Consider the following 255,839-nt stretch of genomic DNA (forward strand, 5'->3'; position numbering starts at 1 on the left):
CTTTCAATAATCGGTCGTGATGTTATTTAAGGATTGACGAGTATTTCTTTGAAACTAACTGAACATGTAGTAAACATGCGTATTTTCAAATAACATTTTCGCTTCATATGAGAACGATTTTCACGCATATTAAAAAGGACTAGAGAATATTTTCTATCGTTTAAAAGCGCTAACAAAAAAATATTGTCTTCTGTACAATGCATGTAAAAATTTTCACTTTTCCCTCAAAAAAACAGGAGCGTGCCGAGGCCGAATTAGAGCGCCTCAGGCAACAGATATCAGAGAAAGAGCGCGAATTAGAAGAATTGAAACCTAAATACGAAGAGATGAAGGCGCGCGAAGAGGAATGTACGCGCGCTCTCGCACTGAACCAGCAGAAACGGCAGGAATTGTATGCTAAGCAGGGCAGAGGCACACAGTTCACGTCAAAACAGGACCGGGACCGCTGGATCGAGAAGGAACTCAAGTATGTATCATAGAGATATAAAGAGATGCCAACTAATGCGCTGAGTTCGAAACTCAGTGTTGAATTAGAAATTCACACACACAAAGTAATTAAAATATGTGCTCATTATCCACTGCGGTATCCAGTACTCAATGTTCGAATAATCTTTAGTACTACGCAAGTAATGTGAACTGTTTATATTATGACGTCGCTACTGTCATCATTGCTGTCGCGAGAAATGTGTTCTCTCTTTAGTTTCTGTGATCTGTGGTCGATATGTACTCGACAGTGTGAAGCGTGAAGATAAAGCGCTGGGGCCGTATATTTTTCAATTGGCGCCACTGGGGATTGATCTTATGTGACAGTGGCGCCAATCTGGTGATTGCAAATGCGATAATCTTCCTACCGCTTCAGCGCTAACCAATTGGCGCCACTGTTTTAACCACGAATAAGTGGCGCCAATTGGTGAGCGCAATTAAGGAAACCCATATAGAAGCCCAAATATGCATTATTAATAATAATATAATAATAAAACTATTGCACACCACATTACATTAATAAGAACAAAAAAACACACGAAAAGGTACAATAGGCGGTCTTATCGCTGTGCAGCGATCTCTTCCAGACAACCTATGGAGAGGACTACATAAAACAGGAAGGGGAAGGCGAAGAATTCTATTGTTTTACTGTTAACTTTTGTAAGAAATAAAGAGTTCTTTTATCAATATATGTACAATCATTTCAGGTCCCTAAACAAGCAAATCAAAGACAAGAAAGACCACGAGGGCAAACTTCGAGAGGACCTACGCCGCGATGGCACAAAACTGACGGAGCTGGAGAAACGGATTGAGGAGATGACGAAAGAAATGGAAAGACAGCGCGTGGCCATCGACGAGCACAACAAACAGTACTACGAGTGCAAGAAGAGGAAAGACCAGGAGCAGAGTGCGAGGAAGTGAGTTATAAACTAGTAATTATTTATTAAGTAATTTATTAGATGGGCGTAAAATAGTTTAAAACCACTACTTGGTCTGCGTCTTGTGCTAGATAAATGCAAAGCCAAACTATGGCGCCAAACCACAGAATAATAATAAGTACTACGTACAGAAGTTTTACTTCGCAAAGTTATTTAATGAAATGTATGCTCAATGTCCTTAACAATATGGTGTAATTTAGCCTGTCTCAAAAGTTAAGCACCATTTTGTTGACAAACGTCAGTGATCGGCACTGCGCCGAAGCTATNTTCAGCGCCCTCATGATATTAATTTGTTCTCATCACAAATTCGTTTGAATCCATGCAGTGTGGAATTTCATACCTCTAACTTGCGTATTATGTAAATACACTCGCAAAACATTTGTAGATGAATGTTTTTACTTCTTCTCACTTGTTTAATCTCACTTTATGCGAGTTGTAAAACGTAAGTTTGCGTTTTGTAACAAGAACATAATGGATCATAATATTTACTATGGAATATTTCCAATGTTACAGAATCTTAGTGAGTCACATTCGTTTCAACAATTACATACTTCATATACGCATAACTTTCAATAATCGGTCGTGATGTTATTTAAGGAATGAATACGAAATTCATGTATATTAAAAAGGACTAGAGAATATTTTCTATCGTTTAAAAGCGCTAAAAAAAATTATTGTCTTCTGTACAATGCATGTAAAAATTTTCACTTTTCCCTCAAAAAATAGGAGCGTGCCGAGGCCGAATTAGAGCGCCTCAGGCAACAGATATCAGAGAAAGAGCGCGAATTAGAAGAACTGAAACCTAAATACGAAGAAATGAAGGCGCGCGAAGAGGAATGTACGCGCGCTCTCGCACTAAACCAGCAGAAACGGCAGGAATTGTATGCTAAGCAGGGCAGAGGCACACAGTTCACGTCAAAACAGGACCGGGACCGCTGGATCGAGAAGGAACTCAAGTATGTATTGTTGCTATCATAGATATATACAGGGTGGAAACGATAAGTGATCTCACTCGATTATTTCTAAACTATACAAGATATTGAAAAACTGGTTACTGATCCTGAAAGTGCTTCACAAGCTCTTTCAAACGGTACCAATAATAGGTTACAGAATAAACTGGAACTATCCCAAAATTCAATGTTTCCAGCTTCCATACTAAATGTATGGCGATGACACAATATTAGAAGTGTAATTTATTTTTTGTTAAATAATAAACTTAAAAAGTCCGTTAAATAAACTTGTAACTTGCATCGTATTTAAAATTATTTGTGAAATACATTACTTTTAGGTTTTACTTGCTATAAAATTATCAAGAGATGAGTGCAATGACTGTGATAGTACAAAATGTATGGAAGACGGAAACATTGAATTTTAGGATAGATCCAGTTTATTCTGTAACTTGATATTGATACCGTTGGATAGAGCTCGTGTAGCACTTTTAGGAACAGTAACCAGTTTTACGATATCTTGTGTAGTTTTTAAAATTATGTAACTTTATCAAATGTATTGAAGCTGGAAACATTGAATTTTCGGATAGTTACAGATTAGTCTGAAACCTATTATTAGCATCGTTTGAAAGAGCTCGTGAAGCACTTTCAGGATCAGTAACCAGTTTTTCGATATCTTGTATAGTATAGAAATAATCGGGTGAGATCACTTATCGTTTCCACCCTGTAGAGAGATGCCAACTAATGCGCTGAGTTCGAAACTCAGTGTCGCATTAGAAATTCACACACACAAAGTAATCAAAATATGTGTTCATTATCCACTGCGATATCCAGTACTCAACGTTCGAATAATCTTTAGTACTACGCAAGTAATGTAAACTGTTTATATTATGACGTCGCTACTGTCATCATTTCTGTCGCGAGCAATGTGTTCTGTTTTTGGGCATATTGCTGCGACACCGGCTCCGCCCCCTTGTCACATCTCCCTTTAGTTTCTGTGATCTGTGGTCGATATGTACTCGACAGAAGATAAAGCGCTAGGGGCGTATAGTCCCAAGCGAAGGGTTTTCATAATTACGTTTTCCAATTGGCGCCACTGGGAAGTGATCTTACGTGACAGTGGCGCCAATCTGGTGATTACAAATACGATATTAGAAATACGATAATCTTCCTACCGCTTTAGCGCTAACCAGTTGGCGCCACTGTTTCAGCCACAAGCAATTGGCGCCAACTAGTGAACACAATTAACCTTTTCAGCGCCAAGTCAAATACAGAAGCCATCACTCTGACGCAACGCTTGATAAATTATAATCATTGTATTCATTATTATTCAGTTTACATAATACTCAATTACCCTATTACCGAATTTTTAAGGCGGATTAATCCGTGGTTGGCGGTCAACCTGATGTACGGACGTATCCGTCATTGACGTTGAAAAGGTTAAGGAAATCCTTTGAAGCCTACACATTTATTATTTTATGTTGGTACTCTTACCGTTTTGTTTAAAGAATACATCAATTTATCTATCTACAATGATTTTAGGTCCCTAAACAAGCAAATCAAAGACAAGAAAGACCACGAGGGCAAACTTCGAGAGGACCTACGCCGCGATGGCACAAAACTGACGGAGCTGGAGAAACGGATTGAGGAGATGACGAAAGAGATGGAGAGACAACGCGTGGCCATCGACGAGCACAACAAACAGTACTACGAGTGCAAGAAGAGGAAAGATCAGGAGCAGAGCGCGAGGAAGTGAGTTATAAACTAGTATTTAATCATTAAGTAATTTATTTAAACAGTGGGAAATGGAAAGTTGTTTCACAACTTGGTCTACGTATTGCCAAACACAGTCCATAATAAATTCGTTGCATATTATGCTACCTCGCAGAAGGCGCCAACTCGTGAATAAAATACACCCCTAAACGCCTCATAGTTGGCGCCACTGTAATAGCTACTAGTGAGTGATAGGTTGTTACTTGACACTGACATCGCGTCAACTAACAAATCCTTAACTTGCTCTCCTCTCGCCTTAGCGCTCATCAGTTGGCACGCAAGTAATAGGGCCTTAATTGATAAAGGCGCCAACTGGTGAACGAAGATGACGATCTCACATATACAATTTTGATTTTTAGCGAACTTTGGCGCAAGGAAACTACGCTGACGCAAAATCTGTCGTCATTGAAAGAAGATTTGGCCAAAGCGGATCAAGCTCTTCGCTCTATGGCCGGAAAGGTAAACTGGATCCCATCAAAAACAATACTTGTCAAAAAAACCAAGTCTCGCAACTCAGTTGTTCTACGGTAAAAAGTTGTGAGATCCATGTAATACCAAGTCCAGGCCAGGAAATCTTTAACGTTTTACATAAATATATTGACTTGGCCATCGCACAACAAATATCCAGACATCCATACAAACTTTCGCATTTATAATATTAATAAGATCACAGAATAATAATAAGTACTACGTACAGAAGTTTTACTTCGCGAAGGTATTTAAAAAAATGTATGCTCAATGTTATTAACAATATGGTGTAATTTAGCCTGTCTCAAGAGTCAAGCACCATTTTGTTGACAAACGTCAGTGATCGGCACTGCGCCGAAGCTATAGGGCTGACTTCGGTAAAATGATGTGACGACGTGAGGTGCCAAACTGCGGAAAATGGCGGAGGAAATACATGATTTAGCATGAATTATCGTGAATAATATTAACTACTTATTTACCTCTCAGTGTCTTGAGGAAACTTAAAAAAGTACATTCTGTGTCTTTATTATTATTTAGGCAGTTAAATACTGCACAGTATTTAGTACACCATTTTCTTTATTTTTTTCCATCATACACAAGAATACGCGTGCGTGAGTCAATGTTCGCTCGTATGTGAGGCCTTGTGGAATAGTAATCCTGTAGGTGGGCCATCGTGCGTGTTTTGTTTTCGATGTAAACTCGCGGAGATGAACAGGCCTGGTAAGATGTATATTTTTCAAAAGTATATAAATGGTTTAACATAATTAAACAATGACAAGGCCTTAAGACGATCTGTGTATTGGAATTTGACTTGAAATAAAAAAATACAAGCATTTAACTTTCCATGGAATGTGCAGAGCATTTGTTACGTGCGCTATTCTATTATGAGAGTTGATACAAAGCCTGTTGATTACGCATGGCGTCATGCGGTTTCAAATCATACGTATTTGCAGACATCTCAAGACTCAAGAAAACATTGGTTAATTTGATAATGCTAATGCAAAACAATGTAAGAAAAGATGAATCATGCTTACTCTTGCATATCACAATACTAAAAATAAATTGTTTAACTAAGATTTTGGCGGTATTTGAACTTTAACTTTCTACTGCATATTTATTCTGCGATAGGTACGAGTGATTAACTCTCCTTTATTTATTTGCATATCACAATCGGTAGGCTAATATTAGTATTTATTTTGTTTTATTTTAAACTTAAGTTTCAGTTTGTCATTTTATTAGTCTCATATAACCTTCACCAATTATTTACGAAAAAATAGTTACATTTTTAAAACAGGGAGCAAATATTTGGGAGATTATATTGTTTTTAGGAATTTTATTATTGTGTAAACAAAACAGTAGTAAGCTGGTGCTGTAAATGCTAAGTTCTTTAAATATTATCAAAAGGATAACAATTTAAGGATATTATTTCTGAAAAAAAAAGATAGTCCTTATTTTTCAACATCAAAATTAGGCACTTCTGATGATGTAATAATAGATGATATACAATATTCTATAATACCTTTCGCAATTATGTTATTAGGGTTCTGTAGGGTACGTACACACGGTCACAGTGTTATCTATCCATTTCCGTTTTTGGTCTCGCTTTCATCAAAATTAAATGGTGATTGTTTGCGATAGAACAAGATGACATGACCGGCAATGGGCAGTTAACACTGTAATTGCCGATAGTACATCGCATGGTTATCATGGCATCGCATCGCACGCTAGGATAATGGTGTTGACTGTCCAATTACTTAGGCTGACTTGCACCATCTAACTTTGACCGTAACTATACGATAACCGGTGTTTTTTGTATGGAGTTTGACAGATTTTTGACGTTTATCAAAGTTAAAGTAAAATGGTGCAACCCAGCCTCCGTCTTTATATTTATTGAACTATCTTAAAAGAAATGTATTGTTCAGTTGTTAGTTTTCCTAAATATTTTTTTTTAAATCTGATAATTTTCTGTCAGTGGTTTCGTTGAGTAAATTATAATAACAAGGATTAATATCATGTATAACTAATAAAATCTCGTTGAACAGAACGCAATAGCCATGGTGCAGAAGCTTAAGTACGACGCGAAATACGCCAAAGCCATGAAGTATATCTTCGGCAAGACTCTCATCTGCAGGAACCTCGAGTGCGCCACCGAGCTCGGGAAACAATTCCATCTGGACTGCGTCACTTTGGAGGGAGACCAGGTGAGAATCATCAGCATCATCATAAGGTCATTCATGCCCGTTTTCACCATCAATCCCTAATTTTTGAGTGACTCCTATGGTAACACATAACAGGAATTTTGTTTTCATAGGGGTCACTTAAAAAATAAGGATTGATGGTGAAAACGGACATTAATCTCCACTGACAGGAGTACGACCCTGTCTTATTTCATCATCATCATGGTCATTTCAGCCATAGGACGTCCACTGCTTAACATAGGCATCGACTAATGATTTCCCTATTGTCAACTGTCTCATTGATTTGGCTAACGTGGTGGGGAAAATATGAGATGTTAATACTATTGTGTAAAGATTTCCTTTTGAAATAGTTCTATCATTCTCAGTTATCAATTACGATTCCTCCAGGCATCAGAAGTTGTTACTAAAAATAACTTTTAACACTATTTTTGCACTTACAATACTCTAACACAAAACCATAATCTACTTAAATGTGGATGTTATTTATTTATTTTCACCAACTTAAACTATCTTTACAGGTCAATAACCTAATGTTAAAAAATTTATGAGACCTATGTTATGGACCCTATTGGGCTAGGAAAAAGGGGGCGTATTTTAACCAAGATAGAATAGAATCTTCATTATTTTTTCTTCCCCAGGTATCCTCAAAAGGTTCCCTCACCGGCGGTTACTTCAACCAGTCCCGCTCTCGTCTAGAGATGCAAAAGACTCGCTCCGAACTCATGGAGCAAATCAGCACCCTTGAATTAGAACTGTCCAGCTTGAGGCAAGACCTGAGCAAGACCGAAACCAGTATCAACACCATCGTGTCTGAAATGCAAAGGACGGAGACTAAGCAGAGCAAAGCCAAGTGAGAGTTTACTTTTACCTCATTGGGCTTTTTTTGCAGGAGCCTCATTATTATAAAAACTCATAAAACACATTTATTTTTGCAAATAGGCTTTTAAAAAGCACTTTTACACGTCCCAGTATTAACCCTACCACTGCTTCGGAACAATAAATGGGCCAGTGCTGAGAAGAAGCAGCGCAAAAAACTCAGTCACTATTGTCAGCCTTCTTTTCAAGGGTTTACAGTCTTTAAAATATACAAATTATAGTCATAAGTATTGATGCGAGCTAGGTAGTTAAACATTCATTATTATATTTATATCATTCATCCACGTCCACTGCTGAACAAAAACCTCTGCTAAAAAGCCACATAGACGCATGCCCCTCTAATTCGATAGAGGCAAATGGAGGACGTTTTCTTGAATCTTGACCTTGTTAAATTTGTTCCCCATCGACCGCTAACTTATTGCGATAAAAATAACCTTTAAAAATATATTGATTTGAAAACATTTACCATGCAAAATCAAGTCCCGACTAGCTGGTATTCTAAATAGTACCACCTAACAAATTTCTTTTCTGCTCAACTCAAAGGTAAACTGGTCGAGAATGCTTTAGTGCATTAAGTTCGCCTTATGTACAATTTTATTTTGGCATTAAAGTTTTAAATAAATAAATACATTTTCAAACTAATTCAGTTATTGGTTTCATTTGCCTATGTTAGAGATGACGATTGACGTGATGTGGTTTTTGTGACTCATGTTACATATTTTTGTAATTTAATTTATACCATCTTCCACAGGGACATATTCGACAAAGTAAAGGCGGATATTCGTCTGATGAAAGAAGAGTTGGGCTCCATTGAACGCTTCCGTGGGCCTAAAGAGCGCTCACTGGCGCAGTGCCGCTCCAGTCTTGAAGCCATGCAGGCCACCAAGGAAGGACTCGAGTCTGAGTTGCACCAGGTACGTGAGAGACAGAGACACAATGAATCAGGCTCAGAGACATTTATTTATTTACATACACACACATTGACTATTGTTACAGGCTAACCCAATATAATAGTAGTGCCAATCTTTTACCATAATTCAAATAATAATAATTAGATGTGAAATAGACNATATGTAGGCTCAGAGACAAAATGTAGGCTCGAGTCTGAGTTGCACCAATTACGTGAGAGACAGAGACAAAACGAATCAGGCTCAGAGACATGTGAAAAGACAGGATATGTAGGCTCAGAGATACAGTAAAGTAGGCTCAGAGACAAAATGTAGGCTTGAGTCTGAGTTGCACCAGGTACGTGGGGAGACAGAGACACAATGATGTAGGCTCAGAGACATGTGAAATAGATATGGAGACAGGATATGTAGGCTCAGAGATACAGTAAAGTAGGCTCAGATACAAAATGTAGGCTCGAGTCTGAGTTGCACCAGGTACAGTCGCGGAATGAAAAGGTTCGTCACCTTAGTGTCGGTTTTCGCTTGCACTAGGTACTGTAAGAGTCAAACCTGCCAACATAAAAGTGCAAGAAACAGTGCTGCTAACATTTAAATAAATATGACGTTTGCTAACGAATAAGGTTTTGCTTGTTTATTTTTCTATCCCATCATCAGTGCAATGCAATGATGACATTGACCAATTGACAATAGTTTTTTTTTTATTTAATAGAAATAATAATGACAGGTTGAACCAACAAGAAGATTTTAGTTTATTAATCATAATAATCTTCTTGACAAGATAAATCGTCAAACAACTTTGATCTGAATAATTTTGAACTTTACTGACGAACAGTTAAAGATTATTTTCTCTAACTCGAGATTATTCTGTAACATAGTTTCAAAAGGTAATATGTACTCGCGATTCGTTGAAGGAATCAATTTGAAAACTGACGAACCTTTTCATTCCGTGACTGTACGTGAGAGACAGAGACACTATGAATCAGGCTCAGAGACATGTGAAATAGACATGGAGACAGGATATGTAGGCTCAGAGATACAGTAAAGTAGGCTCAGAGACAAAATGTAGGCTCGAGTCTGAGTTGCACCAGGTACGTGAGAGACAGAGACAAAATGAATCAGGCTCAGAGACATGTGAAATAGACATGGAGACAGGATATGTAGGCTCAGAGATACAGTAAAGTAGGCTCAGAGACACAGTAAAATAGGCTCAGAGACAAAATGTAGGCTCGAGTCTGAGTTGCACCAGGTACGTGAGAGACAGAGACACTATGACAGGGTTTCTCAAACTATGGGTCGAATGGAGCGAACATTAAGTGGGCCCTGTCTGTAGAACGACACACCACCCTATCGGTCCAACCGCTGGCCGGACGGATTGTAATTATAAAAGTCCTTTATTTAGGTATATTGGTAACGGTTAATTATACTATAGGCGGGTCTCAAGTTTGGGAACTTGTATTTGATGAGTCGTACCCCAGACAACTTTGGGAACCACTGCACTATGATATAGGCTGAGAGATAAAGACACGATGAACTAGACTCATAGTGAAATAGACGTAGAGACACGGTAAAGTCGGCCCAGAGACACGGTGAAGTCGGTTCAAACACGGCGAAGTCTGCTCAGAGACATGGTGAAGTAGGCTCATAGACACGGTAGAGTCAGCTCAGACACGGTGAAGTCAGCTCAGGGACACGGTAAAGTAGGCTCAAAGAAACAGAGAAATAGGCTCAGAGAGACAACGAAGTAAAGCCTGGTCCGTGAGCACATAGAATCCCGTCCAATGACCCCAAGCTACCCATCCCTGTCGCTCGCGCGTAATTATGTTGCTATCGCGCTCGCACACTCACTGCGGGCGCCCGTCGCAGTCGCAACAGCAACAAAATTACGCGCGAGTGATAGGGATGGGTAGCTTGGGGTCATTGGACGGGATTCTATGTGCTCACGGACCAGGCTTTAGACAGAGACACGATGAAGTAGATACAGAGACAGGATGAAGTCGGTTCTGTTTCGTCTAATATGTAGCCAATGCTATAGAATATTTATAACTAAAGTTTGACAGGACCAATGCTTACTAACATTGCTTTTGTTTTCTGATTATAGGAGCTCATGGAACAACTGTCTACTTCGGACCAAGGCAAAGTGGATGAGTTGAACGACGCCATCCGCCGTCTCACTCAGGAGAACAAGGAAGCGTTCAGTTCTAGGATGAACTTGGAAGCCACCAAGAACAAACTGGAGAATCTTCTCACTAACAACTTGATTCGGTGAGTAATTGACGATTCATTTCTACTGAAAATAAACTACTTAAAATTTCACTAACATTACAATCTATTTTGTCCAGTGTCTTATGCCCGTTTTCACCATCAATCCCTAGTTTTTAAGTGACCCCTATGGTGACACATTATAGACATTTTGTTTTCATACGGGTCACTTAAAAGTTAGGGATTGATGGTGAAAACGGGCATTAGACATTTTTCAGTTACAGCTATAATCACGCCATTTCAGAGTGGTTCTCATTGACGAGGCTCAGGCGATAACTGCTAAACAAAAAAATGTTATTGAGAACTGCCCAGCAACCGCTTTATTGCTGTCTGACCAAGTTATTAGGAATATTCTAAATATGGCTATGGTAATATTTAGAATATTCCTAATAGTGCATTATTCTTTCCAGCCGTAAAGACGAGTTAGTTCAAGCGTTACAAGAGATCTCAGTCGAAGACCGCAAGCGGCGACTAGCCAACAGCAAGACTGACCTCGCCGCCGCTGAACGCCGCATTAAACAGATCAACCGCGAGTTGGAAGAAGTAGAACGGAAGGTGCAGACCGCCGTCAAGAACGAAAAGGCACTCAAATTGGAACTCGACAAGTGGAGAAACAAGGTAATGTCACCCCTGTCACCAATGCATAAGGTCCACAGATCAACCGCGAACTAGAAGACGTGGAGCGCCAAGTCGAGCTTAACAAGTGGAGGAACAAGGTAATGTCACTCCTGTTACCAATACATAAGGTCCACAGATCAACCGTGAGAAGGAAGAAGTAGAACGCAAGGTGCAGACCGCCGTCAAGAATGAGAAAGCTCTCAAGCTGGAACTCGACAAGTGGAGGAACAAGGTAATGTCACCCCTGACACCGCTACATAAGGTCCACAGATCATCCGCGAGAAGGAAGAAGTAGAACGCAAGGTGCAGACCGCCGTCAAGAATGAAAAAGCGCTCAAACTGGAACTCGACAAGTGGAGGAACAAGGTAATGTCACCCCTGACACCGCTACATAAGGTCCACAGATCATCCGCGAGAAGGAAGAAGTAGAACGCAAGGTGCAGACCGCCGTCAAGAATGAAAAAGCGCTCAAACTGGAACTCGACAAGTGGAGGAACAAGGTAATGTCACCCCTGACACCGCTACATAAGGTCCACAGATCATCCGCGAATTGGAAGAAGTAGAACGCAAGGTGCAGACCGCCGTCAAGAATGAGAAAACTCTCAAGCTGGAACTCGACAAGTGGTGGAACAAGGTAATGTCACCCCTGTCACCAATGCATAAGGTCCACTGTTACTTCGATAGTGAGTGTAGTGGAAGTTATTAAATGAAAAGAGTGGACTGTATAAAATTAATTGTCTATTCGGTATAAATTTACAATGATATTGAGACCGTTTAGTGCAAAGTCGTTGAAGAGAGTGCGTCAGGATCGTCTTCTTCCATATTCGCTTGCGAACCGAACATTGCTCGTTCGTTCGCCGAACGCTCGTCGCTCCCTCCGGTCACGCCGCCCGCGGGCAATGTCCGTGAGTAGACATCCACAGATCAACCGCGAGCTTAAGCCTGGTCCGTGAGCACGTAGAATTTTGTCCAATGACCCCAAGCTACCCATCCTTATCGCTCGCGCGTAATTATATTGCTGTCGCGACTGTGCGACGGGCGCCCGCAGTGAGTGTGCGAGCGCGACAGCAACATAATTACGCGCGAGCAATAAGGATGGGTAGCTTGGGGTCATTGGACAAAATGTACGTGCTCACGGACCAGGCTTTAGAAGACATGGTGCGCCAAGTCGAGCTTGACAAGTGGAGGAACAAGGTACGCCGTTGGAATGTCGCCCCTATCCCCGCAGCATAAGGTCCACAGATCATCCGCGAGATGGAAGAAGTAGAACGCAAGGTGCAGACCGCCGTCAAGAACGAAAANAGGCTCAGAGACATGTGAAATAGACATGACTGGATATGTAGGCTCAGAGATACAGTAAAGTAGGCTCAGAGACAAAATGTAGGCTCGAGTCTGAGTTGCACCAGGTACGTGAGAGACAGAGACACAATGATGTAGGCTCAGAGACATAGTGATGTAGACATAGACGATTTTGCGGGCCCAAGGAGCGTTCTCTAGCGCAGTGCCGCTCCAGTCTTGAAGCCATGCAGGCCACCAAGGAAGGACTCGAGTCTGAGTTGCACCAGGTACGTGAAAGATAGAGACACTATGACAGGGTTTCTCAAACTATGGGTCGAATAGAGCGAACATTAAGTGGGCCCTGCCTGTAGAACAGTGGTTCTTAACCGGTGGTCCGCGGACCACTGGTGGTCCCTGGAGGCATTCCAAGTGGTCCATGAAGACATCGTAATAAACAAGTGATGTGACGTGATGAGTCGAGTCAATGTATTTACTTAATAAAAAAAAATCCCTTTCATAGGGTTTTGAAAAAAATTGAGTGGTCCCTGATAAGACAGAAATTTGGTAAAATGGTCCCTCGTGACTTAAAGGTTAAGAACCACTGCTGTAGAACGACACACCACCCTATCGATCCAACCGCTGGCCGGACGGATTGTAATTAGAAAGTCCTTTATTTAGGTATATTGGTAACGGGTTAAATATACTATAGGTGGGTCTCAAGTTTGGGAACTTGTATTTGATGAGTCGTAGCCCAGACAACTTTGGGAACCACTGCACTATAATATAGGCGTAGAGATACAGACACAATGAATTTGTGTCATAGTTATAGTAAAATTGACGTAGAGACACGGTAAAGTCGGCCCAGAGACACGGTGAAGTCGGTTCAAACACGGCGAAGTCTGCTCAGAGACATGGTGAAGTAGGCTCAAAGACGGTAGAGTCGGCTCAGACACGGTGAAGTCCGCTCAGGGACACGGTAAAGTAAGCTCAAAGAAACAGAGAAATAGGCTCAGAGAAACAACGAAGTAAAGCCTGGTCCGTGAGCACGTAGAATCCCGTCCAATGACCCCAAGCTACCCATCCCTATCGCTCGCGCGTAATTATGTTGCTGTCGCTCTCGCACTCTCACTGCGGGCGCGCGTCGCAACAGTCGCAACAGCAACAAAAAAACGCGCGAGCGATAGGGATGGGTAGCTTGGGGTCATTGGACGGGATTCTATGTGCTCACGGACCAGGCTTTAGAGAGACACGATGAAGTAGATACAGAGACACGATGAAGTCGGATCTGTTTCGTCTAATGTGTAGCCAATGCTAACGTTGCTTTTATTTTCTGATTATAGGAGCTCATGGAACAACTGTCTACTTCGGACCAAGGCAAAGTGGATGAGTTGAACGACGCCATCCGCCGTCTCACCCAGGAAAACAAGGAAGCTTTCAGTTCTAGGATGAACTTGGAAGCCACCAAGAACAAACTGGAGAATCTTCTCACTAACAACTTGATTCGGTAAGTGTTTAGCCATTCATTTCATGCTTTTATTTAAGTGGCTATCGATGAAAATAAAATTACTTTTTGGCAGTTTCATAGCCGCGGTGTCCTATGTCAACAACAAGACGCGACGGGACACAATGATATGTCGCATATTGGCCGGTAGGCCGCATGCAAGATATGTCATTAGTTTGTTCGCGCTTCGTCTCTGACTTAGGAGACCGCGTAAGAATGCAATCTTACTGTCCGGTACCTTAGTCCTGTTCATTCACAGATATTATCACGCGATTTCTGATTGGTTCTCATGGTAATTGCACGGTTAATGTAAGTGAAAACTGCACAGTAACCGTTCGATTATCGTTATGTTTGAACAATCATTTAGGGATTATTCTAAGGACATTATTCTTTCCAGCCGCAAAGACGAGTTAGTTCAAGCGCTGCAAGAAATCTCTGTGGAGGACCGCAAGCGGCGACTAGCCAACAGCAAGACTGACCTGGCCGCCGCCGAGCGACGAATCAAGCAAATCAATCGCGAATTGGAAGAAGTAGAACGGAAGGTGCAGACCGCCGTCAAGAACGAAAAGGCACTCAAATTGGAACTTGACAAGTGGAGGAACAAGGTAATGTCACCCCTGTCACCAATGCATAAGGTCCACTGTTACTTCGATAGTGAGTGTAGTGGAAGTTATTAAATGAAAAGAGTGGACTGTATAAAATTAATTGTCTATTCGGTATAAATTTACAATGATATTGAGACCGTTTAGTGCAAAGTCGTTGAAGAGAGTGCGTCAGGATCGTCTTCTTCCATATTCGCTCGCGAACCGAACATTGCTCGTTCGTTCGCCGAACGCTCGTCGCTCCCTCCGGTCACGCCGCCCGCGGGCAATGTCCGTGAGTAGACATCCACAGATCAACCGCGAGCTAAAGCCTGGTCCGTGAGCACGTAGAATTTTGTCCAATGACCCCAAGCTACCCATCCTTATCGCTCGCGCGTAATTATATTGCTGTCGCGACTGTGCGACGCGCGCCCGCAGTGAGTGTGCGAGCGCGACAGCAACATAATCACGCGCGAGCGACAAGGATGGGTAGCTTGGGGTCATTGGACAAAATCTACGTGCTCACGGACCAGGCTTTAGAAGACGTGGTGCGCCAAGTCGAGCTTGACAAGTGGAGGAACAAGGTACGCCGTTGGAATGTCGCCTCTATCCCCGCAGCATAAGGTCCACAGATCAACCGCGAGAAGGAAGAAGTAGAACGCAAGGTGCAGACCGCCGTCAAGAATGAGAAAGCTCTCAAGCTGGAACTCGACAAGTGGAGGAACAAGGTAATGTCGCCCCTGTCACCAATACATAAGGTCCACAGATCAACCGCGAGAAGGAAGAAGTAGAACGCAAGGTGCAGACCGCCGTCAAGAACGAAAAGGCGCTCAAATTGGAACTCGACAAGTGGAGGAACAAGGTAATGTCACCCCTGTCACCAATGCATAAGGTCCACAGATCAACCGCGAACTAGAAGACGTGGAGCGCCAAGTCGAGCCTAACAAGTGGAGGAACAAGGTAATGTCACTCCTGTTACCGCTACATAAGGTCCACAGATCAACCGCGAGATGGAAGAAGTAGAACGCAAGGTTAAGACCGCCGTCAAGAATGAGAAAGCGCTCAAGCTGGAACTCGACAAGTGGAGGAACAAGGTACGGTATTGGATTATCGCCCCTATCACCGCTGCATAAGGCATAGGTCGCTAAATCGAGACATCTGACATTGATGACACTGCATCTTAATTCAGATGGTGACTTCAGTGGTTTCATCCCACACCTAGAACTAAATTAATCCACTATCGCTCAACGAGAGTTGAGTCCATCAACACAAGCAAAGATTTGTATCCGTATACGCTGTCTAAGCTGACATCTTGCGTAGACGAACTAACAAGTGCTTTCTGTCTCGCTTGCAGACAAAACAAGAGCGAGGTAGATCGTGTATTCAATATTTGAAATGAATATGTGTAAGACTAGGCGCAGACCATCGATTTTTAGTTGGCCGATAGTTGTGCCCGATTTTAAATCGTATGAAGAATCGGCCAAATCGAATCGGTGTAATGTGCGCACTTCCATACATGCCCATACTTATCAACTGCCCGAGTAAACTATCGACCGACGAAAAATCGATGGTCTGCGCATAGGCTTAATGTTGTTTGTGTTCTGTACTCAAATATCATCAGTGTGAATACGTGTTCGCCTCAAACTCAACTTTCGTTAGCGACCTATAAAACAATGTGTCTAAATATTTTAACTTTATTTTATTGGTAATGATTGTAGGAAAAAGAAGCTCAAGATAAAATGGAAGAGGACGCCAAAGGATTGGAAAAGATGGCGTCCAAAGAAGTGTTGCTACAGGAGAAAATACAAGAATCTCTGGACAAAATCGCAGCGCTGGGAACGTTGCCCAACGCGCCTGAACTCCATGCTAAATACCAGAAAATGTCTTTAAAACAGGTAATTTATATTGTTATACAGAAATAATAAAGCCAGGGTCTTATGAAGTTATGATTATACTTTTATTTGTATTTTTGTTTCTTATATTAATGTTATTTTCAGCTTTTCAAAGAGTTAGAAAAAGCCAATCAGCACCTCAAAAAGTACAACCACGTGAACAAGAAAGCTTTAGATCAGTTCATTAGTTTCTCAGAACAGAAGGAAAAACTGTACAAACGGAAGGAGGAACTTGATATTGGGTAAAATACTTTTTTTAATAAATTAACTTATCTTTAATGAAAAGCAAGATATCAAACATAAAAGTTAAAGGAACCTATCTCTTTTGACTTGCTTCCAGTCACTCTTCCTTTAACTCTCAACCAAAGTTATTATTGCATACGTCGATGATTTTTTGTCAAAAACTTGTTATATGGACTGTTTCATCTCCGTTTCATTTGATTGCTACGCCATAAATTGGATCAATATGATCAAATATTATATGCTTAGAAGACAAGTTTTATGCAAATAATTGAGTGTAACATAAATCAACTATTTTCTGCAATCAGTCAAGTTAACAGCGCACCCGGTAGCCGTGACGTCACATCGACGCTCTGGTACAAGAGAGTTGCATTCCAGCGAGGTGCGCAGTTAATTCGATGTGGTTGTAGTTCTAAAACAGATTTTTTTTACTTACTTCATCTAACTCATAACGATCGACCGACGATCTGGTGAAGGTCGCGGGAGGTGCCTGGATGCGAGCGGTGCAGGCCCGGTCTTTGTGGAAATCCTTGGGGGAGGCCTTTGTCCAGCAGTGGACGTGTTTCGGCTGAAACGAACGAATCTAACTCATCATCATCATCATCATCATCATTTCAGCCACAGGACGTCCACTGCTGAACATAGGCCTCCCCCAATGACTTCCACATCGCACGGTTGGTAGCGGCCTGCATCCAGCGCCTTCCCGCTACCTTTATCAGGTCATGTCTTTTCGTCCAAAATACCNTGAGAAAACTCTCAAGCTGGAACTCGACAAGTGGTGGAACAAGGTAATGTCACCCCTGTCACCAATGCATAAGGTCCACTGTTACTTCGATAGTGAGTGTAGTGGAAGTTATTAAATGAAAAGAGTGGACTGTATAAAATTAATTGTCTATTCGGTATAAATTTACAATGATATTGAGACCGTTTAGTGCAAAGTCGTTGAAGAGAGTGCGTCAGGATCGTCTTCTTCCATATTCGCTTGCGAACCGAACATTGCTCGTTCGTTCGCCGAACGCTCGTCGCTCCCTCCGGTCACGCCGCCCGCGGGCAATGTCCGTGAGTAGACATCCACAGATCAACCGCGAGCTTAAGCCTGGTCCGTGAGCACGTAGAATTTTGTCCAATGACCCCAAGCTACCCATCCTTATCGCTCGCGCGTAATTATATTGCTGTCGCGACTGTGCGACGGGCGCCCGCAGTGAGTGTGCGAGCGCGACAGCAACATAATTACGCGCGAGCAATAAGGATGGGTAGCTTGGGGTCATTGGACAAAATGTACGTGCTCACGGACCAGGCTTTAGAAGACATGGTGCGCCAAGTCGAGCTTGACAAGTGGAGGAACAAGGTACGCCGTTGGAATGTCGCCCCTATCCCCGCAGCATAAGGTCCACAGATCATCCGCGAGATGGAAGAAGTAGAACGCAAGGTGCAGACCGCCGTCAAGAACGAAAAGGCACTCAAATTGGAACTTGACAAGTGGAGGAACAAGGTAATGTCACCCCTGTCACCGCTACATAAGGTCCACAGATCAACCGCGAGATACGGGACGTGGGGAGCAAAGTCGAGCTTGACAAGTGGAGGAACAAGGTAATATCACCCTTATCATCGCTAGTGCACAGAGAACATGGACTACATTTTTCCTAAGGATATTGTGCTTGATGCGGCGCTGCATCAAGCACAATATCCTTAGGAAAAATCACCCTTGTCACAATCGCATACGGCACCACCGTATTTACCTTGATTTGATCGCTGTAAGACATGTCAGGCGTCTATGACTGGCCCCTAATCCTAGGTTGTGAATTTCTTGAGTTACATACAGTCTACGCCAGTGTTTTTCAACCTGTGGGTCGCGACCCTCTGGTGGGTCGCGAAGTCTCTATAGGGGGTCGCGAGAGGTCTTAAAAATTACCTCCGTAAAAAAACAGTAAAGTTTTAAAGCTAGATTTATCCGAAATGTAATTATGCAAATGCATAAATTTTAATGTTGTATAGATTGAAGAATTCGGTCCCTACAACATCTTCGTAAAAGGCATGAAAAAAAAGCGAACGGTCGGGGGGTCGCAAAAATTTTTTTCATGCTATGGGGGGTCGCGTCATGAAAAAGGTTGAAAAACACTGGTCTACGCTATAAAAATCCGTTAATACAATATTTAATTTAAACTAAAGTCCTGAGTTCATCAATGTACACGGTAGCTTCATAAACAAATTAATAAATGTACCATCATGTCCACTGCTGGACCTTTTTCAACATTCCGTCACATTGTACACAAATAAATACTTTCATGATATTATTTATAGGAAAAAGAAGCTCAAGATAAAATGGAAGAGGACGCTAAAGGCTTGGAAAAGATGGCGTCCAAAGAAGTGTTGCTACAGGAGAAAATACAAGAATCTCTGGACAAAATCGCAGCGCTGGGAACGTTGCCCAACGCGCCGGAACTCCATGCTAAATACCAGAAAATGTCTTTGAAACAGGTAATTTAGAATATTGACAAAATATGAGTATAGCCAGGATCTTGTGTATTAGTTCACACTTTTATTTGTATATGTTTGTTTCTATTTTCAGCTTTTCAAAGAGTTAGAAAAAGCCAATCAGCACCTCAAAAAGTATAACCACGTGAACAAGAAAGCTTTAGATCAGTTCATTAGTTTCTCAGAACAGAAGGAAAAACTGTACAAACGGAAGGAAGAACTTGATATTGGGTAAGACACTTTTATATAAATTAACTTTTCTTAAAAAAATAACATGTCAAATATAGAAATTTTAAAATGGAAACAAGTCAAAAGGGAAAGCTCAACCAAAGTTATTATTGCATTATACGTTGATGATTTTCTGCCAAAAACTTGTTATGTGGACTGTTTCATCTCCGTTTCATTTGATTGCTACGCCATAAATTGGATCAATATGATCAGTATTATATGCTTAGAAGACAAGTTTTATGCATATAATTGAGTGTAACATAAATCAACTATTTTCTGCAATCAGTCAAGTTAACAGCGCACCCGGTAGCCGTGACGTCACATCGACACTGGTACAAGAGAGTTGCATTCCAGCGAGGTGCGCGGTTAATTCGACAGGGTTGTAGTTCTAAAACAGATTTTTTTTACTTCATCTAACTCATGACGATCGACCGACGATCTGTTGAAGGTCGCGGGAGGTGCCTGGATGCGAGCGGTGTATGATCGGTCTTTGTGGAAATCCTTGGGGGAGGCCTTTGTCCAGCAGTGGACGTCTTTCGGCTGAAACGAACGAATCTAACTCAGCCGTCTGGTGTAGTGGTTCAGAACGGACTACTATGCCGAGAGGTCCCGGGTTCGATTCCCGGCCGGGCAGAAATTGAAATGATGAATTTTAATTTCTGTGACGGGTCTGGGTGTGACTATGTATGATATGTATGTATTTAAAAAAAAAAGTATATAAGTAGTATATCCGTTAAGTTAGCACCCATAACACAAGCATTAAGTTGCTTACTTTGGGGCTAGCTGGCGCTGTGTGAAATTGTCCAAAGATTTATTATTATTATTATATCTATTTAATTTCCAGCGGCGAGAAGATCCGCGAGCTCATCGAAACCCTAGAGCACCGTAAGCTAGAAGCCATCCAGTTTACCTTCAAGCAGGTGACCAAGAACTTCACGGAGGTATTCAAGAAGCTCGTCCCGCACGGCCGCGGCAGCCTCATCATGCGGGTAGGCGCCGACGACGCGCCCGACGTCAACCCCGAGGTAACTGACGGATATCTATAGGTTTAACCATAGAATAATAATAAGTACTACGTACAGAAGGTTTACTTCTAGGCTAAGGTATTTAAAAAAAATATGCTCAATGTCATTAACAATATGGTGTAATTTAGCTTGTCTCAAGAGTCAAGCACCATTTTGTTGACAAACGTCAGTGATCGGTACTGCGCCGAAGCCATAGGGCTGACTTCGGTAAAATGATGTGTGACGTGAGGTACCAAACTGCAGAAAATGACGGAGAAAATACATGATTAAGCATGAATTATCATGAATAATATTAACCACTTATTTACCTCTTAGTGTCTTCAGGCAACTTAAAAAGTACATTCTGTGTTTTTATTATTATTTAGGCAGTTAAATACTGCACAGTATTTAGTACACCATTTTCTTTAATTTTTTCCATCATTCACAATAATACGCGTGCGTGAGTCAATGCTCGCTCGTATGTGAGGCCTTGTCAAATTATAGTAATCCTATAGGGTGCCATCGTGCTTATTTTGTTTTCGATATGAACAGGCCTTTTTTTTCGGGAAAAATGCATTGAATTGCATACCTACCCTACGGGGACACGGTAGGTTATGTGGGGCTCACCAAGTCAGAAGGACAAGGCATACCCGCTAAAAGACCCCGGTGCTCCATCATTCGCCTTAAATGGGAAGGAACAAAAAAAGTCATTGATTTTCAACCGTATCTTCACAGCATAAAGATCAAATTGATGTGGGCTGTGGATACCAGTCTGGTTAAGGGTTAACTCAGTCAATGCCTGATGTATGGCATGGGGGGGTGACATTAACATATAATGATGTGACAGAGGATACAAATCGGAAGCATATTCTGAAGTCTCAGCTTGACGTCTCAAAAACTTACAAAAACTTACTTACCTCCCAGAATCAACTGGTAGTGTAAAAAACGAAAATTCAGTATTTAATGTTGTGTGTAAGCAACCGTCTGCTGAACAATTATTATAATACGCCATTTTGTTGTTCACTCATTTTCGCATAAACAAAATAATTTCAAAAACGCGTCAGCGGCGCGACTCAAGCGAACGTCTGTCGCGCTCGCATTCGTCCAAGACAGTCCCAGATAACGTGTACGTGAGCAGTGTCTGTGCGTGCTCGAGCGCACTTAGTATGGAGTTTACCTTCTGTTATATTTTGTGCCTATAGTTAATTGACATAATTACATACTTACATTTTTCCGCCAATACTTGTGTTCTCTTTGAGAAATTGAGGCACCTCCCGCGACCTTCACCAGATCGTCGGTCCACCCAGTGGGAGGATTTCAAAACTACAACGCTCTATTTTATGTTACAGCGAGCGAATGCGGACCAATTCGCAGGAGTAGGCATCAAAGTGTCGTTCACTGGCGGCGAGGGTGACATGCGAGAGATGAACCAGCTGTCGGGCGGACAGAAGTCGCTGGTCGCGCTGGCTCTCATCTTCGCCATCCAGAAGTGCGACCCCGCGCCCTTCTACTTGTTCGACGAGATCGACCAGGTGAGCGCTCTAGTGCCGCGGAATAAGGTTCAAGTTCGTTCACAAGCGAGACGAACCAGCTGTCGGGCGGACAGAAGTCTCATCTTCGCCATCCAGAAGTGCGACCCCGCGCCCTTCTACTTGTTCGACGAGATCGACCAGGTGAGCGCTCTAGTGCCGCGGAATAAGGTTCAAGTTCGTTCACGAGCGAGACGAACCAGCTGTCGGGCGGACAGAAGTCGCTGGTCGCGCTGGTGCTCATCTTCGCCTTCTACTTGTTCGATGAAATCGATCAGGTGAGCATTTGGTTTATACTCTTTATTTTGGCTAATTTTTTTGCACATTTTAAATGAATTAGGCCTTCCCCACAGTAGTTGCTGTGACGCCAATGTTGAGCGTCTACCGAACGCCGGTTCTTCGCAGTGCTGGCGAGACGATGACGTTCAAAAGACGCTAGCGTTAGGGAACTCTAATTAACAGTTTGTCACTAAAGACCGGTCAGCAGATTGAATTTCGTACAAGACTCCAAGCTACCCATACTTATCGCTTGGGGTCATTGTACGAAATTCTATCTGCTCGGCGACCGGACTTTATCTATACGTAAACGGTTTAAAGATTATTGGCAAAAATAACCAAATTTCCTAGATTTCTTTCAGCACTGAATGGTGTAGGCCACATTACCGTCTCAAAGCAGTTGTAGGATTATAATAAGGGTGACATCAGGTGCTTCATCGACTGGGGAACAAAACCGCACCTGCACTCCATGCTCAAGCCATCCAAGAATCCCCACCTGGCCAGATTGTCCTTACTACGGCCAACCTGCGTCTGAAGTCTATTTGAAGACTTCCAGGTAAGCCAGGAGAGCTCATGTCCAGGTGGAGGACTCTCAGACATAGGGACAAAAGGGCAGGGGAGATCAGCTCTCTCGCGCCATAACCTGCATCTCCCTCCGCCATTCTTGTGGCGGAGTTTTGGCTGACACTGTGTAGATTTGTTGTTGACACGAAAAGAAGAAGAAGATAATAAGGGTGACAATGTGCGTTTTGTTGAAAGCCTTATTAAAACTATATTACTTAAACTTGTGTTATATCGTAGGCGCTGGACGCGCAGCACCGCAAGGCGATAGCAAACATGATCCACGAGCTGTCGTCGTCGGCGCAGTTCATCACCACCACCTTCCGGCCCGAGCTGCTCGAGCACGCGCACAAGTTCTACGGCGTCAAGTTCCGCAACAAGGTGAGACCGCTGCTGTTATTGCTATTTCGTCCTATCAGGCCTGTTCATCTCCGCGAGTTTACATCGAAAACAAAACACGCACGATGGCCCACCTACAGGATACTATTCGACAAGGCCTCACATACGAGCGAACATTGACTCACGCACGCGTATTCTTGTGTATGATGGAAGAAAATAAAGAAAATGGTGTACTAAATACTGTACACTTCACAGTATTTAACTTCTTTAAATTCCTAAATAATAATAATAACACAGAATGTACTTTTTTAAGTTGCCTCAAGACACTGAGAGGTAAATAAGTAGTTATAGTTCCAAAATACTGAACTGTCCTATGCATGACATTGACAGTGGGGCGCCACCGTCAATACCGGATCGCTGGTTCCGATTTTTGTCATGTTGGAAACCATATACTTGAACGATGGTAGCGCCCCCCTGTCATTGAGTTTGGTGGGACAGTTCAGCGTGGGTCATCTATAATATTATTCATGATAATTTATGCCAAATCATGTATTTCCTCCGCCATTTTCCGCAGTTTGGCACCTCACGTCACATCATTTTACCGAAGTCAGATCACTGACGTTTGTCAACAAAATGGTGCTTGACTCTTGAGACAGGCTAAATTACACCATATTGTTAATGACATTGAGCATACATTTTTTTAAATACCTTCGCGAAGTAAAACTTCTGTACGTAGTACTTATTATTATTCTGTGGTAATACTATCATACAGTATTGTAACTTCATATAAACGGACGAAACCGCGAGCTTTCCTTCGAAATTCAAATCTCGGTATGCGCTCGACATGCAAAACTCGGGGGTGTCGCGAATGTGCCACAGTAATAAACGGACGATGTGTGGTTTTTGTAAACACTAAGTGTTTTTTTTATAAAAGTAATTACAAGTACCTGTTTATACAGGGTGTTAGGTAAATAGGTTTATAAGCCGACACTAGCCCATGTTAACATATGCATGTAAATGGTATGGTGAAGTCAGTGACATAATCTTTTTTTTTTTAATTTTCATACAAATTTAAAATTTATAAAATCAGATTAATATGAAAATTATTAAAATGATGATATCAATTTTCTGACTTCACCATACATGTTAACATGGGCTAGTGTCCGTTTATAAACCCTTTTACCTAACATCCAGTATAATAATCAAGCATTTTGTACGCCTTAGTCGAAGTTACGGTCGCTATTTTACGGTCCCAAATAAGATTTGTTACAAAATCTTAACACAAATATATTTTTTTTAACTAATCACAAAACAACATGCATTTTTATCTTATTTCATTCACAAAGTATTTTGTTTGTCTAAATAAAATAAAAAATTACAATCACAAAATACATTCACAAAACTAGATAGAAATTCTAAGTAGGCAGATGTAATGAAAATAGGGTCTGCAGGTGGGCAGCCCTATTGCATGTTGTCATAAGGTGACAGACCGCGCGGCTGCTGACATTTATTTCAAAAATATGGCCGAGTTGGAATACTGTATAGATAGTATTACCGTGCTGTAGGTCCTTAACTGAGTCAATGCCTGAGGTATGGGAGCGGTACGGGGTGGTGATTTTTATGACGTGACAGAGCATACAAATCTAAAGCTTATTTAAAATCTCGCTGGGATTCCGTGGAGGGTAGTTGAACGGGAAGCATGGTCGATCTGTTTTAATGGTTTCAATTTATTATTTAATGGACTTTAGTGTACAAAGGTGTTATTTTGTGTTCTAAAGTGCAGTGAAGTGATAAATTATAAAACACATTGAAATACTTCGAATTTGAGCGCGCATCGAGTGTCGAGTGGGTTGTCGTATGAACAACCCGCTTTGGACCCGGTGGCGTCTCGAAACCTACTTACGGGCATACTTAACTCCACGGAATCCATGAAAAATCAATAGAACTGAAACACCCACGTTCTATTGATAACTATGTAAATTTTCACTCGACATTGGCAGAAATAAACCTCCCAGAGAGGTTTGGTTGCCATAAAAAAAAACTCGCTGACGCTGACGTTTGAAGTCACCAAAAACACCCTTCCATGCCGCTCCCATAACTTAGGGCCTAAGGTAAGGTAAGGTGCCTAAGGTTTAGGCACTGACTCAGTTAGAACTATAGTAAATTACCTAGAGAAATCGGATAACGGATATCGGATCTCGTGCGTAAACTACCACACAAATAGTTCTACGACTACTCCGGGCCGTATTTTTTTACGGATTGAGATTCTGATCTAACTTCGCTATTTTTTACATGCATAAACACCATGCATTCCTTGTATTGTATATACCATATGAACAATAATTACACAATTTTGTAATAGTTAAAGTGATTTACTAATCTTAAATTGCTTGAAAAAGATTTTTTACTTTGACCAATTCGATGTTATTTCCTTATCTTGTGATAATGAAAATGAAAAAAAACTTGTATCTTGTGATAATATTGTTTAATTTTATTTCCCCAGGTATCTCACGTCGAATGCGTCACACAGGACGAGGCCAGAGACTTCGTGGAAGACAGCGCGCAACACGCATAAGTTTTACCTTCAAACACAACTCGGCAGTGGCACTACTAAAATGCTTGTCTATTAATTAGACTGCGTTATGAGTGAGGCGGAATTTTCATACAAATGACGTATAATATGAGAGTGGCGCGTCGGAAAACATGAAAGCTCACAATGCCGCGATAAAGCTGGATCTTTAAGTTTATTTTGCACTAATAATTCAAATATAATTATTTTTTAATAAAATTCTTATACAATGTGCATCCGTGGCCTAGTTATTAGTTGGGACTTACCGAGGTTTAGTAATATGGCGAAGAGGAAATTCAAATGCATAATTTTGTTAACTACAGATTCATTTCGCAAATACATATCCAGAACCATCTTTAGGCTAATTACGATGACTGAAATTCACTCAATTTCCAATTTGACATGTTCATTGTTATAGAGTAAGACATTTTTAATAAAAACATTTCTTTTTATTTAACGTTTTCATCACTTAAAATACAAATAGGTCATGAATGAGACATGACCCAATTATTGGAATCGTTAGAGCATCAGTTCGTCTTGTTATGAAATCCTGGGACGCGAAATTAACAAACTGAAGTCGATGACGAGGACCTTGTCAAATTCAATAATTTTTAACCGACTTCAACAAAATGAGGAGGTTCTCAATTCGGTTGGTAAGTTTTTTTGGAGAGCTAATGCCGTTGACTAATGACGTTTTTTGATTCCAATAGATTTGAGTTCTAATACTGCGGGACTTTTTAGATATAATTTTTAGTTTATTTTTATTTAAAATTTTATACAGCAGGACATGAATAATGTTTCATGTCANGTTTGATGAAATTGATCAGGTGAGCGTTATGTTTACTCTTTAATAATAATAATAATAAGACCCTCGTCTTCGGCTTGCCGAAGTGGAATCCGGTCTACAGGACTTTCACCTCTGGCTTGCCTTAACCGGCCGGCCAGAGTGGAGTGGCTAGAGCTATATGCTCCAGGGGTGGAAGTGTTAAAGGGCATAACGCCGCGAGTAACTTCGGAGAAAGCGCAGCACACCTCTCTACACCCCTGAGCTGGCAGACGCCAATGTGTTGCCCCTCAGTCCGGTCTATACGACCCATGACGCCAGGGGGGGCCCATTTTAGTCGCTGGCTAGTCACCGCCTGCCATTTTTTCAGTCCGAGACTATGAACCAGGCAGGTGTCCCGTAGTCTCCATCCATAGCCCAGTAACCAGTCCATCCATTCTTCATTCATAACCCTAGTCCATTCTCCAATAACTGCAATAGCTCCTGTGCACAGGCTGGGGATGGTCTCTGGCTACATCCCATGATATAGTCAGAGACTAGATCCAGCATGTGCACCACTTTCACTTTTGTCGATTATTTTGCGCTTAAAACGGCCTCTACGTGTTGGATCTGTATCCCCACGCAAGCCTTATAAAGGACCAGGCCACTTTTGACCCGTGAGCTCCAAAGCGTACAAACATAATAATAATAATAATAAAAACGTTTATTGCTGTTTATCTTTCTATTATTATGGCTGAATTTGGCCATTTAAACGAACTAAGCCTTCCTTACACTAGCGTTTCCCCAATCCGTCCTCCGGACACGGCCTGAGTCGCGGTCCGAGCCTACCGTGGCGCCCTCAGGCCGCGTCCGTAGTCCCCTCGATCGGGCCCACTAGAGTGAGCCCGCCGTAGGCTGGACTTTGGTCCAACACCGCGGTGGGCAACCCTCTAGTTGGGTTCGCCACTGATCGGGCGCCTTATGCGCTCGATACGGCCCGATCGCGAACGTCGGTCTGCGACCGACGCGGACGAGCCTGGGCTTCCCACACTCGGCCTCGTCGGCACGCGCACCGACGATCGCCAAACGGCTAGAGTACCTTCTGTACTCGCCACTCTGCCCGGTGAAGCTGAAAAAGCTCTTCAAGCTACCAGAGCGCGTCCCTTAAAAAAGAAAAAGTACACTAGCCGTTGATGCGGCGCTGAATTACCGTTGCCGTGACGCCAATAATGCTGAGCGTTAGGCGAACGCCGAATCATCGCAGAGCTCTGACGTTATTTAGTTTAGAGGGAGTTGATGTGCCGTGTCTCGTCGGCGCCTAGCCTGCGCAGCGTAGACGTTTGAAAGACGCTACTGTAAGGGAAGCCTAATTTACAGTTTATGTTACTATAATGTATAGTTGTTGCAATTCACGAAGGCGAGTGAGCTTTACATCTGCGGTGGCAGTTTTGATAGACATTACACTATTGTTATGTGCATGTACACGTACACAAACAAGTAAAGCTCACTCACCTTCGTGAGTTGCAAGATCTATACCTAGAATATAAACAGTTGATTAAGGCCCAGAACACACGGTGAAACACAATGAGGGTTTTCGCGAATGAAAAATCCGCCAGATGGCAATACGTAGACGCGAGGTCCAAATGCTGCATGATTGGTTATTTTTGACATGACGTTGACAGATATGTCAAAATCCACCAATCACGCAGCAGTCAGACCCCACATCCACGTCCCGCCATCTAGCGGATCTTTCATTCGCGAAAACCCTCATTGCAACGAAACTGCAACTTCTAGTTACTTTTGAGTTGCATCTAAGTTTCTGCCATAGATTCCGTTGAGAGACCACACATGACGCGACCATTTCAAACCGGTTTCAAACTGGTTAACACATTATTCTTGAAGCAGTTGTAGGGTTATAAAGTAACGAAGGCCTTATCATCAATCTATATGTCAAACTTGTGTTATGCGCAGGCGCTGGACGCGCAGCACCGCAAGGCGATCGCCAACATGATCCACGAGCTGTCGTCGTCGGCGCAGTTCATCACCACCACCTTCCGGCCAGAGCTGCTCGAGCACGCGCACAAGTTCTACGGCGTCAAGTTCCGCAACAAGGTGAGACCGCTGCTGTTATTACTATGGCCGGCAATACACGGACCGCTTGAAGCAGTCAAGGTCGACAGCTTCAAGCTGCGACTGCACAGTGAACTGCAGAGTTCTATGGACGCACATACACGAACCGCTCGAGCGACTGATTCGGGCGGTCGACAGCACGGTGAATTTTCATCGTGCGGTCAAGCAGTCGCCAGCCATACACTGACTGCTCGAGCTGTCGACAGCTCTCGCGCAGTTACCTCCGCCCACTTTCTTCATTCTACGGCGCGCGCGCTTGTGGTTTGTTGAGCAGTTAATACCAACTGCTCGAGCAGTTATCACTGGCAGCTTCTAGCTGTTGACTCTTGACTACAAGAGTGGTCCGTGTATGTTGATCACTGAGTAACTGCTCGAGCTGTCCGTGTATGGCGGGCCTTAATACAACCTATAGGTATAACGCTTAACTGAGTCAATGCCTGAGGTATGGGAGCGGTACGGGGTGGTGATTTTTATGACGTGACAGAGCATACAAATCTAAAGCTCATTTAAAATCTCGCTGGGATTAGGTAGTTGAACGGGAAGCATGGTCGATCTGTTTTAATGGTTTCAATTTATTATTTAATGGACTTTAGTGTACAATTTTGGTGTTATTTTGTGGTCTAAAGTGCAGTGAAGTGATAAATTATAAAACACATTGAAATACTTCGAATTTGAGCGCGCATCGAGTGTCGAGTGGGTTGTCGTATGAACAACCCGCTTTGGACCCGGTGGCGTCTCGAAATCTACTTACGGGCATACTTAACTCCACGGAATCCATGAAAAATCAATAGAACTGAAACACCCACGTTCTATTGATAACTATGTAAATTTTCACTCGACATTGGCAGAAATAAACCTCCCAGAGAGGTTTGGTTGCCATAAAAAAAAAACTCGCTGACGCTGACGTTTGAAGTCACCAAAAACACCCTTCCATGCCGCTCCCATAACTTAGGGCCTAAGGTAAGGTAAGGTGCCTAAGGTTTAGGCACTGACTCAGTTATGCGCTAGACCTATGGTAAATTACCTAGAAAAATCGGATAACGGATGTCGGTTCTCGTGCGTACACAAATAGTTCTACGACTACTCCGGGCCGTATTTTTACGGATTGGGATTCTGATCTAACGTCGCTATTTTTTACATGCATTCCTTGTATTGTAATAGTTTAAGTGATTTACTAATCTTAAATATAGTCTGGTCTCTGAGCACGTAGAATTTTGTCCAATGACCCCAAGCTACCCATCCTTATCGCTCGCGCGTAATTATGTCGCTGTCACGCTCGCACACTCACTGCGGGCGCCCGTCGCACAGTCGCGACAGCAATATAATTACGCGCGTTCGATAAGGATGGGTAGCTTGGGGTCATTGGACAAAATTCTACGTGCTCAGAGACCAGGCTTTAGCTTGAAAAAGATTTTTTCCTCTGACCAATCCGATGTTATTTCCTTATCTTGCGATAGTGAGAATGAAAAAACTTGTATCTTGTGATAATATTGTTTAATTTTATTTCCCCAGGTATCTCACGTCGAATGCGTCACACAGGACGAGGCTCGAGACTTCGTGGAAGACAGCGCGCAACACGCGTAATACCACTACTCGGCAGTGGCACAGTACTAAAATGCTTGTCTTATATTTATTACACTGCGTTATGAGTGAGGCGGAGTTTTCATACAAATGACGAATAATATTATGAGAGTGGCGTCGGAAAACACCGAAAGCCCACAACGCCGCGATAGAGCTGGATCTTTATGTTTATTTTGCACAAGTAATTCAAATATAATTAATTTCTAATAAAATTCTTATACAATGTGCATCCGTGGCCTAGTTAAGTTGGGACTTACCGAGGCGGTAAAATTAGCTATTTAACTATGCGGACAACGGCGAAGAGGAAATTCTTATGCATAATTTTGTTAACTACAGATTCATTTCGCAACTACATATCCAAAACCATCTTTAGGCTAATTACGATGACTGAAATTCACTCAATTTCCAATTTGACATGTTCATTGTTATAGAGTAAGACATTTTTAATAAAAACATTTCTTATTATTTAACGTTTTCATCACTTAAAATACAAATTGGTCATGAATGAGACATGACCAAATTATTGGAATCGTTAGAGCATCAGTCCGTCTTGTTATGAAATCCTGGGACGCGAAATTAACAAACTGAAGTCGATGACGAGGACCTTGTCAAATTCAATAATTTTTAACCTACTTCAACAAAATGAGGAGGTTCTCAATTCGGTTGGTAAGTTTTTTTGGAGAGCTAATGCCGTTGACTAATGACGTTTCTTGATTCCAATAGATATCTGATGAGTTCTAATGCTGCGGGACTTTTTAGATATAATTTTAAGTTTATTTTTATTCAAATTTTTATACAGCAGGACATGAGTAATGTATCATGTCATACGATGGAGTTCAAGTAATTAAATAAATAAGACGATTGAGCTATTTTTTTACTGTAGTATTTTAATCCTAGTAAATAAGATAGAAAAACTAGATTCGGATTACATTTTTTTATTATTAAGTATCTGATTGCGAATGTATGAAGTTCTGTGAAAAGATGAATGATGTGACAATGTTATAGAACATCACAAATCATTAATATTCTAAATGAGCTGTTATTGTTTTTAAAGTATGAAGTGATGTTGTCAATGATAGTAATTAAAGATTGCCTTACCTGAAGTAAATGTTTATTATAATACGATATTTTTGTCTCAATAGCAACTGGTGTTGAGCAAATAAAAGAATACGTTAAAGAAGTAAGTACTTTTTATTTACAAATTCGTAAGAAGTAACATTATTGATTCCGACAAAATTCAATATTACATACTAAATACTGGGTTAACTTGATGCAGCTTATTCTAATAGAATGGCTTTTATTGGCCACATATAATTTTTAACAATCATTCCTCAGGGTAACTTTATTACATGATATGCAAGTAGGTATAAAATTAAATTCTCTGTTAAAATTTCTTTTTATTGACTAGTTTATATGCAAGTTTGACTATACATATACACGAAATTTATAATATTGTTTATATTTGTAGTTAAATTTAATGGTGCTCAGATGTCGTGATTTGAAGTCACGATAGCTGAATAATTTACTATTTTATCACACAGTACTCATAAATTGAAGGCACACTGTCATACAGCATCAAATAGCATCTACTTTACTATTACTCGAAATATTGAAGTAAATAAGAGTATTTTGTACAACTTACATTTATTAGATCATTTCGAAACATTTTAGAATAGAATCACTCTTGGAAAGCATACATAATAATAATAATGTTTATTTATATTATTCATGCCTACCACAGCCAGCTCGATAGTAGCAAATCATTAACTCTCAAACTATAAAATTATCAAAAAACGTGTAGCGATCATCCTCAATCAATTAGAAAATCCATCGAAATAGGAAGATGACAAATTACATTGTTAACTTAATTACTGTGCACGCATAACTCAAGTTATTGCAATAGTTTTCACTGTATGATTTTAGTTTATTTTAACTGCATTCAGATTTTTTCAGTACTCATTTATCAATGCTTTTGTCATTCTCACTAACCTTTAATTAGGAATTTAAAGTAAAACTTGCAATTAAGCTATCTACAGAACATTTTATAATGTATTATATCTGGCGAAGTTAGAGCCACAGTGATTCCAGTTTTTTAAGAGAATAGGCCTGCATGCCCTTCATGCAAGTAAACTCATGTCAAGTCATGGTAAATATAATAAAATGCGAGTTGTATCACTATGGTTCTAAACTCGCCATCTATAGTCGAATAGCGTGCTTCCGAAATTAAAAAAAACCGAAAAATCACACCATTAAAAATTAAACTCCAAAATGCTTAGACCGACTGTACCTGCAAGTTCCAAGTAACGTTGGCACATGCTTATATTATACATATGACACGCATTTGTATATTTCGTCCATTATTCTAACACTCAACACAAAATAAACACAATGTGTCATTACATACACATACAATTCGAAAATCCACACAAAAATACCTTTGAGCAAGTGTATTCGACTATAGACCAAGAAGCCGAAAGAATTGAAGACCAAACCTAACCAATCACATTAATCCCAAACCCTTAATACTAAATTCGTTAGACAAATTATCGTAAAAAAGGGACAACACTACATTTATAATTTTGGTATCTTTTTTATGTAGAGCAGTAATACTGATCACATTTAAGTATTTCATAAATGGTAACATTTGAATTTATACAAATAAATATAAATTCAAATGTTAATAAATAATAATATACTGGCAACTTGTCTTTTTAAGATCATGCCAATAAAGATTTAAAATTTCGAAAAGTAGTACTTAAGTCAAACTCTCGTAATAAGATAAAATATGTTATATTATAGACTACGAAGGATGCAGTAGTGAGACTTTGCTATAACCTCAAGGGTATCGCGTAGGGCGAGCTCCAATCTCGCTCGAACACTTCCTGCAACTGTCGCCTGATGTCCTGCGTGAAGTTGCCTTCGGTCCTGAGGGTAAGTAAAGATATCGATTGAATTCATGTATGTTGACAGTTTTATCTAACACAGTTATGTTAGACTATGTAACACAGTTTGGGTTAAGATAGACTTCGAGATAAAAAGTACGTCAATAAAGAATATTATATCGCAAAATTAAGCGCAGAGGGCGCTGTTAGAACCAACAGTAAACAAACGCTGTATTGTATTTATTTGTAACAAATGCCGTCGTCATTATGTACTATTGATTAATATTAACTCCGTTACCTATTGTTATCTTATGTGTTCATGCTTTGGCACTTTATCAAAAGTTAGTGCTGTACTCAAGCGCCAAAATATGTAGTAAGTTTTAGACGTAGTACTTATTATTATTCTGTGGTTTTAGTCAAAAGACGCGGACGTCTTTTGATACACTTAGCGGTGGCCTGCTAGACAAATGCTCAAGGATATTCCCAAATACCGGGTGAGCACTACATCCAAGTATATACCTACGTTCTATTTATTGCCTATACAAACTAGCTTATTTCTTTCTATTTACCTGTGCGCCTCGTCGTGTAATAGTTCAATTTGTGTTAGTTTGTTCATGACAAGAAACGGTTATGTTATGGACCATAACTTAAAACTTATTTAAACAAATCGAGTTTTAGAAGTACAGACAAAGCATATGTTACCATAGTAATAAGTTGTTTCAATATTTCACATAAAAGAGTCTAAAATGAAAGAAATATAGACTTTCAAATTACTTTTAAAAACTTTTTCTCTTAATTGTAGTTTTTTGACATTCTTTGTTTTTCTCGTGTGATCTTCTCATTTGTTGCCTAGAAGTGTTAGCCTATTTCTATTATATTTACCTGTGTGCCTCGTCTTGTAACACCAAAGCAACGCCCGCGGTATCTATGAAGTAGTCTCCCGACCAGTTAGAAGTCCCGATGTAGGCCGTGCGGTCCGTCACCATATACTTGTTGTGATTGACCCGAGCGTATGGGATCTTGTCTTGATCAGGCGTGGAGGGCACGCGGAAACGTTTCTGGAGAATTTTAGATACAATAATTTACACACGGCCACACTGTTAACTATCCATTTCCGTTTTTACTCTCGCTCTAATCAAATGGTGATTCTTTGCGATAGAACGAGATGACATGACTGGCAATGGGCAGTTAACACTGTTGCCGATAGTACAATCAAAATTAGTATAGTATGGCGGTTGCAACTCATGAAGGAAATCTACTGACTGAATACGTTAAGATTAATAATTCTTGTTAAAACTACTCCATTCCTGTATAGCCAACCAAGCTAAGTTTTTTAGGTGGTTGTCAATGAAACAATATCACAGAAGATTGAAGTCTTATTTAAAATAGTCTTATTGTATGTGCTCTGTAGCCTAGGATGCGCGCCACGACGTTTAAACTTTTATCGATTTTGCACGATAAGCCCACACATTTTTGTCGTCTAATATCGTCGACGTTGTATCATGACGCACATCCTAGCTCGGCTGATCTGTTCTACATAATGAAGTTCGAGATTGGTACTTAAATTAACAGACTGAAAAATAAAGAATTTGAATTAATCACTAACCCACTACGTTAAACTTTTATCGATTTTGCATGTGCCGGTATGCGACTAACAACAACCTTTGTCTCATTCATACGGTCCCCTACCATGGCACATGCACAATATTGCACAATAAGCCCACACATTTGTCGTCTAAAATCGTCGATAAGATTATCATGACGCACATCCTAGATGGAAGTAATACGAGATAGGGACTTGACAGACTGAAAAATAAAGAATGAATTAATATGACATAACTGACCACTTGTATATCCACGCGAGGGTAGACACGATTCAGTGCTAGCAGCGACTTCAGGAAGAACGCCTCAGAAGGGCGCGAGTGGCGCCACCAGCTGATCAGCATCTTGACCTTTACGTTGTGCTCGAGTGCCGCGCGCCGGATGGCGTCGTCTATCTTCGGCCAGAACCTGCAATGAGGGCTATCGTTTTAGCGCTCACCAGTTGGCGCCACTGTAGAGTAAGGTCCTGTCACTTGCTAGTAGCGAAGACAGTGGCGCCAACTTGTGAGCGCTAAAGTGGTAGGAGGACTATCGCATTTGCACTCATTAAGATGGCGCCACTGTAGAGTAAGGTCCTGTCAATCGCCAGGGGTGCCAACTGTTAAGTATAAAAACGATAGCCCTCATTGGAATGCTTTCATTGACTATGGCGGGAAAGTGAAGCGTTACACTTCATTATTTTAGCCACAGGGCGTGCACTTCTGACAATAGGGTAAAATAATACAATTGAGTAGGTCATCTTCATAGAAACGCACCGAGCGCGGTTTGTATGTGAGCGCGCCGCATACGTATTGACGCGCTCACATACAAACCGCGCTCGGTGCGTTTCTATGAAGATGACCTAGGTACTCATTTGTATTTACTCTGGAATAGGTCTTCCCCGATGATTTCCAGATTAGCCAGTAGTAAAACGGTCACCTTTGACAATTTTGATTAAGACTTTTTTATGTGGGACATGAACCTATAAAAGTCCCGTTGCTCTGTCTCGGATTCTACTAAACTTAGCCCTAAATAACAACTAAGTCGGTAATGTCAATCATAAATAGAGAGGACTAAGATTAAATCATATTGATCGTTGCCGTAGAACTCGTCCTTGAACACTAAAATTAAATGCACAGTGGAAAAGTTGTTTTACCACCACACTTTATCAAACAATTAATAGGTTGGTTTTCAAGTAACGCACCAACGATCAGCGACACTCACGCCCGTATTCACAAACATTACTATGAGGTCTCACAGTGCGCGTGGAAGCACAGAGTGACACACGAACCAATCACAGAGCTCTATTCAACGCTGCGCGTTCGATTTGCTGCTTCACTTAAGCAAGCATCGTTTGTGAATACGGGCGGCAGGAACGTTACCTTTACTTGCTATAAGAACTTACTTAATCTTCGGCGAGAACTCCTGTGCCGCACAGTAGTTTGATTTTAAAAATAGGTGGACATACGATCGAAAATCATAATTTCATCGAAACAAAAATTGTTTTGGATAGCATTTTGAATGCTGATCAACATTTGTTATTATGCATTTTTCGTAAAAACGAGCATTTCATGCTTAAAAAAAATATGACAAAAAAATTTGTATGGAGAAAAATCGTTTTTATTTTTTTTCTGGCCACTGTTGCAAACTGTAGCGGTCAAACCTTATGTAGTCGTAAGTACCTATGGTGCCTAATATTACTACATAAAAATTTTATGCGGGCACGCGCGGCGAAGCGAGTAATGCACATGCAAAATTTTAAATAATATATAAATATTTTTATTTATGGATTATTGATTTTAATGCACTTAAAGTAATTATTAATAGGAAAATAGACTTAGTCTAACTTAGTACAGCCCCCTATTACCTCATTTCATACTAAAACCTTTCAAACTAGAACCTACGTTTTTAGGTACTAGGTAGCCTAAGTCGATTATTGACATTATAATATTCACTACTGGTCTACTGGTTATGGTGTAAGGTGGATTAGGTAGATATGTACCCTTTTACCAAGGTATATACCTACTTCTTGGCACGTATAATACCGACAGACATGATTAAAAAAAGTCTTCAAGCAAGAACCCTTGACTTCAATGAACTTACTTAATCTTCGGCGAGAACTCCTGTGCCGGCGCGTACTCAGAGCTCTATTCAACGCTGTGCGTTCGATTTGCTGCTTCACTTAAGCAAGCATCGTTTGTGAATACGGGCGGCAGGAATGTTACCTTTGCTTGCTATAGGAACTTACTTAATCTTCGGCGAGAACTCTTGCGCCGGCGCGTATTCCATAACAGAGATGTAGATAAACTCTTCCGCCTCCTCCATGATGCCCACGATCGCGTCATCGTCATTAGTACGACCTGTCGGGCTGAAGGGTGGTGGGGAACTCTGGAATTACAGACGCGGGCTTGAAAACTATACTCGGAGTTTCCCTACGTAATCTAATCAGAAATACGGAGATACGCAGGAAAACTGAAGTAAACCAAGGCAGCAGAATTGCTGGCGTCAGAAAAGTTCTCGAGTAGCGACCATTTACCGGAAACGGTTCTACCTTTTTTCGCAGAACTTTTTTAATCATAATTTTACTATGCATAACAACGGATGGCATAATCTTCTTCACGCAGAAATTCGTTAGGCATACACTCATTTGGTATACATTCAAAACTAATAATTTTGTAAGGCAGCTTCATCAACCTTCGTTGGTACATTTGAAGACTGGATCATGCCGATCTTACACTGAGAAAAGGACGTCTTAGGCTGGACTCAATTCACTAAAAAAACACGCAAACCCAAAAGTTGGGTAGGCACTCTAAATGTTAGCCGTATTCCACCATTGGAATACCATTAAATAATGATGCCAAATAATCATGGTGCTAAAGAAACATTATGCTAATCGAAATTATGCCAAATAAAATTCTGCTATCTTAAAAGTATGCCATGGAAAATTCGGGTATATAAACATTCTACCAAACGATGATTATTTTTAACAATGTTTATGCCTTATAAATATTCGGTTAAAGAAGATTATGCCAAGTGAGTTATGCCAAATGAGTTTCTGCGTAACGAGATTCTGCCAGATAGAGGGGAGCCACCGGAAACAACGACTTCACCGTTGAGAATCATCCTCCCACTGGGAGACTAACAAAACAACGCACTTAGCACCTATGTGCGGGCAGCGCAGGATTTTTCGTTGTGGAAATCCTTGGGGAAGCCTTTTGTCACGGTGCTGTGGCTATCGTAAGTTTTCCAGCGTAAGCCTTCACCAAGATGTCGGGAAGCGTGGGACCGACCGCTTGCGACCTGCGATGGACGGATGATCTGATTACGATTGTAGGGAAACAAAGAAGGCAATGCGAATGATGACCTACTATATGCATCGACCATGTAATATAAAGGTTGCATTTGCATTGCTTTGTGTAAATACTCTTAACTCATTAAATATGTATTATCATAACGCTAGGCATCAGCATTGCGTGTTCTACCTGTACTATTACTTATTCTGTGGTTCTACTAACTAAACTTAGGTGTGATTCTGGCACATAGATGAAGTTAATGATGGAACTCATACTCGCTGTGTTCCCCGTCATTTGTTTGCGCAGCGAAGTTCAAAACAGTGAATAATATTGACTGAAAATAGACACCTAAGTTAGTAAAGCATTAGTAAATTAATCGAATTCATGGAATAAAGTGTTATTCATAACATTAGTGTAGTTCGTGTAGGATGGTGGAAATGTTTTACAAACTTGATGAAAACAGTTTATTAATGTAATACAATATGTACCTATGTAAGGTAAAATATTTTCCATTGAACCGTTAATCTTTTCAATACTTTTTTGGATTAATCAAATAATGAAATCATTTATGTACACAATTAACCATATGAATCTGTAGATTCGTTTTCATATAACAAAAATACAGATGCGTTCATGTTCCTAGCGGTAATAAATAATGTATCGCATTCGTAATCGATTCGAGAACAAAATCATTCACTCTATACCGAGCCACCACTTTTCCTTTACATCTATTACAGTACTTATTATTATTCTGTGCTATTTAATTAAAATACATGTTACACTTCGCAGATTACAAGTTCAATAAATGTAAATTGCTGTAGGTGGCAAAGGTCAAACGCTAGCTAGAGACATGCGAGCCATGTATTTCTATGAGAATATCATAAATGGGCGGGCGGGGTTGTGACTTGTGGCCGTGACCCACGAATGTTGGCTGCTACTTGTTTGTTTTTATCACTTACAAGTGACCGGACAGATGCGAGACACATGCAACATTAGGACATGTGACTTGCCAGTCCATTGAGACACGTTTTTTTATCCGAATTTAAAAAGGAGACGGTTCTCAATTGTACTAAATCGATCAGATAATATTATACGTCACATGAATTTAGATAGGTCATGTATGTATGATGAATAAAACGTTTCTTCTATCAATCTACAGGTGCACCAGCACCAGATAAATAATTTAATGTACAATAAGTTTTATTAGACATCTATCAGTATGAAGATCTTAAATAGTGTTGGACCACCAGCGTAAAATTCTATCACAAGCTGATTCATCAAGCTATTCCTTTTTATGGAACCTATTCGACAGGCATTTAAAGGCATGATGAAATGGAAAACTTTAAAAATGGCTCGTAACAGCGGTCACTAGTCAGTACTCTAATAACATGTCCTTCGGCGGGCAATTTGGAAGTTTATGGGCTGTCCGCATGCGCTTGATCGCGATTGCGTTATCACGATATGATCGGCAATACCATAATTTGAAATAAAATGTGGATATATCGCGGCGAAGTGATTTGATGACAATCATTGGTTTTATATTACTCCCGCTTTAATAATGTTCTAGATAGATCGATATTTACCTACTATTATAAAAATTACAAAAGCACGGGATCGTCCAAAACCAAACTAACAAACGTAACTTGAATCAATTACTTAGAATGGTATTATCATGCCACAGTTCAACTTGGATGATGAAGACTACCTATGGAATGATATGAAATAGGATGTATTTTCACTTACAAAATGCTTGAATGAATAATTTTGAAATAAAGTGTTCACTGAAAAACTAAAACCATTTCGTAACTTTCAATCTTTACAAGTCGCAGCAACATGCCCAGTATGCATGTAACGCGATTATAGGGACTCCCTATATGCATTTGCTCCTTTCTGGATAAAACCAGTGTTCATCTATACAGATTACAGATCACACAAAACCACGCTTAAACTATAAACCTGAATTGAGGTGCGATTGTGTAAGGCAATCGTATTAATTTGATCCTTTCCTAAACGAGGTCAAGAGCAAACCGATTGGAAAAATCAACATTACCCCAATAAACATTGGGCATTAACTGATCTACGAGTGGCCTCGACCTGTCCCCAAACAACCAATTTGAACGATAACAATAAATGTTTCCGTTTACTTTCCACTGTAATCTATCAATATTTACGGCCTTGTAGGGTGGAATCGTTTGAGGAATGTTTCTTCAGAGGTTAACATAAAATTGATAATGCATGACATTGTTATTAATATTTTTTCTTTAACTTACTTATTTGAAAAGTTTAATGATCGAGCTCAGTATCTTTAATCTTCGTCTCGATTTGTACTCGCTTGGTCAGAAAAATCAAGGCTGATTAAGTAGTGAACTGAAAAAACAGTAATAATGCTAAATAACAGGCGATACTAAAAAAATACATAAAATACACAAAAAATGCCAACATTTATTTTATCAGGATATACCGCTTAGTTTAAAAGTTATTACGTTTTCTTTACAATAAGTAATTGGAAGAAAAAAAAATCTATAAAAATTTTTAACCTCTTGACCTCTTTTTTGTCGATAAAAATAGGTCTAGTTTCATCTTTTTTCATATGTACACTTTAACGTGACTCACACTGTATAGGTAACTATTGCATGAAAACACAGAATTTAGTAACTAGCAAGTTGCAAGTTAAAATATAGTTGACAACTCTTAAAACTGTTTTCATGCAATTTAATCTTAATAATACTTAACTCCATAATACGTGTAAATTCTCGTCTCAAACATGTGACTTGAATTCAAACAATCACAGTACTGAATGTATGAACATGAAACTAAATACGGGTATCGTGTAATATAAATAATATTCATCCCAACTAATATTATAAATGCGAAAGTAACTCTGTCTGTCTGTCTGTCTGTCTGTCTGTTACGCTTTCCCGCTTAAACCTCGCAACCGATTTTGATGAAATTTGGCATAGAGATAGTTTGAGTCCCGGGAAAGAACATAGGATAGTTTTTATCCCGGTTTTTGAAACAGGGACGCGCGCGATAAAGTTTTTCTGTGACAGACAAAATTCCACGCGGGCGAAGCCGCGGGCGGAAAGCTAGTGTGCCATAAAACCTACACCTACAATTTAGTTTTAATCGCAGTCTGAATCTTTCAGAATACAGAGCTTAGTCTCGGATAGCTCAATTGTAAAGAGCAGTCACCTAGAAAGCAAAACATTGTACATGTTTCTCAACGCAGCCAAGCAAGAAAAACAATTTCCCACCCGCCGATTCTCGCTCGCTAGTTTTCAAGGCAAGCTAGATAGTGTTTGACCGCAGCTAACACGGCTTTTATAAAATTAAGTGAATAAATATTGCATAATTTCAGCCATACCCTGAACCTATTATGACATAATTTTACTGGCAAGTAACTGACGCTATAAGGAATATCTTAAGCCCAGTTTCTAATAAGAGATTGTGCTCATTCTAATCAAGTATGAACTTTTCATTTTAATTCATCCTTGAGAAGAAAATGACCACACTCAACCTGGAACTCAGAAACTTAGGCTACTTTTATTTAAAAAAAAAATTACTAGATCCGAGAAGAAATAATAAACAATTCAAAATCCGTGACAGATCGACCACGCGGTCTAAGCGGACATTATTTTGTTGCGCTTTTGATTGAGTCTATGGTTTTCTAATATGTTTCAAAGTTCGACATGGCGACCCTACTCGTAGGATAACATTTGTCGGCGCGATAAGCCCTCCCAGTCATTAGTCGCACGAGTCAACAATTTAGACGTGGACCTTCAGCCAACCCTATCGTAGCTTTGACCTTTGTCTCTAACTTAATTTCACGTAACTACACGTATTTCGTATAAGAACATCCATTACAGACGGCAATGTGTCCTGCCCACTTAATTTAAAGTGCTTGTTTAAGGTCATGAAAGTAAAGAAACTTGAAATTATCTTTGAATGAATGACTGTAGCAGGTTCTGGAAAGTTTTAAATAAATAAGTCGTAGGAACGAAATTTTCTGTAAAAGTCTACTTAAAGCCTTTGGTGCAAGTTATAGTTAAGTTTGACGCGTGATCGCTTCTAGAGATTGATTATCACATACAGAATAATTATTTCACATTTTCAGGATTGGACCAAAGGTGAAATTATGAAAAACATTTGCTGTTTGATTAAATTTGTTTCTGCAGAATATGACTTTGTATGAAATAGACAAAAGAGTAAATACAGAGTTCCCTCAACTCGTGGGTGGTTAATTCATCGTTAGCGGTTATTTTCCAAAACATTTTCATATCAAATTAACTGAAATCCTGACTATACAAGGGTGCTTTTACTTAATCTTTTATACCATTTGTTGACATCGCCATTTATTATGTCACAATAGGATTCAGGTGTAACAGCTAACTGGCTGGGGGACCTTTTGTCCCCCGGCTGAGTCAGCGTTATGCCAAGGCTACCGGGCTTATAAAAGCATTAGTTAGAAAGGCTAGGGTAACGGGCGTTTTACTATTACGATTTCAAACACAGAAACTTAGGGCTGTCTAAGTAATTGTCACTTCTCAAGGGTCTTGAGTAGTATACTTCGTAAACAGATTTGATATTGAGCTTTGCTGGACATTCAACTCATGGTCTGAAAATGTAGCAAGATAAAGTACCTAGCAGTGGGCTGGCCATATCTGTCGAATAACCGATAAAATGTGCAAAGGTAAACGATTTATTGAATTAAAACTACATCCTGGAAAATGTAGGATACACCTCGGTCGTTGGACCAGAAACTCCGAGAAGATAGTACCTATTGGTTGGCGACAGGATAGAATCGTGCTTTGCGGTGCTCCCTGAAGAAGGCTTGGATCCAACAGCAGACTGTCATTTGACTCTTTATTTGGCTTTTTTCGCATTCTTTAGTTCTTCTGGGATGCTGACTTGGGTTAAAGAGCTGACATCAAAGTTAATTGGTTAATGATATGAACTACTCAGTGAATTCCTATTCAAATTCAAATTGAAAACGTTTATTTGCCAAAAACACTATGAATATTGTTGATTGATGTGTTACCCACAACATACACTAGCCTATCTCTGACCTTTACCAACCCTAACCGTACACGTTCCGGTTTTAACGGCCACTAAACTATTACGGTTTAACGCTCCGCGGGATGCTTCGTTTTACAATCGGTTTAGAACGCGATGGCTGCGCTAACGGTAATGGCTGGATGGCTGTAATTAGTTGGATAAGCGCAGACCTGGGTGGATAATGTGGGTAATTGGATAGTCAGCGATGTTAGCTTTAATTTGCTGAATAATTATCAAAACGTAAAATAAACAATAATAATTATGTATTTCGTTCGTTCGTTTGAGGCAAATGACGTCCATTGCTGGACAAAGGCTTCCCCAAGGATTTAGGACCGGTATTGCGCTGCCCGCATCCAGGTTCTTCCAGCGACCTTTACCAGATCGTCGGTCCACTTAGCGGGGGGCCTGCCCACGCTACGTCTTCTAGCCCGTGGGCGCCACTCGAGAACTTTTTTGCCCAAACGGTCATCAGCTCTACGATTATGTATTTAACTAGTCATAAATAATTTAAAAGGGGTGAAAAGTATGAAAAATAATTTCTGAAGTTAGGAACGTAAAGATCCTGTTTGTTTGCGGTGAAATGTGAGTAGTTAAATAGTTTAGATTTTACGACCGTGTTTTTATTCGCGGGACGCGCGATAAATTCTTTATAACAGCTTGAAAAATATGTATGCGGTAGAAACCGCAATCCAGGGGCGTGTATTTACTAATAATTTATTTTAAAGAAAAGTTAAAGTATTAATATAATGAAGATAACACGAAGGAACATAATAACTCAATAGTTAGATATGTAAAACAAGTCTGACCTTTACGGAATTCGAAATAAAGATACTTTAGTTAAAGAGTAATGGATTCAGCTATCTTCATCCATACATTTTTAGATTAGCCACTGAAACCTAATGGGGTCTTTTTTCGTATTTGGAAATATATTAAAACTAGCTTTCCGCCCGCGGCTTCGCCCGCGTCGAATTTTGTCTGACACAGAAAATCTTTACCGCGCGGGTCCCTGTTTCAAAAACCGGGATAAAAACTATCCTATGTCCTTTCCCGGGATTCAATCTCTATGACAAATTATATCAAAATTGCTTCAGTGGTTTAGGGCCGATTTTTCAATCGTCGGATAACTTTTAACTGAAGAATAAGTTTGTCACATTGACAGTTTCAGTATGGGCAATGTGTCAAAATGACAAGTTTATTCTTCAGTTAAAAGTTATCCGACGATTGAAAAATTAGCCCTTAGGCGTAAAAGCAAGACAGACAGACAGAGTTACTTTCGCATTTAGAATATTACGAGTAGTATAGATAGTATAATAGACGTGTAATAAAGAAATATTTACGTGGCAAGTTTCTTTATTCGAAATGTTAACTTCTTTACCTAAAGATTAACGGATAAGGAGTATTGTGTACTGGTGAACACACATTGGGGCAGAAAAGTGAACAATCAGATAAATCTAATAATACAGCCCACGAGGAAATTGGGTCAGTGTTGGGTCATGGTCTACCGCTGGTATTTAGGGAACCTATACACGGTGGTTTACAAGTCTTTTATTGATCAATTAGACAGGCAACAGCATAGTAGGTACTTTGGATAGTGGCCGACCAACAAGACGAATGTTTTTTCGTCGATTCCTGCTGAAGGTAAGTAAAAGTCGTGTGTGACACTAGGCTTTTTTCGTTTGAAAATATCTGTTACGAGAATGCACCGCCTAAAGTAGCCAAGTAATATGCGGTGCCTTATGCCCGTTTTCACCATCAATCCCTAATTTTTAAGTGACCCATATAGTAACATTTAACTGGCATTTTGTTTTCATAGGGGTCACTTAAAAGTTAGGGATTGATTGTGAAAACGGGCATTATTCTGGCAAATCTCAGATTCGGATCAAATGCAGGGCGTACTATTTTTTCTTCTAGCAACTTTATCCGTGCCGTGACCAACTTTTGCCTATGGCTTTGTTCGTGTTAATTTTAGATTCCTGTTTCATCCCCTTACGGGGTGAATTTTGTGAACTCATAATAACTACGTGCAACGTTCAATAACTCATGATTGCGATGTGTTAGGCCCGGCGGCCACCACTATGGCGGAGCATAGCGGAGAAGTGTTTGAATAACCAATCAGATTTCATTATTTCCACATCTAAAAAAAAAAAGGTTTGTTTCCCTAATATAAATAAAGAAATTAATAAATAAAATCTCTCCTCTCCGCTCCGCCTTGGTGAAAACCGGGCCTTACGCGGCCGGTAAAATAACATTAAAGTTCTGTAGTTATACTTACCGTAATGAACGCGCCGAACGAGTCGTTCATGTTGATGGGGTGTTCCATATTGATATCTGTGGCCAGCTCCTCCGGCCACTCGTCGGGCACCACTGCGTCCGGCGCTCCTAACGTCCAGTACACCTAGAAAAACAAATCTATATCTATAAANTAGAGTATTTTTTGATAAGTTAACTGACGGACTAATTAAAACTCTTGCTGACCCAGGCAACATCCCCATTATGTATTTCGTTCATTCGTTTGAGGCAAATGACGTCCACTGTCTGGATAAAGGCCTTCCCCAAGGATTTTAATAGCGACCGATCCTGCGCTGCCCGCATCCAGGTTCTTCCAGCGACCTTTACCAGATCGTCGGTCCACTTAGCGGGGGGCCTGCCCACGCTACGTCTTCTAGCCCGTGGGCTCCACTCGAGAACTTTTCTGCCCCAACGGTCATCAGCTCTACGATTATGTATTTATACCTAGTCATAAATAATTAAAAAGTGGTGAAAAGTATGAAAAATCATTTCTGAAGTTAGGAACGTAAAGATCCTGTTTGTTTGCGGTGAAATGTGAGTAGGTAAATAGTTCAGATTTTACGACCGTGTTTTTATTCGCGGGACGCGCGATAAACTCCTTATAACAGCTTGAAAAATATGTATGCGGTAGAAACCGCAATCCAGGGGCGTGTATTTACTATTAATTTATTTTAAAGAAAGGTTCAAGTATTAACATAATGAAGATAACACGATGGAACATAATTACTCAATCGTTAGATAGGTAAAACGAGTCTGTACCTCTAGCATGAACAACTTTCGTCTTCGAATCGTTTGCGTACTCGATAAAATTTGATAATCAATCTTCGAATTAAACGATATCGTGACAATTTTGATTCTCAAAATAAGTTTCGTGCAACCACATCTCATACTAAGTTCACTTTACGACACGTTCACAAGGGCGCTGTTGTAGTTTTCTTACTAAATCTTTTGATGGCGATTCGAGTACGCAAACGATTTGAACTCGAAAGTTTTTCGTGCTAGCCGTACTGACCTTTACGGAATTCGAAATAAAGATACTTTAGTTAAAGAGTAATCGATTCAGCTATCTTCATCCATACATTTTTAGATTAGCGACTAAAACCTAATGGGGTATTTTTTCTTATTTGGAAAAATAAATGTTCTACATATTAAAAACATCTAAGAAACAACATTTTACGTGGCAAGTTTCTTTCTTTATACGAAATGTTAACGTCTTTACCTAAAGATTAACGGATAAGGAGTATTGTGTACTCGAAAACACACAATGGGGCAGAAAAGTGAACAATCAGATAAATCTAATAAAGCAGCCCACGAGGAAATTGGGTCAGTGTTGGGTCATGGTCCACCGCTGGTATTTAGGGAACCTATACACGGTGGTTTACAAGTCTTTTATTGATCAATTAGACAGGCAACAGCATAGTAGGTACGTTGGATAGTTGCCGACCAACAAGACAATGTTTTTTCGTCGATTCATGCTGAAGGTAAGTAAAAGTCGTGTGTGACACTAGGCTTTTTTCGTTTGGAAATATCTGTTACGAGAATGCACCCTCTAAAGTAGCCAAGTAATATGCGGTGCCTTATTCTGGCAAATCTCAGATTCGGATCAAATGCAGGGCGTACTCATTTTTCATCTAGCAACTTTATCCGTGACTAACTTTTGCCTACAGCTTCGTTCGTGTTTAATTTTAGGCCCTTGTTTTTAGGTAGGTAGGTAAATTTTAGACTTTTCAGGTTTAGGTGCCTTTATGGGGTGAATTTTGTAGCCTATCTACGTGCCTAAGTTCAGCGCAATCCGTACAGTGGTTTGAGCAGTTTGAGCTGCGTGTTATGTGTTGATATCTCAGTTAAAAATTATACTTTAGAGCATTGGTTCCCAAACTTATTTGAGCATACAAAAAATTCCGCGCCCCCCTCCTCCAGTCAAGATTATTTATTGGTCGTATCGAGCAGTCTGGAATGCATTCTCTCAGCGGTCGCAGGTTTTTTTTTATACTTAAGTACATAGATGGCCCGCGCCCCCCACTTTGGTAACCAATGCTTTAGTGTGTTTGACAAGAAAAAATATAATAACGAGTAGTTAAGCGGCCGAAAGTTCTGCAGGAATTAACTGTTACTAAAGCCTGGTCCGTGAGCACGTATCGTATTTGCGAATTTCTCGCACACTCACTGCGGGCGCCCGTCGCACCGTCGCGACAGCAATATAATTACACGCGAGCGATAAGGATGGGTAGCTTGGGGTCATTGGACAAAATTCTACGTGCTCACGGACCAGGCTTTACACTTACCGTGATGAACGCGCCGAACGAGTCGCTCATGTTGATGGGGTGTTCCATATTGATATCTGTGGCTAGCTCCTCCGGCCACTCGTCGGGCACCACTGCGTCCGGCGCTCCTAACGTCCAGTACACCTAGAAAAACAAATCTATAAAAGCGAAAGGTCACTGATTGTTCAATGTTAAGCACGAAGAGTCTGCACTATGCCCATGCGGCGAGGGAACAACTATTCCCACCTCTCGTTCCCACCACTGCAACTCCTGTGTAGCCAGGATCTACATCTTGACCGCCACAAAAACCCAACCAATGAAGGTCAAGTTTGTCCTGGGGGAAAGTTAAACTGTCATTGGACCCGCAACGAAATTAGAAGAACATAGGAGGAGTTCGAAATTAAGGTTCGACTTCCCTCCATTGCAAAGCGGATGACAGGTGACAAACAAAGGTTTAAAACCTTTAAGAAAAGATTATGCACCACGGACAATAAATTAAATTAAGGGGGCCTATCTTATGAGCAATTGGCAACTACCTGCCAATAATATTTTTCACAAAATCGCTTAAAAGCACGGAAATTTTTCCTTGTCGCGACAAGATCGGTGTAATAAATTGCGGAAACAGATGTATGTTGTATTGAATTAAGCATTATATCACGTTCATGTTTCCAAAGATCACACTCCCACAAGATATGATGGGCAGACTGCTCATGACTGACATCATCAGTGGAACACTCGCAAAAAGGAGACGGAACTAGTTTGAATTCGTGAAGTTTATGTTTAAAGTTGCCATGTCCCGTGAGGAACTGCGACGAGCAATGATCGATTTCTAACAATCGCCTATTTAGACGTTCGCGTACATTCGGGAAGAATTTATATAAGTGACGTCCTTTGACTGACGTATCCCATCTTTTNATCAGAGAAATTTGTAGGGAGTCAAGCAAAGAGAGCCCAGAGCAAGTACCGGCGCGCTCTCCCGAGATTCGGTTCGTACGCCGTGAGGCAGGAAGAACCATGGGTGGTGGTGGGTTATGTTCAATGTTAAGCTTCATATATTATGTTCATATATTGAGTTACCGATAGATGGCGCTGTCTGTAGGTGAATCGCGGTATGTAAGTTTTAGACGGCCCCTACATAATTATACTCAAATTTGGTTTGGAATAACTGGAATCTTGGTTTTATTCAAGTTACAACCTATGGGCTTTTTGGGACTTGTACATGGTCCTTCGGTATTGCCGGTTAAGGGCGATATTTTGAAGTAGTCCTAGTGCACTGTCCATTGCGGCGTCGAAGAGGTTGCGGATTGTTGCCTATGATGCTTGGCGGTTGTTGGAGCAGCACAAGGTGGCTGCGAGCTGTTTTGGCGTACTACGTCAGAGTCGAGGAGGGAACCTCCTCTGACGTCACCACTCGGACCTCATCGTCGGCTGCAGGGGGGACCCCCGCGGACATTGACTGACTCACTCATCACGAAATCTCAGAAACTACAAGTGCTAGGAGTCTCAAATTTTGCATGGGGGTTTCTTTTGGAACGTAGGTGCTCACTAAGACGGGATTTTGCAAAATTCAATCCCTAAAGGAGTAAAACGGGATCCACGCGTACGAAGTCGCGGGCGGCCGCTNTTCTCGTATTACTTCAGCGTTAGTTCATTGTTAGGCCTCAGCCTCGAACTTAGCGGGCAGCGGGGCGGCGGCGGCGGCGGCGCGAGAGCGGGGCGGGCAACGCAGACCCGTTCTCGAAACCAGCGGGCAGCTCGCGCGGCGCTTTAGCGGCGAATTGTTGTGTTCGGGGTTGTGTTGTCGAGATATTTGTTTTTATTCGCGAAAAAAATTTTATTTCGATTCAAATTTATTCCTTACGCTCGATTTATTGTGGGCAAAAGAAGGAGTGCGCTGCCCGCTCGTTGCCCGCTCCCTCGCCGCTGCCCGCTCGTTGCCCGCTGCCGCGCCGCTGTTTTCGAGAACCGGTCTATTTGATTTTACGCATAAGATCCTGCCGCTCCCGCCCGCTCCCGAGGCTGAGGCCTTATTGTCGCAAGTTATTATGACAGTTTATCAAGGGTGACTTTTTCCAGTTTCTTATAAAGTTTCAGTTTTGAAACGCTATTATCTAACAAAGGGCAAGTCCCGAGTTGATATGAGGGCACTAAAAATTCTACTTTCTTCACCCAGATGAACAAATTGGAATAATCCTAAAAACGAACGTATGAAATTCATTAAATTTAATGTAAACGTCGGTTACAATAACAATTCTGACGTTTAACGTAAGTAAGTAGTTTTTGAAGGCATAGGGTGAAGTTCCAATTACTTACATGAAGAAACACGTAAGGAAAAATAAATATAACATACATAAATATTTTATTATTTTGTTACAAACTGTAGACTCTCGTAACTTAAACGTGAAACTTCAAAGGGAAAGAGAGTATGTAATAAAATTTCATCGTGTTATCTTTGGGCGAAGTTCAAACATTTACGAAGTTAAGTAAAAAAGCGATCGTTACTTGCCAAGCGAACACGTACGCTGCGTGTAATTACGTGTTACACTGTGTGCAGAGCAAAAGGCACAAGAGAGGCAGGGTGCAGTAGGTTTTGCGACACGGCGAGGTCTTTTAGAAGACTGATAAAAAACATACTTACAATATGGACTGTTAATAGAATAGAATAGAATAGAATATTGTTCATTTGGCACAATACACAATACATGATATAGGCACAATACAAGATTAAAACATAGAAAAAACAAAAAATGATGTTGATTAATGTGTATTTTATTTCAATGATTAGCTTGAATTTTTTTTAAATAAAAGTAATACCCATGTATCAGACCCATATTGGACCCGATAACCCCCTAATAAACGCTTGTGTTATGAGTGGGTTCACCACAATGTGCCACAATAGTCCAGCAGCAGCGAGGTTCGAACCATCATTTCGGCTATTGTCATTTTTGAAATTGTCTTTGGTGGACGATTCGAATGCCATCGGCAGATAATGGACAGCTTAGTTTGCTAAGTGCTTTAATTTAATTTCTGTTACAAAATTCCACTACTACAACATCATGGCACATTCTTTCGCTTATTTTTTTTTTTTTATGCTAGCCAAGGCAGGTATTTGACCGCAATCGCACCTGGTGTTAAGTTACTTTATTTTATTTTACTGTCTCGTGGACATACAAATTACGACAAAGGCAGCAACTCCACCCGCTATCATTATAAAACGCGTTTAACGTAACACGCTCACGTCAAAGGTGAAACTATTTAAATTAACGTTCAACTTGGAAAGTGGCGTAAACTTTCCTTAGCCTAACTTTACAAAGCGAGTGGCACCGACTGGTACGCTCGATGCGTTCCGTCATGTAACTTTGTGCAGACATTGATTGAGTTAAAGTTACGGCAACTTTTTGTAAAGTTGCGCCACCATTTTAGGTTAAAAATGCTTTGAGATACATTCATATAACATCAAGGGTCAATACAAGTAACATGTAGAAAAATCGCTAAATGTTGCAAATCTAGAGAACTATTTAAGTTTTTTTATGATTCTCGAATCTCGGAGAGCAAAAATCCATGCGATCAAATCTGCGAGCAGATGCTAAGTATTATTTATCTGTGATTATGTATTTGATAAAATCTATACACAATTACACATACCCTACGCTTGTAAGATTATTGAAGCGCGAAATGTAGCGCGTGTGTAAGGTAAAATGCTAAAACGAGCGTAAAACACGCTCAAGAAACGCAAAATTGAAAGGGTCCTAAGATTTTTTTGTAAAGGTTTGATTGATGAAACTTTGATATAATATTGTGTAAGTATGTGAATGCTTACAAGATGGATTAAACTTTTTAATTCAATAAAACACAGTTACTAATTAATAAAGTTCTCACGTTCAGTACCGGTAGGTACAGCAATAATATTCTATGTAAACAACGAATATGAAATTCATATTTCATGCAGCGTCGATTATTATTGTATTATAGTGCACCTAAAAATAGATCGTGTGACGTTTGAACAAGGACTGTCCTCGATGTTGGCAATGAGACTTCTAACCGTCAAATTGGAGGGTTAACTACACGTATAATAACAGAGCGTTCACCGTTTTCAATGCAATTAATACGAATCGATTAAAAAGACATTTTACTTACATCGAATATCTTTCCCAAGTCTGTGGCAAGACAGGAACAGTTGTAGGCGACTATACCCAACTCTTTTACCTGCGAAATAAAAAAAAATGAAAAAATTTATGCTCACCACACCCACTTTTGCCCTCAGAAGAATTCGAACCCGCAACGGCAACGTATGAGCCAAGCGGCCGTCGATAGTAGTGAAAGTTACGATAAAAGATTGATAAAAACTTCACAAGTACTTACTTGGGTCAAAGACCGCCAGTCCATGTTGGCACTTCCAATGTAAAAGTGTGTTCTATCTACTATCCAAAACTTTGTGTGGAGAACACCACTGCCCAGGAGCTTGGAAAAATTTAAACTCCTGACCTGTGCAAAGTAATTGTTAGTTAGTCATTTCACCAAGAATATAAGTAGATATTTAACTATCTACCTAATAATTATTAGAAATTGGAAAGAAATTGTTTAGTGTCTTGCTTCGTTGGTTACGTTTTGAAAAATAAAACGTTTAAGGCTGAGTTGCACCACCTAACTTTAACGGTAACTATGACGATAACCGGTGCTTTTTGTATGGCGTTTGACAGATTTTTGACGTTTGGCAAAGCTAAAGTAAGATGGTGCAACCCAGCCTAAAAGTGTTGGAAATCAAAGTAAGATCAGATCTCGAAAAAGCTCATAGACTAATAAACAGTAAATAAATACAATAACCACCTGTGCAGCTTTTTTCTTAACTAAATATTCAGTATCTACATTAGGATATAACTTAGTGGGCCAATTTTGAGCAATTTTTAAATTAATTTTTCGTTTTGACCCGGCAGTGTATAAAGCTTGGAACACTTGCTCTCCCTGAAAAAGAATAACACTTTAAAAAATGTGTTAAAAATAACAAAAAAAAACATTAAAATTATAATAGCTGCTCTATCCATCTCTCTCACCTCTCATGGCCAGAAAGCCTAGAAATGCAAATATTTGTTTATAAACAATGTATTTAAAAACCTAGAGAGAGATGTATAAAACATTTCCTGTATTCAAAAGCATTGTTTGACTTACCTCTATTGAGGAGTTATATGGATACATCTCATTAAACCTAAGGGTCCAGTAAAAGGATGCTATTTCTATGGATGTTTGAGCTTCGTCTATGAGATTTAGCCACGCGTTTTTAGTGGGAAGATGTGTTACGTTTGGAGGATACATGTGACCCTCCGGTATACTCTCTACTAAAGAAAACCTGAAAAAAGATAGGTAGTCTGAGTAAAGTCATTAAGGCTGAGTTGCACCACCTAACTATAACGGTAACTATGACGATAACCGGTGCATTTTGTATGGAGTTTGACAGACTTTTTATATTTGGCAAAGTTAAAGTAAGATGGTGCAACCCAGCCTAAAAGTTGTGTAGTAAGCTACAGTTGGCTTTATTAATTTTGTTACAAAAACTTTTGTCAATGCAAAAAACAATTGAGTCCTATTTCTAAACAGTGTCAACAATTAACAAAATGCAATCTAATTAGATATGTATCACCTATCACATCAATCAAGCAATGGGTGACATGACATCATTTGCAATCCAATAGTGCTCTTATTAGGTATCTCTAGGCCAACATAATATTTGCAATTCATCATAATCATCTAGCATAGAATTTCAGTAGATGCTAATACTGCTTTATTAAAATAGCAAAGGTGTGACTTTATATTACAGACAATAGAAATACATTGAGTATCATAATTTTACTGAACTAACAAAAAACATGCTTGCATGCATATTATATTTCAGATCAAAATATTATCTTCAGTCAATAGCCAGAATTTGAAACTGTTATAAAATATTTGCACCACTTTGTCAATTTGCCATATGTTTGTCTCGAAGCGCTGGTAGGGCCCAAAAGATAAGGAGACATGTAAAGTGCATAATAAGGCCATAAGGGCTACCTTTTCTTTTTTTATTATTTTCTATAATAATATTTTAACGTTCATAAGTTGTTCACTTGTGGTCTAAACTGAATAAATATTTTTAATTACTAATTTTTTTTTGTTGTGGTACTTCTTATTATTATTGGTTTTTTGGGCCTTTATTTGCGCCATCTCGACCAGGTTTGATCTATTGTGGTACTTCTTGCCTATAATATTATGTGATATTGATTTCTAATTTACATAAACACAAGTGCCATCATCATAGGATGTCCACAGCTGAACAAAAGATTCAAAGATTTATTCACCGAGACTCTGTGATACATTAAAATGTGTTTTCCAGATTGTCCAGTTGTAAGCAACCTGCTTTCTGAAACTTTTATGGTCACCTATCAACCTTGTTCTTAAGTGCCAGCTTAACAACAAACAAAAGGAATCTGAATGTGTCTTACCTACACTCATCTGAGCAATGCATATCAACGGGTGCACTGGGGACAGCGGTCTGCGCTGTGTGGGGCTGGTCCAGCAGCGGCACCAGTACCACCAGTACGATGAGAACTATCACTATAGATACGGGAATGCACGATGGCCTGCACCATATGCTTTTCTTCTTCCTCCTAAAATAGTTTAGTCAATTAGCATTATAACGTAACATACACAGAAATGACATGAGTAAAACCTTCTGTGTTTACGGTTCTAGAAATATTATTAATTTGAAAATAAAAAATGTTAACTCTGTTAGAAGTTTTTGGAACTTGTTAACTTTTTTGTAAAGAGAATATTTTCTTACTTGTCGTTATAGCTGTTCCCGTTTTCATCTCTCATCATAAATATTTGTTCCCACTGCTCCAACTCCTCATCAGACGACGATGCGTTCCCCACACTCCCAGTCTCGAGCACAGTCTACAAAGAAATGAAAGAAATAAGCAGTTTTAAAAACTTTGAACGATATCATTTAAGGTTATGGCGCCAACCTATTAAAACAATTTTCCAAGTATTAAAACATCATAACATTAATCAAATTGTTAACTAACATCACATGTATGTAATTTAACTGTTAAACAATCGCATGAAGCAGCAAAGATCACTTTTATTTGATAAATTATGAAACACAAAGATCCGATTCATAACACATAATAATCAAAACAATACTGACTTTCAAAGTATTTTTTATGCGTGCGGTAATGCACTCTGGCAATAACTTCATTTTGAGCGTTTAATTAAATAACAAAAAACAGTCACAAAATAATACGTGAACAAAGAAAATTAATTCCTTCTTTTATTTTTCTCAGCCAGCCCCGCAGTGATAACGATCTGTCAAATTGGCCTGTATGAATGAATGACACACACACGTCAATTTTTTGACAATTAATTTAGTGATGTGTTGAATGAATATATTTATCAATCGATTACAAATTAGAAACAAACACATTCTTATTGTAAAGTGTACGAACACAGAATCAATAAAAGATGCCATTATTTTTTATTATAATAAAAAATACCCATAGAAAAGAAATCACAAAAGGCAAGAAAATATCACGAGTACGAACCATTTTAAAGTTTGGTTTCACTTTCACTAGGTAACTAAAGAATGCAAAGTCAAAATATATAAATCACTAAACAAACTATTCATAACGCAAGCACGATAACCACATGTATAAAACTGCATTTTCGTATATCCTGTTATTCCTTTACAAGCCGTGCAGGCGCATTAGTAGCAAAAATATAACTGCAAAGTAGATGACGTCGGCAACCACCGCATTGTACATGTGCATTTTAAATACTAGGTTAGTACAGACCGATAAACTATGCAGGGCACAACTTTTCGAGCAAGTAATATTGCTGTAGTGCTATTTATTTTCGTTTCGTTGCCATTGAATTGACTAGGTATCAAAGAGTGATTTAATACATAGTAAACATGCGTCATTTTTAACGTATAGCTTGACATAAAATGCTGTTGCTTTAAATTCAATAAGGACATCATCCATTTTGGTCCAAAATCAAAAGTGCCGGCCAAAAAATAAAAGTGCTGTATTCTGATAGAATACGTCCGCCTTAGCATTTATTACTATGGCACCAAAGCTGTAGCACCACTGTGCATCGTAGTATTTGAGTTCTAAAAATATATGAAACGACTGACTTTGATCTCAAATACTACGACGCACAGTGGTGCTACAGCTTTGGTGTCATAGTAACAAATGCTAAGGCGGACGTATTCTGTCAGAATACGGCACTTTTTTATTTTATTGGCCGACACTTTTGATTTTGAACAAAAAATGTATGAATAGTCGATGACTTTTAGATCTCAAATACTCGACGCACAGTGGAGCTACGGCTTTGGTGCCATAGTAACAAATGCTAAGGCAGACGTATTCTGTTAAAATACAGCACTTTTTTTTGTTGGCCGGCACTTTTGATTTTGGACCAAAAATATATGAAACGTGGATGATGTCCTTTATGTAACTTACTTTATAATTTATGTAATTCACGTTTATTTTAAAAGTTTAAAATAAATTAAGTGACCAAGATCTTGAATTGCTTACTGCAAGGTTTAAAAAGATAAAACTACTTTACAATAGTCTAATTTCTTCAACATTAATTTCTTCCTTAGAAATATTTATTATATTAAACAATGTAATTATGATTAACTTGTATACATACGTTGTTAAAATCTTCAAGATTATCACTTGTGTCACCCTAATATCATATGACTTGCTTTCCCGCGTGACGTGATACAAGCTTCGCGGTCGCGTGTTTCACTACTATTAGGCACCATGTATTTTATTTACAATATCTACACTTTTATTTTTACCAAAATTACAAAGCATGACAGCAAATTTTATACAGCGTGGTCGTGTGAACTCCACTGGCGACAATTTAACACTGTGTCAAATAACTTTGATTACAATATAGCTAAAAAGACTCAAGAGCGCACGCAACTTTTGCCATATTATGGTAACTATGAATAAAAAATGTGTGTTGTAATATTAGTAATTAAACGAACTAAAATAGGTATTCTTCTTCTTTGCCACAAAACATATCAACAAGTCGGTATCGATTAAAGAATCGTTATTTTATGCAAAGACTTCACTAGTAATTTTGGGGGAAATAGTTTATTGGCGCGAAATTTTTAAAACTTTTACGAATCCCCAGATTCAAGATGTTTATTTTTGATTGTTGTGTTCACTACTAATAAATTATGAAGATGTAGTTTGTAGGTCTACAAAGATCATAGGTAATGTCATTTGTTACATACTTAGATTATTTATTAATTAACGTTTTCGTAGTGTGCTTGTAAATAGGTAAATCCTAATTGTTAGCTACGTACTGAGGGTGTGTGTTCCGAAATAGTACTGCGAACAAAACTTACGGCAGTGATTTCGTAGAACATAAATTATTTTATTATACAAATAAATAAATATTTTTATATCCAGCACTTTTAAATCACAATAAAATACAGATACGCTTTGAACTGGGTTTAAAACCTCCACGGCTCCTGGTACCTTCGGTCTCCGTAACAATACTGAACAAGTAAATTGCGAATTTACTCAGTATCATGACGAATTGAGGAATATTCAAATTGTGGTAAATATTGCGTGCGAGAAATAGTACGATAACAAGTAGGTACGAATAGTTATTTACTTTCAGAGTCAAAGCAAAGCAACCATGTCGCTTTGATCGATAACTTTGGGTTTTTTAATGAATGAACCAGGTAATTAACTACCCGTATACATTATATGAAAATATGATTTTGTCTAGTTACTACGAAATAATTTAATTTAAGACTAATTAACTCCCTAATAGAAGAAAATTTCTAATCATTGCTTATTTTAGAAGTAGCAATCTACCAAACAATTTCAAAATAATTACCTATTACCCCTAGGTAATAGGTAATCCTACTAGGTGGACCGAGGATCTGGTAAAGGTCGCGGAAAGAGCCTGGATGCGGGCAGCGCAGGACCGTTCATTGTGGAAAACCTTGGGGGAGGCCTTTGTCCAGCAGTGGACGTCATTTGGCTGAAACGAACGAACGAATAGTAATATCTAAAATACATATTTGAAAATTTGAGATGCAGAATCAGCTAATCATAAAAAGGTTAAAAAGGGCACTTTAAACTGCAGCCAAGGTAGAGTGCTATTTCTAAGAAAATTTCATGACTAACCTTGTTACTTGGCAATACAATTCTTAAAACAGTGGATTGCTTTCAAGTAATTACAGAAAATGCCAAGGTATCGCAGTAATCAACTAAAGGGGCTTCTAACAACTGTAAGTATGCCATTTTTCTACGAAAAGTTTGTGAAGTCGCCTTGTGAACCCTATCGATGCTTTTTAAAACGCCAACAAGCATCTCAGATTATACCTACTCATTGATTCTCGAAAAGAGATATTTAGCTTAATAATTATTTCTAAACTACACACACCGGCAGATTTAGAGGAACGGAAAAAAAAGCATCAATATCATCATTATTTTAGGAAAAAAATGCCTAATTATGACATTATTTTTTAATTTAATTCTAAATATGAAAAAAATAATTGCCAACAGTATATTTTTTTAATTATTTTGTTTAAATTACCCCATCAACAGTTTCGTTGAGTGTTTTGAATTGAATGAAGCTTTTGCTAATTTGGATTTCTTTTACGTGAAAGATGTTTTTTTCTGAGAATTTTGTTGTGTAAGCATTCAGTTACTTATAAGGGTTTATTATGCCCAGCTTAGCACCGTCAGAAATCATTAAGGCAGATGAAATGAGAAGTAACGGCCATGCATACAAATCGGCTGCCGTAAGACGTCGTTGATCAGTATCGACCACCCATGGCAGTAACCAACGGTACAGATTGATCATTTCTGTCGTTAGGAGGAGGGTTCAAGTCAGAAAAAGGCGTACTTCGCGACGGGATGACCGTTTTTTACACGAGATGAAAATGGTCAAATGTCATTTGCACGACCCCTTTGCAGGAGGCGTCGTCCAAACTTTTGACCGGAAGTCGTTATTTCTACTTTCGACATTTTTGGACCAAATCGCCCAAAGTGTGGCAACACTGGAGAAATTTCTTCACCCAAGCAAAACCTCTTGACAAGACACACAACCGCCTCATACAACTCGACTTTCCAAAGTGTTGCCAACTACTCGAAAAATGAATTCCAAATTTTCGAAATTTTCAACTTTTTACAAAATGGCCGCCCACGCCGCCGCCATCTTGATTTTCTGACATTTCGGATTTTTCCCATAATCTGGGTCGTATATGCGGCCAAACGTCATTTTTATTTTTTTTCTGCCATAATTCTTTCTGTCTGTCACTAACTTTAAAGTCACCCATGTCGCAAAAAAAACTTTTCCCCATAACTTTCAGTGTTGCCAGACTTTTTTGATAAAAATGGTGAAATGTCATTTGGGTCTCCAAACGTCACCAAACTGCATACCAAGTTTATGGAATTTTTGGAAATTTCCATTTTCTACTATCCGGGGCCGTGGTGGAAAATTTTCTTCCAAAATGGTAGTTTTTTCCTATTCATGGCAACACTCGAGGAACAGACCAACAATCGCCCGGAACATTGTACCCCACTCCGGTGTCGCTATCTACCGGAAAATTGCTGTCAAAGTTTAGAAATTTTTTGATCGCAACAAAATGGCCGACGGCTCAGCCGCCATCTTGTTTTTTGATAATCTGTAAATGTGGCCTTAAAGCAGACTATACAAGTCACAAAAACCAAAAGAAATTTTCAAAAACAATAGCGCATCTCGGAGTGACACCTCCCTAAAAACACCCCGAAATCGCATTTTCAATCCAAGATGGCGGCGCGGCCATTTTGTTTTTCCATTTTTTTCTCACATTAAAATACACCTTTTGGCAACCCCAATCAACACCCAGAAAAGAAAAAATTCAGGACCAGAGACAAAAAAGTTGATGTCTCAAAAAATGCCGCCATTTTGTTTTTTGGTTCAAAAAATCTAAAAAACCTGGGTGTCAAAAAATCTAGTAAAAAATAAACACCAACAATTTTACCCCCCTCCCCTCTAAATACCCCAAAAATACCCCTGATCAGTCAGTCAGTGAGTGAGTGAGTGGTAATCGAGCTTTATATATTATAGATAGATAGATAGATAGATAATGAGCTGCAAAAACATTTTACTAACAATTTAATAAAAGGATAACTCTACTCTACAGAACACTCAAAGTTTATAAAAACTGTTCGCGCAAAGGATAACCAAAGAAATTCCCCAGCCCGAGGGAAATTGAGAACAATAATGGAATCCCTGAAAAAGGTCCGACCTTTATTGTGTTATAGACCAAGTTTAAAATATTCATGGCGCTCCACGACGACGTTATCTTAGATCGCACAAGCAATCCACGGTTTGTTAGTTCGTTCGTTCGTTCGTTTCAGCCAAATGACGTCCACTGCTGGACAAAGGCCTCCCCCAAGGTTTTCCACAATGAACGGTCCTGCGCTGCCCGCATCCAGGCTCTTCCCGCGACCTTTACCATGTGTACCTTTACCTTCTCGAGTGGCGACCATGGGCTGGAAGACGTAGTGTGAGCAGGCCTCCTACTAGGTGGACCGACGATCTGGTAAAGGTCGCGGTTTGTTAGTAGGTAGGTACAATTTTTTCTATAGAATTTGACCAGCTGTTGCAGCGCGGCGCGGAGCGGAGCTGTGCGAAGCGGAGAAGAGAAATGGAATAAATGAAAAGACAATGCCGGAAATTGGCGTCTTTTTTTTTCGCGCGGCCATCGACCAAACTTTGTTTTTTGATTACAAAATAGTGTAATAAACCAAACTTACTATGACATGTATACCTCTAAACTCAGTCTGAACTGAGTTACGAGCATTGGAAGGTTGATGATTTTCATACTAGATTTGCTTTTTGCGCGCAGTTTTGTAAGAAATTGCAACAAAATAGTGAGATTGTATGTGTAAACAAACAATACCATCCATTAAAGGCTCCTGACATCAGTATGGAGCAGAATCAGCGCAATAAAAAATTTGCGCAATATTTTGTTGCAATTTCTTACAAAACTTGCGCACAAAAAGAAAATCTAGAATGAAAATCATCAAACTTCTAATGCTCGTAACTCAGTTCAGACTGAGTTTAAAGGTATACATGCTAATAGTAAGTTTGGTTTATTACACTATTTTGTTATCAAAAAACAAAGTTTGGTCGATGGCCGCGCGAAAAAAAAAGACGCCACTTTCCATACAAAATCTTTGGCATTGCCATTTGATTGGTTATTCAAAAGTTCAAAACGCTTCTCCTTAACCTTACCGCCTTAACTTTCTTTAACTAATCAAACAAGCATGTTGTATGTAATTTATTACATCATAATACCACAGATAATATACTCGTACTCGTATATGAGTATTTCTCAAAAAAAATGTACGTAACGAAACGGTAGTAACGAAATAGTAAGGCCATAAGGCTTGTTATACATTGGCGAAATATTGTGAATGCTCTAAATTTATTCAATTCGAAATATTTGTAAGTATGCACCCAAATACGGGGTAATATTAAGGGGTTAGAAATAAAATAAGGGAGTAATCATTCATACTATTTTAATAAAATTATTTTTGTTCCATCATGTTTATCCATTTTGAGTCGTTCTCTGTAAGCTTTTTGCCTTTTGGCATTGGTTTTTGGCGGCATTCCTAAAAAACAAAAGAAGTAATCACATAAAAACGTAATCTAAATGATTTGATTATTTTTTGCTGGTGGCACTTCTGTAAAGCAGATAGTATCCAATCCTTTTGTTATTGACGTTCTATATTTTTTGAAATAAATTAAGTAGTGAATATTACTATGCTTAGTCAGGTAATAACAGTATACACCCAGCATTATGTTGTACTTTTTCGTAACGTAACGAAATTCGTAAAAAACGTAACGAAATATTAGACAAAATGAGATCAGAAACAAGTATTTTTTTGATAAAATTTGTTACAGCAAATATAAAAGCTTACTAAATGTTCGTACCACACGTATTACAAAAAATGGTTAAATGAAGACTTACCGTTCTATATAAAATCGCTGATTTTACTGCCTGTTACGAAAAAGTAATCCCACAAAACACACACGTTTTCACTAATTTTCGCGATAGATGTTATGGCGGAGACGTCAGGCCAACAGCCATTCAGAGTGCAGCTATTGTTGTCCGTGTAAAATAAATACGGAATTGTTCAGAAACCATGGGAAAGTAGAAATAAATCGTAACTAAAGAGTAAATAACGAAATAGTAAATGAGAGCGACTCATTTTGTTTTTTTGCTTTAAATTGCCAATTCATTATGACACCCCATAGAAAATCAATTTGATACAGAAACTGCGATTACTGTAGAACGATAATACAAAGAAATTTACAATAATTTAGTTACGTATCGCATTTTATGAAACAAAAATACATGAAAAAGCTAGGGTGGCAAACAGGTTTTTGTATGAAAGGTAAAAAAGGACTATTTTTAAAATATCTAAATATTTGGTAATAAGTAGGATTATAGCTATAATTCTTCGTTATCTTAAAGATTAATATTCATCCTTCAAAATTGTGTGTGTGTTTTTTTTGTGTGATGATTTATAAATATAAAACTTTTGAACTGTTTCAAAGCACACTTTTTTTTTTCAAAATGTACATTTTTTTTGAGAAATACTCATATTACTATTTTAATCTAAAGTGGAAAAGCTGCCAATAATTGTAAGGGAATCTTCGAGCTTCCGGTTAAACTCTGACCTTTCGAATGTCAATATACACTCTACATTGTAGAGTAACAAACTTGCTACTTTGTAACTTAATAAGTGACAACTGACAGCAGAACTAAGCGTTTAGGTCAAGAGTCAACCTAAAACTGAACATAGAACATGCAAATTGGTTTAAAGTAGAGCACGGACCGTAATAGCTATTTCATATGTGATGATTTCGTGAGCAATTCTGAAGGTATCTCATTTGGAATACCCCAGGGATCCATACTCGGGCCATTGTTGTTCCTGATATATGTTAATAACATCAATAAAATAGGCCTAACCGGCTATCTCACACTATACGCCGATGATACATGCTTATTTTATTTTGGTCAATCCATCCATGAAATCATCACCGACGCTCAAAAAGACCTGGACTTGCTAAATAAATGGTTTCTACAGAATTTGCTAACAATTAATACACAAAAAACGTCATATATGATCTTTTCTGCAAAAAATAAAGTAATACCCAAATATAATGCGCTGAGAATAAATAACGTAACTATCAAAAGATCCTACCAGGAAAAGTACTTAGGGTTACTTATAGATGACAGATTAACTTGGAGACCGCACATTGACTATGTTAAATCAAAACTAACATCATTACTAGGAGCACTTCGAAAGATTTCACATTGTATTCCGAAACAAATTAAACATACTGTCTACAATTCCCTGGTAAAATCTCATTTGGATTATCTTATTGAAATTTGGGGATCTGCTGCACCAACCAATATTCATCCATTACAGAGAACCCAAAATAAAATTGTTAAAGTCTTATTCCATTATCCTTTCCACACGAAATATAGTAAAAAATATTAATAGTGACAATTTAAAAATTATGTCATAAACTGCATTTAAACATGAATTTGATTTATTGTTTGTTAAAAAAAATGAATTTTAGCGAATGTTTTTCGATAATAAAACGCAAATCCAGGAAACGTTTTTATACGACCGGTCACTTTTCGGTCTTCATGGAATGGTCATTCATTTTCGCTCTGCAACACCCCCCCCCCCCATGAAGGTTACTTTTTATTCAAAAAGGTTACATTTTTTTATATTTCTGGTAATTTCTGACAAGACCCGACTGGCAACACTGGTACGGATCGCTCTCAATGCGCTCTCGCAGTGCGTGCGAGGGCGATGTGTTGATGTTTGGTGTGGGGACGGCGGCGAAGTACAACACGTCTAACACGTATAAATACTAAAATAAGCACTGTCAATGAAAAAGTACCAAAATATGCAATAACGCTATAAAAATAGCATTATATGCGTTTGCATATGCAATAATGCAAATGCATATAATCCGATGTCTAGTCATAGCTTAGTAAAACAATAAATAAAGTAAATTGTTTATTGATTTCAACCCTTTTTGGAAAATATTGTATCAATTAGTAAACAAAGGCTCAGTAAAATATTCAAATTCACTCAATTAACCTATTCGTAGAGATTTTACTTAAATAATAATAAAAATATACCTACTCATCGTTTCAGGGGCATACAAACATTTTATTTTATTTTATAGTGCATTTTGCAAAAATAGCAATCCATTATCGTTGTACGAAACACGAGTTCCATTGTCCGGTATCTTTTTTGTTTAGCAGCCCTATTGTTCTCATAGCAAGGTCAGACACAAAATTTAAATAATAGTAGAAAACAGCTTGTTGTACCAGTACTATGTACCAACACCGTTGCCATGGTAACGTGGGTAATAACAAAATTAGGCAAACACTCGTAAAATGACCGAGCGAACAGCTAAATTAACACCCCCAGAGCTGTAATGCGTGGACTTGACAACATAGTGGGACATGTTTGGAATACGAAATGGAACATGTCACAAAATAAATGAAATAAGTGGGCCTTTGTCACTTTTTCGTGCTTCCGTTGCGCTAATGGATGGGGGCATTGTCATTTTAACACACTTTTAAAGTAGCACTAGCTATACTAAAAGGCACCCAAAACTTGAATTAGAAAGGGTAAATGTTTTTTACCTTTCGGCTTTCTTTTACAACTACAAATAAAAAGATATCATAATACATTTCCAAAGGGGCAGAAAAGTTCTCGAGTGGCGACCACGGGCTGGAAGACGTAGTGTGGGCACGGGGCAGGCTACCTACTAGGTGGACCGACGAATACGATCGGAAGAACCTGGATGCGGGCAGAGCAGGACCGTTCATTATGGAAAACCTTGGGGGAGGCCTTTGTCTAGCAGTGGATGTCATTTGGCTGAAACGAACGAACGAACATTTCCAAAAACTTTGAATTACTATTTACATAATATCCGTTGTTTTTTTGTTAAATAGGTAGAATACTTACTTCAATAACTCAATATAAATTTTGAAATACGACCTAAGATTTCTAGCCGCTACGCCGTAACGCATACTCGTAACGTATCGTAGACATAGATCTCGTAGCTACACTACGCTACGATTCTACACCGTAGCAACAGTTACGTTACACATTGCGTTTCGTAGCGTCGTAGCAACGCGTACTCGAACTTTAATGGTAATCTAGATAGTAAGTTTTCTTTGACCATAGCATAGCCGTAGACGTTAAGGTGAACTTATTGCCTATTAGTAATGTTTAGAATTCCAGCAAAATTGATAGTAGTTTGTGTTAATCGGTAAATTGCGTGCGTCCGAGCTCTTAGCGTTGGACCCGCAAGTGTACCNTGCAAACGGCACCACCCCAAGTTACTATTTCATTTTAAACGGAAGGCGCTAATTTTAAGATTAACGTAATAAACTGTATGTAACGTTTCACTAACGATGCGATAAACTTAATGTAAAACGAGCAATAAAATAGTGTGTTAAGCAAGCCCAATGAAGACAAACAATTCACGACTGTAGCACAATGTTATTCAGCTTTTGAATTCCGTTAAATTAGCAATTGAATTAAAGATCTTAGGCTGGGTTGCACCATCTTACTTTTACTTTGACAAACGTCAAAAATTTGTCAAACTCCATACAAAAAACACAGGTTTCGGTCATAGTTACGGTCAAAGTTAGGTGGTGCAACTCAGCCTTAGAAATGAATAAGATAAATTAGCGATGCATGGATGAAAGTTTCAATTAAGTATACATCAAAGCCTGTATTATAGATGGTAATCTCAAAGCTCTTTTGACATAATAATCTCGTATGTTCTTGAAGTTGGGTAACCCGCTTCGTAGCGTCAGCTCTGAAGTGAAGAGATAAGGTTAAATGGGGTTTAGTAACGGTTAGTTAACTTGACAAGTAGACTGTTTGAAGTTTGAGCATATACAAAATATACATACATATTATGCTATTATATTCCAATATAGAAAACCCTAACACTATCCCTTATTGGTGAAAAATAGCACTCTATTACAACAATAGTGCTTATCGTGATGTGCCTGCCTCCATCCGTAATTTTAAACCTCTAATTTAATCAATGAAACATCGGTTGCTACGTAGACAATTTCTTATAGCCTACATACGCCGCACGCCCCTACTTTAAAATAGAATTTCAATAATTACTTATCTCAGACTCTTTATAAACGCTCATAAACAATTTATTTTGTCGAATTGCAAAAAACACTTTTATGGACTAAAAGTCATAAAATTATTCTGAAATGTGCTTACGTTTTGTCTATCAACCCATAGGCTTTTTACGACTGGTACTTATCGTGAAAATGTACTTCATTATTATTCTAAAATTGAACCTTTAAAATATGAAACGTTTAAAGGTATAAAACAGACAAAACTGTCGTTGGGGAGTTCATCAGACTTGCAAAGTCCCGCGACCAAGTGTTTTATCGAGAGGCAAAAATAGAATGCACATTGCACCTGCCTGATGCACCCGGATGGAAAATGTATCGAAAGAAGAAAAAATGTAGGTACTACTCGTGTAAATAATCCGGGAGATTATGTATTGAACTCACTCAGCTAACTGATAATAATGTAGGTAATTTTGTGATGTTTTCAAGTTTTTGAATATTTTGTTAACTTGCTTGAGGTAGATATACAAGATTGATGGACAAAATTCAGTCAGTTCCTAGTTTTTTCTGCTTCTAACGACTGCTAATACATATAAGGAGCAAAAATATATTTGTAGCACTTAGGTATGTATGTACGAGTATTCCATATCTGTATAAGAAATAGTTAATCGTATTCTCTCCCGTCTCAGAAGATTAAAGTAGAGGCAGAAAACGTTGTGAAAGACCGAGTAAAATAAGTAGGTATTATACAGGGTGTTAGGTAAATGGGTATATGAGCCGACACTAGCCCATGTTAACATGGGCATATAAATGGTATGGTGAAGTTAGAAAATTGATATCTTTATTTTAATTATTTTAATTTTCATATAAATCGGATTTTATAAAATTTATTTTGTATGAAAATTTAAAAAAATAAAATGATGATATCAATTTTCTGACTTCACCATACCATTTACATGACCATGTTAACATAGGCTAGTGTCGGCTCATATACCCATTTACCTAACACCTTGTATAATAAAAAGACTGTAGCAAGTGCAACGTATTAAAGTTGATAAGGATAATCTCTTTGAAAGTTACCTAAAATCATAGCTGGGCATTAACTCGTTAATCCGTTAATCGTTAATTAACGAAGTTAACATTTCTATTAACGGATTAACTTTTAAGTTAACTTTAAAAATTGTTAACGGACTTGTTAACTTCCGTTAAATAATCCTAAGTCCGTTAATCGTTAATCCAGTACCTACTATTTACCAAAAAGATAGGTACAGCAGGCACGCTGAAAAACGCTAGAAAAACGCGTTCTGACAAGTACGTTCGGGCTTCCAGAACTTCCAGAACCCAAAACAACAGTATTTTTAACCAGATCACTAACGAAACGATATAAAAAATGATATTTTTTATTTATTTACAAGCTTTATATTTTTGACTTGTTACAAATCTTGCAACTGAATTTATGACCAGTTTTCCTCAACCGATTGAGCTGAAATTTGTTAAACCTACCTACTTATGTAAGTACAATGACAATGCAATGTTATGGTACCATTGAGCTGGTCTGATGGTGGAGTCAGGAGGTGGCCATAGTAACTCCTAAATGAAACTGCAGAATCACATCGAATTTGGGTTCGTTGATTTGTCTTTTCGAGCATTTTAGTACTAGATAATGTCCAGGGTCCTGATGATGGAGTCAGGAGGTGGCCATAGGAATTCCTAAACGAAACGGTGGAACTTTATCGAGTTTGTGTTTGTTGGATTTGTCTTTTCGAGCACTTTGGTGCTAAATTGTATTGTAATTGAACCAAGGCCAGAGCCTTCTCAGAATCTCAGAAGACTGAGATACTAATAATAAAAAGTGTAAAATAAAATTATAATATTGAAAAACTTTTTTAAAAACAAGCTTTTATTCTGAAATGCAGTTGTACTAAAACGAAAATAATAATTGTACTTATGCAAACATAAAGAGGAATAAACTCCATGCGTGATATACAAGCTTTCGAAATTTTTTTTTCGTTTTATTATCATGTGTTAACGGATTAACGATTAACGTTAACTTGCGTTAAATCTTGCTAAATGTAACGTTTTAACGTTTAACGAAGTTAATTTTTTTATTAACGGTTTAACGATTAACGAAGTTAACTATTTGATTAACGGTGCCCAGCTATGCCTAAAATGAATGAACGAACGGAAAGAAACGAAAAGATGAATGGCACGTCAAAAAGACAAGAATTTTCAACGAAAATGTTAGACATATAAGTCCTGTAAACTATGCTTCCTAATTTTATGCACTTTGCACCCTTGTAATTATCTCACTTCCTAGATAGCTTTCATATACTCTAAAAAGAGTAGGTAAGCTTGGACACTATCTACTACTATTAAAACTATAGGTTTAAGTAAAAAATCCCAGCAACAATTAAACTACTTACATAAGTAGGTACTTTTGATTTTGCTTTGGTACTTACATGAACAATTATTTTCAGTTTAAGTATTGATCTTGAAAAAGAAAATCGTTAAGTAAATATTGAAGCACAAATCCAATTTAGATTAAATTTTACTCTAAGATAACGTACCTTCCAACTTCGTAATAAGACCCGATAAAATGAGNGTTCAAACCGACGATCCGCATCAAGATCTTGGGTCATAGCGGTGTTGCTGTCATGGACACAGGGGCTACGAACTGCCTCGCCAGTCCGATGCTGTACCGGACGTTGGTGGACGGCGGCGTACGCTTCATGGAGACGCAGCGATCGATCGGGTTAGCAGACGGAACACGACAGGTACACGATGTCCTTATAGGTGACGTGACTGTCGTCCTGCAGGGTCGAAAAATATTTACCACATTCATGGTGATCCCTGGAGCTGATACGAGGACGCTTCTAGGACGCGATTTCATCCGAGATGCAGGTATTCTCATCAATATCCAGCAGGCAACGTGGAGTTTTGCCGACACACCAGGCCGGCGGTATGCCTTTGTAAAGGACCATGTACCTACCCCTACCGCCGATGCAGAACTGATGCGTGTCGAGGCCACCAAGCTGAAGCTGAGGGATGATGAAGGTGTTCACCTGAGTGATGAGCAGCGCGACAGGCTTAATGAGCTGTTGGTGGAGCACGCTGATCGCTTCGCTCCCGATGGCAAGCCTACGGATTTCGCGACGCACCACATTAAGACTGACGAGAAGCAGGAGCCTATCGCTTCTCCACCTTACCGACTGTCACAGGGTAAGAGGCAGCTTCTGGAGCAGGAGCTGGATAAGTTGCTGAGAGACGACATCATTGAGGAGTGCGAGTCACCTTGGGCAGCAAACGTCGTACTTGTCACGAAGAAGGATGGCGGCGTACGCCTCTGCGTGGACTATCGCAAACTCAATGCCGTGACGGAGCCGGACCGGTACCCTCTGCCGAGGATGGATGATGTCCTGCACGCTGCGAAGACCAGCAATTTCATGAGCACGCTAGATTTAAGATCTGGCTACTTCCAAGTGAGTGTCGCAGAAGAGGACCGCGACAAGACCGCCTTTATCACACCCGTCGGTACGTACCGATTTAAGCGGATGCCCATGGGTTTGCGCAACTCTGGCGCTACTTTCCAAAGGCTTATGGACAGGTTCAAGTCGAACATCCGGGGCGACGTCTCCGTGCTATGCTACCTCGACGACCTGATTGTCTTGTCTGACACGTACTCTCGACACCTGGAGGACCTGGAATCGGTATTTGATAGACTCGCATTATTTGGTTTGCGCATCAACCGCGAGAAGAGTTTTTTCGCCAGAGATTCGGTGAAGTTTTTAGGTCACCTGATAGTCCCAGGAGGAATACAGGTGGACCCAGCCAAGACCGAGGCCATTACGTCCCTGCCGCCGCCGAGCAACCTGAAGCACCTGAAATGTTTTATTCAGACGACGAGCTGGTTCCGGCGGTTCATCCCCAACTATGCAGAGATTGCCCGGCCTTTGACGACGCTGCTAAAGAAGGACGCCAGCTGGAAGTGGGCGCCGGAGCAGCAGTCTGCCTTTGAACAGCTGAGACAGCTACTCGTGACGGCGCCGATATTGCGGCAAGCCGATGAGACCCAGCCGTACAAGCTACGAACCGACAGCAGCGGCTATTGCCTCGGGGCAGTTTTGATGCAGGGGGAGGGGCCCGACGAGCGCCCCATTGAGTACGCTAGCCGCCTCCTGACTGCCGCCGAGAGGAACTACACGACAACGGAGCGTGAAGCCTTAGCAGTTGTGTGGGCTGTCACGAAGTTTCGGGGATACATCGAGGGTTCCGAAGTAGTTGTCATTTCAGACCACCAGCCCTTGAGATGGCTGATGAGTGTCAAGTCGCCCAGCGGAAGACTCGCAAGGTGGGCGCTGACACTGCAAGAGTACAACATGCACATCGATTATGTGCCAGGTAAGTCCAACGTTGTAGCGGACACCCTATCGCGACCCGCGTGCAGTGAAGAGACCAGCTGTGACCTGTGTCTTACCGTGGTCGATCTCCCAACTCAGAGCGCATCCGACCTGCGCGAGAAGCAGCTTCAGGACCCTGAGATCAAGAGGATTATAGACGACTTGGAGACGGAAGACGAACCCTTTAGGGGGAGACAGTGGTCAAACCGCGGCTACGTGATGTCAGATGGAATTTTATACAGATGTGGTCCTGAATCCGACGAGAATGACGACGCGTGCTTAGTTGTACCGACGAGCGAGAGAGCAAAGGTCCTCGCTGATTACCATGACGCACCGACGGCTGGTCACATGGGAGTCGAGCGCACGCTGCACCGGATCAGTTCACGATTTTATTGGCCTGGTATGAGAGCGACTGTGGCTGAGTATGTGAAGAATTGTGTGCCCTGTCAGCGGTATAAAGCTGATAACCGCAAGCCAGCCGGCCTTCTTCAGTCCCCTGCCGGAGCCCGCCGTTTTGAAGTAATGTCTGTCGACCTTTTCGGTCCCTTGCCTGAGACACCCGCGGGGAACCGATGGATTTTGATTGTCGAGGATGTTTGCAGTAGATGGATCGAACTCTTCGCATTGAAGAATGCCACCAGCGTAGAATGTGCCAAGACCCTTATAGAGGAGGTTTTCCTGAGGTTCGGTGTGCCGAGGAGGATGGTAAGCGATAATGGCGTGCAGTTTGTTAGCGAGATCATGCAGCAGGTCTGTAACACGTTCGGGATCGATCAGTGCCTGACGCCATTCTACCATCCTGAGGCCAATCCTGTGGAGAGAAAGAACAGAGACCTGAAACCTCAGCTGGCAATCCTGGTGGGTAGAGATCATTCGTCGTGGGACGAGCACATAGCTTCCGTGAGGTTTGCGATGAACTCGGCATTGTGCACTAGTACTGGGTACTCACCTGCGTTCCTTACCTTCGGGCGGGAGCTGCGCGCGCCTGCCGACGCACTCACTGACATGAGGGAGATTGTGGAGAATGATAAGTTCGTAGCTAATATTACCACTTACCTTAGGAAGCTGTCCTCCGCACTCCTCGACGCTAGAGATGCTCATGAGAAAGCCCAGGCGATCCGGAAGAAATACGCCGACGAAGGTCGTCGGCCGCCGCCCGACTATAAGGTAGGCGATTTGGTCTTGCTGAAGACCCAGGGTTTGAACGACACTGATCGAGGTCAAACCCCTAAGTTTAACCCTAGGCGTGACGGCCCGTATAAGATATCGAGGGTCTTGAGTGACACTACTTACCTCCTGGAGGGAGAGTCTGGAGCGAAGTTAGGGAAGTACCATGCCTCACAACTTACTCCGTTTGTTGGTCACATCCAGCCGCCTGTTAGGGAAAAGCGTAGGCGAGGTAGGCCGCGTAAGTCTTAAGCTAGTCCAGACCGCGTTGCGTCGTCTGAACTAGAGGGGGAGGTTGTAACGCGGCAACGCTATTTCATAACGTTTGTAACGTTATCGCGCGCGAACAACGCAACGTTAGTGTTATCACGCCATCTCGTCTAATAGCGAATCACGCGGAAGTATGGTGCCGCGCCCTTTCCTCGGCCAATCGGCGCGAGGCAGTCCCCCCGCGCGTCTCGCGACTCACGCGGAAGCTTCGAGAAGTTTCCTTCTTCCCGGTGCGCGACGCCAACGTGAACGGTCGATTTTGAGCTAGCCTATTTTATATGTGGAAATATGTAAATTCCCATGATTGTTTGCCACGAAAAGTTTGTTTAGTCGTAAGCTTATGTTTCAATAAATGAATATTGTGAAACCACGATTAAATATCTTTATTTTAATTATTTTAATTTTCATATGAATCGGATTTTATAAAATTTATTTTGTATGAAAATTAAAAAAAATAAAATGATGATATCAATTTTCTGACTTCACCATACCATTTACATGACCATGTTAACATAGGCTAGTGTCGGCTCATATACCCATTTACCTAACACCTTGTATAATAAAAAGACTGTAGCAAGTGCAACGTATTAAAGTTGATAAGGATAATCTCTTTGAAAGTTACCTAAAATGAATGAACGAACGGAAAGAAACGAAAAGATGAATGGCACATCAAAAAGACAAGAATTTTCAACGAAAATGTTAGACATATAAGTCCTGTAAACTATGTTTCCTAATTTTATGCACTTTGCACCCTTGTAATTATCTCACTTCCTAGATAGCTTTCATATACTCTAAAAAGAGTAGGTAAGCTTGGACACTATCTACTACTATTAAAACTATAGGTTTAAGTAAAAAATCCCAGCAACAATTAAACTACATAAGTAGGTACTTTTGATTTTGCTTTGGTACTTACATGAACAATTATTTTCAGTTTAAGTATTGATCTTGAAAAAGAAAATCGTTAAGTAAATATTGAAGCACAAATCCAATTTAGATTAAATTTTACTCTAAGATAACGTACCTTCCAACTTCGTAATAAAGTAGGGGCAAAGAATATAAAGTATGGCTTAACTAAGCTTTGTTTTCGTAATATAAAAATCATTAGCGAATCCAGATTCTAAACCTAATTAATACTTTTTAAATTACTTTACTAGTTAGTTGTATGTTTAAAGACTAATAAGAATTACTGATTGATGAATTTCTTTGAAGTTAATTGAAATTTTGCTAGTAATAAATTGGTAGGTAGCTAAAACTATGCATTGATGAAATATTAAATATCTACGAGGGTCTACGTTTTTAAAGGCTGAATCTGGTACTCGTAAGTACGTAGTAAATGTTCAAATAATCCTCTAATGTTTTTCCGTAGTATCAGTCAATATCAGCACGTACTGTAAAGTAAACATCTATTCCATTAAGTCTTTGCGGTGGTTTCAATTCAATCGACATATCAATAGAGCCGCCAAACATCGTCGCGTGACAAACCGCTGTAGCAACAGGCACACGCAACACGCCACAGGTAATACCGAATGTGGCAGTAACCCATCTTCGAACGGCTTTATTACGTTACATAACACATGAAAAAATGGTTAGCTTTTGACGAAGGTGATATGAAATTATCTGACATTATTTGAAGAATTTATCAATTAGATAGTCATCGGTTAGTTATAAGTACCTATGTATTATATTACTCGCGTTTATTTTGGTCAATAGAAAAGCTTACATTCCTACCTATAATTCAGGAATTTTCATGTAGGCACTATGAAGAACACCCCTATGATTAAAAGTTATGCAGGTTTTTGCCTCTGGGGACTACTTATCTAATTTAAAATATTTTTTATTTATTTATTTCAAACTTATATGCACATAGAACAGTGTACATAAGGCTATAAAATATTGTCATTTTGTGTGAAACTGAAAAATATTGGTATCTTTTATGGAAAACACCACCTTTAACTATAACCACAGAGGTTTTTTTTTATGCCAGGTTCCTTTAACTTTATCCACAGAATATAGCAACTTACTGTTTCGCATACATTTTGCAAACGAAATTATCATAAAAATCAAAGAAATGAATGGGCTGTCGTAAAAACAACATGATTCAGTGAACTACTCGTAAAGTTAATGTCAAAGTTCACGGAACTTTAATTAAAAAATGAATGCGACCTTTTGATACCGAGTATTTGGTGTTCCCCTTAATACAGTTCTAATAAGTAATTCCAATGTCTAAATCTGGCACACCAGACAGGCTGAAAAGTTAAGGGATAATTAGGAAAGAAAAAAAGTTCAACTCGGTCAACATTTTGCCTAGTAAAGGAGTAAAAGTTGACATTATTCGAGAAAGATTGTAGGAAGAATGACCTGGGCTCTTTCTCGATTTGCTGGATCCTGCATTACTGGATTCCACAAAACTGGGTTGCCGTGGGAAAGGACCCATATCACAGCACATATAGCACCTAATATTATAAAAAAATATAACCCTTTAGACATATCATATCATCGAAGGAGATTCTCGAAAAGATAAAATCTGTTTTAAGCTTAACTCGCCTGTTGAGTTGAGAACATTCACGGAAGGTAAAAGCCACTTGTCGTATTTCAGACATCGCAATGGCGCAAATACAGGTTTCGACAGATAAGTAAAACTCCTGAGGGAAGAGGGACGGTGAACGGGTAACAAGTAGGGTCTAGGTAGGCAAGTAATGTAAGCTGAACAACTTCTACACGTTTTCAAGACGATACACTTACACCTAAAGGTCGTTTTATGCGAATATTTGATTAAATGCCTAAGTTCACCATCATTATGGTTTCAGCCACAGGACGTCCGTTGATGAACATATGCTTCAAATGATTTCCGCAATGACTGGTATGTTGACTGATAAGGTCCTGCTTAAGTTCATACAAATTCAAAATAAGTAGGTAAATACGTAGCTATAATACGAGTACCTACATTGAGACAATAATTTGTAGTCGTTACTGAGATAAACACAATATTTTTAGTAGCAACTGAAGTTACAACATTAGAAATAATTTGTTGCATAAGTCGGCCTGAGTTCCAAGAAAATCAATTAACATTATGCACTTTCAGAACGGTCGGATAAAAATATAACAGTCTAACCTTCAGCTCACTATAATTTATTTTTGCATGCAACATTGTTTTCATTCTGTTAACACAAAGGGACAAATACCTACTATGAAACACTTTATCTAATGAATAGATATAGAATTATAGACACGATATAAAAGATATGAACCACTCTTGAGAGTAAATACTGATTACTTAGCTGTCAAATTGTCGCCACGTCCTAAATCCTAATACATAGATATTATTTACTTACTCTAAGACCAATAGCAATCAGAGAAAAAGTTCATCAAAGTTAGGCACTTTGTCAAACTTTGTCATGGCAGTCTACCTTGTGAAGATTGTTTCCTTTTGAAATAGTATACTTTTAGTTGTTAGGTTTAGTTAGATCGAATAGACTTGTTACTTTAAAAGTTTTAGAAATTGTGTAGCGCTACTTGAATTCAAAGTTGCTTCTTGAAATGCGATAGCGTAAAAGTCTCAAGGAAGAAACCAAGCTCCTGGTTGAGAGAGAAATCTGGAAGAAGATTTAGGGTCACGTTCACTTGGAGAAGAAGAAAGGATGTGGAATTAGAATATCTATTCGCTGAGCGACAGATCATTGGCGAAATAAAAGCTAAAGACTTTGATGGCTCGGACAATCTAGTAAGAATGAGAGAGGATCGTGCGGTGAAGTAAGTGTAGTAGTAGTAGTAGTACTATTGAGACGAACAAGTGGCCGTCGAGCGGTTGCTGCGCCAGCTATCTAACCAACGAGTTTAAAAAGTAATATACATTACTGTAAGTTCGAGTCTAAGTGACCAAGAACATAGAATGTGACTTGTGAGTCACATAATGTGACTAGAACGCGTCTAGTTCCCTTGTCTTGATTCAATTTGGCTAACGATTCTTTTATTTTCAAGCAGCCGTCCAGACTTCCAGACGGTGCTCAATAATGAATGTAAGTACCTGCTAAAGCAAAGGGTGTGTTCGACTCCTGTTACTGTTGTACAGACGACAGCATATCAGGCTACACATTTTATTGCAAATTCGCCTCTAATACAACTACATAACTGCTACAGTGCTTTGCTTGACTTGCCTAGTTTGTACTAAATGGGCGCGTGTTGAGTTGATGAGTCTATCAACGCTAAACGACACAAAATTTTCTAACAAAAAATATTTTAATTTGTACTAATTCCCAAAAAGTTCTTAGTGAAAATTGACCATTAAGTATGTTAATAACATGCTTTATTGCCTATTTGTCATACATACAGCTTTATCTATGTAAGCATGTCTTTCCGTGTGGAGATCCTCGAAACTCTTTTTGGATATGAAAATAGGTACCTCCCATGAAGAAATTTTTAAAAATATTGGAAAATTGAATCTTTGCAGAACATCAATCTCTCGTAAATTCCAAGCGAGGCAATCGCTATTGTGACATACGAGTACAACTATAAAAATAGCTATAACCTGAAACATCTGAACGTACATTTATGTGAAAGTATACGAGGGCTCCCCGTTCGTGTGCACAAGTTTTATTAATAAAATATCTGTGAGACGGCGGAGTATATCCAGGATTATGTATTTTATTTATGTGTTATTGCGTAAGCTTATAACTACATACGAAGGTAATGTAAAATTCTTGTTCCGCGCACCGGTATGCGAGAAAATGTACCTACTGAATGCCGTTTATGAAATTGTTATACCCATTGCTACGAAATGAAGCTTCTTGGTTGAATACTACGCGGTCGTAGCAGCGTTTTTACTACGTGCTACGATTTATTATTCAAACAGTAATAGTAAAATTACTGTATTTATCTTTAATATCAATTGAAACGTAAACAAAGGGTTTCAGTAGCGACGGCTAGAACACGGTAATTAGTGGAGATATCCATACTAGATAACCAACTATAAAGTCTAAGGCTGGGTTGCACCATCTTACTTTAACAAACGTCAAAAATCTGTCAAATTCCAAAGAACACCGGTTCTCGTCAAAGTTACGGTCAAAGTTAGGTGGTGCTACTCAGCCTAAGTACCTACTTATAATTTTCCTTCCTAGTTTAAACTTCTATGGAAATTAAACGCATCAGGAATACATTAAAATCTGATAATCTAAAAAAGTTCTATCAGAAACGGGGTTAATCGTTAAAACCGATTAGGCGATGAAATCCTAAACCCTAATGGTCACGCGAAGGGGTGTCTCATGAATATTAAGGTCGATTAGTTTTGATTTATTAATCCACGCTAAAATGTTTACGCGTTTGTCAATACATTTAATGGCCGTCACATATCAATATAAAAATTAATGCAACTATCTCTACCTGCGATATCAACTGTTTGATTTCGGTCTGCCTCAGAAAGTCATAAGTGCGTATTTTCAAACAACGGTCAAAAGTCGATTTGATCTCAGTCATAGATAGCTTGCTACATATATAGTGATCTGTGGTCATAGAATACTGTGATCGGTATAACATTAAAAAGTTCAAATCGAACCAAAGCTTTTGAGCTAAGTTTTGTAATACCTACTTATTCAAGGCACGTTCAGATTGTTATTATTTCTTTGATACATATTGATGATAATGTATTCAAAACATTTAAAGATTTTTTAAGTTTTAAATTTTAAGGACGTGTAAAGTGCTAAGAAAGGGACTAGAGTACTTCTAACTTACTCTGATTCACAAGGCAACATTTTAAGAAATTGGATTTCACCAAAGCAGAAACGATAAAATTGAGTTTCTATCAAATTGATCCAATTTGTCCATTGAATTAGGGATAAGAAAGACTCAATTCAAGACCGATTGACAAGATTATTTCAACAAATGTAGAGAGATAATATAATAGCAACGTTACTTAGTCTAATTCCTTTTTAAAAGCCTTTAGACGAAAAATAATCTCGTGTAACGTCTTATTTTCTTAATTATTTTCCAAGATTAAGCTTAGTAAGAGAGACGGCTAGTTAGTTGACTGCTGCCAAAGTAAATTCAATTTGTTCTGGGTAAATTCGGCTTGGTAGGTAACATGTGGTTCGCTAAAAAGGTCGTGCTAAAAGCCTCCACCTCAAACTAGGGCAGGGTGTGATTTTGAAATCGATAAATAATCTGCCATCGCTTATCCGACGTGTCGGTTACTTAGGCCGACCCTATTTTTCATGTCAGTGCTATAGAGCGTAGCCGTAGCATAAAGTAAGGTACCTAAAATGTTTGTGGTTTGAAGCAGTAGTTTTGTAAATCCAGTTTACGGAAATTTAGTAGTCGCGTGCAGAAGCAAGGGTAATAAACTGTTATAATTTGTTTGTATTATAACACAGATAATATAATATAAATTATAGTAATCTTTACGTTAGGGGTTTGACGATATTTTATTATTTATTTTCGACTACATCATCTATAAAAAAACGCAGTAAAGAGACAAGTTATATTTTACGTAAAAAGATGCATTGTATGTAAAAAAAAGTCTTCTATCTGTAATGTCGAAAAACCTCATAATTAATTAAACTAGTAATTACCTTAGATTGACAGAATACCGTGAGACTTTTGATTAATTTCGATATTTACGGCGGACATTAATTAATTAATGCTATAAATTAGTCAATTAATTAAAAGAGAGATCTAACTGAGCCCATTTATACACGTCAGCGATGAGTTAGGTAGCACCTCAGATCATAGAAGGGAATAGATGTGAAACGGGGGCGTGGCGCGTGTCTCCGCGATATGCCCAGAAACGAACATCGGCCGCGTAGCTAGGTTAGTCGCGATTCAGTCGTACTAAGGAAATGTTCTCCAATATTTTGGATAATGCGTCGTTANAAACATCTGTACGTACATTTATGTGAAAGTATACGAGGGCTCCCCGCTCGTGTGCACAAGTTTTATTAATAAAATATCTGTGAGACGGCGGAGTATATCCAGGATTATGTATTTTATGTGTTATTGCGTAAGCTTATAACTACATACGAAGGTAATGTAAAATTCTTGTTCCGCACACCGGTATGCGAGAAAATGTACTGAATGCCGTTTATGAAATTGTTATACCCATTGCTACGAAATGAAGCTTCTTGGTTGAATAATACGCGGTCGTAGCAGCGTTTTTACTACGTGCTACGATTTATTATTCAAACAGTAATAGTAAAATTACTGTATTCAACTTTAATATCAATTAAAACGTAAACAAAGGGTGACAGTAGCGAGGGCTAGAACACGGTAGGTAATTAGTGGAGATGTCCATACTAGATAACCAACTATAAAGTCTAAGGCTGGGTTGCACCATCTTACTTTAACAAACGTCAAAAATCTGTCAAATTCCAAAGAACACCGGTTCTCGTCAAAGTTACGGTCAAAGTTAGGTGGTGCTACTCAGCCTAAGTACTTATAATTTTCCTTCCTAGTTTAAACTTCTATGGAAATTAAACGCATCAGGAATACATTAAAATCTGATAATCTAAAAAAGTTCTATCAGAAACGGGGTTAATCGTTAAAACCGATTAGGCGATGAAATCCTAAACCCTAATGGTCACGCGAAGGGGTGTCTCATGAATATTAAGGTCGATTAGTTTTGATTTATTAATCTACGCTAAAATGTTTACGCGTTTGTCAATACATTCAATATGGCCGTCACACATGTCAATATAAAAATTAATGCAACTACAAAGCTCCGACATCAACGGTTTGATTTCGGTCTGTCTCAGAAAGTCGTAAGTGCGTATTTCCAAAACAACGGTCAAAAGTAGATTTGATCTCAGTCATAGAATACCTAAATACTGTGATCGGTATAACATTAAAAAGTACAAATCGAGTCAAAAGCTTTAGTAGAGCTTAGTTTTGTAATGCCTATTCAAGGCACGTTTACATTGTTATTATTTTTGGTTCTTAATCACTAACATTTTGATACATAATAATGTATTCAAAAGATTTTAAGTTTTTTAAACTAGCTATTATAGATTATTACCCAATATGGGACGTGTAAAGTGCTACGAAAGGGACTTAGTACTTCTAACTTACTCTGATTCACAAGGCAACATTTTAAGAAATTGGATTTCACCAAAGCAGAAACGATAAAATTGAGTTTCTATCAAATTGATCCAATTTGTCCATTGAATTAGGGATAAGAAGAACTCAATTCAAGACCGATTGACAAGATTATTTCAACAAATGTAGAGAGATAATATAATAGCAACGTTACTTAGTCTAATTCCTTTTTAAAAGCCTTTAGACGAAAAATAATCTCGTATAACGTCTTATTTTCTTAATTACTTTCCAAGATTAAGCTTAGTAAGAGAGACGGCTAGTTAGTTGACTGCTGCCAAAGTAAATTCAATTTGTTTTGGGTTTTGGTTTGGCAACATGTGGTTCGCTAAAAAGGTCGTGCTAAAAGCCTCCACCTCAAACTAGGGCAGGGTGTGATTTTGAAATCGATAAATAATCTGCCATCGCTTATCCGACGTGTCGGTTACTTAGGCCGACCCTATTTTTCATGTCAGTGCTATAGAGCGTAGCCGTAGCATAAAGTAAGGTACCTAAAATGTTTGTGGTTTGAAGCCTCAGTAGGTTTGTAAATCCAGTTTACGGAAATTTAGTAGTCGCGTGCAGAAGCAAGGGTAATAAACTGATAAAATTTGTTTGTATTATAGCACAGATAATATAATACTAATTAATTCACGAATTTCGGTGTTTAGATATTGTTTTGACTGATATAACCCAAGTTGAATGTGTATATTTCGTTGTGTTTGATGACAATTCACTGTTTTACTGTTGAATTGTGCCTTGAACATTATTTCACGACCCCGAGACCAGCTAAGGAGCTATAACAGTACCTAATCTTAATTTGCGTTTGTGGTTTAACGATATTTTATTATTTATTTTCGACTATAATCTATAAAAAAAAACGCAGTAATGAGACAAGTCATATTTTACATAAAAAGAATAAAATCATGCATTTATGCAAAAAAAATAATTATCAGTAATGTCGAATAACCTTAAAATTTTAATTAATTAAACTAGTAATTAACTTAACATTGACAAAATACCGAAAGACTTTTGATTAATTCCGATATTTACGGCGGACATTAATTAATTAATGCTATAAATTAGTCAATTAATTAAAAGAGAGATCTAACTGAGCCCATTTATACACGTCAGCGATGAGTTAGGTAGCACTTACCCGTAATAATCCTGTTTTCAACTAATTTATCTAGTTTCTATTCAATCATAACTATCTCTGAACTTCGGAATAGTTAAGTAAACACTCGCGGAGTTGTCGACTTCACAGAGAAGCTTCATACTGTGATATGGTGACGGCAGCCCGCAGTATGCTTTGACACAATAGTTATGCGGGTCCCATTGTTATTCAGTTACTTTTTGATTTTTAGTAGAGTCGCCAAATAAGTGAATTAATATTAGGCAAAGTTTTTTGGATTTTTGAAATCCTTCAATTTACTCTGGTATATTAGAGAGTCGTGCTTCTGCAGCGGATAATAAAATAATGACTTGATGATGACGATCTTTTATGTAAGAGCTGCTTTCAGAATAGTCCGTTCCACTGCTGGACTCGGAACATGTCTCACGGCTCTAGCAAGCAGATACTAGACTGGACATCTAATTTTAAATTAAGTATACGTATTTCTAGACAGTTAAAGACGCAGTTATTTGCAAGTGAACTAGAAGTAAGAAGGTAAGAAAAGTGTTACTTACGATCAAGAATGTGCATAAAGTCGACATTGGCTGGCGAGCGATTGCGTGTTCGATGCCCATTTCGTACGCGAAGGGATTTGCATAGTTGGTAGGTATTAAGAAGTTGTACACATCTAGATTGTGGGGTACGTTACGTGCGATATTCGTATTAGCGCCTTAATGTTATATTTTTTGTGATTATCGTCTTATCTTTTGACGTGTTTGTATTTTATACCTTGTATAAATTTATTTTTATCACACCTTTGTAATTAAATGAGTGAATCGATATAGATTTAAATATTATTACGTACCTAGTAGAGCTCACAACATTAGGTACTTAATTAATAATACCTACTTCTTATTAGTAATTTGATCACAAAAAGTGGCATCACTGGTAACCGATCTAGCTGAAAACGCATGTAGGATTAATAGATTTTCATTTTCCTGTTGCGCAAATTTCTATTTCCCTAAGTAACTTGTTTCTAATNGACGAGGGGGTCCAGTGGCTTAGTCACCACGATCCTCGGACCTAACACCAATGGACTATTATTTTTGGAGTGACTTGAAACGACCTGGTATGCGCAGAAGAGATAAAAAGTGTAAACGTGTTACGTGAAAGGATTGCTTCAGCGAAACTGTGAGACAAAACGTTTATGTGTTGCGAAAACTAAAGCGAAATACCTACGCTTCGCCGTGCTAGACTGTGCCTTCATCAGAACGGAGGACACTTTGAACACTTGCTTCGCAGTACGTAAACTTTGTAAGTAGGAACTCATAAATAAATAATTAATTGTGAATAAGGTGATTTCATTTCATACTTAATTTATTAAAATTATAAAATTATCACTTCACGGGATTTATTGCAACAATATCTATTTTAACGGTAAATAATATTTACCCTCCCGACGTTTCGGCTCGGTTGCACGAGTCATGGTCGCGGGCAGACTGAAGAGATGCGGCGTAGTCTGCCCGCGACCATGACTCGTGCAACCGAGCCGAACCGAATCTATTTTAACGGTAAATATTATTTACCGTTAAAATAGATATTGTTGCAATAAATCCCGTGAAGTGATAATTTTATAGTAAAAAATGCAACATAATAGTTTAAAATATTAATTTATTAATTTGTAAAAATAGGGAACAATGTTATAAATTAATTAAAAGCCTAATAATTATTACGTATTTTTGACGGTCCTTAACCCATAAAGTAGAAACTGAGAGTAGAAAGGAAAATCTAAAATCAACTGAAGAGTATTTTAAAATAATTATTATGACTGGATAAAAAGGCTGGTACCCAGAGCCATAAAACATCACAGATTAATAAGAACTAGGCCACGCCCACTAGGTTTATTCCACTTGCACCTGTAGAAAGTGCGAGACACAATTGGTTTATTCCAATTTGTACTGCAAAACCAAATTTACTAAAAACTCAGTGTATTTTCTTTATGGGAGACTCTTGTTTATCTTAAATAATAGGTATTGGTCCCTACTTTTATCTCTGTGAATATGGCAAGAATGCAAAGTAACACGGTGTATTTCATGTACAGAATTGACCTATCTACAGATTTATTATAAGTATAGATTTGATCACAAAAAGTGGCAGCACTGGCAACCGATCTAGCTATTAACGCATGTAGATTAATAGATTTCCATTTTCCTGTAGTGCAAATTTCTATTTCCCTAAGTAACTTCTTTCTAATCCTACTTATTTCACTCACATGGGAACTAAAAGCAAAAAGCCTTTGAGCAACACACTTATGTCTCCTGAATAACAGGCACGAGATTCCCTCGGGACTTCCCCTGAATTACTAATAAAAGGTTTTCCAGACTAAAAGGTAAGTAGATTTAGATTTTTATATACCCACGCGTACCTCACGCGTATTTTCTTATTTATTACACGGTAAAAAATCATGCATGACCTATACCAACTGGCAAGTTATTACTCAAAGACAGCTTAATAATTAATCATCACAGGCCCCGTATCTGAATTGAGAATTACAGCTTGAATATGCTATCTTCTATTCAATGGTGAATTTAATATGAAAGTTAATACTTACATGATTAGAAGATGAGCACGGTAAATAAATCTTAATTCAGAAACCGGACCATACTTGTCCACTAACCGATTTTTAAATTGACCTGTAAATTCTTAGGTAGCTCTACATTTTCATTGCTACATCTTTAGAAATGCAAATGCTCTAATCGAATGCGAAAGACAGTCGTGTAGTGTCCATCAAGAGCATTAAATACTAAATACGTGAATTGGAACAAGGTCAGCGGAACCGACGTCTACTGGTCGCGATGTCTTTCTTGCCACAAAATCGATATGCCAACGATCACACCACACGCCACCGTAAAAAATAAATAACAATAAACAATGCACATGGATTCTGCACGTACCTCAAGTGAAATCAGTTTGCATAAATTTTGAAGGCTCCGCACGAGGAAAGCACCACTGAACGGGATTGCATGTATATTGTTTATACCACCGAACAATCAAAGTGTACCAACTGCAAGGGCCAGCGGCGCGCGTATGCATCTTTACGGTTACGGCGAAGACAAGGACGTACTTACGTTATCATATAAAAAGTTTGATGGACGTTGGGTGTCGGACAACTTTTCAGTAGGCGTGAAAAATTCAAAATAAATTACAACAATTTATTACTTGTTATCCTTATAACAAGTATGCTTCCTTAAAGCATGAATAAAATTAATAAATAAGTATATTAATTACAAAATATATTCTGGACTCTACAAATATTTAAATTAACTGTTGTCTCAATTTCTACTGTAACAGAACACGCATTTTTTTGCAACACCAAAATGTGTTTCATCATTAAAGAAAAACAATAGTTCAAGTTAAAACAATGGGAAATTGTGGCCAAAAGTTCACTTACCGATAGTCCGGGGTTGCAGCCTGAAGTTATGGAGTTTTTCCGGAACTTGGGCACACAGATCTGCATAGAACTTTTAGCGGGCCCTTTAGGCGGGCCAGCGCACCCGTACTCATCGCTCCTGTCGTTCCGAGTCAGGTTGATGTTGTTTGTGTTGTTCACTTTGACCAGGATGTTACAGGTCTGCGAGGCAATTTGGAAGAGCCCCTCTTCTAAGTTTCTCTTGTTGTTGTACTGTCTGTTAAAGTGGAGATAGTCCCATAGGGAAGGCATTTTCTCTCAAGAGTACCGTGGCGAAAGTTTCCCGGGCTGAGCGGGAGGCCGCGTCTGCTGTCCGCCGCAGCTGATTCGTAGTGCCACTTTATGTAAGACTCACTGCGGACTTGCGCGTTAAAAGTTTAGTTTTTGACTGTGTACAATCGCTGAAGAAAGTACAAAGATGTTGATTGTATTTTTATTGAAATTAGTTTGGGATGGTACGCGTAATGTAATAAAAAGATGGTAATATTAAATTGATCATTGTTATTTATCTATTGTGCGCAACGGTAATGTTTATAAAATAATAATTATTTTACTTTACATGTTTTTTTATTGATAAGTATCTGAAGAAATCCTTTTAAAAGTTATGGTTTATGTTTTAATTAGATTCAAGTTTTATTGATACATAAATTCTTCATAGGTGCTTGTATATCATATTGTCTTAGCTTTTGGTGAGTTTAGTAAGTGTTAAAGCTTAAAAATTAGGTAGGTATTTGAGTATGGTACGCAACCATATCAGTTAACTGACTGAAAAATAACTTTTCACCAGATCTCTCGAATGTACATTCCTCAGGTGTACCTTTTAATAATTAATACTGTTCTATTGACTTTTGAAAGAGACATTTACCTGTATTCAACATTTGGACTCGCATTTCGTACATATAAAATTGTTGTCTGGGCACGCAACGCGCTAATCATACAAAATAAACATCTGTTTTGTCAAAACAATTTCAACTCTAAACATGTAGGCATACGATACAAAAATATAAACTTTTTAGCAAGTTGAACTGAGTCATACGTGTTTGGAACTCATGTGGGACTCCTACGTATGTTTATGAGTCACAGAGGATTTGAAAGGCGGCTAGGAAAATACAAATTGTCCTTTCTAGGGAAGCTTTTAGGTAGATACCTAATGGAATTTAAATTACTGTCTGTCTGTCCTATTGATGGCCACCACCAAAGTACCACCACTACCGTCTACGAGGTCTACAGTATATTATCATGTTTAGGTGTTGATCCATAATAATTCAATGAAATTCCTAGTAGGAATCATGTCGTTGCCAACAACTATTGTAATTATAATCGGTTAATTTAAGATAAACATAAATTTACGAGGACACATACTTTTAACACTTTACAAAGTAATCTGCCTTACGAATTGTTTTAAAAATGCGCCTTCGAATCTTAAGAACCACTCCGTACAAAGCGATTAATCGTACCATTACGCCATCCAAGGGGAGTGAGAGAAGAGCCACCGCGTGCTATTTATGAAATGTAACGTGAATTCAGAATAAAGAAAATATTTAACAGAGTTTTTAAAAATAATCCTTGGGCTCTCGCGTTTGTCCAGCAGTGGACTTTAACGAATGAACGAAAATATATTTATTTTGGGCTGCTTTATTTTGTGCTAAAATAATAAAAACAATGCTTTCATAAATTGAGAAATAATAATTTTATTATTTTCTTTAAATTAGTATTTTATGACTTGAATGACATTTTAACACATTGGTCAGCTGGACAGACCTTTATTTAGCCCAGGAAGTTTTATAGTTTTTAAGACAGTTAAGTAATAAACGAATTCATCTTATAAATAAAAATAACTTGCATAAGTAAAAAAATATGCCTTTGTCCAGGAGACTAGGTGATAAAGAACAAAGTAAAATAAAATAATGCAATCAATACTCAAAGACAACACAAAAAATAAAAAGAGACAGGTAGGTTCTTAAAAAAATAAACATTTACGTTCAAAAAATAATGTTTATTATTGTAAGAAATGTTAACTCTTATCTAAGACATTAAAAATCTAATCATTCATGCTGATGCTTCTATAATGTCGTCTTTCATTTCAACATCATCAGAAACAGATTCTGTATCATCAGGCTCATCCAACAAAGCCTGCAACTGATGAATTGAAGTAACCAGTACATGAAATTGCTTCTTTCTTAATGCCAAACGACTCTCTAACTGCTGCTTTGTCGATTCTAAACTACCTAATTCCGTTTTTAGGGTACTCAGTTGCTCTAAAGTCTCTTTTCTATCAGGTTGTTCGCTTATAACCTTAGCTAGAACATCATATTCAATTCTGTTCTTACGGACAGTTTTTGCTTGAGCTAGATCAGCTTTACTCTTTTCTATGTTGCCTTTAGCCACCTCTATACCGGTTTCCAGAATCTGTGACAGTGCTTCATAGCTTGTAAGTTCAGCGGACATCATTTCTGAGGCTAATTGAGACTTTGTTACTGCAAATTCACATTGAGCAAGTTGGGCCAGCATGCGGTCATGTGTTGACTTACTGAAATAGTATAAAAATATATTAGTGATATTACCGTATTCTAATCACTTGATATAAATGTAAAATTATTTACCTTTCTTCAGGTTTTTCATCTGTGCTGTTACACCACTTTATTAAAGTTTTTAACAAAACGTTTAACCTTCTGTCGTCTCCTGTTCCATCTCCATCAATGAGGAGTCTTCTGCGGATAACATCTTCTGCAAAATAAACACTTTAATGTAGTAAAAGTTGTACAACTTACAATGTTCACCGCAGGCAGAGTTGATGGCAAAGCTATTATTTCAGGTTATTTATGTTTATGTTATTTATAAATAAAAGTTTGTATTACTTACCGTCAGCCATACTTTATTGTTTATTTCGAGTGGTATTTATTACTACACGGATTTAAGTAACACCAACAAAACAAACAGAGCCAGAAGCAAAATACCATAGAGAAAAGTAACAAAATACGTTGCTGTTGTTTGATGACACACTTTTTTGACAGTGACAGAACACAAAACGAACTATCAGAATATTTGAAAATAATGAAGACGAAACGAAACGCAGAGCTGCTGTGAAAAAACTACCACCATCTAGTGACAAAAAGAAAAGTTAAGAATGGTTTAGTTCGGTTAGGTATCTGATGGCGCTAAAATCAAATCCAGTTAGAAGTTATAAATATTCACATCATCTTTGTCTGTCAATGTCCTAGCCTAGGAGCCAACGACTTCTTTTATGAGTTTACATAAAGATTAAACTTTATTTTGTAGCAAACAACAAAAATCATCATCTTTACAAGAAGCTATTTTAACGCCATCTAGCTACTAGGGACTAGTTTTTAGCGCCATCTATCGTAATGTAGGAGCTAAAAGAAAGACTTAAACAGGAAACTGCTGAAATGTTTCAGTCAGAAACTGTCAAATTTGTCAATAATGCCACTGGCTCTGCTTTGCTCATTGTCGTGAAAATTATGGCAATTTTTTGTGTTTTCCAGCTGTTCCATGAGAAAATAACATACTTTACAGAGTTTTCGTCCACTTGAAAATTGCTATAAGCAATCAACAAACGATGGAAGACGTAACTTTCAGTGACAAAATTGAGGCTTATTTTTCGGAGTTGGGGCGATGGCTAGTATTTTGTTATTTAGTGTTTTCTGAAGAAGTTTCTCGTATCTGAAGCTAAAGGTTTTGTTTTTCTTTCAGGAAAGTGTGGCGCAGTATAATTTTAGGCCAAGCTTTATCAATTCTATTGAGCGGCAAATGCATATTGACGACGCTCCTTCAGAGCGCGACTTGGCAGTTTCCAACAACCGGGCAGCTCGTGCTGCCGTATGTTACACTGTTTATATTATTTACCCCGACCTTGTTGTGTAATGGATTAAAAAAAATATCCAAGTAAGTGCAGTACCTAACTCCTGCTATCATAATAACTGTGTTCTTACATAGTTTAACAGATAATCACATTATTTTTTAAAATTTACTTGTAGAAGATGGTGGATTATTCTCATCGCTTGTGCACTGGACGTGGAAGCTAGCTGGCTGTTGGTAATGTCACAGCGCTACACGTCAGTCCTGAGCTGACAGCTGCTTGCGTGCAGCGGTGTGGGTGCTGCATTGGTGGGAGGAGCGTGGCGAGGCCAGAGGCTAGGGGTGGCGCACGTCGCTGGCGCCACGTTAGGGTTAATGGCCGTGGTTTGTGTGGTGTGGGCTGACGTGGAAGGCGCTCCTACTGATGGTAATGATAAAAATATATCGTTCTATATTTGAGCTTAGATCTACACTAATATTATAAAGAGGAAAACTTAGTTTGTTTGTTTGGTTGTAATGAATAGGCTCAAAGACTACTGGACCGTTTTTAAAAATTCTTTCACCATTCGAAAGCTACATAAAATTAAAATAAAATTTAGCCTATGTTACTCGTAGATAACGAGTAACATAGGCTAAATTTTATTTTGGAAAAAAATAGGGTTCCGTAAAATATGTAGATAATGTAGTCAAAGCGCGCGAAGCCGCGGGCGGAAAGCTAGTATCTAATAAGTACTTAAAAACTTGATAGCAGTTTGTTTAAAAAAAAAAATTGATTTATGTTCATTTGATAATAACAAAACAAGAATATACAAAACAAATGATTTATTTATTTATTTAAGTAGGCTCTCACAGCTTTTACATATCCCAACCCTATCACTGCTTCAGGACAATAATGGGCCAGGGGTGAAAAGATATTCCATGGCTTTTATTTAAGTTTTCTGTATTAATTCTACATGCTAACCATTTCTTACTGTTTCAGGCAAAAATCAGCTGGTCGGTGACATGCTATGCCTAGGGGGCTCCCTTCTTTATGCCATGGTGACTGTCCTCCAAGATATGATGCTCAAAACGCAGTCTTGCTCAGACTATTTGGCTTTATTAGGCCTCATTGGCAGTATTGTGTCGTGCACTCAAACATTCTTCGTAGAGTTCCACGAGCTGATGCTCTTCAACTGGTACGATCTTGACACCATCGTACAGCTGGGAAGCTACTGCACCACGCAGACAATATTCCAGATACTGCAATGCTTTATGCTCAGAGATGCGGGCTCAATTATCCTGCATTTATCATTTTTGTCAGCAGATTATTACACACTCATTGCTGGAATGTATATTTTTCAGTTCAAGGTGAGTTGAGAGACGTGTAATACATAGTTAATCTTATCCTCATATAAAGACTACAAAACCTAATACTTAACCATGACGTTGTGGATAAATTTGATGGACTATAAAGATTTAAAATTCTACTTTTAGTACTTTTTTTTTTTTTTTTTTTTATGTATTTTCTGCTCTATGGCAATCTGTTCGAAAACAATAAGCCACTTGTTTGGCTGGAGCTACATGTCCTGAATTTTATGTTGTCTTCGAGAGCCAATCAATTGCTGAACTTTTTCCAGCAAGCTCTCTTCCTGGCTCAGTCTACAAATCTTTGGGCGAGACTGGGAATGCCTTGTCTTTTCAGTCGATTGTACTGTAGTCCACCTTCTCCACTTAAGGCCTGTGCGAGTTCGTTTGCATGAGTTTCCAGTTTCTCCTGGTATTTCAGGCTTGCCTGTACTATTTCCTCACGAACAGTGTTCATGCCTAGGTCAAGATACATGTACTTGTTGCTAATACATTGGGGTACGCCGAGCATGGTTCTAAGTGCTTTACTTTGAAATCTCTCCAGTATGTCGATGTTACTCTTGCTAGCTGTTCCCCATAACTGTATCCCGTAAGTCCAGATAGGTTTCAAAGTTGCTTTGTATACCAAGACCTTGCTGGTGCTGTTCAGTTGCGAGCTTCGTCCGATCAACCAGTTAAGACCACGAAGTTTTCCATCTAGTTGTTTTCTTTTAGCCCAGATGTGCTTCTGCCATGTGAGCCTTCTATCCAGGTGCATTCCCAGGTATTTTGCATTATCTGTCTGAGGTATTTCGTTGTTATTTAGATTGACCGGAGGACAAGTGTCTCTCCTAAGGGTAAAGGTCACATGAGCAGANAACTCTTTTTAAGAGCACACTAATACAAATACATAGTTAAAATAATGTCAAAAATCTCATTGGATTTGTCTCATATTTGGGGAATGCACTATGTATCATGAGTATTCTTATATTAAAAGGATGCCAACGATTTCAAAGTCACCCTGTATGTCATCAGACCATCAGTGAAAAAAAGATCGCCGATTTTATTTGGCAATATTTCGACATTAAAATATATTTACTATTTATGTATTCGTCATTAGTTAGAGTGAATAGTCCAGAAAAGAAATTAATTTTTTGAAAGGCCTTAATATGGCTTTTTTGTAACTTTTTGGACTTTAGATAAAAACCGTAATTATTATAAGCCATTTTATTGATATTTAACTCAAAGATTAATGTGATTCATTTTATTATAGGAAATTTTCGTAGTTTTTTAATATCCGGTATCCGGCCGGATAGTGAGCTACTATCCGGTATCCGGCCGGATAGTAAATTTAGGCCGGATATCCGGCCTACCGGATAGTTGCCGGATATCCGTTTCATCTCTAATATTTATTATTATTATATTTGTACGCTTTGGAGCTCACGGGTCAAAAGTGGCCCGGTCCTTTATAAGGCTTGCGTGGGGATACAGATTACAGATCCAACACGTAGAGGCCGTTTTAAGCGCAAAATAATCGACAAAAGTGAAAGTGGTGCACATGCTGGATCTAGTCTCTGACTATATCATGGGATGTAGCCAGAGACCATCCCCAGCTTGTGCACAGGTGCTATTGCAGTTATTGGAAAATGGACTAGGGTTATGGATGAAGGATGGATGGACTGGTTACTGGGCTATGGATGGAGACTACCGGTCACCTGCCTGGTTCATAGTCTCGGATTATTATTAATAGAGGCTAGTTTAGTACTACCTGTTCGCGCTAAGTTTGCCGCTCCGTGGAATGCGCGTCCCCTCCTCCAAACGCGATTAAACGCAATTTGTTAGTGATTAAACGCAATTAAGTGTTTTATTTTACGCATATACACAGTTTTTATCAATATTAATAAATAAAAGATATTTTCAATATTATTTTGCTAAAGTTATAGACGCATTCCTTCGAGTGACGTCATATCGCCAGCGGCGAACGGATAGAAGTTCGTTCTCCTGCGTCCAAATCCTCAGCGAAGTTGTACAGGACAATGATGGAAAAAAACATACCAACTGAATTGAGAACCTCCTACTTTAGTTGTAGTGGGTTAAAAATGATAGTATAGAAAAAGAAGACTTCGCGGGGATATCTCCTCCTCCAGTCTCCTCCAGAAAAATATCCCCATGGTAGAGCTGGAATAGTAGGTAACTAGGTAAAGTCCGGTCGCTGAGCACGTAGAATTTCGTCCAATGAACGTAATTATATTGCTGTCGCGACTGTGCGACGGGCGGCCGCAGTGAGTGTGCGAGCGCGACAGCAATATAAAATTAATAACGCGCGAGCAATAAGGATGGGTAGCTCGGGGTCATTGGACGAAATTCTACGTGCTCGGCGACCGGACTTGCTTTTGCGGTCATATCCCAAGTCTCCGTGTAATCGCAGGGCAAAGCTTACATTACATGTTGCCTCCCATTCATTCTAGGGTGCAATGTACATTTTCAATCGATAACTAAACTCACAACACTCTTCCAGGGAATACACCGTACCAACCCTGGACTGCATCCCTATAGAGGGCTTAGAGCCTCCCATCAGCAGAGACACAACCTTTACCTCATTCCTGGGAGGGCCTCACACCACCATGGCCAATGGCAGCGTGACCTTCGCCCAGACCAACGGCACCAAGGAACCGTCTTAGTGGTGTAAGATTAGATTTAGTATTTTATGGAGAATAGAGCTAAATCTATGACATTGACTTGATACTTGGCCTGAGAAGTATTTTTCTTGGTCCAAAAAAAAATTGGCTTGTCGACAATGCGCAATTCCAGTTGAAATATTAGCTACCCAAAGTGTGTATATTATGAGGAATTGAGAGTTTCCTCTGCTAAAAAAACCTTAAAGACTCCACTATATGAGTGCTATTTCCAGAATGGATATACTTTTTTCATTTTTACCTATCAGTAAAGTTGAATTTCATTGATACGCTTATTTTGCAAAATGAGGACTCAGAACTAAAAAAAGATTTATCCCCCTATCCTTCCTTAGTCGATCTTCACACCTTCTTGGAAGATTTAACAAAAGCCATTGAAGCCATATTGTTGCCTAAAAACAAGATAATGTACAAATTGGTGTTATTTCATAGGAAGGATTAGACTTGTAGATAAACTTAGCGGATGCACTGTCGGCTGTAAAACATGAGTTAGATAATTTTAGCTGCCATGGCTCATGCTAGTTAGGAGCTCAGATTCATTGCAACACATACAAAGAATAAAGAACTAAAGATTTTTAAAATACAATAACATAACGCACAATAGTTACTAAAATAGTGAGACGAATTAATTTATAGCAAAATGAGCGATAATAGCTTCAAAAAGAGTCCTTTACGCGGGAATTGATTCAATTTGAAAGAAAACAGAATTCAACGGACTACAGAATTCTTTCGTCTATAAGATTTGCCCGCGGGTGGCGGTTAGGTATTCCTAAAAAGTAAGCAAAAGTTAATCCTATAGGCCTACCGTTTTAACGGCTATATCACGTACGTTTTATAACAAATTCATCAATCATAATCGTATAAGAAACTAGTCATTAGTGTAAGGTATGTAAGAGCTATATTAGCGCACAGTTATATCCAGATCACTTTTATGCAAATATAGTTTTTCCTATGAATCTATTTAGCAATAATCGACCACTTATCTCGATATTGAACGAATACTGCCACATACTCGAATTTTTACTCAAATTTTTTAATGAAAAATATTAACATTTAGAAACGTTTGTATGAAATTTTAAAAGTAGTTTCTACGAGAGATAATGTATTGGAATTGTATAACATTGAATAGAAAAATATTTAGGGTACGTACGGAGATTTAGGTATCAAGGTAATATAGAAAAAAATGAAGTAGAAACCGCTGCGTAAACATTAACTTGTGCTGACCAATTTGTTTCGAGTAAAGATAGATTTAAAAGTTTTTCATACTTATTAACATTTTACAGTATTTATCCAGTATTATTAGCAGAAACTGTAAGGTATATTATCAAAAGACATAAACCTAGATCTCTAAAATAGTTTCAGCGGTTTTTACAATCTTATTAAGTCTATTAGGTAAGATAAACTGTGATTTTAGTTTCCAAATTGAATATTTTAATTATTGTTATTTCCTTTTCTCAAATTTTAGTGATATTGCAGAGTTAAATGTAATTTTAAACCACTTTATTGTCCGCAAACGTAACCAAAAATATAGATTTAACTTGCAAAGACAAGATATTATATGCCTTAAAAATGTAAATTGTTTTATATTATTGTAGTGGTCCGAATACTATCCAGTTATTTACAGTTACACAATGAAAATGTTTATTAGATTATTATAAATTAGGCATACATAAAATATTTGGGTTACTACTACTACCGTGTTCGGTGTATATGTCACCGTAAAATTGTGAATTCCGCCAGATTATAATCTGGCGTAGTTAAATTACAATCTAACCTAACCTAACCCACTGTTAGTTTACAATCTAACGCGTTATATTATAAACTGACAGAGTTCACAATTTCACGTTGACATACATACTAGGAACACGGAGACTGACACCACGTGCTAACCGATCATAATCTTTACGTGCGAGGCGTGTGCGCATAAGTACTATATCCAAACGTCCTTAATTTAAAGTTTTCCTATGAATGACAACAATATATTCAGTATCGTATAGGACCACTATATCTTTATATTCTCTAAAGTTTAACGTTCTAGCTTGAAATATTTATTTATCAAAGCTGTTTCTGCCGTGTTATATTGACGCTCAATTATTAGAGGTAAGATATTATGCGTAATTTTTCTAGTCCAATTAGTCCATTAGGTAATTTATTAATCTCACTCTCCAATGTTATTTTGTTTGAATAAATATTATCTGTTTCGTGTGGAATGGGAATGGTTGTGTTAATTAAACCTTAAATCGATAAAAATAAAGTATATTATTGTAAGCTATTAATAAATTGTTGTTATCTTTTATAGAAAAATATGAATCTCAACACAATGTTGGGCTAAGAGTTGAACCCCATTGAAACTTTTGTTACTTATATCAATTTGTTGATTTAAACAACAAAAATAATACGCATGTTTGATTTACGAGCAAATTATACAAGTGTCTTTGGAAATATTCTATTATGGATTTGAAATTGTAAAATATACAAAATTTTCATGAAAACTGTTTTTAATTCATTGCTACATCCTCTACCCAAAATCTCGTAGAGCTTTTGTTATCAGTACCTCTAGTACGAAAAACTTTCGAGTTCGTTTCGTTGCGTATTCAAAGTGTCATCGAAAAATTTTGTATGAAAAATTAAACAGCGCCCCCTAGGGCGGCTATAATATAGGGGGCGCTGTTTAATTTTTCATACAAAATTTTTCGATGACACTTTGAATACGCAACGAAACGAACTCGAAAGTTTTTCGTACTAGAGGTACTGCTGTTACTTCTATCAATAGGAAATTATAGTCTATGGAAATGAAAACAAAATGTTATTTTTCTATTTTTATTTTATTTTTTCATAATAGGTACAGGTAGTCAGTCCAAATAAAGATATAAAACAAATGCTTAGAGTACAGAGTGAGAATGGTAAAAGCCGAAATGAAGTCGAAACATGTTCCAATCTTGTACACTTTGTAGTTTTTAATACTTTTCTATCATGGATACTGACTGAGATAATCAAATTCATAGTAATAAGTGATCTTGTACAATAAATATACTGATAATTATATGGAAGTCGAGTAAAATGGAAGTCTAGTGAGTCAGAATTTTAAAGAGTCAATCAGAGTTACTTGTATACTAAATGTCGATACAAATGTTACAAAATGTGATATAAAAATTATTTATTAGATATTCCGATATCTATATTATTGGAGCGGCCATGTTAATTGATAATTGGAGTACGGAGCACGTCAAGCTATTCATTGTGGTATCTTATGACATTGTTAAAAGTGCTGTTTTGCACCAAACATGTAAAATCTGACGTGCAGTCGACTGTACATGCGATATTTATAAAGTTCATAATTATTGTCTAAGAATGGTGTTTGATTGGTTTATTTTCTATAAATAAAGATGTGTACAAGTCCTACTAACCTAAGGGTTAAGAATTAGAGCAGTCGAGTAGCATCTAGAAAATTAGATTCTAATTCTGTAAGCATAAAGTGCAAAATTCAAGTACACCAGTGGGTTATGTTATGTATGGATACTGCAAGAGCAGTTGGAACTGACATTAGAGGTAGACAAATTATTTGACGGTACACGTAACAATAAGAAAAGGTATTAAATTAGAATAAAAAATACAAGAAAGAAATTAATACTTTTGTCTCAGTACGAGGTTATAGTTACGCGTAAGTTAGCGAATGTGATCCATGTCATGAAACATATCACGAATCTTAATTCACTTAACAGCTACTCAACTGCGCTTCATCTCATACCCTTAACAAAATAAGCTATAAACCAAGTTTAAGTTGTAACACAAAAGAACAAATCACTTTCAAATAAAAGACTGCATACCGCACAGGTAATGGAAAATATTTACATACCACCAATGTGGTTTTTCTTGCAAATTCTACGGACCACGAATTATATCCTGGTACCGAATGGTGTTTGCCTTAAATTCTAATTTCTACGGGTCACTTCAATCACGGGATTTTTATCGTTGTGGTGGCGAGATAAGGTGTTATTTGGCTTACGCCTCGTCTTCGCTGGCCGACACCGACTTTCTTGATACAGGCGTGTCGGGTCGCGAGTGGCGCGAACCCGAACGTGATCGCGAGCGCGAGCCCGAACGAGATCGCGAGCCGCTCTTCGACCGCGAGCGCGAACGCGAACGCGACTTGCTCTTCGACCGTGACCGCGAGCGGGACTTGCTCTTGGACCTGTGGAAGAGAATAAACATGTAAAATTAAGTTATAATTATACCAAAATTGAGATACTATAGTCTATCCAATATAGCTTGATTAGAATGACAGCTGTCAAACGAATGTGACTAGTGCTGAGATACGGTTCACATAGATGTATCGTAAAGTTTTCGAAAAAATTATATAAAAAAATGCACCCAATTTTTCTTCATATCTTTATTCATAAAAATGACAAATGATATAAATTTAAAGACATTAAAATTTTAAATTCATGTCAAGGGTGTACAACCTAAGTCGTAGTCATTATCATCAGTGTTCTTCAGTGGTTTTTTCCTCTCGCTAGAGGGCGGTGGGCATCTCTTCTAGAGCAACGGTGCTATGAATACCCAAAAAATTACCGGTGATTGATTTCCGATATTTGATTATTTAAGAATGAAATGTTTTTTGATTTTTAATAGTGAACATTTAGAAAAACGTATAACTTGACTTAAATATGTTAAAAAATTAGTTAGAAAAAAAAAAGGTAAATATGTTAAAAAAATAGTTTTAATTTAATATGACATTTGTCGATATGTCCCAACACTAACATTTTTGTAACTCGAGATAACCTTGTAGAGACGTCGTTAATACTCTAGCTTGATTTTTATAATTTCGAATTACTACTTATTGGTGTAATTTAACGCTGCATTTACACGAAATTAACATTTTTATTGGAAGCACTGTCGTCGAAAATATTGTTTGTAGGTCAAACGTGAATTATTTCTTGTCCGCCAATATTTAGCTCTCATTGATCGCTACTACAAAGTTATGTCGTTACTTTTGATGGCAGCTGTCATTCTAATCAAGCTATGTTGGATAGACTATAATGGACGGTATTTGTCAGATTTTTTTTAATAACAACTTAGATGAAAATGTGATGTATGTAGGAATTGAAAATCAGTAATATTTGTCTGTATTTTTCCGGGATAAAACCACAAAAAAAGGAAAGTCCTGGCTTCGTCTTCTGTTCTGTCTTGTCCAAAATCACCTTTCTTACTCACTCATTCATTGCCTTTCACTCACTCTCTTGCGTCCCGTTTCACACTCCCACATGTTTTGATTATGTTAGATCTAAGATTGTAATTATTTTATTTACCTGGATCGCGACCTCGAACGGCTCTTCGAGCTCGATCGACTCTTCGACCTAGAGCGGCTTTTTGACCTGGAACGGCTCTTCGACCTTGAGCGGCTTTTTGACCTGGAACGGCTCTTCGACCTTGAGCGGCTCTTCGACCTGGAGCGGCTCTTCGACCTGGAGCGGCTCTTCGACCTGGAGCGGCTCTTCGACCGGGAACGGCTCTTAGATCTGGAGCGGCTCTTAGAACGCGATCGGCTCTTGGAACGTGATCGGCTCTTAGAACGCGACCGACTTTTAGATCTTGAACGACTCTTGGATCTCGATCGACTGCGAGATTTGGACTTAGATCTGCTCTTAGACCGAGATCTGGACCTGAAAAAAAGATAAATAAAATTGAAAAACGTTTTACTTGCTATTTAACAATGCATAACTGTTACATACACATAGCCACGATAGCCGAACGGGTCGGAGTGGCCGACTCGAGATCCGAGGAACGCGGGTTCGAATCCCACCGCCCCTCGACTATTGTGGTGAGCCCACTCGTAACACAAGCTTATTTAGCTTACCACGAGGGGCTAACGGGACTATTAGTAATTTGGGCAGTACAAATTGCTAATAATCTTTAAAAATAAAAAGAATGGGTATTACAATTTTAAATAATTGCAGAGGAGAATTCACTATCACTCGACTCATTCAACTCGCACGTGGATTTGGTCTCCTTGAACACGATATTGGCGCGTTGCTTCCAGTGACAAAAGACTTTAGAAGACAAAGACTTTACGCCCGTCTTTACAAAGGGTGCTTGCTAAGTAAAGCAGCAAATTGAACGTTTAATAAAAATGTTTGGGATGCGTAACTGCCTAGCTCGCATAAACATTTATAACTTTGTATATTGTAAAGCCTGTAAACCTTTGAAAAAGAGGCTGACAATAGTGACCGAGTTTCTTGCGCTGCTTCTTCTCAGCACTGGCCCATTTATTGTCCTGAAGCAGTGGTAGGGTTAATACTGGGACGTGTAAAAGTGCTTTTTTAATTGAATTGATTGTTGAATAGATCTCTGTGATTGGTTCGTGCGCACTGTGAGACCTCATAGTTTTGTATGTGAATACGGGCGTTAGTTTGTCTGTCTCTGTAAGTAAATATACAATACCTGTCACTGTCAGACGCCGACATGATCCTCTTACGGCCCTTGTTAGCGGGCGGGCTGCGGCTACGACTACGACTACGGCTGCGACTGTGCGATTTACGGCCCGCGTCGGATTCTTCGGACTCCGAGGTAGATAATAATATGGTCTCTTTAGACACAATCGTGGTGTTTTGTTTTAACAAAAGAAGACGAACACTAATGTCGCATACCTGTCACTGTCAGACGCCGACATGATTCTCTTACGGCCTTTGTTAGCCGGCGGGCTGCGGCTGCGGCTACGGCTTCGGTTGCGCGATTTACGGCCCGTGTCAGATTCTTCGGACTCCGAGGTAGATATAGTCTCTTTAGATACAATCGTGGTGTTTTGTTTCATTAACAAATGACGAACACTAATGTCGCATACCTGTCACTGTCAGACGCCGACATGATCCTCTGATTCCGATCGGAAATCGACTTGTATCAGATTCCGAGGTTGAGGTCTCTTATGACACAATCGTGGTGTTTTTTTTCATTAACAAAAGACGAACACTAATGTCACATGCCTGTCACTGTCAGACGCCGACATGATCCTCTTACGGCCTTTGTTGGCCGGCGGGCTGCGGCTGCGCGATTTGCGGTCCGCGTCAGATACTTCTTCAGATTCCGAGGTTGATAAGTCTCATAAGACAATCTTGGCACTTTCAATAACAAAAGAAGACAAAGACTAATGTCGCATACCTGTCACTGTCAGACGCCGACATGATCCTCTTACGGCCCTTGTTAGCCGGCGGGCTGCGGCTGCGCGATTTGCGGGCCGCGTCAGATACTTCTTCAGATTCCGAGGTTGATAAGTCTCATAAGACAATCTTGGCACTTTCAATAACAAAAGAAGACAAAGACTAATGTCGCATACCTGTCACTGTCAGACGCCGACATGATTCTCTTACGGCCTTTGTTGGCCGGCGGGCTGCGACTGCGACTACGGCTTCGGCTGCGCGATTTACGGCCCGCGTCGGATTCTTCGGACTCCGAGGTAGATATGGTTTCCTTGGAGACGATTTTCGCACGTTGTTTCGCGCTGAGCTTCTCGTCAGCCGCTTTCGCTTTTTCGCGGCGGCCGATGCCTTTTTCGCCCTGAAAAATTAATTGAATATAATGAAAAAATGCATGGAATGAAAAGGTGGCACTGAAATAGAGAAAAATAGATTTACAGGTCACAAATGTATTATCATCAGTGATGTCATCGATTATCGCGTCCAATAATACGATTAGAAGTACTTGAACTGCCATTAAATTTCTATACTTTTTGAGCAATCAAGACGTAACTTTCTATTTATTTATTTATTCAGAAACTCAACAGCTGTTTTACAGTATTCATGTTAGTTTGATGAGCATTAAATCTAAGCCAATTAAAGAGTTTCCTAGCTGCTTAAATAAGTTCGTACATTATTCCTATGGATTTTTAGCCGGAGTAAAGGCAGTGTAAAGAGGAGTTATAACGCCACTTTCTGGCCAACTTATTACTTATTAGGCTGAGTTGCACCATCTTCCTTCAACTATAACAAACGTCAAAAATCTGTCAAACTAAACAAAAACACACCGGTTATTGATATAGTTACGTTTAAAGTTAAGTGGTGCAACTCGGACTAGACAAGACAAGGTAATAAATTGACAGAACCAGTCAATGAGGGCTATCGTTTTAGCGCTCACCAGTTAGCGCCACTGTAGAGTAAGGTCCTGTCACTTGCTAGTAGCGAAGACAGTGGCGCCAACTTGTGAGCGCTAAAGTGGTATAGGTGACCCACGCTGAACTGTCCCGCCAAACTCAATGACAGGGGGGCGCTACCATCGTTCAACTATATGGTTTCCAACATGGCAAAAATCGGAACCAGCGATCCGGTATTGACGGTGGCGCCCCACTGTCAATGTCATCGATAGGACAGTTCAGTATTTTGGAACTATAGGAGGACTATCGCATTTGCACTCATCAAGATGGCGCCACTGTAGAGTAAGGTTCTGTCAATCGCCAGGGGTGCCAACTGTTAAGTATGAAAACGATAGCCCTCATTGACCTGACAAACGAGATTTTCCTGTAGATTTGGAATGGTATATATCGCTTACCTTCTTGCGTCCGCGCTTGCGAGGCGGGTCGCTGTCGCTGCCTGAGCCGGCGCGCTCGCGGCGTTTCTTCGTGCCTTTTTTACGCGCTTCGCCGCCCTCGCGCTTCTTGCGGCCTTTCTGTTTGGGTTCGCGGCTGAAACAAGAGGATTGTTTGATAAAGTGACGGCTAAAAGACAATGCCGGAAATTGGCGTCTTTTTTTTTCGCGCGGCCATCGACCAAACCTTGTTTTTTTATTACAAAATAGTGTAATAAACCAAACTTACTATGACATGTATGTATACCTCTAAACTCAGTCTGAACTGANAGCCGGCGGGCTGCGGCTAAGACAGCGTAACTTACGGCCCGCATTCTTCAGACTCCGAGGTAGATATGGTCTCTTATAGCACGAACTTCGCGCGTCGTTTTATTAACAAAAGAAGACGAACANCTTTCTATACTTTTTGAGCAATCAAGACGTAACTTTCTATTTATTTATTTATTCAGAAACTCAACAGCTGTTTTACAGTATTCATGTTAGTTTGATGAGCATTAAATCTAAGCCAATTAAAGAGTTTCCTAGCTGCTTAAATAAGTTCGTACATTATTCCTATGGATTTTTAGCCGGAGTAAAGGCAGTGTTAAGAGGAATTATAACGCCACTTTCTGGCTAACTTATTACTTACTAGCTGACCCGGCGAACTTCGTACCGCCTTAGCGTAGAGATTTTCTTAATATTTTTTTCCGTAAGAACCATCCTTGGACTTCCACAAACATTAAAAAAAAAGAATTATCGAAATCGGTTCAGCCGTTCACACGTGATGCCGTGACAACGCGAAACGGGTTTCATTTTTATATATATAAGAAGATTAGGCTGAGTTGCACTATCTTCCTTCAACTATAACAAACGTCAAAAATCTGTCAAACTAAACAAAAACACACCGGTTATCGATATAGTTACGTTTAAAGTTAAGTGGTGCAACTCGGACTAGACAAGACAAGGTTACAGTCAATGAGGGCTATCCTTTTAGCGCTCACCAGTTAGCGCCACTGTAGAGTAAGGTCCTGTCACTTGCTAGTAGCGTAGACAGTGGCGCCAACTTGTGAGCGCTAATGTGGTAGGAGGACTATCGCATTTGCACTCATCAAGATGGCGCCACTGTAGAGTAAGGTTCAAAATCAAAATCAAAATTATCTTTATTTGTTTAGACTAATTAAATTAGTTCTTGCAAATCGTCAAATGCTCTTAAGGAGCCTATACATGTCTCATTCTTTTTATGCCCTACCAGCGCTTCGAGACAAACATTTGGCAAGTGCTGAGAAGAAGCGCCGCAAAAAACTCAGTCACCACTGTCTGCCGGTTTAAAAATATAAAAAAGTAGTTAGGTTCTGTCAATCGCCAGGGGTGCCAACTGTTATAAAAACGATAGCCCTCATTGACCTGACAAACGAGATTTTCCTGTAGATTTGGAATGGTATATATCGCTTACCTTCTTGCGTCCGCGCTTGCGAGGCGGGTCGCTGTCGCTGCCTGAGCCGGCGCGCTCGCGGCGTTTCTTGGTGCCTTTCTTACGCGCTTCGCCGCCTTCACGCTTCTTGCGGCCTTTCTGTTTGGGTTCGCGGCTGAAACAAGTGTTTTGATTAAGTGATATTTAAATTGATCCAGAGATCTATATCGATCTCAAGCAAGTAATATACTTGCTTCATTCTTGGCGACAGAATAGCTGAACAAATAAATTGAATGAGATATCTCAGCGATGTTTTAGCGCTATATGCGTGTGCGCCGCGGTATAGCTGAAAAATAAGCCGATGTGCGATCTCGTCCCATCGAAAAATCACTTCTATAGCGGGGACCAGACACTATCTCATGACATTCATTCAAACAATGTCATTACTACTGTGGTTGGAACTTGAAATGAAGGAATGACGGTTATAGTGCGACAAGGCTATTTTTATGCGGGGTGATTTGGAAATTTATTATCGAAGGAAGGATTGGCAGTAATGTTGAGATCATTATCTGTATCTATAAAAGCGAAAGGTCACTGATTGACTAACTCACTCATCACGAAATCTCAGAGTCTCAAATTTTGGATAGGGGTTTCTTTTAGAATCGTTCTAGGTGCTCATTAAGACGGGATTTTGCAAAATTCAACTCCTAAAGGGGTAAAACGCGTATATGTCGCGGGCGGCTGCTAGTTATAGACAGTCTGGAGGTCTTATGTCATGTGACGTCACTCACCCTTCTTCCCTTGGCCCGGGACTGGCACTGCCGGAGTCGGAGACATATTCGTCGCGGCGGCGTCGGCCCTTAGGCTTGCCTTCGGGCGGCATGTCGGCGAATAGTAGCGCGTTCTTGGTCTTCTCTTTGTATTCTTGACGTTTCTGAAGCATCTCCACGGTGCTTTTGGCTTGTTCTTCCTCGCGGCGTTTGCGCTCTTCTTCCTGTGATTTGAAGTATGATTAGTAAAGGAAATGTATGACATTGAATAAAGTAATGACGAGCTTAGATTCTAGAGGATAGACGGTAAAACGGTAGACGGTGTCTTGGAAGAAAAAGCTGGACATAAATAAGTTCAGTGCTACAGTAAGCATTAGGTTTGACTTTTCAAGATGACCATTTGAAGCGACGATAAAAAGTGCTAGATATTAAAATTACTAGCTCGCGCTGGCCGTCACGTAGCGTGAGCTAGTAAACTTTAGTGCGTTTGCTGCATCTAGTCCTTGGCACCTGATAAGTTGTAAGTCCTGAAGGCCTATACACGCTGAAATGAAAGATCTAAGGTTCTCTAATCACCTTCCGACGGCGGCGATACCGGTAACAAAAAGCACTCTGCTGCTCAGTAACAACGCGTAGTGTGTTGTGGCGAGATGTTTGCTGCTGCTGTGTGGAGTCAGCTACGAGTCACCTAGCATTCTGCATAATTATCTCGAAGATCTATCTTCGCCGCAATGATAAGAATGATGTGGGGTTTCTAATCGCCTGCTGTCTATGGCGCTGCTCGCGCTGGCGGTCGCGCAGCGTGAGCTAGTAACTTAATAGTGCGTCGCGGTCTGCTGCTGCTGTCAGTCGGCTATGAATTTAACCTTGGCACCTGTTAAGTCGCAAGACGCCTGCAATGAAAGATCTAATGTTCCTAATCACCTGTTGCCTGCGTGAAGGCTTCCCAAAGCTGCATGGAGTCGCCAGCGAGCTTACCCTTGGCACCTGGTAAATTACTTGATAAAAGTCTTGAAAGCACATTGTAATAATATATCAAAGTTCTGTAAGTACCTGCTGCCTACGGAAGGCTTCCCACTGCTCGCGCTGGCGGTCGCGCAGCTCGAGCTAGTAAAATAACACGTCTTCTGCCGCTGCTGCGTGGAGTCGGCTATGAACTTGACCTTGGCAAATGGCAAGTTGCAAGTTCCTGAAGACCTACTACACGCTGCAATGAAAGATCTAAGGTTTTCTAAGAACCTGTTGCCTGCGGAAGGCCTCGCGCTGTCAGAGAAAAGTGTGTCGCGGCCATGCATCATCTGCTGCTGCATAGTGGAGTCAGCTACGAAGTTGTACTTTTAACATCTTAGCTTTGGCACCACCTGAAGGCATATTCACGCTGCAATGAAAGATCTAAGATTCCTAATCACCTGTTGCCTGCAGAACGCCTTGCGATGCTCGCGCTGACAACATGAGCTAATAAACTTTATAAGTGCGTCGCGGCGACACGATGTCTGCTGCTATTGCGTCAAGTCCCTGCCACCAATGAAGTTGCATGTCCTGAAAGTCTACACGCTGTAATGAAAGATCTAAGGTTCCTAATCACCTGCTGCCTGCGGAAGGCCTCCCTCTGCTCGCGCTAGCGGTCGCGCAGCGTGAGCTAGTAAACTGTTGCGTCATATCCTTGGCACCAATCAAGTTGCATGTCCTGAAAGTCTACTCGCTGCAATAATAGATCTAAGGTTTATCATCACCTGCTGCCTGCGGAAGGCCTCCCTCTGCTCGCGCTGGCGGTCGCGCAGCGTGAGCTCCTCGTCGTGCTGGCGGCGCGCGCGCGCCACGTGCCACTGCGCCTGCGAGAGCAGGTCGGCGCACGTGCGCGCCTCGCCCGCCGCCGCGCCCGGCTCGTAACGTGCACGTTCCGTCGAGGCGAGGCGTCGTGAGTACCTGTTGCCTGCGGACAGGCCCCTTTCCCACTGGGCACTTTGGGCATGGGCACGTGCCCAGGGCCCCGCGACCAAGGGGGCCCTGTCTACTCAAAAGACCTTTCTCCATGATGATATGGTCCTTAAGAGCCCAGGGCCCCTAGTAGGTTAAAGACGGCCCTGGCGGCGGAAGGCTTCCCTCTGATTGCTCTGGCGGTCGCGCAGCGTGAACTAGTAAACAACGCGTACTGTGTTGCGGCGAGATGTTTGCTGCTGCTGTGTGGAGTCTGCTACGAGTCACTAGCGCTAGCATTTAGTCTTGTCACCTAGCAATCTGCATAATTATGAAGATCTATTTTCGCTGCAATGATAAGAATGATGTGGGGTTTCTAATCGCCTGCTGTCTATGGCGCTGCTCGCGCTGGCGATCGCGCAGCGTGGGCTAGTAACTTAATAGTGCTGCTGCTATGCTGGGGAGTCGGCTACGAACTTGACCTTGGCAAATGGCAAGTTGCAAGTTCCTGAAGACTTATTACACGCTGCAATTAAAGATCTAAGGTTTTCTAAGCACCTGTTGCCTGCGGAAGGCCTCGCGCTGTCAGAGAAAAGTGTGTTGCGGCCATACATCATCTGCTGCTGCATAGTGGAGTCATCTACGAAGTTGTACATTTAACATCTTAGCTTTGGCATCAACTGCCATTAAAGATCTAAGGTGTATCATCACCTGCTGCCTGCGGAAGGCCTCCCTCTGCTCGCGCTGGCGGTCGCGCAGCGTGAGCTCCTCGTCGTGCTGGCGGCGCGCGCGCGCCACGTGCCACTGCGCCTGCGAGAGCAGGTCGGCGCACGTGCGCGCCTCGCCCGCCGCCGCGCCCGGCTCGTAACGCGCTCGTTCCGCGGAGGCGAGACGTCGTGAGTACCTGTTGCCTGCGGACAGGCCCCTTTCCCACTGGGCACTTTGGGCACGTGCCCAGGGCCCCGCGACTAAGGGGGCCCTGTCTACTCAAAAGACCTTTCTCCATGATGATATGGGTCAGCCTTGATAATTAAGTGCCCAGGGNTTGCGCGCAAGTTTTGTAAGAAATTGCAACAAAATAGTGGCATTGTATGTGTAAACAAACAATACCATCCATTAAAGGCTCCAGACATCAGTATAAAGTAGAATCAGCGCAATATTTTGTTGCAATTTCTTACAAAACTTGCGCGCAAAAAGCAAATCTAGTATGTAAAATCATCAAACTTCTAATGCTCGTAACTCAGCTCAGACTGAGTTTAGAGGTATACATACATGTCATAGTAGTTTGGTTTATTACACTATTTTGTAATCAAAAAACAAAGTTTGGTCATTGGCCGCGCGAAAAAAAAAGACGCCACCTCCCATACAAAATCTGGCATTGCCATTTACTAGATCGATACAGTCCGATGCAAACTTTATGGCGGCTCGGAACAACACACGAGTCCCTGCGTAGTAAACAATATAAGGTATCAGCGGGGTGAAGAAACCTGTGCGCATAAAACTTGCAACTAATAATCTCGCTACACTCTTGGAAACAAATCAAATCTTGGCTCTAGTGGAAACAGATCGAATACGATATGGCAGCGATGTTTTGGCGCTACGTGCGTGTGCGTCGCGGTATAGCTGAAAAATATGCCGCACGTTGCGATCTCGTCCCATCGAAAAATCGTTTCTATAGCGAGAATCAGACACTATTTCATGACATTCATTTAAGAAATGTTATTACTACTGACAGTGAGGTGGTTGGAAAGCGATTTGTATGCGGGGAGATTTTGAATGTTAACTTATTAGTGAAGGAAAGATGGACAGTAATATTGATGTTATTATGACTAAGTAGCTTTTGCCCACGGTTTCACCCGCGTGAAATTTAGTTTGTCACAGATCGTCATATGTTAATCTGGGTTATAAACAACAATACTGTAAAGTTTCATCAAAATCCGTTCAGTAGTTTTTGCGTGAAAGAGTAACAAACATCCAGACTTTCGCATTTATAATGGTAGGATGTTGATGCTGTGTTTGTAGGCCTAATAATGTGTCATGTGACGTCACTCACCCTTCTTCCCTTGGTCCGGGACTGGCACTGCCGGAGTCTGAGACATATTCGTCGCGGCGGCGGCGGCCCTTAGGCTTGCCTTCGGGCGGCATGTCGGCGAATAGTAGCGCGTTCTTGGTCTTCTCTTTGTATTCTTGACGTTTCTGTAGCATCTCCACTGTGCTCTTGGCTTGTTCTTCCTCGCGGCGTTTGCGTTCTTCTTCCTGTGATTTGAAGTATGATAAGTAAAGTTATAACAATAAATAAAACAATCAACCAATGCGTCCAAAGTACAGTCGCGCATATTGCAATACATTGGACATGTTTCAAGGCGGGATGACAACTAGCGGAAACAAGTGAAAAGTTGATGGAACGCGTTCGCGTGGCGGTCACCTATGTGCTGGACTAATCAAGTGAAATACGAGGTGGGAAATAAAGATATTGACTATCTGACTGCACCAGACAGTCTGCCCAACGGGAGAGATGGCGGGTGATCGTGTGGAAAGTTGTATCTGCCTCTAAAAACGACGTGAACGTCTCAACGTGATCACGACCGCACTGTTAGAGTAGGCGCACACCGTTGATTTTTCGTCGGCCGATTGTTTAGTCGGGCAGTTGATCAGTATGGGCATGTATGAGAGTACGCACACTACGCCGATTCGATTTGGCCGATTCTTCATACAATTTAAAATCGGGCACAACTATCGGCCAACTAAAAATCAACGGTGTGCGCCTACTCTTAAGTGCGAAACGACTAAGAAGGTGAGCATCTGCTGCCGGCGAAAGGCCTCGCACTGCACGTTCTGGCGGTCACATAGCGTGTTCTGGTATAAACTTAAGCTCGAGCTCCAGCCGAAATCCTCAACCACAGAGGAACTGGCTATCTCACCTCCAAATGCCGCAACAATACTGAGTCCTACCTGAAATTCTCAATCACATAGGAACTGGCTATCTCTCGCTGCAATGAAAGATCTAAGGTGTATCATCACCTGCTGCCTACGGAAGGCCTCCCTCTGCTCGCGCTGGCGGTCGCGCAGCGTGAGCTCCTCGTCGTGCTGGCGGCGCGCGCGCGCCACGTGCCACTGCGCCTGCGAGAGCAGGTCGGCGCACGTGCGAGGCTAAGCGTCGTGAGTACCTGTTGCTTGCGGACAGGCCCCTTTCCCACTGGGCACTTTGGGCACGTGCCCAGGGCCCCGCGACCAAGGGGGGCCCTGTCTATTCGAAAGACCTTTCTCCATGATGATATGGTCCTTAAGAGCCCAGGGCCCCTAGTAGGTTAAAGACGGCCCTGGCGGCGGAAGGCCTCCCTCTGATCGCGCTAGCGATCGCGCAGCGTGAGCTAGTAAACTTAATAGTGCGTCGCGGTCTGCTGCTGCTGTGTGTCGGCTACGAATTTAACCTTGGCACCTGTTAAGTTGCAAGACGCCTGCAATGAAAGATCTTAACCTTGGCACCTGTTAAGTTGCAAGACCCCTGCAATGAAAGATCTAAGGTTCCTAATCACCTGCTGCCTGCAGAAGGCTTCCCGCTGCTCGCGCTGGCGGTCGCGCAGCGTGAACTAGTAAAATAACACGTCTTCTGCTGCTGCTGCGTGGAGTCGGCTATGAACTTGACAAGCTGCAAATCTTCAATGTCTACATGCTGTAATGAAAGACCTAAGGTTCCTAATCACCTGTTGCCTGCGGAAGGCCTCCCTCTGCTCGCGCTGGCGGTCGCGCAGCGTGAGCTCCTCGTCGTGCTGGCGGCGCGCGCGCGCCACGTGCCACTGCGCCTGCGAGAGCAGGTCGGCGCACGTGCGCGCCTCGCCCGCCGCCGCGCCCGGCTCGTAACGCGCACGTTCCGCGCCCTCGCCGCCTTCAGCAGAGGCCAGGCGTTGGAAGTACCTGACAAAGTAAAACAATAAAATAAATATTTATTTAGGAAAACCAGGATTTTACAGTGTATAATAATGACAAGTTAGGCAACAAATAAACCACTTATAGAAATTGTGGAGGAGCCCTATAGCTCATTGGGGGAGGCCTATGTTCAGCAGTGAACGTCCTATGGCTGAAAATGATGATGATGATGATGACCGTTAAGGGCCTCCACTAAAACTCGCGTGAGTGCACGGAGCGGGACATATCATAAATAAATGCACGCCCGCTGCGGGCACGCGGGTGTCCGTTACGAGCATCTGCGTACGCTGATCATAATAATTTGAAAAACATAACAGTGCGCGGGCGCTACTCATCTAACGCGCAATAGGTAATCATTGCAGATCAATAGCGCGTGGTCATGCGGCGCTACTCGTCTAGCGCATAATAGGTAAACATCACAGATCAATAGCGTCAAATAATACTCGCTCGTGTGACACCTGCAGCTCGTGGACGGCTCGCAGCACCCTATTGAGCTCCGAGCGTTCGTCTTTAAGCACGTGGGCAGCCAGTCTTCTCAGAGTTAGCGCGGTATTGTACAATAGCGCGTGGTCATGCGGCGCTACTCGTCTAGCGCATAATAGGTAAACATCACAGATCAATAGCGTCAAATAATACTCACTCGTGTGACACTTGCAGCTCGTGGACGGCTCGCAACACCCTATTGAGCTCAGAGCGTTCATCCTTTAGCACATGAGCCGCCAGTCTTCTTAGAGTTAGCGCGGTGTTGTACAATAGCGCGTGGTCGTGCGGCGCTACTCGTCTAGCGCGTAATAGCGCAGAGCGTGCGGCGCCTGGTCTGCCCGCTAGACCGTGAGCGCGCGCTACCCACGTTAGCCATTCCACGTCGTGGTGCATACGGAACTTGCGAATACAGTTCTCGTACTGTGGGGAAACAATGATTTACATGTTAATTATTTACCTTTGATTTACCTATACTAATATTATATGCGAAAGTAACTCTGTCTGTCTGTCTTGCTTTTACGCCTAAACCACTGAACTGATTTTTATGAAATTTGGCATAGATATAGTTTGAGTCCCGGGAAAGGACATATGATAGTTTTATCCCGGTTTTTTAGACAGGGACGCGCGCGATAAAGGTTTTCTGTGACAGACATAATTCCAAGCGGGCGAAACCGCGGGCGGAAAGCTAGTTTGGTATAAATTAAAAGATTTTCTACTTATTTATTTTTTTGTAACTTTTAAAGAACACCTAACTTCTGATTGGCCCAAAGGTCCACTGAGATAATTTCTTAAGGCATCTTATTTGCATGTAATCAAAGGAAAGAAGCCCACTTTGTAACTAACCAGTTTCGTACACATTTGACTACTTGTAATTGAAGATCAATACCTTATGAATTACTTGAATTGGTCTTACTTGAGTTATTTGAATTGGTCAATTTGCGAATTGGACGATTAGCTAATTGGAAATTGTGAAAATTTGACAATTTGAGCGTTGGATAATTTGCAAATTGGACATAATGCGCCCATACGTAAAAAATGCGATTGCGGTCAAATACCTGCCTTGTCTAGCATAAAAAAAATAATTATAAAATAAAATAATGATCAAACTATGAATATCAAAAGTGTCTTACCATCTGTATAGCGTTGATGTACTGTTTCTGTTCGACGTAAATGTGCGCGATATTCATCCAGACGTCCGGGAAATCGGCCGTAGCCTCGCGAACTTGCGCGAATATGTCGCGAGCTTCGTTCACGCAACCCTGCAACAAGTAATAACGTTTATTCACATGCAATGGATGTAACTGTGATTTCAAGTTGATGTACCAAATAAATAAAATTAATAAATACTTATACGACATAAGAAAATACATACATGGGCTATATTTGCAAGATATAGTCTGGGAGTCAATACTTTAATGTAAGTTTAGGTCTTCAACTAAGGATAGACCTTGGACATACGTGGACTTAGGGCTATATTTCACCGGGACACCATGGCGGCGCAACCAGTCGCCGCTACCAACAAAATGTATACAGCTTTGCGCAACCAAACGGACAACAGGTGAGTAACTCTCTATAGAGCTGTATACATTTTGTTGGTAGCCGGCGACTGGTTGCGCCGGCGAATATAGCCCTTAGTGTTCATTGGCTGTTACTCTAAAAATCAGTTCCTGTGAAATGACCAAAGAGACTGAAGCGGGAGGTCTAGAAGTCCTGTTATACACACCACAAACTTTTATCAGCCGATAGTTTGGTTGGGCTTTTAATGAGTATGAACATGTATGGAAGTACGCACATTACACCCATTATGAATTGGCAGATTCTTCATACAAAAGTACTGTAGTTTACGGGACTATTCCCACCTCTCGTTCCCACCACTGCTACTCCTGTGTAGCCAGGATCTACAGCTTGACCGCCACAAAAACCCAACCAATGAAGGTCAAGTTTGTCCCGGGGGAAAGTTAAACTGTCATTGGACCCGCAACGAAATTAATCAGAAGAACATAGGAGGAGTTCGAAATTAAGGTTCGACTTCCCTCCATTGCAAAGCGGATGACAGGTGACAAACAAAGGTTTGAGGAAAGTACTGTAGTTTGAGGAGAAGAGGAAGAATATCCCAATTTATCTATAAGGATGATAACTCACTTTATGCGCAAGCACACATCCGATGCCATTAGCAGCCCAGATGTTCTTGGGGTCGTTCTTGAGCACTTGCATGTACATGGCTAACGCTCGCTCCTGATGCCTCTTCTCCCTGTCTTTTTCCCGGCACGGCTGGTGTAAGGTTTGCAGCCACACGTTACCTGTTTGAAGAAGATATTTTCGTTTATAAAAGTTCTGAAAGCAAGTGCACAGGTGGATGGAACCTATAAGAAATTATAGCTAGCAACTGCCGCGGTTTTGTTTTTGATCTGGCATAAATAATCTTTCACATGCCCACAGCGATATTAGCTGACAGAATCGCTCAACTAATTGGCAGAGGGAGTGGCACTGAGCTTGCAGGACGAATAGATGTTGAGGTAGAAAGTGGTAGCCACGCATTGGAAGACAAATGTAACCCGATCTTACACTTTGTAGAACTACTAATTTCGCGGGAAGCAGACTCGAATAGCGCAGGATCTAGAATAGAGAGAAACACAGGTCTCAATGCGATCGGTTTTTGTTTATCCCTTTTATTTTGATGGAACATGAAAGCCGCCCTCAATGATAGCAAATCTTATAGAACAGGAGCTGTTGATGAGAAATTCTTGAAGCAGCTCTCTGTCCAGCAGTCTTTTAGCCTAGCAGAATGCTTCATCATTACCATCATCATTTCAAGCACAGGACGTCCTCAGCTGAACATAGAACCTCTTCCAATGATTTCCACATCGCCCGGTTGGTAGTGGCCTCCATCGAGCACCTTCCTGTTACCTTTATGAGGTCATCGGTGAACTTTGTGGGTGGACGTCCTACGTTGGGTTTTCTGTAATGCTGGGGCCACACTAACGGCTAACGTCAATGCCCATTATCGCGATAATTATTGCGACACTGACGTAGTGTGGTGCCGCTTCATCGCATTAATTCTNTCACCTGCTGCCTGCGGAAGGCCTCCCTCTGCTCGCGCTGGCGGTCGCGCAGCGTGAACTAGTAAACTTATAGCTAGTAGCTTTAGTACGTCGCGGCGACACGATGTCTGCTGCTGTTGCGTCATGTTCTTGGCACCAATCAAGTTGTCTACACGCTGCAATAATAGATCTAAGGTTTATCATCACCTGCTGCCTGCGGAAGGCCTCCCTCTGCTCGCGCTGGCGGTCGCGCAGCGTGAGCTCCTCGTCGTGCTGGCGGCGCGCGCGCGCCACGTGCCACTGCGCCTGCGAGAGCAGGTCGGCGCACGTGCGCGCCTCGCCCGCCGCCGCGCCCGGCTCGTAGCGTGCACGTTCCGCGCCCTCGCCGCCTTCAGCCGAGGCCAGGCGTTGGAAGTATCTGAGAAAGTTATTTAGTAAATTATCTTCACATTACGTCCTCTTACCCTTAATGCTTCAACCACATCTTCGCGTACAGATGGCCATCGCCGGCGCAATCACAGCGCGATCAAAGGTAAATGTCAGGTCGCGTGAACTGTCATTGGCCTTTGACCACGCCGGCGATGGCGATAGGCACGCGTTAGTGTGATTGAAGCTTAAGGGTCTCCACTAAAACTCGCGTGAGTGCACGAAGCGGGTAATGCATAGAAATGCACGCCTACAGCCGGCAAGCGGGTGTCCGCCGTGAGTACCCATACTAATATTCAACATATCACCACACCACACGCGAATACCCGCACGAGTTTTAGTGGAGGCCCTAAAGAACAAAATATGAGGTGGACTATACTGCTGTACTGTGTGTACTAGTTTCCACCAAAACGGAGAGGAAAAGAAATATGTTTGAACAAGCAATCAGATTTCGTTAACTACCGTTCTTAACTACCTCTCCGCTCAGCTTTGGTTCGGCAAAGAGGAAGGAAGGGATATGAATAAATAAACGCCTTGGTGGAAACTGGGCCTAAAAAATAAAGGAGAGCAAAGGGATTCGTTAGCGACATCAAGGATTGCAAACTAGTGGTAGACGTTGCAACATCTAGTATCTAGCGTAGTAGGCTAGTATCAAATATTAGACAAAAAGCGTCAACTAAGAAATACTCACTCATGTGACACTTGAAGCTCGTGGACGGCTCGCAGCACCCTATTGAGCTCGGAACGTTCGTCTTTAAGCACATGAGCCGCCAATCTTCTCAGAGTTAGCGCAGTGTTATACAATAGCGCGTGGTCATGCGGCGCTACTCGCTTAGCGCGCAATAGGCGAGTATCATACACAAATAGCGTAAAGTAACTAAGTAATACTCACTCGTGTGACACTTGAAGCTCGTGGACGGCTCGCAGAACCCTATTGAGCTCCGAGCGTTCGTCTTTAAGCACGTGGGCAGCCAATCTTCTCAGAGTTAGCGCAGTATTGTACAATAGCGCGTGGTCGTGCGGCGCTACTCGCTTAGCGCGCAATATGCGAGTATCATACACAAATAGCGTAAAGTAACTAAGTAATACTCACTCGTGTGACACTTGAAGCTCGTGGACGGCTCGCAACACCCTATTGAGCTCAGAGCGTTCGTCTTTAAGCACGTGGGCAGCCAGTCTTCTCAGAGTTAGCGCGGTGTTGTACAATAGCGCATGGTCATGCGGCGCTACTCGCTTAGCGCGTAATAGGCTAGTATCATACACAAATAGCGTCAAGTAACTAAGTAATACTCACTCGTGTGACACTTGAAGCTCGTGGACGGCTCGCAGAACCCTATTGAGCTCCGAGCGTTCGTCTTTAAGCACGTGGGCAGCCAATCTTCTTAGAGTTAGCGCGGTGTTGTACAATAGCGCGTGGTCGTGCGGCGCTACTCGTCTAGCGCGTAATAGCGCGGCGCGCGCGGCACCCGGTCTGCCCGCTAGACCGTGAGCGCGCGCTACCCACGTTAGCCATTCCACGTCGTGGTGCATACGGAACTTGCGAATACAGTTCTCGTACTGTGGGGAAACAATTATTTACATGTTAGTTATTTACCTTTGATTTACCTATACTAATATTATATGCGAAAGTAACTCTGTCTGTCTGTCTTGCTTTTACGCCTAAACCACTGAACCGATTTTTACGAAATTTGGCATAGATATAGTTTCGAGTCCCGGGAAAGGACATATGATAGTTTTATCCCGGTTTTTTAGACAGAGACGCGCGCGATAAAGGTTTTCTGTGACAGACAAAATTCCAAGCGGGCGAAACCGCGGACCGAAAGCTAGTTTGGTATAAATTAAAAGATTTTCTACTTGTTTATTTTTTTGTAACTTAAAGAACACCTACCTTCTGATTGGCCCAAAGGTCCACTGAGATAATTTCTTAGGGCATCTTATTTGAATATAATCAAAGGAAAGAAGCCCATACCTCCATGCAGTGTGTAACTAACCAGTTTCGTACACATTTGACTACTTGTAATTGAAGATCAATACCTTATGAATTACTTGAATTGGTCTTACTTGAGTTATTTGAATTGGTCAATTTGCGAATTGGACGATTTGCTAATTGGAAATTGTGCAAATTGGACAATTTGAGCGTTGGATAATTTTCAAATTGGACATAATGCGCCCATACGTAAAAAATAATGATCAAGCTATTAACATAAAAAGTATCTTACCATTTGAATAGCGTTGATATACTGTTTCTGTTCGACGTAAATGTGTGCAATATTCATCCAGACGTCCGGGAAATCGGCCGTAGCCTCGCGAACTTGCGCGAATATGTCGCGAGCTTCGTTCACGCAACCCTGCAACAAGTAATAACGGTTAGCCAAGAGTTCACGCGATATTCGACCATGCGATATATGGAAAATTGGGAATCAAAAAGCCTATGATCTGTTTAGGTCTTGGATTGAATGTGAAACGCCAATGTGAAATAAAAATGTCCTTGTGAAATTATCAAAGTTCTGTTACAGTAAAAAAGGTAGCCCAAAAAGAGCACTTAACATGTCTCCTTATCTTTTGCATTGCGTAATATATTGCAACCAATTATTGTGTAGCACGTTTGATGGTTAAGAGCGTTTANATATACCTACTTCAGCAGAAATACCAAGCCTACATAATCTAGCGGCCGCCCGCGACTTCGTTCGCGTGGACCTCGTTTTACCCCCGTTAGATATGATGTTTTACCTCATTTTACCCATGTTGATAGATGGCGTTTCACGGTTTCCCCCGAATGAATATTTACGAACGTCATACCGTAGTTTGTCCATTGCTGTAGACTTTAACCAATGACGATGGATGGCGCTTTTAGACACGTCTTATTTATTTATTGAAATTTATTTGCCACATATCGTTTGTGTGTTTGTATATTTGTTAAATTGTAAGGGGTAATCTCGGGATCTACTGAACTGATTTTAAAAAATCTTTCACCAATAGAAAGCCACATTATATCTGAGTGTAATAAGTTATATAAAAACCAAAAGTCGAAGTCAAACATTCTTTATTTGTGTGGACCTNCGGGTACTTCTCATTTACACTCAAATTTGATGGTCACACCATAATAGTTCATAAACTGTATAAGTTAAAACAATAACTTTGAAATCAGATGATAAAATATCTATTTAGCTACATACAAAATAAATTTTATCGTAATAGAAGCAAAAATAATACGAAAAAATCACATGAAACGATATAAAACGGGGTCATTTTTCGCGTTCTCATCGTGTCACACCTTCGGTTGCAATGAAACATTTGGTTACTGCATTCACAATTTTCATTCAATTTGTGTGTAGCATATACTAAAATCATCGTAATTAAATATACTTTCTACACAATAGTCAAAAAAATATCTTCTTATAATTATTTTGAATTGAGAAAGCGAAATACGTTGGTCACACGATTTTAGGTACCTAAAATTTTGAGCAATAATACAAGATTGCCGTTAAACCGAACACCAGCAAGCAATCACAGCGTTCTATTCGGTTAACGTCAGTCGCGCTTCGACCATTGGGGAGGTGAGATAGGTCGATCGTCGCTCCGCGAAAAAAATACGTAACTTTTTGTGATTATCTGTAGACATACCGTCGCTTGCTTGAACAATATTTTCTACCTCTAAAATTTAAACAATTTAATTGAAACTTTGCCATTGAAAACTTAACATGTTAGACTTATTTGTGTAGTATTCAACTTGAACCGTTAAATTCAAATTTAAGGATAATTCATAAAAAACTAAAATTTTCGTCACCTTCGTGGCATCACCTTCGTGGTATTTTATACACGAAGGTGATTTTAGGCCACGAAAGTGATTTCTTGCTTTGGTTTATTTTAAAAATAGTGACTGGTGTTTATGTTTTTACCTTAGGTTTTTACAATATTTTAATAACTAATAAATTATACGTGGTAAGTAGAGATCAGTACATCAATAAATAAATAAGGGCCTCGTATTTTCGTTGTCTGTCTGTATGACTGTATGTATGTCTGTATATGTGACTGTGTATCTGTTTGTAAGATAAAGTTTGAGTTAAAAGTTGTACAAAAAAATACGAGGCCCTCTGGCCTAAATAAAAAAATATATGTATTTTTGTTGAGGGACTGATAAATCAGTTAGAGTTCTTTTTTATTGAGGTACTGATAATCCGTTTTTTGCTTCTTTAGCATTTCAGAATGCCACCAGTGTCACCCTTAAAACCAATTGCGTAGAATCTTGTAACTTAGTAGGTGACGTAATCGGTAAAATTTTATCTTTTATTTAACCCATATATGCCCAGAGGCACGAAAACGACCCAATGGTACATGTTCTCTTGCGAAGCCAATTACAAAAAAACTCTACGTTTTTTTTCTGTTTTAGCGCTATAAATATAATGTTGAAAGAACTTCCTATTCAAATATAACAATTACTAAGATCATTCGCCGCCACTTTTTTTCGAATTTGAAATTAAATTTCACAGATTTTTTTGTTGTTGAAATTAGTGCACCCAGTCTTACAAAAATGTAAATATTCTTTTATGTATTCTGTTTTAAACGATTATTGCGATTGAAATATTGAAATGAATATATTTTCAAGGTAAATAAGTAAGAAGTGTTATGAAAATATAAATATCTGCTTTGTTATTTTTTTTTAAAGTTCTGTTGGTCGAAAACGACCGCATGGGCATATATGAGACAAGAATGTAGATTTTCATAGTATAAAGTATTTCAAATAAAAGTCGTGTTTATTATATAATTAGTTTATAATTTCATCAAATTATAGCAAATAGTGTAAATTAATGTTATATAGTTAATTTAGAACCTTGAATAATTACACAGTTAGTACAATTTAGGCACGAAATTCTGCAAAACACTTGTTTGTTTTTACATAAAGCACAATTTCTATGATTCTTACTGGTGAGGATCAAATGCTCAGCACCATACAGCCTTTTAGAGGTATATTAGAGGCACTGGGCGTGTTGAAGGTCCAGGTTGAGTTCGAGGAGATCCATTTGTAAGAAGGTAATTTCTAGCAATTTATCTTCGAAACTTCAAAGTGTCTACAGATGCTCCAAGTGATCTCACTATTATGGCAAAGTTATTGATGGGAAGGAAAAAAATGGTTCTAATGTTTTTGACATGGTTGATTGATGTCACCGTCAATAATAACTCTGGAGTTTCGAAGATTAATTGCTAGAAATTTGCTTCCAAAATATGGATCTCCTTGAACTCAGTCTACCTTCAACACGCCCAGTGCCGTCTAATATACTACTAAGTGTAAGGCGATATGGCGCTGAGCATTTGATTGATCCTCACCAGTCAGATTGGTTGAAATTGTGCACTATGCAAACACATAACTGTGAAGAAATGCAGCAAGTGTGGTGTAAATCTCCATGGCAAAGGTTTTGCAGCCTAAATTGTACTAACTGTGTTATTATTCAAGTTTCTAAATAAACCAAATATTATTATTACACACTATTTGCTATATTCTGTAAAAATTTGTAAACGAATTCTATAATAAATACGACTATTATTTGAAAATACTTTATACTATGAACACGTACATTCTAGTCTCATATATGCCCAGGCGGTCGTTTTCGACCGACTGAAAAAAATATAGTTCCAAATCCTGAAATCCAAAAACTCATCGTGGTTCATGATTATGGGTCTATATAGAGTAAATATGCCAAATTACATAAAAATCTGGGACCTAAATAGTTCTGGGCATATATGGGTTAAGTTGGTACCTATTTGTATTATGTTATTGCTATTTATCTATGAAAATAAGACAAAATATATGTTTTATAAACACTTAAGAGTCATTTACAGTAGTAAAGTTTAAAAAAATTATTACTGTGAAGTACAGAATCACTTTCGTGGCATCAAAAAATTCAAAACGTTAAAGCTTCCAAACGAGACTCACTATTTGACTGATTTACTGAGAATACAATCTTCACATCAAGAGCTACAATTTTTGTTTACAAAAAGTTGAAATAAGTTAGAAATAAAATTCGCCACGAAGGTGACGATGAGAACCGTGGCGATGAGAAATACCCGGGCAAAGTTTGTATGGGACAAAGTGATTCCTTGGTTCAATCTACTTGAAATTTAGTTTAACAATACCTTAAAATAATTCATGAAAGACGTGTGGAACGTGTAGAAAGTAATTTTGGCAGTCATTTTCTTCGAAGTTGATATCAATACTACTTAGTGCCTTTGATTTAATTACTTTTTATTTTTAAAAGTGTTTGAAAACTCCATGTCAGATTGTGTTCAATNTACTGTTTTTGCGCCAAATGGCGTAAACGCTCTTAATATTGTATGGCTTTTAAAATTTGGAACCTCAACTTCATGAGAGTGAGTGCTGCCTAAGACGAAACTAACGAAGTCTGTTATGTAAAAAAGGCATAGTTGTAGTTGTAGTGTTGTTGCCAAAATAAAGTTATTTTCTTTCTTTCTTGCATAGGATTCTGTAACTCCTGATTTATGACAGCAAATTGAGCAAAAATAATAAATTTACAGATTAGTAAAATATTTCAAAACGATTTCACATCATGAAAGGTAGAATAGACCAGGCATATTTGATAGGTGTGAGTACTTACTTTATGCGCAAGCACACATCCGATGCCGTTAGCAGCCCAGATGTTCTTGGGATCGTTCTTGAGGACTTGCATGTACATGGCTAATGCTCGCTCCTGGTGCCGCTTCTCTCTGTCTTTCTCCCGGCACGGCTGGTGTAAGGTTTGCAGCCATACATTTCCTGTGTCAAGAAGATATTTTTATTTATAAAAGTTCTGAAAGCAAGTGCACAGGTGGATGGAACCTATAAGAAATTATAGCTAGCAACTGCCGCGGTTTTGTTTTTGATCTGGCATAAATAATCTTTCACATGCCCACAGCGATATTAGCTGACAGAATCGCTCAACTAATTGGCAGAGGGAGTGGCACTGAGCTTGCAGGACGAATAGATGTTGAGGTAGAAAGTGGTAGCCACGCATTGGAAGACAAATGTAACCCGATCTTACACTTTGTAGAACTACTAATTTCGCGGGAAGCAGACTTGGATAGCGCAAGATCTAAAATAGACAAACACAGGTCTTAATGCAACCGGTTTTAGTTTCTGATTAATTTTAATGGAACATGAAAGCTCCAAAATCTTAGAGCGCAGGAGCTGTTGATGTAGAAATTCTGGTAGCATCTCTCTGTCCGTCTTTCAGCTGAAAAAGAGTACTTTATCATCATCATCATTTTTAGCCACAGGACGTCTACAGCTGAACATAGGCCTCTTCCAATGATTTTCACATCGCCTGGTTGGTAAAACCTGGTCCGTGAGCACGTAGAATTTTGTCCAATGACTCCAAGCTACACATTCTTATCACTCGCGCGTAATTATATTGCTGTCGTGACTGTGCGACGGGCGCCCGCAGTGAGTGTGCGAGCGCGACAGCAACATAATTACGCGCGAGCGATAAGGATGGGTAGCTTGGGGTCATTACACAAAATTCTACGTGCTCACGGACCAGGCTTTAGTGGCCTGCATCTAGCGCCTTCCTTTATGAGGTTATCGGTGAACTTTGTGGGTGGACGTTCTACGTTGAGTTTTCTGTAAAGAAGAATGCTTGCTAAAACCCAACTCACCGAGCGCAATAAGCGAGTAGGCGTCGTTGGAGGTGGGTGCGTTTTGCAGGATGCGCTCGAACTTCTTCTGGCCCGGGCCCCACTCCTGCTGGGCCAGGTGCAGGTTGCCCAGCAGCGACCACGTGTCCGGGTGCTCCGTGTTCACCTTCAGGGCTTCCTTGAACCAATCGGAGGCTTCGTAGATCTGGCCCTTGTCGCGGGCCATGCAGCCCAGCCTGGGAAAGAAAAAATACACTCAACATCAAATAAACCGCACCTTCCGCGCGCGAACTTTATAAATTTTCTTCTGACACAATCATGGTGCCCCAATAATATTGGTGTTATTTGAAAGCCCAATAAATATCCTAAAAAAAACACATTCAATTTCTTAATAAATGATTAAAATGTACCATAAATGTTACTTGAAAAGAGACCTCACTTTGGGCTCATCTCTGGGATCAATTAAATCAATTTTTATGGTTTTAAAACCAAATAATGATCACACGTGTCCTGATGGATAGCGATTAATCCCAATTTAACAGTTTTATAGCTATAAAAGTTGGCTCAAGCGTAACTACTTATTTTTTGAAGAAGTGACTCTGGATCCTTCTAAAGACACATTTTTGGGGTAAAAACCTTTCCTTTAATGAAATAAAGTATAGAACTAGGCTTTTAAATGGTGCCAGTATTGGTGGGAAGTGGGGAAGCATACGTTTGAAAGTGCTTGTCGCGGAAGGTGCGATTTATTTGATGTCGAGTGTAGTTTGTATCTGATAGCAATGATTGGTTGGGTTTTTGTGAAGGTCAAGCTGTAGATCTTGGCTACACAGGAGTTGCAGTGGTGGGAACGAGAGGTGGGAATAGTCCCGTATCTCAGCGGTTCCCGAATGGTGGTCCGCAGAACCCTGGGGTTCCGTGGAAAGGCCGCAAGGGTTCCGTAAAAAATATTATCCCACGTTTCGTGACCGACGTTGTTCGCTCGCACCGACTTGTTTACGCACAAGGGAGGGGCAGGGCGTGCGGGCGGAGTAGTACGGGGGTTCCGCTAGGAAAAGTATAATCAATTAGGGTTCCTTGGCAAAAAAAAAATTGGGAAACCCTGCCGTATCTGATAGCAATGACGGTGTTAACACAGCACTAGCTTCGCTACATGACCCCGCGAGACAGGGATGCCGTCTTTCCCTCGCGCCCGTGCCGCCGTTACAAACTCCCAAGTAGGAGTTTCTTGAAAAGTCGAAGGTAAAAAAAAACAGCGGTCTATTTAGGTTATTTTCGATTTTCCAAAAAATCTATACTTCACCTTTTTGTAGAAGCAGAAAATTCGTCACAATCAACTAATATGACTTTGCACATGATTTCTAGTGAGGAATGACTAGGTGGCAAATTGATAAAATCGTTATTGATGCACTAAAACTAAACGCACTTAGGTTTTACACACCTGGAATTTAGGTTATGTTTAGTTGTCCGATCAGTCAGTTAAATTAAGTCACTTCTACATTGAATGTTTATAAAAAGTTGTAGTATGCAGGTATTTTAATTTTAATAATCCACTGCTTAAATGTCTAATTTGGAAACTAAGCTGAATATTAAATCAAAACCACTTACCTCAAATAACAATCAATATAATTCGGATGTTCCTTCAATATGTCTTTGTACAGTTTCTCAGCCTTGTTGTAACTGCACAGCGCCTCGTTCAGTCGCGCCAGATTATACATCGTGGTCACCGCTATCGAGTTGTAGTACTGTGCGTCTAGTGTCTCTGCATCTGCCTTTTCTCTGCAAGATTATTAAGGGTTAAGTATCTAAAATTTGGTTTCAGAAGCTATGATATACTAAATGCAACGAAATGACGTGGTATTTTATACTGGATATTATGTAGGTATATTAATTCCAACCACAGAAGTTTCGATTCTAAGTAGGTTTGAAAAAGAAGTAAAAAAAATCATAAAAAAGGTATAAATATACTACATTGTGCATTTTAATAGAATTTGCTTACTGTACGATAGAATACCTTTTTTTAAGAATAAATCTTAACACAAATGAGTCCAATATTTTCTACTATTGACTTTTGGAATGGTTCTTGAAAGGCATTTTCAGAAGAAGGCATTTTCAGAAGAAGGCATAATATGGCAAATAAATCCAATGTCTCTTAAGCCAACTAGATTAAAAATCTTACCTTTCAAGAGCTTCTTCTAGATAGGTTTTAGCTTCATTCAAGTTTCCTAGCCTGTAGTGGAGAGCTGCCACGTTGTTTAGGATCTCCGCAGGGATGTCAGCATTGACTTTCTCTTTGAGGATTTTCATTGCTGTACTGTATGCATTGAGAGAACCCTACAAAAACGAAAAAATAATGTTTTATGTTGTTTTTACAAAAAAAAAAATAGTTATAAAAACAAATTGGTATACCATAAGAGTTATCTTTACAAGTAGTATAGCAGGTATAGTAGAACATTACTTAATTTGTAGAGAGGTAATTTTCAACGGTGAATTAATTTTGTACTAAAGTATTTACTGACACTAATGTTTAGTACCTAAAGATCACTGTAATTTATCGTTTTATTCTTGCTACAAAATATTTTTTCTGCGCATTGTAGCTATTACCACACACACTTATTTGTGTTGTCAGATAATTTTTTAAGCATGAACTGACTGACCTGCAAATCATTCTGCTCCAATATCTGCGCGAGTTCGATCCATGCCTCGACATCGTCAGGAAACTGTTCCGTGACTTTCTTGAGGTGCTGCCGCGCGATGTCGCGTTTAGACTGCGACGTGGAATTCGCGTACAGAGACCCCAGGATCTTCATGGTTTCGTAGTTCCCTGGCTGGGCTTTTAACACCTTCTCGAAACACTGGGCCGCCTGTTGAAATATCACTCGGTGTTAGAAATGAAATATTAATGATATACTTTCACATTTCATTATTAGGTACTTTTTATTCGCATCATGCAATCAGTCGCAAGACTGAACAGTTTTGTTCTGTGAATGAGGACTCCCTTCATGGATAATTCTGGACCTTTATCATTTTAAATCAACCAAAATCTTTTTTTCTTTTAAATATAGCTACTTACATTTTCTGTGTCTCCTCTATAAATATACATCTGGCCGAGACCGTAATGTGGGAGCACAAAGTTAGGCGGTGCAAATTGTGTGGCTTGGTAGTAGTACTGGAAGGCTTGGTCGCAGTCTCCCTGCGCGTGGAACGCTCTCGCGAGGTGGTGACAGCTTTCTGCACGCATCGCTTCGTTCTCCGTGTTGTGAAAAGCATGCAGGGCCAAATGTTGCACCTTGCTGTAATCCTGTGTGGTAATTTTAAATGTTATTAGATAATCGAAATTCGACAAAAAACCTATGAATAATTGATATACAAAATTACAACAATGTTATCTTGAATACAATAGTATAATAGTACAATAGTGCTATTAGCAAGTGTTAAAGAGATAAAAGTATGCATACCTTTTTGAAAAAGAAGTGATTGGCCAAATGGTTCAATACCATGGGGTTTTTTGGGTCAATGGCATACGCTTTTGACAACATGATGACTGCGATTTTGTTTGATTCACTCTCTTGTAAGTTCAGTTTGAGGATGGAAAGTCCGACCAAGGCACCCACACACTGCGGGTCCAATTGCAAGGCTCTTTCGAAAGCCATCCTAAAAATACGCAAAAGTTTAGATTACATAATGATTACAACCATTCGTCTTATGAAGTTTCAAAGACATAAAAATGTATGAATATACGTAGGCAATGTTTTTGTAATCACATTACTAACCTGGCTTTCTCTTGGTTATTGAGCTTCATAAAACAGTGCCCCATGCCTAAACGTAAGGCTGCTGGACTATCCGGGTTTGTCCGTAAAGCCTTTTTGTAAAACGCTAAGGCTCCTCTGTAGTCCTTACGGTTGAAGGCAATGCAAGCTTTGCCCAATAATGAAGGGACATTGTTTGGGGACTGATTGAGCACGAAATTGAACTGGGCATCTGCCTGCTCCATTTTATCCCCTTCAAGCAGACAGAAGTAAGCTCTTCCGAGAAGATGGTTCTATGAAAACAAAAAATAAGTAGTAACTATTGTTAAAGAAACTGAAAATCTCCAATAAATATTGTTATTGGAGATTTTCAGTAGTTTCTATGCAGTCAACAAGTTAATTTTCTTACAAGATTTTAATTTTAGCGATAAAAACATTCTTTACTGATTTTCCATTTGAAAACTTTTCAACAGATTCACTCAGTTGTAGTTGCAACTTAGCTTGATTACAAATCGCAGCTTATATCAAAAATGTTCAACTTACTTGGTCGTACATGATGATTTTGTCTGCCATGGTGTACAATAGAGTCGCTTTCGTGAACAACTCTTTCTTTTTGTCCTTCGACTTCTCCTTGTTGGCCTCCTGCACGTAGTACGCGGCCAACATGTCGAGAGCCCGCATTTGGTCACGCTCATCTCTGTAGTCAATGTTAGCATCCACTCGAGATGCTTCCAATATCTTGAGAAAATCTTCTATCTTCTTCTGTTTGTAGTAGGCTACCTAAATTATTTGAGAAAAGACAAAATCAAGAATCGTGGTATTTAATTTTATGAAATACCGAAGTGAAAACTATGTTTCAAAGATGCAATCTAATTTCTAGGTTACTTACAGCAAAGTTTATCCAAACATTCAACTGCGCCCGTTCCTTTTGTAAAATACTGAGGACTTCATCTCCAGATGGTAACTGTTCTGGATGGAGCTCGATAACCTGGATGAAAATAAAATACCACGTAATTTTCTATCACTGACACTGCGACAACTTGACCGAGGGAAAACGAAAAAAATAATCACCTCATCAGAGTTCCGCAAGGGTATTTCAAGAGACATCTTGACGCGCTTTGTTTTGCACTTACTACATTACTTAATCACTCACTTTACTGAATCAACAATACTTTACAAGTACGAAGTCACAAAATGAACTGAGAGACTGAAACACGACCGACCGACGCAGAAGAGGACGCTTTTTTATTTCGTGTCACTGTCAGTGTCAGTGTTGTTCCTGACAAATTTAGGGTTGCCGTATTCTAATTCTAAAATTGCCGTATTTTTAAGGAAAACTAAGAAAAATTGCCGTATTGTGCAAAATGTTTATTTGGAAGGTTCAAATAAAAAAAATACAAATGATGTATTATGTACTATGCGTATACTTACTACTTTTAAACTTATTCTTCACTTATAAAGGTTTTGAATAAATAGTTTAGTCCTAAAACCGACCCGAATAAAAGTGAAGAATCTACCAAAATGAAGACCAAACGATTTTAGACATTAACATCTCGGAGATAAGGTTGCATTTGGTTGAATTATGTTGACGTTTCTTTTATATGGTTTACAAGTTGGTGCGTTCCATTAAATGAAATATTTTTTTTGTTTACTAAAACTCATGAAAAACTCATAAAACTCTACCTTAATCAATTGCCGTATATTTTGATACGGTAATGGAAGTGCTGCCGTATACCGTATTTATGGTGCCTAAGAGGCCTAAATGCCGTATATTACGGCAATTGCCGTATCAAGAACAACACTGGTCAGTGTCAGTGTCGAAATCCTTTATGACATTTTACTTTTTTTTATCCCAAAAAAAAAAATACAGTTAACCCTTACATAATATCAATTGAATATATTCAATTGCGCTCGTATCTATCGTATCGAGTGAAATGAAGTCATTATTTTTTAAAATTGAAGATTAATCTTCGGCCATTTCTGAATTTGCAGTGTATTTTACGTTCTTTCAATTTCATCTCTAGCGATGCCGATGAACTGTCATAAGAAGGAGGAAAGATTCAATCAAATTATTAAATAAATAGGGAATATCTGCAATACGATGCCGATACGATTATAAATGTATTGAATTGTTTGGAAAAATCACTATTTGATGTCCTTGTTATGTTCATAAAAAAAAGAAAACAAACTGTNCAAACTGTCACATTGACATTAGCGATCAGCGCGGATTTGTTGTTGTTTTTGTAGAAAAAATATTTTAAATAAATTCTTTAGATCACAGCACAGTAAGTATTCTGATAATGTAGTAAATTCAGAATCTGCTTTGTTAATTCTGACAACGGTAAATGTTTTTAGCTGATTGTTATGATAATTATCGTATATTAAATTCGAGCCCTATACCGGTATACATTCGATTTTAATGTTAAAAATGTCTTACAGTTATGGGTACAGCTACACAACTCACCCAGAACAAGAGGATAACTCTCAAGCGCAAGCGACCCAATCCGCTGTTTCAAGAGTGGCTGGAAGAGTTGCATGAAGAAGCAGAATCTAAAGGCAGCAAGTTGGAGCCAATGTTAAAGGAAGCCCTGGAGTCTATATCCAAGTACCCTTTACCCCTGAAAACTGGTGCTGAATGTGCAATCCTCAGGGGTTTTGAAAAGAAACTTTGTCTATTTCTAGATAAACGCTTGGAAGTGTATAATAGTAATAAAAGTTTAGAGAACCAGGAGCAGCATAAAAAATCTAATTCAAATGAAAATTTAAATCTACAATGCTCTGTAGTTTTAGAGAAAGACTCAAAATTATATTGTAATGCTCCACAAACATTATCAAAGAACAAAGAAAATTCAGAAGATAAAAATGATGAAGAATCAATAGATAAATTGCCAGCCCCTTCAAGATCTAATAGTAGCTCTCAAGATCCACCTAGTCCAAAAACGTCTAAGGAGCGAATTTATAAACCTGCTTTTAGATCTGGTGGCTATGCTATACTACTGGGATTGCTGGAAAATCTGCAGGAGAACCCAAGTGAGCCAGCCCTTGCAAAAGAAAATCTAATTGACAAGGCCCAAAAATACAGTGAGGAGTCTTTTATACGGCCTAAGCCAGAGTCATTCTACACAGCATGGTCCAATATGTCCAGATTAGTGACCAAGGGACTGGTGGAAAAGAGTAAAAAGAAAAAAGTTGTTTATTCATTATCAGAACAAGGAGTCCAACTAGCTAAAATGCTTCTGAATGAGTCAAAAGACAGGCCTACAGTTAATGATCTAATTTTTAACACTGGGGAANCTGGGTCTATAGGGGAAACAAATGACAGTCAAGAAAGTGGTGTCAGTAGGAGTACAGATAGTGGAATGTCTTCTCAAGTTGGCTCCCAATCGAGTACAGCAGATCAAGCCTGTATAGAAATGGCAGCTGGATCTTTTGAAGTTATTTTGTTAATTGATAAGAATGAAACTGGAGGGTGAGTAACTTTTGTAGTTAAATTGCACTTTTTTTTTTATGTCAAGTGTTTATGGAGACACATACTTTAGTCCGCTTCAGTAATATTTTAGATAGGTAATGCAGCAGTTTTTTCCCTTTCTTTTTTTTTTTTTTAAACCTTACCAAACGACACAACAATTATGTTAATAGGGAAAGAGGAGTTAGAATAATTATAGTTTGATGTCAAAGACAGCACAATATTTACTTAGATATTTAATACAAAAGTGTTGAGTTAATATATATTGGAAGTTGAAAGGACGAGGAGTTTTAAGGGGAAGGATATCATATAAAGAAACAGAATAATTTTTACAATTAAAGAAAATATGCTCAGGGGAACCTTCGTCTTCTCCACAAATTGCACTTATTTCAACTGTATAAGATGTCAGTTTAAAACTTGATGTGCCTCTGTTAGTTTAATCCACCAAATTTTTTTTATGTTTATTGATATAGTCTCATTATTTATTGTATAATTTTTCCCAAAAGAATGTTTTCATTTACAGAGTGACAAAGAAGAATGATCCCACAGTGGCACAGTTCAACAAATACCCTGACTTAAAACATGAATACAGAAGTCTCAAAGTTGGTGACTTCACTTGGGTGGCTAGACATAAAGAAAGTAAGGAAGAGCTGGTACTACCATACGTAATTGAGAGGAAGCGTATGGATGATCTGGGTGCCAGTATCAAGGATGGAAGGTTCCACGAACAAAAGTTCCGACTAAGAAAGTGTGGGTTGAAAAATGTTATCTATATGGTTGAAAACTATGGAGGCAACAAACATGTCGGCTTACCAATCCAGTCTTTGATGCAAGCAATGGCAAATACAAGGGTCCAAGATGGATTTAAAATTCATATGACTAATTCTTTGAGCAATTCTGCCAGATTTCTTGCTATGATGACTAAAAGATTGACTATTGAATATAAGGTATGTATTTTTTTGAGTTCTACAGTGCTAAGAATCAGTTTAGTAGGAAAAGTTGAACTTGAAAGCAATTTATGTTTTTACAGAATTAGCTAATACATAATACATACATAGTAGAACATAATACTTACTCTCATAAGATTGATAATTATATCAATTAGGTAAATAATTTTGTTGATATTATTTTCAGAATCAGTGTTTGTTTGGATACAACAGGGAACCAATCAACAAGGACTTCATGACATTCAAGTATTTCAATAAATCTGCAGCCAAGACCAAGCCTCTAACAGTCACCGAAACATTCATCAAGTTGTTACTCCAGTTAAAAGGAGTTTCTGTAGAAAAAGCTTTGGCAATAACTAATGTATATAGCACACCAGCTAATTTGATAAAGGCCTATGAGAATTGTAATAGCAAAGAGGGAGAAATGCTGTTAGCATGTCTGAAGTATGGCAACACCAGCCGGAATGTTGGCCCTATAGTTAGCAAAGCAATATATCAACTATTTAGCAAAAGAGTATTGTCATAAGCCTGTTTTGTGACCAATGATTGGTCTAACTAAATATTTCAATTTAACCACCCACCTAATTATTACTATGATAGTCTTTAGGGAATGTGTTTTATAATAAGCCTAGCCTGCGACTTGGTCCGCGAGTATTTCAAGATTTTAAGTCTCGTGAAAGACTCAAACATTTTCGGAATGGTTAAATAAAACTGTGGTTGGTGGTTAGTCATGGAGATATTTTAGGAAATTAAATTACTGTATCCTGATGGGGAATAAAAAAATAATCACCATCTGATTCTCTCGCATAATTTAATAAGCATGATATGTTAATAAGTTTTGCAGAGAAGTGGTGATTAATATCGCAATATAATTGAAGTGGTACTAAAGGCTGATGATATTAGTAGCTCGTAGTAAAAAAAATATTATTTTATGAAATGTCAATACAAGTCGCCCAAGCGCGAATGACCGCCCAAATATGGGGTGGTCAGACTGCGCGACATTGTATATTACCTATTTTGTAAACTCAAGTAAGAATTCAACTGTTCAAAAAGTAAATTCTTTATTAAGCAAAAGTGTAATAATTATTAATTAGTTTAATTTTACTATCGCCTTTATCCACTAGCCTTGTTTGTATACTTGCGGTGTGAGAATATAATTTTCCATCCAATATCCTTAATTATTTACTAAATAAAATGGATTAAAAAAATGAAACAATTGTTTATTTTTTATACTTTATTAACATAACCAGTGACATGAGTAAGTAGCAGTAGTAACTTCAAGAGACAGGATATTTTATAGTGGCTTGTAAACCCTTTTGAATATCTATCCATAAATAGTTCAGAATTAAGAGCACTTTAGGATGGAATCATCTTTCCCCAGTTTACAAATAGCGTGCTAAATTAAAACAAAAACGAGAACAAAATATACAGAATTGTTTTGGCACAAAAAAGCTGTCATATGATTCTATAAACCCTACTTCAACAAGATCTACAAAGATTGAGAAAAAGATTACAAGACTTGAGATTCCATTTCCCTGTAAAACAAGCAACTACTAGGTTGCTGGAGATTCTATGAGAACTCAGTTGTGCCAAAACAATGTAGGTACTACTTTAGACCCTTATTTTCCACATCACATATGCGTTGCCTTATAGTAACACTTACGATAATTATACACTTATAATCTACATACACAAGTATTTCAAGGTATAGTGCAAATCGAAGCTGAACAGTGAAAAAATTTGGAATAACCAGTTCTTACAAAATTGGGAGTCCAAGACATGGCACAATTTAAAGAGATAGAGATTCAGTGACACTAACTACTAAATTGCACAATTGTTTCTTATATAAATCTCAAAATAGCTGCTTGTAAATAATATCTTTGTTCCAAATACCGATATTTCGTTAGAACTAACATCACATTTCCCGATTTTTTAAATCATGGACTCATGTTTCTTGGTGAAAAGCGATAGTGTACTTACATATTAATAAAAATCTAATATTCATTCATTTTGGATTATGCTAAAACACGTAAAATCAGCAAGATAAATGCTATATTATTCTACTTATGTTGAATATTCTACGGTATTGGTAGCTTAATAAAGAAATTAAAATTAAAGTAAAAAAAAAACTATTTTTCTAATTGACCAGCCACCACTACAGTACAATTTTGAGAATAATAAGAATATATCTAGTTAACATGCAGTAACCCTGTCTGTATTGATAAAATAAAAAGTGCACCCTGAAATCTAAAAACAGAGAACTAAAATAAACTTTTTGGACAGTAAAATAAAATTGTGTGCACTTGAAAGCAGTGAATAGATGATTATATTATTATTTAGAGAGTGTGGTAGTTCCTTTCGGTTTGGTTCCTGTAGTACTTGAATCCCATGAAGCCTACGGCGAGAAGCCCCAAGGTCAGGATGATGCCACCGATGAAGCTTGGCCCATCGAACCTGAAAATGGAAAAAAAGAACAATAGTAATTATAGCCATTGTCACAGATATAGAGGGAAAATTACTTCGGCGTGGCGGCAAAAGCCATTATAGATTTTTGCAGTGTTGTTAGTGCGGGCTAGTAACGGATCATGCTCATACTTTCTCTATACAGGGACCTACGCGTAATTTATCAACACATTAGTATTGATGGGAAAATAAAATTGCCTAGCTGTTATCAGTCTACAGATATTTTCAATGGGTGTCGAATTGCAATAAACAAAATTAAATTGCGCATTTTCATTGTGTAATCTATTGATTGGCATGTGGGTATGATGATGATCATGCATGCCAATAAAAAGGATTGCAAAAAGTCTTTTGTACAATGATTTCCTGTAGCCAGACTTCATAATAGATTTAGAAGTGATGTGGCAACAGATTAGACTGTGCCCATTTTCTCAACGCTATTGTAATTTAAAAGCGTGTGTCCGTGTATTAAAAAGGTATTTTGGAACGGATGTCAGTGATTTAAAATATATCATCTGTGCATATCATGTCTATAGTTCCAAAATACTGAACTGTCCTATCCATGACATTGACAGTGGGGCGCCCGCCACCGTAAATACCGGATCGCTGGTTCCGATTTTTGCCATATTGGAAACCATTTAGTTGAACGATGGTAGCGCCCCCTGTTATTGAGTTTGGTGGGACAGTTGAGTGTAGGTCATCTATAAGTGCTACACGAGGTCTTATGTCTAGTGGAGTTTCACTATTCTTCCCGTTTATTTACCAACAATTCCACGCGGCTGACTGACGTCATTCAAGAAGCAAATACCTAGGTATCTCATCTCATCCCACACATTTGCAGTCGGATCTGTGTGACGTCAGGGAAGCCTATCAGTTGCGGACTCGCATTAGCGTACACATACGACCTTGAAATGTTTTTATTCATAATTTAGTCCGAGTATCTACTTGATCTAAAAACTAGCGCTTGCCTTCATTGTCTAGATGCATAAAAAAGGTGAACATACAGGTTCTATCATTATAGTTCTAATACAGAACTTACTTACACAAAGAATCAGATTAGACTTGTGATTGCGAAAGGACAATCTGGCGTAAATGGAACAACTTACTTACTCATTGGGTTTGTCATTGAATGAACTGCATCTTTATTAGGTACCTATTAGTACCTAATAAAGATCAATTTACAGAAGCGTAGCGTACCTTGGCGGGGCCCCGTATAAAAATTTGTTTGGGGGCCCTTAGAAAGGATTAAGATTTCTCAAAAAAGAAAAAAATGATTGCATAAAATTAAAAGAAATATACGGGAAAAAAGAAATTGCTTTTTTTTTACTATTATCATTTCTGAAATTTAAAAAATTTGGGAAGTTTTTATTAATTTTTTCTTACGCACCTTGGGGGCCCCCGTAGGCCGGGGGCCCCGTATAACTGATACGGCAGATACGGCGGTAGCTACGCCCCTGTCAATTTACCACAAAAGAGAAGTAATATAATATATTAGCTTTTATCAAATGTTATGAACATGTACGATATTTATTGTACGGTGCAGAAAAGTTCTCGAGTGGCGACCATAAGCGGGAAGAATTAGTGAGGGCAGGCCCCCACTAGGTGGACCGATCTGGAGAAGGTTGCGGGAAGTGCCTGGATGCGGCGCAGGAACTGTGGATATCCTCGGGGGAGGCCCTTGTCCAGCACTGGACGTCATTTGGCTAAAACGAATGAACAACTTGTTTGTTATGGTACTAAATTACTTACCCTCTTCCCGCAACCACTGGCTTAACGGGTTCCGTCGGAACCTGAGGTGCCGATTTGGTGGACGACACAGGTTTGGTCGTGGTCGTGGTCTGATCGTGTGCAGGGGCCACTGTAGACGTTGTCTTGTCGGTGTCTTTCTCTGTCACCGGAGTGGTCTGATCAGGCTTCTTAGTCGTGGTTTCAGTAGGTTGGTCCGATTTCTTCGTTGTGGTAGGAAGTGCGGTGGGTTCCGTCACGGGACCAGCGGGGGCGGGGGTAGATGAGACTGACTTGTTGGTGGCAGGGGTTGGGCTTGGGACAGTCGAGGAAACTGTGGTTTCGGCCGGCTTCAGAGTGGTCGTAGCGTTTGGAGCTCCTTCAGGTTTTGGGGTGGGCGTTTCTGTAATAAATGGAGTAAAGTTAATTCAGTAGGGTCCATCAATTTAAATAGAAGTGATTGTGTTCTAGAATGAAGTGAAGTATTACTCTATCCAAAATATTATTTATGTATTGATTTAATTGATCACCAACAAGGTTACATTGTAGTGTTCACAAGAATAACTTACAAAAACGACACTTGATAAATGCAAACTTAATTAAATTATCATGTGTTTTATCTCTACATTTTTTGGGGTTTCTCTGATAAAGCCTCGAAGTTGAATGATTTTTTTTACTTCACGTGATCATACAGAACCTAGTAGAAATTATTGGAAGTGAAGGCTAGATAAAGTTGATAATTTTATTGTTTAGGACAATAATTCAAGACACAAATAAACTAAAGTAGACTTGAGAAGGCAGGTTTTGAAATAACTGAAGATTAAACCCTATTCATGGTGTTGGTCATTCGATTCTGGAAATATTTCACAGAATAACAACAACAACTCTGTAAGTGATGCGGAGCACATCCTGTCATTGATACTCGGCTGAAAATAACACAATGCAAGGCTCAATTTAAATGATAATAATATGAAATGAGGACAACTATATTTTTATATTTACTTATTGATATTTGACTAAGATAGTATAATTTATTGCTGAGATGTGATTCAGTGATGCCATTACAGGACTCGTGTAATGGTCTGTGTAATATTTTTGTTGCAAACATGAACCAATAAAATTGAATAAGTTCTGTCTTAAGGTTTTGAAAAGTAATTTGGACTGCGACTAAAAAACAACCAAGAGCATAGGTTCAAAAACATTTTAATTTGCAATTCACTTCAATGAAAGCAAAAATTTGTCCTGAGGAATGTTTTAATTACCTTCCTCAATTTGTGGTCATTTGCATTTCCTGATTTGGTTTGTAATAAGCAAGAACAACCGGTTTCTAAGCACATACTGCAGAATTATTGTGAAATAACTTTTATTACCATAACATTAAGCTTCATTTCTTTGCTAATTATTGTTGTAATGATTGAAGGTCAATCATAATTTGAAGACTAAAAATAATGAACTTGATTATCTGCAACTGACTGACAGGTCAGGTTTGTATGATATGATATTATTATATCAGCATAATTGAGTCGTCTAGTTTCAAAACCCGCTAAAACGCTCCTGCAACGAATTTCTGTTTATATCTCTAAATGACGTTACTGCAATTTTCTCATCATACTGTTCAATCATTTTCGATCAAAATTCACAAAAAGACTACTAAACTAGCACTTAAAATTTGGTTTGTGTTACAAACTCCGCTAAAACGCCGTCCGTTTCTTTCAAAACCCTCTAAAAGTTGATTGACCAATGGCAGCACGGTATTTTGGTCACGTGACTGCGAAATCAGTATGGAGATTTTTTCATAACATGCTTAAAGTTGCTGCGGTTTTTTATTGTTTTTGATCCAAAATAATGGAAGATTTGTCTCAGTTCGTGGAAAAATGTAACCCTAAAGACGCAAGAAAGAAACCACGTAATGAAATAGCCTGGAAACGCACCAAGGAGCGCCAGAAACGGAAAGAGAAATTTGTTAAAAAACTACTTTTGAAGCAGCTTTGATGGTGTTATGCAAAATTAACCATTTAGCTGTCGTTGGTTATTGTTACTATTAAGTGTTGGTGATCACTACTGGGATTATAGAAACTTCACTAGCTCAATGCCTTTAGACGAATTTAATTATAAAGGTATGTTACTTTTTACCCGAGTGCAGGAGGGTAATGTGTTTCGAGAGTAGGTAGGTATGTATGTGTGTAATGTGTATGTTTATATCCCTGTACAGTCAGGTGTATTTGTAAGTGATAGGTGTAATTTCTAATACAAAGTGACGTACCAAAGTAATTAATTTAAAGTTCCTTATTATAGTTCCTATTAGTTAAGTTGAAAGAAGATAAACAAGTTTATAATATATTAAGAAAAGTAAAATACTGGTTAAACAAAATGATTCTACGACATGACTTTTTATTTAATAAACACTAACCAAGTGTTTACTACTTCTGGTGAGGATGAGTTCAAATTTGAAGGTCACCGTACTGCTGGAAGGACCAGCAAGCAAACTCGTACAAATTGCGTACTGCGGGCAGGACTTGCGATAATCTTCTGGCAGGACATTTAGAACAAAAGACCAGTCCTTCCAGAAGAGCTTCCAGCAGGACAAAGCACCGGGCGATCTATCATTAATGTTGAACTATGTATGGCTTTAATGTTTTATCGGAATCCCTTTTTTGTCTGAACTAACAACAAATACCATTCCACCCTTACAGACTTCATTAAAATTAGTATGTTACAGGAATGGCAGTGCTTTTCTCATAAGTTACAGCTTTGCATGCATTCAGTGTGGAGTCCACACTGTGGAACCACTAACTATAAGAACATGGTGCTGTTTACTTATTTAGCTACCTACATGTATAATAGGTACATAGATGAATAACAGGAACTTTAGTGTTCTCTGTCTAATCCTTGAGAAGAATGGAATGTTCAGTAAGAGGAATAGTATTGACAAGCTTCTAAAACTATATTTAGACCAAGTGGATGTTAATTTATTTGTGTATTAATGTGTAACTGTGCATGGAACAATCAATACTCTATCGTTGAAGATACACACATATACATGCTAGTGTAAATAATAACGTATTAAATGTGTTCTGTTTTATTTAGCAAAGCGAATAAAACGATAACACGATTGTAGAAGTCACGACGATAATATGGCATCGTGGCACAATTTCGTTAGTGGCCTTTGTATCTCAAGAAAGATTCATTGATAATCATTTTCGACACACAGCAAACTTGATCATCAAAATATTGCAACATCTTTATTACGCACAACTTGTCACTAGAAAATTACTATCAAATATATTCATGGATGCCAGATTTTTATTCAGATTCACTTACCTGGTAATCCATCGGGCCGGCTCAAACAAGTTGTCAAGGATAGCAGACAAATAAATATTACTTTCATCATCATTTTAAAGCGATATTTAACTGCCGATTGTTAAATTTGTCGAAATAATTACAAACTACGCTTCCACAGCAGCCGAGCACAAGCAAAGCAATTTCGACGAAAAATAGTGATGCGCGATGACAGTGACAGAAGACAACAAAGCAGTATTCGATTTAGTTCGATTCAATCGCACTATCGATTAAAGGTTTTAATTATAGGAATTTTTAATGTAAGTTTCATTTTTAATTTTAAGTTAAAGTTAAATCTTAAGCTAGATTTAAAAAGGATTTTTAACATAACATTTGAATTTTAGTTCATGCAGCAATCCATCCCCACAAATGTTGTCTATTAATTAATATTATGAACATTCATCATCATTAGTACAGATTCCAGTTTATAATTTTCTCTAATTGATTCAATATGCTACCAAAAACCGATTGAGATTTTTTATCGATAACTGTCAACGAGTAAGAACGAGTAGGCAAGGAAAGGTAAGGTGACATTGCCTGAGGGCTGTGCAACCTAATTGTGCGCAGCACTATTAAACCTCTGTGATCTGTGGTTTTCTCATAGTTTTTGGTTTTTGCGCGGGAAATGGAAAAAGAAAGAGATGATGTAGAGGTAGGTCTACTTTCTAAAATTCCTTCCTATTTGAAATTCACCGTGAACGTGTGAGATGGGTACGAGTACATAGTAGTATAGTATGAATTATTGTAATAAAATTATATTGCAATAATATTATATTTGCAAATTAAATTCACTTTGAAGATTAGGAAGCTATGGTTGATCTCAACCGCAATATTGCGTGGAGCGTTACTTACTTAGCCGTTGCAAAGTCGCTCAAGTGAAATCGCTTTTTAAGCTCTTGCTTACCAAGCTAATTTCCTTATGTCTTCTTCCGTAACTGTGCAATCAGCGCCGTACAAAATGACGCACAAAGTTAAATGTTTAATCAACAAAATATTTGCGTATTTGTGAAACAATTCTTAATAAGGGAAATATTACAGTAATTAATTTATTTATGTAATAAGTAGGTACTTACCACCATTTCTCTTTATCTGCTTATGTCTACCTGTAATAAGGAAAGTAGGGTACTTATTCGTTTTTATTAAATGTGTAAGTAACCCTGTGTCGCATCGACTGCAGTTTTGTTTTACACCTGTAGCAACAGAAAACGAATGATTTCATTTCTTAGGCGGTAAAGAAAATAATTTCATCCGGCAGGCTCGACGGAAGGCACAAATAAATTGCTGATTCCCTCTTTCAAATGCATTTCTTTTCTTTCAAATATTTACAGTTTTCTGCCTCAGCTGAGATGGGTTAATGGTTAATCAATCTTGTTAGAAAGGTTTACCTCCACATTTTTGTCGAACTCCGGAATAATTTCTGCTTGTGCAAAGTCTTCACGTAATCCAATTTGTACCTTGTTCGACATGCAATAGGAACAAGTAGAGACTTTATTTGCAGATTGATTCAGTGTTCATTGCCTATGTACATAGCTGGGCACCGTTAATCAAATAGTTAACTTCGTTAATTGTTAAACCGTTACTAAAAAAATTAACTTCGTTAAACGTTAAAACGTTACATTTCGGAAGATTTAACACAAGTTAACGTTAATCGTTAATCCGTTAACACGTAATAATAAAACGAAAAAAAAAAAAATGTATGCAAGGTTCAAATAAGTAATTTCGAAAGCTTGTATCGCGCATGGAATTTATTCCTCTTTTATGTTTGCGCTACAAGCTTTTGAAATTATTTGAACCTTGCATAAGTACAATTTTTTTTCGTTTTAGTACAACTGCATTTCAGAATAAAGCTTGTTTTAAAAACATCTTTTTTATTATAATTTTATTATACACTTTTTAGTTGTACCTAATTGTATCTCAATCTCAGAGCCTTGGTACAATTACAATACAATTTAGCACCAAAGTGCTCGAAAAGGCAAATCCAACAAACCCAACTCGATAATTTTCCACCGTTTCGTTTAGGAATTTCCTATGGCCACCTTCTGACTCCATCATCAGGACCCTGGACATCATCTAGTACCTACTAAAGTGCTCAAAAAGACAAATCCAACGAACCCAAAATCGCTGCGATTCCGCCGTTTCATTTAGGAGTTTCTATGACCTCCTGACTCCATCATCAAACCAGCTCAATGGTACCTACCATAACATTGCATTGTCATCGTACTTACATAAGCATACCAAATTTCAGCTCAATCGGTTGACGAGAACTGGTTTTAAATTAAGTTGTAAATAAATAAAAAAAAATGCATTTTTTACATCGTTGCGTTGGTGATGTGGTTACAAAAACTGTTGTTTTGGGTTCTGGAAGTTCTGGAAGCCCGAACGTACTTGTCAGAACGCGTTTTTCAGCGTGCCTGCTGTATTTTTTGGTAAATAGTAGGTACTGGATTAACGATTAACGGACTTAGGATAATTTAACGGAAGTTAACGAGTCCGTTAACATTTTTTAAAGTTAACTTAAAAGTTAATCCGTTAATAGAAATGTTAACTTCGTTAATTAACGATTAACGGATTAACGAGTTAATGCGCAGCTATGCCTATGTACAATCTACGTTAGAAAGTAGATTTAAATAAGTACCTACCTTCTTGCTTTTGATTGTGGTTAGAGAGAGATTGAGACAGATATACAAGACTTACTTATGCTATCATGAGGGAAAATAATATTAAAAATGTACGTCTGAGTTATTATCTGGATGATGTCTGTTAATGTGAAAAAATATTTTCAGCAGATTTATGTAAAATTTATGGCACATCAGATTAAATAAAGTTCAGGTGCATAGTCTTAAGATAGGTAAAATAACAATATGGGCTACAACCATGGCTACAACAACCTTGATGTGCCTTCTATATAAATAACATCGTAGCAAAAATCGATTCTCTACCTAAAAATAGTATAAGACAAGACACCTTACGTATGGCGGCAGCTCATCAAGCTTAATACTGCGGCGGCCTATGCAGTTGTGATAAGAGCGATTTTGCAACAAAAATGTATAGTCTGTTGTGCCTTCAGCCACAATTTCAGCACAATATCGATATGTAGTAAATATCACTGATGAAAGGAACACGCCGCACAGCTAATGGCTGCCGGTAATAATCGGCGGTTGTCGGCGACACCTTTCGCGCGGTGTAATTAAATCGTCGCCCGCAACGTGACGCGGTAATTATAGTCCCACTTCCCACTTCCCACTTCCCATCCCAACCCGACCTATTGTGATTTTATTACTTAAGTTTCCTTTTAAGTATTATAGAATTCGAAGAAAATTATGCTTTCCTATAGATAGAGAGGCATTTAACCAATACACTTTGACTTTTTATAAACTTAACATTATTGTAAAATGCAACACTAATCAATTATTTGAATGTACAAGTCAGAGACAAATATTATCAAATAAAACAATAGGTACTTGATGCAATACCAATACCTCCTAGCTAGAGTCATCATAATCTGCCATCCATATTACGGTTACTCACATATTAAACAGAGTGTCGAGGCTTACAAGTAAGTTGTGGTACTTTTGCAATGATTTACTAAGTTTGGTAACCGATAAACCTGGAACTTGCTGAATACTTAGGAAGCGAGCAGGTGGAGTGAGACCTTTGGGATGTATTAACTTTTACCTTTACTCAAAGGGAGTCCGTTTCCAATTTAGTTAAGTAACAAGGTTCTTATACCAGGAAAAATTAAGAGGTATATATCCTTGAAACGATCTTAGAAATTACTTGAATAACTTACGGATGTACAAGTGAGGTCCTAAATTAATTAAAAAAAGGTAACAGAATTTACACTTAAAAAGTGGTCGTTAAAAGCCAAAACATAAATAAGTAATTACTGCAGAAGAATTTCATTGAGTAACTTATACTCAATGAAATTCTTCAATCTTTTATTTATTTCATCAAAACTTTTATTACTGTATTTTCATACAGGTTTGAATTTTCAGCTACCCTTAGGATCTGAAATCTATACTTCTATTATCTATACTAATATTATAAATGCGAAAGTAACTCTGTCTGTCTGTTTTGCTTTCACGCCTAAACCACTGAACCGGTTTTGATGAAATTTGGCATAGAGATCCCGTCCCGTCCCGGGAAAGGACATAGAATAGTTTTTATCCCGGTTTTTCAAACAGGGACGCGCGCGATAAAGTTTTTCTGAGACAGACAAAATTCCACGCGGGCGAAGCCACGGGCGGAAAGCTACTACTTTATAACTTATGCTGAGATGTTGATCTATTTCAATGTTAATTGGAGTCTACTCATGTTTATAAAAAATAAATGAATCAATTGTTTTTTTTTCCGCGAATGAAGTCGCGGGAGAGTGGTTACTTATAGGTTACTAAGAGGCAATCTTAGCTTGATTTGTTAACTAACTCGGATTTAACTCAAAAGAGCTAACAGATTATGTTGTTAATTTAAAGTAAAACGTCCGTGAATCAATTAGGAATGGATCAAAGGGCTGGGCGGTCCCGAGGGGCGGAAATGATTTAAACCCGATAATGCGTAAGGCAAACCTTAACTTAAATTAGCAGATGGAATGTCCTAAACAAGTACTTCTTGTTTAATCAGGCCAATAATGTTGGTTTGGGAATGTTGAATTCGTTGTACAAAGTTTGCATGTAAAATGAAAGGACTGGGTGATTAATAAGACAGAATTCTAGCTACTCGTTTATTTAATTAAAGCATATTAATGAAAACTTTAACGTCGATGTCTCTTTAATATTCGTATTAAAGACCTACCTACTGGAGGATGAATACATAACACACATCTTTATCTGTCTATTAGTTGCCAAGTGAACTGGTGGGCAATTTCAGTTATTTTTGATAGTTTATATAAATTAGATTAACTTAATGTTATTACTTTGTATCAATTGTACACTGTAAGTTAACACAAGGTGCGATTGCGGTCAAATACCTGCCTTGTTATGCATAAAAAAATGTATAAGATATACCTAACGTAAGTACATTTTGTTTCAAGGTAAAAAATATAATACGTTATCCACGTTTTGGCGCAATTGTTTTCCCCGAAGGCATAAAGTTAAATTGCACGGATTATCCATTCTTCAAAATTGTATGTTTTTATTCGTGATCGAGTTCGCTCAATTTCCGCGATAAAATCTTTAAACATGTGGCGAGTAAAAATTGAAAGGCATATTCTATACGGCTCCCCAAGGAACGCTGGAGTGAAATATTGCCCTATGTTTTATTAACATTGCTATATTACCAGGATGGGTAAATATTCGCTTAGCTACAAGGTAGGAAGTATGAAAACCTCAATATTTTGATATATTTGATAAAGAATTCTCGTTGTGTACGGAATTTATATTAAATGCTGAAAATATTTAGTAAATATGAGCTTACTGAAATAAACCTTTATTTTGCTAATTTAACATTGAGAAATTCGCATTACCTTCACTACATATCTACCTACTACATGCCAGCATAAATGTTAGCCAATTTTGCGCCAGCTTTTTAACAATTTCAGCGTGGTTGTGTACCTTTTATACCTATAGTATGGATCTAGTACTTAATGAAATAGTCATCGTACTAAAACCGGTTGGGCGGGCGGCTGTGAGCGATAAAGCTCTCGCTATTTTAACAACTCTAAACTTTTTAGTTTTCAGGCGCCAACGAAGCTTTTCAGTTACTATGATAGGATTGGGCAATTCGTTGAACTTTAGTTCTGTTTTTTATCTTGTTTCTGTATTGGGCTACAGTAGAAAATAATGTAAAAAAAAACTGAAAAATATAGTACTAATATTTATTTGTTTATACATTGCTTACGGGGTGTCATGATCGACGAATACTGTCATGATTACTGTGTATCGAATGAAACCGAAACAGTCTAATTTTTTTTTGAATAGCCTCTGAATGTTTTTCAATAGTTTTTTTTTATAAATTAGCACAGTTACAAAAAACTTTAATCACATGTAATTACCGCGAAGAAAGTTTGAATTGCAAACACATTAAAATAGTGTAATATCAGTACTAACACCCGTATTCACAAACGATGCATGCTTAAATGAAGCAGCAAATCGAACGCACAGCGTTGAATAGAGCTCTTACACCCGTATTCACAAACGATGCTTGCATAAGTGAAGCAGCAACGCTATGCGAAGTCATGTGTGTCACTCAAGTATTGTCTATGAATAAGTTTTGGGACCCTGTGCGTCCACGCGCACTGTGAGTTTGTGAATACGGGCGTTAGTCTATAGAAGCTCTAAAGATCTCCTTGTGTCTTTGGTCACATAACTGGTCTCGTTATTGGCAAGCCAGTGAACCCGGTTCGCTATTCAGGTTTGTACAACTCAAAGCCTATGTTGTAAGATGTTGTATAGGAGGTTGATCTGCGCAAGAATGTTCGACGAAATTTCCACTTGCCCTGCCTTGCTATAGCACAAGGAACTGCATGGAGGTGAAATATTCATTGCCTGTATGTCATATTATTATAGAAACCCTGTATTCAACATGTAAAAATAACAAATGCGTACAGTGTGTAAGCAATCTGAGAAATGATGATTTACAAAATTATGTGACTTAAAAGTAAGTACAGACGACTGCTCACCATTACTTCAAGATCTCTTGATGACAGTGTCTTGTGACACTTCATGCAGTTCTAGTTAATAATAGGTGAAATACTTAGGTATTGCAAAAAAAAACTTTTTTGCCGCTTCCTTCCTTCTTCCTTCAGCTGTTTGTCCATTGTATCAAATATTTTCACAACAACAGGCATGCGCTGCCAGTATCCAGGCCTTGACTGCACACACAAAATTAAATAAAAGGTTGCTTAAAGAACTATTTGATAGCCCTCAAGCTGCTCCACAGTTATCACTGTCCACAGGTAGCGGAATTTCGATAACTGCCGGGTCCCGCGTTCCGATGCAAAAATTGCCGTGCCGCTCGCTCGTGCGCGGCCAGCTCACTATCGATAGTTATGCTAATGAGCTTTGATGGGTTTTCGACGACATTTGCAGTGAAAAAATTCGGTTGCCGAGAATTTTACGTGTAACATCCAGGGAAATACTTTGCGATAGAATGCTATGGGAATTTTCCTCACTGACTGCGACTATTACGCAGCTTCATGCTCCATCAGCCTGTGTACTTAGTGATCACGACCAATGCAGCCCGGAGAAAGGGTACATATTCAAATAAAAAGGTAATATACTTATTATCACGTCACATATCTATAGAATCAATAGGTTAAGAGTTCTAACTTCGAGGTCTTATAAAAGTTTTGCCTATTGAAAGTGAAAACTCCACGCTATATTGCTCGCAATGCACACACCTGATATCTAGCAGAAGCTTTACACAACAAGCTCTAAAATTGCAATATTTGTTACAAAGCTACTAAAATCTCTTTGCTTTTATATAACTAATTCTCATATCCTTTTGGTGAATACTGATTAACTGTACTGCTCTGTTGGGATTTTAATCTTATTAACGTTTACCGCAAACTTTGAGTTGAAATTAAATGCATAACGATATTTATGTTCCGTTATAATTATGACGTTGCAATTATTTTGACCATAGAGTTGTACCATAACAAAATAATGAGCAGTTATCTTACTTCCTAAAGTTTTATTTTCTTGCTCATTTTAATCTTGTCTAATAAACAAAAGAAAGCCCTAATATCACTGACTATACTAATGGTCATAAACAGAGACAGAGCTAAATAGTATAGATACTGATATCCGAAAAATTGGTTTGTATGCCTACCTCAAAGGAAGTAGGTAGGTATTAGCAATATGGTAGGTACTCAGTGACTACTGTATTCATATATGTTACACTTTAGCTCACATTCAAATTAATAAAAGAAAATGTTAAGTGTAATATGAGCTTTAGAAAGCGGGATTAGATATGAGGTGCTTAATAATTTCTAAATATTGCTATATTTTGTGCATACTTGTTACATTGTACTTCTGTGGTCTATTATTATTATTATTGGTTTTTGGGCCTTCATTTGCGCCAACTCGACCAGGTTTGATCTATTGTGGCAGCCCTTGTCTTTAGAGTTCACTGCTTAGTCCCGTTGAGTCTATAAATTTCCAGATTCTTTGGAGCGTGATATCTGCTATCTCATCCGGGTGCATGATGTGTCGCCCGAGATGGATACTTCTTTTGCTCATAAGCGGGCCGCATGACTATGGTCTAGTGGTAATCTTCTGTGGTTAGGTTTCTGCTAGCTACTACCATCTTACAATAACAATGTTAACAGCATTTATAGGTATAAATAGACAGTTCCTCTCATACTCAATGTATTCCGAGGGAAGCTCGCCGCTTTCTCCTTCGGCTTCTATTCTATCAGTGATAGTAATGCTCGGGCCACACTAACGGGAAATGCCATTAATTATTGCGATAATAGGCATTGATGTTAGCCGATAGTGTGGCCCTAGCATAAGTCAAACGCTTCCCCGTTGTGGCTAAATAAAAATTCAAAACATATTTTACTTAACACTGCAGGTGGTGGCAGATGTGACTGTTCAGAGAACCAGTAATTACTACCTGAAATTCCTGTACCAGTGCGCAGTCGTGAATTATTTATATTTTCTCGTGTGAAAAGCTCAAAGAGACATGCCAAAATTCTGCGAAAGCATAAAAACGAGAGCTCTAGAGAAAAACAACTGCCCAATGATCTTTTTGCGATATATTCCTGGAAGAAGTGATGATTTCAAGTAATTTGTTTTTAAATCGGTTTCCTCGTATCATGTTAAAAGATAAAAGTTCCTAATTATGTTCATGGAATCACTGTAGCAGCGGAAAGATTTAGCAAAGTAAAGTATTCGGTACTCGTATATTTGTCAAACTGTTTTAGTACCTGCTTAAATACAACACTATGTTATTGTAAAGACGTTGTACACAATATCCAGGAGTGAGCGTTGGCGCAGACCACCTACTTTTAGTTGGCTGATAGTTGGGTCGGGAAATATATGAAAGCGCGCACATTACACCGATTTTTCTTCATCCTACTAATAAGAATCGGGTCCAACTATCGGCCAACTAAAAGTCGGTGGTCTGTGCCTTGGCTTACTTGTATATTTATAAACTTTTTTTTATATCAGGACCTGTCTACAACCCTATGTTATTGTAAAGACGTGTACACAATACCCAGGAGTAAAGTAGACATGCGCTCACGCTCAAATGGATTACTACAGGGGCCCGTGGGACATGTCACCGGCCCTATTCGGCCCGGATTACTATTTCGTCCGGATGCCCGGATTCCCCATATCGAACATGCGAATTATTAGTGGCCGTTAGATTTCATATCAGCTTGAAAATTGGAATGTATTCCCTTGATTTTCTCCCCTAAGATTTATTCGATCCACAAACACAAAGTAGGAGTTCTAATTTAACTTTTTAATCACTAAGCATGTCTTCATAATACTTATTTGTTTTCTTTGTATTCCGGTCATGTATAAATAATATTTATACATGATGATATACATGATATTATCATACTGGTTTTTTATCAAAATAGGTCTAAACTCAAATACTTATTCTAATTATATTACAACACCTGTATTGAAATGTTATTGGAAGCTTAAAGAAAGCTCCAGCTGCAAAAAAAATAATTTGTCTTAAGAACAATCTTACGGCGAATTTCTCAGTATTTGCAGGAATCTCACAGATTACTAAGCCTGCCATGTTATAGCCAAGAAAGATAAGTAAATTATGATTTTAATCCTTAGAGTAGGCGCACACCGTTGATTTTTCGTCGGCCGATAGTTTAGTCGGGCTGTTGATCAGTAGATATGGACATGTATGGGAGTGCGCACACTACGCAATTCGATTTGGCTGAATCTTCATACAGTTTGAAATCGGGCACAACTATCGGCCAACTAAAATCAACGGTGTGCGCCTACTCTTAAAATGAAACAGGGACAGTTTATTTAAGATTACCTGCGTTATTACAATCATCTTCCGCGTACGTGCAAGGTGTAGAGATATCTCTAGTACAAAGTGTTTCCTCTGACATTGTCCTTTGAAAGTCAAGTGAACAAGTTTCTAAAAGGTCGGCAACTTATTGACAGCCGCCCTTACGTTGGAACGTCCTTGAGCGTCGATAGCCACTTTCTGGTGCTTCAAAAGTCAAGTGCGCAGTGTCAAAAGGGTCGAGGAAAACGCTGTTGCTAATATCCATCTGCGATAATAGCTACTTTTCACGTGGATCGTATCTCTGAGAACAATAAAGTACCTAGATAAACAAATAAATATAGGTAGGTAACTTTGTTGACAGCATACCGACTATTTGACATCATCATTTGCATTAAGAAAAAAAGAAATGGATAGTCATAAAACTCTCCCCGGAGCATTAGTATAGCGTTTGCAAAGAAACAAGGATGCCTAAGTAAAACAGACATTGCCACGTACTACGGTCCCTTATATCAAAATGGTAGCTTTGTCTCGCGATGCGGTTGCCGAAATCCGTAAATTGTCAGCCCTCAGGCCATTAGGTTGCCATAAATTCCAGTATTTGACATCCTTTTCAACAAATTTACTGTTCATAGAAAATTTATTTCCGCCGAAACGGCCTGTTGTATGCGCAATAGCTCAGGAGTGTTTTGTATTTGTTATTTATTTGTTCACTTTGTCAATTTGATCGAAAATATCGCCAGTTTTGTGATACGCAGTTTAGATTTTAGTAATCATATAGCAAATTAACACCATTATTTAAACGAGTATTTACCTACCTGCAATAAGTAAATCATGTCGAAGGAGAAAATTGACATGATGTTTATTTTTCTTGTGATCTTAAAGAAGAAAATGTACCTAATCCAATATTAATACTAGTACTTCAGGGACTTAATATAACAAGCTTTAATATTTGCATTATACACAAAACATTATTAAAATAGAAGTGCTCGTTGAGTTTGTTATAGACACAAACTGAAAAGGCGGAAAAAACCTTTATATCTCTATCTTCAAAAGATAACATCTTAAATACAATATATTCCAAGCTAGAGTGTCCACACCATAATGTGTAGCGCCGTTTTAAACGTTGAATAGTTTACTGTAGGGTTTCCAAACTGTACGTTAAAGAATAGAAAGTTTCTAGACTATCTTTAAAAATGCCTAAGCCTACGCATTTGTCAAAAAAACACAAAAAGGTGACAGATCTTTTCATTATTCAAACTTCAAGTGTTAGGGAAAATATCAATTGAAACTATAATTTGAACAAATTATACTATTTATCCTTTATATTAAAATGAGTAGCTTTCCGCCCGCGGCTTTGCCCGGGGTTTTCCCGGAAATTATTCAAATTTTTGTCGCCGTAAAAACCATCCTTGGACTTCAAATTGGTGGCCTTGGTAAAATTGGTCCAGGCGTTGTTGAGTTATGCGCTTACCAACACATTTTGCGATAAATTTTTAGATTACATATAAAACCATTCAAATATATTTCAAAAACCATTCCCAAATCGTAATAATTATTACGGCAATATTACGTTAACAATTTGTAGCAAAACATAATTATAAAACGCGTATGTACGCATAAAAAAGTATCTGGATCCCAAAAAAGTAAGCTAGCTGCAGCTTACGAACTTTACGAACAAATGTGTTTGAAAACTATTGTAGGCTTACTAGATTTTAGACTTACCCTAGCTAGGCAATCACTCGGCTCTCGAGAGGCTGCCTTGAACGATGGATATTGTCGACGATGAAGATAAGAGTGTTTGAGGAGACTAAGTAAAGCCTAAAAAAATGTGACTTCGGGAAATTGAAAAGCTATAGAAGAAAATGTCTACGTGAAGATCTTTACAAGGAGTTAAGGAAAGGGTACAATGGACGGAGGGAATATACTTACGTTTTTGATTATGGGACTGAAATCGGGAGTTTAGATTCTTAAGTGGAAAAACATTGTTATGAGCAGTTAACCCCTTTCGTCGAAAGCTTTTATCTATGTCCAGTGTCCATCTAGTTATTTCCTTTGTATTTTTTTCCAATAACAAGAAAAGCGTAACAAAAGACAGAAACGTGACTGACTTTATGTAATTATTTTTCTACCTTATTAATATTTCGGTCCGTAGTAAATCGAATCTGGCTCCACTACTCAGGCTGGGTTGCACCACCTTATTTTAATCGTAACAGTAACAATGTCCGATGCTTTTTGTATGGAATTTGACACATTTTTGACGTTTGTCAAAGCTAAAGTAAGATGGTGCAACTCATCCTTATTGTGACGCTTAGGGCGATATTCCATCGTAGTAATGTAACTTAAGCTCGTGGCAACGCAATCGTTGCGTCACAAAATCCTCGCAATCTGGTTGTTGGTCCAGTGTTGCGAAACATCGAAATTGTGTCAATACTCCGCTTAACATAATGGAGACTAATAACGAAACTTCATGCACACTTCCCAATTTTGGACCCGGTTACGGAGACAATATGACAGATGACGGATATGTAGTTTAGATTTTGATAGTAATCTTGGATCGTTCAAATATTATGTTATCATAAACTATACTTAAGTTATTGTACCTATAAGTAAATACGTTATTATTTCTTATCTATAAATACACTTATGATATTGTCAGTACCTAAATTATACTATACTTTTGTACTTGTCCTTATGAGATTCGATTCGACAATATTCCCAAGGTTGTCAACCTTTACACTAACACGTCTATAAATGAACCCACTAATATCCAGCTCGACTGTGATATAAAAGCTTTTCTTTCACTTCGTCTCCTTTATCCAATCACATTAAAAAAACAAGTACTGATTGAAATCAAATATTTATCGTGTTTTCAATTCGGTTTCAATTGAGATCGTTGGAATGATATTGATCTAATTCATCCTTCACCATTGGAAGTGTTGTGTGGAAGTTTTGCCAGAGAAGCTGTCTTGGTCTCAAGGATAAGTGATCTTTAGCGAGTTTTCGGTGATCCTTTGTTTACTTAAAGTGTATAAGATTGTAATAAACAAAATCTAGTTGATCTATTTCTGACTTAGCAGTTAATATTAATAACTTTTGAACTACTGACAGTCATTTACTAGCATGTGGAGCATATTCAAATATCCCTGTGAAATATTTGAAAAGAGAGTCAAAGCAAACACAAAAACGATTCCATCAATTTAGTTCTGTCCAATCCAAACGAAAGTGTTTCCGATGACATTCGCGGAACTCCGCAGCAGCTGGACGGCGATTTAGTTCAATTCATAAAGCCTAGCCCGGACGGGCCAGAGCAAATTACTATATTTTATTTTTCCTCCAAAACTCGCCGACCATCGCGCGAGCGTCAAATATTTTTACTGTAGCCACAAAGCTTTGTGCAAAAATATTCAACACGACAACATCGAACGACTAGTGGGCATTCTTCAAACTCAAAGTATCGCCGGGCAATGTTATGTTTACCGCCGAAAAACATTGACGCGTCATGGTAAACGAAACCGACGCTTATTTTGGTGGATTAAAGTTCAATACCTTGAGAAAGATATCTTGAACGTGGCAATTTGTTAAAGTTAACCCGTTGAACCCTTTCGTAGCTCTCGTCCCTTGCACTGGGAAGATGAATGGCTCTCAAATAAATTGCTCTACGTATTGGAAAGATGGGTCTCGCGTATGGAGCGTAGCCCCGGTCATTTTGTACCCCATACATCTATGCAAGACAAGTTTATCGCCTTTGAGTGAAAGGCGGGTATTTGTTAACATATTAGTGGTTGTCTTCGATTTTTAGCACATTTGTCAGACTGTGATGTGTTAAAAATAGTTGGATAATAGAAAAAAAAAATACTTTTTTGATAAAATCGAATATAGATACACATATTTATGTATCATCCCAGTTTTAACATAAAAAGATATTCCAGGGTATCTAAAACCACATCATATTCGTAGAATATAAGTTGTGATGTCTAAGAACAAAATTCTCCGCTCATGTTATTATTACATTCTTGTAAACATTGTGATGCACTTAACGCTCGCTACGGTACGTTTATATTAAAAAGATAATAAAAATTACCGAAAGAACTCTCAATAACACAATTTATCAAGGTTTGGAAAGTTTTCCTCGCCACACAGACCCTTAAAGCTGGAAATATCTAAGACGAAGTATTTTTTTCATCACAGTCAAAAGTTACCGTGAAAATTTCTTAGCTCAGGGGAAGTTTCACTTTGAAAATTGAAATAAACGCACGCTTTATTGTTTCAGGGTGTTGTGTAATGTATTGTATATTATCATATCAATTTGTTTTTACTGAAGATGTAAAAAGATAGCGGTTTTTACTTCAATTGATATGGTCATTTAGTTCTTTAAGTTTGCAATTAGTCATCGATGACTACTCCAATGTTTCGTTGAGCAAAGTTATCTACCTACTAACCTACCTACTCCAAAAAAAGTTTGGACTTTGAAAACCAATTTATAATCCACCTGGCAATACAAACAAGTTCTCTGGGTTATGATTATTTGACCACTCATCGCGGTTTGATCAATCATGTTTGTTCTGACTAACGACGGGCTAAAGTTTTGGTATAAAATGAAATTCCGCAATTTGCTTTGTAAATTATTGTGGTTTCAACCCCGTTTGAATTTTACGCAATTCACTGCTACTCTTGTAATATGTGTAGTGGTATTAAAATACGTAATATTATGAAACTTTTATGTATTTCAATACTGAACTGAGCATCATCTTGTATCATACAAAGTTTTAGGACGATTTTTGCCGATGTATAGCTTAATTAGGTGTTTTGATATCAATATATTTTATTTAAAGATGAGTTGTTATTAAGATAACTTGATATAAAGATAAAGTTCCTTGTTAATTTTTTCCCAATCTTTAACTTTAGAAAATTCAGAGCTACGGCGCACCACAAAACACTACGGCACATCGTAGTATGCTACGAGCTACGAGCTACGCAGCAATTATTTCGTAGCACCCGTAACTGTGTCGTAGCGTCGTTCGTTTGTTTCAGTCAAATGACCTCCACTGCTGGACATAGGCCTCCTCCAAGGTTTTCCACAATGCACGGTTCTGCGCTGCCCGCATCCAGGCTCTTCCTGCGACCTTTACCAGATCGTCGGTCCATCTAGTAGGAGGCCTGCCCACGCTACCTCTTCCAGCCCGTGGTCGCCATTCGAGAAATTTTCTGCCCTAACGGCCACCATCTTTACGAGCTATGTGCCCCGCCCACTGCCACTTGATTTTAGCAATTCTACGAGCTATGTCGGTCACTTTGGTTCTCCTGAAGATCCTCATATCTGATTCGATCACGCAGGGAAACTCTGAGCATAGCCCGCTCCATCGCCCTTATACATATAACAGCTAAGAGATATTTAAGGTGATACCTCGTAGCACGTTACAATCGCTACGAAAAAGCACGTAAAAAGCAAAGTAACGCACCTTCTGAATACTTTATAAGCGGTGCTCAATACATTGAAGGACAATGTGTAAGCAGTAAGTGGCTCGACCACTTCACTTGGCATTAAACATTCACGTATCACGTATTGTATTGTGCAATCTTCAGGTGATTATGTGGCATTAATATTACAATATGTTAATTAATGTTTGCCGAAATACTAAGTTATGCACACAATAAGTGCCGTGGCTGCTGCCTTAAAATTATGTAGGTATATTACCTTCAATATCTCTTAGCTGGTAAATATTGAAAGTAACACATGAAACAGATTTGAAAATACTTCCGTATTTTAACATAGTTATATTCCGCAACAAATACGCCTAAAGCATAGTGACTTTTGATTAAATATTTAATACTTTATAATGGCCTAAAAAGACCACGGTAACCAGACTACACGCGTTTAATTAGATAGGTACTTTATTTGTAGACATAACGTTTGTATTTGTTTGCCCATTTCTAAATTATACATAATTACTTATAAAAATATGAACCTACGCTGGAAGTTCCAAGAAAATCTGTACTCGTGTAAGGGATCCCTCTCAGTTATTTTATAATTTGAGAATGATGTATGAGTATGACATGTAATATTAAAAGAACAAAATGAAAAGAGATGGGTACTTTTATGGCACTATTTCAAATATTATAATCCGTCTCCGTCTGTCTGCTCCATTTTCCCGTTTACGACGGAACCAATTTTAAAATAGGGATAAAAGATACATTTCGTCGTGAAAATCAATCTTAAAAAGTGGAGGCTATGTCGGTACGTATGTACATATATAAAAAAACAAGCAAGAGATAGAAATTAGTCTTAAGGCGTGTCTACACATGCCGCCGGCTTTCAAAATGTCTTGCCAGTGTGCCGTCTTGGCCGCCGGGTTGGCCCCCGGCCGTGCCGTCCGGCATGTGTGAATGCGCCGTTAACTATGTTATTGGTAATAAATAAAGTGTTTTAATACTTTATTTTTGTGCTAGACAAGATTCATTTAGGCGAAGGCCGCAGACGAAAATTAGTACTAATAATAGACTTCGTGTGAACATGATCTCAATTATACGTATTGAACTTAATAAAGACGTCAAAACAATACGAGACCGTTCAATTGTCTAGTCCAATCCAAATCAATTCTATTTGAAACTTTGTAGTAATAGAATGCCCAAATTATGTAGTCACCGTACAATTATTCAACCCGGTAATTCTATGCCAAACGTAAAGAAAAGCGATGTAAGTTAGATTGAATTTCCATTTGTTTAATTGGATTCCAGAGCCTTTGGCGGCAATAATGGAACCGTGGAGTGTGTAATGGATTAATTAGAACCTATCATTACGGTGCGATTCCGTGTCGGCAAATTGGAACTGAATCAATTCTGTAATAAAGACTGACCTAGAATCTATAAAACAGGTTCGGAATCCAATGAATTGGACTGAAAATTAGAATTCCATTATTAAGCTGATATTGAGGTTACGAAGTTCGTTTACAGATTAATATTGTGCTAATTTCATTCAATTAGGCTTGAAATTCTTTAATCTTAAGGTTCAGTGGTGACATTTTATATAGACTATTGATGAATTGCTTACTTTTTGAAGCCAAATGTTTCAGAAAAGACACTTTTATCGAGACATTTCTTTTGGTTTTGGTTATTTTTAATCTATACTAATATTATAAATGCGAAAGTAACTCTGTCTGTCTGTCTGTCTGTCTCGCTTTCACGCCTAAACCACTGAACCGATTTTGATAAAATTTGGCATAGAGATAGTTTGAGTCTCGGGAAAGGACATAGGATAGTTTTTATCCCGGTTTTTGAAACAGGGACGCGCGCAATAAAGTTTTTCTGTGACAGACAAAAATCCACGCGGGCGAAGCCGCGGGCGGAAAGCTAGTTATTAATAAAACAAATAAAGATTTTCAAGAAGTGGCTTAGACAACACAGTAATAATAAATAACTATCTAAAATTCGAAATGAAGCCGCACATTCTCATGCTACAAAGGACAAGAGCAAACTTCTTGCCAGAGGCATCTTACAGGACACAGAGCAGTGAGCTGGAGCTAGAAATGTCAGTTTTGTAATTACACAAAGGCTGGGCTTTATTACAAACAAAAGTAACTCTAACATTATAATTATCTGACTTTGTAAATTTTATTCTATTCTGTTAATGTAGTGGAAGGCTAGCCGACGACTGGGGCTATTAATTATTTCTACCAACTAAAGGACTTAGCAACATTGTAAATATTTTGAAAATGTTATTTAAGCAAATTGTAGTTCACTGCTGGAAATATCCCATTTCTTTCGCCTTACAAACAGTGATCGGTTCATCGTTAGGATGTGTCGTAAATGGTGGTCCAAAGCAAAGGGGTCAATACACTGTACACTGTGGTACCACGTACTAGTATTAATCCTTCAAGCTCCCCGAATCTAGACACAATAGATAATCAATTGTTATGACATTAATTATTAATGCCGTCTGCGACTCAATCGGTAAAAAAATCATGGGTGGCCACATCCTATAAACATAAGTTTATAAGATGTAGGTATGTCTTTGTTATCAACCTGTAGTTTCCCGTCCACTGGACCATAATTATTACCNTAATTACCATAGTGCCTGATTACCGTGTAGCGTCTATGGTAATTACTGTTTACCTACCTACTCTGAAAATTTCACACGTGCTCGCACTGCTGCAAATGAGGCGTTCAACTAAAAACTACAATCAACAGAAATGACCACCAATCAAGAATATTTATTTACGTGTGAAGTAATGTCAAATTCAACCGATATTATGATAAAAAATATCAAAATTATCAAGGAGTAAGAATACGCTAACAACTTGTTGTATTGCTGTAGGTAATTCTAGATGCTTAATGTCACTACTAAATCTCCTCTAATAATAAATAATGCTCCTTATATTCTGTGCAAGGTTGCCTACCCCTTCATGCTTCAGGCAAACTGCTCGCAAACGAAGTTAAGCCAAATAACTCGATAATTATCATGTTTGATTTTATCTAAGTCGTTAGAATGCTGCTTTATGGTTTTATTACCCTGTGTAGTTTGGGTTGGTCATTTTGGAGAACATTAATAATATTCATAAAGGTCAAACACATTAGGCAGTAGTCAGTTAAATGGAGCATTTAGGTTGCTATTGTAATTACTTTATTAAAATAAGAGGTATGACTTATGACGGGTACATATGTGTCTTTGTGCTAGGACACGGCTCTTAATATTGTACATATGGAAATATGATGCACTATTTTTAACCCTACTAATATACACTCGCGAGTAAAAGTATGGAATCACTCTATTCGTTTCGAGTGATCTATAGAACTACATAGATGACTATGAAAATAAAATTAAAATACATATAAACTTTAACTTGATACCATAGGCACTCGATGAGTTCTTCAGATCGCTCGGAACAGAACACAAGAGGGTTGATTCCAAACTTTGCTCGTATGTTACAGTTATTAGGAAAACTAAAAGCTTGTTAAATAGCTATTGCGATCTCTTTGTTACATCATTGCTTGTTCATTGACTGACATTTGGCATTTTGGCAACAATCAGGGATCGTTTATCACTTAGGGTCAAGGAGGCAACAGTGACTCGGTCGGCTACAGTGGCTCAGTCATGTTTCGACCTGAAGGCATAGGAATATATATTTGTCTCTTTTACCGATTCAAAGGTCTTTGTACCCGAACACGTTTAAACCAGTTTGCTCGCCGGTCAAGTGCCGTGCGGAAGGGTGAGGGAATGTTTTTTGTTTTCGCGCCCTCTAAATTACATTCTAAGGTGAGTTTCGATTGTTTTCATATCTTTGTTTGTTGCTATAGGTAATAGCCGTTATATTTATCGGATAGTAGGTCTTGTATCAATTGTCTTTAATCCGAATTTTGACTAATTTGTTTTACATCTTGGTTTTTTTGATCAAATATTTACAAAATGGCGTAGAAGTACACAGTGACTCAATTTTAATACTTTATACGAATTCAATATTTTATAACTGTAAATCGAATTTTGTTTTTTATTTACAGAATGCCACGGAAAAAAACCGACAGAAAAATAGGGAAGAAATAAATAACGAAGAGATTGAGATGACTTAAGATCTTATAGGTAGCAATAAAAGTACTAAGAGTCGTGTTGAATTGTTGATTATAATAAGAATAGCTTGTGCAGTTTTGTTATTATTTCTAATAAAAAACTACGCGGAATGGGCATTTTCTTTTCATATAAATACTGCCTTACCACGTTAATACTGTGTACCACGGTAGTGAGTCAGTGTGTACACCTAGTAGTCCACAGTGACTCAATTATCATTTTTTTGTTTTAGGTTCCTACTTTGACATAAGTAGTAAATAATGTAGAATCATGAGTGCTCAGTTACAGTTCAATAGTGTATCTAAAATGTGAGCAAATTTTAGGCCAATATTAAAGCGATATCTATTTTTATTAAGCTTCGAAAAAAAAGTGAGTCACTGTTGCCTCCCTGACCCTACTGAACCGTAAACCGGCTTGTCTACCTTCCTCACTCAATAATTGCTCAATCACTCATTGATCTAGGCATCTCAAGGGTCTGAAGTTACGAGTACCTAAATAGGTTTCCTTGTAAACTGGACAAATTGAGTGTAATTCACAACTAATTTAATCTTAAGTGGCATTAAATTTGAAATAAATAATGTAAGTAACAAATAAGACTGCTCATTACAAAGTCCGAGCCGAATACATTTCGCTTCCGTTCTTTAGAGTTCGCTGCATCCTCGTCTCGGGACTATTCCACCTCTCGTTTCCACCGCTGCAATTTCTGTGTAGCTATAGCCAAGATCTGTAGCTTGACCGCCATAAAAAACCCAACCAATGAAGGTCAAGTTTGTCCCGGGGGAAAGTTAAAAACCACATCCTCCNCCTAGGGGAAAGTTAAAAACCACATCCTCCACTCATGGGCAGCACTCATGCCTTTACGTCAACAGAATTTTATGTATTTTTTCAGCCTTTGGCCACACAGTCGGCGTCACCGGTGTGAACTTTCTGTACGACGAATTTGCTTGTATAATACCGAACTCATGGCATCTATGTTCCATAAGTTAATAAATTATCTTCTAACCATATAGGAGACTGTTCATGGAATTTTTAATTATTTTGTAATCAGTCAAGGGAAATGAAGTAGCATCAGCATCATTTATCATATTCGCGGCTGTCTCCGAGATTAAAACATTACGTCAGAGTGACAGTTGGGTCCCGTGAATAAATTGTTCATTAAAGTTTATTCTGAGGGTACGTTTGTAATTTATTGTTTTCCCCCATACTTTCATTTCTTTTCTACTATATTCAGTTAATAAGGACCGGTCTTTGTGGAAATCCTTGAGGGAGGCCTTTGTCCAGCAGTGGACGTCTTTCGGCTGAAACGAACGAACGAACGATATTCAGTTAAAGTAGAGCAACAATGTTAAAAGCAAGTTACTCTGTATTTATACAGGGTGACTGAAACTAGACCCGCCTCTCGTTTCCACCGCTGCAATTTCTGTGTAGCTATAGCCAAGATCTGTAGCTTGACCGCCATAAAAAACCCAACCAATGAAGGTCAAGTTTGTCCCGGGGGAAAGTTAAAAACCACATCCTCCTCTCATGTGCAGCACTCATGCCTTTACGTCAACAGAATTTTATGTATTTTTTCAGCCTTTGGCCACACAGTCGGCGTCACCGGTGAGTTCGGTACGACGAATTTGCATGTATAAATAAATAAATAACACCGAACTCACGGCATCTGTGTTCCATAGTCCATACGTTAACAAATTATCTTCTAACCATAAAGGAAACTGTTCATGGAATTTTTAATTATTTTGTAATCAGTCAAGGGAAATGAAGTAGCATCAGCATCATTTATCATACTCGCGGCTGTCTCCGAGATTAAAACATTACGTCAGAGTGACGAAATTGTTNAAATTGTTCATTAAAGTTTATTCTGAGGGTACGTTTGTAATTTATTGTTTTCCCCCATACTTTCATTTCTTTTCTACTATATTCAGTTAATAAGGACCGGTCTTTGTGGAAATCCTTGAGGGAGGCCTTTGTCCAGCAGTGGACGTCTTTCGGCTGAAACGAACGAACGAACGATATTCAGTTAAAGTAGAGCAACAATGTTAAAAGCAAGTTACTCTGTATTTATACAGGGTGACTGAAACTAGACCCGCCATAGCAAAGTCCTATGTAGTTATTCCACTCTCAATTATTAGTTCTCTAGTTCGTCACATATCTCTCAAACTATAACTGTTTAGCTGGGTAAAGTAAGGTTCAATAGTTCGCAAACGACCTTCTCTACATGGGAATTTGCTATGGTGGGTCAAGTTTCAGTCACCCTGTATATTTCATACTTTTAGCTTGCAGCGACTTAGATTTACTGAAGCGCGAAGTGCAGCACGTGCGGTCTTCTATTGTGAGGGTTGTTTAAACTGAAGACACAAATCATAATGCGTCTGACATATTAAAGTATATTTTTTTTATTCTCATTTTAAAGAGCTTTATCATAACTGACACTGTCGCTCCGTTCTTACCAAACTTTAGGAACTAACTTAATAACTTTCTTGTGACTAATTATTATAGAAGATATTAAAGTATATTTCTTTGGTTTTAGAAGTAGGTAGTGTGGCAACTATTAGCCACAACCATCTGTAAGCTCGAAAGCACGGAATCATAATAATTTTAATCGGAATAGCGCACGATGTTTGTACGCCAAAACGATCATGAAAGGTCCGCTTCACATGAAACAATTAATAGAATAGATTAATGAAAACTTATTTTAAGTCGTTTAAAAATACATTGCAGCACATTAAACAATGTTTAATGTTTAGTAAACATACTTACGTATAAATAAACGGTTGTCGTAAGCCAGTTGAAGACGGTCTCACACCCACTCGGTGCGTCTGTTCGCAAGGATGTTGCCAAACAAACGCGTGCAAAGCAAACAATATCCTTATCTGGTACGGAATTACGCGACAAGGCCATTAGCGCGGGGCTAAGTTTAGTTATTAACTTATACATCAGAGACAAGCGCCCCGAAACATACTTTCCCCGCCTTTTTGCTCGGTCTTAAGGCGCTGTGTTTTGATGAAACAGAAATTATAATAAAAGCATAATTAATTTATCATATTCTGTTGTGATGCGAATATTATGTGACGCATCTAACAAATCGTATATTCTTATGTTACATAGTTTGTATTTCGCTGCATAGAAAAATGTGTATTTGCTTGAAGTGTCTGTATTGCAGCTCTAGTTTAGTAATAGATATTAATAATCCTTTTTCGAAAGCTTTGAGTTAGTTTAGTAAACAAACATTCATCTTAGTTCTTTATACAGGTTGTCCCAAAAGTAGTGTCAAGCCGAAGCCACAGTGACCAAAAAAGTGCGTAAGCACAGAAATCTAAAACAACCATATCTCGAAAACTATCAAAAATCGCGGAACATTTACATGGGGGTGTTTGGGATAGCACTAGTGATGCTCTACCTCTGACACTACTTTTTGGGATAGGTACCTACCCTGTATTTAGGTAAGTTATCTAAATTGCTGAATTATCTAAATTTTTTATTGTTATAATAATAATATTTCATTTCTTTGATGTCTTAAAACAAAGTCTTCTCCTTATGTCAGTAGTAGTGCATAAGTGCTAAACGTTCGCCCTGATTACAGCAGTTTTCTAAGAGGGACATTTACGCGACTGTACAATCAGTTAAGTGGATGAAAGATGCTTCAGATAAGACCTCTAGTGCTCCGTTATTATAATGAAAACTTAAAAGATATCAAAGACAACATAACTAAAAAAATCTCATACAAAAAATATTAAACTCATAATAATGCGCCCAGTATTATACCGGGAAAATTAAAAGCCGTCACTAATACTTATAATATGATGGAAAAAATAAATAAAATGTTACCCATTTGGAATTTTTATGGAGTTCGCAGAATAAATGATTGCATACAGTAGGCGCGCGAGTTCATGTCCATCGGGGCCTTACTTACTTATATTTACTTATAAGTTGCAAAAAATATGGAATAAGTAGATAAGGTTGACCTACTTAATTGGTAATAATTATCGATATCGACATTAGCATAATTAGTTAGGTAACAGCACTACCGCATTCCTCAGGATGGACATGAACTCGCGCGCCTACTGTACACACTGTTACGAGTACACCATAACTTGGAATATTGATATTTAGCTCTGAATATTTTCATGGACATCAATCCGAAAAATCACCAATCGACGAAAAGCTATTATTTTGACATTTACAACAGACACGTAATTTTTATTACCCTTTATAAATTCACAATCCGCAATTAATTATGTTGGTCCAAACAAAATTTCAGTGCCAATCAGTTATTTTGAATAGGTGATTAAATATTTAAAACTTACAAACGTGTTTCAACGTTGGAGCGCGATGAATAAATTAAATGAAATTCTGCATAACAAATTACCTCGTAATATAATCCAATTAAGAGGGATAATTCACAAGGATTAAGTATTCATATACCTGCTTTATATGCGGTGGTAGTACGAGTAATAATTGCGTGTAACCAGATTTGCTTTGATGAAAGTAAGGCCGCAGCTACACGATGAACAAACAGCTCTGTACGTCTAGCATGAAAAACTTTCGAGTTCAAATAGTTTGCGTACTCGAATCGCCATCAAAAGATTTAGTAAGAAAACTGCAACAGCGCCCTTGTGAATGTGTCGTAAAGTGAACTTAGTATGAGATGTGGTTGCACGAAATTTATTTTGAGAATCAAAATTGTCACGTTATCGTTTAATTCGATTACGCAAACGATTCGAAGACGAATGTTGTTCATGCTAGAAGAGGTACTGTGGGCTGAGTGTGAGTTTACATCAACCGTCCTCACCAGTGAGCGCTTGTTTAGTTCTTGAACGTTTCCGCTAGGGGTGCTGTACAATCCGTCATAAAGGACAATGACCAAAAGTGGTCCAAATGTCCACCACTAATGAAACCTATATTGGCTTATAGTCCATTAAATAGAGACTAACTTTCAGTATGAGACGAAAAAAAAATAAGCTGTCAGTAAAAAGTTATAACCGTATGAAAAATTGTAGTAGTTTACGCGCTAATCTCAGGAACTACTGGTCCGATTTGAAAATTTTATTTTTGTTATGGATAGCCCATTTATCAAGGATAGTTTTAGGTTATATAACATCACCCTACAACCAACAGAGGCGGAGCAGCGACCACCCGACCATAATTCCAATATTGTTGTCTTTCTTCTGAGCTTTTTTTTCTTTTAGCGAGTATCTAACACGGCACACTAAACGACATGACATAACATGCATAGATTAGTCCAAAATGTGCGATGGATCGAATGATATCAAGAACATTTTTCGGATGAAAAGGTAAACATGACTTTTCATTCAGTCATAACTTTTTACTGACAGCATATTTTTGATTGCGGTTTGGTTATAATGAATCAGTATTTAGTAGACTATTTTACTATATAGGTCTCGTTAGTGGTGGACATTTGGACCACACTCCATACATTTTTGGTCATAGTCCTTAATGTCATTTTTTACGCGCTCACTAGTGAGGACGTTTGATTTAAACTCACTCTCAGCCCTGCCCTCTGAGTTCCCTTGGAGGTAAGAGCTACTTGAATTCCATGCTCTTGCAAATTGGCGCATGGTTCAACTATGTGGTTCGTTATACTGTTGCATGGAGTAGGTTTTCTGACCACTCACGAGTTTCAGTGGTAACGATAGCTGGGGTTAGTCTCTAGATAGTGAATTAAAGATATAGGTAAGTAGTTTCGTAAAACTATCTTGATTAAAATAATGTTACTATAACTTTTGGGTTTTTTTTGGAATGAAATGTCCTAAAGCTGTGATACTCAGCAACAGACTCAATTTTCAATAAGTGTTTGCTATAAAACGATATTATTATGTTATTACACTTATTTCATTGTAAATGTAAAATAAAACTTGCCATTTTATGATAAAGCTTGATATCAACTTTCAAACAAAAAGAAATAATGAATTATCAGTTAGTATAGTTTATCAGTTACAGGAATAATGTAGGTTTTCGACTTATTGGTAACGTAAAACTTACTGGCTTTTAGTTATAGTTTTCACACAGTCCAAGAGTGTAGTCTGAGAATATCGTCCATATTGATTTTTATAAAAGACAGTTCACAGCACATTTATGCTTTTTAGGCCCTGTCAAAATATCATAATTCCCTAGAGATAGATTGTGCAAGTAAATAAAACCTCATGACGTCATAATTTCGTCAGCTCAATGACAAATTTTAAATTTCAAAGGACATAAAAATCTAAATGTATCTACTTATATTTGATTGGGTTTTACAGTTACAATGTAGTGGGTACTTNCTTATTTTCCCAATACCTGCATGGTGCATTGTTTATGAATACCGAGGAATAACAGAACGACGCGACGTCGGTGCAAGTAATTGACAACGCGACAAATCAAAAAGAAATATCTGCATAAATAGAAAAGAAAATATCCTTCTTCCCCTGTGAAACCATCTACCATGAATTTTATGATAAACTAGCGGCCGCCCGCGACTTCGTACGCTTGGATCCCGTTTTACCCCCTTCATCTACCTTACGCGGTTTAGATTTTTTCATACAAATGTTTTTTCCCGCTAACTCCCGTTCCCGTGGGAATTTTGCAATATCCTGTTATAACTAAGCTTTAAGTTTACTAAGGTATTTTTGTCACTTTGTAAGTATTGAATTTTATGGAATTGGGAAAGAAGTACCGAGCTTGAAGCGTTCATGAGCAGACATTGTAGTTGAATATTCAAGTTCAGAATTTGATTATTGATGAATAATAATAAAATCCTACTTGCTCGATTGATGGTTTCATTTAATTTATTTAAACCAGTTTACCTATAATATAATACGTTTTTGTTAATTTATGAAAATATTAAATAAGCCTATAATCCTGAATCCTGATACATAAAGTTAGCCTATTAATTTAATACAGGTACGACTGTACCCAGTGTTGCACTATCAAATGCAATTGAAGCGCCTCTATGCCAGGGTTTTTATGTTCCTGGTCAGGCTATACATAGTTTTTATTTCGCTGCATAGAAAAATGTGTACTTGCTTGAAATGTCTGTAGTGCAGCTCTAAGTAGTTAAGTAATAGATATTAATACTCCTTTTTTAAAAGCTTTGAGTTAGTTTAGTAAACAAACATTCATCTTAGTTCTTTATACAGGTTGTCCCAAAAAGTAGTGTCAAGCCGAAGCCACAGTGACCAAAAAAGTGCGTAAGCACAGAAATCTAAAACAACCATATCTCGAAAACTATCAAAAATCGCGGAACATTTACATGGGGGTGTTTGGGATAGCACTAGTGATGCTCTACCTCTGACACTACTTTTTGGGATAGGTACCTACCCTGTATTTAGGTAAGTTATCTAAATTGCTGAATTGGGTCCGTGGCCGAGTCCCCCAGTATTCGACGCACACGTGGTGGACGCCCCCGATTTAAATAAATTTAATATCATATTTTTTTCGGCTTTTGCACTAAGTACAGTCAACGAAAAAAGTTTCACAAGCTAATTATTATACTAAACTATGCATGTTTGACGCTATTTATGCAATCTGGAAGCAAAATTTTAACCCAAAACCAGCAGTAGTAAAAAACAAAAAACTTTTGTAGGAATTATTTTCATTTCATTAGATTCATTTTTGTGTTTAATTCTACTGGCCTTATAAATATTTATTCGTTTATAAAAATTTTTGTGCCTGACTGTACATTTGATTAAAAATTGCTTCAAATCGAATTTAACTGACCGGGGGGAGTCGACCACGGGTGCGTCGAAAACTGGGGGACTCGGCCACGGACCCGCTGAATTATCTAAATTTTTTATTGTTATAATAATAATATTTCATTTCTTTGATGTCTTAAAACAAAGTCTTCTCCTTATGTCAGTAGTAGTGCATAAGTGCTAAACGTTCGCCCTGATTACAGCAGTTTTCTAAGAGGGACATTTACGCGACTGTAAAATCAGTTAAGTGGATGAAAGATGCTTCAGATAAGACCTCTAGTTCTCCGTTATTGTAATGAAAACTTAAAAGATATCAAATACAACATAACTAAAAAAAATATCATACAAAAAATATTGAACTCATAATAATGCGCCCAGAATTATACCGGGAAAATTAAAAGCCGTCACTGATACCTACTTATAAATGATGGAAAAAATAAATAAAATGTTACCCATTTGGACTTTTTATGGAGTTCGCAGAATAAATGATTGCATACAGTAGGCGCGCGAGTTCATGTCCATCGGGGCCTTACTTACTTACTTATTTACACTTATACTTACTTATAAGTTGCAAAAAATATGGAATAAGTAGATAAGGTTGACCTACTTAATTGGTAATAATTATCGATATCGACATTAGCATAATTAGTTAGGTAACAGCACTACCGCATTCCTCAGGATGGACATGAACTCGCGCGCCTACTGTACACACACTGTTACGAGTACACCATAACTTGGAATATTGATATTTAGCTCTGAATATTTTCATGGACATCAATCCGTTGTATTTTATTTTTATCAATTTAGTGTAATTAAACTCACCGAAAAGCTATTATTTTGACATTTACAACAGACACGTAATTTTTATTACCCTTTATAAATTCACAATCCGCAATTAATTACGTTGGTCCAAACAAAATTTCAGTGCCAATCAGTTATTTTGAATAGGTGATTAAATATTTAAAACTTACAAACGTGTTTCAACGTTGGAGCGCGATGAATAAATGAAATGAAATTTTGCAATAACAAATTACCTCGTAATATAATCCAATTAAGAGGGATAATTCACAAGGATTAAGTATTCATATACCTGCTTTATATGCGGTGGTAGTACGAGTAATATTTGCGTGTAACCAGATTTGCTTTGATGAAAGTAAGGCCGCAGCTACACGATGAACAAACAGCTCTGTACGTCTAGCATGAAAAACTTTCGAGTTCAAATCGTTTGCGTACTCGAATCGCCATCAAAAGATTTAGTAAGAAAACTGCAACAGCGCCCTTGTGAACGTGTCGTAAAGTGAATATGAGATGTGGTTGCACGAAATTTATTTTGAGAATCAAAATTGTCACGTTATCGTTTAATTCGATTACGCACACGATTCGAAGACGAATGTTGTTCATGCTAGAGGTACTGTGGGCTGAGTGGAGTGTGAGTTTACATCAACCGTCCTCACTAGTGAGCGCTTGTTTAGTTCTTGAACGTTTCCGCTAGGGGCGCTGTACAATCCGTCATGACATTTAATGTCATTTTTTACGCGCTCACTAGTGAGGACATTTGAAGTAAACTCACTCTCAGCCCTGCCCTCTGAGTTCCCTTGGAGGTAAGACCTACTTGAATTCCATGCTCTTGCAAATTGGCGCATGGTTCAACTATGTGGTTCGTTATACTGTTGCATGGAGTAGGTTTTCTGACCACTCACGAGTTGCAGTGGTAACGAGAGGTGGGATTAGTCTCTAGATACTTTACGTATGCAGTGGGACGCTGATCTCAGTCTGATTTTAAGTAAAAGTATTTTTTTTTAACTATCTTAATAAAAAATGTCACTTAAAAACTACTTAGGTTTTTTTTTGGAATGTAAAAACTTAAAGCTCTGATGCTCGGCAACAGATTCAATATTTAAAAAGTGTTTGCTATAAAACGATATTATGTTATAAACATTTAATTATCTCATTGTAAATGTAAAATAAAACTTGACATTTTATGATAAAGCTAGGTATCAACTTTCAAACAAAAAGAAATAATGAAAATAGTTTATCAGTTACAGGAATAATGATGGAAAATCTCTAGGTAAATTTCGACTTATTGGTAACGTAATACTTACTGGCTTGTAGTTATAGTTTTCACACAGTCCAAGGGTGTAGTCTCAGAATATCGTCCATTTTGATTTTTAAAAGACTTATAATTCACATGCTTTTTAGGCGCTGTCAAAATGACATAATTCCTTAGAGATGAGAGTGCAAGAAAATAAAAACTTATGACGTCATAGTTTCGTCAGCTCAATGACAAATTTTAAATTTCAAAGGACATAAAAATCTAAATGTATCTACTTATATTTGATTGGGTTTTACAGTTACAATGTAGTGTTATTTTAGATAACGTTACATGAAATTATCGGTTTATGCTGTCAACTACCCAATTGTTATTCACAAACATGTTACACGACCGCAGACCGCGTGTGTTTATCAAAACACACGCCAGTCTCAATTATTTGTCGAGGGTTGTGTTGACGTGGCAGGCTAAACGGATTTGTGTTATTATGACAGTCATGACAATTCGCTATTGTTTTGTAACACATTTTAACGTTAACGATCTGTCAAGAGCTTGGTATAAATTCGCTATCTGTTTATTTAGTTAACAAATAGTGTTGTAACTGTATTTTAGGGAGTACAAAAACTTTTAATTCTGGATTACGAAACTGGTTTTAAATTATGAAAGTAAGTAATAGTTGAACTTAGAAAACTGTAAGTATTAATAGCATTAATGTAGGTAATAACTCACAGTATCACGAAAGTAAACATACAAAATTACGATCAAATTCAGCAGTTGTCTCACAACTCAATTTCGCGGGAACCATCGAAGCTCTCATGACGTCATAAGCATGCACTTCCGACTAACTCACCAGAATTGACAACACGTGTACCGTATGGAATTGTCGATTCGAAACGCGAGCGGAACGGAATGGCACTTAAAAACAAAACTGTTGATCCAAGTCACGTTCCTCTTATGGATTCTGGAGTGGCAGCATACAAGAATTTTGCCGAGTATCACCCAACTTGCCTGTCTCAGTTCCTTTATAAATCTCCCACGGTAATAAAACGTCGCTTAGCGTTGTCTGTGTTTGTACTGAATGTTTCACTTCACATAAATCTCCAGTCAAGATTTGGGCTTCTTATTCGGCAGTTCAGCGGATCCTAAAGCGAAGATAAGGGTGAGGATGATAAATCGGTTATACCTGGAGATCATAACAGTTTCAATGGGTGTCAATGACAAACGAAACGGTTACAAGAACGTTCCGATCGTTACACAGGCGCATCACGTAATTTTAATGTAGCGTTAGATAAAGATAAATTGCATTCTATATCCAAAAAAATATTCGCAATATATTAGTTATTTGCGTTATTTGACTACTTTCTCTTCTAAGGATATGGACGACTGATAAACGAATTATTTGTTTAGGACCTACTAGAAGCAAGTTAGTAAAATAAATGTACCGAGTTAAACGTTTGTTTAGTCGGTTTTCCTTGAAGATCATGAAGTTTTTCGATTTCTTGAGCTTGTGAGAGGTTTCATACAGAAATATTCACAACATCTTAAGATTCTGAAGATCCTTTAAGCTTCAGGTATCTATTTAAAGCTTTAATAGAATCTCTTTCACAGATTTTTCTTTGTTAGTGAAACTAATTAGTTGTTTGGAGTAATTAACGTGAGCCGCGGTACGTTCGCTGAATGAAAGATGTCGTGGGCCCGAAGCCACGTAAAAGCATTGTGGTCCGATACGTGACCTCCTTTACCGACTACCCTGAAGGAGTCAAAGAGGACAGCCTTCTCAATTTACGAATTTTCAAATGATTATAGCTAGACGTGAGACAGTTCACGAATAACGTTTGAAGTTTTTGAAAAGATTTTTTTTTTTAAGTATTTCTATCCTTTGCATTTTTTTCTAGATAATAGAAGAATTGTTATTTACTGGACCTTATTGGTCTTTTCACATTAGGTTACTAGACATTTTGAGAAACATTTTATAATTAATCTGAAAGTGGAAGAACTACCTAGATATTTCATACAAGAGTAGAGTACCTTTTACTTACGAGGGTACCTAGATAAACAAACTGGAAGCTGGAGTTGGAACTTTTAACTAGAGCTTATGCTAGTGATGTGACAAGTCAGTTCGGATATTAGATTATTTTTTTATGTCGATAAATGCTTTGCGCATAGGTACTGACCGATGCAGGTTGGACTAGTGGGTTATGTGAAATACTAAATTACCTTGATTGACTTTAACTTCAAACAAGTATATCCGAACAACTGCGAATTTCAAGTCAAGTACCTACTCAAGTAGATATTTCATAAAAACGACGCTTTTAGACCCGGGTTTTCACTATTTTAACCTGCCAATTTTTACGGGGAGAAATGATGGAGTTACCCTCTATTATTATTATGTATTGTCTATTGTCTAATACAAACCCAACCCATCCACAGTTTATTAAAAAAATAGTTACTTAACTTTACAGTATTCACCTCAGTTTTTACATGCCATCAGTGAAACACTCGATAAATTACATGTCCCATCCCTAGCTGTATACAATTTACCCCGTTACACATTAACTAACATTGAAAAGGTTAAACTTGTCTTAAACTTAGTTAATACGAAATTTTACTTAGACAGTTAATTACACTGCTCTTATGTCTTTAATAAATTAGCTTTAAAATATTTTCTCCTAGTGGAAATTAACTTTGTAACATGAATATTTAACACGAAAAAGCACTAAGAGGTACGTTACCTTTTAGTTTCTAATTTAGTTGGAGCTCAGATTCTCCTCTACTAACTTCGTAACAGTTTTGTAATTTCTCTCTTACTCTAGATGCGTAGTTAGTAATGTCGTACAAATGTCGGTAGACCTATATTTAATTAGGCTATGTTGTCACATATTATTAAGTGGTAAAAACTATTTTAGCAGAATTCGTTTAATACATATCGGCAGGGTTGCACCATTTTACTTTAACTTTGACAAACGTCAAAAATCTGTGAAACTCCATACAAAAAACACTGGTTATCGTTATGGTGGTGCAACTCAGCCTTAGTAATAGTAGGAAGGTTTAGGTTATCATATTAAATACATGTTTCCACAGATTTTCCATACTTATCCTGAGCCTAGCTCTCGAAAGTTAGAATTTGTCCTAATTTATAAATCCGTGAAAATTTTCTATGTCTTAAGAGACATCATGTTGGTTGTCCCTTTACGACATTGTTCATATTACATCTTGACTATACCTAATTAATGCTGTTCTTACAATACTAGATTACAATCTATACTTCTATACTATCTATATTAGTACTAGTAATATTAAATGCTAAAGTAATTCTGTGTCTTGCTTTCACACGCCTAAACCACTGAACCGATTTTTTTGAAATTCAGCATAGAGATAGTTTGAGTCCCGGGAAAGGACATTAGATAGTTTTTATTCAGGTTTTTTGAAACAAGGATGCGTTAAAGTTTTTTCTATAAATATTGTGATCTGTTCTAAACGTTACCTTTTCCATCAGTGTTATTTGCAAAAACAAAAGGCCTTTAAAGTTATCTCGTGATGTTGTAAAAGGCCAACCTGGCATTATATTTAAATCCGCCAACGCAGCAAAAAAGCGGGCGAATCTTTTAAAGTTAATTTGTAACGTGAAAAGGGAAGGGAAATCTCTTTCACCTTTTATTTATTGCCCTCTGGGACCGGAGATCGGGTGACCCGAATCTTATTAGGATGGCGCCAATCAGACACGGGATTGTTTTTGTTGCTTTAAATGAAATAAGCACGAAGCTGATGAATTGACAAACTAAACTTCAACTATACAAAACATTGTAGGGTTCCAGAGCGTCACTTAGTGCGAAAGAATAGTTAAAGTGACTAGTGAGTATTGCTACGAGTATGTCCACACTGTGGTTGGATTGGCATCTTAAAGGCCGGTAACGCACCTGTAATACCCCTGGGACTGCGGGTGTCTATGGGCGACGGTAATCACTTACCATCAGGTGATCCGTCTGCTTGTTTGCCTCCTGTCACATAAAAAATCATATAGCGTGGTCCAAATCTTCCCAATATACGATTATACATATAGTCAGAGATCATTCATTAATTATAAGGCCGCTCTAGGAATTGTAATACGTAAACTATTGCAATACACAAATATACACACAAATTGAAGTAAATCTCAAAATACTTGCCTAATTTTGTTTAATAGAATATCCCGAATCCTGAATGCGCTGCCATAGTTTTACTATACGCACGTTTCTACTCCCATAGCAAATAGAATAAGTATTATTATAGCAACCCTCGTAAACCAAAGGAAGATGTTTATGTAAGTACCTACATATAATAAAAACTAGAGCCATCACATTTTTGCCTTGGGCTTTCTCGTCATCTTGACTCAGTCGAATTCGCGAAACGTTTGTTATGAGGAAATATAAAAGTAGACTCGTCACAATTTTGCCTGAGGACTCCCATCTCTGATACAGACGACGGCACATCAAGGAATACTATCTAGCACTTATCTAGTGGTAATAAGAGCGATATTTCAACACTGAAGTGAAGCTTGAAGTGCTGTCAACAGTCTTGTACAGAGAATTTTATTAAATCGTGTAATGTTCAACGTGTGAGCTGTAGCGACCCGGTGTCACCAGGGTTACTCCAGTTTCCATATTTTCGAGTGTACTTGTCATTCTTATCATCATTTCTTAACGTGAGAGGGATATGAATCGATAATTGACAAACAGACGGATTACGGATGGATTTATAAGTGACTCTTGAGGTGCTTATTTGTTACATCACAGAAGATGTGTGGCATGTTATCAAAATAACCATGTTTTAGTAAGAATCATTGCCTTATTGATTAATTAGATAGGTGCTTATATGTTTTAACCATATTGGAATACCTAATATTATTTATGTAGTTAGATACCACTAGTAAAAGTGGACCTTATTTATTGTTAAAATGTCTCATGCAATTTGTCTTGTAGTTTTAAAAAAATACCATTGTAAAAGAGTGAACGATAAGTGCCACAAATTCGCAACGAACGAAACAACCGCTCCGGATTTTAATGTTCCATGCAAATTTTTGTTTACCGCGTTAAACTCAGCAGGAATATTATTTCACGGAACGCGCTTTTCCCTGCCCTGCCTCCTTTCCCTGCCCAATATTAAATTTATTTCGTGCACCGAGGAAAACGTCAAAGAGACCTTAATAATGATCGAGGATTTTCTTTTACCTATTCATTACGCATTATTTTCGATTTCACAATTTATAAGTAATTTTATTAACGCCGACTGTTGATATTTTTTCGGGGAATTTAATAAGCGATTCATGAGTTGATTTGTAATTTGTTTCTAAAAACACCTTTCTTGTTTGTTATTTCACGATAAAGGCCGGGGATATTTGATGTTTTAGTAATTTAAAATGATTGTGTTACTTTTCGAAACATTATTTGGCAATGAAGATTGTTTATTACGAATATTTTATAGAAAGAGAGTGAAAGTACAGTATGAAAATTTTGTATATAAAGGTCTAATAAAAATTTACCGAAACCAGACTTATTTACTTATTTAGTAAAGTCATAAAAAGTTCAGTGTTAATATTACATAGTTGGTCTTATTCGTTTGCAAGATAGATACTTACTAAAGACTGTCCTTTTCCAAAAGATAAAGTAAAGAAGTTTAATAGAATAATGCCCGTTTTTACCATCAATCCCAAATTTTTAAGTGACCCCTATGGTAACACATAACAGGAATTTTGTTGACATGATGGTGAAAACGGGCATTTAACACAAACATTAATAATTTAATGTCTAATAGCGCCGCTCATTAACCGAAAGCATTTCAAACATCGCGAAACGTGAGCCAACTCCACCGGCCTGTGAATATTTCCGAGTCAATAGAAATATGTCGAGCATCTCGGTCAATAGCACCCGCCATATTTTTATTTTCACTTATTTTCTTTCTCGTAATGTGAAATCTCATTTGGTCCGTCGCCCCAAGCATGTGTAATGCAGGATGCAGGTACAGTTATTGCATTTCTAATGCACACAGCTCGAAAATGAGCGCAGATTTTTTACAGGAAAGTGTAGCTGAATTTAGCTGCAGTCGGTCGTGTGTAAGGTTGACACTAAGTTAATATTAAATTTTAAAACTCAACGTAAAACCATCTAAATATGAACTAAATAGTATTAAAAGTTGGACGTTGTTTTTGAGGATTCGACATTCATTCAATGCAGGACAAAATCACAAAGAAAACTTAGTTAACATGAACAGCTTTATGGGACCATATACATTATACCTACTTTTAAAAGTTTTATTTAATGTACAGACGACAGAATATTAATCTAAACACTTTACTTACAACATAGGCAGATTTTATGTGTCGAGCTTTAAGTTGCAGGCAAAGAGGGCTATCGTTTTTATACTCAACAGTTGGCACCCCTGGCGATTGACAGGACCTTACTCTACAGTGGCGCCATCTTGATAAGTGCAAATGCGATAGTCCTCCTACCACTTTCTCGCTCACCAGTTGGCGCCACTGTCTTTGCTACTAGCAAGTGACAGGACCTTACTCTACAGTGGCGCCAACTGGTGAGCGCTAAAACTATAGCCCTCATTAAATTAACTTAATTCTGTTTTCTCTATGTAAAACGAAATCACCTGCATTCCTGTGTGAAATCTGCGATTATCGATGTTTCACTATCGGTAATCGGTTTGATTACTCCGAGCCAATTAGGCCGTTGCCGATCAACCAATCGAGAGACGAATATTCCTCAATCACTTGCAATCGATTTATTTGTTGGAATAGTTCAACAATTAGTGTTAATGTATTTCGATTACCATTAAAATAGAAGCTGTATACTAATATATAAGTATTTTTACAGCACTAAGATGAGTTCCTATTTTTACACACCCTGTTTTGAAACGTGTTCTTGTTTGAAACCTAGAGGTGAAAATTATGTTAGGTATTATTAGTACTCACACTTCCTCAGATATTAATTATAACTTCAAAGGAGCTTACTGACGTTATTACATCTCAAAGCGCTTTGAAGTTAATTAATCGATACCTATGAAACGTAACGAGCTCGTTTTCATTTCGCTCCTTTAAATCGCCTGCATCGCAGCTCAAATGTGCGATTTATCGATGTTTCATTGAAGGTAATCCCTTTGATTCGAGCCAATTAGGTGCGTTTGCCGATCAGCGAATCGAGAGACGTTGAATATTCACTCGAAATTGCTTCAGTTATTGAAAAACTTTTGGGCCCGTATCACGAAACGATGTTTAAAACTCGACACAATCTCAAACACGGATACAATAAACTTTTGATCGTTGGATTTCGATAATCATGGCAATCGTAGGACTACAATACCATTAAGTAAGTACTTTTACATTTGGAGTCGGTGCCAGTTAGTCTAGCTCTAGATCAGTGGTTCTTAGCCGGTGGTGCGCGGACCACTGGTGGTCCCTGGAGGCATTCCAAGTGGTCCACCAAGTGCACTTGCACGCCTTGGTCAAAACCACTTTTAACTGATTTTTGCAGTCAAACTGGTTTACTTTTGACCGATTATGATTATGAGGTAGTCCCTGACAAGGCAGAAATTTGGTAAAATGGTCCCTCATGGCCATGGTTAAGAACCACGGCTCTAGATTAAGAGACTTGTGTTAACGAAGCGGTAAAGTACGGGCTTATTTAATGGCACCGGCTTCAAATATAATTATCGTGGTTTCTAATATCGTCGTTATCACTTTAGTGCATTTTTTCATAAGAGTTTTTTTAGTTGCCTTTAGTTTCTATCTAGTGTCTCTACACTTGGGTTCCGTTTAGTGATACGGGCCTGAGTCATTAGACTAATAGACTTATAAAATTACGGATTTGCTGTATCTAAGCCAATAATTTGATTCGATTAAATTTTCTTTCTCGGGAATTTATCGAAGGCACGAGTAATGAGTTTCAAGATCCTACTACGAAATCCGGAATCAATGCAGACTAGTTCAAATGAAAAGGGAGCTCATCTCTTCTTTCGGATTATTTTTATTGTTTTGTTAATCCTTGACCGTTTTCTATGTCCGCCCTGATCGGATACAACCCGGCTTTACGGTTTTTGTTCGGTAACACACTCGTTCGTGCAAATAAATTGTTTTATTCCTTTCGAATAGGGTGTCTTTACACATAATTATCGGGGATTATGCTGAGTAATTGATATAGTTATAATAGTTAATCTATACTACTTAGATAAGACACCATCGTATTTCCAAAAATGTAGCGACCCCCAAGAATGACTATAGTTAATAAATGTAGTTAAACATTGAGTTGGCTGAGAGAGACCACATGACATTAAGCAGAGCTTAAGGTTAGCCACACAAAGCTTTTAAATTGCCTTTTTACATAGCATGAGAACTTCATTTTTGCTTTATTGATCCCTCAACATTTTTTACCATTTTCATCCTAATTTAATTAATGTCCGATCATAAATAAACAACATAACAACATTGTCATTTCAAGTTCACATCAGTAATGAGACCACCTCATGAAATATTGTTTCCCTCATTAAGTATACACCACCCCAGCAATGAAACGGTTATGAGAGAAAAATAAATTCCTCTATCAAATTTTTACTTTTGGTCACCCTACTACCAAATGAAGTTTACGGGATCTATTTATAAATATAAATACCGGTTTATAAGGTTGGGATGACGCTTTTGCTTGGTTTGATCGAGTTATATTCGAATGACTTACACTAATCAGGGTAAAGCCTATTGGGTCATACTCTTCTATAGATAGGCAGAAATTAAGCCAGTGGCCGCTTTGGACTAATCAAATTTGTACCAAAGTTAGCCCAGATTTCCAATGGAGATAACATTTCTTAGAGGAAAATATAGAATTGGTCATAGTTAATCTTCATCTTGGCATGAAAGTTTCATTAGTGTAACATTGGATGTCAAGCTTGAAAAGTAAAGAATGATACAAGATAAAATTAATAACAACAAGCTGTGTTCCTCTTTTTATTTCAATAAAATTACCTTTTGACGGAAAGTGATAAAGTAGTACTCGTAGATTAAAATCCTGTTTCTGTTTATTCATTTTGCCGTTATCTTTTCTGACACGTTAATATTCGAACCTCACAATAGGTCTACTATTCTTGCCATTCTAAAATATTTGTGTAGTGAAACTACACCGAAATAAGGTTTATCTTGATACTAGCTTTCCGCCCGCGGCTTCGCCCGCGTGGATTTTTGTCTGTCACAGAAAAACTTTATCGCGCGCGTCCCTGTTTCAAAAACCGGGATAAAAACTATCCTATGTTCTTTCCCGGGACTCAAACTATCTCTATGCCAAATTTCATCAAAATCGGTTGCGAGGTTTAAGCGGGAAAGCGTAACAGACAGACAGACAGACAGACAGACAGACAGACAGACAGACAGAGTTACTTTCGCATTTATAATATTAGTTGGGANTATCGGGATATGGCGTCGTCCGTACAAATTAGTATTGCACGCTCAATATGAGCAATCTGTTGTAACGAGCCTATAACACCTGAAAATTGTACACAGAAAAAGCAATAAATTAAAAAAAAATGCGATAAAAACGTATTCAAATTATCGTCTACACAACCTCATCCCTATCGGGTGTCCTGTTCCATGGACCACTTGTTTGAAGAGAAATTGGATCCGCGGAGTTCATCCGGGTTTTGAGCGCGATATAAAAGGCCCTTCGGACTTATAGCTGGTTATGGCTTCATCTATTTTTCCACCTCAGTTTTTAAACAACCTTTTTATCGGCAACTAGAATTTCACTGCTTTACGTGGTGTTTTCATACTATTTTATCGCGCATCTTAGGGAAAATTCGCAACTGGAATTTTCCTGGGGTAAGAAGTAGGCTGAGTCACATGGGAATTGAGCTTGGATTCAATGGAATAACTCTGAATGCGTGGAGATTCCAAGTTACATGTTTCCAAAATACATTTATGCATGACGACTGTGACGCACGAAGATGCATTTATTAGAAAATATTTTTTTAATCTTTTTGCAAATCTACTGAGTTGAAAAAAGCAATGAAATATGATTTAACAAAATATAAAAATTCAAGTAAAGTACTTCGTAGAATAACACTCTCTGGTGAGCAAAATATGTTTCTTAAATGATTGACATGCATTAGCTAAGAGCTTTTACGTTTGACGTGTTTAAGATTTGCATTACGCTTACAATATTCCAAAAAGTACTTGTCTCGAACCTTATCTGCCCTTTTCAAAAACAATCAAAACGGAATAATCTTGGAAATCTTGAAAAGTTTCATAAAACAATGAATAATGTATTACTCTAAAGAAGAAACGAACCAGATGCAGTGGCGTGTTGTTTCTATTTTCTTGGTAAAGTTAAATTGTCTGTAAATTATATTGAGACTTCTGCGTATACGTCTTTGTGTTTTGGGCGAAGTTTTCTTTTAAAAGAAATCATCCTTATTACTTTTTCTTTGGAATTGTTAGGTCAAGCTCGAAAAATTTAACTAATTTTGAGCGGTACGCGCGAGTACGTTTCTCAAGAGGTCATTTTTCGATGTCTAAGTAGTTGATATAAATTGACCCGCATCTTTAGGGTTAAGTTGTGATTTGTCTTGTCTTAAATACGCTTTTGGGAACCTAAAAAGCTATTACATATTTCGTTTGTCGCAACATATTGTTAAATCTACACTAATATTATAAAGAGGAAAACTTTGTTTGTTTGGTTGTAATGAATAGGCTCAAAAACTACTGGACCGTTTTTAAAAATTCTTTCACCATTCGAAAGCTACATTATTCACGAGTAACATAGGCTAAATTTTATTTTGGAAAAAAATAGGGTTCCGTAAAATATGTACATAATGTAGTCCACGCGCGCGAAGCCGTGTGCGGAAAGCTAGTTGAGCAATAAAGGTTCGCAGACATACTGATCTTTCATGAAATGTAGTCGTACTCCAGACTATATTTCCGATCAATTTGCGAGATTTCGATCTATCATCTAGCCTGACAAACAACCATCCGATAGATTGGTCGGATAAAATCTAAATTGCGGTGACGTTCGATACTTGAATAATGCAACGAAGAATAAGTATCGGCTGATGCGACTTCCATACGAGTATTTGAATAACGACACGCTACTTATCTAGATGTCTAGGGTTGTCATTTAAACGAGACCATATTTTCTATGGCCCTTTGTCTGGATATTTTTATCTACACTAATATTATAAAGAGGAAAACTTTGTTTGTTTGTTTGGTTGTAATGAATAGGCACAAAAACTACTGGACCGATTTTAAAAATTCTTTCACCATTCGAAAGCTAAATTATCCACGAGTAACATAGGCTATATTTTATTTTGGAAAAAACAGGGTTCCGTAAAATATTTGGGGTTTTCGGAGTCCACGCGGGCGAAGCCGTTGGCGGAAAGCTAGTGTGAAATAATTTATGGTTTTGGCCATTCGTCTCTTTACGATCTGCGTCTGTCTGGAAATAAATTACCTGATTTTGGGAAGGTGATTTTGCGTGTGATTCTTGTAAGAACAAGAAGTACTTAGAAGTACTTAGTTTATTTGTTAGGTACGCATTTCAGGATCATCTAGATCCATCCCAAGTCTTTCCAAGTCCAATAGTGACTGAGTTTCTTGCGCTGCTTCTTCTCAGCACTGGCCCATTTATTGTCCCGAAGCAGTGGTAGGGTTAATATTGGGACGTGTAAAAGTGCTTTCTAAAAGCCTATTTGCAAAAATAAATGATTTTTATTGAATTTTAATTTTATTGAATTTTGCAGTGAAGAAAAAAACAAAAAATCACCGAAGTAAGAGCTACTTAGTAATTCGGATGTGATGTCTTTGACAACTTGAATGAACTTACGAGAAACTTAGATTGCTACGGAAAATGCAGTTCTAATAGAGTCTTTTTAATCTTTTCTCCTTCCGGAGCATTTAGAAACTGTCAAAGTAGTGCGAAACCGCAGGCAAGCGCTAGATTACCCGATCCATTTGCAAACGGTCTTTCGGTTTGACAGTTCCGAGCTTGGGCTCATCGCTCATTCTAGCGATCGCGATTTAGCTACGATTTGCTGCTGAATTATTCATGTGTTTGAATGTATTTTTTCGACTTTTGATCGCTTAGAAATATACTAAGGAGTTTAGAAAAGCTTCGCGCTGGAAAATACATTGTGCAATTTATTTATAGCACGTATTTATCTGGCGTTTGCCTGATGCCTCATTATTTACTGAATGAACCTCATTACTTCAGATTTTCTGCTGTGGTTCAGTTGATAGCTATTGGCCGCACGTCACCGATTATAATATTATATCGTTTGCATTCATTAAACTAGCTTTATTACCTATTTATCTCAATATTACTGGAATAAAGTATGAAATATGCAAAATGATGATAATGTAATTTTTCAGTTCTAAATAACTCTTTAAAATAAACATAGTGCAAAGAATTAACGATAAGTGGATAGTAACAATTACTAGACAAGGTATTATGTAACTACGTAGTAGAACGTTCTTTAGAAGTATCTACTATAGCCCTTGTTAAGCCGTGCATAACAATTATTGATGAGGCAACGGTTCGGTAGAACTACCCAATGACCCGATTAGACCAGGGCTTCCCAAACTGTGTGTCGGCATTATCTCAAGGGCATCGTTAGGTGTAGAGAAAGAGATAACAGTAAAAACTTGAACCTCGCTTTGAGAAGCTATGCTGAGAAAAGCAAACACATCCACCTAATTTTTTTTAATGTTTTGTTTTTGTTCTCATGAAACTTGATCAGAAGGGGAGGAGAGGCGTCGAAAAAAATGGGAAATTCCCAAGCGCGTCACAGCAAAAAAAGGTTGGAAAGCCCTGGCATAGACTATAAACCTGTACTGAAACTCCTACAGTTTCAGAACGACATCCCTAAATGCGATCGCGTTCAGGAATTTCGCTTGCATCCTATTGTAGCACTTCGAAAGGTATTCGGAATACATTTCCTTGTTATTGTATTAGTTGTCAGTTGATGAGGTAATAATACCGTAGGGAATAATCTTCTTCATGTACAGAGAAGTGGGATCCATATTGCACACTAAAATTCGATGCCAAATGCTGTCAGAATAATTATACGGGCTTTGGTATTTTAGGTCTGGTTATTGTTTGGCGAAGGAATATTGTTAGAACCGTGATATTGTAGGTAGTCAAACTAATATTCCAGTTTTACCGTGTTAGGCATGTCTAGTCTGAAATCACAACAATCAATGAGATCATAATGTGCGGATTTGCAATTTTTTCTAGAGCATACGAATGAAAGGAAGCATTTACACTTTTATGAATACTCCACATTAATAACGGTTTTAGAAAAACCTTTCCACTTTAAAAATTCAGTATTATTTTCATGAATTGAATTGCAATAAAGCCAGAGTTGCAGTAACATAAAATTGAGATGTTGTTTTAGTTCAGTGTTCCTACCATGAGTTTACGTTAGGTGAGCTCGCTAGCGAATACGTCAAAAAATTCTATGAAGATCTTATTTCTTGAAAGTAGCCACTAGGGGCGCTGCACAATATGTCATACATTTAAATGTCATTTTTTTACGCAGTCGCTAGCGAGCACACCTAAAGTAAACTCATGGTAGGCACACAGATATACGCTTCGGTTGGAATTTGAAGTGCTATTACGTTTATTAAAATAGAGACGTTCCACTGTGGTTCTGGCAGCGGTTCGGACCCGAATTCGAGTGCTCGTATTACAGGAGTGCTCGTAAAATATCCTATACGACACATAAACGAAAAGAAGAACAGTAGGTTCTTTAACTGGAATCCGCTGCCCATTATTAACATACTGACTGCTTGATTCGATTCTAATTAAAATCACAGTAGACCTGGCATGCTTTTTGTATGTCTAGAGCTCTATTGAACGCTGTGGGTTCGATTTTCTGCTTCACTTAAGCAAGCCTCGTTTATGAATATGGATGTAAATATATTTAACGTTATAGGTAGTAAGTTAATAGTATGGCAAGTATGGTCAAGCGAGAGGATGTTCGTATGTAAGTCTACTGTTCATGTCCCAGTTGTGATAAAACATCATTTCCCGATACCTTTCCGCACGTTCTTTATCAACGATAGTGTAAAAATACAACGCAGCGAATTCAGATTTATACCCCTTTTAGAGGATAGGCTATGGCTTGAATATTTCATGAATGTTCCATTACTTTATTAATTTATAGACACTTCGAAAGATTTTTTCTATCTATAATAATACACGCTCTGAGTAAAATGTAACTAACATAATGTTCTATGGTATCTATAGCTATCATAAAGGTAATAAACATACTTATAATATACAACAGTCACTTATTTTTTTAAATCTTTTATGTATTGTGCCTTCCCAGCAAGAAATTATAAGAAATACCAACTGAGACCACAATTGGATACATTATTGGATTTATGTATACGTTGCTTTGTAAGATTATGTCCCATCTAAGAATTGAGCCACGGATTGAGTTTCAACTTGTGGTCCAGTTGTCAAACCGCTTTGGAGAGCTTTTTTTAACAGTATCCAATTCAATTTTCAATACGCTAGGTTTCACAGTGCAACTGCAATACAAAATAAAATCTACAATCGTTTTACGGGGCTCAAAATAACAGAGGCGTATCTTAGTTGAGAGCTGCGCAAACAACGTGCAGCGGTGCGCAAAGCAAACTGTGAACTAAAACAACGTCACACGTTGTTGTTTCTAAAACGCTTTTTCAGGCTACCGACTCAACAAACAACAGTTATTCATTTGTTTGCAGCAATAAAAAATATATTTAAAAATCTTCTAATCATGTCACAGTTATTATGTAAAAAAAAACATTTTAATATCTATTTTCCATAGCTAGCGCATTAAGCTACTCGTAATTACTGTGCAAGTTTAAATAGATTAGCGCTATTCAAAGACTAAAGAAAATAATGTATGTATTATTGAAAACAGGCACCTTGTAAAATAATATCATTTAAAGATATTATAAGTCAGGGAAACATGAGCCATCCATAACTGGGTCAAACCGTCGCTTTGTGCGACGATCAGTGAGTCGGCAGCTGCACATCATTATTGGATTTACTTCGTTGTTGTCATAACCGACTTGTTTGCCACTGTACTCAATAAACCACCTTACCATAATGCGATAGAGTTTATTATAGCTGTTAAAACCAGGATAGGGTTGATCAGAGGATAGTGGCATACCAGAGATTATCACTTGACTGACAAGTTGCCGCCTCGAAAGATGACCCTTGTCATTTTGTCGCCGTCCCATAAATTGACGTTGAATGTCAGCACAGGAATTGACTTGGGACACATAATTAAGCAAGCGTAGCCCTTTAGTTATTGGGATGTTTGGTATACCCGAATTATCATGTGCGCCCATTTTTTTTAGGTTGAACAACGATACCTGATACCACCTTTAGACAGGTTAACGTTACGTTGAACTAGTACATTGGACTAGATATTATGATTATAATAGCCTTTTGGAGAATGGGGGTATAAGTGTATTGTAATTCATGTGCTTGAATGGCTAAGTATCTGGGATTTCTATATCACAGAATTCATAATAATATGTAAAAAAATATGTACGTAGATTATACTTAAGTTTTTTAAACATCAGATTCAGAGATATTTCTGACCGTATTTTCCCTCAAACTTTATAAAATTATCACCAAAACAAATATCAAACTGAGAGCCTAATTACCTATTTTCGGACTCTCACTTCAAAGTTTCATGGCAACTTTTATCCCTTGTTTTATATCCATTAGAAAATGAATTTAACATAGCAATTTAGAAATGGCTCGGTCCTATTTTTAGGATAGCGTGTTAATTTTTCAACAACTGAGGCTTATTATTAAAATTTAATTCCTGTGAGAGTGCCTTTTTCAGGGGCACTTATACACGTCCTAAATATACCTTGCCTTACCACTCTATGACTATGTTATGGTTGGTTATGTTATCTTATTTGACTATTAAAAACATTTCAATTGAAAGGGTTTTCTTTTGTGAACTTGTCTTTTATGCTCTTTTTCATTTGTTTTGAGCACTGTTCTAGTTTAATAAAGTCCTATGTATGTCCTGTGACATGTTTCGATCTATTAAAATTTCCAATTTGTTACCTATCCCTATATCTATGTAAGTTAGGTACACATAACATGTGAAAACGATTTTAATTAATAAAAGGTTTTCGCGTTTGTAATATCGTTTATTACAGCTTTTAATCATTCATAACATGTAAACCTTTTAAAAACGATTTGTTTTGTATAATTTACGGTTTGTATGCCTAGGTATTCTATGCCAAACGCCAATTAGTGAGCAAATTTCTCAATCAATGTGTCACACACACTCGGTTCGAAGAGGGCGAACTGCCCCCCAGGCGCGTAGACACAAATGCTCCCTTAGGTACTTGGGAACCACTAAATAACCCCTTTATTGGTCCCCTGTGGACTTAGTAATAACCTTGTAGGAGGTGTTGTAACACGCGATTTTTGACTGGCCCAGTAATCTTAACTTGTGTTACATACGAGTAATACTTTGTTTTAAGCAGAACAAGGTAGGTATTTGACCGCAATCGCACCTGTTGTTGTGATGCTGTCTAGGATGGTATTGGTATCTAAGTTTAAAATTGAAATACCTTGTTTCTCATTTTAAGTGAAATGTACAATTTCTTTTGAGAAATAAATTCTTAAACCTTTAAGTATTTAATGATATCATGAGCTCTGGAGCTTGGGGTTCTGGACTGATAAGTTGAACCAATGATGTGAGCGGCGGATTGTGGATTTGGTTAGTGTCAGTCTATACATTAATACGGTTTCGGAATGAAAGATTTACCTTAGATTCTTGAGATGTATTTTTACTGTAATAGCTTTATGACACAATCAGAATCATCCTCATCATCAGGTCATTTAGTTTTAACTGCAAAAGGATGGCCCTCTCCAATTTACCTGAGACAAATCGAGAATTTGGCCCACTCGGCAGGTTGCGATGGCCTTAGTTCGTTCGTTCGTTTCAGCCGAAAGACGTCCACTGCTGGACAAAGGCCTCCCCCAAGTATTTTCAGGAAGACCGATCCTGCGCCGCTCGCATCCAGGCACCTCCTGCGACCTTCAACAGACCGTCGATCCACCTAGCGGGAGGCCTGCCCACGCTACGTCTTCCGGCTCGTGGTCGCCACTCAAGAACTTTCCTGCCCCAGCGGCCATCAGTTCTACGAGCTATGTGCCCCGCCTACTGCCACTTGATTTTAGCGATGGCCTTATTTTTGCATATTTATCGCTTGAATAATCGCCTCAACATTCACGGGAAGAGTGGGAGTAGTCTTAGGCCCTTTTCACACGTCCCGGTTGCCGGCCAACCGGCGCCGGGTATCCGGTGGTGAAGTGTATGGGCATGGTACGTAGCTTTCACATGTTCCGGCGTAATTAATCCGGCATGCCCATACACTTCACGACCGGGTACCCGGCGCCGGCTAGCCGGCAACCGGGACGTGTGAAAAGGGCCTTATTCTGTTCTGCCGAAAATCACACGGCAATCTGCCGGAACAACACGGCTAAGAGACAATAAATGAAAATAATAATAATAATAAATAAATCTTTGGACAATTTCACACAGCGCCAGCTAGCCCCAAAGTAAGCAACTTAATGCTTGTGTTATGGGTGCTAGCTTAACGGATATACTACTTATATACTTTTTTTTTTTAAATACATAAATATTATACATAGTCACACCCAGACCCGTCACAGAAATTAAAATTCATCATTTCAATTTCTGCCCGACCGGGAATCGAACCCGGGACCTCTCGGCATAGTAGTCCGTTCTGAACCACTACACCAAACGGCCGACTGAAAAGAAAAATGGTTTCCATTTATACAAACATTTTTTGCAACATCAGCTTTCTGCCCACGAGTTCGTTCAGGAAACATTAATTATGACAAAATTTTCCTCCATCTACCTTCCGTCCACTTAATTATGTTCATAAGCTCAAATGGCTCAGGTAATTAAACATGTTCATAACTCATCGTTAACTTTAATACTGAGCGCCATAATTATTATGTTTATTGATGGGATAAAATTTATATTGAAATCGGAATCCCATTTCACATTAACTTTTGGCTCAATAAAATTTTGAAGAATTCAAATTCAATAATTAAGATTTCTGTACATCAGAAAATGTACACTTTTAGTTTGATAAGAATTCATGTTGTCTTAGTGTATTTTACTCGTAACATAAATATAAAATGAGACCATTTATTCAGCCTTTAATTTGGTATAATTATAATATAATTTTCGATTATGTACTTATGGAACGTAATTTCAGTGTTAATCTCATTTAAAATTGAACAACGAGATAATGAGCTCTAAACGCAGTCTTTAATTATTATTTTACTCTTAAGCTGTGAATTAAACTGGATGCGTGTTTTCCCCACTTATCCTACATACCTACAACATCACCTTGAGATAAAATAATAAATCCCGGTTGCCTGGACCCGCTTAATATTCCGATCAGACCCGGCAAGAGATCCTGGGATTGTCCCGATCCCTATCGCCATCAATTAGGGACTTAAATGACTTATATAGGTTATATCAATTTTTCCAACAGAGAAAACATTTTGTAAAATATCCCGTATAATTTTGTCGTCGACGAACGGTCCTTATAAATAATGTATAAGTGAAACAAAAGTTTAATAAAAAGCGGTCTTGTCGACGTGGTTTATAATGTATCATTAGTTAGCCATGTTGTAAGTGTTCAATGCAAACTTAAGTCACTCATTCATACTCATTCGTTCCATTCATTCTATTCTATTGGAGAAAATCGGACGGATAACACGTCGGAGTCTATAATCTCCAGCCTAAAATTGTTGTAATTAATTTAACGTGTCTTATTGCGTCAATAAACACAATTTCCAAAACCAAGTGTTTCTATGAACAGTAAGCCATTATGTATTGTTGTAACGTATAAGAACTCAGTATATTATGTGGGTACAGGGAGCCTCTAGGTGTTTTATAAATAAATAAAGGCTCATGTTGTTTAACAAACATAACATGGCGTGAGGTGCCTTTTCCTTTAAGGTAACCAGAAATTTCTGGGCTCTAGTTCTCTGCAAATGCCTACGGCTGGTTACCGTGCCGAGTCTGTGCTAACATGCTGTCGGTCGGACAGGCTACGGCTTGTCATGACCCACGTCAGCACACTGAAACGTTTCTATTATACAGTAAATATGGAACATGTGGAGCTTAAAGAGCCCCGATAGAGAAGCCAATTTACAGTATCAAGCCCGAAGTTCCGTAAGCGGTGTACCGACGGTACGGACTGTAGAGTCGTTTCGTAATGGCCAAATAGCTACAGTTACTATTAAGGTTCGGCCAAACCAACGCGATAACATGCGATCAGCCGGCGTGCAGCGATGGCGACCATACTTAGATGCATTGATCGCCATCGCTGCACGCCGGCTGATCGCGTGTGATCGCGTTGGTTTGGCCGAACCTTTAGATAGGGTGTACAGTACAAAAAAGATTCTCTAAATCCAACTGATCTCTACCCGAGATACCCACGTTTGTTTGATGCGATATTTTAGTTAATTATGTTTTCTGTACAAGCAAGAGATAAGTAGTTATTAACGTAAAGTTAATGAAACATCTCTAGTTATTCTTCCAAAACCAAGAAGGAGGAATTTCTAAATATCCGTCACTAATTTAATGTTCGTTCGTTTCAGCCAAATGACGTCCACTGCTGGACAAAGGCCTCCCCCAAGGTTTTCCACAATGAACGGTCCTGCGCTGTCCGCATCCAGGCTCTTCCCGCGACCTTTACCAGATCGTCGGTCCACCTAGTAGGAGGCCTGCCCACGCTACGTTTACCAGCCCGTGGTCGCCACTCGAGAACTTTCCTGCCCCAACGGCCATCGTCTCTACGAGCTATGTGCCCCGCCCACTGCCACTTGATTTTAGCAATTCTGCGAGCTATGTCGGTTACTTTGGTTCTCCTACGGATCTCCTCATTTCTGATTCGATCACGCAGGGAAACTCCGAGCATAGCCCGCTCCATAATTTAATGTGAACGAAGCAAATATTCATGACGTGTCTGTCAGGTGTCACTTATTTTAATAGAACATTTTAGATTAAATAACTCAGTTTATGCAGAATCCCGTTAATTTAATCCGCTCATCATTTTGACAGTTTGTAATTTTCCGTCTTATCTTCTGGACGTCATAAATTATAACACTCTTATCGTGAAAAAAGTTAAAACCTTCATACAATTATGAGTTTTTAAAAGTCTGTCAGGGGTTTTTAATCACATCTCTCCTCTCATAATTTATTTTCTTATTTTTTTATGGTTTCAATAAATTCAAAGTTTAAAAAAATCCTCAATTTCAATCCTCTCTAATTTAACAGAGTCAAATAAAATATTAGCTACACCTATCTATGGACATTTTACACTGCGGGGGACTCCCGGTCTTTAAAAAGGTTTTTTTATAAAATAAGTCTCCATCGTGAAATGTATCGACGTTAATATGTTTAATAATACTAAATAAGCAAAAATGAGATACTAAAAATAATTATTCTCACGATTAAAAGTGATTGCAGTTGGCATATCTCTCATTTATTATTACTGGCATTTCTGTTTTATTCACCGCCCGCGTTGACTGCCGGTCGCTGGACATAATATGTTGCAGTCAAGTGGTTAATTTTGCCAGCCCAATTAATTGCCATTTAGTCTATGAACTAGTCTTGTATTTCTTTTTAATATTTGCATCTATATTTTTAATTCAAGTATAGTGAGAAGAAGAAATATTTTCATTTCAAGAAATTTACATTTCACTTATAATGAGATACTCATTATAAGTGAAATGTAAATTTCTTATGAGAATAAAGATCTTTAAACCTAGATGTTGACATGAGCGACGGCAAAAAACTCAAAATAATAAAATGGTGTTAAGGAGTGGTTTATGGACGTTTATAATAATTGCAAAAGTTAATAAACTTTCAGACAAAATGAATAGTATCTTGTTGTTTGAGTCCACAATTCTATTGAAGTATGTAATTACATTGTCTGTTTCGAGGAAGTCCAAAGAGACACAATTTAATGCTAATTTATTTATCACTTCCTTATTTATTATTTTGCTGTCTGCTAGCATAACGAAATTGACGAATGATTTTCTTAGAAATTTAAGTAGTCATTATAACAACTGTCTGTTTCAAGTATGTGCCTGCAACATTCACCCCGCTGTATTTCATGTAGCTTTTGTTTCATTTTTCACATTGCCCTAACAAAGAAATCCGGATAAAATCGCCGTTAGCACCTCCTATAGAAATGTTGGAGCAGCGAAAAGCTTATTTTTTGGTTGTATTGTCAACAGTCGTTGTTTTAGGGGAAACCTAGAATTGAAATAATTCATTTTCATATTTATTCAGTCTGCCTTTTTGGGAATTCGCGTTTACTAGATGAATAAGTAATAGTAATAGTAGTTTATAGAGAGTAAGTAATATTTAAAAAAATCATTAATGTGTCTGTGCAACCAGTGAAGAACCTAACACCCGTATTCACAAACGATACTTGCTTAAGTGAAGCAGCAAATCGACGGCACAGCGTTGAATAGAACTCTGTGATTGGTTCGTGTGTGACCCTGTGCGTCCACGCGCACTATGAGACCTCATAGTAATGTTTGTGAATACGGACGTAAGTCACGCACGCGGGAATAACGTAACGGTGCCGTTTTGTCAGCATCGGACCGCCTATTCGAAGTGTAGTTACGGAGTACTAGTATTTATTCTGTGGCGTAGTACTTATTATGTCTCATTTGTTTTCATGCATCAGATGCGGTGCGTAATCTCCCTAAATCTTGTGTCAGTGCCGATTCATCATTTAAGCTTTCGCGCCCCATACAAAAATGATCGATTCATTATTTTGTTATTAATGTGACCGTCATAAAGATTGTCAATGGGATCCAAAATGATGCTAAATCGTGTTGGAATAAAGTAAGAGCCATGGCACATGATGCGTTGCGGTGCCGCACCTCAAAGATTTCGCTGTATCGCCATAGATTTTTCTTCATAAGACCACAGCCCCCCTTGACAAGTTGCTCTTTTTGATCGAATTGATAAAATCGAATCTGTCAAAAATCCATAAAAAACAGTGAGTCTAGACAAAGTGCAAATTATAATCGCAAACCAGTCGGAAAGTGGTCGAAAAGCTCCTTTTTTGTATGGAGTTTTGATGGATTCGATTTTCGATTCGATCAAAAAGTGCGTTTTGTCTAGGGGGGCAGGCCTTTCGACTACTTTTCGACTGGTTTGCGATTATAATGTGCACTTTGTCTAGACCTACAGGTAAGACGATGCAGCGTCACCGCTCCGGCGTTGCACCGCCGCTGCAACGCATCGTGTGCTCTGTCTTTTATGTTTAACATACAAGAGCTTCCTAAATTTATTATCAGTTATCTCAATAAGCGCGCGTCAAACAAGGGGAGCATCCGCGGGCGAATGCGAAAGCAATTAATTTCGTAATTAATTAAGAAAGCCGAAAACGTCACGTTATCAAGATGACGCGCGGCGCCTGCTCCTTCTTTGACTTTTAATGAGTATGACGAGTCGAGACGATCATTCAAGGATCTAATCGTATTTTATGATGTATACCTACTCAGTTTAGTTCTAAACATCTTGGAACTGGCAAGTGTGGACTGGACTTCACTGAAAATTTTTGTAATATGATTCGCACACAATTTAGGCAATAAGGAAACATCAAAATAAGAGATTTAGTTTTGTTCAAAAGGATGTATCCTTCCTGTCATTATACTCACTATTCCACTACTAAATGTATTTGCTCATCTTTATCTCTATTTCCTCAATAAAATACTGTCCTTAACTTACCGGGATATCACACAGAATTTGGAAGACTTTTGTTTGATTTCTGCGTGACATGCTCCCCGCGTTTACAAACCATATTACACACTGTGTATACAAGAATGCGAGATTGGCGTGTCAACTTCCCGCCGAGATGTCACAGCCGGCCCCACCAAACTCAAGCTGAGACAAACCCAATTGTCGCATCGCAAATACTCCAATTTGTCACGATCGCGCCGAGTTATTGATTCCACAGAAATGTGGAGTGACGCCGATTTTCATACGCGATTCATTCACAAAGTTATTGACAAAAGCATCGGTAAAGTGAAAATCAGATGACGGAACTCAATCAATTAACAGAGCTGTATTTAACTTCGCGTTCGGTTTAATCTGAAATCTTCTTTTAACATTGGCTATTGTGGATGCACTCAAATATGCAAATAGCATTCGTTTATTTATCTCAATCCAATTATTTCTAAATAAACACACAAAGCAAATATTTCTTCGGATGCCGGGAAGAAAAACCGTTTGCTTGGCTAATGGAAAGTTCATTGAATATTCCCGTAGTTTTCTGTGTTTCTATTATTCGTTTAAGAAAAAACCACTCTAATTATTTGACAATTTATACTAGTAACGGATGCTGGGTAAATGGCGTGAACTCAGACCGCTATTTCCCAGTAGTATGTCTTTTGTTCCTGGTTATGGAAGCCAGAAGTTTATTATAGCCAGCATAACATATAGGCCGGGTTCCCACTATGCCGGACCGGCATTTCTGCCGGAAACCGGACACCGGACAAGGGTGTTCACATTACACCGGATCACCGGATCCGAAATCCGAGCCGAATGAAGTGCGGGAAGCACGGGCGCGGCGGGGTGGGCCGCAACTCGTTCACATTACTCCGGTCCGGTGATTTTGCCGGCATTTTGTAGCGACAAAACGCTCGGTAAAAATGGCCGGGCTCGGCGAAAAAGCCGGATCCGGGATAATGTGAACAGCTTCATACAATTTGTACCGCCGCTAGGCCTTCCGGCGATTTTACCGGACCGGGAGATCTGCCGGTCCGGCATAGTGGGAACCCGGCCATAGGGTGTCCCAAAAAGTGATGTCAAACTGAAGCCCAGAGGTAGAGCATCACTAGGGCTACCCGAATCACTGCGACTTTTCATAGTTTGCGAGTTATGATTTTTTTTTACAACTTGCAGGATTATAGTTTACATTCGTCTTATGGATGTAAACACTTCTGAATCAGCCAGGCCTAGTATTAATCTAATAATAATAAAACATCAGGCATGTCCCTTATCTATTCGCGCCACAGTGATCAAAAAAGTGCGCAAGCACAGAAATTTAAAACAATCATAGCTCGAAAACTATCAAAAATCGCGGAACATGAGGGTGATTCGGATAGCCCTAGTGATGCTCTACCTCTGGCATTCGGCTTGACACTACTTTTTGGGACACCCTGTATATGAACAATATAAGATGCCACAGCTTGAAAGCTAATCTAATTCGCGTAAAGGATAAAAAGTAAGATTTTTAAAAATATTCTTATTTTCCCAATACCTGCCTGGTGTATTGTTTATGAATACCGAGGAATAACAGAACGACGCGACGTCGGTGCAAGTAATTGACAACGCGACAAATCAAAAAGAAATATCTGCATAAATAGAAAAGAAAATATCCTTCTTCCCCTGTGAAACCATCTACCATGAATTTTATGATAAACTAGCGGCCGCCCGCGACTTCGTACGCTTGGATCCCGTTTTACCCCCTTCATCTACCTTACGCGGTTTAGATTTTTTCATACAAATGTTTTTTCCCGCTAACTCCCGTTCCCGTGGGAATTTTGCAATATCCTGTTATAACTAAGCTTTAAGTTTACTAAGGTACCTGCTTGCCGAATTTCAAGCGTCTAACTTAAGCGGTTTAGATTTTTCATACAAAAGGATTTTCCCGCTAATGCCCGTTCCCGTGGGAATTCCTAAGTATCCTATAACCTGCCCAGGAGTATGAAGAATAATTGTACCAAGTTTCGTTAAAATCCGTCAAGTAGTTTTTGTTTCTATAAGGAACATACAGACAGACAGACAGACAGATAGACAGACAGACAGACAGACAAAAATTTTACTGATTGCATTTTTGGCATCAGTATCGATCACTAATCACCCCCTGATAGTTATTTTGAAAATATATTTCATGTACAGAATTGACCTCTCTACAGATTTATTATAAGTATAGATAAAAAATCAAAGCAGATTTCTCTGGTTAAATCCGGGTCGACGAATAAACACAGTGAGGTTACGCGCGTTGAATTCCACCGCGTTTTATGAGGGTTAACTAATGCCGCCCGGGAATCCTTTTACCGGGTTTTGACATTAGTTCTGTTCGGTTTTATTGTTAATCCTAAGAGACTGGTTGGTTGGGAGACATAACATGTGCAAGGGATTGAGGTAACAAGCGATAATGATGCCACTAAGTATGAAGGTATCATCTTCGTGCGAAGGTTGCGTGAACCAATGTTTAGAAGTAGATAAAAATAGGCAAATAGGTTCAATGAGATAGTTAGCGCTCACCCGCATGTAGACCTATTTTGTACCAACCCTACTGCTGTAAGAAAACTGATTGCAGGTGATTTCACGCGTCAGACACGTCGACCTGACATATAGTCAAATTTCTTCGAACTTCTTTCTATCCATTTTTTTTTCTCTTTGCTTCTACGTATAATTAAAATTTGTTAAATTTTATACCCCTTGGTTATATAGAGGTGAAAACTATAGGCTTTGACCAACTACACTGTATCTATGCAATTTATATATTTGTAAGCTGTTTGTTTTCTGAATAAAATAAAATAAAATAAAAGATTATGTAAATAGTTATTTCTACGACTTACTCCGGGAGTATGGTACTTATTCTGAATTATCTTTACACCGAAAGCAATAATCTGAATATGTACCTACCTATGATGAAGCTTACTTAAGCTTGTATTAAGAAACTACCCTCAGTTATGAATCGAATCAAGTCTATGCTTGGGTTTAAGTCCGCGAGATTGTTAAGGAATAAAGTGTTCCCCCGATTCTACAAATAAAGCCCTATGGTGTTCGTTAATGGTACTTCCATTTCATGGTCTCCAGTGCCGTTAGAAGGAGACCATAGATAACATAGACTGAGCATAAAATTAGGAAATCTTCTTACTAAAAAGCCTCTGGTGTGAAGTGTCGTGTGTGTCCCTCATACATTTTGCATTCTCAAGTACAAATTTTATCATACATACATTTTTATGGACGCCATTGAGGATATGGATCTCATTAACACATTAATAACATCAGTTTGCATGTCAAAGTTACTGAATTACATGGTGGAATGCAAATGCGTGTTAATGGCATATCTGAGTGTGGCCGAATGGACTGAACACGTCTAGTCCGCGCCAATAGAAACTGGCAATTTTTGCAACAAAGTCAAATAATATTGATACTGCTGTCTACTAGTTATCTAATGTAATGATATGAGTAAACCTATCTTTATCTAATGTAAGAAAACTAAGGGACTACGTACATTATTGGGACGGCACAGAAGATCTTTAGGCATCCCTTTATGCACACGCACAGTCGCACACCTACGGCAATTATGCTGCCGCGTCTTTAAGTATATTTTACGACTAGATATTCCTCCCACGGCATCCTTAGGCATGCTGAAATGTGCCACGAATTCGTACGTGCGGTTGTCCCTCTTGACAACGGCCTGCCGACCGAATACCGAAATATTTATTTCTAAGCATTTGCCGTGGCATTAAGTATCATTGCATTTTCAATCGTAGCGTTAAAACTATAAAGTAGGTAAGTAAATCATTACTCGTCACCTAAAAATTCCTTGCCGTACCGTCCTGACAATGTGCGCCGTCCCTAAGACAGTTCAATCTCTCTTTGAGTCGATTTTTATTATAATGCATTTACTAAATTTTCGATCTGGTAAATATTACGGGAAGTACCAAGGGAGCCTTTGTCCAGCAGTGGACGTCATTTGGCTGCAACAAACGAACGGACAAAATTGTCGGTTTCTATTGGCGCGGGTATAGACGTAAATTATTGGGGAAAGCTTAATGCGTGCTCGTGCATGAGTGGAGTTGAGAGGTATAGCGCTAAGTTTGCGTAACTTGGAATAGTGTTTTGGAATAGGAGATGTTTTAGTACGAGATATGTATACTTGCTTATAAGGTTGTTGGCCGCGACTTTAGAAAAAAATACAGTAAGTAGTGTACTATTTTGATGCAGCCAGCAAAATCAAGTTAAACATTTTTGCCTATGTACTATGTAGTTGCAATAGGTGTATTTTGCAACAAATATGTACTGTCGACTATGAGCAACATCAGAATCCATTTAGTACATTTTGCGGGAAGGAGTAGGTATCAAAAATCTGTGTTTCGTTTTTATACTCGTAATATTCTAACTTCTAGTCGACCTAGTAAACGTTGTTTTTCATTTACATATATGCCTATAGGTAAGGGAAAGATAAGCAACCAAATCATGTAGAGTACCTAGTTTTTAGTACCTATATCAGCTCAGGGTCGCTTAACTTTCATGGATAGGGCTACGTTTAGTGTTATCAACACGACAAACGATGTAGATATAACCTATCCCTAAAATTTGGTTGCTAACCCAGTAGCTTATACAAACTAGACTTAACTGGATAGGCAATAAAAGCTTGAAGTATCTAAATGAAGAGTTAAAAATATTTAGGAATAAGTATGAACTAAAGTTTCCCTACGACAGTTTTGGTCGCGATCTTGAAGAAAATTATTTGTTTATTCATCATGCGAATGAACATTATACTCGTATCCATCGTGTTTCCATTTATTTCCAAGAAAGAACTTTTTGATCAAACGTTCCGAGATATCTCAACTGAATTTCCATATATACAGGGTGTCCCGGAATGGGTGAAACAAACTGCTAGGGGAGGTAGCTCTACTAATGTACTAACCCTAAAAAGTATGAAAAAATAATTTCGGGTTCGGATTTTTTTTTAATAAATGCTCTAAACTCGAAACCTAGTCATTATTTTCATAAGTTTGTTTACAGATAGACGAAACGATCATGTACAATTAATATTAGTAAGAAAAAAGTACAAATAAACTCCAAACGCAGCAATTATAGACAGATACTTAGGCAAAGCTGATTTATTTTCACTTTTAAAAAAAATTTTTTTTTGCGTCCTTATGCGCTTTATTTTTTTTCATATTTTTAGGGATAGTACATTAGTAGAGCTACCTCCCCTAGCAGTTTGATTCAACCATCTGGGACACCCTGTAGATGCGTAAATTTTTTACCATCTAATTTGAATCCAAACAAAGAGAAAAACAGACCATAGTCTGGCAGTGTTGACATCTTGATGCTGAATGTGTATGGGTGGCTCATACATATTCATATCAGCATTGTCTGTAGAACGTTAAAATCCTTTTATTGCTGCAAGTGCAACTATTTTTACGACTCGCTTGCTTTTGCCATTTTTATTTAATAGCAGATGCTAAACCTAAAGTGTTCTTATTATTTTGGAGAGGATTTTTAGGTAAGTGATATTTTTCTGTTCCAAAATTCTGAATGAGACGTGTGATTAATAACTGATTAAATTATAGAGCCGCTAAAATGGTAGAGTTAGCAACCTGTTAATTTTTTATTGATAAAATTTAGTTCTTTATACATTCGGGATCAAAAGGTTTTAATTAATTTTTCTATTTAAGTATAATAATTAATCACAATACGTACCTGAGATAATTAAACTTGTAGTAGCCTTCAAAGACCATCCTAATGGTTTTTATTTGGTACAGTTGACTCCAAAGAATATTTCCACAAAGAATGCAAACATTTTCAAGTATACTCGATACTAATTTACTGGGAAAATAAGCCTTTGAAGATCATTCTTAGCTCGTTTAGTTAATTATTTATTTATATCTGTTTCTTGCAAAGCCTGGTAGTGACAAACGTTTCAAGAAAGGGTGAATACAAGAAACAGCACTAAGTGCCAAGTGAATAAAGAATGTCTTGATTGCTTGTTTTTTGCAATTTAACAGAGAATAACAGCAAAAACTACACTTCGTTATATTTCTGAACTTTAATTATGAGCACACGACTTAATTAAACTTGCTTGTAACAAAAAATGGTCCTAATGGGAAACACGTTTCGAAGTCATCATTCCTACCTGCTATTCCGCGGTTTGTGGTCACGTACTTTGCTCATATTTTAAAATTAGATGAAAGAAGGTTTAATATTATTTTCCCTTGAAATTTTACGGCTCTTTATTTTAACTATGATAGAAAATTTTCAGCAAATGTATGCCTCTCTTTGTCTTTTGTTTTATAGGCATTTGGATAAATTCAGACAAACAGTGCTTCATACGTTGGCTTGATACGAGAAGTGATTCTTTCAACCATGTAGGCAAAGTTGATAGATGGTATAACAGTGGTTATTTCAATGTATGTAAGGAAAAGTCGTAGAGCTGATGGCCGTTGGAGTAGAAAAGTTCTCGAGTGAGAACCAAAGACGTAGTGTGGGCAGATTGACCGACGCGACGACCAGTAGAAGGTCGCGAAAAGTACCTGGATACAGGCAGCGCAGGACCGGTCATTTTAGAAGTTCATGGGGGGAGGCCTCTGTCTAGCAGCAGCCATTTGGCTGAAACTGAAACGAAGGATGAAAATGTATAAAGTTACGATTTTGCCCTGCTGACTTTACATCTAACGCACACTGACCAATTAGCGTGCCAATTACGAACGCCATTAATTCAGTTTTGTAGTTCTAGTTTACTGTCACTTTACGACTCGAGAGCGATAAAGTTTTAATATTTGTTGTATAATATGCCCAACGATTTTCGTTTAGTGGTTATAAAGATTTTGTTACGTATTTATAGTTTCTATAATTCTACAAGTTAGAGTGAGGCGATACAAAAGTTTTTAGTTTTGTCTCATCGTGATCATCAGAAACTTACTATAAAAGTAGTAGTTTATATTTCTAAAGTAATTTTTCTCTTGTCAAATTCTTTATCTGTTTGTCTCCATCATAAATAGATCAGCCTGGCAGGATGACCCGCGCGTCGGGTCCGTGGCTGAGTCCCCCTGTGTTCGACGCACCCGTGGTCGACGCCCCCGGTCAGATAGAAGAAATTTTTAATCAAATGTATAGTCAATCACAAAAATATTTATAAACGAATAAATATTTATACTGATCGTACAAATAAATGTTTAATATTATTTTACCATAGTGATACCTAAAAATATAATAGGTTTTATTTACCTATAATAACATGTAAATCGTTTTACCTAATCAAAATAATTGATACAATCAGTCTTTAAAATAACTCTACTCTCTCTACATTTAAATAACTACAAATAAAAGTTTTGATTATAAAAGTTTTAAGTATTTTTAACAAAAAATTAAATACATCATTTTAAATAGCGTCAAACATGCATGGTTTTCGTTGACTGTACTTGGTGCCAAAGCCGAAAAAAATATGATATTAAATTTATTTAAATCGGGGGCTTCAACCACGGGTGCGTCGAATACTGGGGGACTCGGCCACGGACCCTGCGCGTCGTGATATATTATACATACTTTATCGACGTCAAAATGTTTGGGAAAAATCGATAAAATGGCGTGATAGTCGCTTATCCTACAGGCGTCATATCATCTATGGCATTTTAGTGATTGCATTAAGTGCTATTTTGCAACATTACGTTTATAGTCTGTCGAAAGTCCTAAAGCGCAAAGCAAAACAATACAGCGACACGAGTCAAGCGTCAAAGCGTACCTGTATTCATTACAGGTGACCTGCTTCAGTTCGAGCGTTGAAGTCGCCGAGGGCTTTCCGGCCGGCGAATATTGCTCAGCTACGTTTCTGTTTGACTGTATTTCTATGGAAGTTAAGTGATAAAGATTGATGGCGTAATTTTAGGAGTTGCTTTAAGTCAAATTGATTTCTTTATAAAGATTGGCATTCTAACTTAATCCCATTTACCTACTCATTATCATAGTCCTTACTCCACTGCACCAGTAGGACCCTCTCTAACTTATTAGAGGCGAAAGGAGGATTTGGTCATTCTTTTGTATTAACAAATTCTCCGTGAAAAAAAAATCTACAAATAATATAGTATAATAAACAAAATATAACCTCAAGAAACATGTCAGGAAGGCGCTGGACGCAGACCGCTACCAATCGATCAACATGGTAATCATTGGGGGAGACCTATGTTCAGCAGTGGACATCCTATAGCTGAAATGATGATGATGATGAACCTCAAGAAACACTTGACAAATGACGATAAGCCCAACTGTTTCTATAAAACTTAAGAAAACAATACAGGTCGAGCGAGAGCCGTTTTTTTTCCAGGTGACTTGCCGCGCGAGTGCGAAGTCTTGTCGGGTCCGATGCCTTTCTATCCTGGTGCGCTTCGATTTATTGCTTACAGTTCAGATGACTAATATTTCTCTTTTGGTACAGACGACGGGACACCAAACTAAATACAGTCGTAATAAAGGTTATTTTGCAGTGAATTTGTATAGTCTGCAATGTGCTGTCGAGTGTAGAACAGCGAAATAATAAAGTGATTCTAAGACCTGAATTTTATGAGTTGAGTCTTGAGATTTCGGCAGGGTCAGGCGCAAATCACTGGTCCCATATTTATTTAGGTTATAGATTTTCTTGACTATTAATTAAATGTAAGGCAACATAATATTCATAGTAATAATTATTATATCACAACAAAATGGTCGGGTAAACAATATACATACTCTCGAGAAAATTGTTTTGGAAGACAAATAACTTTATCGAATCAAAGAGTTTCCATGAGTACTTACTTAACTCAACAACATTATTTTCTCAAGAAGTTAGCACAGAGATTGTATTTATATTGAAGTTAAGCTTGATATTAAAATTTAAACACAAAGAGAATTCTCAAGGAGCTTATTCCGGTTGCCTATTTCAAAGTAATTCACAGTAGTAGATACAATTTTATACACTTTACCCTTCTTGATTTATTTAGGCTATTAACTGAAGATTTTGTTTCAACTTTTTCGAGTTCTTAGTTTCAAATTAATCAGTGAAGGAAGGTTGTTTTCAGCTTTTACGCCAAAATAAAATTAATTTTGTTGTTTATTTCCTTCAGGGGCATTCTTTTGGAACATTGACTTTAAAGGTTTCAAAATTCGGACAGAAACCCGTGGGAATCCAGCGTGAAATTGTTCACTTTGGTAGATCAAGGTATTGCCGTGGACTAAGGAAGATTTATTTCAACCGGTAGCTTTTTATTATTTCTTTTACTTTAAATTTAAAACGACAGTAAGTACTTACCTACATTTTCAATGTAATAAGCAATGGAAATCTTCTCCAACCTGTTTGACTAGAGCGTGGAAGTGGAAAATCCTGCCTTTGCCTATGGCAAATTAGAAAGGGTCGAGACTAAATGACCTAATGACGATGACAATGATGAAGGCAGTGAAAAATGGACATGATATGAGTATAATTAGCAATTTTAATGATGTGATCCATTTTTTCCTTGTCCTTTCAAGGGTTATTTCCAGCTCACCTATTTTTAATCATTTATATTCATTCCAATCTGATTACGCCCCCGGATGTATGAATATTTCATTACACATATAGGAATTATTGATGAATGATTTAGTAAACATTTATTTTCATAAAAACGCCCAGTTTTCCAGTTGTCCGAGTCATTTAGAGAAGACATCGAACATAATTCAAATAACATGTTTTTTCCTTTAAAAACTTACATAATAAGGTTTAAAAAGACTTTTAAGCAAGTATTAACTAGACAGTACAGTACTAGACTGTGTTGCTAGGCTTATACCTAAACGCGATTTAGCGATGTAAAATGTGTCTTTTTAGAAACCTCGCAAACAATTTCACAACAACCAAGCGTAGTTTAAAAAGCTCAAACGATAAAACGTGTTTTTGAACTTGCTTGTTGTGATAAAAAATGATAGGTTAATTAAAACAAAAAAGTTTTAAAATTCATGCGATACGATATTACTTTTGTGTTGTGTGTAAAAGTTTATTTTTCATCGTAACTATAAAAAATGTGTATATTTTACCCCCTTGTAATTTGGAACGATTCCAAATAATGCAGACGGGCCGCAACTCTCGCAATCCTCGCAATTAACCAATTCATCTCCAGATCAAAACTTGCGCTCCATTCCGCTCTTTTCCGCTTCACTGAAAATGTTTACAGGCACTTATTTATTAAGTTCTTTAAGTACCCTCAAACTGTCGAATTCCTGCTACTTAAGTGTCGTGTAACAGCCTCAGAGTTCCAGAGTTTATCCTCTTTACTGCGGTTCTTCGTATAAAGCTTTAGGTCTCGTTTATACAGGGTGGCCAAAACAGTGAGGTCTAAAAGAAAAATTTAGATTCCTTACATCAAGGTGTACCTAAATCACCCCCATGTATGTAATACGATTGTACTTAGTTTAGGAGATAGAGTTAATTTTGTGATATTTTAAAATTTTGTGACCTAGTAGTGAATTATGAATTATTATGAATGTTCAGAAAACGGCGGTTTTTAAAATGATTTTGAACCTATGGAAGTTCTTTTTTTTACTTAAACTTTTAAGTTGAAAATTTGATAGTATTCTGATAAAAGCATAATTTTAATGTTTCTAGCAAAACTTTTGTATCTTGAATCAAAGATAGGAAGGTGATTATTTTTTTCAAACATCTGCAATTAATAATAAATCTGTCGAAAAAAGAAATCTGAAAAAAGTCAATCCAAAAAAAAAGATAAAAATGTTTAAAGCCTACTAGGTCTTAAAATTTTAAAATATCACAAAATTAACTCTATCTCCTAAACTAAGCACAATCGTATTATATACATGGTGATTTAGGTACACCTTGATGTAAGGAATCTAAATTTTTCTTTTAGACCTCACTGTTTTGGCCATCCTGTATAAGGTTTTATTATATTCGAAGAGTATACGGCACTGGAAGATAATTTGAGGTAACTTACATCGCATAAAGCTATGGTTGTGATTTATAGTTATTGATGGAATATTCATATATATAGTTGAGTGGTTAGAGAGTTGAAGTGACCCCATTTGGAGGGCCTAGGTTTGATTCCAGGGCGTGGCACATAAGTTAAAAGTATGGTAGCGAATCACTCCCATTTTCTTTAATATAATATAGACTTAATACAACGTAGATTAATGTAGAATCCAAGCCCAAAATCGGTATTTAATTTTATATTAAATCTAAGTTCTAAAACAAAACGAAATCTTCAACAAACTTTCAGTTAGAAAAACAAAAGAACCTCAATGAATGTATACCTACTCTGGAATAGAAACAGTTTGCTTTCTTTTGTGCACTTTTTGTTTCTAGCAATCTAAACAGACTTTTCATGTTTCTAGCTGTAATTATATTAACAGACTTTTCAATCTACAAACCAAGAGAGGGATGGATCTTCCATCCTCATGGATTTGTTTTTATTATGTTTGGTTTTCAATTTATTCAAAGTTCAAAGAATTTGTAGGATAGGCATAATAAGACACTTGGATGCCAAATGTTTTGCTGCTGACTTATTCTCATTTCATAAATTAGCAACAGCAAAACAATTGCAGATTCACTAATCGTAGAACTGACGGCCGATGGGGCAGCAAGGTTCTGGAATGGAGGTCGCGTCCACCCACAAGGTGGACCGACGACCTGATAAAGGTAGCAGGAAGGTGCTGGATGCAGGCCGCTACCAACCGTGTGATGTGGAAGTCATTGGGGGAGGCCAATGTTCAGCAGTAGACGTCCTATGGCCGAAATGATGATGATGATGAAAACAATTTAAACAATAAGGCTTGTAACGTAGTTGTAATAAACACTATTTTGCAACCAAAATGTAGAGCCCGATTTGCCATCGTTCGTCAACCGCACGTCAATACGCCTTGTACCTATGCTAGGAATAGTTTACATTTCAATTCACTGTGGCCACCTTAATTAACGTGCTACGGCACTACGGTACTTGAATATTGGTACAGTTAGCTGTCAAAATGTTACAGCTACTCGCTCTTTATCAGGGATGGCAGGATATGATTCGCGGAATGCATGTTAAAATTAATTAAACCATTGTATGATACATGATGTATGATACTACATTAAAGATTATATTCACATTTGAGATTAGTCCAAATATTGAAATTCAAAATGCGATTTGTAAAGTTTGTTTTAAGTAAAAAAAAAAAAAACTTACCAATGTTTTGCCCTAAAAACGTTACTTATTATGGAGTTTAGAATTGTATCGTTTCACTTAATTACTTAAAGCTAGCGCTGTGTTAATACTCGTACGAACATTAATTTTCGTTTCATCTTTAACCATATTAGTACTTAGTGCTTCAATTGTTTTAGCTGTGAACTTATCTTCGGTCTGAATGCCAATGATATCTTCAGGCTTTGAAGACATTTTCAATGAGTCCTCGTTTATCTTTATTTAGTTCATTAGGCTCTCTGGTCTGTTCATTAGGGAAGAGGGAATGATGAAGAGATTTTTACGATTTATTTATGAAGACTGTCTATATTATTATAATATTTAGGTCACAAAAAGTTACGTTACTTGTGAAATTATTAATTAAATATGTATCTACTAATTAAAATAATACTAACAATATCTGACTAATACAAAAATTATAAGGCTAAGTTGCACCATTTAACTTTAACTGTAACTTTGACTAAAACCAGTATTTTCTGTATGGAGTTTGACAGATTTTTGACGTTTGTTAAAGTTAAAATAAGATGGTGCAACCCAGCCTAAGTAACTATGTAGAAACTTACATGTAGACTTGTATTAAGGTATAACATATTTGTAGTTTTAAGCATAGTCGTTCTTGACTATTAGTTCTTATAATTCATTAATATTCTTTCTTATGTAAAATCGTGTAGGTAATCTGTTATCTCGGTTTTTACTATTAATCAGAAATTAAATAAGTAACAATAATTTCCCAACGACTTTAGCTCGTTTACTACACGATTTGAATCTCACGCAAAACAATTTCCTCTTTTATATTGGAATATGACTTTTTATGTCAGGGCTGTTTGGTTTTATTATTTATTAGTATTTCGTTGTGTTTATGATAAAGTTTGTAATGGCTCTTTACATCCTACTTGTAGCCTGGAACAGAGCGACGTTTAACGCTCTGTCTCATTTCAACCATTTATTTCGACTCTCATAACCGTGAAGTACATCGTTAGTGAAATAATGTCATAAACCGTTTCATTCCTTTATATTTTGTACAGTCGCTTACTAATCGATCTACCAAAAATAAATAATTTCTTCAAACGATTTCCAACCTTATATAAAAGATACAAAGTTCAATCCTTTAGTAGAGCTCATTGTTTCGTGGTAGGCTGATCTGCTGGCGACTGTACAATAAAACGAATGCTTTTATCTTAACAACTGTTTCATGGAATCTAATTTGCTACGCGAATCGCCTTAAACTAAATTTGATCCTTTACAAGGGGAACGAGAGGTAAATTGATCCAATTTTATGAAGAAAAGGGCTAAATTTGAATGATCAGTCTGGGTTAAAACTTGACCTTAGTACTTAACTTTGTTATGCGATAAGGATCATTATGAGCGTGGCCTAATTTCAACGAAAATGAACTAAAGGCCTTTTTATTTTTACTACAGTCTCGGCGCCAAACCCTAACAAAAATCGGTAGGTACGCTAAAGCTAAATAAAATACATTTTTATTCTCGAATGAGAATCGTTATAATGGCGATGCTGGAAAGTATCGATGGCATTAAAAAGGTGCCTTACAGGCAGCCGTTCTCGTTAAAGTTTATTCGATACGTCATAAAATCCCAAAAAGGCCGAATAAAAATTAATAGGATCAAGCATCGATGCTACGTTCATTAACCTCGTTCTGCAAAGGGGATGTGACAGCTGATACCTCCCAACACGTCAGCGCTGGCTGGTTTGAAATAGGAACTTTAGAGATCGTCATTTTTTTTTAATTAAAACCAAAATAGGGCGAAGGCATCTGTAATTGGAATCTGGTACCTACTGCAGTCGCTATGCGGGCTAGTGACTGCAGTTCGATAACTATCTCTGTTTGCCTCGACGTTTCCATGGTTGTTTGTGGTTGTGTCAGAGAAAGATTGTTCTATTAAAATGAAAGTTCAGCGTTTGGTTCAATATTAAAAAATAATCTTACCCATTTTCCAATATTTTTTAAAAGTTAGTAGGTACACAAAGTGCAATGATGAAAGCAATTTCAAGAGTTGGAGAAATAAATAAATTGGTCCAGTTTACCCGATGCACCGTTTCAAGCTTCAATAGATCAATAGATTATTAGGAATAAGTGTTCCTTTAATTCAGAATTTTCTTACGCTTCTCAGGGAAAAGTAAACGACTTTTCATCTCGCTAATAGTCAACTGAAAAGGAGCATATCAGCTAAATTAGTTCATCTGGTCATCTATACCTAGTTATATTTTGTATCAATTACGCATTGTTCAATACGTTTGTTACCATATTTTTGTCTCGAAGCGCTAGTAGGGCCTAAAAGATAAGGAGACATGTAAAGTGCTACCTTTTTTTACTGTATTTGACGTTCATAAGTGCCACCAGTGGTCAAAATTGAATAAAATTTTTGATTTTGATACCTCATCGCCCAAGCTTATCAATTGGGACTAAAGTCAGCTAGGTATTGGTAGCCATCACTCCGCAGTGTCGCGTATAATGCAGTTTGTGTTTCATTGCTGCCAGCGAACCGACCGCTTTGCTGTTTCAATCCATTTGCATATGCGTGAGTATCAACTGTGAACGACAGTGGCGACGTATTGCGACCGCATGGGAATGGTAATAAGCCTGCATCTTCTGAATTTCATGTATTTTCCTTTCTCTAGCGATATTGTTGCCACTAGGTACAGTTTGCTAGATGAAAGTTTGAATGAAACGCAAACGAATAGGTATTTACTGAGTAAACCGTGCACTATCTCAGACTTCATCATCATTTACCGTCAGCGTGATTCAAGTCAAACGCAGACTTGATCTTTATAAAGGACATGATGGTATTGATGGTAAAATACTATAACTATGTATAATGAATCCTATACATAAGAAAATATGTTTAGTCTCTAGAGCACGAGTTTATAAATAAAAACTACAACATTTATGATTTTATACTCAGAAAGTACTAGCGCGTATGGAAGTAGCATAGAAAGACAGCTTACTTTCGCAACTACCCGTACAACCTTACTGTTATACTCAAGATTGATGCAAATAAATATATTTGATTTGAAAAAATAAACCTCTCAGTTCCAAAGTACCATTCATTTCCGGGGTTTAAGCTCATGCCCGCAATCTACTTGAAATCGACAAGTATAATGCTAATGAGGTTTATTTATCTGACAGATAAAAGCGGCTTGCCAGGAAGCGCCCGGACAGGCCAGGACGGCTCAGGTGTAAATGGGAGGCTGGGCTCATTACATTACGTGCAGGTCGAATAGACAGGCCAGTTCAATCGATGTTGTCTGCAGAATTGCCAGAATTGAGTGGCAGTGGGCGAGGTACACAGTTTGTGGAACTAACGACCGTTATGCCACCATTCTCGAGTGGCGACCACCGCACACTGGGGAACTAACGGCCGTTATGCCACCGTTTTCGAGTGATGGCCACTGACCGGAAGATGTAGTGTATGTAGGATTTAAAAGTTCTTTAAGTAGTAAGTAAAGCCATACACCTAAAATAAAATATTTTATTGTGGTAACGACGAACAACTACGGAACCCTACACTGCGCGTGACAGGACACTCACTTGGCCAATTTTTAGGGTTCCGTAGCCAAATGGCAAAAAACGGAACCCTTATAGATTCGTCATGTCTATCTGTCTGTCCGTCCGTCCGTCCGTCCGTCCGTCTGTCCGTCCGTATGTCACAGCCATTTTTTTCCGAAACTATAAGAGCTATACTGTTGAAACTTGGTAAGTAGATGTATTCTGTGAACCGCATTAAGATTTTGATGCAAAAATAAAAAATAAAAAAATATTGGGGGCATACCACAGAATAAGTAATAGCACAGAATACATAATAGTAGCAACAGAAATTGCACTCCTTTGAGTAGGATCAGATGCCGGCATTTTAACGGTAATAATAATAATGCAAAATATCCAACGCACATGGTGCATTCGAAATCGCACCTTACTACTACGCTCACAAGAGCGCATTTTTTTTGTGTTAAGAATTTGATCTACGTCACCGCTCAAGCGTCAGGGTTGTATGAGCAAAGTAAAATAAATAAAAACTTAATTTTAAGAAGCATTTATTGTATTTACGATTAGAAAACTTTAATCTAGTGGAGTTTGTATAATCGTACCATATCTGAAGTACCTATTAATAAACTTCAGTGTTGCGATAATTCGAAATTAAACAAACAGTTTTAAAAGGTGTAGTGTCGGAAAATAGACACGGTGAAGTAATGAAGTAAAGTTAATGTTTTTATTAGCTAAAATAATTTTTTTGCTATAGTTTTTTGTCATAAGTATTTCAAAATAATTTATTATTTAAAAAGTGTAGTTTTTTTTATTATTTAAATCACTACAGTTAATTATTATTCGTAAATATTACAATTTTTCATTAAAGAAGAATAACAGTGCTGTTGGAACAATAAACCTTGATTGCGACTATGATCGACCTAGCGTGTATCTATAGATACGCGTGTGCAAACAGGCGCGTGGCGGCCCGGACTGATTTGCAACTTGAAGTTGTCGCGCGATGTAGGTAATTATCTCGGCCGGCATAGGCGAGTGACGGAGGCCTGGTAATAGTACAGGTACAGAAGGATTACTCCGCAAGACGATTTAAATAAATGCGAGTCTTGCTACGACGCGATACAGTGGAATTCAGCTCGCACAGCACTACGTACCTACAATTTTATTCACGTACAAGTTTTGTCTCTTTCTATCGCGTGCCTCTGAACTCTTCTTACGCTGTTAGGGTTGCTGTCTAGTGAAAAAATATTAATCTACTTATTTGTAATGAGGTACGTATGTAGGTAAGTATGCATTCATTATGGAAAACCTTGGGAGAGGCCTTTGTCCAGCAGTGACGCATTCTGAGCAGTAGTCATAGTAGGTTAGGTTCCTATACTATCCTAAGAATTATTGATTACTCACTTGGCCAACATACCTTTCAACATCTTTGGGAAGCGAAAAAAAAGATGAATCCGGTAGATTACTTTTCGAATTTAAACACCCGACTGCCGCACAATATTTCTTTCTCTTTATGTCCATTTTTAAATAATACTTCGAACATAGAATTATAATCATACTACAATGCACGCCAGCGTCCTGACGGGAGCGTGCGTGACACTCGACTGATATAATACCCGCCGGCGGGGCGCTTCGCTGTAGGTAATTATCGGATGTACCGCGCGGAGTGAGCCAGGCCTGCCCATACTTAGAACTGAAACTCAAAAATTTTTTTTTATTAAACACATACGTGTGGGGTATCTATGGATAGGTCTTCAAAAATGATATCGAGGTTTTTAAAATATTTTTTTTCTCAACCGAATAGTTAGCGTCTGTCACGCTTCCAAAGTGGAAAAAAGTTGGTCCCCCCCCCCTCTAACTTCTAAAATAAGAAAATTAAAAATCTAAAAAAAACATATGATGTACATTACTATAAAAACTACCAACGAAAATTGTTTTGAACGAGATCTAGTAAGTAGTTTTTTTTTAATACCTCGTAAATCATAAACCGCTTATTACCGCGTAATCTTTCATACTAATAACTAAAATATAAAATAATAATTTTAATTTCATAAATCAATGGTACGACTCGCACTTGGCCGGTTTTTAAAATATACTTCCAACAGCCATCTATTGGCATTTAATTAGAAGCAATTAATTACGATAGCAATATACAATTAGGTCAGCTGAGTGTCTGATCTGGTCGCACTGGACATTATGGCTTTTGCCCCTAAATTCCTTTCCGTGAGATTTTCTCGACATTCCGATCTGGCCGGTGGGATTCAAGAATTGCAAATGCTTAAAATAATTGATTATTATGATTGAATGGAGCTTAATTTCACGCTTTTAACTCCTGCCTTGTTTCAGCTGATCCTAACAATCTATTCTGCTACGATTTTGAGGATTCAATTTCTGATTAGTTTCGAATAAAAAACGTTAAGCAATGTAATAGTAACATTTTTTAAATCAACCAATTATTTTTCAATTTTATAAAGAGAAGCTGTGAAATAAAACTATAAGCTCAATGATTACATACTATAATATCTTTCTCAAATACACTATACTTTCAAGTTACTAGTAGCTGTTTTGATATGTAATAAACAGTTTTGTAGAGATACTGCGGAAAATATCTTATGATGAATTTTCCACCCATTTTCAACGTTATTAATACACAGTTCGAATTTCCGATGTTGATGGTCAACTTGAAGATTCTTTCTAACGCAAAAATATTTCCCGAGCTATTTTATGCATAAAAACGTTGCAAAAGTGTAATGTGGTGGCTCTCAAAAGACACTTAGACTCGAGAACTTTATCAATATTGTGCTTGTTTTATTGGCTGCGGGCGGGGAAGTGGTGGCTAACGCTAGAAGCATAGAAACAGTAGCTTCATCGTGGATTTACTCGCTAGCGAGCACGTAAAAAAATCTATGTCGATTTCTGTTCTTGAAAGTAACCGGTAGGGGCAATCTGTCATACATTACATCTAATTTTTTTACGCAGTCGTAAGCTTTTTACTCTATAGGTTCCTGGGTCGTTCTCGGTTGGTTTCTGGCATCACATGGTAGACTTTTAGATTACTGATTGATTACATCTGATTGCCCAAACATCTATCATCTTGACTTAACTGCGAGTAAAAATTAGAATAGGTTAAATGAGTCCCCTGGGACATTAAATTATCATTCAGAGACGTTTATTATGTCGTTAAATTGACATTCAAAATGGTGTGTGGTATCATGTTTATGCTTCTATGATTTTTAGTTCTCTGTAAAGTGGCCATTGCATAATGTGGGTTGAGCAAAAAGAGTCCTTCACAGCAGTTAATAACTTATTTGCGCGTCATATTAAAAACGCGTTTGAGCTTACTGCAGTTTAAAGTTTTCTTTACGCTTCGGTTTGTGGTTCTAGCCACACATACCTACTTGCTTGTGAGCAGAAAATGTTGTTCACAATTTGCGAATTAAAACTTAATCTTTGTACCTAGGTATTTAAATAAATATTTAAGTAGGTATCTCATAAAAGTCTCCTTGGCGTTTAGTGGAATTTAATCTAGATTGCAATGAAGGCTAAAAACGTTGATGTAATCTGTAAATTGAATTTCATAGAAAACCAAGCTTAAATAGAGTTAAATTTTTCACCTGTTTTGTATTACTTGTAAAACTGTGTTAAAACTAGGAGTTTTTATAAACAATTTACCTAGAAGTACTAAACAATATTCTTTCTTACTTTGCTAAAAATCTATTCAATGTTAAAAAACCTTTGAAAACTGATTTTACAAGCTAAAGCAGTTTGAAAGTTAAAACAATAACAAAAGAGGGCGAAAACGATAAACTTTCTTAGCAGATGGCCTTTAAAAAATGAAGCGCAAAATTCCTTTTTGATTTTTAGGGTATCGTAAAGATAAGGATATTTGTTTACGCTAACATAATGTGTGAAAACATTCAGAGTAATATGTGATGGTCCAACGACCTCATAGAGTTAGCAGGACGTCGCTGGATGCAGGCCGCTACCAACCGATCATTATGGAAATCATTGGGGGAGGCTTTTGTTCAGCAGTGGACGTCCTATGGCTGATATGATGATGATGACACATGTTGGTTGAACATACTCAAAAAAATATATTACGAGTAAGTCACGAGGAAACAAAGAATTCACCCATTATTATACATATTTAAACCTAAAAATTGAATAAAAAAATAACACAATTTAGCTGTTTCGGCTACTTTACAAAATTTTGTAACCCTACGGAACCTGAGTTGTGACGGATGAACACCTTCTGGCCTTTTTTCTCTGCCAGTATCTGTTATTACGTCATTTGTTGGAAGGTAATGGCGCCTCGCGTTTCTTTTCACGTTCGCCGGGCCCAGCTGTAAATATATTTTACTGTTGTATTTCATTCTTCCTGAATATGAGATTTAAAATACAGAAAAAGTGTACTGCATTGTGATTTATTCTGGGAACCCAATCTCGTATCGGTATTGAATTTTTCCAAAGCCAAGTTAGATTTATAGCATTTAAGTATTATCAATTAAACTCAGTTACGTTTTCATAGAATCCGTGAAGATGGTCTTCTGATGTAGCAGATTTCAAGACACCATCGGGATCAAAGTTGATGCTTCAACATTTCATAATTGGACTCAAAATTTGCAGACCACAATATTGTTACCCTTTGATGCTGGCAAGATTGCTAGAGATTAATAGAGCCGTTACATTAAAATTAAATTGCAAAATAGGTCTTTAATATAATACTGGTCATAACAATCAGGTTTTTCAGATGAGATTGAAAATGATGTCTGATTTTACAAACTCCAATCAATTATCTCCTTACCACTTACCACAATGTATGTAATATCACTGATTCTGCAAAAGCGATTTGTATGTCATTTCAGTGGTTTGTTTGACGCTGTGGTTCGGAAACGCAGTGATATTGCGGTAGGTATAGACAGACATAAATATAAAACAGTGTCATAAAAATATTAAATCATTTGTATTTGTAAACCACAACCATCAACACTAGTTTTAATTGTAAATTATGGGTAAATACTGTAATATTTCTCAATTTTGTTTATTTAAAATTCACAACGCATAGAAAATTGATTGAATTGATTTATGGGTCCTTTGTGTATATCGATTCTGAAAACACAAGGTTGAATCCATCCTAATCTTATGGCGTTGTCTTCGATTATTATAGACATCATTTACCATTCAGTTTACCATCATAATAATTCCACATAATTCGAAGTCTTCGATTTGCCTTCGGCATTTCACAAAAGAGCAAGCGTTTGCAAACAGACGGTCTTTGTTTTGTTAAATGACGAAAGTGCAATTTGACAAATCAGTCGAATATAAATTGTGTATTTTCATAAACAACTATTTTCTCCCTGGATTTTCACTTAGGCTAATCTAGGATTTGTTAACAAATTTGAACCCGTGTAACGCCTCTCTATTTTGCTGGAGGATTTCAGCAAAAAACCGTTTAGTCCTAGCTCGTAAGTGGGTTAAGCGAGATAAATCGGGCTTCTGAGCCTTTCCTGTTTCATACAACAGGGCTACATATTAAAAAGTACTGGAATTTATTAGTTTTGGCGAACAAAAAACCTTTGTTACCCGGCAGAGATGATTTATACATACAATAATGCCACGCTGTTATTTATTAGGACGCTGCGCGTGTGGTCCGACAGACGTTTAGTGCTAAGAACATGTACGAAGGACGGGAAATGGTAATGAGTTACGCAGAATGTTAAGTAATAGATATTATTCGGACTACTTCTCTTATTTGGACACTAACGAGATCGTACATACGTGCTATTATATTCTAAGCATTCGAAGCTAATTTATTTACTTAAAGACGATAAAATAAACTTAGAGCATACTGGTTAGAATAAGTTTTCATGCCTCCCGAAACTGGTTTAAGGCAAAAAAACTAAAGCTTCGGAGAGATCAATCTAACTTGAGTAAAAAACAATGCTCTCAAATAGATTTCCCTGTAGTACAGAATACAGTTATTTACTCAATCAAACTATTTTATTTCAGGTTTTTAAATATTTTATTTTGTATTCAAAGACTGTTCATATTACTGGCTTCATTTAGGCGCTCTGCACAGAAGTCATATGACACTCTCAAAAGTCATATGACACACTCTAAATGAAATATGACACTCTCAAAATAACGGTCTTATTTTAAAATTCAAAAAGTGAATTTTAGAACAGGAAAATTTGAATCACCGTTTAAAAATAACAAATGCCTATCGCCAGCAGCTTTCAATCAAAACGCTCGAAATGGAAATTTTAATCGAGCTCCATCTGATTCCGATTGTTGGCATATCGAGTTTTTGAACGAATTCGATGGTCACAATCGATTCGGAAATGAAATCAATTACCTCTTACTAATCCGATACGAACGAAGCATTGTTGAGTCTTTATTAGAAACAAAATTGTGAATCAATTTAGTGAAATCAAGTATTTTAATATTAATATAACTTTACACTTATATCGTTCTTGTTACATTGAACCGTAAGAAGACTTTTTAAGTCATGTAATCATGTTTTATGATACAGAATAAAAATAATTTTTAACTCATTTTCCATTTACTGTCAGTAAAATGTAGTTACAATCGAGATCTCATAAAGAACTGCTAGTAGTAACTATAACTTTGTTTTTAAAACCGCACAATTCTAATCAAGATATTGCTATCCTGTGGCTAGGGATTGTTACTACACTCTCAGAAGTTTATATTTCCTTGCAGTGGGCATAAGTCACTTCTTGTGGTCGTATTTGTTTCTAAAGAAGTAAGACAACATTACACAGCTGTGTAATGTGGGTTAATTTTTAGGAATTCAAGCATGATATATTATAAACTAGCTTTTGCCCGCGGCTTCACTCGCGAGAAATTTAGTTTGTCACAGATCGTCATAAATTATGTTATTCTGGGTTATAAACAATAATACTGTAGTTTCATGAAAATCCGTTCAGTAGTTTTTGTGTGAAAGAGTAATAAACATCCAGACAACCACATAAACTTTCGCATTTATAATATTAGTAGGATGATTAATTTTGATTTCAATTATGAAACAGCTCTACTATTGCGTTCACGTAACCTTTGCAACTACATATGTGTACCTCACACGATTACACGACACACACGTTTCTATAGCAAGATAATAATTATACGGTTTTGAAAATGTAGTTACAAGTACGTTCACTTGTACCTTCATATTTTACACAAAACATTGACATATTGAGCGAAAATCATAAGATGCCATATAACAAAAAACTAATCGGCACATTTCACGACCATACCCGTAGAAATAGCTTTCACCTTTTGCTGAATAGGGACCTAGCCCTGAAAAGGTCAGGATTATTTTCATGAAATCCTGCCCGTAATGGACTTCAATTCTTTATTTCCATGGATTTCAAGTGCCTGCCGTACTAAAGTCTTGGAAATTTTTAACAATAGAGCTAGTTGAAAAGAACTATGGCTTAAATATTTTATACATGTGTAGAAATTCTAAGGTCCCGCTAGATATGTTTATGAGCTGTGAAAGTATAAAAATTAAGATAAAATAAGAACTTAGATTTTATTTAGACGTTAGATAAAAAATAAAATAAGAAGAAACGAAAATTTTAACGGCCTAATTTAGGAGGTTTAACGCCAGGAGCGATCTCTGAAACTGGGTTAGAAGAAATCATTTTTTTCTCCCATTTTTACATTATTTTGCTCAAAGCTAACCTAATTGAAATACTACTCAAGGAAGAGTAGTAACCTAAATAGCTTTAGTTTGTAGAACAAAATGTGTTAGCAAATCGTGTTCAATAATATGAAAACTTAGTTGAAAGTTATCCCATCCTTACAGTTAGGGTGCAGCACTGAATTTAAAGCGGGGCAAATGCATTCGAGTGGCTCAAAGTTTCGATGCCAGATCGCAGCTCGCATTATCTTTAATTCAATGAAACCCTCTTGAAACTCCACAGTTTAAGTCCCAAAAGTTTGCTCGTACCCTCAAAATTTTCATCCACTCAAATAAAAACCTTTCAATTTATTCGGCTTCTTTCCAACCCAATTTTTATGATCATCTCGAGGTGTCTCTACAAAGTAGTTCACTTCAAAAGAAAACTTTTAATATTCTTATTATAAAGTTAACGTTTTCGTATTGATTTTATTTGGATTGCTAATCTAGAACTTGCTAGATGGTCAATAAATATGAAAATTAAATGTAATGTTTATGTAAAATCTTGAAAACTGATTCCATTATGCATTTAACTTTTGCTATCTCTTCTCATTTTAATTTATTAGTAAACTAAGCCGCTATTTAAAATGTGATTTATAGAAAAAGTATCTGTTATTACTAACCTACACTGTACAGGAAACTAAATGAAAGATTAAACAGGTTTCAGAGTAATATCTTTTAAATGTAAGTACGTATCTCTGTACCTACGAGTATATTCCTTGGAAAAGTACTTGACAAGTATTACATTCGTTTCCTTTCGTGTTTTTCCTTTGAGTGCCTTAACCAAACATCAAATACTAAGCGGATTGCTTCGAATCTTCAAAGCCTTAGTCTAAATAATTGACGAACCGTATGAATACAGATATACTCCGAATCCTGTGTAATCTTTAGGAATTGATAAGTTTGTTGATATTTTTAGATTTTCTTTCGAGATTATTCTATACAATGTTATTATGAAGCACAAAATTACTATTGCGAATAATTTCAAGCAAATCGGACTTAATTTTTGTTGCAAAATATGTATATCTATTAGAACTACTCACCCCGCTGCTGCTCGACTATAAATTATGGTGAGCCCACTCGTAACAAAGACTTAATTATTATTAGCTTAGTACGAGGGGTAGAACCTGAACCTCAAAAAAAAAAAATTAGACGTCATTTCTTTGGCTTGAATATACCAAAAAACATCCCGAGAAAACAATTGAGAATCGATATTGGTCAACGAAAAACAAAAACAAAAGTTTCTTACTGGCCACAAACTGGCCAGGACTAAAAAAAGTATCTTGCTAAGAAAGAAGTTTGGCCGTGTCGTCTCAGTTTAGTGCGCATTTTTACCTAATTACAAAGTTGAACGTTAAGGGCCTTATTACAAAAAAGTTAAACCCGGGACAAACTCTGGTTTAAAATGACATTTCCATACTAAATGTCAATCTAAACCAGGTTTCAAACTGAGTCTAACTTTTTGTAATAAGGGGGTAACAGCTATAATTAAACATTTGCTTGCAAAGGACCGTCGGATATAGTCGTAATCTCTAATCTAGATCTAAAGAAGTTTAACTCGAAAAGTTAGTATGTTTGATCACGAGATAATCACTGGGTGGATTTGTCCTGCTGCTGGAGTGGATTCTAAGTTTGCGCAGCTTTAATCTTAAGGAACTCTTAAGCTGGTGCTGCCAAAGAAAATAATGGAGATCGGGCGAAAGCGATTATTCAATAGCCATGTACGTACAATGTGTAACATAAATAAACCATTCCTACTCTTCTTGTGGATGTTATTAAATCTGTATGTTATTCGTTCTAGGATGTCTCTTAAGAGATAAATAAGATTGTTATTTGTATTCACTCTCAAGCCAAGTGTGTATAAAGCGCTTATTCTAAATAGAAATTGGTGGGCGTAGAAATAGAAACCTTTTTGATATTTATTTCCACAAATAAACTTCTTCAACAAAAGCGAGTTATTTTCAACAATTCTCGCAACTTTTTTAGAGTAATCAGTTTACTTTACGGCCCTGGGGACATCACCCAAAGTTTTGACAAAAAACATTTCTTTGAATCAGTCAATTCTTTTTTAAACAATCAAAAAAAGTTTCAAAGAATCAAGGGATCAAATCAATGTAAAGTACCAGAAAGCACTTCTCACAAAGCGCAATTCCTTTTATCGCACTTTTCACTTTAATTTATGGAAGCAGGAATCAAGTAATTTCAATCCATATTTTAATACCAGAAAGGCGAAGTTAGATGATAACATAGAGCCATCTATTTATGCAAATCGGGGTCTCTATGATGGATGGCGCTAAACTTACTGGAATAATAGAGGTCGCCAACTTGCTAAAGCCTCGATCAAGGGCCCTATTATAACTTATCAAGGCAAGTAGACTTTTTTCTATTGTAATTATTGTACAAAAATAAAGTAGATTTTTCTATTCAATCAAGGGATTTTCAGAATAATACCCACTTTAGCTACAGAATTCAATAATTCCCGATGTCAGCAAAAAAATCTTAGTGAATATTCGTTCGTTCGTTCGTTTCAGTCCAATGACGTCCACTAGTCGTAGTACCTAGTGAAATATTGTGACTTTATGATATGAAAATTATGGAATTAAAAGAATGGTACTTATTTATTGCAACTTTGCTGAAAGTCACACACACTTACCCCCTTACTAATAAAAAGTTACACAGTTGTTGAACACTGTTTTAAAATGACATTTCCATACTAAACGTCACTTTAAAACACTGATCAACGAGCGTGTAAGTTTTATTAGTAAGGGGGTTAGATGGTAAGTAGATAGCATTCTTATGTTAAAGAGGCATAAATACTAAAGAAAACTGGCATTTTGCGAAGTGCCTCTACATTGTGCTTCAAACCCTGTTACATTATTCGCAATAGGATGAAACCTATAGGTATTCCCATTTCCAATCAATATGTATAACAAGAAGGTAAACAAAAGCAATGATATACTTCCTATGTCCATGGGAATGTTATTGAAATATTTTCTACCTCGCTATGCGAGTTGGAAATAATACCGTTGCGTAGTCTGCCGGAGTCGTATGTCATGATTACGTGAAGTCGGGTACCTGTTCCTGCAGATAGAGATATCTAGTACTTGTTTTACTTTACCTTGGTTCTTGTATTTATGTTCTAGGTGGACCGACGATCTGGCGAAGGTCACGGGAGGTGCCTGGATGCGGTCGGCGCAGGACCGGTCGTTGAGGGAGGCCTTTGTCCAGCAGTGGACGTTATTTGGCTGAAACGATGATTCTTGCTCTATTATATTATTTTTATAGTATGAGTAACTATCAAACTATACACGTGGAGTGAAGAAATATCGTCACTGCTGTAATTAGTTTGCGGGTTTGGTCGTCAAAATTACATTAGCATTTAAAATATACCCCAGTACGTAAATAAACACCATTCAACGCAAGACTGAACAAAGATGGTTCCTCAGTATTTAACAAAATTCAACAGTAAGGATCCTTTTATATCTTTTCAGTCCAAAATAAGTCTTAATAGAAAGATATAGGTGCAAAAAGGGCCTTAGAAATACTAATTAAGAGGACTAGTCATTAACCCAAGGGCTTCAGTGACGTAGCGTGCTGAAGTAAGCTCCTACTATTGAGTTAGCTGGGATATGAAAGGGAAAGAAAGAAAGAAGATTTTTCTTTAAGCGATAATTTCAACACTAATTATTATTATTATTATCATCATCCAGCGAGGAAATTCAGCTTTTTTCGCAGACAGGCGTTTCATTTGAATAAACTTTCAGCTTACTTTATTATTTTGAGTTTATTTAAGTTTTTCTTTATTTTATTTTTATTTAAAAAACAAAGATTATTAGCAATTTATATTGCACTAAATTGGATTTGTTTAGGAGTTTATTTCATTTACCTAAAAAAAAAACTATCAAAGCAAAAAAATGTTTTGAGAATTTGTCATACCAAAAAAACGTGAAGTTATGCCTTTAAAATATATATTTTCAAATGATTTGTCCTCATAATATTGAATATTTAACAGCAATTGTACTATATCAAGTAAATGATTGATGCAAACATAAAATATAAATTAACATTTTGACCGACTTTGTTTCTGATTTGTTGTTGTTGCTTCATCATTAACTTGATGAACATTACTTTGTATGTAAAGGGACTTGTACAAATTGTACATTATTTTACTGACCTTATTTTCTAAGTCCTCGTTAAATATGCATCAACAAATCACACTCGAGCTTACGTAGCCTAATTTCAAATGATATATTTGGTTGGATCCAAGCAATTGTGTGAGTCCATTACGGTCCATTAGCGAGGGTAGAAATAGAACCAGTCAGCGCTGTCCATAGGCTACATTCTGAGAATGTACTGTAATATTACTTTTATAGAAAGTCAAAGTAAGATTATAATCGCAAAAATAGCTAATAAAACGAATATCCGAATAAGCAGTCTTTGGCTTTGGCCAATTCCTTAGCCCTTTCTGCCGAAAAAAATGCATAGGTGTTCAAGGTAGGTACTTCAGGAAGTTTCTATACATATGTTAGTTTTAGAAAGTTTACAGTTCACTTTTTGCTATTCAGTTGAGTAGGCATGAAATTTAATAAGATAGATTTCTAGTTAAAAAATAAAATCAATAGTTTTTAGGACTTTTATGAAAATAAGGCATTTTAAAGCATTGACTAAGCGTTTTTGATTTTCCAATACTTATTTATCGGTAGTTTCGTATAAATAGTATTTACCTATGTCACTGTAAATAACGTAATGTAGAATTGTGTACTAATGTCAGCTTTAAATATGAAAATCTCCGTCCCTAATTCTCATTTAACCACAGCTTTAAATGTTGCGGCTTAAGTCTCGAAGGAATGGAAAACCTTCCATTTAACTTACGTAGCCGTGCAGAATGTGCAAAATAACTTAAGCCTCTCCGGGCAGGGTCCCTTGGGAGTCAGAAGGATCTTTTGTAGAAGTTTTTGATGTCATTTAAGTCGTGGGGTCGGAATAATGCGTGATAGAATGTTGTAACGCAATATTGGTCCGCATTCCTACCATACCCTTTATTGTTAACTCATCCATAATACTGTAGAGGTTATTACTGGTCTTCAATGTAACAACCTTTTCGTGGGGCTAAGGAATTCTCAATATATTTACTGCCTCATTGTGGATGAAGAATAATTTTGTGTTAACACAATTTTTGTACTCTAAATGCCAATACATTCTTCAATCGAGTGGTTAGGATGGGACTCTCTTGATTCGGAGTTTCTGGGATCGTACTATGTGAATTGGAGGTGGTGGAAGGTGAACTGTACAGTAGAAGTGTAAGTAGGATGTAACATTTATAAAATGAATGACTTTGTAGTTCAAAGGGTACGCTAAGCTGTCGGTCCATTTAGGTCTTGTCAGACGCCCATAGAGGCTCGTAAGACCTGACACGAAAGTTCTGGCCGTCAGGTACAGTCAGCATCAAAAATTGTGACACCAAAAGGGCCAAAAAGTTAACAACACAATCTTATTCCAATCGTAGTAAAGACGTGTTGCGATCGTATTGGCTACTTTGGGTGTCACGAACTATTTGAGGCCGACTGTACCATAAAGGTACAAATAAAGTTTTTATTATTTATTATTATTTTTATTATTATATACGACACGTAACGACAACGAATATTCTTCTATCATCAAACGGACCCGAAATAACTCGTAAAAACTTGAGTTATTAATTTACTTAACAAATCATTCTTTATTTTTCGTGATATAAAATTAGATTTCTTATACTGAAACACGTGTACCTAATTAACCATTATTCCTCAACAAATAACATTTTTAGCAAACGCCAGTCCAGGGCCTTATCGCTAATTACACCGTGATTAATGGCCACAAATATCGAGAAATCAAATTATAAGCTCCATAAATTAGGAAGTTGTTTTATAAATCATCTCATTTGCCCACTGACTCATTTAGTTGATTAATTTTCACGAATCACTCGTAGGTTTCTGAATCAAAGAGTAATTTGGCAATAAATATCTCTTTAGTGACGTCCCTGATTCAGTTCAGTGACGTGTTTCGTAGGAGGTAGTTCTGGCTGGAGCTATTTCTCAGAATTGTTCTTAGACCGATGTTTCTTAGTTCCAGACGCGTTTATCTTTGGTTCAGTTGATCCTTTATGTCAGACGCCTGTGCCTTCTCTTGAAATCGGACGGACAGAATAAGACTGGGTATTTGCTTAGTTTTTAATTATATTTAATGAATATTTTTACCCGACTACGGCAAAGCAAAAGGAGGGTTATGATTTTGACAGGCTATGTATGTATGTATGTATGTATGTATGTTCATCTGTTCCCTCGTAACTTCTAAACTACTTATCAGAATTTGACACATGACTTATCATTAGAAGCGTCTTAATTGTCCGCTGGTTATAGGCTATATGGGGTTTCACAAAATCTAATGTGGCGCCCTCTAGCAGACAAAACATACAGAGTAAAAAAATAAAGTTAAGATAAATATACCGTGTTTGGTATCATTTGAAAGGGCTTTACTTGTACATTTTGAATATATATATATTACTAGCATTTGCTTGTGACTTTACCTGTATTCATGGGCTGATTGCATATAATTCACATCTTTTCGTTCATAGCTTCTTTACTACTTATTAGTTCATCAATTTAACTTTTGTTAATATTATGCACCACAAATACACTTTAACACCAAAATGGTACAAATAATAAATAAAAAGTAAAAAAAACTAAAACCCAACTACGACAAAAAACGACGCTGAAAAAGTATAAAACAAGATTTTCAGAATACTGAACTGAACAAAGTTGCTAATGTAGTTGCATAGTAATTTTCATGTTTGGAAAGGCATAGTCACACGTTACATATACCTACCTACCGTAGCACTTTGACAACGTGTGACTGCGGTTTTCCAAACATGAAAATTACTATGCAACTACATTAGCAACTTTGTTCAGTTCAGTATTTACGTTACATTGCTATAAGTCAAATAATAGACTGGTATTTATTTTAAGCTGATTAAACACGACTCTTTTTGAAGCTTGGTACGAAAAACAAATTGTTTAGAAATAATCCACCATAGATCGCATTCTAACTTAATTTCTTCAACCAAAATATAAGTTGCATGATCTGAATGGCAGTGGGCGGGGCACATAGCTCGAAGAGCTGATGGCCGCTGGGGCAGGAAAGTTCTTGAGTGGCGACCACGAGCTGGAAGACGTAGCGTGGGCAGGCCTCCCACTAGGTGGACCGACGATCTGGTGAAGGTCGCGGGAAGTACCTGGATGCAAGCGGCGCAGGACCGGTCTTTGTGGAAATCCTTGGGGGAGGCCTTTCTCCAGCAGTGGACGTCTTTCGGCTGAAACGAACGAACGAACGAACGATCTGAATTTACAGACAGGCTGATCCTACATCAAAATAAAGTTATGCATAAACCCGTAAATACACCAAAAGACGAGAGTTCATGCAACGCGAAACGCGAACGACCTCTCTATTTTTCATTAAACTCGACTTTTCGGCTGAAAACAGCTGCCAACGTAACCCCACGTGTATTCGTGCTCTAACTACTGCTTAACGATGTAGTGATCCCCAATAAAACAAATAAAACACCCCTATTTCCGGGATCGCCGACGAATTCGGAAGGGTTAATGTTATTAGAATGTCCGAGGCGACCCGCCTAACGATTAAAATGGAATCTGATTCAGAAGGATCGCAAAAAACCCGCGAGGAATGTGTGTAAGCTTGGCATAACATTGAAGAAGGGTATTCATTCGTTTCAGCCAAATGACGTCCACTGCTGGACAAAGGCGTCCCCCAAGGATTTCTATAAGACCGGTCCTGCGAAGAATGGTCTGGTGAAGAAGGGTGTTATGTAGCCTTTATTATCCTGATCACTAACACCATCATCATCATTATCATCAGGCTAGTGTCCGCTGTAGGGTGATAATAATCTCTAATTTACCAGAGGCAAATGGAGGATTTCGCCTACACTTCCCACGCTGCTGGCCACAGGTTCGATGTAGACTTCAAATGGATTTAAAGATTTGGTCTCTTTTTCTCTAGCTTGAAAAATCGTTGAACATCACTTGACAGGAGTTACAGTGCTGTGAATTCGAGGTACTCGTAAGATTAGTCTACAATGAAGACTAGAATGTCAGTTTGTGCTCAACATCATCATCATTTTTTTTATCCACAACGAGGAGGCTCTTGGCCTTCAACCGCACACAGATTTCAACAGCAAGACGCCTACAGTTAATTAAACATGGTCTATGTTGTGTATATGTAGCTCCCACTATGATTTCCAGATTGGTTTCTGGTCAACCTTACTCCATTGTTCTAACGAGCATAGAACAGCAAATGAAACGCCCCTTAGAACACCTAATGCTATTTTCATAGGACTTTCTTTGGATCTTGTGTCTTGTTGAGTCTACCTAAATAAGAAAAATCATAAGCATTTTTCTTATTTAGGTAGACTCTTTCAGAGCAAAATAAGTTTGTACACATTTTTATAATGAATTTACTGATGAAAGATGTGCCTTTTAAAGACGTGAGAGTTTGTTCTGTCTACTTACTTATGTGGTATATTTATCACAATTTTAGTACAATGTTCACTTAGTTTGAGACTTGTTTAGAGTCGTATCTTACGTGACACAGATAGTACAGATACACGACTCTATAGATTCTAATAAACAATTCACATGTCAAAAATATGCAAAAGGAATATTTAATTACTATCCAATTTGCTAATACATCCAGTCAGTTATGATGGTTATCGTTTTATTGACCCACTTAAAATATTGGGTTAACTACTACGAGTTAAAGTTATCGTTGATCTACTGTGGTCAATTTTCATTCAATTACTTTCCTAGAATTTTGTTACATGAACTTTTTTTCTACTATTTATACCTGTCTAAGGGCGCCTTCAAATTAGAGGCGCGAGACTATTTTTCGCGCTTGTCAGGGTAGTGGCGCTGCAAGCGCTTGTAGACATTGTATGAAAACTAGTAGAAGTGCTGCAAGCGTGCTACTGACGTCACTGCATCGTTTCCTCACCATATTAAAGGCGCCCTAAGTGGAATTGTGAAACCGTTCACCAACAATCAATGAACTACTCACCAACAGGATCTTTAACCCATTAACATTGGCAAGATCTTACATGCTTATAAGATGGATTTTTTTCGAAAATAATTTAATAACGATTTTGCTCACCGTTGCCTTCAATTAATAGGCTGAGTTGCACCATCTTACTTTAGCTTTAACAAACGTCAAAAAGTCAAACTCCATACAAAAGCCACCGGTTATTGTCATAGTTACGGTTAAAGTAAGTTGGTGCAACTCAGCCATAATGTTGAAAAACAATTTGATTGTCAGATGCAGAGTTAAAAAGCTGCAACAAGATGCCACAAACTTTTCTATTTTCAGAGTAGGTAAATAAAGCGCTGAAAGAATAACTTTTCAAATATGAAATTCCGCGTGTACGCACAAGCACGTCATGTCTATGAAAGTCCCACGCACCAGCCAAAAATGCCTGAGGAGTCGGTATTCATATTGGCATTTCACTACATTATTGAGTTTTGTGTTAAACGTTAAGTGATGTTTGGAAGATTCATATTGTTCTTTGTCAATATGTGGGATTAGATAAAACGTTGAATTTATTAATTCTCGTATTTCAAACAAAATAGTTGGTTACACCGTTAAACTGCACAGTCATAACTTAATGTTTTTTTTTTTCAATTCAATTAAATGCTTGTCAAACGTAATATAATTCAATAAAAGTCAATGACCAGTTCAAAAAACTTATGCAGAAAACAGCACGAACTGATAAAATAAAATAAATTCATATTTTTTATGTCATTGAAACACAGATAAAGAAAAGAGTTTTCACCGATTAAATACAAAATCTTTCATCGATAAATATTTAGAACTAATCTCAATCCTGCCTAATATTACGTAAAAGTGGAAAAAAAAGAATACTACCTACCGATAAAACCCGGCCATCCTGATTATATGGGCGAATGTAATAATTTATCATCGGAAAACGTTTCCTGCTCACAAAGGCATTCCCCATAATAGAGTATTGAATTTCGTCCCGCAGTGATAGCGTAGCCTATGTTGTGCGACTTCGTTGTATGGCTACACCGAAACTCCATACAAATGCCTTGATCAAATTACTACATACACATAATGTTTCGGAGAAACTACGTGAATGACGTTTGTATAGTGTGCCCGCATATAATACGTGTGTATTGTGTAACGGCGAGAATTCTAGGAAAATTTTGAGATTGCCTTTGCTACAAAAAAAGTGGTGCCTTAGACTAGGCGCAGACCACCGATTTTTAGTTGGCCGATAGTTGAGCCCGATTTTAAATTGTCTTAAGAATCGGCCAAATCGAATCGGCGTAATGTGCGCACTTTGTAGCGTTGCAGTTTTGGCTGTTTTCACAAATTGATATTTCTTCTCGATATTTGGATTTAGGATACCACTGGCGACATCTATTGGCGTGATTTTGAATTAATTTGCAATAGATGGCGCTTTTTGCTCAGTCAATAAAGTGCCAATAATTGGGTGGTTTACCCTATTTTTCGTCTTAAACTAAATCTATTAGTTTATTTTTTGTTTTTCTGCAGATTCGTCACTGAAGCATGCAGGAGGTTGACAATTTAGTTAATTTTATCATAATTTTTCATTTTTTTAAAATCTTCTTGTACATCCGCTTATGTGACTATTTTAGTGCTTTTTTTTTCTTTTCTTTTTATTGTAGGTTCATGTCACTCTGAGGTGGATTTATGTGAGTTTTTAAGTGTTTTCGTCCGTTTTTTTTTTGTTGTCAGCAACCTTACCTAGTCAAAAAGGTCCCGGTCCGTTCTTATTTTTTGTTTCTTTTCTCCCTCTTTTGTAGGTCCATGTCGCTCTAGAGTCCACTTTTACGTGATTTTCTTTCTTTTGCTTCGTTTTTTATTTATTTTTTACACTCCCAGCTGTAATTCAAGGGTCCCACCTAGTCGAACAGGTCCCGGTCGTGGTCGGGGGTCCGCGGGCGCGGCGGCGGCGCGGGCGGCGCGGCGGGCGAGGCGCCGCCGTAGTTCAGGAAGTCCCACACGAGGATGGTGTCGTGCGATGACGACACGAGTGTTGGACTGAGTAGACTTATAGAGCGCGGGCGAGTAGCGAGAATAGTGTCATTTTGGATTGTCAACCGTGCTTTAGCGTGACTATTATGCCCGTTTTCACCATCAATCCCTAATTTTTAAGTGACCCCTGTGAAAACAAAATTCATATAATGTGTTACCATAGGGGTCACTTAAAAATTAGGGATTGATGGTGAAAACGGGCATTAGTGTCTTTTATATTTTTCTATGGGGTGATTATAATGTTTTTTCTTTCTTTTCGTAATATCTTTGGCACTCTAGCGTACACAAGCGTGCCTATTTTAGTGACTTTTTGATATTTTTCCTTCTTTTTGAATATTTTTGGCGTTCTAGCACCCGTGGGATGTCTATTTTAGTGTCTTTTTATTTTATTTTTGCTTTTTCTTTGTGTTTTTGTACATTTTTGGCGCTTTAGAGTGCCCTGAAGTTAGTTTTTAAGTATTTTTCTTCGTTTTTTTTTGTTTTCAGTTCTCTCAGGTGTAATCCAAGGGTCCCAAGGGTCTCACCTAGTCGAACAGGTCCCGGTCGTGGTCGGGGGTCCGCGGGCGCGGCGGCGGCGCGGGCGGCGCGGCGGGCGAGGCGCCGCCGTAGTTCAGGAAGTCCCACACGAGGATGGTGTCGTGCGATGACGAAACGAGTGTTGGACTGAGTGGACTTGTAGAGCGCGGGGGAGTCTTTCGAGTCTTTGAGGCAGTCTTTGTTTCTAGGTGTCATTTTGGGTTGTCATCCGCGCTCTAACGTGATTATTCAGTGTCTTTTATATTTTTCTGCGGATCTACACATTTTTAAGAGTCCTCGGGGTGTACCTATATGATTATTTTTTCTTTTAAAAATTTTGGTACTCTAGCGTACACAGTCGTGCTTGATTTAGTGACATTTTGATATTTTTCCTTCTTTTTTTTTCTTTTTGAATATTTTTGGCGTTCTAGCACCCGTGGGATGTCTATTTTAGTGTCTTTTTATTATATTTTTCGCTTTTTTTTTGTTTTTTCGCATTTTTGGCACTCTAGAGTACGCTGAAATTAGTTTTTTGACGTTTTAGTATTGATTTAGGTGTCATTTTTCGTTTTCCTTTTGTTTTCAGAAACCTTACCTAGTCAAAAAGGTCCCAGTCGTAGTCGAGCGACCTTAGGCACGACTATTTTAGTGTTTTTCCTTATTTTTTGTTTCTTTTCTTCCTTTTTTGTAGGTCAAGAGTCCATTTATGTGACTTTTTTTCGCTTTTCTTTTGTTTTGAGCAACCCACCTAGTCGAACAGGTCCCGGTCGTGGTCGGGGGTCCGCGGGCGCGGCGGCGGCGCGGGCGGCGCGGCGGGCGAGGCGCCGCCGTAGTTCAGGAAGTCCCACACGAGGATGGTGTCGTCGTGCGATGACGACACGAGTGTTGGACTGAGTGGACTAATAGAGCGCGGGAGAAAAGCGAGAATAATGAAGCAGTCTTTATGTATGTGTCATTTTGAGTTGTCAACCGCGCTCTAGCGTGACTATTATTGTCTTTTATATTTTTCTGCAGGTTATGATGTTTTTTCTTCTTTTTCTTTCTTTTCGTAATATTTTTGGCTCTCTAGCGTACACAAGCATGCCTATTTTAGTGAATTTTTGATATTTTTCCTTCTTTTTTGATATTTTTAGCGGTCTAGCGCGCGCAGAATGGTTATTTTAGCGACCTTTTTATATTTTTTCGTTATTTTTTCTTTTTGGCGGTTTATTCCGTTTAAGTGTTTATTTTAGTGACTATTTTTCGTTTTCCTTTTGTTTTCAGAAAACTTACCTAGTCAAAAAGGTCCCGGTCGTAGTCGAGCGACCTTAGGCACGACTATTTTAGTGTATTTCCTTATTTTTTGTTTCTTTTCTTCCTTTTTTGTAAGTCCAGAGTCCATTTATGTGACTTTTTTTCGTTTTTCTTTTGTTTTCAGCAAGTTTTAGTTACTTTTTTTTCGTTTTTCTTTTGTTTTGAGCAACCCACCTAGTCGAACAGGTCCCGGTCGTGGTCGGGGGTCCGCGGGCGCGGCGGCGGCGCGGGCGGCGCGGCAGGCGAGGCGCCGCCGTAGTTCAGGAAGTCCCACACGAGGATGGTGTCGTCGTGCGATGACGACACGAGTGTTGGACTGAGTAGACTTATAGAGCGCGGGCGAGCCTTTGAGGCAGTCTTTATGTTTCTAGGTGTCATTTTGGGTTGTCAACCGCGATCTAGCGTGACTATTAGTGTCTTTTATATTTTTCTGCGGATCTACACATCTCTAGAGCTCACGATGTGGCTATTTAAGTGACTTTTTGATTATTTTACGTATTTTTGTAGGTTTTAAGCGCTCTAGCGTACACAGGTGTGCCTATTTTAGTGACTTTTTGATATTTTTCAGTATTTTTCTTTCTTTTTGGATATTTTTAGCGCTCTAGCGCGCGCAGAATGGTTATTTTAGCGACTTTTTTTTTATTTTTTTGTATTTATTTTTTCTTTTTGGCAGTTTAGTCCGTTTAAGTGCTTATTTTAGTGACTTATTTTCGTTTTTCTTTTGTTTTTGGCAAGTTTATGTGAGTTTTCAAGTGTTTTCGTCCGTTATTTTTTGTTTTGAGCAACCCACCTAGTCGAACAGGTCCCGGTCGTGGTCGGGGGTCCGCGGGCGCGGCGGCGGCGCGGGCGGCGCGGCGGGCGAGGCGCCGCCGTAGTTCAGGAAGTCCCACACGAGGATGGTGTCGTCGTGCGATGACGAAACGATCTGGAACTCGTCGAACTGGAGCCGGAACACTCGTCCTGTATGCTCCTGGGGGCAATGGGACTTGTTAGCGATACTAGTTTGGGGAACGGAGTAGAAAAACTTTATATAAACAATATTTAGAAGATATTTTTTTTTTATCTGGCAGACAGAATGGTAAAAGTTACATAAAAAGTAAATAAGTATAAAGCAAAATGTGTTGTCAAAAAGGTGTTTAACTCGGCATGAGTCAAAAAGTCAGAGTATGATAGTAAAGCTGAGTATGCTACGTCAATTCATAGCTAACGTAAAGGCGTAAATATATATTTTTTGTACCATCGTTACCTACAGGCGTATCTCATTTGGTGTAACTTATGTCTTATAGGTTCAACTAAACTACATTCCAGTCGATTAGAACCAGAATCCAGGTGCTTTTCGAAACCTTCACTAGATCCATCATTTCATGAATCGTCGATCCCACAGAGACATTATTTACTAGCCGTGTCCGTGACTTCGTACGCGTGAAAATAATTTGAATATTTCCCGTTCTTGCAACACTTTTCTTTACTGCTCCGCCCATACTGGCTGTATGGTGATGTCATATAACCTAAGGCCTTTCTCGATAAATCAGGCCAGTAGTTCCTGAGATTAGCGCGTTCAACCAAACAATCAAAACAATCAAATTTTTCAGCTTTATAATATTAGTAAGTATAGATTATTTTTGCTGTAAACGAACTAAAGTCGCTGACATAGCCCGACGGATTAGCAAGCTGATGTGGCAGTGGGCAGGGCACATAGTACACAGAACTGACGGCCGATGGGGCAACAAGATTCTGGAATGGAGGCCGCGTGCCGGAAAACGCAGCGTGAGACGTCCACCCACTAGGTGGACCGACGACATCATATAGGAAGCAGGGAAACGCGGAGGCCTATGCTATGTTCAGCAGTGGACGTTTTATGGCTGAAATGATGATGATGATGATTTTTGCTGTATACACTCACCACTAGCGTCTGTAGGCAGAGATCCTGGTGCGGCGTTCTGACGTCGAGCGCCGCGGGTAAATTCCACACTTTGATTTTGCCGTCGTACGCGCCGCTCACTATCCGCTTGTTGTCGAATCTGCAATGGAATTACAATTTATGGTACATATCGCACCCTTAATAATGAATGGGCACAACTCCAAAATTCAGTTTTTTGGGAAAAGCCAAAAAACCAATCGGCGGATCGCGGTTTTTTACATAATTGGCTCTAAAATCTTTATTTTATCAGCTATAACTTTCAAATTAAGCATACTTCATCACTGGTATCTGTTATATAATTTGACATAAGACATTTTTGAAAATATTGATTATGAGTATGTAAAAAAATTGTTTAAAAAAATATTTCAAAGTTAGGCCTTTATTTTACTATTTCTGTTGTTGTGATTTTGGGTATTACTTGTACTTGTGCCCATCTAATCCTTAGGCTGAATTGTTTTATATGGCATATTCCCTAATATTGCTCTCTAATATTTAAAAATAAGTGTATTATTCGATTTTTATATTGATTTACGCCCAATAACATTGGGGACAGTTATTGTGCGGTATAGTAGCTTATAGCCAATTCAGTATAAGAGTAGGGTGCTGAATACTAGAAAATTATTAGATATGTCGAATTAGATTAAAATAAAGACTATTAGCTATTTCTCTGAGAAAACCGACATGAAAATACTAATTTTATGCATTCAAAATATTTTTACTTAGATAGATAGGGACTCTTACCCTATAAAAAATATGCTTTTTATCAAATAAAGAAAAAACCTACAAAAACTTTTTCTGTAAGGTTTTCTGTTATGGATTTGTTCAGGATAATCACTTNCCTTATCAATGTAATAAAAATGAAAATGTAACATATTATTAGAAATATATGGAATTAATTAGACTTAGCTCACTAACACTTACTTAAAAGTTTGTCACACAAAGGCACAACTCCAAATTGGACCACAGTCGCGGGGCCGGATTCGACAAATATCGGCATGTCTCTGATTCAGCCCTTCTAGCGGGAAGATAGATGAAAGTATGGAAGGGGCACAAAATGTAGAACTCTTTTATCTGATCATTGTTTTCGATTTCTGTGAAAGCCATCTTGTAGAACTGACGAAAATATGCCTCTCTAGTACAAAAAGTAAAAAACCAAAAATTTTGAGTTGTGCCCCTATATTATTAAGGGTGCGATATGTGAAAATAGATACTGGGAGAATAATTATTATTGACGGGATTACTACTGACTACTATTAAATGAGAACTTTCACCAAGAGAAACCACGAGAGCCGAACGGTGAGGCTAAGAACTCACGGCGCGATTTTCACTCGTGCCCGCAGCGGTTGTGGAATTGCGGTTTTATTTCAAAACTCACGACGCGGTTATTTGCGCGGTTATTTGCGCGGTTATTCTAAGAACTCACGGTCTGCAGCCGCCGCGGGCGCGGGTGAAAATCGCGCCATGAGTTCTTAGCCTGAAGGGGTCGGACTGGCCGACTCGTGATCCGGGGAACGCGGGTTCGGTCGGTCACCGCCGCCGCTCGACTATTGTGGTGAGCTCACTCGGGACAAGCATATTTAGCTTAGTACGAGGGGCTAATGGGACTATTAGTGATTTGTGTAATAACAAATTACTAATAATTATCTTTAAAAAAAAGTTTTTTTTTTTTATATTGGTTATAACAATAGAACAACATCATTAGTTTTGGTGGTCTCCAAACTTTTTTGATTGCGAGATACGCAATAAAATGTGATAGCTTTCAGACCGATATTTAGGTTGAGTTGCACCATCTTACGTAAACCATATCCAGTGTTTTTTAAATGGAGTTTGACAGAATTTTGACGTTTGTTAAGGCAAGATGGTGCAACTCTTGCTTGCTTACAGCTAATAGACGTGCGACAGAGACTAACGCCCGTATTCACAAACGATGCTTACTTAAGTGAAGCAGCCAATCGAACGCACAGCGTTGAATAGAACTCTGTGATTGGTTCCTGTGCGTCCACGCGCACTGTGAGACCTCATAGTAATGTTTGTGAATACGGGCGCTAGTATCAAGCGAGCACTCGGCGTCTCGCTCGCTCATACGTGCTACTAACGCGTGCGAAAAAGACAGAACACTCACCGTATACACCGCACCAATTCCTCGTGTCCTTCAAGCACTCTAATGCACTGTCCGCACTCAATGTCCCAGAGCCGGATCGTGTTGTCCGAAGATCCGGACACGACGAGCCGGTCTCTGTATTGCAGACACGCGATGCCGCGCTTGTGTCCGTTTAGCGTCCGAACGAATTCGCACGATGATGTATTCCACACCTGTAAAAGAGAGATTTTTATAATATTGAAGTATATTTTCAGATTAGTGTCGTCATCATCATTTCAGCCACAAGACGTCCACTGCTGAACATAGGCATCCCCTAATGATTTCCATATCGCGCGTTTGGTAGCGGTCTGCATCCAGTGCCTCCCTGCTAACTTTATGTCACATTACATCTTTAACATAACAGGGCGAGATGGGTATTATGGGATCATGAGGAGGATTGGGTATCAGTAGGTTGTAATTCCAGGAGATGTAGGTATCAGGGGAAAGATGAAGTATCAAGATACGCGAGACATGATATCATGAGGGGCGTCACGGTCACGGTAATACTATCTATACAGTATTCCAACTCGGCCATATTTTTGAAATAAATGTCAACAGCCCCGTGGTACGTCACGGTATGACAACATGCGATAGGGCTGCTCACCTACAGTACCCATTCTAATTACATCTGTCTACTTAGAATTTCTATCTAGTATTGTGATTGTAATTTTTTTTTATTTAGACAAACAAAATACTTTTTGAATGGTATAGGATAAAAATGCGTGTTGTTTTGTGGTTAGTAGATTTAATTTAAAAAAATATACTAAAATAATTTTGAATCTACTAATCATAATGACCGGTTACTTCGAATATCCAAATAAGCAGCTTCCTTGGCTTTGGCCCATTCCTTAGCCCATTCCGCCGAAAAAATGCATGGGACGCTGGATTTGTTCAAGGTACTTCAAGATGTTTCTATACATATGTTAGTTTCAGTAAGTTTACAGTGTCACTTTTTGCTATTCAGTTGAGTAGGCATGAAATTTAATAAGATAGATTTCTAGTTAAAAAATAAAATCAATAGTTTTTAGGACTTTTATGAAAATAAGGCATTTTAAAGCATTGACTAAGCGTTTTTGATTTTCCAATACTAATTTATCGGTAGTTTCGTATTAGTAGTATTTACCTACGTCACTGTAAATAACGTAATGTAGAATTGTATACTTATGGCAGCTTTAAATATGAAAATCTCCGTCCCTAATTCTCATTTAGCCACAACATTTAAGCACAGCTTAAATGTTGTGGCTTAAGTCTCGAAGGAATGGAAAACCTTCCATTTAACTTACGTAGCCGTGCAGAATGTGCAAAATAACTTAAGCCTCTCCGGGCAGGGTCCCTTGGGAGTCAGAAGGATCTTTTGTAGAAGTTTTTGATGTCATTTAAGTCGTGGGGTCGGAATAATGCGTGATAGAATGTTGTAACGCAATATTGGTCCGCATTCCTACCATCCTTTATTGTTAACTCATCCATAATACTGTAGAGGTTATTACTGGTCCCCAATGTAACAACCTTTTCGTGGGACTAACATGGAATTCTCAATATACTTCCTCATTGTAGATGAAGAATAATTTTGTGTTAACACAATGTTTGTACTGTAAAGGCCAATACATGCTTCAATGATCGAGTGGTTAGGATGGGACTTTCTTGATTCGGAGTTTCTGGGATCGACTCTTTGGTGGTGGAATGTGAAACGTAGAATCACTTTAGGTAGGATGTAACATCTATAAAATGAATGACTGTAATTCAAAAGGTACGCTAAGCTGTCGGTCTATTTAGGTCTTGTCAGACGCCCATAGAGGCTCGTAAGACCTGACACGAAAGTTGTGGCCATTAGGTACAGTCAGCATCAAAAATTGTGACACCAAAAGGGCCAAAAAGTTAACAACACAATCTTATTCCAATCGTAGTAAAGACGTGTTGCGAACGTATTGGCTACTTTGGGTGTCACGAACTATTTGAGGCCGACTGTACCATAAAGGTACATACGACACGTAACGACAACGAATATTCTTCTATCAAACGGACCCGAAATTACTCGTAAAAACTTGAGTTATTAATTTACTTAACAAATCATTCTTTATTTTTCGTGAAATGAAATTAGGTTTCTTATACTGAAACACGTGTACCTAATTAACCATTATTCCTCAACAAATAACATTTTTAGCAAACGCCAGTCCAGAGCCTTATCGCTAATTACACCGTGATTAATGGCCACAAATATCGAGAAATCAAATTATAAGCTCCATAAATTAGGAAGTTGTTATATAAATCATCTCATTTGCCCACTGACTCATTTAGTTGATTAATTTTCACGAATCACTCGTAGGTTTCTGAATCAAAGAGTAATTTGGCAATAAATATCTCTTTAGTGACGTCCCTGATTCAGTTCAGTGACGTGTTTCGTAGAAGGTAGTTCTGGCTGGAGCTATTTCTCAGAATTGTTCTTAGACCTAAGATGTTTCTTAGTTCCAGACGCGTTTATCGTTGGTTCAGTTGATCCTTTATGTCAGACGCCTGTGCCTTCTCTTGAAATCGGACGGACAGACTAAGACCATTTTCTTAGTTGAAAATATTCTTAAATACGTTACGTTACATTGCTAAATCAATTACAATCTGATATTTATTTTAGGCTGTACACACACGACTCCTATTAAAGCTGCCAAAAATTTAGTATAGTCAACTTAAAACTAAATCGGTTTTCAGGAATAGAAATAAGTAATTGGTAAGAGGTTCTTTAAAATACTGGAATATTACTGAAAGCGATATTATACACCAATACTTTACTAAGTAAGTACACAGTATGTACCACTTATTGATTATGTATAAGTTGTTTACCTTTCCATAGTTATTATTGTTACCTATACGATAATGTTACAGGTGTGTGGTAGAATCACCTATTAATTGTATAATTACAAACCCTGTGTGGAGTAGGTACTGCAGCAGGTACGAGTATTAGCATCACAACTTTACTTGGAAATCTGTTTTAAATCTGAGTTTAATTACAGTGACAGTTGATTTATCCTAAAAACATTGACTAGTAACTATTTACTGATTAAGAAATTGTATAGAAATAATCCAGCATATAACCAATAGAATCCACGAAACCGCATTCAAACTTAATTCTACAAAAAATATAAGTTGCATGATCTGAATTTTCAGTCAGGCTGACTCTACATCAAAATAAAGTTATGCATAAACCCGTAAATACACCAAAAGACGAGAGTTCATGCAACGCGAAACGCGAACGACCTCTCTATTTTTAATTAAACTCGACTTTTCGGCTGCGAACAGCTGCCAACGTAACCCCACGTGTATTCGTGCTCTAACTACTGCTTAACGATGTAGTGATCCCCAATAAAACAAATAAAACACTCCTATTTCCGGGATCGCCGACGAATTCGGAAGGGTTAATGTTATTAGAATGTCCGAGACGACCCGCCTAACGATTAAAATAGAATCGGATACAGAAGGATCTCAAAAAACTTGCGAGGAATGTTCATTCGTTCGTTCGTTTCAGCCAAATGACGTACACTGCTGGACAAAAGCCTACCCCAAGGATTTCCATAAGGACGGTCCGGTGAAGAAGGGCATTATCCTCATCACCACCACTATCATCAGGCTAGTGTCCGCTGTAGGATGTAAATCATCTTTAATTTACCAGAGGCAAATGGAGGATTTCACCTACACTTCCCACAGGATCGATGTTGCCTTCAAATGGATTTAAAGATTTGGCCGCCTTTTCTTTGGTTTGAAAATTATTTGGACATCACTTGACAGGAGTTTCAATGCGAGGTTCGAGGTACTCGACGTAAGATTAGTTTACAATAAAGACTAGAATGTCAGTTTGTGCTCAACATCATCATCAGTTTTTTTATCCACAACGAGTAAGCTCTTGGCCTTCAACCGCATACAGATTTCAACCGCAAGACGCCTACAGTTAAACATGGGCTAAAATAAATAACTAGCGGCCGCCCGCGACTTCGTACGCGTGGACCTCGTTTTACTCCATTAGGGGTGGAGTTTCGTAAAATCCGCTCTTAGCATCTATGGCGCATACATTTAAAATTTCAACTCTCTTACTTTAAACACATAGGACTTTTTTTTTCATAATATAAACTTCCAACCCTCCTTTTATCTCCTTAGCCCCCGTAGTTGATTTCTAATGATACATTTTCAGTATATGTACCACCACCACCACCACCATTTCAGCCATAGGACGTCCACTGCTGAANAGCTATGTCGGTTACTTTGGTTCTCCTGCGGATCTCCTCATTTCTAATTCGATCACGCAGGGAAACTCCGAGCATAGCCCTCTCCATCGCTCTTTGTGTGACCTTGAGCCTTCTTATGAGGCCCATAGTAAGCGACCACGTCTCAGTACCGTATACCATCACTGGCAACACACACACACAGTCGGTATTCATATTGGCATTTTACAACATTATTGAGTTTTTGTGTTAAACGTTAAGTGATGTTTGGAAGATTCATATTATTCTTTGTCAATATGTGGGATTAGATAAAACGTTGAATAGGTTCTGTTATTACACTTTTAAGTTTTCTTTGTTTTCATATTCAACACACAAAGAAGTAACGTTATATTCACAAACAAGTAAGGTAGTATGAGTTATGCTGAAACGATATTAGGTAAGTCAGTTTATGAAGGGATTGATAGCTTTTTAGATTGACATTATTATTAACTCTCGTATTTCAAACAAAATATTTGGCTACACCGTTAAACTGCACAGTCATAACTTTTTTTTTTCACTTAGATTAAAAGCTTGTCAAAGGTAATCTTTTACAGAAAACAGCATGAACTGATAAAATAAAATAAATTCATATTTTTTATGTCATTGAAACACAGATAAAGAAAAGAGTTTTCACCGATTAAATACAAAATCTTTCATCGATAAATATTTAGAACTAATCTAAATCCTGCCTAATATTACGTAAAAGTGGAAAAAAAAAAGAATACTACCTACCGATAAAACCCGGCCATCCTGATTATATGGGCGAATGTAATAATTTATCATCGGAAAACGTTTCCTGCTCACAAAGGCATTCCCCATAATAGAGTATTGAATTTCGTCCCGCAGTGATAGCGTAGCCTATGTTGTGCGACTTCGTTGTATGGCTACACCGAAACTCCATACAAATGCCTTGATCAAATTACTACATACACATTATGTTTCGGAGAAACTACATGAATGACGTTTGTATAGTGTGCCCGCATATAATACGTGTGTATTGTGTAACGGCGAGAATTCTAGGAAAATTTTGAGATTGCCTTTGCTACAAAAAAAGTGGTGCCTTAGACTAGACGCAGACCACCGATTTTTAGTTGGCCGATAGTTGTGCCCGATTTTAAATTGTATGAAATATCGGCAAAATCGAATCGGCGTAATGTGCGCACTTCCATACATGCCCATTGCCCATACTGATCAACTGCCCGACTAAACTATCGGCCGACGAAAAATCGATGGTCTGCGCATAGGCTTATGCTTAAAAAAGTCAAATAAGCTGTATGGCCAACTCTATTTTATTTCTTTGCTTTATTTTTATCAAAAAACCTGATAAAACTTTGTCACGCATCCTGTTCACGTTCACGTACTCGTAATACCCTCGGGTCTGTAGTAATATACAAACAAACACCTTAGCTACATTGCTTTGTACCAACACATTGTGTTCTCCGTTTTTACAAGGCTTCCTTTATTGTTTACATGTCGGCGACATTCGTGTTGCCTTGAAAAGGACGTTACCTTTCCTAGTAGGTAAATAGTAAATTGCGTGGGGAAACTATGACGTATACGTTTTGACTTTGAGTATTTCCGCTTAAGTTCCTTTAGAGCTTTCTCACCATCAATCCCTAATTTTTAAGTGACCTCTATGGTGACACATAATAGACATTTTGTTTTTATAGGGCTCACATAAAAATTGATGGTGAAAATGGGCATAAGTCCTTTATCATTGCCAAAGAAATTGCGCTAAATATTTTCGGTGTAACAATAATAATCAGATTAAAGGATGATTAGGCTTGAATCTATCTGTCAATTGGTGAAGAATTATTTTGTTTCCTCCAGTTACTTATTGCTAACATCATTAGTTCCCATCTGGTACAGAATAAGATGAAAAGATATGATCATGTAGAGTGGTATGGTTTCCAAGGCTGCTTACACTGTTTTTGAGTAATGAATGTTAATATTGTCACAATACAGTATTATTGTCACAATACAGTATATGACATAGTGTCTATCTTATGTAGGTATAATAATGTAAGCCATCTGGTTGTGGGGATAGGATACCAAAAATATTGTTTTGTTTCTCATTTTATATTCGTAAACACAGTTACAAGGATTTTTTCACTATCCGCTCATAGTTTGGGGACTTATTATTAGAAAACTTTCACCCCTTCAGTTTTCATTTTCCTCCATAGTTTTTGTATGCATTTCCAAATTTTGTTCGTCTCATAAGAAACCCTCGATTTCACGTTTTTTCTTACACTTCTTTCCTGTTACTGCTTATTTGATAGTATCCCAAAGTAACAGATGTCTGTGATCTATGACTTTTAATATCTCAAGATATATTTTACACATTTGTATGAAGGCCATAAAGTTATATGAGGAGCTTATTATGCAATAAAGCCCTTAACGTTGTTTAATAAATATGACCTTTATGGTGAGAACATGGGGTGTTATTTTTGTTTATTACCCAGGAAGAGAGGGTAAAACATAATGGACATGAGCGTAATAATAATGACCTGTTAATGCCATGGTTTTATGGGCAAAAAAACGTTTTCTATTGAAAATACTGAAATGTTTTTAACTAATGATTTTTTTTCATTATGGTGTTTAAATACTAAGATTATACATGCGGTAACAACTGCTAAAAATTTCATTTCTATACAAAATATCACTAAAGCTAGCGTTCGTAGCGCGTTCTATGCGCGCATTTTTTATTAAAGTTCCAAGGGTAGAGACAGTCCATCATAACTTTTTAATTGCAGAATTTTATACCAAACCACTACATAAATATCTTAAGTTTTCTCGTAAATATTAACAGTTTCAAAATGAAATTCTCAAGGATCTCGTAAATTAATATATTTTCTGCATTTAAAGTTTACAAACTAAGTTAACGAGTGCACAAAATTTCCATTAGTGAGCCACATAAACTTTGTTTATTCCCATTAAATGATCAATAAATAAAACTTATAAGGTTCTCAAAAGAAAGGCTCAAATGAAACTACTGGGACGTGTAAAAGTTCTTTTTAAAGTAAATTTGCAAAAATAAATGAGTTTTATGTGTTTTAATTCTATAAAAATAGGATAGCAAGATTTACAAGTTGTACTCTCCCACGATAAATTTTATATTTCCATGTGTATCTAAATTTTGAAACCATAGCTATTGTACGCTCTATTTTACGTGGGTAAAGTCTAGTAATGTGTTCATTATCGTGCTGACTGTACTACAATGTTACTTCATAAGTAAAACTAGCTTGCTGTTAATATACTACTACAACACGCGAGGTTTTCTCGGTCAATGTTTAGGTTAGCGTACGCGTAATATCGTCCGTCCTTTGGAAAACAAACAAGGAAAATGTTATATTATTTCTAACAGTTTACAGTCAGTTTATATTGAAGCTACTCGCTTTTAACCGCCATATTTTAGCGCTGGAAACTTGGTTCAAACTCAAGCGTAGATTATTCTCTGATTGATTGAGTTTTAATATTTAATGCCACAGAACAGACTTTGAGCTATTCTTGAGTTAAAATTCATTACTCATAATGTGAACCACTAGAATTGTTAATGTAATGTAAGGTAGGTAGGTATACTTACCGTTAATGTCAAGTCTTTGAGTTTGTGAAACTGCCTAAAAATATTTCAAAAATCAAACCAAACTAAGCATAGTTTTTACTACTGCGATCGTAAGTAAATAGCAGATAAACTTATTAATTACATATCATGTTAACAAGCAGTGAAACTTATACAATGCTTATTATCAAACTACGTTAATTTATTTGCTTTCAGTACTAACCGAAATAGATATTTTATTACAAAATTATACGCTATCGAACTCTCTCACAAAAGGCAGCTCAAGAACCAAAGCGCTCGCGTTTTAATTATTCTCCAACCATCGCTATTGTGGGCTTCTTATCAATTCTTCCTAGTGATTCTTCTCTGTCAAACGCCATTGTATATTTAGAAACACCGCACGTAGCTCGACCATCTGTCTTGTTTGGCAGAGTTTCTTTTAGCCTGGCGTAATGTACGGCGATTTATAACCAACACAGTCAGTTTTTGTATGCCCGCTGAAATTATGTAGCTCAGTATGGTAGCATATGACCGCTGTATACTCGTAGCGGATGCTTGTTACAATTTTATATTCTGCTTTGGTTGAGGTTTTTCTACTATTTTAGATCTTTTTTCCCGCACGGAATGAGATTTGTAAGTTGTGAAATAGTGTATTCTCACTAGGTGAAAGTAAAATTAATACTTAATTACTGGTAAATTACAGTGTATTATTGCCTGCCAAGCGTGCCTAGAATAATATTATAAACCACAAAGTGGAATAGAAATTGAGGTTATGAATAAACTCGTACGTGTGAAACTTTTCACAATCCATGCCAATTAATTTTAATAACATCCCACTAATGAAGAGCTGTGAGCACCAAAACTGGTCCCCAGTTTTAAATTACAGAGATAAAATTATATCTCAAAATACCTCATGTGACTTCAATTTTACCAATGCAGTTATATTATGGTAATACTACAAAGTCAACTAACTAACTGCTTGCACTCCAATCTAATTTTGAGGTTTGGTCTCCACATTGACACAAAAATAAATATAAATGTGTGGAATTCAATCTAAATCTAAATTATATAACTCAAAGGTGACTGACTGACATAGTGATCTATCAACGCACAGCCCAAACCACTGGACGGATCGGGCTGAAAGGCATGCAGGTAGATGTTATGACATAGGCATCCGCTAAGAAAGGATTTTACGAAACTACACCCCTAACCCCTTAGGGGTGTAGTTTCGGGGGTAAAACGGGATCCACGTGTACGAAGTCGCGGGCGGCCGCTAGCATAGGATAAAAGTCCAGAGAACCCATAAATTCTCGCACTAGGACAGAAACTACATCTACCTAATGCGTTTAGGAAATAAAGTGTTGGACCGCGCGACGCATCATTAACTTTCTATGTCAAGTGTCAACCGAAACTCACGCAAGTGTGGCCACGGGCAAAAACTAGTTTTTGTCATAAGGGAAATAGTAACAAAAATGATAACATACAAAGATGCGCGCTATGAAAGATTTTTATCGTAGGATACCTAAATGGTAACACAAATGAAAAACAATGATGCGCGTCACTATAGATCGAGTTTAGCCGACGCAAAATACGTGTGTTTGCCTTGTCGTCTAAAATAGATAAACTCATCGTTAAGATTACTGTACATTATACTGTTATGTACAGTATAGCACCTATAGCACCTCGATATCAAGGTGCTATACTGGTAATCGTATGTTGTGTTGACTGTTGCTAAATAAATACAGCAGCTCAACACAGTAGGTTTGAATAATATGAATAAGGTTCAGTTTCAACCAAAGCGGAGAGACGACCAGAGGTGTGCTGCAAAGTTGGCAGATTATTTTCACTAAAGCGGAGAGAAGAATCAGTATGCTTACCATGAGTTTACGTTAGGTGTGTGTGCACGCTAGCGAGTACGTCAAAAAATCTATGAAGATTTCATTTCTTAAAAGAAGCCGGTGGGGCGCTGCACAATATGTCATACATTAAATGTAATTTTTTAAGCAGTCGTTAGCGAGCACACCTAACGTAAACTCATGGTAAGCACACAGATCATAGCATATCAGAGATAATAACATTTTATAGAAAAATGAGATATCTCCTTTCCCCGTTCGATCTTTTCACAGAAGTTAAGCTGAGCGATGTGGAAATAACGAAATCTGGTTGGTAATTAAAACACGCCATGTTCTATCCGCTCCGCTTTGGTGGAAACGGAGCTTAAAGCACGTGTAGTCCATTGATGCGGAAAGTAGATTGCTATTCATGAGCTCTGTCAATAGATTTTAAACCGAAAGCAGGCCATTTTAATGAGCAATCATTTCATTAACATAACCTTTCATTAATGGTTTGCTCATTTGGTTGAATTGCGGTGCATTTTATACATAGTGTGCATTTTCCTGATAATAAGTAATTAGGTAAACAACTAGCTGCTGAATATTGAAGTGAATTTATTACGTGTAAAAAGTGATAAATATGTTATAGTCTATCCAATATAGCTTGATTAGAATGACGGCTGTCAAACGAATGTGACTAGTGATGGGTATGTTTCGTACGGTTCACATAGATGTATCGATAAGTTTTCGAAAAAATGATATGAAAAAATGCACCCAATTTTTCTTCATATATCTTTATTCATAAAAATGACAATTATGATTTAAATTTAAAGACAGTAAAATTTAAAATTCATGTCAAGGGTGTACAACCTAAGTCGTAGTCATTATCATCAGTGTTCTTCAGTGGTTTTTTCCTCTCGCTAGAGGGCGGTGGGCATCTCTTCTAGAGCAACGGTGCTATGAATACCCAAAAAATTACCGGTGATTGATTTCCGATGTTTGATTATTTAAGAATGAAATGTTTTTTGGTTTTTAATAGTGAACATTTAGAAAAACGTATAACTTGACTTAAATATGTTAAAAAATTAGATATCTTTATTCATAAAAATGACAATTATGATTTAAATTTAAAGACAGTAAAATTTAAAATTCATGTCAAGGGTGTACAACCTAAGTCGTAGTCATTATCATCAGTGTTCTTCAGTGGTTTTTTCCTCTCGCTAGAGGGCGGTGGGCATCTCTTCTAGAGCAACGGTGCTATGAATACCCAAAAAATTACCGGTGATTGATTTCCGATGTTTGATTATTTAAGAATGAAATGTTTTTTGGTTTTTAATAGTGAACATTTAGAAAAACGTATAACTTGACTTAAATATGTTAAAAAATGAGTTAGAAAAAAATTTTGTTAAATATGTTCAAAAAATAGTTTTAATTTAATATGACATTTGTCGATATGTCCCAACACTAACATTTTTGTAACTCGAGATAACCTTGTAGAGACGTCGTTAATACTCTAGCTTGATTTTTATAACTTCGAATTACTACTTATTGGTGTAATTTAACGCTGCATTTACACTAAATTATCATTTTTATTGGAAGCACTGTCGTCGAAAATATTGTTTGTAGGTCAGACGTGAATTATTTCTTGTCCGCCAATATTTTGCTCTCATTGATCGCTACTACAAAGTTATGTCGTTACTTTTGATGATAGCTGTCATTCTAATCAAGCTATATTGGATAGACTAGTATGTTTTTACATACATTTCCTTCCTTCGTTTCAGCCAAATGACGTCCACTGCTGGACAAAGGCCTCCCCTAAGGTTTTCCATAATGAGCAGTTCTGCTGCCCGCATTCAGGCTCTTCCCGCGACCTTTTCCAGATCGTCGGTCCACCTAGTAGGTGGACCGACGATCCTCCTCCACCCACCTCCGTTTTACATAGTATCAATGTACAGTCAACAGTAAATTACAAGTTTGTTGCGGTATAGCATTTTTTACTATAACACAAGATGCAAAAATGTTTAGGTTTATGTTCTGTCTCGCTTTGAGTGTCAACGTGTAGAGTTTAAGTTTAACTCATACACGTACCTGTAACACAATGTTTATTTAAAACTTAAGGTGGAAGTAAAGAGAAGTTTTAGTTTACTCTATGATCCTTTAGCTCAAGTTACAAACATAAAACAATCATTCCTATCTCGAGCTTTTGTGTAAGTTCTGACTAAAGGTACTAGTACACGTGTATGGTATTTATTTCTATAAGAAGTAGCTATAATCCGGGCCTCTTCAAGGCGAGAGTGAATATGCACTTACAGGGCAGATATGTACCATCCTAGACTGCATCCCACTTAACATCAGGTGCGATTGTGGTCAAATACCTGCCTTGTCATGCATAAAAAAAGTTCATGTTATAAAATTACTGTGCAGATTTTGCAAGTAATTCTTGATTATTTCACGTGTGATTGATGATAATTATATCATGTAGGTTGTTATGATCCCACAGGAATCAAATCAAATTTTTTGTTGTATAGTGACCCGTTTATTTGCCAAGGACGTCTAAAATGAACTTATAACATTATGGCGTCATATAACACGGTATTTTCCTCCTTTTTACTTTTATGTCAATATCCTTAAATGGATCTCAACCAAATTATACGAACCCAAAAGCATTTCTGGTAGCCCTCGCTGTGTTTTTGTGCAGCCTTTGGGATATTTCTTTAGGATATAGTCGACGCATTTTTCCTCCATAAACATTTTATTTATTGTTGTTGTACATTTGCACGTATTTAGACAACGTTAAGTTGGTTATATTCAATTATTCTTTTCGAACAATTATAAATACAACATAATACCTATTCACTCTAAAAACTTGCATGAAAGATGTCAACCAAATAAAGTGTGGGTTTTACACAGGTGTGCATTCCCCGTAAGTGTGTTTTCATTCCAGAACTTGCTTCGCTTTTGTTTAAATTCTGAATGTTACTACGTTGCGAAATCAGCCTCGACATGACGCTTAAAAGCTCTAACTAACTACTACTTAGTTGCTAACACATAACGAAGCTTAGTTTCATCATGTGAACTTGAAGTTGGTTGCATTTGTTCTGTCAGTAAAATTAATTTTAGTATTTGCAAAGATGGGTTGTTGTAGTTGACACCACCAATTGAATTAATTTGTATGAGTTATCAAAACATTTTAACATAGAGCTATTGTAACGATATAAATCTGTAAATCAACATAGATTTCTATTGCCACAAAACTATAAGTAACTTATTCGCCAACTCGATCGATTAATGAATTTCAAGGAACTAATCGGTCGATGAAAAAGTTTAAATAAAATGATTTAAAAGGTCTCATTCTAATAATATAATTTATTGAGCTTTAGCGTAGCGTGGTATAGCGTGTGGATTAGAAATTAGAGAGTAATTGATCCTGGATAGGAATAGTCCTAAAAGACTATCCTCAAACATCTCCAAGATAATTAATTCTATTTAACGGAACCTTTCTAATACTTTGTATTTCTCATTAAAACAGAACAAAGAAATTCGACCCCGCCATTCCCAGGAACTAGTTGGCGCGCTCTCGACAAGTCTGCCATAGTCGGATTGAACTATCCCCGAACTCGGCGGGCTCTGACACGTGATTAGGTGATTCGATGGAGTTCGCTCGATAGATTGTAGGGTCCAACTTGGTAGGTATCGAATATCGACTGCTGTAGAATATAGAGCGATGTTAGACGTTCATAAGTGCCACCAGTGGTCAAAATTTAATAAAATATTTTTGATTTAATTTGATTTGATGGTTAGTAAAGGTACAGTTTATACATGCTCATAAAATATCATACTTAACATGCTTAAAACAAGCGTGCTCGAACAACTCAAAATGAGCATATCTATTATTAGCAATGTTTCCACACATAATGCTACTACTAAGTAGCAATTGCTCAATAGTGGCATGCTTTATTTTTTAAATCAAAATCAAAAATATTTTTTATGCAGAACAAGGCAGGTATTAGAGCGAGAATATAGAGCGATGTTCGACGTTCATAAGTGCCACTAGTGGTCAAAATTTAACAAAATATTTTTGATTTCATTCGATTTTATGGTTAGTAAGTAAAGGTACAGTTTATACATGCTCATAAAATTCTGCAACACAGTAACTACTTATTCAATTTTGACCAGTATTTTGGGCACTTATGAATATATTTTCTTGCTAGTTTTATGAGCATGTGTAACTGGACCTTAATGTGTTTGTCAATAAATAAAAATAAAAATCTACCTGTGGCCGCTACAACAAATAGTTTGTCGTTTTCTTGATGATGCAATCCCATCGCTAACATTTTAAATTGCAACAAATGGGCCAGGGTATTTTTTTGTAGTTTATTGCACTACAAACTTTTGTTTCTATCCCTTTTGCAAAGTTACTATTTACCCGGCTAACCCTCATCCAAACTGGAAAGTTTTCTTAACCAAACAAGTACAAAACTACTTAATGACACAGTGTAATGGGGTTTAGTTTATCATGTAATGCTTCGTCGCAAATACGTTTATACATCTCACAGCGTGACACTATTCAAGCTTCATTTATTTTCAGTAGGTAAGGTTAAGTTTGGCTTTTAAAGAACACTTTTACCCCTCAATATAATTTTTAACATCACGCAAATTGGTAAGATTAACGCCCGTATTCACAAACATTACTATGAAGTCTCACAGTACGCGTGGACGCACAGGGTGACAAACGAACTTATCACAGTAACTTATTATTCAATGCTGTGCGTTCGATTTGCTGCTTCACTTAAACAAGCATCGTTTCGTTTGTGAATAAGCATTATTTTATTTTTTCCAGTAAGAAATAACAGTGCATAAAACTCAGTTACTATATGCAAACCAAGCAACTCCTTCAGGTAATTGATAGTCGGTGTGACAATCGTTTAATCCAGGCGCCGACAACAATGGTTTACATTACATGGACTATTCATCTTAGTGCATTATTGCATTAACTAAATTAATGTTTGCCTTGTAATTCATGTAGACAACAGGTGTGGAAATTAATATCTATCAAATAAACTAGAGAGCAGGCGTCGAAATGAATAAACTACATATTCTGCGTCTAAAACTATGATGAGATATTTCAAATTATTCGGTCTATTCCATTTTGATCACCTGGGTGATCTAATCCAGGTGACACTTTGGTGTCCTTTGATCACCCATGAATAAGAAGTCACCTGGGTGATCTATTCCAGGTAATCAAAGTGGAAGAGACCGTATTCAGAAAAAAGTAGTAAAAACTTTTGAATGGATATTTAAGTCGAAGAATTGCAGTGTCTCTTGCTAATAGGATTTAATACCTATTGAAAAATTTGAAATGTTTACATTTAAAGACTTGTTTTTCCTTCTTTCCACTAGGTTTTTCTCTTTATTTGGTGGCAAACACATTCAGTACCTCTAGTACGAAAAACTTTCGAGTTCAAGACGAGGACGAATTTTTGTACGTTTCGAGTTCGAACTCGAAACGTTCATTCTTGTTTTATTAAGGATCGTACTCGTTAGCTTAACTTTCTAATTTCTTTCGTCGGCACGCAAGGCCAAGAAGCTTCTTTCGACGAGTCACAAGTTTTTTTTTATTTAACATGGAATGGTGTGTTCCGTCCGAAACATGCTGCGTTATTTTAAGATGTTGTTATTAAATTTAAAAAAATAAGTTACAAAGATGAATAATGCTCATAACGCCTCATTAATTGTTTATACGTTTTTGTGTTATTGTTTGTTTAATATGTAAGTATTTAAAACCATTATTATTTATTACCAATCAATATTTATATTGTTGGGTAAACAAATTTCGGAACATCTTTCGTCTTGTTAATGTAGCTGGCAAGCAAAGCGGCGTTATGAATAAATTTAAGTTGCTATAGAAACAATGTTCTGTTGATTGTCACTTGTGTCATAGAAAATAAAAAGAGCTATCCATTGTGTATTCCTACTGTTGTAATCATTGAGTTATAATGTACTACGTACTAGAGAAGACATGTCAACTAGACTGTTTCTGGCAAGTAAATAGGTCCACGGACCGAAATTCAATTAGTATGTGCTCAGCGGTTGCTGTGACAACACGCTTGNCCTCGAACTCGGCGGGCTCTGACACGGGATTAGGTGATTCGATGGAGTTCGCTCGATAGATTGTAGGGTCCAACTTGGCATCGAATATCGACTGCTGTAGAATATAGAGCAATGTTCGACGTTTATAAGTGCCACCAGTGGTCAAAATTTAACAATTTTTGATTTCATTTGATTTGATGGTTAGTAAATGTACAGTTTATACATGCTCATAAAATGTCATACTTAACATGTTTTGTTGTTTTGCTCGAACAACTCAAAATGAGCATGTCTATTATTAGCAATGTTTCCACACATAATGCTACTAAGAAGCAATTGCTAGTGACATGTCTTTTATTAAAATCAAAATCAAAAATATTTTTTATGCAGAACGAGGTAGGTATTATTGCAAACTACTTATTCAATTTTGATCATTATTTTTGGTACTTATGAATATACTTTCGTGCTAGTAATGAGCATGTGTAACTGTACCTTAACCTTAATGACGTGTTTGTGAATAAATAAAAATAAAAATCTACCTGTGGCCGCTACAAAAAATAATTTGTCGTTTTCTTGATGATGCGATGGGCTAACTTTTTAGTTTGCAACAAATGGGCCAGGGTAATTTTTTGTAGTTTATTGCACTACAAACTTTTGTTTCTATCCCTTTTGCAAAGTTACTATTTACCCGGCTAACCCTCATCCAAACTGGAAAGTTTTCTTTAACCAAACAAGTACGAAACTACTTAATGACACAGTGTAATGGGGTTTAGTTTACTATGTAATGTTTTCCACATCTTACGGCGTAACACTATGCAAACTTTATTTATTTTCATTAGGCAAGTAGACTTTAATGAACACTTATACACATCATTATACTCGTATATTTTTTCAACATTGTGCACATTTATGGGCTATTTCTGAGAAATAGGAGCGCAACAAACTGCAGTTACTATTAAAGCAAACCAAGCAACACCATCAGCCGTGCCATCAGGTAATTGATAGTCGGTGTGACAATCGTTTAATCTAGGCGCCGACAACATGGTTTACATTACATGGACTATTCATCTTCAGTGCATTATTGCATTAACTAAATTAATGTTTGCCTTGTAATTCATGTAGACAACAGGTGTGGAAATTAATATCTATCAAATAAATTAGAGAGCAGGCGTGGGAATTAATTCCTATAAATAAACTATTCTGCGTCTAAAAGTAAACTAAATATTTTAGATTATCCGGTCTATTCAAATTGTGTAAATATAAAAATTCAAAATATCAAAGTGGACACTTTGGTGTCCTTTTATCACTCATGATTATGAGGTCCACTTTGAGCACCACACCAAAGTGTCGCCTGGAGTCTACTTTGATCACCTGGGTGCACCCAGGACTCTTGGTTCTTGATCAAAGGACACCAAAATGTCCACTTTGTGTGATCTAATCCAGTAGATCAAAGTGGAAACAAACTCTTGAATGGACATTTAAGCCGAGGAATTGCAGTGTCTTTTGCTAATAAGATTTAGTACCAATTGAACAATTAGAAATATTTACATTTAAAGACTTGTTTTTCCTTCTTTCCACTATGTTTTTCTCTTTATTTGGTGGCAAACACATTCAGAGAGCATTGCACGAGCTGTCATTATGATGCGATGCAGCCGACAAAGGAAGCGAGCTGGCATTAATAATACAGCAGCTTTGAGGAGGACACAGTATCACTTGCAATATTTTAACGTCGCTTTAGGATGTTGTGAGAAAAAATCTTATATCTTAGAAAAAAAGTTCTTGAGAACAATGTATGAGTACCTACTAGACAAAAAATATAAAGTATAGCATAGTGAGTGATAGCATAGTAAATTCGTGAAAAATAATAAAATACAATGAAAAACGATGTCAAAGTTCGAATTTAATCTTTCAAATTCACTTCTATTACGAAATATCTGTCAAATATTTGAATTTATCAATATAAATGTCCAGACTAATTTAGATTAAATGAAATAAATAACGGATTTCAAAATCGTTATTGAACATTGTTTGGTTGTTTGCATACTGCGGGCTTTATAAAGAAGAAGTACTCAATAGTAACTACCTACCTACTCATTCAATTTAAAATGATTTACTTAAAAATAATTGAAATCCTCACCGCCTATTTTGAGTCACGCTTAGTTTTAATGGAAGACAATATAATCAAAGGTACTATTAATAGAAAGGAAAGTTAAATTAGATTTCGCTAAGCCTAATATTTAACAAAGTAAATAGTGATTTCATGAATCAAAGTAGTCTTCTAACTCAGTGTTTTTCAAACTTTTTCATGACACAACGTAGTATGAAAAAGTTCATCATTATCATCATTTCTGCCATAGGACGTCCACTGCTGAACATAGGCCTCCCCCAAAGCTTTCTATGTTGATAGATTAGTAGCGGCCTGCGTTCAGCGCTTCCCTGCTACCTTTATGATGTCGTCGGTCCACCTTGTGAAATGTGAATGAAAAAGTTAGACTAACTCAATAAAGTGATTATTAAAATTCTGTAGGTATGTTCTTGCCATTAAGTTACCTTTAGATTCTTTACAGAATTATTTATAGACTTGTTGTTAAGCGTAACAGGATCTCTTCAACTTCGCAAGATACGAAAGTTTCGAGCAAAGTGATTTAGGAAATCTCATCTCTATGGCTGTCTATTATACGTGGAGTGAGCTCAATTCCTTTAGGGGAATTTCGAAATTTCAATACTTAAGTTTGGAAAATTTCTTTCCCAAGAGGCCAATGCAAAATACTTGGAAACAAATAAGCCGTCTTTACAGAGATACGTCATCTACCTATGTATTATCTTATTAGTTAAATTGCCTCTTCGATGGGTGTCTGATAAGATATCTGATAGGAATAATTAATAGAGTCAGATGCGTTGTAAATTTTCTTATTTGACAATCTTCGATTCCGATTCATATTCGATCGATCGATCGATATTATTTCGATCATTGAGTGACAAAACAACACATAGTGACATCTTAATTTTGAGTAAACAATTAAAGTATTTAATTTGAAAGTAAGAAACTGCGAAGTCTTCTACTTAATTTATTAAATAACAGTGCCATTAAATAGTTTAGATGTAAATAAAATTACATTCTATAAATTTATTCTGGCCCATTTCGTTACTCTAAAATTAATTAACAGACTGATATGATTTTATAACATGATTACGAATATCAAAGATTATAAATTACTCAGAATTTATAGATATTGTTCAGTTTACCTTTAACAAAATAAGGCTTGAGTGAGTTAAGACGAGTGCTAAGTGAAAGGCACTCTAACGTTACGCTTCTGACGAAGCTTAAATATTTGCAGTAATGGATTCAAAGGAACTTTTCAGTTGTGTTGTTCTTAATTCTATTTTATTTAGATATAAATAAGGTAAACATGTCCCATTCAAATATGAATGTGCCGAATTATTTCGTTAAATGTCAAACACAGTATACAAGCCAAAAATAAATTTATTTCAACACACTGTCGACGTAAATATTTAGCACCGATAGTAATATTTTATTACAATTTGTATCATATTTTTCCTCAATTTTAACGACAAGGCTGTTTCAAATTTCTGGTAAATATTTAGTAGTTAAGTTATTATGTGCAACATAAGATTGATCAGTTAAGAAATGTTCAGTTCAGTTCAGAAGTGATACAAATATTGAAACTTAAACAATAGAGATTACTGAATGCATCCTCTTGCTCAGTTATTTAAACAAAACCGCTAGATTGTAAGATTCAGCTCGGTGCGAATAAAACTTGTAGTTACTTGTAGATCATACAAATTCTTGCGCCAGTTTACTCGTGGAAACTTTACCAAGCTACGCTAAATGTTTGGTCCAGTATTAAATACAACAGCCAACCTCAATATTGAAGACTGTTTGCAAGCCATACTAAATATTGGTATTTTTAAAGTAATCGTTATTAAAATTTCTTAGCGCTATAGAGTCCCTTCGCGAAAGGTTGTAGGTTCGAGTCTCATCTTAGGCAGTTCGATTTTTTCAAGCTGTTTAATTAATTTTTTTTAAATAACTTGAAAAAATCGACCTTTCGCTTGTCGGGCAACTACTCTTAATAGACAGGCGACTCATAACGCCAGAATTTTTTTAATAACTAAATATTGGTATAAATTACTAATAATGATGAACATCATAAATATATAAAAAAGTTTACATTTTTGATTCCCTGGCTAGCCTTCCAAAATTCAAAATACTAAAAAAATTTCAGATGGAAGGATTCTCATAGACACCTTTGAACCCCCTTCGGGAAAGCTTGATCATCCCTTTAATAAAGACATAGACCTATTATGTTTCAGCTTTCAAAGAAGGCTCGATTCAAACTATGTACACAGCAAGGATTCAGTTTTCGCTTCAATGGCGAACGAATTGATTCGACCGACGTTTGTTGCTCTCAGGCCTTTTGGTTCACTTTGAGCTACGTAGACGCGTCAGCCAGCAAGTTAGAGAACTTGTTAATATGTTGGACTGCGAGAATTCTTGTAAATGGAGCTAAACAGCATTTACTGCCGTAAATGAACGCAAATGTAGGTACTCAATCAGCCAGCTTTTTTGTGAATATGATTTATCCAGAAATATATCATTACCAGCATAAAGGGGATATTTTCAGCTCCATTCAATATCATGGAATTTACGTCAATAAGTTTTTATCGTCATTCATGTGTTGTGAAAAGCGGTATTTATCCTACTGAAAAGTATCTACTGAAAATATGAATATCATATTTAATTATTATTCATTGCGGCTTCTCGGTAAGTTTTAATGAATCCATATACCTAGCACGCAGATCATTAAAAAGTTTCCCAAAAACAATTTCCATAGAAGTAAAGTAACAATAGCAGTGTAAAACAAAGTCGATTTAAACCCTGAGCACAAAATACTACGAATTAATTTACACAAAACTTCGACAGTCACTTCGACTTTTAAGCCGTAAGGTAGAAACTCTTTTTATTTAAACATTAACAACGCTGATAAAGTTCAGGAAAATATGGAAATTTCCCTTAATGACAACTCAAGGCTTCTAAGTTTCCGACTCGTTCTTAGCGACTTGCGCCTTTGCCTTCTAATTACCGAATCGGAAACTTCACGCTCAAAATAATCGTTTAGAAAACAAACAATAGATTTTTTAAAATTCTCGCTGCGTTTTTAGGTAGATTCTTTAAGCCTTATCTTTATTACATAGGTATTGAGATTAATACCCTGCAAGCTGATATCATAATTACCGTGTCATGCTGCTCGAATTTTCTCTAGGGAATCGACCTTGGGACCAGATTAAGAGCGTCTCAGCTTCTAACCGTTAGAAAATAGACACATCCAAAAGAATATAAATGAGAACGACTACTTATGTTACTATATTAAAAAGTATATCGTATTGATTCAACACTAGGCTTGGAAAATATAATCTCCTTTGTATTCCTAACATTTCTCCCACGGGCCACTTACATTAAGGACACAAATTAACAACAAAAAGTAATTGTTTTCTCAATTTTAATTATTTATAGTCTATTGCGTGTCCATTGCTCCTAAAGCTAAACTTTTCTGACGATAAAATTAAAAACGTGATCAGTAACCATCTTCAAAAATGAATTTATTCGCTCTAATACCTCCAATAAGGACCCAGAGGTGTTATCGCTTTGAATGAATCTGTTCCAATTAAGGGAAACTCCGCTTTAAAATAATGGCCGTTGTCGGTTTAAGACCTGACGCAAACGATCGAAAATATAGGTAAGATTATCGGGTCCGTGGCCGAGTCCCTCAGTGTGCGACGCACCCGTGGTCGACGCCCCCGATTTAAATTAATTTAATATCATATTTTTTCGGCTTTTGCAAGGTGGTACACAACGAAAGAACTATTACTCGATAGAATCGCAACTCAGCGATTTGTAGTTCCTGAAGTTTTGTTACGTCGTCCCATAAAACAGTTCTAAATCCGTATTCACAAGGGTCATTTTGATAGAACGATTACTCGATAGGATCGCAACTCAATGTTTTGTTGTCGTTGAAGTTTTGTTACGTGAATAAGGCTGGCAGCCGTGACGTCACATCAACGCTTTGGAGCGAATGGGGCGAACGCGGGGAGGTGCAGATAACTCGATGGAACTTTAAGCGTTTCCTATTTTTTCAGCCGTTTGCGGTAGGTCGTTACTTTTTTGACGCAGCAATTAAATTGTTATTTATTGATTGGAAATGTAGCCCTCGGAAAAATGCGAAACTATTTCGGAATGCAATACGCGCTAACAATGTGCCATCAGTGATTGACTGTTCGATAAAAAAGTTTTATTGGTTCCAAATAACTAGATAGAAGTGTAAAACTGTTGGAAACTCGATATAGGCAATTCACACTCGTTTGAGGTTGATTTACTTTCAGAATAAAGTTTAGAATACGTTTTTTTACCCACGTTATCTGAAAATATGTTGGCCATAATAAACCTCTGCTTTGCTGGTAGTGAAAAATGCAATTTATGAAATATTTCTTGTATGGGTTTTTTAGTACTTCAAAAATGCTGAGCCGTACTATCTATTTTAGTAGATAAAGTGTTTATTAAAAATTCAAAGCCAATGGAAAATGTTTGGCGTTTAGTAACTCTACTTTTACCGACGGCATAAAAAAAGAAATGAATTTCCTATTTTAGCCAAAAAAGGCAGTACAAATAATGAGTAGTACAAACGTCTAACAAAGACAATAAAACAATTTTAGCAATCGAAAACAGAAACAAATAATACTTTCCTAAATTACAATTTCCAAATACTTTTAGAAGAGGTAACTGGACTTCATTTAGATTTTTCTTAGGCTAGACTTTATTTAGGTAAGGTAAATGTCTAAAAAGACAATGACAGATAAAACATCGTTTGCTTACTTCAATCTTTTTAAGACTACAGATTAACTTGATTGGAATGGGATCTTGTAGGAACCGCCTGTTCTTTGAGCCTAAAAATTAATATAAAAGCTAGGTGTTTTTTTTCATAATTTAGTTTTAGAATTAAGCTGTAATTACATAAATCAAAATGAAATCGTTTTGAATAAAAATGTTGGTACTTGGTTTAGTTTACGTCATTTGCATACATGTCTGAAGAACATATTTTATACAAACAAAACAGATAGGTAATACTTTAACCTAAAACACCTGGCCTTGAGACAAAGTTCGATGTTTGTTTAGCTGCCTTCGGAAAATATTAGTATTGCCTAGTTCTTATATATAGCACGTCGTTAACTTGCTAGTTACTACATGTTTTTTTTTTTTTTTTTTTTTATGCTAGCCAAGGCAGGTATTTGACCGCAATCGCACCTGGTGTTAAGTGAGATGCAGTCTAGGATGGTACATATCTGCCCTGTAAGTGCCTATTCACTCTCGTAACATGTAAAACATTTTCAGGTTTTCTCGTTGTTTTGGGTACCATAAACATACTCAGTGACTGTTTGGTAAGTTTGTATTGGTCTAGACGTTTTCTATGTGTATGTTTTTATAAAAGTATGTAAGTATGTTTATAGGTATCCGTTGCCTATTTAACACACTCTTGTTGTACCGTTAATATTTTTCCTCAATAAAAAACGAACACCTGTACAATTTGGGACTTGGACGGGACCTTGATGACTTGGTAACACAACAGGAATTTTGTTTTCATAGGGGTCACTTAAAAATTCGGTCGAACAAGGTAACTGACGGAAAGACTGACGATATAATAAAGGTAGCAGTAAAGCGAGGGACGCGGGCCGCTACCAACCGGGCAACATGGAAAGCATTGGGGGAGGCCTATGTTCAGCAGTGGACGTCCTATGGCCGAATGATGATGATGATGACTTAAAAATTAGGGATTGATGGTGAAAACGGGCATAAGAGTCATTGTTGCATGTTAGGTAGCCAGCAATAGGTGTTATTTGGAGCCAACAGTATAGATTATTGTGCTGTCGACTGTACTTTAAGACATAAAGTAATTTCTGTGTTTGTGTATACTTTCTTAGGATATGAGAAATATTTGCTAAAGGCACATGTTGGCTTCCAAACACTCGTTATTGTGACGAATTTCTATACAAGTTGAACAAAGAAACAAAATTACTATTTCTTGTAGCCGAAGATCGCTCTGACATAGACAATATGGCCTCTAGAAGAGCTGGATCTAACGATATAACTTCTCTTGTTATAATCAAGGTTATATTTAGTAGGTTGCTCGTTTTTCTTTGTCTTCGACGAAACATTGTTTATTGTGTGAGCAATAAGTATTATTATTTTCTTGGTAGGTATGTTACCAGTAGTTGTAATCGTACCAAATATAAAATAGAACAGATAGAACGTAGGTTCTGTAAGAATAAAAGTATATTATTTGTTAAAATATTAAAATATTTCTGAAACTTTCTTTTACAATTTTTCTAGGAATTTAAATTTTATTTAAATCTTTCCTTTTTAAAGAGTGATTAACTGTTAATCTGATTGTCCGATAAAGAAGTTAATAATTACGTGCTTCATATTAGCACGTAAAACTGCGGTCTGAATGAAGCATATCAGATAGCCAGGATTGATACAGTTCACAAAAAAAAAAAATAACTACAGTCAAATATATTATTTTCAAACATTTTTAGTAAAAGGGTTAAATAGTACTGCACAATAACGAGGACAGTACAATTAACGTAACATACTCGTACTGCTAGCACTTCAAACAATAGTACACACAAGCTTACGTCAAAACATGTTTGTTGTCATTCACTTGAGCGACTTACTTTTGACAGACCAACTGGTTCAATGAGCATCAAGTAAAATCGTAAAAAATACCATGTACCTATGTAGGCTATCTAAAGACTCATCATGCCTAAAGATAACGTGACAGCCCTGAATGAGCCACATAAGGCAACGTCTTTTCATGGCCCATATTTTTTAAACATTCTAACCGTGCCTACACTGGGGTTTTTATTGCCCAATTTCTTTGGTAATAATATAATGGGCAACAGTAAGGAATGCCTTTTATACGGCTGTTTTGTCATTTGGCTCAAACATTTTTACATACACGTACGTACTTACATACTCACCTAGATATTATTCTGATTGAATATTTTTCTGATTTCAGCCAAAGATTAGACCAAATAAGGCATGAAAAATGGTTTCGATTTTTACCTACTAATAAAAAATGACACAGTGAATTTTTTCCTAACCCATGATAGTTTTTCTTTAGAAAATAATGCTGTTTTCCCGTTTCTGATGGCATTTTTGAATTGATGTATGTCGTTGGTGACTATGATAGATTGTTCAGGAGGAATGAAAGGATTCCATACAAGGAACTGGTGGAGGGGACAGTGCATTGACTGATTACAGCACCGGCTGTGTGGGTTTAATAATCCGTACAGTTCATGACGGTAAAAATGACATTCGATTGTGAAGCGATTGGGCTGGCAAAATTTTGAGTTTTGATATTTGTAAGGCCATAATTGTAATGATAATATTTTATAACAATATATCGAACAAAAGCAGTTTAGAAACTGAGACTACTTATTTTTGACATTTTGATGTAGCTTCTATAAAACATTGATTTATACGGTAAAGTAAGTTCTCTTCCTATGAATTTCATAATCATCATCATCATTTCAGCCATAGGACGCCCACTGCTGAACATTGGCCTCTCCCAATGAATTTTACAATATTGAACTATATTTCTGCACGCAGTATTTGCCCTATAGAAAAAATCGTTCAGTTTTTTCTGAATTCAAAGATTTTCCGGGATTATTTTCCAATTTTCCTTTCCATACAAACCTTGGTTAGTCGGTCAAGCCGTTCTTGAGTTTTAGTGGAACGAACAGCTATTGATTATGTTATATAGATTTAAAGCAAGTCTGTATAAAAAGTAAAAACAGCATAAAAAAGTTACATTTCTAATATTTAATTTGATTTAGAGCTTCTTTCAAAGTTTTTCCGCTGAGAAATACATAATCGCTTAACCCACAAAGAAATGAGGGAAGACAAAGTGTAATCTTATGTTTCTTATCGTATTCTTAATGAGTTTGTTGAATTGAAAAGATTTCATTATTTCGCCGAAATTTTTGGTTCTTTAGAAATTTTTGATAGGTAGGCTGCTGATTCACTCACAGTATAAAAATATGATGTGCATTTGATGGGCTTTTTGAGAGTATAGCGGAAAAAACACTTGAGTTAGTATAATTCACTTGTAATCATTTTACTCTTTTACCTGTCAACTAAATTGAGTTATTTTCCTTGAATTTAATCCCAACATACTTATCTCACGTTGTTAGTAATATTTTTTCACTCTGCTGAATTTCTCTCCCTATATGATAGAAAGCAGCATTTCATTTCCTTATCGATATTTATGAAGGTATATAAATATCAGATTGACAGGTTCTCCCAAAAGGCCAAAATGGTAAAGGGTTAAAAGGGTTTAGATTAAGTAATATTGAACTCCAATAAAATTCGATGGGATTTGAATTACTGGCATTTTCGCAAATAAAGTATTCTCCTACTTTAAACTTATGAGAACGCATTTACATAAAAAGATTGATGTAAATCCTATTTCGTAAAAATTTATACTCAATCTAACACTAAATCGTTTAGAATAGCGACGTGAAATTCTTTGAAAGTAGATAATAATATACTTATGAGTATTTTGAATTATGACGTGAATGTATTTAATTTTCATATAGAGTAACTCAAAGGCAAGTAGACCCTCGTTGGTGTACCTAGTTTTAACTTTTAGTAAAATTAACTGTGTAGCTAAGCTATAATGTAATATTTTTTCTATTTATTATAAACACCAACAAGATATACGTAAACCATTTTAGACAAATTTAAAAAAAACACATCAGTCAAATAAAACCGACGAACATCAGCTCTCTTTCAAGATTATAGTACCCAACTAACGTTAAAAATAAATCCATGAATACCAAATTCAGCCTTATCAAAAAACTATTATAGCCCTACTTTATAAATAATGGACGAAATTGAAAGATAATTTGCCAGATGTTCTCTAGTTAAAACGTCTAGACGTCATTTTTTTATACTTTAATCTATTTTAACATCTATTCTTGGACAATGGACTAGATATAGATTAGATAGGACTGGAAGGCTCTGTCAACAAGCTTTGTAAAGTTTGAGTAGTGCTTACGAGAAATGATGAAACATTTTTTACACAGGTTTCTACTTGACTATTTGACTGTAGTATTAGATTGCTTTTTGTTTTTGAAAGCGTTAATTATATTTAATCTATTCTAATGTAGTTTTAATAATATAGTTTAATATACAATGTATAGTTTTATGTACTAGTGAAGCAACCGTAGCGTAGTTTCTCGTACTAATTTGGGTCTATTATTACTTTTGCTCATGCAGGCTCGCTTGCGTGAGAAGGATGGAAAAATTTGAAGCTTTTTCAGAGTAAAAATTGATATTTTTGATATTTTTTTTATTTCATAACTATTAATATCTTATAGGCAGTGAGTCCAATCTGACCGACTAATCTGAATTGACGTCATTCTGTTCTGAAAATACGTCACGTCG

At 37.8% G+C, this 255,839-nt stretch overlaps 10 protein-coding genes and 1 long non-coding RNA gene across 15 annotated transcripts; 6 read left to right on the forward strand and 5 right to left on the reverse strand.

Annotated features, from left to right (window-relative positions):
• The first annotated feature begins 197 nt into the window (after nucleotides 1-197).
• On the forward strand, nucleotides 198-6,262 carry LOC114352675 (structural maintenance of chromosomes protein 3-like). Its single transcript, XM_028304352.1, has 4 exons — nucleotides 198-466; nucleotides 1,191-1,400; nucleotides 4,501-4,600; nucleotides 6,248-6,262. The coding sequence occupies exons 1-4, from the start codon at nucleotides 198-200 to the stop codon at nucleotides 6,260-6,262; spliced, it is 594 nt and encodes a 197-aa protein (XP_028160153.1).
• A 370-nt stretch (nucleotides 6,263-6,632) lies between these two features.
• On the forward strand, nucleotides 6,633-26,409 carry LOC114352696 (structural maintenance of chromosomes protein 3-like). The gene is made up of 11 exons (XM_028304368.1): nucleotides 6,633-6,810; nucleotides 7,446-7,657; nucleotides 8,435-8,597; nucleotides 10,690-10,853; nucleotides 11,261-11,468; nucleotides 16,547-16,723; nucleotides 16,826-16,962; nucleotides 20,508-20,688; nucleotides 22,017-22,199; nucleotides 23,274-23,414; nucleotides 25,876-26,409. Exons 1-11 carry the CDS (start codon nucleotides 6,664-6,666, stop codon nucleotides 25,945-25,947), a joined length of 1,785 nt encoding a protein of 594 aa, XP_028160169.1. The 5' UTR covers nucleotides 6,633-6,663; the 3' UTR covers nucleotides 25,948-26,409.
• Nucleotides 22,452-31,595, forward strand: LOC114352698 (structural maintenance of chromosomes protein 3-like). Its single transcript, XM_028304374.1, has 3 exons — nucleotides 22,452-22,474; nucleotides 28,676-28,816; nucleotides 30,347-31,595. The coding sequence occupies exons 2-3, from the start codon at nucleotides 28,712-28,714 to the stop codon at nucleotides 30,416-30,418; spliced, it is 177 nt and encodes a 58-aa protein (XP_028160175.1). The 5' UTR covers nucleotides 22,452-22,474; nucleotides 28,676-28,711; the 3' UTR covers nucleotides 30,419-31,595.
• A 143-nt stretch (nucleotides 31,596-31,738) lies between these two features.
• LOC114352697 (phospholipase D3) lies at nucleotides 31,739-84,745 on the reverse strand. 4 transcript variants are annotated; one of them, XM_028304370.1, is made up of 12 exons: nucleotides 84,433-84,745; nucleotides 54,591-54,703; nucleotides 54,253-54,417; nucleotides 52,946-53,123; nucleotides 52,607-52,741; nucleotides 52,142-52,264; nucleotides 51,917-51,985; nucleotides 45,499-45,621; nucleotides 37,127-37,266; nucleotides 35,142-35,307; nucleotides 34,180-34,355; nucleotides 31,739-33,340 (listed from the first exon to the last, which is right to left on the reverse strand). In XM_028304370.1, exons 1-12 carry the CDS (start codon nucleotides 84,700-84,702, stop codon nucleotides 33,244-33,246), a joined length of 1,755 nt encoding a protein of 584 aa, XP_028160171.1. In that variant the 5' UTR covers nucleotides 84,703-84,745; the 3' UTR covers nucleotides 31,739-33,243. The 4 variants fall into 4 exon arrangements, with proteins under 4 accessions (XP_028160171.1, XP_028160170.1, XP_028160174.1 ...); XM_028304369.1 differs by lacking the exon at nucleotides 45,499-45,621 and adding an exon at nucleotides 47,801-47,923 and having other exon boundaries at nucleotides 84,433-84,744; XM_028304373.1 differs by lacking the exons at nucleotides 45,499-45,621; nucleotides 84,433-84,745 and adding exons at nucleotides 47,801-47,923; nucleotides 55,351-55,435.
• Nucleotides 84,746-86,480: 1,735 nt separating this feature from the next.
• Nucleotides 86,481-87,432, reverse strand: thoc7 (THO complex subunit 7). Its single transcript, XM_028304354.1, has 3 exons — nucleotides 87,313-87,432; nucleotides 87,054-87,177; nucleotides 86,481-86,980 (listed from the first exon to the last, which is right to left on the reverse strand). Exons 1-3 carry the CDS (start codon nucleotides 87,320-87,322, stop codon nucleotides 86,500-86,502), a joined length of 615 nt encoding a protein of 204 aa, XP_028160155.1. The 5' UTR covers nucleotides 87,323-87,432; the 3' UTR covers nucleotides 86,481-86,499.
• A 786-nt stretch (nucleotides 87,433-88,218) lies between these two features.
• Nucleotides 88,219-94,243, forward strand: LOC114352688 (solute carrier family 35 member F1). Its single transcript, XM_028304361.1, is given in 4 exon segments — nucleotides 88,219-88,328; nucleotides 88,446-88,693; nucleotides 89,246-89,613; nucleotides 92,103-94,243. Coding segments are annotated over 4 exon segments (894 nt in total). The 3' UTR covers nucleotides 92,271-94,243.
• Nucleotides 94,244-96,168: 1,925 nt separating this feature from the next.
• On the reverse strand, nucleotides 96,169-125,289 carry Ctr9 (RNA polymerase-associated protein Ctr9). The gene is given in 19 exon segments (XM_028304343.1): nucleotides 96,169-96,474; nucleotides 97,592-97,945; nucleotides 99,613-99,833; nucleotides 102,289-102,405; nucleotides 106,983-107,189; nucleotides 112,592-112,802; nucleotides 114,105-114,367; nucleotides 115,030-115,158; nucleotides 119,422-119,579; nucleotides 120,458-120,672; nucleotides 122,042-122,212; nucleotides 122,613-122,767; nucleotides 123,091-123,297; nucleotides 123,507-123,734; nucleotides 123,892-124,087; nucleotides 124,207-124,475; nucleotides 124,726-124,962; nucleotides 125,072-125,170; nucleotides 125,254-125,289. Coding segments are annotated over 19 exon segments (3,663 nt in total). The 3' UTR covers nucleotides 96,169-96,284.
• Nucleotides 125,290-126,431: 1,142 nt separating this feature from the next.
• Nucleotides 126,432-129,759, forward strand: mus81 (mus81 structure-specific endonuclease subunit). Of its 2 annotated transcripts, none has more exons than XM_028304341.1 (4): nucleotides 126,432-126,523; nucleotides 126,622-127,651; nucleotides 128,172-128,595; nucleotides 128,783-129,127. In XM_028304341.1, the coding sequence occupies exons 2-4, from the start codon at nucleotides 126,624-126,626 to the stop codon at nucleotides 129,119-129,121; spliced, it is 1,791 nt and encodes a 596-aa protein (XP_028160142.1). In that variant the 5' UTR covers nucleotides 126,432-126,523; nucleotides 126,622-126,623; the 3' UTR covers nucleotides 129,122-129,127. The 2 variants fall into 2 exon arrangements, with proteins under 2 accessions (XP_028160142.1, XP_028160143.1); XM_028304342.1 differs by having other exon boundaries at nucleotides 126,435-126,467; nucleotides 128,783-129,759.
• Nucleotides 129,760-129,818: 59 nt separating this feature from the next.
• On the reverse strand, nucleotides 129,819-136,286 carry LOC114352670 (porimin). The gene is made up of 3 exons (XM_028304344.1): nucleotides 136,102-136,286; nucleotides 132,805-133,183; nucleotides 129,819-131,049 (listed from the first exon to the last, which is right to left on the reverse strand). Exons 1-3 carry the CDS (start codon nucleotides 136,172-136,174, stop codon nucleotides 130,932-130,934), a joined length of 570 nt encoding a protein of 189 aa, XP_028160145.1. The 5' UTR covers nucleotides 136,175-136,286; the 3' UTR covers nucleotides 129,819-130,931.
• Nucleotides 136,287-155,099: 18,813 nt separating this feature from the next.
• On the forward strand, nucleotides 155,100-155,840 carry LOC114352681 (uncharacterized). The gene is made up of 2 exons (XR_003655877.1): nucleotides 155,100-155,293; nucleotides 155,536-155,840. It is a non-coding gene; the product is annotated as an uncharacterized LOC114352681 (long non-coding RNA).
• A 67,910-nt stretch (nucleotides 155,841-223,750) lies between these two features.
• On the reverse strand, nucleotides 223,751-236,776 carry LOC114352689 (F-box/WD repeat-containing protein 1A-like). Its single transcript, XM_028304362.1, has 4 exons — nucleotides 236,717-236,776; nucleotides 228,576-228,766; nucleotides 226,436-226,553; nucleotides 223,751-225,502 (listed from the first exon to the last, which is right to left on the reverse strand). Exons 1-4 carry the CDS (start codon nucleotides 236,774-236,776, stop codon nucleotides 225,323-225,325), a joined length of 549 nt encoding a protein of 182 aa, XP_028160163.1. The 3' UTR covers nucleotides 223,751-225,322.
• Between the last annotated feature and the right edge of the window lie 19,063 nt (nucleotides 236,777-255,839).

The sequence above is a fragment of the Ostrinia furnacalis genome, unplaced genomic scaffold (genome assembly GCF_004193835.3).
Source record: "Ostrinia furnacalis isolate ACB-3 unplaced genomic scaffold, ASM419383v2 OfSCF1416, whole genome shotgun sequence".
In the NCBI taxonomy this organism is placed as follows: domain Eukaryota; kingdom Metazoa; phylum Arthropoda; class Insecta; order Lepidoptera; family Crambidae; genus Ostrinia; species Ostrinia furnacalis.

Bases quoted from the DNA above. Each gene is read 5' to 3' on its own strand.
- LOC114352675 (XM_028304352.1), top strand. From the start codon at position 198: ATGCATGTAAAAATTTTCACTTTTCCCTCAAAAAAACAGGAGCGTGCC. The intron at 467-1,190 runs GTATGTATCATA...CAATCATTTCAG, and splicing joins TGGATCGAGAAGGAACTCAA to GTCCCTAAACAAGCAAATCA. The intron at 1,401-4,500 runs GTGAGTTATAAA...TTTGATTTTTAG, and splicing joins CAGGAGCAGAGTGCGAGGAA to CGAACTTTGGCGCAAGGAAA.
- LOC114352696 (XM_028304368.1), top strand. From the start codon at position 6,664: ATGGTGCAGAAGCTTAAGTACGACGCGAAATACGCCAAAGCCATGAAG. The intron at 8,598-10,689 runs GTACGTGAGAGA...TTCTGATTATAG, and splicing joins TCGAGTCTGAGTTGCACCAG to GAGCTCATGGAACAACTGTC. The intron at 16,724-16,825 runs GTAATTTATATT...TGTTATTTTCAG, and splicing joins AGAAAATGTCTTTAAAACAG to CTTTTCAAAGAGTTAGAAAA.
- LOC114352698 (XM_028304374.1), top strand. From the start codon at position 28,712: ATGATCCACGAGCTGTCGTCGTCGGCGCAGTTCATCACCACCACCTTC. The intron at 28,817-30,346 runs GTGAGACCGCTG...TTATTTCCCCAG, and splicing joins GCGTCAAGTTCCGCAACAAG to GTATCTCACGTCGAATGCGT.
- LOC114352697 (XM_028304370.1), bottom strand. From the start codon at position 84,702: ATGCCTTCCCTATGGGACTATCTCCACTTTAACAGACAGTACAACAAC. The intron at 52,742-52,945 runs GTAAGTCAAACA...ATTCTTTTTCAG, and splicing joins CATATAACTCCTCAATAGAG to GGAGAGCAAGTGTTCCAAGC. The intron at 33,341-34,179 runs GTAAATATAATA...ACTTACCCTCAG, and splicing joins TTACAAGACGAGGCACACAG to GACCGAAGGCAACTTCACGC.
- thoc7 (XM_028304354.1), bottom strand. The intron at 86,981-87,053 runs GTAAATAATTTT...ATACTATTTCAG, and splicing joins GATGAAAAACCTGAAGAAAG to TAAGTCAACACATGACCGCA.
- LOC114352670 (XM_028304344.1), bottom strand. From the start codon at position 136,174: ATGATGATGAAAGTAATATTTATTTGTCTGCTATCCTTGACAACTTGT. The intron at 133,184-136,101 runs GTAAGTGAATCT...CATTTATTACAG, and splicing joins CCGGCCCGATGGATTACCAG to AAACGCCCACCCCAAAACCT. The intron at 131,050-132,804 runs GTAAGTAATTTA...TTCCATTTTCAG, and splicing joins CCAGTGGTTGCGGGAAGAGG to GTTCGATGGGCCAAGCTTCA.
- LOC114352689 (XM_028304362.1), bottom strand. From the start codon at position 236,776: ATGGCGTTTGACAGAGAAGAATCACTAGGAAGAATTGATAAGAAGCCC. The intron at 226,554-228,575 runs GTGAGTGTTCTG...ATTCCATTGCAG, and splicing joins GAATTGGTGCGGTGTATACG to ATTCGACAACAAGCGGATAG. The intron at 225,503-226,435 runs GTGAGTGTATAC...CATTGCCCCCAG, and splicing joins TCTGCCTACAGACGCTAGTG to GAGCATACAGGACGAGTGTT.